General features: G+C 32.7%; 5 protein-coding genes, 1 long non-coding RNA gene and 1 pseudogene across 10 annotated transcripts; 1 reads left to right on the forward strand and 6 right to left on the reverse strand.

The window, feature by feature from the left end:
- Nucleotides 1-5,431: 5,431 nt before the first annotated feature.
- Nucleotides 5,432-12,430, reverse strand: LOC143052580 (uncharacterized). Its single transcript, XM_076225640.1, has 3 exons — nucleotides 11,926-12,430; nucleotides 9,049-11,136; nucleotides 5,432-5,549 (listed from the first exon to the last, which is right to left on the reverse strand). The coding sequence occupies exons 1-3, from the start codon at nucleotides 12,302-12,304 to the stop codon at nucleotides 5,443-5,445; spliced, it is 2,574 nt and encodes an 857-aa protein (XP_076081755.1). The 5' UTR covers nucleotides 12,305-12,430; the 3' UTR covers nucleotides 5,432-5,442.
- A 7,986-nt stretch (nucleotides 12,431-20,416) lies between these two features.
- On the reverse strand, nucleotides 20,417-29,386 carry LOC143052581 (heat shock 70 kDa protein 12A-like). Its single transcript, XM_076225641.1, has 4 exons — nucleotides 29,085-29,386; nucleotides 28,455-28,676; nucleotides 23,763-23,916; nucleotides 20,417-22,881 (listed from the first exon to the last, which is right to left on the reverse strand). The coding sequence occupies exons 1-4, from the start codon at nucleotides 29,367-29,369 to the stop codon at nucleotides 21,827-21,829; spliced, it is 1,716 nt and encodes a 571-aa protein (XP_076081756.1). The 5' UTR covers nucleotides 29,370-29,386; the 3' UTR covers nucleotides 20,417-21,826.
- A 17,755-nt stretch (nucleotides 29,387-47,141) lies between these two features.
- LOC143052582 (heat shock 70 kDa protein 12A-like) lies at nucleotides 47,142-58,427 on the reverse strand (annotated as a pseudogene).
- A 19,990-nt stretch (nucleotides 58,428-78,417) lies between these two features.
- On the reverse strand, nucleotides 78,418-220,664 carry LOC143052584 (heat shock 70 kDa protein 12A-like). 3 transcript variants are annotated; one of them, XM_076225646.1, is made up of 6 exons: nucleotides 220,522-220,664; nucleotides 217,574-217,711; nucleotides 216,289-216,616; nucleotides 82,878-83,099; nucleotides 82,026-82,179; nucleotides 78,418-80,083 (listed from the first exon to the last, which is right to left on the reverse strand). In XM_076225646.1, the coding sequence occupies exons 3-6, from the start codon at nucleotides 216,598-216,600 to the stop codon at nucleotides 79,026-79,028; spliced, it is 1,746 nt and encodes a 581-aa protein (XP_076081761.1). In that variant the 5' UTR covers nucleotides 216,601-216,616; nucleotides 217,574-217,711; nucleotides 220,522-220,664; the 3' UTR covers nucleotides 78,418-79,025. The 3 variants fall into 3 exon arrangements, with proteins under 3 accessions (XP_076081761.1, XP_076081762.1, XP_076081763.1); XM_076225647.1 differs by lacking the exon at nucleotides 220,522-220,664 and adding an exon at nucleotides 219,307-219,473; XM_076225648.1 differs by lacking the exons at nucleotides 78,418-80,083; nucleotides 82,026-82,179; nucleotides 82,878-83,099 and adding exons at nucleotides 209,781-210,870; nucleotides 211,566-211,719; nucleotides 213,329-213,550 and having other exon boundaries at nucleotides 220,522-220,651.
- Nucleotides 129,672-177,978, reverse strand: LOC143051998 (uncharacterized). The gene is made up of 4 exons (XM_076224969.1): nucleotides 177,848-177,978; nucleotides 166,137-166,175; nucleotides 133,709-133,740; nucleotides 129,672-130,481 (listed from the first exon to the last, which is right to left on the reverse strand). The coding sequence occupies exons 1-4, from the start codon at nucleotides 177,900-177,902 to the stop codon at nucleotides 129,672-129,674; spliced, it is 936 nt and encodes a 311-aa protein (XP_076081084.1). The 5' UTR covers nucleotides 177,903-177,978.
- On the reverse strand, nucleotides 196,718-202,663 carry LOC143052583 (heat shock 70 kDa protein 12A-like). 3 transcript variants are annotated; one of them, XM_076225643.1, is made up of 5 exons: nucleotides 202,602-202,663; nucleotides 200,356-200,680; nucleotides 199,576-199,797; nucleotides 199,015-199,168; nucleotides 196,718-198,307 (listed from the first exon to the last, which is right to left on the reverse strand). In XM_076225643.1, exons 2-5 carry the CDS (start codon nucleotides 200,665-200,667, stop codon nucleotides 197,256-197,258), a joined length of 1,740 nt encoding a protein of 579 aa, XP_076081758.1. In that variant the 5' UTR covers nucleotides 200,668-200,680; nucleotides 202,602-202,663; the 3' UTR covers nucleotides 196,718-197,255. The 3 variants fall into 3 exon arrangements, with proteins under 3 accessions (XP_076081758.1, XP_076081760.1, XP_076081759.1); XM_076225645.1 differs by lacking the exon at nucleotides 202,602-202,663 and adding an exon at nucleotides 202,424-202,510; XM_076225644.1 differs by lacking the exon at nucleotides 202,602-202,663 and adding an exon at nucleotides 201,241-201,350.
- Nucleotides 220,665-240,794: 20,130 nt separating the features above from the next.
- On the forward strand, nucleotides 240,795-256,525 carry LOC143052585 (uncharacterized). Its single transcript, XR_012971157.1, has 4 exons — nucleotides 240,795-240,903; nucleotides 253,937-253,986; nucleotides 254,523-254,582; nucleotides 255,000-256,525. It is a non-coding gene; the product is annotated as an uncharacterized LOC143052585 (long non-coding RNA).
- The last annotated feature ends 31,833 nt before the right edge of the window (nucleotides 256,526-288,358 follow it).

Raw genomic sequence — 288,358 nt, forward strand, 5'->3', positions numbered from 1 at the left:
CAAAACACCTTTTAAATATAGATTTATTTCGTCTTCAAGCCATTGTTCCACTACTAAATTGTCTATTCTTCTTACCAGCACACTTGGTACAATTAAAAACCTGATAATAAATTGTTCAAATAAGGCCTTCGAAAATAGTGGAATTAATTACTTTTGGAGTGTCAAGAACTCGTTGGAAGTACTTGATAAATTGCATGCTTATATTGGTGATTTTAAATCTGTTCAAAGTTTTGATTTTTCTACCCTGTATACCACATTGTCTCACATTCTCATTAAGAACAAATTCACACACCTAATTAAATGGGCATTTAAAAAGTCAGAATGTGAATATATATGTTCAAACTCTTTTAGGTCATTTTTTAGTAGCAATAAACAAAAACACTATGTCAATTGGACATGCTTTGATACTATATATGCCCTTGAATTTTTACTAGATAACATTTTTGTTCGCTTTGGGGATTCCGTATATCGTCAGATTATCGGAAATCCAATGGGGACTAACTGTGCACCACTTATTGCGGACCTGTTTTTGTATTGCTATGAGTTACAATTTATGACAAAAATAAGCAAAGACCCATCGAAACAACATCTGATAAACAAATTTAATAATACTTTTAGATATTTGGATGATATTTTGGCTCTCAATAATGACGACTTCAGTATGTATATTAAAGAAATTTATCCTGTTGAACTTACTTTAAATAAAAGCTAATACTAACAATGACCACTGCCCTTTCCTCGATCTTGATATCTATATCACTAACGGAAAGCTGAATACTAAAATTTATGATAAAAGAGATGATTTTTCATTTCCTATCGTTAATTATCCATTTTTAGATGGTGACGTTCCCTTGTCACCATCTTACGGTGTTTATATATCTCAACTTGTACGATTCGCTCGTGTATGTAACAATGTTTTAGATTTTAACGAGAGAAATTTATGTATTACTGAAAAATTATTACACCAGGGTTTTCGATATCACAAACTAGTCAAAACATTTACTAAATTTTATCATCGGTATAAGGACATCTTTCGTTAATATAGCTCAACATGCAGACTTCTTATACGTTCAGGTATTTCACATCCAATTTTTTATGGAAATATTCTTTATAAAGCACAAAGGTGTCAGTATTCACCTCAAAAACTAACAAAACCTTTGAATAAACTTATTAAGAAGGGATATAGTTACGATACTGTTGTCAGGTCATTAAAGATTGCATATTTTGGCGTTAATATTGATTCACTTATAGGTCTTTGCATCGGAACTAAACACATTTATTCAAAAACCAGTTGTTGGCATGACACGGGTTATGTTCTTCTCATATATGTTATGATGGTATGATACTAAACCCCTAACGGGAAGAATTGTGCCTGATGTTCATATGATGAAATCATAATCTTTCAGTCAGTTTAATTGAAGTCTGGAGCTGGCATGTCAGTTAACTGCTAGTAGTCTGTTGTTATTTATGTATTATTGTCATTTTGTTTATTTTCTTTGGTTACATCTTCTGACATCAGACTCGGACTTCTCTTGAACTGAATTTTAATGTGCGTATTGTTATGCGTTTACTTTTCTACATTGTCTAGAGGTATAGGGGGAGGGTTGAGATCTCACAAACATGTTTAACCCCGCCGCATTTTTGCGCCTGTCCCAAGTCAGGAGCCTCTGGCCTTTGTTAGTCTTGTATTATTTTAATTTTAGTTTCTTGTGTACAATTTGGAAATTAGTATGGCGTTCATTATCACTGAACTAGTATATATTTGTTTAGGGGCCAGTTGAAGGACGCCTCCGGGTGCGGGAATTTCTCGCTACATAGAGGTTTCCCGATTTGCTACGGTACCAACCGTAGTACGAACTGGGAGCCGTCATTGAACTTTTGAAATTAATTCATATATGCCCTTAATGTCAATGTATGTTTCATGAATCATTAGTAAACGTATTTAGATGATTTGTAGCTACAACTTGGTATAACTTTCATGTAGATATGTTACCTATTCATATCAAACAATATTGCGTGTACTCGATTATACTTTCAACAAACCGTTGCAAGTAACCGTTGCAACGAGAGGTTGTAAATAAAGATTTATTTCCCCTGAAATTGCATCGGCAAAAAGAAGCTTTACAAAAAGTGCATTCATACTGTATCTTATGTTTGCCTGTTAAACTGATATATAATAGTTTAAAATTTAAAAAGTTAGCATTTTTTGGGGTAGGCTTTTAGAAAAGATAACAAAAAAGCGCTATTTTGAAATACAAAATTGACCTCCTTGAAAATATATAATATTAAAGGTAAATACAAAAAATCTCCTACTTCACGAAGAATATTCAAATGTTAAAAATAAAAATATAAAAAAGTTCATGGACATATGAATAAAGATAATAATAAAGTTTATGAGATAAAAAGATGAGAAATGCTAGAATGAAATCTAGAACCTATGATGTGCATTATTCCACACCAACTATATGCACAATATGATTGGCAAAAAATAAAAACAAGAACTTAACATATTCCTATCATGTTATGGACAGGATCAGTGTCTCACACATGCCGTGTTTCATTTAACTATTACAAAATATTCCATAATAATGAAATATCCTTTATATATTTTGTTTCCACTTGGATCTCGTATCAACAGACTGAATATTATCATTTCCTAGGCACTTACAAAGTTGGTAAATGCTCATTTGTGAACAGCCAGACATATGTTTTTTTCATTGGGTAATTCTTTAAAATTAGTACACAAACTGTTTTCTATATCCAATAATGATGTTCTCTGTTCGCTATATAAAGGACAACTTATTGTAAAATGGTTCTCATCTTCAATAGATTTTAATCTATGTGATAATCATGATAGTATATAAAATCGGAGATCAACTTACTTGTTCGTAATAAATAACCAGGAGGAATTCTTTACATTCTATGATAAAATTTAGTATTGTAGGTTTATTTTAGTTGTTCAAATTCATTATCTATAATACAATTCTTATATTTTTCTGAAATTTGGCAAACATCGTCAATCACACGTTTCACGAAATTTTACTACCGTTAAAAGTACGAATAAAGGATCAAATAATAGATATAGTGATCAGTCCCAAGACAGAAGCCTTTTTTAGTCTTGTATGTTTTTTTTTAATTTTAGTTCATTTATATGTTTTGGAGTATATAAAGTATGACATCCATTTTCACTGAACTAGTACATATTTTTGTTCGGGGGGCCAGCTGAGGTCCACCCCGGGTGCGGGATTTTCTCATTGCATTGACGACCCATTGGTGACCTTCGGCTGCTATCTGCTCTTTGGTCGAGTTGTTGTCTGTTTGACATATTCCTAATTTCCATTTTCTATGGTTCTAATAAAATATTCATTGGACACAAGTGTCAGTACAATTATATTTTAGTATAATCATATGAAAATTGTTCTAGTAAATTACATTCAATGATTTAAGAAATGATTGTTTATCTTTAGCAACCGTATAGTGAATACTGATTGATCAATATTTTTTTCAATTTTACTTTCTAGAATGTATTTCTAGAAAAGCATATATCGGAGAATTTCATTTTATCACTTAATATGAAATCTCAGCTCCAATATTCTATCAAAAAAAAAAAAATCTGCTGCATTGATCGAAATAGATTACTTGAATAATAAAAACTAATTTCAAAATCATGCAAGAACTAATTATAATACGAAAACTACGCAAATTTTACACGTTAACAAATATAACCATCACCAGTATCATGTGTTTTAGAAAGAAGTCTATAGTTATTATTTTAGTGATTCCAAAGTCTCACTCTGTAAGAAAATAATCTTTACTTTTCTGACATTACCACTAACAAACAGAAACGCAAATCTATATTTAGAATCTGTAAAGGCCGTGTTAACCCAGTTCGTTAAAAGGTCTGTTTGATTCATGCACTGGTGTATAGCTAAGTCATCCCATAAATAATCATAAACAAAGAGTTCTTGAAACGCTGAAATCGTTATCAAATAAATCGTTAAGCTAGTTTTTTGGTGATACGCATTTCAATTCTTTTGATTTTATCATGATGAATAAAATTATTTCATGCTTAAAATGATACCTCCAAAACAGCACTAACGGTTGCTTTACGTACCAACCGTACCAGATACGTAGCAAATCGAGAAACCTCTCATTGAAGACCTGTTGGTGACCTTCTGCTGTTGTTTTTTTCTATTGTCGGGTTGTTGTCTCTTTGGCACATTCCCCATTTCCATTCTCAATTTTATTTCATACTCATTTTCATAACACATTCATATCTTTTATACCAAGATAAAAATATAGAAATACATGCATCAAATACTAATGTAAGGAATATAACTGACCTGAATATAAAGAATGGTTTCCAGAATAAGAAGAATAAATATCTCTAAATCACAATAAAGTATCAGTGTTCTATATCTCTGTATAGAATTTAAAAAGAGTGTCTCAATATCAAAGGAGTTCACAGAGTAACCAATCGTATAAAGAAATAGAAAACCCAGGATGTAAATACCTAAGTGAATAGAAAATCAAAGTACTGTCATACTGTATACTCTGTCAAAGTCAGTCAACAAGTCAATGCATGAACGAATATATACAAATACTATTTATTAACATAAATGATAAAATCAAGCTGTACTACAAAATTGTTCGTGCATCAAATATAAAAATAAGGAGACTGAATACAGCAAATTGTCAGAAATACACTCTCTTCAAAAAATGCCAACAAACTTTTATTTATGTTTTAGTTTTGAAAATATTCTTGGTCATATGAACCCATTACTAATTGGCATGCCGAGGTCAGGAGAAGCACGGCCCAATTTGTTTAAGTGAAGTTTAAAAGAGATTTCCTATATATAGTATCTCTGGAGACGGTATGATTTTTGGGTTTAGATACCAGCTTTGGAACATCAAGTCTGCTATATTAGTCACCTTATTAGATGTAAAATTCAGTGTCCTTTTAAGAGGTAAGTACATTTATACAGTTGAAAAATTAGTAATAATATTACGCATTTTTATTTTGCCTCCTAGCGTACTGTTATTTTGAACCATTGAAATACAAGACTCACCATACAGATGTGGATTTTTTTTTATTTGCTATGACAGGCAGTTGTTATTCATTCGTTTGATGTGTTTCAGCTTTTGATTTTGTCATTTGATTAGGGACTTTTCGTTGTGAATTTTTCACGGCGTTCGGTATTATTGTATTTTAAATTTTTCCACTTGTTCAAAGCGTAGAATGGCAGGGGCGGATGCAGGAATTTTCGAAAGGGGGGGGGGGGTGCTAACCCAGGCTAACCCAGGGCAAAGGGGGGGTGCAAAACATATGTCCCGATACAAATGCATTGATCGGCAAAAATAAAGGGGGGGTGCGCACCCCCGGAACCCCCCCCTGGATCCGCCACTGAATGGAATTAAATAACTATAGTCACTGTGTTAAACTCATTTTATTGTAAGAAATCCTGGTTTACTGGTATCACCTGATGACCATGCTTCGTGTGTGTTCTCGTCGTCATTCACATCAAGCTTCATCACCGGTGTATTGGCATCTGTAAAATAAAAAACAAATTTTAAAACGAAGTTATGATTGACGGGACATATAATAATTGTGCAACCGTCGTTTTTCTTTTGGCAAAAATATGGATCCGGTCTCAAATCCTTATGTCTAGCCCGAATAAGCTAGACGTTATCTTTAAAGACACTACCCGTAAGAGGGCGCTGCATAATTTGAGTAAGATGATGCCATCACCTTCACCGGGAAAGTTTACATTCTTTCGAACTCAAGGGATACGGTAAGAGCTATGTTAAAAGGGACATACTCAGAATATTTAAATTCATCTTAGGTTAACATTACCTGATGGTGTTGTTTGTATTTGACTATGCCAATATTGCAATCAGGGGCGTAACAAGGTATTCAGATAACTGTAGGCACCAATCGGCAGGGGGTCTGGGGGCCTGTCTAGGCCTCCAGCAGGTCCAGGGTAGAGCTCTGGTAGGGGATTCAGGGGGGGGGGGGGCTAAGCCCCCTGACGAAACACAGTTTTCAGCGTTTTACATGTAGCTGTCAAATTTTATGTACAAAAATATTAAATTTACTGGTTATTTAATCATGAAAATTATAATATACATGATGAAAAGTTCAAAGAATTATGAATAATTTGACGTAACATCTGACTGGTGAATTAAATAACGCAGTACAATCGAAAATATAAAAAAAAAATATTTCACAATATGCTTGCCCAGCATAGATCAGCGTATCCCTTTAATTGAGCAGTACACCCTGTTTGGTATTTTCATATCTATTCCGTTCTGACTGCATGATATATACGTTTAACTTAATTTATAGTAAATATTGACGATCCTTCATTTAAAAAAATTAGGCACGTCGTGAACACTGATATTACTATATAATCAAACTATCCTTTTGGCTAGACATCAACCATCAATCTTTTCATTCTTAAACCTTCAGCCAAGCCACACAAACACATACATACATAGTCGATGCCTGATCCAAAAGTTCTGTTCTGTTCATACAGTCTATCGTAGCAAAATTAAAGAAATTCATATGTCTTTATATCCTCTACTGTAAAATCCCCACCTGCTTATAGAAATTTGAATAATTGTGGTCATTACACGCAGATCTGAGAGTACTCAAAATGACTGGAAGCTAGTTGATTGATTGATTTTTAAACATCCAGTGTCAAACATTTATGCAAATTCAGGACAAAAAAAACAAATTTACGATAAGTGCAAGAGGGAGCTAGGCCCTGTAATAGGTGCCGTACTGAACGAAGGTCTTGAAATTTGAAAATGGCATGCATTGGAAAATGATGGATTACTTGGATAGGAGCAGAAATTTTGCCTTTCAGTAGACTAACTACGAACAGAACTCCTCAAAGAGTGACATTCTCTCTGCAACTAGGCATCGGATTTAATGTCCCACGTGACTGCGTATTTTCAAGAATATACATCCTGCAAAGCGATGAGCGAAACGGACAACCAACATTGACAAAGGTTTGATTGTAGGTCAGGTGAAGACAAAGTGGAATGCTAGTTGAAAACTAACAACAACTAATTAAAAAACTCATGTGTCTAAGTTTTGGTTCATTCAAGTTTTTGTTGATAGAAGTGAAATGGTCAGTACCAAAGTTCTAGTTTATAGTTTCTATATAAGGTAAAATCATATAAAAACATTCAATTCTATCCAATATTCCATTCACTAAGGATGAGAGACTAGTGTACACCTGACATTCGATCATTAAAGAGTTTTGACAACTTCACTGGCGTTCATCTACAGATAACGTTGTTTATTATTTTTTTTTAATAAAAAAAAATATTTGTGAAAAAATTATGTGTAGGCACGTGCCTAAAGTGCCTAACGGCAGCTACGCCCCTGGCAGTGCATCATCTAAGTCTTTGCTGATTAAATTCTAAGAAATTAAGAACGTGTAAGGTATGAACGATTCTAAACATATCTTTGTGTCCGGTTTTCGCCCGCCCAATTATACTGTAAAATGATTGCGCACAAATGTAACCAAACGCTGCGCAAATAATCTCAAAATTTAATGCGCCCACGTAATCGAATGCATGCCCGGGCCCCTTTTAGCCTGAAATATGTGTTTTGTAAAAAAAAAATCGGAATGTTTACTGCCCCTCCTTATTTTATAATATATAAAGAATTAAGGTGAAGTTTATTTTTAATTAACCAAGTATTTATTGTTGACCTGCATTGTTAATATCATTTAAAAAAAAAATAATAGTCCTGTTTAACGACTTAGTCTTTAATCTCCTTTAACTTTTAATTTTACAACACGCATTGTTTTCTCTATAAACATGCCATTTAAATTTTGCAAGCATTGGTGTATTTCTTATTTAAGCTCGTATTTTTAGATTAAAAAAAAATGCAAGTTAATCAGTTGTTAACTGGGGTGATCGTCCTGTAGCAGAACTAAGTGACCAATGGAAGGATGAATATTAAATTGGGAAGAACTTTGACCATGGCTAAAGTAATGAAAAAAATAATGACATTTAACTTATTTTTGTTTCTGTTTCTAGTTTGGATACTGTAAATTCAGAAATTATTGCGTGCATTTATTATTGCGATTTTGTCATTTTAGACTAAAATGCGATTATGAATGTTTGCGATATCGAGAAAAACCTGTTTTATTCCTATAAAAAAAAAATAATGTGTGTTTAAATTATTGCGATTTAAACCCTGTCGCATAATAAAAACATCGCAATCATTTCTGAATTTACAGTACTTCTCTTTGTTTTTTGAACGACTATAATGAAGTGGTTTATTTTCGGTCAAAATAATAGCAAGAGGCTGTTAAATTGACAAAAGCAGATTTTCCTCGCTGCATAAAAATGATATATGCATTTCTGGACCCCCAAATAGCATTAAGAAAAAAAAAAAGAACTCGCATTCGGCGATGTCATAAATACGTTCTAGTGATATAACGAACATTACAAATAACGCTTTTTTGTAAGCGTGACGAGTGAAAGTCAAGTTATTAAGCGTAAACACGAGAAACGAATGCGGGCTGTACACATGAAATAATAAGCGTTTTCATTACAATGATCAACTGATCATAAGCGGGATACGGGAGTCTGTCAAAACAACTAGCAGGGTCAGGTATATGACCCCTCCCCCAAATGAAACCTCCTATGTAGTAAAGTCTGATTTCGATATAATCCATTTATTCAGTACATACAAAAGTGATATGATAGCCCAATTTCAAATTCAAGGAAATACGGTGAAAAGAAATACCAAACCTACTTAGTTTTCTTTGTGGTGTATTGTTTGTTTACGGCTTAATACGTGATGTTTCCTAAAAGATACTGAAGAAGATGTACTGTGAGGACTTTGGTAATAAGGCCACTATATATGTACCACCAAAGGCAAAAATACAACAAAAACAATGATATTTGGCTCTTTCTTCCATTGACCATGGTGTTGTCTTTTCTAATTATCATTTATGATAACCCCTTAGTATAGTTTGCTTATCTATAAAGAGTGCACACAACAATTTTTTTATATATAATTACCTGACTTAGATTTAGTTAGCTTCGGAATAAATGATTTTCTCCTCTTCTTAAGTTTTGTACTTTCTTCAGGTACTAATTCTTTTATCCCAGATTGGGTGGACGAACGTCTTAACGACTTCGAATTGTCAAAATGTTCTCCGTCATCAACAATAAGCACATTGCCATTTTGATAAGACGTGTCTTCATTAAGTGATATTTGTCGACTAGGAAAACTCATTGATCGTTTAGTAATTGGTCTACTTTCAGAAATGGCATTATGAAGTCCTATACCTGTATCTTTACCTGCTGTAAACATGTTTGATGACAATTTATTTGACGTATCTGGACCTGTTGGAATTTCTTCTACGTCATCAAAAACATTGACTAACGAAGCAGACGATACAATATGAACAATTTCCTCGGAGATGCTGTGACACTTTTTCCTACCATTTGGAAGTATATTTTTTGCTTTTTGAACATTTATTTCAAGGTCTGATTCCTCGTCAATTCTTGAAAAAGTTTGCGTTTGCGCAGACGACATAATTGGAAGAGAATTCTCTCTTTTCATGACTGCCTTTTTTACTGCACGTATAGGAATTTTCGTTACTCTAGGAAGTGTTGAAACTGAATCATTACTATTTAATGAATTATCATTTATTTCACTCTCACTTGCTCTACGATTTGGTTTAACATTTTGTGCAGCGTCATGAGGATCATACCACGATAATCCAGCTACTTGCGTGTTGGATCGCATGAGCAGCTTCCGCTTCCGCTTAGTTGCAGCATCCTCTTCACCTGCATCAGAGTTTACACGATTGAGAACAGCTGTAGATGTGAAGGATTGGGAACTCGCAGATTTTCCAAGCTTTCTTCTATCATTTGTATGAAGGTCTGTAGCTTCCGTATTATTTATTATAATATCATTTGCACTATGACAGTTATGGTTTGTATTGGTTTCGATGTGATTGATTTCATTTATTTGCAACGTATGCACTGATGATTTTCTTTCTAGCATATTGTTAGAATATCTTTTTAAGCTATTTTCATTGCACAATCTTGCTGGAATACTCTTTGAACGATTTATAGATGCATTTATCGGATGGTCCTCATTCTCGCTAATATTATGTAAAGCACTAAATAAAGCAGGGTTTAACATTACCGTTTTGTCTTTCTCGCCCCGAGATTTCGACTTTTTGCCTTTACCAAAGGACTCGTTATTATCTGTGGTTCGTTTATGTGACTTTTCGGTTTTTGCAGATGCTGTAACGGATTCATCTGGACTAGAAATTATTGCCACTGTTGTTACCATGGCTACGTTTTTATCATCTTCAATAGTTGACTCTCTTCTTGAGCCTACGTCAAATTTTGGTCGTTGTGAACTATTTAAAGAAGAATCTAATCCGTAAAACTCATGACCACTTACAATTTCATCTCCGTCATCGTTTTCAAAGACAGAATTATCATCACCACTGTAGCGAGCGCGCCTTATAGCACGTTGTATTTCCTGTCGGTCAAAATCTGATAACGACTCCATAAAAGCATCGCTAAATGTAATTTCGTCCTGTTCAACATGGTCCAAATTATAATCACGTACAATCCACGGAATTCTAACGAGATCTACCAACCACCCGACGCCAAAACAACCTAATGTAAATAGATACAAAAACCCTGCTTTATATCGTCGGAGGTAAAAATGATGTCCTCCCAATATTCCAAACCATATCCAAATCAGGTACACATCGTCTGCGTATATTTTGTTTAGATTAACTCCAACTTTCCATTGTTTCCGCCTGTGAACAATGGCGGAAATTCTAAACAAATCAAATAGCCACCAAATTCCCAAACCTCCTAATGTGAACGTGTATGACAATCCCCATAAAATTCTCCCACTGTAATACTGATGAGCACCGAGAATTCCGAAGGGCGATGCAGCAATTAAGTATGTTTTCAGAATTTCTAGATCAGTTGAGAATTTTTCTTTTGTGTTGCTTTGTTCTACTAAAGATGGCATGAAAAACCCATCCAGAACCCAGCCTATACCGTACACTCCAAATGTTAAAAGATATAGCAATGCTAACGAGAAGTTCCTCAGGTAAAAGTGATGCCAACCTAAAAATGTAAAAAAGTTTCAAAATTATCTTGTTGGGAAAATAAGATCTGGTACCGTTCCGGAGCACCTGAGATTACCCCGTTTTTCATTGGGTTCGTGTAGCGGAGTGTTTAGTTTTATATGCTGTGTTTTGTGTACTGTTGTTTGTGTTTTGGTCTCAAGTTTTTTGTCATGGTGTTTTAGTTATGTTCGACCAATGAGTTTGAATACCATGGCATGTGCCGTCTTACGTGTAATCATAGACCCCTAATATCTTCATATGAGACCAAACGATTTTAACTATGTACTTGCATTCTTATATTTCCACCGACCTTTAACCATTTTAACTATGTGACAAATTGGCCTTAGTTTGCTTTACGTCCAGTGATGAGTATCTTATGCATATCAAAGACGAACACCGTTCTGTATTTTTTTGTATGTACATTCATTTTGAACAATTTGTAAATAAACATTATAACAGCTCTAAAAGGTAAGATGTACAAAGCTCCTATAGATGTAATTTACAGCATTTGATTTGTTTCTATATTTTAAACTATACAATACGAGGGTCTTGATGGCGATTTACAGAATACAGAATAAAAGGGCAAAACAGAGACTAAATGGCAACAACAAAATAAAGATTAAAGAAAATATAATCAAAACACTACGAAAGAATGAAAAAGAACAGGGTTCTGAAATAAAGAAAAGAGAACTGAGAAAAAAAGAAAGGATAAACATGGTCTTATATCATACAGAGACGTATACCCCTTTTCACACCCTCATGTTATGCTACACCTTGAAGTACTTGCCTATTATCCCGAAAGGAAACCAAACAAGATACGAATCCAACACTGTCTTCTCCGTCTTATACTTATCATCATCACACGCTTCATTCTCATCCTCGACCAAAGAGCGTATTCGGAACAAGTCTATTATCCACCCTACTCCAAAGATCCCGAACGTCAACAGATACACAACTCCCATAAACCATCGGTTTAGATAAAAATGATGCGCTCCGAATGGACCTAAGAAAATGGCTAATAAGTATGCTGTCTTGACCGACTTCTGTTTATGACTTTTTAGTTTGTTTAATCCTTTTTCCACATTGAACATAAATCCAAACTTAGGTCTCGGAAATTTGATACCATATGTCTTCTTTATTTGTTTCGACATGATTTCAGTTTGCATTTATGCAAAATCAAATTTAACCTTAATTTCTAACTAGTTAAATCATCCCTTGTCTTTTTATTTTATTATTCTGTCTTAAGCTTACTCCAACATAACTATGTTTAGCATTCCTATTTAGCAAATGAAAATTACGATTGTTTAAATTAGTTCAGGATTTAGTAATTTAAAGTGGTCGTGGTCTATCATTTATACGCTTCACAAAATCAATTTCTTTCCGAGGTGGTTAAAATGTAACCTATTGTATAAACGGATTATTTAGATTAATACAGAGATTATAAATTCACTTATAGAATAGGTCACTGTTAAATATTTGATATTATTGAAATTATTATTTAGACTATGATATTGAAAAATCGTTCACCTGAAACTTTAATTGTTTTGAAAATAAACAATACACGAAACTAAATTAAAAAGTCTGATGTGCAAATTTCAGCACTAATTTTTTATCTGTGAAATTTTACATGTTCAATAAAAATTACTTAAATTAGAAATTACTATCAATTTAATCAGTATTACATATTTTCGTTATTTTGAAAATCCTTCATTACTGAGATAAGTATATATTGAACCTATTGATTTTTTTCTATTTTCCACTGTTATTCTTTAAATTTGTGCACCGTCTTTTTTTTTTTTTTAATTATTTTTGAAAAGTAGAAAGAAAAAAAGCAGTAACGTGACATGTCGTTAACTCTGATACTGAGTTTGTGATATACCATGCGTAGACGAAATGCCACCAGCTGTAGCGTCGACTTGGTGGTTATAAACAAGGCAAAAACCGGACAAATAACACTTAATATACATTAATAAAGAAAAGATCATATGAAAACATAAAAATTAAATTTCTTCAAATCCAGGATTTGCAAATCCTTGTTCAAATGAATACAAATTAATCTTATTTCCACTACAAATCGATAGAGACAAAACACATTTTAACATATAAACGAATTATTTCATAATTATGATAGTTTGATTCTTGTTCGATTAGTATATACATTTGACTATTAAACATCGACTATGATATGAAACATGTTGAAGTGAGACAGCATTCACAACTGCAAATTGATATGCAGAGAACATTTCTTTACATACGTTAGTTACCAATCCTTGGTCACAATTGCACATTGTTATGGAGAGGAAATTTCTTTACATAGGTCAGTTACAAATCCATTAATTTTCTCATTTTTGACCAGTACTTATTTATTTAGTAAACCAAAATATGTTTTTAAACAAGTAGTAGTACCAGAGCAAGATGAAGCAAAAATGGATGCTTTAATTTAATCGAAGTAATCAAAGCTGTCTTACAGCAAAATGCATTGAGTGCGTCGGTAAGGGTAGAACGTTTGGTTAGCTCGCTTGTTAGCTGAACCGTGAAGTCTGTTTTAAGTTATATATACCACACTCCTTTCGAAGTAGTCTAGATCTCCAGACAGATAAATTGGTTATCTTAGGGACCAGTCTACTATTAACGGAGGGTAGTTTACCTGACCTAATAATGACTTCACGGTTCAGCTAGCAAGCAAGCTAATCAAAAATATTACCTTTACCTACACACTCAATGCATTCTGCTGTATTACTGGTAAATTATTAAACCAGGGATATCGTTACAATATATTACTTAAAACTTTTACTAGATTTTTCCATAAAATTTGAATACTTGATTTTGAAGTTTGGTTTTAACTGTAGAAAACTTATTTCAAACGGGATAGCACATCCTCATTTTTACGGAAATGTTGTTAACCGTGGCCGGAAATTTAGAAATGATCCTGGTAAACTTATCGCTCCTTGAAATAAACTTATTCTAAAAGTTTACCAATTCAACACTGTAATAAGATCATTGAATATTGTTTTTATTGGTATAAATATTGATTTTGTTATCAGTAAATTAAAAGCAACCTAAATAGTACTGGTTTGTTTTATACATGATTATACACATTCATGGATCTATAATCTGTCGATACCTGTATCTTGGCATTGCACAAGATCATGTTTTTCTCTGACTGTTTATGACGTCTTTACACTAAATCCATTGGATGTTGGATGTGTACGGATTGATAATTTAGTCTTATTATCTGCATGGTTTGTTTATAATTTGTTAAAGCTTTGAACTAGCTGTCAGTTAACTGCGAGTACTCAAAAATCTGTTCCTAGTATCTTTTTGTTGTTGGGATGTTGAATTGTTTTACATTGTCATTTCGAGGCCTTTTATAGCTGACTATATGGTATGGGCTTTGCTCATTGTTCAAGGTTGTACGGTGACCTATAGTTGTAAATACTTGTTAATACTGTGTCATTTTGGTCTCTTGTGGAGAGTTGTCTCATTGGCAATCATACCACTTCTTTTTTTTTTATATATAGACATCCATACAGATATATTGGTTATCTGTCGGACAAGTCTACTCTTAACGGAGGGCAGTTTTCCTAATCTAATACCGGTTTTGACTTTACAGTTCAGCAAGCGAGCAATCTAACCAAAAATATTACCTTTACCTACACACTCAATGCATTCTGCTGTAAACGCTTTCAAATCTAGATGCTTTATCTTCTCTCCAGACCCAACATGTTTAAGTTGTTTCAGTGGACAAACAATGCAGATAAATGTTTCAGTGGACAAACAATGCAGATAAATGTTTCAGTGGTCAAACAATGCAGATAGATGTTTAGATATGCAATTGTTTACAACTACCCTAAGTTAGGAATCTGATGTTAAGTAGTTGTCGTTTGTTGATGTGGTTTATAAATGTTTCTTGTGTCTTGTTTTTTTTATATAGATTAGACCGTTGGTTTTCTCGTTTGAATAGTTTTACACTAGTTATTTTGTGTATGCTTTCTTTTTCAGTGTAATCAATTGTATGCTTTCTTTTTCAGTGTTATTAATTGTGTGCTTTCTTTTTCAGTGCTATCAATTGTGTGTTTTTTTTCAGTGTTATTAATTGTGAGCTTTCTTTTTCAGTGTTATCAATTGTGTGCTATCTTTTTCAGTGATATTAATTGCATCCATACTACATGTACTAGTTGTACATCTATCCCTCTCTGTCATCTTTAAATCGATTAATACAAAATGCAGGAAATTTCAACACGGGAACAATTTTACAAAAAACTGTCGAGAAATACCGGCTGAACATGTGCATGACATAAATACTACCACAAATGGTTTCAGTAACAAAGAAAATAAATACACGAGTAATATTTTTTATTTGTGTCCTGTTTTTAAAGCAAGGTTTGGAAATAACTTATTCCAATTTGCATCCCATTTTGGTATTTCGAGATCAAAGAATATGCACTTAATAGTAGGTGAAAATACAGAAATAAATCGTGTATTTAACATTGACGTTGATGTACGACCAGACGTGAAAATATGCCAGACATTTAATTACCGGCATGAAAAACGGTCGTCTGCTTACGACGATAGTCTTTTAAGGTTTAACAATTCTCAAAATGTCAGATTAGTTCGTTCTCTACAATCCTGGAAATATTTTTATGAATTTAGGAAAGAACTAAGGAAACAATTAACTTTTCGACGCCATATTCAAATCGAGGCTGAACACAATATTATGGAAATTCTGCAAAAGTTCAACGAAGAATCCAGAAAAGAGGTAACTTTAGTGGGCATACATATTCGACTAGGAGATATGTGCAGTAATAGTTATTTAAAAAAAGTTGGTTTTAATATTGCAACACCAGAGTATTTGTCCAAATCTGTCAACTATTTTCTATCAAAATATAGAAATGTTCTTTTTTTAGTAACTTCACAAAACATGACTTGGGCTAAAGCTAACATGCCCCGTCACGTGAAAAACAAGGTTGAATATATTGATAGTCCGAAATGGGAGATAATAGTCGCAACCTTATCACTCTGTGATCATACAATAACAACAGTTGGTAGCTTCAGCTGGTGGATTGGGTGGTTAACTGGAGGGGAAGTGACGTATTATAAATGGCCAGTAAGAGACGGATCAATACTCAGGAAACAATTTAACTATTCTGACTACTTCTATCCAGGATGGATCGGATTTTGATTGTCAAAACAATATGGGTCGGAAACTAGAAACAATTTTGCGAGAACTATACTGACTATTTCTATCAAGGATAGATCGGATTTTGATTGTTCTTTTCCGATAGTAAATTAAAAGGTTATCTAGATACCTTTTTTTGTGAAGCAGGAACGGAATACTAACAATTTGCTCTACAGTATGTATTACTATTCGTGCTGAATTCTCTCCCTCTATTAAGATTGAAAACAGTGTAATATAAAGCGATTGAACCATTTTAATGACAATATCTACTGACATTAAATATAATGTTTTATAATTTGATTTGCGTGAACATTGTTAAATAGATACATTTTTCGATAGAAAACTATGACACTCTACTGGTGGTTTATTCTATGAGTATGAAACTAAAATGTAAGTAGCCTTCTTGGTATAGAGGTACGCAAAAAACACATTCTCGAAATGTTGAGATTATTCCTATGTCGGTCAATTTGGTCAGCATCTTAACACAAAACGACTTATCTTTTATTCTTTATTGCTTATAATAGACCTTGGCTGGTTTCGTTTAAGACTTTTTGTTAGATATTCGAAATCTTCTTAAATGTTTTATGTGGTGCCATTTAAAATTGCAATCACATACCCCTATTTGTGATATTTTACCTTTTATGTTTGTTTGTTTTGATCACATCGTTGTCAATATATTGGAATTTGATGCGACGGTCATACAAGTTTAGCTAGCTATAATACCAGGTTTTATCAACATAAGAAAATGCCTGTACCAAGTAAGCAATTTGACAGCTGTTCTACATTCGTTTGATGTGGGTTGTTTTTGCTAACTGATTAGGAACTATCCGTTTTGAATTGCCTTGGAGTTCAGTACTTTTGTGATTTTACTGTATACCCCTAATTCAAAGTTCAAATTTTTATCACATATTTTTTTCATAAACATGATAAAAGCCTTGTTATTTTTTCATAGTTTTGAAAGTAAAAAGGTTCAAGTGATATATGTTTAAGTGAATCAATTTCTGTCAAATTTCATTGTCTTATATATCTCGATACAAATACCTATCGCTTTTTACATCTTTTTTAGTTTTGATCGATTTATAACAGTCTTTCAAAAGCTCTGTATTTTGAAAGAGAGGAGTTAACACCCCCTTAAGGTGATACCTAACACTACAGGGAGATAATTCTGTAAAATCAGCTAAACGTTTCAACTACATTGTGTTGTTGAGGGAATATTAAGCTTCTCAATGATCAAAATTAGTGTTTGTCAAACTGCTATATAACCAGTGTAATTGTTCTGATAAAATGGTTGGTTCAAAATGTTTGAAATTTTTATCTTTTTGTGAAAGGGTCAAAGTAAATACTTTGTTACATTTTATGAAAATTAAATGAGTCAAATTGAATAGTGAAGGTGTTTAAAAAATATATATTTTGAGGACATTTATGGTTGGATTTTTTAAAGAAGAAGAATTTATTTGGCAATTGTGTTATCTTCCGGTGTTTTTGTTTTCTCTTGATGTAAAAGCATACAACAAATTTTTATAATTTAAATTGGTTGAATATATAGCGAATTTCTGAACAGAAAATAATATTTGTGTTTATCTTGTGAAAATGATCCACAAAAAACATATGACCAAATAAACTTAGTCTAATAAACCTGTGACAATTCTGCTTCTATTGGTACCAATTTGCTTAAAATCAAACGAAAAATGACCCCAAATTTTTTTTTTTAATAATTTAGTTATATACATGATATATATATACAATATATAGCGAAAAATCTCAAGTGACGAATACTTATGGCCAATTCTGTATGTAACATACGATCGTAAAGATGGTAAAAAAATTGTGCGAATACACAGAAATTGACAAAATCGAAAATGATTTCAAATAAATGTCCGAAGATTTTTTTTGGACTTAATTTGAAATACATTTTTTTTAATTGTTTTTCTCCTCAATAAAGAATTGAGTTCGAGAGATAAGTGCGTGAACAAGACAAATGAGATGTAAAAGCAAACAAAAACAGCGATATTTAATACAAAAATATACAAAACATAATCAAAAGATTGTATGTTGACTTCTAATTTTCTTTTGTTATTTGTCTTTTTGGTATACCGCACTTTTTTTAATACATAAACAAGAAACACAACAAACAATTAGGGAGAAGCTAGACACAAATTATATTTGTTATAGCAAAGGTAGAAAATTCAGTTTATTAGAATTGAATATTTTACTCCAATATCGTCCATTGATATACTATTTTAGCCAGCCCGTTTCACATCGAGTTAAATTGTGTGCTGACTTAATCCTGAACTTTTCCTACATATATTGGTATCAAATGTACCAGGCTTATGATTTAATACGCCAGACGCGGGTTCGTCTACATAAGACTCACCAGTGGCGCTTAGATCAAAAGAGTTAGAATGCCAAAACAAATACAAAGTTGAAGAGCATTGAGGACCCAAAATTCAAAAGCGTTTTGACAAATACGGATGAAGTTATCTATGCCTGGGATAAGTACAGTTGCTAATGACGTTTTAAAAACAATGATGCTGAATAAGTGTCTATTGTTATTTTTTTACTACCGCTAATTATAAAGTGTTGAATAATTACTTCTTTTCATTAGAATTCTAAATCAAATTTTGCAAAATATCCAACATTTGGTTTTTATGCAATTTATATGAGTACCACATTTTTCATTTTAGGACAACAAAACGAAGAAACAAATCCTTTCGACTTTAGTCGAAAAAGCGAGACTAAGCGATCCTACATTCCGTCGTCGTCGGTGTCGTCGTCGGCGGCGTCAACAAATATTCACTCTGTGGTTAAAGTTTTTGAAATTTTAATAACTTTCTTAAACCATACGGGATTTCTACCAAACTTGGACAGAAGCTTGTTTATGATCATGAGATAGTATCCAGAAGTTAATTTTGTGAAAATAAAATTCCATTTTTTCCGTATTTTACTTATAAATGAACTTAGTTTTTCTGCGGGAAAACATTACATCACTCTGTGGTTGTAGTTTTTAAAATTTTAATAACTTTCTTAAACTATCCTTGGTTTGTACCAAACTTGGACAGAAGCTTGTTTATGATCATAAGAAAGTATCTAGAAGTAAATTTTGTAAAATGACAAATCCGTTTTTTCCATATTTTACTTTAAATGGACTTTTTTTCTGCCAGGAAACAACACATTAACTCTGTGGTTAAATTTTTAAATATTTTTATAACTTTCATATACAATTTTTATTTTTTTGTACCAAACTAAGACAGAAGCTTGTTTATGATCAAAAGCTAGTATCTAGAAGGAAATTTTGTTAAGATTTTGTACCTGTGTATCTGTATTTTACTTAAAAATGGACTTAGTTTTTCTTCCAGTTAACATTACATACAGTCTGCAGTTAAAGTTTTTAAAACATTTATTAGATTCATAAACTATCCAGGATTTTTTTTACCAAACTTGGACAGAAGCTTCCTACAATCCAAACGTGGTATCAAGCGGAATATTTGTATTGATTTTTTCCCTCATTTTTGTTGATCCTGCAATTTACAGCAAAAGTAGTCGAGACACTGGGTTCCGCGGAACCTTTACAAATTTAATACACTAGATACAATAATATATTCAAAACATATCTTTAATGAATAACGAAATACCATTGTTTGCAAAACATGAGTTTGAACGGACGAGTACCAAGTGGCAAATACTTTCACAACACATTAATTGACTTGAGGTTTTTAATATCATGTCGTTTCGGTGAATCTTCATTGAAGGACAATATATACCTCACGTATTTGTTTATTCATTGTGATAACCTAGACGGGTAGTACTCATGGTAATGCAGATTTTCAAATCTTTTCGATACTACATTATAGTGAGATTTCTATTTTCATAATACATTTCTATGGGAAGCAGTTAACAACCCAAATATAGGATTGATTTATCTTCCGGAAATTGAAACGGACACAAAACAAAATATCTGTATCAACAAATTGACTATTTATAAGAATAATAAGATGTGGTATGATTACTAATGAGACAACCCTACACAGGTGACAAAACGACATAAAAGTTAACAATTATGGGTCATAATATGGCCTTAGATAATGAGTAAAACGAAAAGTAAGGACTAATCATCTATTTATTATACTTTAGCAAACATATCTTAAATTTCAATATATTAGTAGATAATATCATGGGATATTTTATTTTCTCAAATGCATATACATATTTTACCATGAAGTGATCGAAGAAAGAAGTAAAATGTCGAAAAAAATCCAATGAAAATTTAGCAAATGGCAAAATCAAAAGCTCAAAAATATCAAACGAATTGATAACAACTGTCATATTCCTAGTTTGGTACATGCATTTTCTTAAGTAAAAAAAATAAAAATATAAAATAAAACAAAAAATAAAAATATAGAATGAAACTATGACAGGCTTTTAGATTAACAGGAGGGGAGTATAAGAACTTATTGTCCAAATATTGAATCACAACAAGTATATATATAAGAAATAAATAAATATAATGCGAAGATTATATAATATACATGAATATATATTTCTGAAACATGGAAACTACATGTATACGAAAAAAAATCGTGAGTGTTCAGCGGAACCAAATATCTCGTCTACTTTTGCTGTTAATCGCAGGCTCAACAAAAATGAGGGGAAAAGGCAATAAAAATACTCCTCTTATAATACTATTTTTTTTTATTGTTAGAAGCTTCTGTCCAAGTTTGGTGAAAATGCAGGATAGTTTATGAATCTAATACATGTTTTAAAAACGTTAACTACAGACTGTATGTAATATTTACTTGAAGAAAAACTAGGTCCATTTATAAGTAAAATACGGATAAACAGGTACAAAATTTTAACTAAGTTTCCTTCTAGATGCTAGCCTTTGATCATAAACAAGCTTCAGTCAAAGTTTGCTAAAAACCAGGATAGTATAAAAAAAGTTTATAAAATTTTTTATTTTTTTTACCATATAGTGAATGTATTGTATCCTGTCAGAAAAACTATGTCCATTTGTAAGTAAAATACAGAAAAATGGATTTGTTTTTTACAAAATTTACTTCTGGATACTATCTTATTATAAAAAACAAGCTTCTGTCCATTTTTTGTACACATCGAGGATAGTTCAAGAAAGTTATAAAAATTTTAAAACTTTACCACAAAGTGTACCAAGGTTCTGTCCAAGTTTGGAAGAAATCCAGAATAATTTAAGAAAGTTATTAGAATTTCAAATACTTTAACCAGAGTGAATATTTGTGGACGCCACCGACGACGACGACGACGACGCCAATGGAAAGTATGATCGCTATATCTCGCTTTTTCGACTAAAGTCGAAGGCTCGACAATGAATGACATTGAATTATAGTTTGAAACAATACGCTTAAGTACTAATATAAATACAAGATCAAACTACGAGGTAACCATAATTGTACAATAAAAGAATACACCCTAGCTGATAGTTCAAACTCAAAGTCTTCTGTCTAACTAATGAATTTTCCTTTGATTCACGATACGATTAATTTAGATCAAACTTTGCTGATATCGCCTTCCCAGAATTTCTATCGTGAGCTATGAGGTCAATTTCAGTTTTTCCAAGGACAAATTCTACGTCTACCCATCGCCTATACTCACAAGTGTCTGAAAAAGTGATTGTCGGTGTACATAGCAAAGAACACGTATCATCGTCAACATATCCTGGTGTTGTCTCATCAGATACATACACCATTATCTCCATTTTGTCCTGATGTTTGAAAGGTGTAAAGAAAGATTTCTTAACTAACATTCCTGCTTCAACGCTTTCGTCTTTTCCGACGATAAGAGAAAATATATTGTCACACCTTTCCTCCCCTTCCATAACTGCATAGTGTTTTCTGTCATATTTTTTTTCATGCCAAGGGACATTCGTTTTGACACCATAACTGCATCGCATGATGCGTGACTGTATATACTCTGGATCATGGCCGAATAAAACGGCCCCTTTAAGCACTGCTAACCCAGCTTCTTCTGGAATTATTATTTTCTTCTCCGGAAATGCTTGACGAACTGCGTCGTGCATTAGTTGACAATCTGAGAAACCTCCTACCATTAGCAAATGCGTCACGTCCTTCAATGATTTATCTTGAAAAATCTCTTTCATAAGTGATATAACACTATCAACGGAAGGCATAAACATCTTATTGAAAACCTCAACATTAATACGAATTTTATCTTGTGCTAGTTTTATGTCTTTTGAATATGACGAATCAGCCAACAGAGACTCTAAATTCTTGTTGTGAACTTTCTGACATGATGTTTCAAGCGCAACAACCGGGATTGTCATAGTTACTTTAGTTTTTGTTTCAGTTTCAACCGTTCTTTTCACGGATTCAAATTCTCTTATTAGATCTATATATGCTAGAGGGCTCTCCTTTTTTAATGAATCCATTGTGGTCTTTCCGATAATTCCTTCGAAAAGCTTAAAAAACCTTCTATCAATCGATGTTCCACCGCAATCATTTCCGATAGCTCTATGTTTTTCTTTCAAGTGACCATTTGCAGCTTTCTCGTGAACAGTTATGTCTGCAGTGCCGCCTGTAAAAATATGAACATAATGATTAATGAATTAAAAAAGGAAATAGCTTAAATGGAAACAGACGATATATTCACATTTTTTGGAAAATGACTGATTGTTAAAAGTCATATATATCTGACATTTATCTAAACCAATGTCTTAATCAAAGGAAAAGAAAACATGATAAAGTATGTCTTAACGTTACTTTAATCTAAATGAAAGGCAGTGCAAATACGAAAGATACCAAAAGGAACAGTTCAACTAATAAGTTTAAAGCGAACTGACAATACCATCACAAAACAACAATCCCGAAAAAGTGACAAAAGATAAACACAGTATATATCACATAATATAGAAACCTGACGACGAGTAACACGAATCCCATCAAAAACAAGGGTTGATCTCAGATGCTCCGGAAAGAAAAGCAGATAATGCTTCACGGGTTGCATCAGCCGCTATATTATATGATCATATCTTTATATAAGTATACAAACATAACCAGTTTTACAATTTAGGATTGTCTTTTTGCAGGTAAACAAATCTTTATGACAATACTAAGAGGGCTTATTAGATGAATAAAGAAATTTACCTTCAACATAAATGTAACTTATTGTTCTACCTAGTGTAATTCAAAACGTAAAAATTTAAGTTATTCAGCATTCATTCTTATGTAGCAACCTTGGAGAATATAGATAAAAAAGAAACTCATGCAATTTTATATAAATTGCAATCACCATCAATTCTTTCTTCATTGATAGTAATCAGGAAGTCATTTGAACATTCAGCACTTCACAATATTCAAATTTGTAAGAGAATGATATTGACTTAGGTTTATGATTTTTAAATGTGTTGACAATAGATAGAAGCGGATATTTCTTTTAATGTGTGAACAAAACTTTACCTCCAAGATCAACCACCATGAATTTTGTCCCTTCGGCTGTCATTGTGAATCCTGGGTCAGATCCTTTTAATTTTTCAGTTGATAAAAACTGACAGAAAATGGATGCTGCCTCTGGTTCAAGTGCAAGTATCAAGTTGTTTGTGGGAATCCCAGCCTTAAAGAAGGTTATTTTAAAACAAATATTAGTTTTAAGATTTGAACAGTTATTGCACTATCATAATCAATTGGCAATAAGGAGACCATACGTAATAGAGGTAAGACACACTAAGGGTGAATACGAAAGGAAATACAAACAATTGCAACAATCAGCCTAAATAGTTTGAATGTCTCCTGTACAGAATTATATGTAGTCCTTAATGTATAATACTTTCACATCAAAATTACCCAGGCTAGTTGAGTGTTGCACGCTTACAATTTTGATTAACCCCTCCTCGTTCCTTATGTGAGTTTCGCAAGTCATTATCATGTATTAAGTGGTTGTATTTGATTGCTGTACGTCGTATTTGTTATAGCTATCAGTCGTATTTGGTTTAAGTATAGATGCTTAATATCATATCAAATCGGGACTTTTATAGCGTTCTAGATGCGGTCATATATTTTCATTGGTTTTGTTCTAGTTTGTCTTAAATGGTTTATATTGTTTTTGATATTGCTGAAAAATAATTGTTCTCTGTAAGCCTACCGTGTAAATACAAGATCATCAACATGATCAACAAAGAAATGTAATCTACTCTATATGTGCGTGTCTAAAATCATGAACCTGTTATCCAGTGTTTGTTATTGGTTGGTGTCTGAAATACTTGTTTATTGTATATAACTGTAATAAAAGACAACACGTTTAAATTGTTTCACAAGCTTATTTTACCAGGTTCAACCCATCATTTTTTTCGTAAAATGTCCTGCGCCAAGTAAGAAATATGTCAGTTGTTACAAGTAGTTTGTTTCTATTTATGTTACATTGGGGCATTTATCAAATAGTTCGTTCCTATGTGTGTTGGCGTTTGTTTTTGTTGTACTTCGGTGTTCCTGTTGTTCCTTTCTTTTCCCGCTAATAGTTGTTGTGTTTCCATCGATTTTGGTTTGTAACCCAGATTTATTTTTCTCAATCGATTTATGACTTTTGAACACCGGTATATATGTTACAGTGAATTTGTATAATCAGTGATTATATAGAATCCCTGATTTTTCAGGGATTATGTAGAATCATTAAACTCATTAGTGATCATATAGATTCCCTGAAAATAACCAGTGATTTTACATAATCACTGAACATTTTAATAAGTATTCTACAAATTCCCTAATATGATTTCAGGGATTATCAATAATCTGAAGACCCTTTGTTTGATAACAAAAAAAAAATATTTTCATTAGTTATCAAAGGTACCAGGATTATAATTTAGTACGCCAGACGCGCGTTTCGTCTACATAAGACTCATCAGTGACGCTCATATCAAAATATTTATAAAGCCAAACAAGTAAAAAGATGAAGAGCATTGAGGATCCAAAATTCCAAAAGGTTATGCCAAATACGGCTAAGGTAATCTATGCCTGGGATAAGAAAATCCTTAGTTTTTCGAAAAATTCATTGTTTTGTAAACTGGAAATTTATAAAAAAAAATGCCACATTATTGATATTCATGTCAACACCGAAGTGTTGACTACTGGGCTGGTGATACCCTCGGGGACGAAACGTCCACCAGCAGTGGCATCGACCCAGTGGTACCAGGATTATAATTTAGTACGCCAGACGCGCGTTTCGTCTACATAAGACTCATCAGTGACGCTCATATCAAAATATTTATAAAGCCAAACAAGTAAAAAGTTGCAGAGGATTCAATGATTGTTCTACAATTCTTTAATATAATTTCAGGGAGTATCAATAATCTAAAGATCCTTCGTTTGATAAAAAATAAATATAGAATATTTCAATTTTATTTGTTATTCCTTAAAAGATGTCAGTGAACAGTTTTTATTCCTGATCGTCTACTACATGTTCTAGGTTAATCTTAAGTGAACAGTTTTTCAAGTGATATTTAATTCAATTGTTGAACCCCCTTATTTCACAAACAATCAAGTATGGCACAGGCACAGATGGTGCTTGGGTTAGAGCAAACGCATGCTCAAAAGTTACTGCAAATTGCTGAGGAAAAAACAAAATGCAAGATATGAACAAGGAATAAATACAATGATATTGTTAATTTGATGACAAAAGAACCAAGTAAAGAAGACAAAACTCCTGCTTATTACTATCTGCTGACAAAGTAAGTTGGAAGATGAGTGAAGAGTTTTAGCTTTCTGTAGTTAGCTTTCTGTAGATAAATACAGTTCTTTCACTCAGGTTCAAGTTTCTACATATAAAAAAATATGTGCACTTCAAATGTATCCCCTCATAAAAGGATATCAAATGAGTGGTTGGTTCGGGTTGATGTTTTTTTTTTTGGGGGGGGGGGGGGTCATTTTGATTGAAAAAAATAGCACAAATGACAGGTACAGTAAAGCTTGTTCTCCTGTAGCTATCTTGAATCGTTTTATTAAAAGTTAAATTGTTGATAATACCAAAGGATTCAAAATATATTTCGACTATTTTAGGTATGAAATCCTTCAATGTGGTGACATAAAGAAAATTATCAGGAAACGCAGTTCCTGTGAAGATGATATTAAATACTCATTGTCTGGAGGATAAGTATAACATTGTTTACAAAATTCACATTGCAACAGGGCATGGCGGGCGTGATAAGATGATCAAGGAAGCAAATAGAAAATATGCCAATGTTTCAACAGAGGCTGTGGAACTTTTTAAGGAGTTGTGTGAAGAATGTCAATTAAAGAAGCGTAAAATTGCAAGTAAGGGACTTGTTGTTTAACCTATAGTTACTAAAAGAATTCAGTTCACGTGGACAAATGGATTTAGTTGATATGCAATCGTTAAGTTTTGACGATTTTAAGTACATCATGGTTTACCAAGATCATATGACAAAACTTGTGGTTCTCCGGCCTCTGAAATCAAAACGGGCAGCAGAGGTTGCAATGCAGATTCTTGATATATTTCTTCTTTTTGGTGCCCCCAACATTTTTTGTAAAATCGTTCATGGGAAGCCAAGACACCCTCAAAGTCAAGGAAGTGTCGAACGTGCAAATGCTGATATCAAGATATGACAATTACATGGATGCAGGATAATGGTGTAAAAGATTGGCCTGATGAAATTAAATTTGTCCAACTTCAAAAAACCAAAGCTACCACTCTGGCATTAAACGCACACCATATAAGGCAATGTTTGGAGTAGAGGCAAAGGTTGGCCTAACAACATCCTCCTTGCCAGATAAAATTATTTCGCTCTTAAATTCAGAGGATGATCTGAAAGATATTACCAACACAGGATTTCGTGATAACGAAGAAGGCATTGAAATCAATAATATAAATATTACAATTGATAGCGACGACATCACATGTATTGTTTGTCAAAAGCCAGCGTCAAATGCACATTCATGTTCAAATTGTAAATCAACAGTGCATGTTATTTGTGGTAAAGCAAATGGCGAAGAAGGTTATGGGATATCTGTTTTGTGCTTTTAGTGTTCCTTGTGTACAGAAAAACAGGCAGAACGAATGATCAACAGATCGAACAAAGTTTTAGAGGAGGCTGACATTGGTTGTTATGTTCTGATACCTATCCCACCACATGTTGACAGAGGTAAGGGAGACACACAAAAATATTATGGCCATTGTTCATCAAAAGACTGAAAAAGGATATCACTTGGCCACAAAACATGGTATCCTTCTCGGATCATATACAAGAACCAAGTTCGAGGTTGCTGATTCCCTTTTTATGGTACCTTCAGATGTGTGTACTGAAAATTTTATTTCCTTAATACGTGCTGTAAAATTCGATTCAATATGTGAAGGACAGGGTTTTTTAAAATGTGGATGTTGCGGTAAAAACAGATGTGAAACCAACAGATGTGCATGTAAAAAAAGCAGGGCAAGAGTGCAATAGTCGGTGCCATCCAAATTTAGTTTGTAAAAATAAATGATTGTTTTGAAATATTGTGCTTGACATTTTAAAATATTGTTTACAGTGACTAACATTTTAATACATTAATATATTGTGCTTATCAATTTATTACATTGTGCTTGACATTTTATTACATTGTGCTTGACATTTCATTACATTGTGCCTAACATATATTATCATGTTATCATTTTTTACATATTGTTCTGAACATTTTACAATGTATGTGAATAATTAAGTTTTAATATGATTCTATAGAATTAATTATTCAATTTTATTTATTTTCTTTATAAATGAAACTAATTCTTCATTTCAGTTATTATGCATAATCCCTGACGTTTTTTTCTAGTGATTATACATAATCCCTAAACTAGCCAGTGATTCTACATAATCCCTGAAAATTTCAGGGATTCTAAAAATTTCAGGGATTCTACATAATCACTGATTATACAAATTCACTGTAACATATATATACAACAATTCCTTAATTTACGGTAAAGATTTCATCTAATTGTCAAATGTAGTTCACTGAATATGTTAGTGATCGATCGTGTATGCACTAGACAGCCTGGCAGCAGTTTTGTAACTTGACAAATGTTATGTGTATTGATTTGAATGGCGGCTGCATAAACATTACTTATTAAGTTAGATAAATGCTACAAGACCTAGCTTATTCACCTACCCCTTCAGCACAAGACCTCATGAATCTTTTGGCTCTATCCGTCCATATAGCAGGAACTGTCAGCACATATTGAACCTCGTCACGTTTGACTAAATTTCCTCGTTTTTTCAAAACATCTAACAAATGGTTTACCAAATATTGGATTGATAACTTAAACACATGGAAAGCTGGCAGTCGTTTTGTACCAGTTATATCATCTAACATCATACCACTTGTGATATTCTATTTCATAATAAAAAAAATAAATATCAAATATTTTAAAACAGTGACTTTTGCTTTGTTTTTGGAAATACGAAAGGCTGCGAGTTGAAGCTAAAAAATTATACCGTAAAGCGTTTCCCTTTTGGACATGTTTTCTTACATCACATTCTTGCTTTTACGTTCATAAACGCACCAATCGTTAATTCATAGAGAAAAGAAAAAAAACCCGAATGTTTGGAGGCAATTTTCCTTCCCTCAGCTCAGGTTTCTTTTTTAATTTACAATTCAGTATAATAACATTTTTGAAACTTCTTATCATATATATAGATTAATTTTTTTTACGCAACTTTCAACTTTTACTTAAATAATTCGTTGTTTTTTTTCAGAAAATGACGGTTTTGTTTAACATATAAGATAAATCAAGTATACCTTGTTATTGTGTAGATTCATTTTAAAACGTTCAAAATAGTAATATTCCTTATGTTCGTTATCCAACAATAAATCTATCCATTTATTTTCAGCTTCGAATCCAAAGGCTACAAACTCTCGATTACTATTCAATAATAAACATGTTGGTGTTTTCTCTGACACGAATTGTCGACTTCCTGCCCTCCAGATTGGGTTACTGATTTTCAAAGGGTTGTCTTCCCAGTCAGCCCTCATTGAAAACGAATAGCCGGAATATGTAGTGCCAAAGTCTACAGCAGCAACCATTAGATGTTTCCTTAAATCCTCCATTGAAGCCCTAAAACCAAAAGTACACATGTATTCAAAACCTTGATAGTATTGTTCTATTAATTCTAATAGATACAGGTAGCTGTTTCACACAATTTGGTGAACGTAAACACACATCTTTTATTCTTTTATTGATAAAACCACGAATTAAGCAAGGTCTTAGTAGCTGTAGTATGTCAAAGAAATAAAGAAAAAAGAAGATGTGGGCACAATTTATTTTTTACACTCGTTATAAAAGGCCCAATGCATGTATATCTAATGGATACTTGATACTCATCCCTCTTTTCCTAAAAGAAATATAATCATTTATTTTGAGAAATGATAAAACTGCAACCATGATAACCAACAGAATAAAACAAATAACACCTACATAGTGTCACCTTATTTTCCTATTTCAATCAATTGGCATCTTTTATTGCAGGGTTTAGAATCTGTTGAAGATCATTAAAGGAATATGACAGTTGTCATCCATTCGTTTGCTGTGTTTAAGATTATGAATTTGTGATTTGGTTAGGGCTTTTCCGTTTTGAATTTTCATCGGAGTTCAGAATTGTTGTTATTTTACACACATTATCTATGTATTTCATATTACATGGAAGAATATGTTTCAGGTAAGGGTGAACGTTGGCGCCTGTTATAAAACGCTCCAAATATGAAAAGTTTTACTTTGTTGCTTCCCATGGTAGGCTGTAAAGGATTTGTGTAGTGTAATTAAGTTTAGTTTGAGGATTAAACTTTTTTTTTAAATGAAGCTTTATAAAATGACCTTACAGTAACTGAAATGATGATCGAAAAAAACATGTATCACACTCAGTCTGAATATATTAAGCTTGGAATAATGAAACAGTGTAATTGCTTAAAAACAAAAATAATTTTACTCACTCTTCAAATATATAAAACTTCCTGTTTTTAACTTCGCAGTTCGTCTATTTAAAGAATTTATTGATATACATGTACAATTGTCAGATAATTTAAATCACCTTTATGATATAAATATATGTTTGACTAATCTACTGACCGCATTAAGATTCGTAAAAAAGTGATAATTCATATCGCGACACCGTCTACAGTGATTTTTTATAAATGAAAATATGCACTTTTAGGAGATATAAATGCCATAAATAATAATAATAAATAAAATTACATATATACTCAACCCAAGACCACATGTTCAAGTAAACAAGCTATGATCCTTTTTAAAACAGTCTATTGAACTGAGGAGATAGGGGCTCTTGAAATATTTACGTTTATGATGTATATTAATGATCTTGTTGATATTGTTTATTTTTATTTTGTTCTGTTGTGCTATACATATTCATGCTATATACAGTAGTAAATCCAGTAGTTTTGAATATTTGATAAATAGCTTGCTGTTTAATCTGTTCTTCTCAATTTTGTTGTGCACCCTTTATCGCATGCCTACCAATTATTATAACCTAATCGGATTTCTCATTGATGACAATAGTGATTCCAACTAAATCTACATGAAGTCCGATGTTTGTGAAACTTTAAATGTTGATATTATATATAGTCTCAAAGTAGTCTCTTGTCTTTTAAAAGTTGGTTTATTGTTACCTTTTTATAAACATACTCTCACATCAAACTTTATATTTAAATGTTAGTCCATGTTTTGACTAATTTATGTTTGGCAATATTCATTTTACAAGGACCGTTACTTATATAACATCCAGTCATTGTGTTGTGCTATGGTAAATTTTCGTATTTTAACTTGTCATTCGTTTTTGCTAATGTTCATTGTCAAAATGCCTTTTTTGTTATTTTTGTGGACATTTTTGGTTTTGTTTTTAAGATAATGACTGCTGTACCCCTATTTTTTTACATTTTTACCTATTATGTCTGTTTGTTTTGTTCACACATTGTTTTCAATATCATAATGGAATTTTATTTGACTGTCATGCAAGTGAGAGATTTATCAGCTATAAAACCAGGTTTTTATCCATCATTCATTTTCTACACAAGAATATGCCATCATTCATTTTCTACACAAGAATATGCCTGCACCAAGTCAGGAATATGACAGTTGTTATGCATTCGTTGATATGTTGAGCTTTTGATTTTTCTATTTGATTAGGGACTTTCCATTTTAGAATTTTCCTTGCAGTATTTTTTTTTATTATTATTTTACTTTTTATTATAAAATCATGCCACACAATTTTTGTTGCTAGTAGTAGTGATGATCCTAGTTGACGTTCCTGCAAAACGCGAATATCTGATGGTCTGGGTGGAAAAGGATCCTTTACTTATTTCTAAATTCGTTTGTATTATGTTTTCAAGGGTATTTTTTCTTATGTCTTTTTAATCTGTGAAATTCTACATGTACAATAAAAATTACTTTAATAAGAAATTACTATCAATTTTATCAGTATTATATATTTTCGTTATTTTGCAAATCCTTCATTTCTTGAATAAGTATACATCGGCACCATTGATTTTTTATATTTCCCACTGTTATTCTTTAAACTTGTGCACTCTTTTTTTTTAATTTGTTTTTTAAAACTATTTTTGAATAATTAGAAAGAACAAATACAGTAACGTGACATATCGTTCACTCTGATACTGAGGCTGTGATGTACCATGCTTAGACGAAATGTCACTAGCTGTGGCATCGACCTGGTGGTTATGAACAAGGCAAAAACCGGACAAATAACACTTATACATCGATAAAGAAAAGATCATATGAAAACATAAAAATTAAATTTTTTTTCAAATCAAGGATTTGCAAATCCTTGTTCAAATAAATACAAATTAATCTTATTTGCATTACAAATCGATAGAAACAAAACACATTTTAACATATAAACGAAATATTTCATAATTATGATAGTTTGATTCTTGTTCGATAAGTATATACTTTTGACTAAATATTAAACATCGACTATGATATGTAACATGTTGAAGTGAGACAGCATGCACAACTGCAAATTGATATGCAGAAGACATTTCTTTACATACGTTAGTTACCAATCCTTAGTCACAATTCGACATTGTTATGGAGAGGAAATTTCTTTACATAGGTCAGTTACAAATCCATTAATTTTCTCATTTTTTTACCAGTACTTCTTTATTTAGTAAACCAAAATATGTTTAGACACAAGTAGTAGTACCAGAACAAGATGAAGCAAAAATGGATGCTTTAGTTTAATCGAAGTTATCAAAGCTGTCTTACAGCAAAATGCATTGAGTGCGTCGGTAAGGGTAGAATGTTTGGTTAGCTCGCTTGTTAGCTGAACTATGAAGTCTGTTTAAGGTTATGTATGTAAGAATCTAAAGTGCGATGGTACTCTAAAGTGTGATGGTCATGCTAAAGCGCGATGGTCTATTCTAAAGTACGATGGTGTATCACGCTAAAGTGTGATGGATTAAAAGGGTAATGTTAAAGGGCTAAAAGCTTTTAAGAACACGGATGTTATGATAAATAGCCTTTGCAAAAACTAGTATGATAAGGTTTTATAACATACGTGATAGGCTGTATAATTACCGGAAGCCATAACTAATTGTTTCTAAATTAAGAAGAACGACCACATAATAATTGCTAAAATGGTCAAAAATCTATATATCCTGTATATGATAAAAAAAAAAATTAATTCGGGCGTATCAAATATTTGGATAATTGGCATAAATTGTTGTTCACACAGTCATCAGTAATGTCAAATCTCCCCTTGAAGTTGTCATTGTAAATTACAAATACAAATCCTTCATTGTGAAACATTTATTTGTTTAAAACATTCTGAATTTAAATGAGGGAGAAATGCAATGTTCTCCGAGCTTTCACCTTTTTTCGCAATTGGTTTAAAGTGGTTAATCAAATATTCTACATTTTTCTTTCGGCATGTTAATTTTTTGTTTGTATAAAAGACTGTTCACGTCATAATCCATTATGATAGTACGTTTATTACGTCTATACTTTCGCGGACCATCGCAATTTAGCGTGTCTAGGCATCGCACTTTAGCGTAGACCATCGCCCTTTAGCGTAACCATCGTACGTTAGAGTCCTACATGTATACCACACTCCTTTCGAAGTAGTCTAAACCTCCAGACAGATAAATTGGTTATCTTAGGGACCAGTCTACTTTTAACGGAGGGCAGTTTACCTGACCTAACAGTGGCGGATCCAGGGGGGGGGGGGGGGGGTTCCGGGGGTGCGCACCCCCCCTTTATTTTTGCCGATCAATGCATTTGTATCGGGACATATGTTTTGCACCCCCCCCCTTTGCCCTGGGTGCCCTGGGTTAGCACCCCCCCTTTCGAAAATTCCTGCATCCGCCCCTGCCTAATAATGACTTCACGGTTCAGTTAGCAAGCAACCTAATAAAAATTATTACCTTTACCTACACACTCAATGCACTCTGCTGTATTACTGGTAAATTATTAATCCAGGGATATTGTTACCATATATTACTTAAAACCTTTACTAAATTTTTCCATAAAGATGAATATTTGATTTTGAAGTTTGGTTGTAACTGTAAAAAACTTATTTCAAACGGGATAGCACATCCTCATTTTTACGGAAATGTTGTTAACCGTGCCCGGAAATTTAGAAATGATCCTGATAAACTTATCGCTTCTTGAAATAAACTCATTCTAAAAGTTTACCAATTCAACACTGTCATAAGATCATTGAATAGTATTTGTACAACTTTGTCCCCTTTTTTTGACTTTCGAACTTTTATATCTGGGCGTCACTGGTAAGTCTTGTTTAGACGAGGCGCGTTTTTGACGTAATGAATTTTAAACCTGATGCCTTTTGTTATCTATTATTCATGTGTTTCTTTGCCTAATACGTTCTCCTATGTATTTGTATTGTAGTCCTGTATTATTATGTTGTCATTTTAATGTTATATTTAACAATGCCATCAAAGTGCGGGGTTTGGCATGCCACAAAACCAGGTTCAACAATTAATTTTTTTCTTTAAAAATGTCCTGTCCCAAGTCAGGAAAATGACCATTGTTATATCATAGTTCGTTTCTGTGTGTGTAACATTTTTACGTTGTGTTTCCGTTGTGTCGTTTGTTTTCTCCTATTTTTGAGTGTGAATTCACATTACTATAAGACGTGTCACGGTACTTTTCTATCCCATATTATGTATTTGGTTTTGATGTTATATTGGTTATTCTCATCGGATGTTGTCTAATGCTTAGTCCGTTGCTGTGTGTGTTACATTTTAATGTTGTGTCGTTGTTCTCCTCTAATATTTAATGCGTTACCCTCAGTTTTAGTTTGTTACCCCGATTTTGTTTTTTGTCCATAGATTTAGGAGTTTTGAACAGCGGTATACTACTATTGCCTTTATTTGTAATGGTCTAAATATTATCAATGTTATCAGTAAATTAAAAGCAACATAAATCGTACTAGTATGTTTTATACATATACACATTCATTATACTACAATCTGTCGATACCTGTATCTTGACATTTCACAAGGTCATGTTTTTCTCTGACTGTGTCTGACGTCTTTATACTAAACCCATTGGATGTTGGATGTGTAAGGATTGATAATTTAGTCTTAGATGCATGATTTGTTTATTAGTTGTTAAAGCTTTGAATTAGCTGTCAGTTACATGCAACTGCGAATACTCTCACACCTGTTCCTAGTGTCTTTTTGTTGTTGGGATGTACACGTACCTGGCCATGTCAACTTGTATTTTTGTCCATCTTATGAGTTAAGCCTTTTTCAACTGATTTCTATAGTTCTTATGTTGTACTGTCCCAGTTTAGAGAGAGGGTTGGGATCCCGCTAACATGTTAAACCCCGTCATAGTATGTATGTATGTGCCTGTCTCAAGTCAGGAGCCTGTAATTCAGTGGTTGTCGTTTGTTTATGTGTCACATCTTTGTTTTTCGTTCATTTTTGTATACACATAAGGCCGTTAGTTTTCTCGTTTGAATTGTTTTGCATTGTCATTTCGGGGCCTTTTATAGCTGACTAAGTGGTATGGGATTTGCGCATTGTTGAAGGTTGTATAGTGACCTATAGTTGTTAATACTTTGTTGTGTCTTTTTGGTCTCTTGTGGAGAGTTGACTGATTGGCAATCATACCACATCTTCTTTTTTTATATATAGACATCCAGACAGATATATTGGTAATCTGTCGGACAAGTATACTCTTAACGGAGGACAGTTTTCCTAACCTAATACCGGTAATGACTTTACAGTTCAGCAAGCAAGCAATCTAACCAAAAATATTACCTTTACCTACACACTCAATGCATTCTGCTGTAGACGCTTTCATATCTAGATGCTTTATCTTTTCTCCAGACCAAACATGTTTAAGTTGTTTCAGTGGACAAACAATGCAGATAAATGTTTCAGTGGACAAACAATGCAGATAAATGTTTCAGTGGACAATCAATTCAGATAAATGTTTCAGTGGACAAACAATTCAGATAAATGTTTCAGTGGACTAACAATGCAGAAAAATTGTTTCAGTGGACAAACAATGCAGATAAATGTTTCAGTGGACAAACAATTCAGATAAATGTTTCAGTGGACAAATAATTCAGATAAATATGTTTCAGTGGACAAACAATTCAGATAAATGTTTCAGTGGACAAACAATGCAGATAAATGTTTCAGCGGACTAACAATGCAGATAAATGCTTCAGTGGACAAAAAATTCAGATAAATATGTTTCAGTGGACAAACAATTCAGATAAATGTTTCAGTGGACAAACAATGCAGATAAATGTTTCAGTGGACAAACAATGCAGATAAATGTTTCCGTGGACAAACAATTCAGATAAATGTTTCAGTGGACAAACAATTCAGATAAATGTTTCAGTGGACAAACAATGCAGATAAATGTTTCAGTGGACAAACAATTCAGATAAATGTTTCAGTGGACAAACAATTCAGATAAATGTTTCAGTGGACACACAATGCAGATAAATGTTTCAGTGGACAAACAATGCAGATAAATGTTTCAGTGGACAAATAATTCAGATAAATATGTTTCAGTGGACAAACAATTCAGATAAATGTTTCAGTGGACAAACAATGCAGATAAATGTTTCAGTGGACAAACAATGCAGATAAATGTTTCCGTGGACAAACAATGCAGATAAATGTTTCAGTGGACAAACAATTCAGATAAATGTTTTAGTGGACAAACAATTCAGATAAATGTTTCAGTGGACAAACAATTCAGATAAATGTTTCAGTGGACAAACAATGCAGATAAATGTTTCAGTGGACAAACAATGCAGATAAATGTTTCAGTGGACAAATAATTCAGATAAATATGTTTCAGTGGACAAACAATTCAGATAAATGTTTCAGTGGACAAACAATGCAGATAAATGTTTCAGTGGACAAACAATGCAGATAAATGTTTCCGTGGACAAACAATGCAGATAAATGTTTCAGTGGACAAACAATTCAGATAAATGTTTTAGTGGACAAACAATTCAGATAAATGTTTCAGTGGACAAACAATTCAGATAAATGTTTCAGTGGACAAACAATTCAGATAAATGTTAAGATATGCAAGCAATTGTTTACATTTACCCTAAGTTAGGAATCCAATGTTGAGTAGTTGTCGTCTGTTGGTGTGGTTTATAAGTGTGTCTTGTATCTTGTTTTTTTAATATAGATTATACCGTTGGTTTTCTCGTTTGAATAGTTTTACACTAGTAATTTTTTGTATGCTTTCTTTTTCAGTGTTATTTATTGTGTTCTTTCTTTTTCAGTGCTATTACTTCTGTGCTTTTTTCAGTGTTAACAATTGTGTGCTTTTTTTTTCAGTGATATTAATTGTATCTATACTAGTACATGTACTAGTTGTACATCTATCCTTTTCTTTCATCTTTAAATCGAATAATACAAAATGCAGGGAATTTCAACACTGGAACAATTTTACAAAAAGCTGTCGGGAAATACCGGTTGAATATGCGCATTACATAAATACTACCACAAATAGTTTCAGTAACAAAGAAAATAAATCCACGAGTAATATTTTTTATTTGTGTCCTGTTTTTAAAGCAAGGTTTGGAAATAACTTATTCCAGTTTGCATCCCATTTTGGTGTTTCGAGATCAAAGAATATGCGATTAATAGTAGGTGAAAATACAGAAATTAATCGTGTGTTTAACATTGACGTTGATGTACGACCAGACGTTAATATATGTCAGACATTTAATTACCGGCAGGAAAAACAGTCGTCTGCTTACGACGATAGTCTTTTAAGGTTTAACAATTCTCAAAATGTCAGATTAGTTCGTTCTCTTCAGTCCTGGAAATATTTTTATGAATTTAGGAAAGAACTAAGGAAACAATTAACTTTTCGACGCCACATTCAAATCGAGGCTGAACACAATATTATGCAAATTCTGCAAAAGTTCAACGAATAATCCAGAAAAATGGTAACTTTAGTGGGCATACATATTCGACTAGGAGATATATTCAGTAATAGTTATTTAAAAAAAGTTGGTTTTAATATTGCAACACCAGAGTATTTGTCCAAATCTGTCAACTATTTTCTATCAAAATATAGAAATGTTCTTTTTGTAGTAACTTCACAAAACATAACTTGGGCTAAAGCTAATATGCCTCGTCACGTGAAAAACAAGGTTGAATATATTGATAGTCCAAAATGGGAGGAAATAGTCGCAACCTTATCACTATGTGATCATACAATAACAACAGTTGGTAGCTTCAGCTGGTGGATTGGATGGTTGACTGGAGGGGAAGTGACGTATTATAAATGGCCAGTAAGAGACCGCTCAGTACTCAGGAAACAATTTAGCGAAGACTATTCTGACTATTTCTATCCAGGATGGATCGGATTTTGAATGTTCTTTTTCTATAGTAAGTTAACAGGGAATCTCTATAGATATAGGAAAATGTGGTATGAGTGTCAATGAGACAATGTACATACCTTTTTGTGGGAACGAAATAATAACGATTTGTTCTACAGTATGTATTTCTATTCGTGCTCAATTATCTCCCTCTTAAAGAGTGGAATATAAAACGATTGAACCATTCTGAAAACTATGACACTTCAATGGTGGTTTATGCTATGAGTATGACAATAAAATGTATGAAGCCTGCTTTAACAAAAGTGGTACATAAGAAAACACTCTCGAAATGTTAAGATGATTTGTTTTTATCGCTATTTTTTTTAAATAGAAATACCAATCTATACATGCATGCTTATACATATATTTTGTATTATTTTGCTATAAATGTTAAATGGAGAAGACTTCATAAGTCTGTTTGACTTGTTTCGTATCAATTTGTACTTAAACAAATAAAATATGTTTAAACCTAAACGAAAGCAGTACATGTCGTTAACTCTGATACTGACTTTGTGATATACCATCGGAGACAAAACGGCCACCAGCTGTGGCATCGACATGGAGTCTATAAACATGGCCAAAACCAGACAAATACTAATTATACATCGATATAGAAAAGATCATATGAAAACATAAAAATTAAAATTCTTGAAATCATGATTTGCAAATTTTTGTTCAAATGAATACAAATTAATCTTATTTGCATTATAAATCGACAGAGATAAAACACATTTCAATATATTTACGAATTATTTCATAATTATGATAGTTTGATTTTTGATCGATTAGTATATAATACATTTGACTAATTAAACGTCGACTATGACATGTGACATGTTGAAGTATGCCAGCATTGTCACAACTGCAAATTGATATGAAGAGGAAATGTCTTTCCGTACGTTTGTTACCAATCCATGGTCACAATTGCAAATTGATATGACGAGGAAACACCTTTACATAGGTCAGTTACAAATCCATATTTTTTTTCATTTTTGACCAGTCCTTCTTTATTTAGTTAAACAAGATATATTTTAAAAAAAAGGTAATGGAGGTAGTAGTACCAGAGCAAAATGATGCAAACATGGAGGCTTTTATTTATCCGAAGTAATCAAAGCTGTCTTACAGCAAAATGCATTGAGTGGGTAGGTAACGGTAGAAAGTTCGGTTAGCTTGCTTGTAATCGGACCGTGAAGTCATTTTTATGTTAAGTATACTACTCCCTTTCGGAGTAGTCTAGACCTTCTATTGATATCATGAGTATTATTAATAAAAGACAACGAAATAATAGATTGCATGGCAAACGTATCAATCAAATCAAAGAGTTAAACATCGTATAAATTATACACTTGGTAATCTCCTATCTATATTTAAAAACAATGGTAGGCATCAATTATTATGTAAACTGGGTCAAATACCCATTAATAAATTACACGATATTTTCAAGGATTGTGACACCATCTCTTTCTTCAGCCCACTGTAGGAATATTCGCGTATAATTACAGCTTTTTTGCCACCATAGGTTGTTCCCGCGTATCGACAAACCTGAAGTTTATAAACGTCTTTTTTTTAAAACTAGATATAATAGCAGAGGTATTGAATTTATCAACTTATCTAGTATATTTACTGACTATACCGTTCAAAACTTTATACCTCCCAATTTCGATAACATAGAACCACCTATAATTTCATACACATACAAAAAAAAAAAAAAAACAGCAGAAGTTTAATTTTAAATTGTACGTCGGTAACATTAGACGTGAATGTATAAAATAATACTCCCTTAACTTAAGACTGTAAATCGTCTAAGTTTAGATATGTTCCCTATGGCCATGGACCTCGATATCGTTCAGGACAGAGAGGTTAAAAACTTTTTGAAAAAGGACCAAAATAACATCCTTCATTTAAAATAGATTCGAAAGAGTGTCGTCATGTCACCAAAGATGTTCTTTCTTCGTTTTGTTCCTGTTCTGTTGTTGTTGGGATGTACAAATACCCGGCCACGTCCACTTGTATTTTTGTCCATCTTATGAGTTAAGCCTTTTTCAACTGATTTTTATAGTTCGTTCTTTTGTTGTACTGTTATACCACTGTCACAGGTTAGGGGGATTCCGCTAATATGCTTTACCCCGCCATATTATGTATGTATGTGTCTGTCCCAAGTAAAGAGCCTGTAATTCAGTGGTTGTCGTTTGTTTATGTGTTACATCTTTGTTTTTCGTTCATTTATGGATATAAATAAGGCCGTTAGTTGTCTCGTTTGAATTGTTTTACATTGTCATTTCGGGGCCTTTTATAGCTTACTAGTTGGTATGCGCTGTGTACATTGTTGAAGGCCGTACGGTGACTTATGATTAATAATTTCTGTGTCATTGTGTTCTCTTGTGGAGAGTTGTCTCATTGGCAATCATGAACAACGTTGTTGACGTCACTGTCCATGATACAATTGTGTTTATGAGCTAATTGACAAAACAATGTCAGCCAATCAGAAGACCCTTTACATCCAAAATTGAATTATGTAAAGATAACAGAAAAGTATCTAAAATGTTCAGGTGACTAAGTGTAACCAATGTAATTGTCTAATCTCGCCACATAATATTGGTTGTTATCCCGTGTTGGCGCAAATGGTTGTTAGTTGATGTCTGTCATATTCGTTTTTCGTAAAATTGTTTTGTTATATACTTTGCTGATACTTTTCTCATTTGAAATGTCATTGTCACGTCAGTCGATGTCCGTCTATATTTGACTGTACATTATAGGTTTTCTTATCTCAGAAGGCCGTATGGTGGCCGAACGTTACTTAAATCCACTTCATTTGCACTGCAGTTGATAGTTGTCATATTAGTAATCATACCACATGTTTTTATGTTTTTATATAAAGTGGATACTGGTTTATCTTGATATCTTTGACAACAATTATATATAACTGAGGACGTAACACATGCGCAATCAGGATGATAAGAGTGATTATTATCGAGTATAATACAGTGATTTGATCAACAAGGCTCTTCAACTTCGTTCTTTATTAATCTTTTTCTAACTTTTTTTTTCTTCGAGCTGATGAGTTTTGAAGACGAAGCGCACGTCTGACGCAAATACAACATTTATATTCTAGTATCTATGATAAGTTTATTCTAAACAAAAACGATATTTTTCGTTGTGTGAAACAAATCACTTTCATTCTTACTAATTGTTTTTAATAGTGTGTTTTCTTTTTCAGTTTTATTAATTGTGAGCGTTCTTTTTCAGTGTTATCGATTGTGTGCTTTCTTTTTCAGTGCTATTAATTGTGTCCTTTCTTTTTTTGTGTTATCAATTGTGTGGTTTCTTTTTCAGTCTTATCACTTGTGTGCTTTTCTTCAGCGTTATCAACTGTGTGATTTCTTTCTCATTGCTAATAATTGTGAGCTTTGTTTCTTTTTAAATCATATCAATTGTGTGCTTTCTTTTTCTGTGTTATTAATTGTGTGCTTTCTTTTTCAGTGTTATCAATTGTGTGCTTTCTTTTTCAGTGTTATCAATTGTGTGCTTTCTTTTTCAGTGTTATCAATTGTGTGCTTTTTTTCAGCGTTATCAACTGTGTGATTTCTTTTTCATTGCTAATAATTGTGAGTTTTTTTCTCTTTCAATCATATCAATTGTCTGCTTTCTTTTTCAGTGTTATTAATTGTGTGTTTCCTTTTTCAGATTTATTAATTGTGAGCTTTCTTTTTCAGTGTTATCAATTTTGTGCTTTCCTTTTCAGTGTTATCAATTGTGAGCTCTCTTTTTCAGTCTTACAAATAGTGTGTTTTCTTTTTCAGTTTTATTAATTGTGAGCGTTCTTTTTCAGTGTTATCGATTGTGTGCTTTCTTTTTCAGTGCTATTAATTGTGTCCTTTCTTTTTTTGTGTTATCAATTGTGTGGTTTCTTTTTCAGTCTTATCACTTGTGTGCTTTTCTTCAGCGTTATCAATTGTGTGATTTCTTTCTCATTGCTAATAATTGTGAGCTTTGTTTCTTTTTAAATCATATCAATTGTGTGCTTTCTTTTTCAGTGTTATCAATTGTGTGCTTTCTTTTTCAGTGTTATCAATTGTGTGCTTTCTTTTTCAGTGTTATCAATTGTGTGCTTTTTTTCAGCGTTATCAACTGTGTGATTTCTTTTTCATTGCTAATAATTGTGAGTTTTTTTTCTCTTTCAATCATATCAATTGTCTGCTTTCTTTTTCAGTATTATTAATTGTGTGTTTCCTTTTTCAGATTTATTAATTGTGAGCTTTCTTTTTCAGTGTTATCAATTTTGTGCTTTCCTTTTCAGTGTTATCAATTGTGAGCTCTCTTTTTCAGTCTTACAAATTGTGTGCTTTCTTTTCAGTGTTATCATTTGTGTGCTTTCTTTTTCAGTGATATTAATTACATCTATACTACATGTACTAGTTGTACATCTATCCTTCTCTGTCATCTTTAAATCGAATAATACAAAGTGCAGGATATTTCAACACGGGAACAATTTTACAAAAAAATGTCGAGAAATACCGGTAGAACATGCTCATTACATAAATACTACCACAAATAGTTTCAATAACAATGAAAATAAATACACCAGTAATATTTCATATTTGTGTCCTGTTTTTAGATCAAGGTTTGGAAATAACTTATTTCAATTTGCATCCCATTTTGGTGTTTCGAGATCAAAGAATATGCGATTAATAGTAGGTGAAAATACAGAAATAAATCGTGTATTTAACATTGACGTTGATGTACGACCAGACGTGAAAATTTGTCAGACATTTAATTACCGGCATGAAAAACAGTCGTCTGCTTACGACGATAGTCTTTTAAGGTTTAACAATTCTCAAAATGTCAGACTAGTTAGTTGTCTACAGTCCTGGAAATATTTTTATGAATTTAGGAACGAACTAAGGAAACAACTAACTTTTCGACGCCACATTCAAATCGAGGCTGAACACAATATTAGACAAATAATGCAAAAGATCAACGAAGAATCCAGAAAAGTAGTAACTTTAGTAGGTGTCCATATTCGACTGGGAGATATATTCATTAGTAGTCATTTAAAACAAAATGGTTTTGTTATAGCAACACCAGAGTATTTATCCAAATCTGTCAACTATTTTCTGTCAAAATATAGAAATGTTCTGTTTGTAGTAACTTCACAAAACATGACTTGGGCTAAAGAGAACATGCCACGTCACGTAAAAAACAAGGTTGAATATATTGATAGTCCGAAGTGGGAGATAATAATCGCAACGTTATCACTCTGTGATCATACAATAACAACAGTTGGTAGCTTCAGCTGGTGGATTGGATGGTTGACTGGAGGGGAAGTGACGTATTATAAATGGCCAATAAGAGATGGATCAATTCTCAGGAAACAATTTAACTATTCTGACTATTTCTATCCAGGATGGATCGGATTTTGATTGGCAGCAAGATATGGGTCGGAAACTAGAAACAATTTTGCGAGAACTATATTGACTATTTCTACCTAGGATAGATCGGATTTGATTGTTCTTTTTCTATTGTAAGTTAAAAGGTAATCTTTTTGTGAAGCAAGAACGGAATACTAAAAATTTGTTCTACAGTATGTATTACTATTCGTGCTGGATTATCTTTTAACATTTAAAACAGTGGAATATAAAACGATTGAACCATTCTAATGACAGTATCTACTGACATTAAAGATAATATTTATAATTTAATTTGCGTGAACATTGTTAAATAGATACATTTTTTCATAGTTTAAGACTTTTTGTTAGATATTTGAAATCGTCTAAATCTATTTGTGTGGTGCCATTTAAAATTGCAATCACATACCCCTATATGTGATATTTTTACCTTTTATGTCTGTTTTGATCACATCGTTGTCAATATAATGGAATTTGATGCGACGGTCATACAAGTTTAGCTAGCTATAATTCCAGGTTTTACATAAGAAAAATGCCTGTACCAAGTAAGCAATTTGACAGCTCTTATACATCGCGTGATGTGGGTTGTTTTTGCCAATCTATTAGGAACTATCCGTTTTGAATTGCCTTGGAGTTCAGTATTTTTGTGATTTACTTTTTACCCCTAATTTGAAGTTCGAAGTTTTATGACATATTTTTTTCTCTCATAAAAGCCTTGTAATTTTTTCCTACTTTTGAAAGAAAAAAGGTTCCAGTGATATATGTATGAGCGAATCAATTTCCGTCAAATTTCAGTATCTTATATATCTCAATAAAAAGACCTATCGCCTTTTCCATTTTTTTGAGTTTTGATCAATTTATAACAGTCTTTAAAAATCTCTGTATTTTGAAAGGAGGAGTAAACATCCCTTTAACTTGCACATATTATTCTTTAGATGATGAAATTGATTTCATTTGTTTTTGAGTTGGCCATGTAATGAACGTGGCCACACGTATTCGTTACCTACATTTTTTTTGCAATATATTTCATGTTTTCATGTTTTGAGGTCATTTATGATTGGATTTTTAAAAGACGTAGAAATGTCTAAAGTACGTTTATTTATTTGGTAATAGTGTTATCTTCCGATGTTTTTGTTTTCTCTTGATGTGAAAACATACAACAAATTTTTATAATTTAATTTGGTTGAATATTTAGCGAATTTCTGAACAGAAAATAATATTTGAGTTTATCTTGTTAAAAAGATGAAAATGATCCACAAAAAATATATGACCAAATAAACTTAGTCTAATATACCTGTGACAATTCTGCTTCTATTAGTACCAATTTGCTTAAAATCAAACGAAAAATAAACCCAAAATGTTTTTTTTTTTTTTATAATTTAGTAATATAATACAATATATAGCGAAAAATCTCAAGTGACGAATACTTATGGCCACATTCTGTATGTAACTTACGATCATCAAGATGTGTAGGTTGCAGGTTTAAAAAAATTGTGCGAACACAAAGAAATTGACAAAATCGATATGATATTAAATAAATGTGCGAAGATTTTTTGGGACTTAATTTGAAATACATTTTTTTAATTGTTTTTATCCTAAATAATGAATTGAGTTCGAGAGATAAGTGCGTGACCAAGACAAATGAGATGTCAAAGTAAACATACAAGCAGCGATATTTAATACAAAAATATATAAAACATAATCAGGAGATTGTATGTTGACTTCTAGTTTTATTTTGTAATTTGTTTCGTCTTTTTGGTATACCGCACTTTTTTTAATGCATAAACAAGAACCACAACACACAATTAGGAAGAAGCAAGACACAAATCATATTTATTATATCAAAGGTAGAAAATTAAGTGTATTAGAATTAAATATGTTACTCCAATATCATTCATTGATATACTATTTTAGCCAGCCCGTTTCACATCGAGTTAAATTTTGTGCTGACTCAATCCTGAACGATTTCCTACATATATAGGTATCAAATGTAACAGGCTTATAATATAATACACCAGACGCGGGTTCGTCTACATAAGACTCACCAGTGACGATTAGATCAAAATAGTTAGAATGCCAAATCAAATACAAAGTTGAAGAGCATTGTTAGCTGGTTCTCGGCTGACTACTACACTTTGTTCATAGACAGCCGGTGTGAGTCGATCTATTGTAGAATCTGATTAGTCGACCAATCAAATTACGTGTAACAGTAACAGTACACATGGAGTTTTATTTAATGCTACAATCCAAGAAATGTTATCGCAAATGAAAAGGAATCATCTATTTTCCTTCCAATAATCCAATGGAACATTTTTATTTCACAGTTTAAAATGTATTGTCGAAACCACAGCCGTCAGTTCAAAAGTTCCATTTTGTATGACGTCACGTTGATTTGCGAAAATCGTTCATGAAGTTTAGCGGAATTTTATTTTCATGTCAAATTTATACCTTTTTCGATATTTTTTCTTTATCTAATGCACTAGATTATTTAAATTTAGAATAGGGATGTATTTGACGCATTAATTAATGCTTTTGTATGCAAAAGAAAACAAATTGTTCTGTTTGTTTACATGTTATGATGTTGTACGTTGATATGTAACAAAGTATCGTTCAATCCCGTTAAAATCTCCAGGGCAAAATTTTGCCCTAAAAAATCGGGTCATAGCGGTTGTTTGAATGAATCGAATACACGTGGATTCCAGTTTAAGAGCATTGAGGACTCCAAATTCTAAAAGGTTTTGACAAATACGGATTAAGTTATCTATGCCTGGGATAAGTACAGTTGCTAATGACGTTTTAAAAACAATGATGCTGAAGAAGTATCGATTGTTAGTTTTTGACAACCGCTAATTATAAAGTGTTGAATAATTACTTCTTTTCATTAGAATTCCAAATCAAATTTTGCAAAATATCCAACATATGGTTTTTATGCAATTTGAATGAGTACTAAATTTTTCATTTTAGGACAACAAAACGAAGAAACAGACTCTTTTTAATACACTAAATACATTATATATTCAAAAATTCAAAAAATATCTTTAATGAATAACGAAAAAACCATTGTTTGCAAAACATGAGTTTGAACGGACGAGTACCAAGTGGGAGATGCAAATACTTTCACAACACATTAATTGACTCGAGATTTTTAATATCAGGTCGTTTCGGTGAATCTTCATTGAAGGACAATATATACCTCGCGTATTTGTTTATTTATTAGGATAAACTTGACAGGTAGTTTTCATGGTAACGCAGGTTTTCAAATGTTTTCGATACTACATTATAGTGAGATTTCTATTATCATACTACACTTCTATGAAAAGCAGTTAACAACCCAAATATAGGATTGCAATATCTTCCGAAAATTGATACGGACACAACAAAAATATCTGTATCAACATAATGACTATTTATAAGAATAAGAAGATTTGGTATGATTACCAATTAAACAACTATCAACAGGTGACAAAACGACATTACAGTTAACAATTATGGGTCATAATATGGCCTTAGATAATGAGTAAAACGAAAAGTAAGGACTAATCATCTATTTATTATACTTTAGCAAACATATCTTAAATTTCAATATATTAGTAGATAATATCATGGGATATTTTATTTTCTCAAATGCATATACATATTTTACCATGAAGTGATCGAAGAAAGAAGTAAAATGTCGAAAAAAATCCAATGAAAATTTAGCAAATAGCAAAATCAAAAGCTCAAAAATATCAAACGAATTGATAACAACTGTCATATTTCTAGCTTGGTACATGCATTTTCTTAAGTAAAAAAAATAAAAAAATAGAATGAAACTATAACAGCTTTTAGATTAACAGGAGAGGAGTATAAGAACTTATTGTCCAAATATTGAATCACAACAAGTATATATATAAGAAATAATTAAATAAAATGCGATGATTATATAATATACATGAATATATATTTCTGAAACATGGAAACTACATGTATACGAAAAAAAATCGTGAGTGTTCAGCGGAACCAAATATCTCGTCTACTTTTGCTGTTAATCGCAGGCTCAACAAAAATGAGGGGAAAAGGCAATAAAAATACTCCTCTTATAATACTATTTTTTTATTGTTAGAAGCTTCTGTCCAAGTTTGGTGAAAATGCAGGATAGTTTATGAATCTAATACATGTTTTAAAAACTTTAACTACAGACTGTATGTAATATTTACTTGAAGAAAATCTAGGTCCATTTATAAGTAAAATACGGATAAACAGGTACAGAATTTTAACTAAGTTTCCTTCTAGATGCTAGCCTTTGATCATAAACAAGCTTCAGTCAAAGTTTGCTAAAAACCAGGATAGAATAAAAAAAGTTTATAAATTTTTTTATTTTTTTTACCATATAGTGAATGTATTGTATCCTGTCAGAAAAACTATGTCCATTTGTAAGTAAAATACAGAAAAATGGATTTGTTTTTTACAAAATTTACTTCTGGATACTATCTTATGATAAAAAACAAGCTTCTGTCCATTTTTTATACACATCCAGGATAGTTCAAGAAAGTTATAAAAATTTTAAAACTTTACCACAGAGTGTACCAAGGTTCTGTCCAAGTTTGGAAGAAATCCAGAATAATTTAAGAAAGTTTTTAGAATTTCAAATACTTTAACCAGAGTGAATATTTGTGGACGCCACCGACGACGACGACGACGACGCCGATGGAAAGTATGATCGCTATATCTCGCTTTTTCGACTAAAGTCGAAGGCTCGACAATGAATGAAACTGAATTATAGTTTGAAACAATACACTTAAGTACTAATATAAATACAAGATCAAACTACGAGGTAACCATAATTGTACAATAAAAGAATACACCCTAGCTGATAGTTCAAACTCAAAGTCTTCTGTCTAACTAATGAATTTTCCTTTGATTCACGATACGATTAATTTAGATCAAACTTTGCTGATATCGCCTTCCCAGAATTTCTATCGTGAGCTATGAGGTCAATTTCCGTTTTTCCAAGGACAAATTCTACGTCTACCCATCGCCTATACTCACAAGTGTCTGAAAAAGTGATTGTCGGTGTACATAGCAAAGAACACGTTTCATCGTCAACATATCCTGGTGTTGTCTCATCAGATACATACACCATTATCTCCATTTTGTCCTGATGTTTGAAAGGTGTAAAGAAAGATTTCTTAACTAACATTCCTGCTTCAACGCTTTCGTCTTTTCCGACGATAAGAGAAAATATATTGTCACACCTTTCCTCCCCTTCCATAACTGCATAGTGTTTTCTGTCATATTTTTTGTCATGCCAAGGGACATTCGTTTTGACACCATAACTGCATCGCATGATGCGTGACTGTATATACTCTGGATCATGGCCGAATAAAACGGCCCCTTTAAGCACTGCTAACCCAGCTTCTTCTGGAATTATTATTTTCTTCTCCGGAAATGCTTGGCGAACTGCGTCGTGCATTAGTTGACAATCTGAGAAACCTCCTACCATTAGCAAATGCGTCACGTCCTTCAATGATTTATCTTGAAAAATCTCTTTCATAAGTGATATAACACTATCAACGGAAGGCATAAACATCTTATTGAAAACCTCAACATCAATACGAATTTTATCTTGTGCTAGTTTTATGTCTTTTGAATATGACGAATCAGCCAACAGAGACTCTAAATTCTTGTTGTGAACTTTCTGACATGATGTTTCAAGCGCAACAACCGGGATTGTCATAGTTACTTTAGTTTTTGTTTCAGTTTCAACCGTTCTTTTCACGGATTCAAATTCTCTTATTAGATCTATATATGCTAGAGGGCTCTCCTTTTTAATGAATCCATTGTGGTCTTTCCGATAATTTCTTCGAAAAGCTTAAAAAACCTTCTATCAATCGATGTTCCACCGCAATCATTTCCGATAGCTCTATGTTTTTCTTTCAAGTGACCATTTGCAGCTTTCTCGTGAACAGTTATGTCTGCAGTGCCGCCTGTAAAAAATATGAACATAATGGTTAATGAATTAAAAAAGGAAATAGCTTAAATGGAAACAGACGATATATTCACATTTTTTGGAAAATGACTGATTGTTAAAAGTGATATATATCTGACATTTATCTAAACCAATGTCTTAATCAAAGGAAAAGAAAACATGATAAAGTATGTCTTAACGTTACTTTAATCTAAATGAAAGGCAGTGCAAATACGAAAGATACCAAAAGGAACAGTTCAACTAATAAGTTGAAAGCGAACTGACAATACCATCACAAAACAACAATCCCGAAAAAGTGACAAAAGATAAACACAGTATATATCACATAATATAGAAACCTTACGACGAGTAACACGAATCCCATCAAAAACAAGGGTTGATCTCAGATGCTCCGGAAAGAAAAGCAGATAATGCTTCACGGGTTGCATCAGCCGCTATATTATATGATCATATCTTTATATAAGTATACAAACATAACCAGTTTTACCATTTAGGATTGTCTTTTTGCAGGTAAACAAATCTTTATGACAATACTAAGAGGGCTTATTAGATGAATAAAGAAATCTACCTTCAACATAAATGTAACTTATTGTTCTACCTAGTGTAATTCAAAACGTAAAACTTTAAGTTATTCAGCATTCATTCTTATGTAGCAACCTTGGAGAATATAGATAAAAAAAGAAACTCATGCAATTTTATATAAATTGCAATTACCATCAATTCTTTCTTCATTGATAGTAATCACGAAGTCATTTGAACAATCAGCACTTCACAATATTCAAATTCGTAAGAGAATGATATTGACTTAGGTTTATGATCTTTAAATGTGTTGACAATAGATAGAATCGGATATTTCCTTTAATGTGTGAACAAAACTTTACCTCCAAGATCAACCACCATGAATTTTGTCCCTTCGGCTGTCATTGTGAATCCTGGGTCAGATCCTTTTAATTTTTCAGTTGATAAAAACTGACAGAAAATGGATGCGGCCTCTGGTTCAAGTGCAAGTATCAAGTTGTTTGTGGGAATCCCAGCCTTAAAGAAGGTTTTGAAACAAATATTAGTTTTAAGATTTGAACAATTATTGCACTATCATAATCCATTGGCAATAAGGAGACCATACGTATTAGAGGTAAGACACGCTCAGGGTGAATACGAAAGGAAGTACAAACAATTGCAACAATCAGCCTAAATAGTTTGAATGTGTCCTGTACAGAATTTATATGTAGTCCTTAATGTATAATACTTTCACATCAAAATTACCTAGGCTAGTTGAGTGTTGCACGCTTACAATTTTGATTAACCCCTCCGCGTTCCTTATGTGAGTTTCGAAAGTCATTGTCATGTATTAAGTGGTTGTATTTGATTGCTGTATGTCGTACTTGTTATAGCTATCAGTCGTATTTGGTTTAAGTATAGATGCTTAATATCATATCAAATCGGGACTTTTATAGCGTTCTAGATGCGGTCATATATTTTCATTGGTTTTGTTCTAGTTTGTCTTAAATGGTTAATATTGTTTTTGACATTGCTGAAAAATAATTGTTCTCTATACGCCTAACGTGTAAATACAAGATCATCAACATGATCAACAAAGAAATTTATGCTAACAAACACGTAAAACCCTTACCCTACTCTATATGTGCGTGTCTAAAATCATGAACCTGTTATCCTGTGTTTGTTATTGGTTGGTGTCTGAAATACTTGTTTATTGTTTATAACTGTAATAAAAAACAACACGTTTAAATTGTTTCACAAGCTTATTTTACCAGGTTCAACCCACCATTTTTTTCGTAAAATGTCCTGCGCCAAGTAAGAAATATGTCAATTGTTACAAGTAGTTTGTTTCTATTTATGTTACATTGGGGCATTTATCAAATAGTTCGTTCCTATGTGTGTTGGCGTTAGTTTTTGTTGTACTTCGGTGTTCCTGTTGTTCCTTTCTTTTCCCGCTAATAGTTGATGTGTTTCCATCGATTTTGGTTTGTAACCCAAATATTTTTCTCAATCGATTTATGTCTTTTGAACACCGGTATATATGTTACAGTGAATTTGTATAATCAGTGATTATATAGAATCCCTGATTTTTCAGGGATTATGTAGAATCATTCAACTCATTAGTGAGTATATAGATTCCCTGAAAATAACCAGTGATTTTACATAATCACTGAACATTTTGATAATTATTCTACAAATTCCCTAATATGATTTCAGGGATTATCAATAATCTGAAGACCCTTTGTTTGATAACAAAAAATAAATATTTTAATGATTATTCTACAATTCTTTAATATAATTTCAGGGATTATCAATAATCTTAAGATACTTTGTTTGATAAAAAATAAATATAGACAATTTTTTTCAATTTTATTTGTTATTCCTAACAAGATTTTAGTGAACAGTTTTTATTCCTGATCTTCTAGTACATGTTCTAGGTTAATCTTAAGTGAACAGTTTTTCAAGTGATATTTAATTCAATTGTTGAATTTTTTTTGTGAATAGCAATACTAGTATAACTAGATTTACAGAATCAAAAGTACATGTACCATTTCTACGATTTGCGTCTCCTGGGTAAACTATTTGTGTGTGGTGGTGGTGGTGGTGGGGGTGGGGGAGGGGGGGGGGGCATTTTGATTGAAAAAAAATAGCACAAATGACAGGTACAGTAAAGCTTGTTCTCCTGTAGCTATCTTGAATCGTTTTATTTAAATTTAAATTGTTGATAATACCAAAGGATTGAAAATATATTTCGACTATTTTAGGTATGAAATCCTTCAATGTGGTGACATATAGAAAATTATCAGGAAACGCAGTTCCTGTGACGATGATATTAAATACTCATTGTCGGGAGGATATGTATAACATTGTTTACAAAATTCACATTGCAACAGGGCATAGCGGGCGTGATAAGATGATCAAGGAAGCAAATAGAAAATATGCCAATGTTTCAACAGAGGCTGTGGAACTTTATAAGGAGTTGTGTGTAGAATGTCAATTAAAGAAGCGTAAAATTGCAAGTAAGGGACTTGTTGTTAAACCTATAGTTACCAAAAGAATTCAGTTCACGTGGACAAATGGATTTAGTTGATATGCAATCGTTAAGTTTTGACGATTTTAAGTACATCATGGTTACCAAGATCATATGACAAAACTTGTGGTTCTCCGGCCTCTGAAATCAAAACGCGCAGCAGAGGTTGCAATGCAGATTCTTGATAAATTTCTTCTTTTTGGTGCCCCCAACATTTTTTGTAAAATCGTTCATGGGAAGCCAAGACACCCTCAAAGTCAAGGAAGTGTCGAACGTGCAAATGCTGATATCAAAGATATGATCATTACATGGATGCGGGATAATGGTGTAAAAGATTGGCCTGTTGGAATTAAATTTGTTCAATTTAAAAAAAATCAAAGCTACCACTCTGGCATTAAACGCACACCATATAAGGCAATGTTTGGAGTAGAGGCAAAGGTTGGCCTAACAACATCCTCCTTGCCAGATGAAATAATTTCGCTCTTAAATACAGAGGATGATCTGAAAGATATTACCAACACAGGATTTCGTGATAACGAAGAAGGCATCGAAATCAATAATATAAATATTCCAATTGATAGCGACGACTTCACATGTATTGTTTGTCAAAAGCCAGCGTCAAATGCACATTCATGTTCAAATTGTAAATCAACAGTGCATGTAATTTGTGGTAAAGCAAATGGCGAAGAAGGTTATGGGACATCTGTTTTGTGCTTTTTGTGTTCCTTATGTACAGAAAAACAGGCAGAACGAATGATCAACAGATCAAACAAAGTTTTAGAGGAGGCTGACATTGGTTGTTATGTTCTGATACCTATCCCACATGTTGACAGAGGTAAGGGAGACACAAAAAACATTATGGCCATTGTTCATCAAAAGGCTGAAAAAGGATATCACTTGACCACAAAACATGGTATCCTTCTCGGATCATATACAAGAACCAAGTTCGAGGTTGCTGATTCCCTTTTTTGGTACCTTCAGATGTGTGTACTGAAAATTTTATTTCCTTAAGACGTGCTGTAAAATCCGATTCAATATGTGAAGGACAGGGTTTTTTAAAATGTGGATGTTGCGATAAAAACAGATGTGAAACCAACAGATGTGCATGTAGAAAAGCAGGGCAAGAGTGCAATAGTCGGTGCCATCCAAATTTAGTTTGTAAAAATAAATGATTGTTTTGAAATATTGTGCTTGACATTTTAAAATATTGTTTGTAGTGCCTAACATTTTAATACATTAATATATTGTGCTTATCAATTTATTACATTGTGCTTGACATTTTATTACATTGTGCTTGACATTTTATTACATTGTGTCTAACATAAATTATCATGTTATCATTTTTTTACATATTGTGCTGAACATTTTACAATGTATGTGAATAATTATGTTTTAATATGATTCTATAGAATAAATTATTTTATTTTATTTATTTTCTTTATAAATGAAACTAATTCTTCATTTCAGTTATTATGCATAATCCCTGACGTTTTTTCCAGTGATTATACATAATCCCTAAACTAGCCAGTGATTCTACATAATCCCTGAATATTTCAGGGATTCTAAAAATTTCAGGGATTCTACATAATCACTGATTATACAAATTCACTGTAACATATATATACTACTGTTTCCTTAATTTACGGTAAAGATTTCATCTAATTGTCAAATGTGGTTCACTGAATATGTTAGTGATCGATCGTGTATGCACTAGACAGCCTGGCAGCAGTTTTGTAACTTGTTATGTGTATTGATTTGAATGGCGGCTGCATAAACATTACTTATTAAGTTAGATAAATGCTACAATACCTAGCTTATTCACCTACCCCTTCAGCACAAGACCTCATGAATCTTTTGGCTCTATCCGTCCATATAGCAGGAACTGTCAGCACATATTGAACCTCGTCATGTTTGACTAAATTTCCTCGTTTTTTCAAAACATCTAACAAATGGTTTACCAAATATTGGATTGATAACTTAAACACATGGAAAGCTGGCAGTCGTTTTGTACCAGTTATATCATCTAACATCATACCACTTGTGATATTCTATTTCATAATAAAAAAAAAATATCAAATATTTTAAAACAGTGACTTTTGCTTTGTTTCCGGAAATACGAAAGGCTGCAAGTTGAAGCTAAAAAATTATACCGTAAAGCGTTTCCCTTTTGGACATGTTTTCTCACATCACATTCTTGCTTTTACGTTCATAAACGCACCAATCGTTAATTCATAGAGAAAAGAAAAAAAAACCCGAATGTTTGGAGGCAATTTCCTTCCCTCAGCTCAGGTTTCTTTTTTAATTTACAATTCACTATAATAACATTTTTGAAACTTCTTATTATATATGTAACACTCAGAAACGTGTCCTTCCCTCCATACGTGTCCGATTCCCCCAAACATGTCTAGTTGAAAACTGCACCAAAGCGTGTCATTTGTATAAACGCCCAAACGTGTCCATTTCTCAACTAACCCCCAAACGTGTCCAATCCCCAAAACGTGTCCATATCAAGCGTTATTTGGTTATTGCTATTTCATTAACGTATACTAATTTTAACATTTCATTAAAAATATACATAAGCACGTTAGTACTTTTTCAAAACGGAAGAATTAAACTGGCTAAAAATGGGGGCGTCATTTCGGCTATTTCGTTTGTAAATTGTAAGCAAACATGTTGAGTTAAACAGTACAGTTAACGGGTCAAAGTGTCCCGTTCTCTGTGCGTTAAAACTTTAATGTTCTCTCTAATTATGCATGAAATACTGACAACTGGACAATTCGCAATCAACAGCCTAAAGTTAATTTATCCAGTAGAACTGAAAAAAACATTAAAACTTGTATGTTTTCTCTTATTTGCATGAAATACTTGCAACTGGACAATATGCAACCAGCAGTCTAGAGTATATCTTAACAAAAGAACAGTAAAAACATTAAAACATGTATGTTAAAATGTAAAAAAAAAACAAAAAAAAACAGGTAGCCTATGTTCTCTCTAAATAGAACTGCAAAAACATTAAAATTTGTATGTTCTCTCTAAATATGCATGACATACTTGCAACTGGACAATACGCGATCATCAGTTTAAAGTTTAGTTTAAAGTTAATGTGTACAGTACAACTGTAAAAACATTAAAACTTGCAAAACTATTGTGCGCTCTAAATATGCATAAAGTACTTGCAACTGGACAATACGTAATCAACATTCTAAAGTTTATTTATACACTACAACATAAATTTGCATTTAAAACCGGCGTTGATCACATAACAGTAATATTCATAAAAAAAAAGAATCTATAAAACTTATGCATGAAATATTTGGCACTGGACGTTATCTAATTATGCATGAAATACTGACAACTGGACAATTCGAAATCAACAGCCTAAAGTTAATTTATTCAGTAGAACTGAAAAAAACATTAAAACTTGGATGTTTTCTCTAATTTGCATGAAATACTTGCAACTGGACAATATGCAACCAGCAGTCTAGAGTTTATCTGAACAAAAGAACAGTAAAAACATGTATGTTTAAATGTAAAAAAAAAAAAAAAACAGGTAACCTATGTTCTCTCTAAATAAAACTGCAAAAACATTAAAACTTGTATGTTCTCTCTAAATATGCATGACATACTTGCAACTTTACAATACGCGATCATCAGTTTAAAGTTTAGTTTAAAGTTAATGTGTACAGTACAACTGTAAAAACATTAAAACTTGCAAAACTATTGTGCGCTCTAAATATGCATAAAGTACTTCTAAAGTTTATTTATACACTACAAAATAAATTTGCATTTAAAACCGGCGTTGATCACATAACAGTAATATTAATAAAAAAAAAAGAATCTATAAAACTTATGCATGCAATATTTGGCACTGGACGTTATGTTTCTTATCGTGTGTCTTTAGTGATGGTGGAAACCTAAAATTTATTAAAAACCCGGATAACAAGTTTATAATTTGATGGGTTTTTGAAATACACACAAACTATTGACAAAAGTAAAAAAAATACTGTTAAAACCCCGCCATGCAATATTCGGATAAATATAAAAGGCATCATCGGAGTTTATAAGTACAAAATAATTAACTGGACAATGAACAACTGCAGTCAAAGTTACTTAATAATAACAGATTAATTTTGCAATTATTATAATCATTAAAAACCTACATCGAACTAACTTAATCTGATAAATGACATCTTCATCACGTGTGTCTCCCATCATAGAATTGCCGTAAACGTTATCAGCGATTTTATTTAAGAGATACATGTAAAAGCGCTAAAAGACGTGTAACGTTTTGGCGTTAAATATTGGACACGTTTTGGCGAATAACAATTATCGGACACGTTTGGGGGTTATGAAATCGGACACGTTTGGGAAATATTGTACATTTCGGACACGTTTAGGGAGAAAAGACACGTTTGGGAGAATCGGACACGTTTGGGGGGAAGGACACGTTTGGGAGTGTTGCATATATATAGATTAATTTTTTTTACTCATCTTTCAACTTTTACTTAAATAATTCGTTGTTTTTTTTGAGAGAGAATGACGGTTTTGTTTAACATATAAGATAAATCAAGTATACTTTGTTATTGTGTAGATTCATTTTAAAACGTTCAAAATAGTAATAGTCCTTATGTTCGTTATCCAACAATAAATCTATCCACTTATTTTCAGCTTCGAATCCAAAGGCTACAAACTCTCGATTACTATTCAATAATAAACATGTTGGTGTTTTCTCTGACACGAATTGTCGACTTCCTGCCCTCCATATTGGGTTACTGATTTTCAAAGGGTTGTCTTCCCAGTCCGCCCTCATTGAAAACGAATAGCCGGAATATGTAGTGCCAAAGTCTACAGCAGCAACCATTAGATGTTTCCTTAAATCCTCCATCGAAGCCCTGAAACCAAAAGTACACATGTATTCAAAACATTGATATTATTGTTCTATTTATTCTGATAGATGCAGGTAGCTGTATCACACAATTTTGTGAACGTAAACAAACATCTTTAATTCTTTTATTTATAAAACCACGAATTAAGCAAGGTCTCGGTAGCTGTAGTATGTCTAAGAAATAAAGAAAAAAGAAGATGTGAACACAAATTATTTTTTACACTCGTTATAAAAGGTCCAATGCATGTATATCTAATGGATACCTTATACTCATCCCTCTTTTCTTAAAAGAAATTCATTTATTTTGAGAGATGTTAATACTGCAACCATGATAATCAACAGAATATAATAAATAACACCTACATAGTGTGACCTTATTTTCCTATTTCAATCAATTGATATCTTTTATTGCAGGGTTTAGAATCTTTTGAAGATCATTAAAGGAATATGACAGTTGTCATTCATTCGTTTAATGTGTTTGAGATTTGATTTTGTCATTTTGTTAGGGACTTTCCGTTTTGAATTTTCATCGGAATTCAGTATTGTTATTATTTTACACACATTATCAATGTATTTCATATTACATTGAAGAATATGTTTCAGGAAAGGGTGAAAGTTGGCGCTCCAAAGTGAAAAGTTTTACTTTGTTGCTTCACATGGTAGACTCTAAAGGATTTATATAGTATAATTAAGTTTAGTTTTGAGGATTAAACCTTTTTTTAAATGAAGCTTTATAAAATGACCGTACAGTGACTGAAATGGTGACCAAAAAAAAAAACAACATGTATCACACTCAGTCTGAATATATTAAGGTTGGAATAATAAAACAGTGTAATTGCTTAAAAACAAAAATAATTTTACTCACTCTTCAAAAATATAAAACTTCCTGTTTTTAACTTCGTAGTTCGTCTATTTAAAGAATTTATTGATATACATATACAATTGTCAGATAATTTAAATCACCTTTATGATATAGATATATGTTTTACTAATCTACTGACCGCATTATGATTCGTAACATAGTGACTATTTATATCGCGAAAGCGGCTACCGTGATTTTTATAAATGAAAATATGCACTTTTATGAGATTTAAATGACATTAACAATAGATAAAATTACATCAACTCAAGACAACACGTTCAAGTAAATAAGTTAGGATCCTTTTAAAACAGTCTTTTGAACTGAGGACATAGGAACATTACGTTTATGTTTATTAATGATCCTGTTGATATTGTTTATTTTTTTAATATTGTTCTGTTGTGTTATACATATTCATCATATATTTAGTAGTAAATCCAGTAGTTTTGAATATTTGATAAATAGTTTGCTGTTTAATCTGTTCTACTCAACTTTGTTGTGAACCATTTATCGCATGCATACCAAGTATCATAACCTAATCGGATTTCTCATTGATGACAGTAGTGATTCCAACTAAATCTACATAAAGTCCGATGTTTGTGTGAAACTTTAAATTTTATTATTATTTATAGTTTCAAAGTAGTCTCTTGTTTTTCTAAAGTTTGTTTATGCTCTTCAACCTTGTACTTGTATGGCTTTATAAATATTTTGATATGAGCGTCACTGATGAGTCTTATGCAGACGAAACGCGCGTCTAGCGTACTAAATTATAATCCTGGTACTTTCGATAACTATATTATTGTTACTTTTTTATAAACATACTCTCACATCAAACTCTATATTTGAAATTTAGTCCATGTTTTGACTAATTTATGTTTGGAAATATCCATTTGACACGGATCGTTACTTATATAACATCCAGTCATTGTATTATTGTGCTATGGTAAATTTTTGCATATTAACTTGTCATTCGTTTTTGCTAATGTTCATTGTCAATATGCCTTTTTGGTTATTTTTGTGGACATATTTTGTTTTTGTTTTTACAGCGATTAAGATATTGACTGCTGTACCCCTATTTTTTTGACATTTTTACCTAATATGAGGCAGGCATTACCTGTGAATGGAGACGAAGTCTGTATGATTTTTTTTTAAAACAAACATGTTAAAAAGAGAAACGGAAATACCGTAACGTTTCCGATTTTGGTTCTGTTGTTAGGGATTTTAGTTGTGACGCTATTTAAGTTATGACGTCATATTCAATGTAAACAAAGAAACGCTGAGTGTCATCAGGTAACGTTTTTTTTTTTATAACAAACAACTTCTAAAAATGAATTAGTATTAAGTTCCTTTCTTAGACTGATATATATACATTTTATTCAAAGTCTCGTGCAAACAGGACCGGAAACGGAAGTAGATTTCTGCGCAGATCCGGAAATTGAAAAACGCGACAAAAAAAACTTTGAACGATATTGAGTTCATTATTACAATGAAAAATTCGGGAAATTTTCCCTATTTTTTAAATTTTTTATTGAATTTTCTACTGTAATAGGGGACTTCGTCCCCATATTATGTCTGTTTGTTTTGTTCAGACATTGTTCTCAATATCATTATGGAATTAAATGTGACTGTCATGCAAGTGAGAGATTTATCAGCTATAAAACCAGGTTTAATCCATCATTTTCTACATAGGAATGTGCCTGTACCAAGTCAGGAATATTACAGTTGTTATACATTCATTGATATGTTGAGCTTTTGATTTTGCCATTGGACTAGGGACTTTTCGTTTTATAGTTTTCCTTGCTGTATGGTATTTTTGGTATTTATTTTTTATTATAAAATCATGCCATAACGTTTTGTTTACTAATAGTAGTGACGATACTAGTTGATTTCCTGCAAGACGTGCCTATCTGATGGTCTAGGTTGTTGGAGGTCCTGCATTTATTTCTATAGTTTTGGGGGTATATTTATTTTGTCTTATTAAATAATGTTTATTCCTTAAAATTATTAATGTTCTAATAAAAATTGCTTAAAATTAGAAATTACTATTAAATTTATCTGTGATATACAATTTCGTTATTTTGCAGATCCGTCATTTCTGTCATAACTTTTACATTGATACTATTGATTTTTTTTTCTCTATTTTCCAATGTTATTGTTCTGGGCACCCAATTGTTCTCTTTTATTTAATATTTTAATTATTTGCTAATAAATAGAAAGAACGAAAGGCTCGAAAAGATTTCTAGTTATCTAGATAGCTAACAATGATCGCACACACATCATCATCTAAGTAAAAGTCTTCCTTTTTTAGTACGTTTTTCTTGCTATTTTTGTTAGTTGGATTTGTATTTATTTTATGTTTTTGTTTTCTAAATATTCATTTATTTATCTTTATATTTTATTTTTTTCTGTATTTCTGTATTTCTTCACTTTTGTGTCTTTTGACATAAATCCATATATATGTTAGCGGCAATAAGTGAAATTAGGCATTAAGCTTAAATCCTAGGCAATAAGCTAACGCCTAGGCAGTATGTCTAATGCCTACATGATGTTAGGCATTAGTCTTAAATCCTAGGATTTAAGCTTAAATCCTGAAAAATGTGTGCAGGCATTAAGCTTAATGCCTAAAATATAAATGCGAGTAAATAAAAGACATTTATTCATTTAAATAAAAATATTTTGTTAAATAATAACATTATGAGAACTAGGTTTATCGAAATTGTTCAAAGAATGGTCCTATAAGATTACATTCTTAGGACAGAAATTATGATAATGTAAGGACCGACTTACGACATGTCTCAGCATGCACATCGAAGCTATCTGAGCTTTATCTTTGAGGATTATCTTAGCTAGGATGTTTTAACCACTGTCCGGAATATTGGTGTAAAAAATATCAAATTTAAACAACAACTTTAATTAAAAAAACGATTCAATATTAGAAAATACTTTTTTTTTTAAAGGAGTAGGTCCGGTAAGGACCGATTTTGGCCTCAAATTTCAGGTTCATCTGACGAAAGATTTTGACCACTTTTTAAACACTTAAGTGTCCATCTTATTTGAATTAATCAGTTTATGTGAAAGATTTTAACAGATTTAGTCATTAAAAACGATCCGATTCAAGCTCAAATATGAAAAATCTACCTAATATGCCGAAAAATGTCACTTTTCAGATGGTTTTTGGTAAAAATGAAAGTGGCCGCATCCGTGTTCATCCTCAACCTTTATATATGTTATGTATTATCATAAAATACAACTTACATTTCAATATTAAGGATGAACACGAATGCGGCCACTTTCGTTTTACACGAAAACCGTCTAAAATTTAACTAAAATGCTAGAATTATGAGGATTTCAGTAATTTAGCATGACTTAATGGTACTGGTACCGGATAAATGTGCATTGTATTGTCAAAAACAGCCCATATTTATGTAGCAGAAGCATACTCCTTTAAAGGTAATAAATAAGTTTGATATTATAATTGTACATTTAAACTCTTTGAAACAAAAAATGAAAGTACAAAAATATAAATACGTTTTACATTAAAATTTTATTGTAAAAAGTTAGAATTAAATATATATAACGTACATCTTTCATATGCATCCTGAGTACTTCAAATATTTTATTCTATTACTTCAAAAGTATGATTTATCTGATGCAAAACTTCAGGGCCCAGTTTCATCCTAAATATAAAAAAAAGAAGATGTGGAATGATTGACAATGAGACAACTGTTCACAAGATACCGGAAATAAAATCACTAATAAAATATGTTATTTGTATTAAAACGCATCAAATAATAGTTTAAAAATATGAAAACGTGATAGGAATTTATGTTGAAATCATTGTGTTATCACAAGTTGTGGAACTGTTTAATAACAAAGAAAATTTACTTATCCAATAAAAAAAAAATGGAAAATAGTGTGTGTAAAAAAATCATATCTTAATTTTGTCTACTTTTTAGCAGTTCAAACCAGCTCGACTAGTGAAGTGTACAAATGTTCAAATACATATTATAATTATTCTATAGAATTGCCCCCTTTTGTATTGGATGCAATCTCTTTTTTTTAATTTTAAATCTTTTTAATATTTTGTAATACCACAAAAACATGAAAAAACTATGAGTTAATTCTGTTTTTTAACTGTTAAAATTACTAATTAAACTTATTTTTGAAGATCTGTCTAATGAATGTGTGAATGCAATATTAGAAATATAATTAAGAAACGACTTTATATCAAGAATAAATCACCAAATATTTATAAATTCCAGATAATAATATATATATTAAATAGATATACCATTCTATACATGCATGCTCACACAAATATATTGTTTTATTTTGCTATAAATGTTAAATGGAGAAGACTCCATAAGTCTGTTTGACTTGTGTCTTATCCATTTTGTACTTGAATATAATAAAATATGTTTCAACCTAAACGAAAGCAGTAACATGAAATGTCGTTAACTCTGATATTGAGTTTGTGATATACTATCGGATATCAAACGGCCACAAGCTGTGGTATCGACTTTGTGGTTAAAAACATTGCAAAACCAGACAAATAACAATTATACATTAATATAAAAAAGATTCATACGAGAAATTGCCAATGGAATGTCTTAATATAAATACAAAAATAATTATACTGGCATTACAAATCGATATAGATAAAATTAAGAAATAATTCATGGAAGCCATAAATTGTTGAAAATTTACACATGGCCTGGGCCGTGATATTAGAACTTTATCCCGAGTCTTAGGGAGGGATTAAATTAACGAATAACGAATGACTGTTTTATTCTTCTAATTCTCAAACCCAATATTTGCCATTTTTAATTTGCACGATTTTCTCGTAAGCTTCCGTAAAATCCAAAGTTGACATTTCGTAACTAAGGAGTCGCCATGTTGACTTGATAAAATTAGTACATATGCAAATAATGTGATAATTAAAGAATAGAAAATAAAACAAAACCTACCTCAAAAATCAGTTTTAATACAATATCAAATAAATTTCGATGGTTCCCGTAACAGAAAACGTTCAACTTTAGCGGTTTCATTTGTATGACGTCATGTTTTGAAATGACTTAAATGCGACAAAAAAATTTACGGACTTTCGCGGAATTTTATCTTATTTTTATTTTGTTGATTTCTCCGAGCTCTTGTGCATTACTTCTTTTTATTATGCATCTGAATAAGAATAACTGTTATTTTGTCTTTTTTTAATTGCACTTTTCAAAGCAATAAAATCGGCAAAGGGTCTGCAAATAGGTTCCAATACATATAGATTTACGTGGGAAGTATATTGTAACAGCCTGTTTATGTATATCTCTGAGTCTGCGCTAAGTATAAATATATTGAGAATTTTATCACGGTGTTGTTTACAAAGCGGAAGAAGCACGTCATATTATAACACATTTTAACATATGTCTAATTATTTCCTAAGTATGATATTTGATTATTTATCGATTAGTTTATACATTTGACTATTAAACGTCGACTACGATATGTACCATGTTGAAGTAAACCAGCATTGTCACAACTGCACATTGATATGCAGAAAACATTTCTTTACATACCTTATTTATCAATCCATAGTCACAATTGTACATTGTTATGGAGAGGAAACTTCTTTACATAGGTCAGTTACAAATCCATTAATTTTCTCATTTTTTACCAGTACTTCTTTATTTAGTTAATCAAAATATGTTTAAAAACAAGTAGTAGTAGTAGAAGTAGTACTAGAGCCCGATAAAGCCACAATGGATACTTTAATTTATCCAAAGTAATCAAAGCTGTCTTACATCAGAATACATTGAGTGTGTCGGTAAGGCTAGAAAGTTTGGTTTGCTCGCTTGTTAGCTGAACCGTGAAAACAGATTTTGGTTAGGTATACCACACTCCTTTCGAAGTAGTCTAGACCTCCAAATAAAAAAATGGTTATCTATCGGACTAGTCTACTCTTAACCGAGTGCAGTTTACATGACCTAATAATGACTTCGGCTAGAAAACAATCTAACCAAAAATATAACCTTTACCTACACACTCAATGCATTCTGCTGTAAACGCTTTCAAATCTAGATGCTTTATCTTCTCTCCAGACCAAACATGTTTAAGTTGTTTCACTGGACAAACAATGCAGATAAATGTTTTGATATGCAATTGTTTACACCTATCTTAAGTCAGGAATGTGATGTTAATTAGTTGTTATTTGGTGGTTTATAAGTGTTTCGTGTGTCTTGTTTTTCTTTATATAGATTAGACCGTTGGTTTTCTCGTTTGGATGGTTTTACACTGGTAATTTTTTAGGCCCTTTATAGCTTGTTGTACGATGTGAGCCAAGGCTCCGTGTTGAAGACCGTACTTTGACGTATAATGGTTTACTTTTACAAATTGAGACTTTGATGGAGATTTTTCTCATTGGCACTCACACCACATCTTCTTATACCTAAAGTTGTCTTAAACGCTTTCAAATTTAAATACTTTATCTATTTTCTAGAACAAAAATGTTGTTTCAGTGGACAAGCAATGTAAAAGAAATAGATATGCAAGCATTTTTTTTTTTATTATGTCTACTTAAAATGTCTACTGCAATATAAAATCTACATCACTATCCTTATACTTTTGCAGTGATACCAAAACTTATGATTTTATATGCTGTTACATAAGTTTTTGAAATGACATAATCTCAAGCGACACACGAATTTCAAAGAAATACTTGATACATTTAATTCTTCCTGATAAGGTCATGACTCTGACATGTTCTTATGTTTTGATATAAAGTGGATACTGGCGCTTATATATGAATGAGAAAGTAACACATGCACAATCAGGATTTATTAATTGTGAGCTTTCTTTTTCGGTGTTATTAATTGTGTGCTTTCTTTTTCAGTCTTATTAATTGTGTGCTTTCTTTGTCAGTGGTATCAATTGTGTGCTTTTCTTTTCAGTGTTATTAATTGTGTGCTTTCTTTTTTAGTGTTATAAATTGTGTGCTTTCTTATTTAGTGTTATAAATTGTGTGCTTTCTTTTTCGGTGATATTAATTGGGTGCTTTCTTTTTCAGTGTTATCAATTGTGTGCTTTCTTTTTCAGTCTTATTAATTGTGTGCTTTCTTTGTCAGTGGTATCAATTGTGCGCTTTTCTTTTCAGTGTTATTAATTGTGTGCTTTCTTTTTTAGTGTTATAAATTGTGTGCTGGCTTTTTCAGTGTTATCAATTTTGTGCTTTCTTTTTCGGTGATATTAATTGTATCTATACTACATGTACTAGTTGTACATCTATCCTTCTCTGTCATCTTTAAATCGAATAATACAAAATGCAGGAAACTTCAACATTGGAACAATATTACAAAAAAATGTCGAGAAATACCGGTAAAACATGCTCATTACATAAATACTACCACAAATAGTTTCAATTAAAATGAAAATAAATACACGAGTAATATTTCGTATTTGTGTCCTGTTTTTAGATCAAGGTTTGGAAATAACTTATTTCAGTTTGCATCCCATTTTGGTGTTTCGAGATCAAAGAATATGCAATTAATAGTAGGTGAAAATACAGAAATAAATCGTGTATTTAACATTGATGTTGATGTACGACCAGACGTGAAAATATGTCAGACATTTAATTACCGCCATGAAAAACAGTCGTCTGCTTACGACGATAGTCTTCTAAGGTTTAACAATTCACAAAATGTCAGACTGGTTAGTTGTCTACAGTCCTGGAAATATTTTTATGAATTTAGGAACGAACTAAGGAAACAATTAACGTTTCGACGCCACATTCAAATCGAGGCTGAACACAATATTAGGCAAATAATGCAAAAGATCAACGAAGAATCCAGAAAAGTGGTAACTTTAGTAGGCGTCCATATTCGACTAGGAGATATATTCATTAGTAGTCGTTTAAAACAAAATGGTTTTGTTATAGCAACACCAGAGTATTTATCCAAATCTGTCGACTATTTTCTGTCAAAATATAGAAATGTTCTTTTTTTAGTAACTTCACAAAACATGACTTGGGCTAAAGCAAACATGCCACGTCACGTGAAAAACAAGGTTGAATATATTGATAGTCCAAAATGGGAGGTAATAGTCGCAACGTTATCACTATGTGATCATACAATAACAACAGTTGGTAGCTTCAGCTGGTGGATTGGATGGTTGACTGGAGGGGAAGTGACGTATTATAAATGGCCAGTAAGAGACGGCTCAGTACTCGGGAAACAATTTAACTATTCTGACTACTTCTATCCAGGATGGATCGGATTTTGATTGGTCTTTTTTCTATAGTAAGTTAAAAGGGAATCTAGATAGATATAGGACGATGTGGTATGAGTGCCAATGAGACAATGTAGATACCTTTTTGTGGGGACGAAATACTAACGATTTGTTCTACAGTATGTATTTCTATTCGTGCTCAATTATCTCTCTCTTTAAAGATATGAAAGAGTGGAATATAAAACCATTGAACCATTCTGAAAAATATAACACTTCAATGGTGGTTTATTCTATGAGTATGACAATAAAATGTATGAAGCCTGCTTGTTTAAGTGGTACATAAGAAAACACTCTCGAAATGTTAAGATGATTTGTTTTTATCGCTATTTTTTTAAAATAGAAATACCAATCTATACATGCATGCTTATACATATATTTTGTATTATTTTGCTATAAATGTTAAATGGAGAAGACTTCATAAGTCTGTTTGACTTATTTCGTATAAATTTGTACTTGAACAAATAAAATATGTTTAAACCTAAACGAAAGCAGTACATGTCGTTAACTCTGATACTGACTTTGTGATATACCATCGGAGACAAAACGGCCACCAGCTGTGGCATCGACTTTGAGGCTATAAACATGGCCAAAATCAGACAAATACTAATTATACATCGATATGGAAAAGATCATATGAAAACATAAATAATAAAATTCTTGAAATCATGATTTGCAAATTTTTTTTCAAATGAATACAAATTAATCTTATTTGCATTATAAATCGACAGAGATAAAACACATTTCAATATATTTACGAATTATTTCATAATTATGATAGTTTGATTTTTGATCGATTAGTATATAATACATTTGACTAATTAAACGTCGACTATGACATGTGACATGTTGAAGTATGCCAGCATTGTCACAACTGCAAATTGATATGAAGAGGAAATGTCTTTCCGTACGTTAGTTACCAATCCATGGTCACAATTGCAAATTGATATGACGAGGAAACACCTTTACATAGGTCAGTAACAAATCCATATTTTTTTTCATTTTTGACCAGTACTTCTTTATTTAGTTAAACAAGATATATTTAAAAAAAAAGTAATAGAGGTAGTAGTACCAGAGTAAAATGATGCAAACATGGAGGCTTTTATTTATCCGAAGTAATCAAATCTGTCTTACAGCAAAATGCATTGAGTGGGTATGTAACGGTAAAAAGTTAGATTAGCTTGCTTGTAATCGGACCGTGAAGTCATTTTTAGGTTAAGTATACTACTCCCTTTCGGAGTAGTCTAGACCTTCTATTGATATCATGAGCATTATTAATAAAAGACAAGGAAATAATAGATTGCATGGCAAACGTATCAATCAAATCAACGAGTTAAACATCGTATAAATTATACACTTGGTAATCTCCTATCTATATTTAAAAACAATGGTAGGCATCAATTATTATGTAAACTGGGTCAAATACCCATTAGTAAATTACACGATATTTTCAAGGAGTGTGACACCATCTCTTTCTTCAGCCCACTGTAGGAATATTCGCGTATAATTACAGCTTTTTTGCCACTATAGGTTGTTCCCGCGTATCGACAAACCTGAAGTTTATAAACGTCTTTTTTTTAAAAACTAGATATAATAGCAGAGGTATTGAATTTATCAACTTATCTAGTATATTTAATGACTCTACCGTTCAAAACTTTATACCTCCCAATTTCGATTACATAGAACCACCTATAATTTCATACACATACACAAAAAAAAAAACCAGCAGAAGTTTAATTTTAAATTGTACGTCGGTAACATTAGACGTGAATGTATAAAATAATACTCCCTTAACTTAAGACTGTAAATCGTCTAAGTTTAGATATGTTCCCTATGGCCATGGACCTCGATATCGTTCAGGACAGAGAGGTTAAAAACTTTTTGAAAAAAGGACCAAAATAACATCCTTCATTTAAAATAGATTCGAAAGAGTGTCGTCATGTCACCAAAGATGTTCTTTCTTCGCTGTGTAAAAAGTGGAAGATCTGTTCCTGTTCTGTTGTTGTTGGGATGTACAAATACCGTGTAACCAATGTAATTGTCTAATCTCGCCACATAATATTGGTTGTTATCCCGTGTTGGCGCAAATGGTTGTTAGTTGATGTCTGTCATATTCGTTTTTCGTAAAATTGTTTTGTTATATACTTTGCTGATACTTTTCTCATTTGTAATGTCATTGTCACGTCAGTCGATGTCCGTCTATATTTGACTGTACATTATAGGTTTTCCTTATCTCAGAAGGCCGTATGGTGGCCAAACGTTACTTAAATCCACTTCATTTGCACTGCAGTTGATAGTTGTCATATTAGTAATCATACCACATGTTTTTATGTTTTTATATAAAGTGGATACAGGTTTATCCTGGTACCTTTGACAACAATTATATATAACTGAGGACGTAACACATGCGCAATCAGGATGATAAGAGTGATTATTATCGAGTATTATACAGTGATTTAATCAACAAGGCTCTTCAACTTCGTTCTTTATTAATCTTTTTCTAACTTTTTTTTTATTCGAGCTGATGAGTTTTGTAGACGAAGCACACGTCTGACGCAAATACAACATTTATATTCTAGTATCTATGATAAGTTTATTCTAAACAAATACGATATTTTTCGTTGTGTGAAACAAATCACTTTCATTCTTACTAATTGTTTTTAATAGTGTGTTTTCTTTTTCAGTTTTATTAATTGTGAGCGTTCTTTTTCAGTGTTATCAATTGTGTGCTTTCTTTTTCAGAGCTATTAATTGTGTCCTTTCTTTTTTTGTTTTATCAATTGTGTGGTTTCTTTTTCAGTGTTATCAATTGTGTACTTTTCTTCAGCGTTATCAACTGTGTGATTTCTTTCTCATTGCTAATAATTGTGAGCTTTGTTTCTTTTTAAATCATATCAATTGTGTGCTTTCTTTTTCAGTGTTATTAATTGTGTGCTTTCTTTTTCAGTGTTATCAATTGTGTGCTTTCTTTTTCAGTGTTATCAATTGTGTGGTTTCTTTTTCAGTGCTATCAATTGTGTGCTTTTTTCAGCGTTATCAACTGTGTGATTTCTTTTTCATTGCTAATAATTGTGAGTTTTTTTCTCTTTCAATCATATCAATTGTCTGTTTTCTTTTTCAGTGTTATTAATTGTGTGCTTCCTTTTTCAGATTTATTAATTGTGAGCTTTCTTTTTCAGTGTTATCAATTTTGTGCTTTCCTTTTCAGTGTTATCAATTGTGAGCTCTCTTTTTCAGTCTTACAAATCGTTTCTTTTTCAGTGTTATCATTTGTGTGCTTTCTTTTTCAGTGATATTAATTACATCTATACTACATGTACTAGTTGTACATCTATCCTTCTCTGTCATCTTTAAATCGAATAATACAAAATGCAGGATATTTCAACACGGGAACAATTTTACAAAAAACTGTCGAGAAATACCGGTAGAAAATGCTCATTACATAAATACTACCACAAATAGTTTCAATAACAATGAAAATAAATACACCAGTAATATTTCATATTTGTGTCCTGTTTTTAGATCAAGGTTTGGAAATAACTTATTTCAATTTGCATCCCATTTTGGTGTTTCGAGATCAAAGAATATGCGATTAATAGTAGGTGAAAATACAGAAATAAATCGTGTATTTAACATTGACGTTGATGTACGACCAGACGTGAAAATATGTCAGACATTTAATTACCGCCATGAAAAACAGTCGTCTGCTTACGACGATAGTCTTTTAAGGTTTAACAATTCTCAAAATGTCAGACTAGTTAGTTGTCTACAGTCCTGGAAATATTTTTATGAATTTAGGAACGAACTAAGGAAACAATTAACTTTTCGACTCCACATTCAAATCGAGGCTGAACACAATATTAGACAAATAATGCAAAAGATCAACGAAAAATCCAGAAAAGTGGTAACTTTAGTAGGCGTTCATATTCGACTGGGAGATATATTCATTAGTAGTCGTTTGAAACAAAATGGTTTTGTTATAGCAACACCAGAGTATTTATCAAAATCTGTCGACTATTTTTTATCAAAATACAGAAATGTTCTGTTTGTAGTAACTTCACAAAACATGACTTGGGCTAAAGCTAACATGCCCCTTCACGTGAAAAACATGGTTCAATATATTGATAGTCCGAAATGGGAGATAATAGTCGCAACGTTATCACTTTGTGATCATACAATAACAACAGTTGGTAGCTTCAGCTGGTGGATTGGATGGTTGACTGGAGGGGAAGTGACGTATTATAAATGGCCAATAAGAGATGGATCAATTCTCAGGAAACAATTTAACTATTCTGACTATTTCTATCCAGGATGGATCGGATTTTGATTGGCAGCAAGATATGGGTCGGAAACTAGAAACAATTTTGCGAGAACTATACTGACTATTTCTACCTAGGATAGATCGGATTTTGATTGTTTTTTTTCTATTGTAAGTTAAAAGGTAATCTTTTTGTGAAGCAAGAACGGAATACTAAAAATTTGTTCTACAGTATGTATTACTATTCGTGCTGGATTATCACCCTCTTTTAACATTTAAAACAGTGGAATATAAAACGATTGAACCATTCTAATTACAGTATCTACTGACATTAAAGATAATATTTTATTGTTTGATTTGCGTGAACATTGTTAAATAGATACATTTTTCAGAGTTTAAGACTTTTTGTTAGATATTTGAAATCGTCTAAATCGATTTGTGTGGTGCCATTTAAAATTGCATCCACATACCCCTATATGTGATATTTTTACCTTTTATGTCTGTTTTGATCACATCGTTGTCAATATAATGGAATTTGATGCGACGGTCATACAGGTTTAGCTAGCTATAATTCCAGGTTTTATCAACATAAGAAAAATGCCTGTACCAAGTAAGCAATTTGACAGCTCTCATACATCCCGTGATGTGGGTTGGTTTTGCCAATCGATTAGGAACTATCCGTTTTGAATTGCCTTGGAGTTCAGTATTTTTGTGATTTACTTTTTACCCCTAATTTGAAGTTCGAAGTTTTATGACATATTTTTTTTCATAAAAGCCTTGTAATTTTTTCCTACTTTTGACAGAAAAAAGGTTCCAGTGATATATGTATGAGCGAATCAATTTCCGTCAAATTTCAGTATCTTATATATCTCAATAAAAAGACCTATCGCCTTTTCCATTTTTTTGAGTTTTGATCAATTTATAACAGTCTTTAAAAATCTCTGTATTTTGAAAGGAGGAGTAAACATCCCTTTAACTTGCACATATTATTCTTTAGATGATGAAATTGATTTCATTTGTTTTTGAGTTGGCCATGTAATGAACGTGGCCACACGTATTTGTTACCTACATTTTTTTGCAATATATTTCATGTTTTCATGTTTTGAGGTGATTTATGATTGGATTTTTAAAAGACGTAGAAATGTCTAAAGTACGTTTATTTATTTGGTAATAGTGTTATCTTTAGTCCGGCCGATTGGTGCAGATATAGAGCAGAATTGCTCACTTGATGAGGAAAGCATGAAACTTTGCATAGTAGTTCTTGATTATATACCCTTTGATTCCAGCTATGGACCCACTCTGAAAAATCCAATATGGCTGCCATTTTCAAGATGGCGGAAAAACGGTATAAATATCAAGATTGTCCCATAGGTATTCTATATAATTTCGGAAATTAAAGTAATGATTCTTTAAAAATGGACTTCATGTTTTTAAATTTGTTATCAATTAATTTTAAAATATAAAAAAAATTATTTGGTTATTTCTATAACACAAACATTTGCAAATATGGCTGCATATACAAAAACAAAAAGAGAAATTCAAAATGTTAATCAATATGTTACATGTTATTGTAATTGTTCTTTAAACGCTTTCAGTTTGAATGGTTTGAATGAAATAGGTTTAAACGAGTCGATTGAAAGTTAGTATATGTCGGTTAAATGTGGTGGAATAGTAGGTAACTCATCTGAACTTTGAGGCAGTGCCGAGTGCACCTGTCTCGTGTCTCTTAAATGCCACGTCTTGAGTCATTTATCGAGTTTTCATCTGCCGTACCCACTGCATCGTCAAATTATTCTATGTAATCAATAGGTGTACCTTTCTTCAGGGGGATTAGACTATTGCCTTCACTTAAAACGGTTAAGGGGCAACTATTTCCTTTTCCAACTACGTGCGAAACAAATTCGCATCTATTCAGCGAGCATGGTCCTAGAATGCACTCCTGGTCAGCACTTTTATTAGTTTTAATGGTAACGGTCATGTTTTAGTTTAGCGGAACTGTGATGGTTCGTTTTATGCAAACTTGCTGAGTTGAAATCTCGTTTTCATTGTTAACAAATGCCGCATTTATCACTTTATTGTTGATGGTAATTGTGGGAGTACTCAGGTTTATCACTGCGCTCAGTGTGTCCAAAATATCTACCCTAAGTATAACATCGTCTGTTAATGGCTCTTTGCACAGATCCCATTGTATGTGTACTCTATTAATGTCGAGAGTCGTTCTTTATAATCTTCCCAATAACAAGCTGTTAACCAAAACCACGTAGCGCTACGTTCTCAAATTTTTTGCCGGAATTAATTTCTCATTTACTAATGTTATCATTGCAGCAGTGTCAACAATCATGCTCACATTCTGGTCATGTATAGTACCTCTTACTGCTACACTCTTTCACATGGTTCGTCTGATGACAATATCTGACGAGGACGTTGGCATCTGATCGATTTTGTGGTGAGGTGATGTTTCATGGCCAATAGACTTTGGAATCGTGCGTTGGTCTACTGGCCCGACCCTTTGCTGTTTTAAAACTCTATTGTTGGGGTTGCACTTTGATTTGCTCCGTATCCTGGTGAAGGTGACCGTTGTCTGAAATAAACGGGATTTCTGGAGTTTGTCCGTGGAGATGCTAACCGTTGTCTTTAGGGGCCATATGATCTCTAGCTTAGTGGGGGTGTTGCTGATCGATAGGCATTAAGGTTGGGTGTATTTCTATCTTGCGATCTACCGCGATTGTATTGCTCACCTCTTCCACGTGTATATTGATCAGGTGATCTTCCACTTAACTGGTGATCTTTCATGATTACTGGATCAGAAGAACCGAGGTTATATTAATCGGCCAATCCACGGTTATGCTGATTAGTTGAAAGCATAACATCAGCTAGTGTTGTGACAATTTGTGTGAAGTTATGCACCTCATTATCCAAAGGACTGTTCATATTTCTTTTGTCGATCGGTGATACTGCGCCATCAGCAAAGTAGACTTGTCGATGGTCATAATTGGTCACTTTTTGATCCAAATATCGCCATCTGGTTTGCTATTAAGGTTTTCAGTTGTTTTAACGCCTTGTCTAATGTTTCTGGGTTCCTCTCTATAACATGTGTTATAGAATCTTTGTCTTTACATCCTCGACGGATTGCTATAGTTCCAATCTGGTCTGATCTTTCTTGCTGAAGCGCTGCTTCAAATGAATGCTTTTTTTAAGGCCTTGGAATCATCATCTGTGTTTACCTTGCGAGCGTACTCAAAGCCAACATCAGCCTGGCAATCTGGGGCCTACACACATTTTTCCTGTTTTACCATTGTCATCTACCGACAGTTCGTTCAAATTGGTAAATGAACGCCGCCCAAGTCATGGATCCTCTTCAATTGAGTTTTTGCATTTTTGGGAGGTGGGCTTCGGCTCCGGTCCCTTGCACCAAGATTTTCTTGCCATCGGGTATATTCTCTCTCTAATGAGGAGTCTGAAGAAGAGGTGTTGCCACACTCTTTTGATTTCCTCTGCCCTTTCCTGGATCGGTCAGTGGAGTCAGCTTGCTTTGATGGGAAGCCTATTAGAGCTCCAGGAGCTGACGAAGTTGTCATAATTGTAGTGATAAATGTGGGATTTGCCGTTTGACTCGACGGGGATGATACCGTAAGTATAGGCACTGCATTCAACATTGGAGAAGCTTGATAGAATCCACTTGCAGCCAATTGTTTTTGTAATGGTGTGCTGCTCTTAACTAAATATTATTGACTCATAGTAGATGGTAAGTGAGCGTAAGAAGACACATAAGCATTTTTGCTGGTATCCTTGATTAGTACTAGAGGTTTATAGTATTTTCTTAAATAGAGATTGTTGTTGAATAATTTGAACTGTCTTATGCAGGGCCAAGGGCCCTGACATAGGACTTTTGACTTATGGTGAAGACACCTTCAACAGAGTTGGTGCGGTTGATGGTTCATGCGAACGACAATAGGGGAAAGACCCAAGGCATGGATTTTGTTGTGTACTTTTTGTAAACTTGCGTTGTACTGGCTAAGGTCACATTTTGGCTTAGATGATGTGTCCATTGCAGGAATCTTAACTTCATTATTTCGATTGTCCAATAATTCATTTACAACAGATGCCAGTTGTTGGAAGGTACCCTGCTGTTCAAATGCACTTATAAATTGAACTGTGTCTCCTTCCTCAGTTGTTGTCAGCTTGTCCATTCATCTCACCACAACATTGAATATCGTATTGGTCTTACCATCAATTCCGCCAAGCAATTATTACTAGCCTTGTGGTCTATCATCAGACTACTGAAGTTGCCGAGATATTGATTTCATCTGTTCGTTATTAATATTCAGTGCCTCTTTCTGTTCAAATTAAAACGTAATGAGACGAACACATATTTTATCAATTCGCGCTTCGCTCTGTTTTATATTGCGTTAAATCTCAACTGTTCTTTAAGCATTAGATTTTCTATCTACTAAACATTCCTCGTACAATAGTTTAATAGTAATTTCTGAGCTGTCCTCTGTTAAAACGTCTTCAGCTTTGGGTTTCTCAATATCCCCAAGTGATTCAGCTTCTGCCATTTTAATGTTCTTGTCCGTGTTGTCCTCAATTCCTGCCATTTCACTGATATGTGTTTAAATGATTCTCAATTCACTGTTTAATATCTCAAATAGCAAAATATTGCGACCCAAGAAATAAGATAGGCACTGAATAATATCTTAAGGCAGATAAATCCCAAACCACAGCTTTTATGTATGACCCAAGACAACAAACAGTGCAGCTTTTAATGAAAGCTACTACTGCAGCTTTTAATGAAAGCTACAACTGCAGCTTTTAATGAAAGCTACAACTGCAGCTTTTTATGAAAGCAACTACTTTGTGTATGAAATGACAAGGAAGGCAAAATCAAAAAGAACAGAACTGGGACAGATACTATAAATGACACTTTACATCAATAAAATGCTTATATTCAGGTCAATTCTGACTCAATAATGAATATTTGCTTATTTTTCAAGGCGGCCATTTTGAAAATAGCCGCCATTTTGTATTTCAAAGATAGATCAAAACAAAATCTTGCTAAGTACACCAAGTCATACAAATATATTGATTTTTGTGCTTCTAGCATCAAATCCACTGTGGTTTATGCAATAATGAAAAATATTTTAGAACGTACGGCAGCCATCTTGAAATAAGCCGCCATTTTGAATTTTGAGGGTGGGTCCATAGCTAAAATTGTTCAGTACACAAAAATGTACTATCAACCAAAATTTGGTGCTTTCCTCATTCTTTGAGCATTTTTTTCACCGATCGGCCGGACTACTTCCGATGTTTTTGTTTTCTCTTGATGTGAAAACATACAACAAATTCTTATAATTTAATTTGGTTGAATATTTAGCGAATTTCTAAACAGAAATAATATTTGAGTTTATCTTGTTAAAAAGATGAAAATGATCCACAAAAAATATATGACCAAATAAACTTAGTCTAATATACCTGTGACAATTCTGCTTCTATTGGTACCAATTTGCTTAAAATCAAACGAAAAATGACCCCAAAATATGTATAATTTAGTAATATAATACAATATATAGCGAAAAATCGCAAGTGACGAATACTTATGGCAACATTCTGTATGTAACTTACGATCATCAAGATGTGTAGGTTGCAGGTTTAAAAAAATTGTGCGAACACAAAGAAATTGACAAAATCGATATGATATTAAATAAATGTGCGAAGATTTTTTTGGGACTTAATTTGAAATACATTTTTTTAATTGTTTTTCTCCTAAATAACGAATTGAGTTCGAGAGATAAGTGCGTGACCAAAACAAATGAGATGTAAAATCAAACATACAAGCAGCGATATTTAATACAAAAATATATAAAACATAATCAGGAGATTGTATGTTGACTTCTTGTTTTCTTTTGTAATTTGTTTCGTCTTTTTGGTATACCGCACTTTTTTTAATACATAAACAAGAACCACAACACACAATTAGGAAGAAGCAAGACACAAATCATATTTGTTATATCAAAGGTAGAAAATTAAGTGTATTAGAATTAAATATTTTACTCCAATATCATTCATTGATATACTATTTTAGCCAGCCCGTTTCACATCGAGTTAAATTTTGTGTTGACTCAATCCTGAACGATTTCCTACATATATATAGGTATCAAATGTACCAGGCTTATAATATAATACACCAGACGCGGGTTCGTCTACATAAGACTCACCAGTGATGATTTGATCAAAATAGTTAGAATGCCAAATCAAATACAAAGTTGAAGAGCATTGTTAGCTGGTTCTCGGCTGACTACTACACTTTGTTCATAGACAGCCGGTGTGAGTCGATCTATTGTAGAATCTGATTAGTCGACCAATCAAATTACGTGTAACAGTAACAGTACACATGGAGTTTTATTTAATGCTACAATCCAAGAAATGTTATCGCAAATGAAAAGGAATCATCTATTTTCCTTCCAATAATCCAATGGAACATTTTTTTTTCACAGTTTAAAATGTATTGTCGAAACCACAGCCGTCAGTTCAAAAGTTCCATTTTGTATGACGTCACGTTGATTTGCGAAAATCGTTCATGAAGTTTAGCGGAATTTTATTTTCATGTCAAATTTATACTTTTTTCGATATTTTTTCTTTATCTAATTTTGCCCTAAAAAATCGGGTCATACCGGTTGTTTGAGTGAATCGAATACACGCGGATTCCAGTTTAAGAGCATTGAGGACCCCAAATTCTAAAAGGTTTTGACAAATACGGATTAAGTTATCTATGCCTGAGATAAGTATAGTTGCTAATGACGTTTTAAAAACAATGATGCTGAAGAAGTATCGATTGTTAGTTTTTGACAACCGCTAATTATAAAGTGTTGAATAATTACTTCTTTTCATTAGAATTCTAAATCAAATTTTGCAAAATTTCCAACATATGGTTTTCATGCAATTTGAATGAGTACTAAATTTTTCATTTTTGGACAACAAAACGAAGAAACAGACTCATTTTAATACCCTAGATACATTATATATTCAAAAATTCAAAAAATATCTTAAATGAATAACGATAAATCCATTGTTTGCAAAACACGAGTTTGAACGGACGAGTACCAAGTGGGAGATGCAAATACTTTCACAACACATTAAATGACTCGAGGTTTTTAATATCAGGTCGTTTCGGTGAATCTTCATTGAAGGACAATATATACCTCGCGTATTTGTTTATTTATTAGGATAACCTTGACAGGTAGTTTTCATGGTAACGCAGGTTTTCAAATGTTTCCGATACTACATTATAGTGAGATTTCTATTATCATATTACACTTCTACGAAAAGCAGTTAACAACCCAAATATAGGATTGCATTATCCTCCGAAAATTGATACGGACACAACAAAAATATCTGTATCAACATAATGACTATTTATAAGAATAAGAAGATTTGGTATGATTACCAATGAGACAACTATCCACAGGTGACAAAACGACATTACAGTTAACAATTGTGGGTCACTATACGGCCTTAGACAATTAGTAAAACCAAAAGTAAGAACTAAACACATATTTATTATACTTTAGCAAACATATTCTAAATTTCAATATATTAGTAGATAATATCATGGGAAATCTTATTTGCTCAAGTGCATGTACATATTTTACCATGATGTGCTAGAAGACAGAAATAAAATACCGAAACTCCAAAAGAAAATTATGCAAATGGCAAATCAAAAGCGCAAACATATCAAACGAATGAAAAACAACTATCATATTCTTAGCTTGGTACATGCATTTTCTGAAGTAAAAAAATAAAAATATAGAATAAAACAAAAAATAAAAATATAGAATGAAACTATAACAGGCTTTTAGATTAACAGGAGAGGAGTCAAAGAACGTTTTGTCCAAATAATAGTTCACAACAAGTATAAAGAATTATTACATATAATGAGATGAATATATAACATAGGTGAATATATCTTTCTGAAACATGTAAAACATGTGGCAATGAATGAAACTGAATTAAACTTTGAAATAAAAAGATTTAGTTCAAATATGAATATAAGGAAAAACAACGAGGTAAAGGTAATTGCACGATAAAAGTCAACATCATAGCTTATACCTCAAAAAGTCTTTTCCGTAACCAGTTTAATACGCGATATAATTAAATTAGATTAAACTTTGCTGATATCGCCTTCCCAGAATTTCGATCGTGAGCCTTGAGGTCAATTTCTGTATTTCCTAGTACAAATTCTACGTCTACCCAGCGTCGATCCTCGCAGGTGTCTATAAAGGTGATTGTTGGTTTACAAAGCAAGTAACACGTATCATCGTCGACATAACCTGGTGTTGCCTCTTCCGATACATACACCATAATGTCCATACTGACCTGGTGTTTGAAAGGTGTAAAGAAAGATTTTTTAACTATCATTCCAGCTTCAACGCTTTCATTTTTCTCAACAATAAGAGAAAAAATGTCGTCACATCTTTCTTCCCCGTCCATAAGTACGTAATGTTTTCTATCATACTTTTTTTCATTCCAAGGAAGATTTGTTTTGACACCATAACTACATCGCATGACACGTGATTGTATATAATCTGGCTTATGACCGAACAAAACGGCCCCTTTCAGCACTGACAGACCAGCCTCATTTGGATTTATTATTCTCTGATCCGGAAACGCATTTCGAACAGCATCTTGCATTAGCTTGCATTCTGAAAATCCACCAACAATTAACACATGTGCGACGTTCTTCAGTGACTTATTTCGAAAAATCTCTCTCATTAGAGATATGACGCCTTCAATTGAAGGCATAAAGAACATTTTGAAGAAATCAACGCTTATACGAATTTTACCCCCCTTTGTTAACATTATTTCTTTTGAATATGGTGAGTTTTCAAGCAGAGACTTTAGATTCTTTTGGAGACTTTTTTGGCACATTTCATCAAGTGCAACGAATGGGATTGCCATGGTTACCTTGGTTTTATTTGATGTTTCAACAGCTCTTTTCTGGGATTCAAATTCTCGAACGAGATCCAAATACGCAAGCGGACATTCTTTTTTCAGTAAATTTATGATTGTATTTCCGAATATTTCTTCAAATACCTCAAAAAATCTTTTATCAATCGATGTTCCACCACAATCATTTCCTATAGCTCTGTGCTTTTCTTTCAGCTGACCATTTGCTACTTTCTTGTGAACTGTTATGTCTGCAGTTCCACCTGAAGGTACATAAATATCAACATCGACGTTTCACTTGAATGGTTCATAAATTACCTCAATGGCTAATGGAAAACAGCATAATAAATATTTGAAAAAAACTAGAGGCTCCAAGGAGCCTGTGTCGCTCACCTGATATTTTTATACAATTGATACATGAAATTATGCAACTGTTATACTTTTGCTTTAGTTTCAGAAGACTTTTGTAAAAGATTACCACAAATTTATGAAAATTTAAAAAAAAATACTTTAATGGGCAATAATTCCTTATAGGGTTTATTGACCATTTTGGTCATGTTGACCTGTTTGTAGATCCTACTTTGCTGAACATTATTGCTGTTTACAGTTTATTTCTATTTATTCTTTTACACATTGTCCAATTTGCTCTAAATGCTTTAGTTTCAGAAATATAAGCCAGAATCTGCATTTTACCCTTATGTTCTCTTTTAAGCCATGTCGGCCATATTGGTTGGCAGGCGGGATCATCGGACACATTTTTAAAACGACATACCCTAATGATGATTGTAACTAAGTTTGGTTGTATTTGTCTCATTAGTTTCAGAGGAGACGTTTTTTGTAAGATTACAAAAAATTGCGAAAATTTGCTAAAAACTAAATTTAAAGGGCAATAACTCCTTAAGAGGTCAATTGATTATTTTGTTCTTTCGGACTTATTTGTAGATATTACTTTACTGAACATTATTGATGTTTAAAGTTTATCTCTATCTAAAATAGTTTTCAAGATAACAACCACAAACTGCAAAAGTTCCTTAAAATTACAAATTCCGGGTCAGCAACCCAACAACGCCATGAAAAAAAGACAAAACAGACATAAGTGTACAAAACATAATTTAGAAAATTAAAGATTGAGCAATAATTATCCCGGCAAAATCTATCTTTCATGTAACCAGGTTAACCCTCTTTCTGACGACGGGTCATGCGTGTCAACACCCACTGTGCAGAAGGGATACATATGTGCATGATTTAGTTTATGCAAACTTCTCAATGCTGCTGTATCTGTTCCATCTAAGAGGCCGGAGATATAATAGTGTAATATTTTTTTAAATTGGTTTCTAAATGTAACAGTCATTACAGTGTGACGTTATATATCTAATGACGTGATTTTTGGGCATGTGACGTTACAGACGTCGAGCTGGCGTATTGTCTGGCACATAAAATACAACCTTGAAAAACTACTGACAGCAAGAGATTTTCAAATATGCATCTGCAAAGCGTGGACCTTAATTACGTTTTGTTTAACACGAGTTAAAATAACTGGTTCGGGTAAGATGAAATGTAAAAATGAGGCTGTACATATACCAAATGAAATACAATAGCATCTGAATGGACTAGAACAAATTAAGATACTCATATACCGTTATCGCTCTGAACACATATATATGTTTTATTTATAAAAAAATATCAACTTTTAAGTAATCCAAAAGCTATTTTTTTTCTCATTTTCAGTGTTACATAACGGTTTGTGATCCGAAGCCTAACCGAAGACAGTTAGCTCCGACAAGCGCTCTAATAACACAGTGGCTTTCAAGTCAGGAGAGAAAAATTGTCTAACTTATTCTGCAAAATGATATCAGAATTTCCATACCAGACGATGTTATTCGGGAAAAACCAATAACTGCAAGACCGACTAATCTAAACTTTATAATTGCATGCGTCAGTGTTCGAAGAACATTGTATTAGAATCAGGATTTCAATGAAATAAATATATTCAATTGTTGACATAAATATATATGTATCAAAGATGAAAATATGAAATGTTAGAAGGTGTTAACCAGAATTTATAAAAAAAATGTGTTCTATATAATGTAACCAATACTACACCTATAATTGCAACCGTCAGTCCTGGAAATCATTTGTATTGCAATGAAATATATATATTGTTGATATAAATATATGTTCTATATAATGTAACCAATACTTAACCTCCTAGATCAACAACCATATACTCTGTCCCTTCCGATGTCATAGTGAATCCTGGTTCAGAACCCTTCAACTTCTCAGTGGATAAGTATTGGCAGAAAATTGATGCGGTCTCTGGTTCAAGTGCGAGAAATAAGTTGTCTTTTGGTATACCAGCCTTGAATATAGGGAAAACTTTATTAATAATTGAATAGTATTGCAATATCTCATGGTAATGAACTTTAATGAAATAGGAGATGGTAGGTAACTAGATTACAGGCATGAATTTTTGACCAACAAGGAACACCATATATAACTATTGAACAGTTTGAAGGTCCCCTTCCTAACACAAACGGTATGAGTAGATGTTCTTTCTCGGGGTCATACAATTTTTGCCAGATTCTCATCACTTTGAGCACTTAATAAGTTATTTATTTTGTATTTGTTTTGTGAAGTGTTGTTTAGCTTTTCGTCGTTTTTCGTATTTTTGTCATGGTTTCGTTTTCGACAATTAGAAATAATCGTTTTATAGTCTTTGAATTAGTTTTTACATTGATTTGTTTATCTAGATATGAATTAAGAAACACATTCTTATCTCGTTTGAAACGAAATCATCATTTTCAATAGATTTCTAATTACGGACTTTCCGTTTTGAACTTTCCAAAATCATTGTTAAAGGTATGATATGGCCGACCAGTGTTTTCGCAACAAAAAAAGTATATTAAATCTACCTAGATACATGACAACTGGAGATGCTTTCTGACCTCGCCTCGCTTGGAGTTCGAGTGATCTTCTAAAGGCTTTTGATGTCTCTCTTGTGTAGGTAACTGTAAATGAATTTACGACTTTTGAAATATCTAATTTATCTTTACATACCGCTTCAGCACAAGCCCTCATAAACTTTTTAGCTCTATCCGTCCATATTGCAGGAACTGTAAGAACCCATCGAACCTCGTTGTGTCTTACGACATTTCCTTGATTTTTCAAAACATCTAACAAATGGTTCACTAAATATTGGATTGATAATTTAAACACATCAAAAGCTGGCAGCTGTTTCTTCTCGGTTACATCTTCTAGCAGCATTCCACTTGTAATATTCTATTTTTATAAATATAATGAAAACATTATACACAATTGTTTTAATAAATGAAATTGATGTATTATAAAATTTACTGTTCACAAAAGTACGACTTATTCTAAATTCTAAATAATAATGATGTTCTTGTCCCAGGCGTATTGGTTACATTTCGTTTTGGGACTTTTGGTCCTCAGTGCTTTTCAACTTTGTACTTGTTTTGGCTTCCAAACTTAGCGTCACTGGTTAGTCTTGTGTGGACGTTGCGCACGTCTGGCGTATTAAATTTTTAACCTAGTACATTTGTTGGTTATTATTCATTTGTTTCTCTGTCCTATATTTTCTCTCATTTATTTGTATTGTAGTCCTGTCATATAGTATTGTAATTTTAATGTTATAATCAACGTTGCCATTAAAGCGGGAGGTTTGGCATGCCACAAAACCAGGTTCAACCCACCCTTTTTATTTTAAAATGCCCTGTACCAAGTTAAAAACCTTTAAACAAACTTATTAAGAAGGGATATAGTTACGATACTGTTGACAGGTCATTAAAGATTGCATATTTTGGCTTTAATATGGATTCACTTATAGAGTCTTTGCATCGGAACTAAACACATTTATTTAAAAAAAAACAGTTGTTGGCATGACACGGGTTATGTTCTTCTCATGTATTTTATGATAGTATGATACTAAACCCCTAACGGGAGGGATTGTGCCTGATATTCATATGATGAAGACATAATCTTTCAATCAGTTTAATTGAGGTCTAGAGCTGGCATGTCAGTTAACTGCTAGTAGTCTGTTGTTATTTATGTATTATTAAGGTCTTTCCTTTTTCTATTATGAAAGACCTTACTGTATTTCTTCTGAAAATTATAATTATTCTTTCCGCCAAACTTTAACGACTTTTCCCCAAAAAAGTACGTGGCATGTTAAAATGATATAAGGTATCTAGTATCGGTTGACCAAAAGCTATCATTTCCTTTATATAGCGGTTATCTCTCCTAACACAGAAAACCTCGTTATCATTCTAACTCCATAACCATAGAAGGTAAAAAAAAACGAAGGGTGGAATTTGTTCAGGAGCAGACCCTGGTTTTTCGTTACATTTGGATCGAGAAGACTCATTGGTAGGGTTATGACCCTTTGAAAATTAACTAATGTCGGTTGGCAACCAAAACTCAGAATCCGTAAGTTGTAGCCACCTAGGATCTTCACCAATGATCATCAATTCACGTGACCATGAAAACTGACCTAAGGTCAAAGGTCAAGGGCATGACCTAGATTTTGACCTAAGCTTGTTATCGGATTTACTCAATAACCGAGATAAACATTTGCTATATGGGTCCAAAATCATTCGACCAACTATCATGGACCTAGGTCACCGAAACTGTTTTTCGGGTCCGAAATGATGATTTTTTGCTTATAACTCAAAAGACGTTAGAGATAGAAAGAAACTTTGAATTGCAAAAATGTTCAGCATAATAAGATCTATAAAATGAGGTCAAGGTCAGAGTTCAAGGTCCCTAGCAACGACATAAAACATCTTAGCAACCTTATATTTTTGAACTTAGAAGGCTATGAATAATATAAATATGCAATTTTAATACTGGAAATGACATTTTTGTCCCTAGCAACGACATATAAGTCCTTATCAATCACTTATTTTTTTAACATTAAGGTGGTATGGGAGTCTAAAATAAAAATTTTAGAACTTGTTCATACTTTGCCAAAACGTTGTATCTATTGATACATGTTGAAAAATATAATAAAAATGATAGGTCACCGCGCATTTTCTCAAGCTACAGGACGGGACAAAATGACACATTTTGTATGGATTATACAGGAAAAAACACCATTTTGTGATTAGAAACTAAACAAAATGATAGAATTGTTAAATACTTCAGGAAAAGATAGCTTTCAGACACTGCTTTGAGAATATCAAAAGAAAAGATAGGGTCACCGTACGTTTTTCCCGGCTAAAATACAAAATAGGAAAATTCCATACAGAATCCTTCAGAAAATGCACCTTTTTAGAGTTACCTCCCCTTAAAATGCCAATTAAAAAAAAAAAAAATAAAAACAACCAAAAATAATTAACATTTGCAAAAATATCAATATTTAGAAGTTATATTCTTATAAATTAGTACTTTCAAATGAAAATGTACATTAAACATCTGCATTCCTGAATCAAATTTTGCTAACTTGATGGAAAATCTGGACCTTTGATTCTCTGTTTTTTACAATCCAAGATGGAGGAAGACACCCATACCAACTTAAGGACTATGAATAGTGCATATCACATTATAATACTTGAAGTTATATTTTTATCCTTAGGAATGATTTTTGTCCTTAACAACTACTTGTTATGAACAAAAAAGTCCTTAGCAACAATATTTTTTTAACTAAGAAGACTATCAATAAAAGGAAAAAGGAAAGACCTTTCAATTGTTCATGAACAATTTACTTTTAATTGTCATTTTATTTATTTTCTTTTGTTACATCTTTTGACATCGGACTCGGACTTCTCTGGAACTGAATTTTAATGTGCGTATTGTTATGCGTTTACTTTTCTACATAGGTAGAGGGTTGAGATCTCATAAACATGTTTAACCCTGCCGCAATTTTGTGCCTGTCCCAAGTCAGGAGCCTCTGGCCTTTGTTAGTCTTGTATGATTTTAAAATTTAGTTTCTTGTGTATAATTCGGAGTTTAGTATGACGTCCATTATCACTGTACTAGTATACATATTATTGGGGCCAGCTGAAGGACACCTACGGGTGCGGGAATTCTCGCTACATTGAAGACCCATTGGTGGCCTTCGGCTGTTGTCTGCTCTATGGTCGGGTTGTTGTCGCTTTGACACATTCCCCATTTCCTTTCTCAATTTTATTGTTATATTATAGTTCGTTTCTGTGTGTGTTACATTTTAATGTTGTGTTTCTGTTGAGTCGTAGTTCTCTTATATTTGATGCGTTTTCCTCAGTTTTAGTTTGTAACCCGGATTTGTTTGTTCTCTATCGGTTTATGAATTGCGAAGAACGGTATACTACTATTGCCTTTATTTATATAGACATGCATGTTTTATCATTTATTACTCTTATGAAGTTTTTTTGTTATTCGTTCACTTCGACATTTTACAATGTGTATTCTTTTAACAAGCATGTCTCAATTAACCGTCATCAGGAACTCTTGAAGGCTTAAGATGTACAGTAAAACCTGCTTAAACCAAACCTCTTCGGGACTTAAGATTTTGATCGGTTATGGCCGATATTCGGTTTTATCAGGTTCACAACGCATACAATTTGATATGACGGTGCTTTAGAAAATGTTTGGTTCATACAGATTTTCGGTTTAAGCAGGATTCGGTTTTGTCAGGTTTCACTGTATAAGGATGTGTTACATAATTAAAAATATGTCATCTGAAGACCACTTCAACTTCCACTTCAAAGGGACTTTCCTTTTTGAATTTTCCAATCATTTATTACATGATATTCCAACACGATGTATGGTAATATATGGTCCCCTACAGATTAACAATTCCTAGTGAAAATATTGAACACTATCTCTTTGTAATGACACAATATGAAAAAGTTTTCTTTCAATACATTTAAAAAAAACCCAATTTAAACAGAAAAATCATATGAACGGAAGAAAATAAAAAGTTGATCCCTACCTTGTCATGGTTAAACTATATCATGTATATAACAAAAAACAAATCGATATCTTTAAGTATGAAAATTAAGTACTGACAACTGATTACTTGAATGAATTTTCTAAGTACCAAGAACCATAAATCTGCGCAATATTATCAGACCAGAAAAAAAGTTCACTGTTGCTGATCAAGGTGTAACTATAAACCAAATATAAATCAATTTTTTCAAGCTCGAAAAAAAGTATTGAAAACCGATTTGGCGGACTGATAGACAGACGGACGGATAAATTGATAGCCTTTACCCCCTTTCGTCTTTGCCAGAAGGTGAGTAAAATAACAACTGGAAGGCATTTTACACAGCCAAGCAGGAACCCTTATTCGAGGATCCTACTATCAAAACGATGACGTTCAGGATACAATATATTTGTTCTACAACTCCCAATATCAAAACTTACTGGCTGTTTTTCAATCAAAAATGAAAGTAAGTTGTTGTTTTCAGTGAATGACAGTTTTTTTATAGTTTTAATTTTGAAGAAGATACCTAGCGTTGATCGGCTTCTATTAAACCTCCGACTAAAAAACTGGCAATAACAAAGTACCTTGTTATTGTGCAGATTCATTTTGAAGCGCTCAAAAAAATAATATTCTTCGTGTTCTTCTTCATATAGCAAGTCTGTCCACTGATCCTCTGCATCGAACCCAAAGGCTACAAACTCTCGTTTGCTATCTAATAATAGGCATGTTGGTGTTTTTAATGACATAAATTTTTGACTTCCAGCCTTCCATACTGGGTTAGCCTGTATATTTAATGGTTGTTTTAAAAAATCATTCCGCATTGAAAATGCATAGCCGGAGTACGTAGTACCAAAATCTAAAGCAGCAACCATTAGGTATTTCTCTGAATCTTCCATCTTTAATTATTTTGTCCTAAAACTAGAAGTTTGATTTATATCATTAAATTTTATAATTTACTGTATGAATACATTTTTGTGTAAAGTTATTTTAAAAAGATATGTAACTGTTAATTTTACATCACTATTCGTAGGCATGTTTAAAATTTGAGAATAAAACTCTGTATTTAAAAAAAGACATCGTGATTTGAAGAAAAAAAATATTTGATCTGATCAAATATTTTTTTTCTTCAAATCTGAATATCACTTTCTGGATTTTGTTGACCTGTGGAAACAATCTGTATCCATTTCAGGCGAACCAATTCATGGATTGGGCTTTTTTTTTTATCTCAATTTCGAGTTTTGTATTTGTAGAAATTTTAAATCATTTAATAAAGAAATTTCAATCAATATTTTCTCTTCCTTTATAGATCACGCTATTTCTTTTTGTAGCGTCCCTCGTCATTCATTTTCCTCATGTTCAAAGAACTGTGTTTACTTGTGATCTAGGGTTAATGGTTCTTTGAAACTTAATCCGTCGTTGTATATTGAATAATATAAAAATAAAACACAATAATCATCAAATTTTCAAATTAATTTGGAATCACATAGGGCAAATAACTACTTGTGAGATAAAAGTTAGTGCAGTAATTTAACTCCCCCCTTTTTTTTGATGAAGCGGACAACGACGCGAAGGGATAGTGCAATAACTATTAAGCAATTCATTTCTCTGTAAATGACAGAAGCGATTTTATTCGAAATTCAAATGAAAAATAATCATCTATGTTTTACGGACGCCATCACAAGTTGGTTGACCGTTATGGAATAACCGTTTCACAAATGATATCGGATCTGTTCCTTACTTCGTAAATACAATCCCCTTTCCGTTCATGAATGTGACAGTTTGTTTTAGATTTATGACTGTCCCTTTGGTATCTTTCGTCCCTCTTTTACAATACAGTCTCAACGACAATAGTTTATATTAAGTTTTACGGATGCCAACATGATGTAGTTGACTGTTGCGGAAAAGCGACTGCTAACCATTCCGGAGCACTCAAGTTCAAACTATTTTTTTTGTTAGAATCTTGATTTTCTATTGAGTGTTCTATGGAAATCAATTTATTGAATCCCTCAATCTTTCCAATCTGTTTTTCTTTTACAGTAATATCCGGTAGGACCAGGAATTTAATATTCTTTCGATTCCTTTTTAATGTATGTGTTATCATCGATAGAAATTTGCCATATTGTATTCTGCCCTTTTTTGTCTGTCCATAGCTTTTTTCTAATCTGACTAAACGCAAGCCTTCGTCAATTATTTAAACATTACTAGTTTTTGAACGAACAACTTTGTTATGACGGAATTTTGAATGAGATATTATTTGAGGATGTTTTGAAAAATTCAGTGATGAGACAATTCTGTTTATATGAGACATACGATAATTAGAAAGGATTTTTAAAAAAAAAATGTTTTTAATTTCGAAGTGAGTTAGACAAATCGATCCGATTTTCATATAATGTGTTTAACCATGTAGTACTCGTTGTTACGTTACATGCATTAGATTTTATCGCTATTTTGTGCATTTTTCCTTTGATCTTTTTGTGGGATAATTTTTCATATTATGCTACTCGCTTGAGATTGACAATGATCGCTAGAAACTAAGGAGACACGTGGCGTTGCTAATGAAATTGATATGAAATTGACAACTTCATCATGGGTAAAATAGCGATAAACAGATTATCATTGGGCATCTCAACTTGATTGCCTTTTTCGCTTTCGCCGGGTCGGCCCAAGCGCGAAAAGCAATCTCGTTGAAATGATAAACGATAATCTATAAGTAAACAAAGTATTAGTCTACTGAGATATAACAAAAAGAAGCAGATAAACTTTAAGGAATATCAATCTCACCTGTAAAACTATCGTTCCATTTCAGTTTGATGTGCCTGTATCCTCCCCTTGGTAATAATGGATTGATCTTCGCTAAATAGGATTATTTATTGTCCTGAAATGTGAATATAATATAAAAAAAAAATTACCGAAAAAGTTAAAAATCTACGACCCACAATATAATGTGAGTGTTCCTGAAAAAGACAGCAGAGGTTGGACAGGGGTAAACATTTGACTTTGCAACCGGCCAATCAGAAAATTGTTGCAAAGGTACTTTAACGTCAATACACTCATCCTATACCAGGCACAGATCAACTTAAGTTCTCCTCGGAACATTTGAAGATCCCACTAATCATATCCATTGTGATACTATGATAATTTAACGTTCCCGATCCAATCAAAAGTGACTTATAATTTTTTAACAATCGTTCCAAAGCTCCACGTGAGCATCATTTTTGGCTGTACATGACTGACCGTATTTTTGTTTCACGACCAACCTCTGTGGTTTTCTTAATTTTGTTCCAGAGTGAAATAGAAATTTTTTTCCACGCTAGATCGACAAACAAAGATAACAAAACCACAAGGAAAGAGTTAATTAAGGTAAACATAACAAAGGTAAACCGAACTTCCACGTGTTTCCGTATTATATATCTATAAATCTTTATGAAGTTCAAATAATATGCTGGAGTACCAAATGTTTGAAATGGTTAAGGTCTCGTTGAGGAGTTTTCAACTTTTGAATTGTTTAATTTTAAGGGCATTTTTTACTTATATTTTAACCTACTCTTATTCTGTATAATACACTTTTAGAAAGATGCTATTTTTCCCCTGTTTTTGTAGTTATACGATGTATGTATTCTGTATATATCGTTCTTTCTTTAATATGTATTGTGTTAATTAACAGTTCTATTTTTAATCTTTCTATTTTGCACCCCATTATTCTCTTTCTTTATGATTGTGACTTATTGTTCTCTATTTTTATTTTTTTGCTATTTTCTATCCATGCTATCCCGCTAACCGCATCAGGACCCTCTTGTTGATGTGATTGATATGATAAACACGATATGGAATATTTAATATAATAGTATTTCGAATGAAATCATTACACATCTCTCTTAATATGTGAATATGCCTGAATAGTGTGAATAGGTCAAAGTTGATTTTGTATAACTGCATTTAGTCAGTTAAATAAACAATAAACATGATTTATATGCGGGTTTGAATAGTACAGAAAATGTCTGATAAAAACATTTTTGGACACTAAAAATGTGTGGAAGATAGTGACATGCAATAAACCTACCGCTGCTTTAAATAGAAGCGAAAGTACAAATGAAATAAAATATTTAATCCCGTCAATATTGAAAAATGAAATAGATTAGACTTGAGAAAATGAAACAGGTGTTTGCCAAAATCATTTGTAAATATACTCACTCGACACACAAATCAAAAGAATAACACTTCCTGTTACTAACTTCGTAGTTTGTCTATTTATAGACTTTTTGTGACCTATTTTTAAAAGTATATCATATTTACATTTAAATACCTTTATGATATAGATACATTGTATCCTGTTGTTGTTAATTTAATAACAAGAATACAATGACTTGTTTATAGAGAGAACCACGTTCTCTTCACGTTTAAAAATACTTTCAACAATGGACCATTCCAGTTAATTTCTGACAGGTGGGGATGGATGGGTAGAATGTTGTTTATAAGTATCAGAAAAACCAACATGAAAAACTATCAGATCTAATAATGAAGACCTATCAGATGTAGAGTTTCTGTTCATATTGGGTGGATGGCCTTTCATGGGTAAAAATCATTCAAAAGCACCCTAAGATCTGACATAGGCATTAGTCCCCTAAGATGTAATTATATTGAATTATTTACTGCTGCAAGACCATCAGAAGTATTTTGCGTATAACATGTATAAGTGTACGTGTCAGATGAAAACACCCTAATTTTCATCCATAAGATGTATAAATTTTACCCCCCATAAGAAAGGACCATCCAACCCCTTTAGCAGATATTAACTGGAATGGCATTATTCATTGATGGATAATTGAACGAGCCGTTGAATGGTTTTATTTCAGTCCTTATCAAATATACCTTCAATTTTAAGAGCAGTCCAACTTTCTCTCAATTATCTCGAACAACTTCCTTTTACATAAACTGCCTTTTGTGTTTATGTTTTATTCATTTATGTCCGGGAAATCCGAATGATTGAAATATTCGACTTTAAACATGAACCGTACAGCAATAACTCAATCAGTAAAAATGGTCTAAGCAGATATAGCAACAACATTTAAGAGTGTATTTACTGCTTGTTTTCTTTTATTCTTATATACTCAAATGTTTATTTAGTAGTTTGCTTCAGTCGTATGTTTGGTTTTCGTTTTCTTTAGCTACGGAATCCTTTAAGCACAACTTTTTGGAATTTTGGGCTTAATGCTCTTCAACTTTGAATTTGTTTGGCTTTTTACCTATTTTGATCTGAGCGTCACTGATGAGTCTTATGTAGACGAAACGCGCGTCTGGCGTATAAAATTATAATCCTGGTACTTTTGATAACTATTTACACCTCTGGGTCGATGCCACTGCTGGTGGACGTTTCGTCCCCGAGGGTATCACCAGCCCAGTAGTCAGCACTTCGGTGTTGACATGAATATCAATTATATGGTCATTTTTATAAATTTTCTGTTTACAATACTTTGAATTATTCGAAAAAACTAAGGATTTTCTTACCCCAGGAGTAGATTACCTTAGCCGTATTTGGCACAACTTTTTGGAATTTTGGGTCCTCAATGCTCTTCAACTTTGTATTTGTTTGGCTTTTTACCTATTTTGATCTGAGCGTCACTGATGAGTCTTATGTAGACGAAACGCGCGTCTGGCGTATAAAATTATAATCCTGGTACTTTTGATAACTATTTACACCACTGGGTCGATGCCACTGCTGGTGGACGTTTCGTCCCCGAGGGTATCACCAGCCCAGTAGTCAGCACTTCGGTGTTGACATGAATATCAATTATATGGTCATTTTTATAAATTTTCTGTTTACAATACTTTGAATTATTCGAAAAAAACTAAGGATTTTCTTACCCCAGGAGTAGATTACCTTAGCCGCATTTGGCACAACTTTTTGGAATTTTGGGTCCTCAATGCTCTTCAACTTTGTATTTGTTTGGCTATTTACCTATTTTGATCTGAGCGTCACTGATGAGTCTTATGTAGACGAAACGCGCGTCTGGCGTATAAAATTATAATCCTGGTACTTTTGATAACTATTTACACCACTGGGTCGATGCCACTGCTGGTGGACGTTTCGTCCCCGAGGGTATCACCAGCCCAGTAGTCAGCACTTCGGTGTTGACATGAATATCAATTATATGGTCATTTTTATAAATTTTCTGTTTACAATACTTTGAATTATTCGAAAAAACTAAGGATTTTCTTACCCCAGGAGTAGATTACCTTAGCCGTATTTGGCACAACTTTTTGGAATTTTGGGTCCTCAATGCTCTTCAACTTTGTATTTGTTTGGCTTTTTACCTATTTTGATCTGAGCGTCACTGATGAGTCTTATGTAGACGAAACGCGCGTCTGGCGTATAAAATTATAATCCTGGTACTTTTGATAACTATTTACACCACTGGGTCGATGCCACTGCTGGTGGACGTTTCGTCCCCGAGGGTATCACCAGCCCAGTAGTCAGCACTTCGGTGTTGACATGAATATCAATTATATGGTCATTTTTATAAATTTTCTGTTTACAATACTTTGAATTATTCGAAAAAACTAAGGATTTTCTTACCCCAGGAGTAGATTACCTTAGCCGCATTTGGCACAACTTTTTGGAATTTTGGGTCCTCAATGCTCTTCAACTTTGTATTTGTTTGGCTTTTTACCTATTTTGATCTGAGCGTCACTGATGAGTCTTATGTAGACGAAACGCGCGTCTGGCGTATAAAATTATAATCCTGGTACTTTTGATAACTATTTACACCACTGGGTCGATGCCACTGCTGGTGGACGTTTCGTCCCCGAGGGTATCACCAGCCCAGTAGTCAGCACTTCGGTGTTGACATGAATATCAATTATATGGTCATTTTTATAAATTTTCTGTTTACAATACTTTGAATTATTCGAAAAAACTAAGGATTTTCTTACCCCAGGAGTAGATTACCTTAGCCGTATTTGGCACAACTTTTTGGAATTTTGGGTCCTCAATGCTCTTCAACTTTGTATTTGTTTGGCTTTTTACCTATTTTGATCTGAGCGTCACTGATGAGTCTTATGTAGACGAAACGCGCGTCTGGCGTATAAAATTATAATCCTGGTACTTTTGATAACTATTAAGTCGCCATTACATGTTATTGAAAATGTGCGGACAATAGAGCTATACACTTGTATTAAACTGATAACCCTAACTGGAATTACGACTATCCCAATATGGCGACGGCAGTTAAAGGTAAAATGTTTACCGTCATTTTTCTCAAATGTAGCATGGTAATGTCAATCGTTACTCAGTTGTAAGGTTTTTCTATACCATTACATTGTCATTTTTCTTGTTTGGTTATCGTAATATCATTATCGGATAATAGTAACTGAAACATAATAAATGTGTCTTTCGGCATTTTAGTGGTATTTTGTGTGTTCCACGATTATCACTTTAATACCAGTGCTATAGATGTTGCCTATTTAGAAACCCAAACTTTATTGCCTCAATGTTTAATTTGTGTTTTAACTCCATATCAATGCGCTTGGAATATAGACCTCTGGACAGTAAGCAAACAAAACCGCTGATGAACAAAACAACTAGCGATAGACTTCAATACTTCTCACAGAACGTAACTCAAATAGCTTGTACAAATGTAAAATATTTTAACCTGGATGTTTCCTGGTTAATCAATTCATTAAAGGATCCTAAAAATAATCGAAGAAATAATTTATCTTTTGTCAACGTATTTTTTTCTACATACGTAACAACAGCATCAGCTAACTTACTCTTCACAAACCCCAAAATAAATTGCCATAGATAAACATAGATTCTTATATCTAAACCAGGTTTCTATGCTATATCGTAAATTCTAAATACCTGTAAAAATAAACAAAACTCGTAATCATCATTCTTCTGTTCAATTACTTACTTTTTGTGGTCAACAACAGCAAATACACACATTTAATCTGTATTAAAACAAATTGAAGAAGCGATTGACAAATATAAAGATAACGCGGTCATTTATCAAACAAAAAATGCTAAACAGAAAAAAAATGTAAAATCACCGAAACATATGCATTTGTATGTGTTACATTTTGTATAACTATCCCTCTCCTCCTCCGACAAAAACATTGTGCTTTTGGATGTCATTGTTTACTTAAACTCACCAACAAGTCTGTCGACATTTTTGGTGAAAGAGCAATTTTGCATAAAATTGAGTATTCGTGCGCTCAACAGCGTCAATATCTGCTTCTTATGCAAAAGTAAAGCATCAGGTATTTATCTATGCAGTTCTTTGTTGAATGGATAAGGAATTTGAATTGGTAGTGTGACACCTTTGTGCATTACCCGCCAGGAGTAAAGAGACAACTAACAATATATTGAACATATGAGCAGAGTGCATAAAACATGCTGAGTGTTTACTAGACAGGACTTCTTCATGTAATTGGAATTATGTCTATTGGTAAGACAAATAAGTCAGTAATATTACCTGTTAAAACTTCAAATTTAAAGTTGATTATTATCGCAAACTGGTTTGCTCGTGTATCGATATATTCCCAAGAGTGCTTGTAGTATTTCAGTAATCTTAGGCCGTGTTCACACCAAACGCCGTGTAGAGTAAACATGTTTACAATTAGTTTAGTGTAGTGTACACTGGTTTCACATTACATTTGTTCACATCTATACACCTTGTTTAGCTACCTGTACATAAGATTTGTTCCCACTTGTAAACTATACTAGAACACACTCGCGAAATCGCGGGCATTCAGAGCGTAGTTTAAAGTATGTACAGTGTTGTTGGAAGAATTTTGTAAAATATTGAATGACTGGAGAATTTCAGCAAAAGTATCATAAATCGTAGGTTATTGGGGACAGGAAACTGCTTTTTTTTTTATCCCTCCTCCTTTATTTCCAATATTCCCATTTTTTTGGTTTTCTATCGATTTCAACATGAACATACATTTAGTATGTTATGAACATTCAAGTAAGGAGCCTGTAATTCAGTGGTTGTTGTTTGTTTATGTGTTACATATTTGTTTTTCGTTCATTTTTTTTGTACATAAATAAGGCCGCTAGTTTTCTGGTTTGAATTGTTTTACATTGTCAGTTCGGGGCCTTTTAAAACTGAGTATGCAGTATGGGCTTTGCTCGTCGTTGAAGGTCGTACGGTAACCTATAGTTGTTAATATCCCTCCTCCTTTATTTCCAATATTCCCATTTTTTGGTTTTCTATCAATTTCAATGTGTACATACATTTAGTATGTTATGAACATTAAAGTAAGGAGCCTGTTATTCAGTGGTTGTTGTTTGTTTATGTGTTACATTTTCATGTATTTGTTTTTCGTTCATTTTTTTGTACATAAATAAGGTCGCTAGTTTTCTGGTTTGAATTGTTTTACATTGTCAGTTCGGGGCCTTTTAAAGCTGAGTATGCGGTATGGGCTTTGCTCGTTATTGAAGGTCGTACGGTAACCTATAGTTGTTAATATCTGTGTCATATTGGTCTCTTGTTGAGAGTTGTCTCAACATGGCAATCATACCACATCTTCTTTTTTTTGCAATCAATGAATTTTGTAAAAGATTTTATGACTTGGAGAATTTCAGAAAAGGTATCAAAAATTCACATGAATATTTTAAGCGCTTATCTGTATATTATGAACATTCATTACTATATAAATATAGAGTATTTACTTTCAATTCGAAGTTTACTAATCGATCCATAGTGGTCGTTGATATAGTATACAGACCCTCTCTATTTAATAAACTCTTTGACTGCCGTGGATAGTTAACTTGAAAAGAATTCTGAAAATACACTTTATTCTTTGTATATGTATGTTCAAAGTATACAGAAAAACGCAAACCGGAAGTCTAATCTGACTTAAAATTTTGTCCAATGACGGGACAATATCCGGATGCCTTTTTTTTCGTTTTTCTCCAAATATAACTCAATCTGAATAATCATATGAATGGATGACAAATGGCACTATGCACTGTACCTATAGGACACAGAGTCGTGTTGATTAATTTATTGTGGAAAGAAGAGAAGCGACACCCAAAATGAGGTCTTTTCGTTTAATAGTATAGATGTCATTTAAATGTTCATTACGTAGAACTGAATTCAAAATTTTTGGAAAAATTTTCTAGCGGTAAGGGAACAACCATTTGACTTCAAATGGAAATATTCCGATCCCCAAATTGATAAAAAAAAATGGTCATACAGATGATAAAAAAAATATTCTGAATCAAGAGTTTCCCCATACATTATATGCGCATCTGGTGCAAGAAAATTGGTACCGTTAATTTTATTATAGTGTTAAATATTGAAGAAAAAGTATTTGATCACCAGTATCGGAAAAAAAGGAATAAAAACGTACGCGCGAAAAAAAATCTGACTCAGATAAAAAAAAAAATAACCCTCCCCCTTTTTTTAAGTTAAGTGGTTGTTACTTTATGAAAGCCATTTTTATATAATTTGCAGTAGTTTGAATATACTAGAGATGTCTGGATAACGCATTAGAAAACGTTAGCTGCAACAGCGTGCTTACAGCCGAAAAAAAAAGGATTGAGATGTTAGGGATCACTACATTTTTATTTTTTCTGTTTGTCTCAAATGGTATTTCTTCTCCGAGGAGTATTTGGTAAATGAATAGGGTAACGTTGTTTTAATTTATTTTACGTGTTTTTTTAACGGAACTGAGATACTAGACAAACATATCATTTACCTCACACTTTTTTAAGTCATGCATTTATGCGTGAATCGTTTTTTGAGTAAAGACCAGTGGGGAATATTTCTGTGTACTTCAAGTCGATTCGGGAAGACCTTTTCAAATGAATTAGGCAGCAACTATTTACTTCATTTTTTGTGGAGGGGGAGGGGGCATGAGCTATTGATTTTTTTCAGGACAAATTTTGGTGACAAGTCGAAATCAATTTTAGCATTATATATAGTGGCAGCTTAGGGTGAAACAAACAAAAAAAATGTCAGGGCCAAAAACTGGAAACATTTTTTGTTTCCAAAACAAAATCCATAGCTCACCACCCCACCCCCTTGCCTTTATGTTTTATACTCGACTATAATAGCCCCCCCCCCCCCACCCCCACACCGAAAATCAATTGGTTGCTGCCTTATGGGTTCGGCAATTATGCTGCTTTGAGTCTTGATTAGGGGTTAATAAAGTACGTTAATTTTTTCTCTAACAAAAAAAATCTGTAAAATTTGGACAACTAATAATTATCAAAATTATCAATTTTACTCAAAAATAGTTTCCTCCTTAAATATATACACGATAAAACTAATGTCCTTAATGCCTAGTTTTGTGTACACTTAACCTACACAAGGCCTACATTGACTATCGACTGTGTGTAGGTAAAACATGATTTACACTACATGTAAACATTGAGTTTTATCAATAGGAACGCAATTGTGTTTAGTTTACGTGTGAGTTACACTAACACAACACCGGATTTAGGTCAATGTGAACACGGCCTTAATTACATATGCATTCACGTGTGGTAATGTATCATGAAACACAGTTTAGAACATAGTAAAGTGCTTTCGACCAATGAAATGCAAGGATTTTCACCCTCTTAATAGTGAAGAATGACACAAAACATGTTCTTATTTAGTGATTATCTTATTGTTATGCTCTGAATTACAAAGGGCCAATTAGTGTTGCCAATATTGCCTAGAGGCAATTCGCAAGGACAGTGTACTGAAAAAATAGTTATGACCCCAGGCTTTTTAATCAAGATTCAATTATTTGTATAAATTTAACTGTAATAAATATTCTTTAATACACAAGCAGTTCAAATTTCTAAACAATATCTTTTTCCATTTTTGAAAATGACAACTTTGTTTATACAATTTGGCACATTTATTGTCATGGTACTATTATCGTTTTCTTTGTCTTCGAAACTGTGCTGGTTACTTTTGGCAATGGACAAGTCATTTTCTTGCTTAACGTTTTTGCTTGTGGGTACTGGCGGCTGTAATGCCTTGCTTACATTATCCTGTAATGTTTCTAACGGGCGTTTATATGTGTCGACGGCCGTTGATCGGTGACCACTTCTTGATTTTACAGTTGAATCGGAAAATCCGGCATTGAAAAGTGTGGTGCAGCATGTAACTTTCCCAGAATGGTTGGTGATATTACGATCAGTAGTTGAAATTCCCGCAGCCTTAAATAATTCCTTCATTTTGCTAGACAATGTGTTAATACCAATCGGCTGGACGCTAAAGCGAATAGAACCATCGTTAGCTTTATGTGGTAGCGGTTTACGGTAAAACCTACCTTCACGTGGAATAAGTGACAAGTATTTCTCATAAATTGTAACTAGGCATCTTGGGTTTGTTGGGTCACTTTTCTGAGTTATGCGTTTGACATCAACGTTTCTGTTATTCAGGCCACCTTGTACATTCTTACACAGCCTCCCGGTATAATGGAGTAATTTATTACCAATTGTGTCCACAGAAATTCGAAATTGACTAGCATCAAGTTGTTTGTGTTCATCTAAAGCACGAAATCCAAATAACTTGCAGTTGTAGAAAAAAACTATATTGGTTAGCCCATTTGAAGTGTTACAATTAAAAACTCCACTATCCCACATGGCCTCCTCGTCTGTTGTTAATATAGGGTCTGCCCTTTTTACGTTAGTTCCAATACCATTATTGGTTAGTTCTTTCATTCGACTGTCAAGACATTTTCTAAAAAACGCAAATGTAGATGAATCCTTTTCAAAGAGGCTCACGTCATTTCTGTTACAATCTGTTCTCAGATACCTACAAAAAGTGGTGGTTTTACTCTTTGTTTTAATACATATAAAGACTTATAAAGGATTAGTAGAACTTTTTTAAAGATGAATTGGTTGAAGAAGAAATTATTTTTCAGAAAAGTAAAATAACCGACGACGAATTGCAATACAGTGAAACCTGTCTAGTACGACCTCCTTGGTACTTCAATTTTTTGTTAGATTTTGTTAGATGTTCGGTTTAACAGATTCACATCGCATAAAATTTTATATGACTGGACTTAGGATCATATATGTTAAGTTTAGGTGGGTTTTCGATTCATTCAAGGTTCTGTTTACACTGGTTTCATTGTAGTTTAAAAACGTAGTTAAAATTGAGATTAAAATTGTCATTCGTGTTTTTTTAAACGCGAGTTTTATCTCCCGAGCGAGGGGGTGGGAGACGACCCCAGAAGACAAGAAATGTATACATGTATGAGTTTGCTTTCCAAAATTGGCCGAATGAGTTGAATATACAGCTTTTTAGTAAATCAATACAAAATGAAATTAGCCATGTTAAAACTAGACTAATTCAAACTGTAATAGTATGTCTTAGAATTAATTATTGTTTGTTTGCTGTCTCTTCACGAATACATCATATCTCAATTATCTATTAAAAACAGTATATTGAAAGTATAGGTTGAGACAATTTAAGCATATTCGGAAATAATAACATTGGGATACATAATTATTGGCAAGCAGAATAAAATTATTAGAATATCCGAAAAATAACTGTCAAATTATTTTATTGTATTTTTTTTTTGTCCATAATAGTAGTTTTAAAATAACACCTTTTTATAATATATTTTTTGGTTGAAGGGTTTGGGGTATATAAATGGTATCGAATAGAGAAAAAAACACACAAAAGGAAAGGATTTTACCTTAAAAAAAAACAAGGGAACACCCTTTTGATTTTTGGAGGTTTGGGGGAGGGGAGTTGGAGGGGAAGATATTTTAAGTAAAAAAATACGATCAAACATTTTAGGAAAAAAATGCAGAATGAGCAGTGTTATAAAATCAAACTGGTAGGATGAATATGACAGGCTTGTCCTTTTTGACAGTACTTGTAAACGAAAATGCAGGAGAAAGGTTTTCTGATATGCAGTAAAAAATCAATTGATGATTTTTTTTATAAGCCCCCTGCCTAGAATTCCTGCCTCAAATGTTGCATCCACAAAACAAGTTACGATACATTTTAAAAGTAAACTATTTTTAAGGAGAGGGGCTAAAATCAAATGTAAAAGGACAGGTGAAACCTTTTGCAAAAAAAAAGCATTATGACCCATGACAAAAAGTAAAAAAAAAGGCAAGATATATATGACACAGTAAATGTAAAATGAGGATTCAGGTAAAAGTTCGTCTCCAATATGTTTTGAAAAACCCAGAATGCAAACCCCCCTTTTCCACTCGAAATCAAATGTTTGCTCCCTTAAAACAAGTAAACGAACGTATTTCAACAGTTGTTGCCCCCCCCCCCCCCCTTTTCCACCAACCCGTTTAACTATACCGAACTCCAAGACAGCGGTTACAAAAACAAATATCAAAATCAACACAAATGTAATTCATAAAATTACATTTTCATAGTTTTAGTACAATGTAACATCTACATCAAACGCTATATACTGTATTGTGGAAGCTGTGGACTACAATTCCAATAAAATGTTGATTTTGATGATTTTACTTGTAACGGCTGTCCTGGTGTTATATATATTGAAATATAAAATTTGTAACTTACCTTTGAATGCCTGATGCTAACTGGACCAATGAATTTGGTGGATAAGGACTGGTATCAACACGTCTACATTCTTGTATAAAGTGTGCCATCCAATAGTTTAAAAGTTCATTTGAGAGTAAATTCGGATCACTTGGTATTGCATTACCACCATCAGTTATTGTTTCTTGATACAAATTTCTTTCTAAAGTCCACGCAACCCAGACGCCTAAAGCCCACTTGTTGTTATTTCTAGTCTTTTTCGGAATAGCTTTAAGAATTCTCTCTTGTAAGTCTGAATCCGACAATGGAACAGAAAATCTAAGCGGGGCCGCAGCCTCACACACGACCGGCTCGTTTTCATATTTTACAAGGTCCTGAGTAGGTAAAAGCATTAAATCATTCTCTGACACTTCTTCTTTTAATTCAAAAGTTCCAATTCCAACAAGTTGATTCATTTTAGACTTAAAGATGCATACATGTTACTGACTTGAAAATAATAATACTTTTAATAGTCATTAGAGCAAGACAGTTAGCTAGAGGGGTTATTTGTTTGGCCATATTTTCAAGAACTGTGTTCATGTATACCATTTAACACAGTACATATAATTAATCAAGAATAGAGTTTATATGTTCTAAGTTTGTAAGAACATGATAACCCTCTTCTTCATGATAAGTACTCGCTAACGCTCGTACTTAACCATGAAGAAGAGGATTATCATGTTCTTACATATACTAAGTTAATAAACTATAATTCAAGAATAAACACAAACACATGGGTATTTAAAACATCTACACTATATGTATAAAGCTTCAACCATAACACGAGGTGACATAGTGACCAAAGATTTTATTTGAATGAATTTATTACTACAGCATTACGATGTCTTTTAAAATGGCTATTTCTAGACAGTTTGTATGTATATTACCCATAAAAAGTCTTTAGACTATTCGGTCGTTTGGCGGCTGTTTCATTGACGAATATCTATTATACCCTACAAGTTATCATGTGAAGACTCATGTCTCTTAAGCAAAAATATATAAACCTCAGTATAACATTAAGTTATGAAAGGAATCGAATGTTTTAGAATAAACCGACGATAATACACTCTTCTGCACAAATTGAAATGTATGATATATCTATGAGGTAGTCCTGTAAGAGGAAATTGTAAGACGCAAGTGATAATGCATTCAAGTTAATAATCATTAAATTAGATTGAACTTTGCTGATATCGCCTCCCCAGACATTCTATCATGAGCCTTAAGGTCAATTTCCGTATTTCCAAGGACAAATTCTACGTTTACCCAGCGTTGATCCTCGCAGGTGTCAGAAAAAGTTATTGTTGGTCTACAAAGCAAAGAACACGTATTATCATCGACATATCCCGGTGTTGTCTCCTCAGATACATACACCATGATGTCCATTTTGTCTTGATGTTTGAAAGGTGTAAAGAATAATTTCTTAACCAATATTCCTGCTTCAACGCTTTCGTCTTTCCCGACGATAAGAGAAAATATATTGTCACACCTTTCCTCCCCTTCCATAACTGCATAGTGTTTTTTGTCATATTTTCTGTCATCCCAAGGCACATTTGTCTTCACACCATAACTGCATCGCATTATTCGTGACTGGATATACTCTGGCTTATGGCCAAACAAAACAGCCCCTCTTAGCACTGAAAGACTGGCTTCTTCTGGAATTATTATTCTTTTCTCTTGGAATTCCTTATTAACTGCGTCTTTTATAAACTGGCAATCTGAGAATCCTCCAACCAATAACAAATGTGTCACGCCCTTTAATGTCTTTTTTCCTAAAATCTCTTTCATGAGAGTAAGCACATTGTTAATTGTAGATGTATATAGTTTCTTGAAAAACTCAAGGCTCATACGAATCTTATCATGTGTTAGTGTTATTTCCTCTGAATATGTACAGGATTTAAGCAGAGACTTTAAATCTTTTTTGTGAACTTCCTGGCACATTGTGTTTAGTGCAACAAACGGTATTGTTATAGTAACTTTAGGTTTATAAATTTCAAGTGTTTTATTGACGATCTCGAATTCTCTTACCAAGTCCAAATATGCAAGAGGGCTTTCTTCTTTCAATGATTTCATTATTTTCTCTCCAAAGATCTTTTCACAAAGCTTGAAGAACCTTCTATCAACCGATGATGTACCCCCACAATCATTTCCCATAGCTCTGTGTATTTCTTTCAGGCGACCATTTGCTACTTTCTGATGAACTGTTATGTCTGCAGTACCGCCTAGATGACAGACAAAATACACACTGTGGTTGATGATTGTAATAAAACGAAATAAACAGAACTTAATAGATTCGTCTTTTACATATACCATAATGCATCTTGCATTTTGATTTTTGATCTGAGTAAATTGAAATATCTGCCTATGATATTTGCAGACATGCGTCTTTTTTTCAATTTTTTTTAATCAAAAAAGCCTTTCCTCTTTATCAGATATTAACCCGCTTCAATTTTCATTAGCAACACAGTAACATTTCGTTAAAATAAAAATGTTCTTAAATACTCTAAATTAAAAATTTAAAACCCAATAATTATGAAATTAATTAATAGACATTTTTTGTTATTACAATTAGAATGTTTTTTTAAATTCGATTTAAATATGGATGTATCACCTACCTCCAAGGTCAACCACCATGTACTCTGTCCCCTCCGAAGTCATTGCGAAACCTGGTACCGAACCATTCATTCTTTCAGTGGGTAAATAGTGACAAAAAGATTGATGCTGTTTCTGGTTCGAGTGCAACGATCAAATTCTGTGTTTGTATGCCAGCCTTTAATAAACAGAGTATCATTTCAAAGAATATTCGTTTTACAAAATGAATAAGTATGTGTTATAGCACCCTTTCAAATGTAAAAAAGTCACACTTCAGCAACTTACATACCTAATGTCATAATCCATTTAGTATTTCATTTGTTATTTTGGCATTACATTATAAATGTAGCCAAAGTCGGGTCAATGAGGTATTTTTTAGATGTTTGAATCCCTTTTTTAATGTTACGATACACATACCACTTCATAAACTCATGAAAGTTCATATTTCAACTCGAATCGGCCTTTTCCCGCCTTTACTCTGTTTTACAAAATATAAATTTGTGTTTCAACTTTGCATAGTATATGCTTTAGCGAAAACAATAAGTCATATTGCTAAAATAAATATGGTTCCGTATTGCAACTAAGTGTAAAACAAAAGACACCATCATACTACTAACCGCTTCAGCACAAGACCTCATAAATCTCTTAGCTTTATCAGTCTAGATTAAAGGAAATGTAAGGACCCATTTAACTTCGTCTTGCTGGACTATATTTCCTCGTGTTTTCAAAAGATCTAATAAATGTGTAACTAATTATATATATAAGAAGTTGATTGATAATTTAAATACATCAAAAGCTGGCATTTGTTTTGTCCCAGTTATGTCTTATAGCATCATGCTACTTGTGATGTTCTATTTCATGAAAATAAAAATAACAAAACTAATACATATATTTGCACATCTATATAACGAGTGTAAATAAACTCATCGTAGATACCAGGACTAAATTTAGAATATACGCCAGACGCGTATAATAACAGGAATAGACAGTGATAGACAGTTCTGTGCGAGAATGCTTATTTTTCTACTTTATGATAACGATTCTTTTTACTAATAAGCCGACATAAAACAAAGAGTCCCAGGCAATAATTGATGATATTATTGCTTACAAAATGGAAGATACTGGTGGTTTGAGGAATGGGGTGTCAGCTTTCTATCAAAAGTTGAATTACACAAATACTGAACTCCGAGGAATATTTAAAACGGAAAGTCCCTAATTTAATTAGAAAACACATCAAACGAATGGACTCCAACTGACATATTCCTGTCTTGTAAAGGCATTCTTAAACATAGACAATTATGTATTAAACCTGACTTTATAGCGCTAAACCTCTCCCTTGTATGACAGTCGCATCAAATTCTATTTTATTTATCACGATGCGTGAAAAAAACAGGGCTCTTACTCACAAACTGAATATAAAATCCCATCGCACTTTCATTTAGATTGGGAGTTAATCGTTCCGGTTTACACACCAATAACCTCTAGAAAAAATGTGTTTAATCTTATGGTAATTATTTGGTGGTAGTCGGCTGGTAAGCGCTCTTTGGTAGGGCTGTTGTGTCTTTGACACATTCCCTATTTCCATTCTCAATTTTATTAAATGATATATATCTACATAATTGAAATATACCTTGTTATTATGTAGATTCATTTTTAAGCGCTCAAAATACAAGTAATCAGCATGTTCTTCTTCTAATAACAAATAACAATTCAGCCCACTGACTTTCTGCATCGTATCCAAACGCTACGAATGAAATTAACGGTACCAATTTTCTTGCATCAGATGCGCATTTTGACAATACATGTCTCTTCAGTGATGCTTGTAGCCAAAATATTTGAAATCAAAAGCTTATATATAAGATGAAAAGCTATAATCTTAAAGGTCCAAAAATATTAGCCAAATCCGTGAAAGGAATCAGAGCTTTGCATGAGGGAGATACAGTACTTAATTTATAATAATTTCTAATATTTTGTTACAGCAAATTTTAATAACACAAAATAATCGTGTTTCATGCCAGTACCGAAACACTGGCTACTCGGGGACTAACAGAGGCATCGACCAAGTGGTAGTAATAAAATTAACGGTACCCATTTTCTTGCACCAGTAGTCCAGTCAAACTCAGATTTAACCTCAAACTAATTTCAACAGATTTTTTTCAAAGTTCTAATCTATAGCAGTATGCCCTTTATACACACAGAAAAAAGTCCCATAAAATCTAACTTCAGGAAAACTCAAAATCAGCATTTTCTATTTCCTAGGGAAATTAACATTGGAGGGGAGATAACTCATGCAAAAATGATTCTTTTTTTATCAGTTTTTGGTTGTTTTTCTTGAAATTTATGTAAAGTATGATACTTTGACGGGGTTATAAGTTTGTATTTGACTAAATTTTATAATCACCTGCTCATGAAATGTACAAAATTTAAGTGTTATGGGTAGTTTTATTTTTTTCGTGCTTTTTTTATTAAAGAAATTTCAAATTTGAAGCTTTGTCAGCATTTTGAAAAAATAATGTGAAAATTTGGTATTGTTTATATATGTATGTTATATTTTTTCAGCAACTTACTTATCTAAAGAAACTTAAAACCACAAAAAGAAAAATACATGCTTAATTATTTTTTATTAAATTTGAGATTCTTTACCTTGACATGTTGAAAAATTCAATAAACGGTCAACTAATGAATTACGAAATCTAGATTATAGCTCGATAAAATATATGAAAACACCTTTAGAGTTGTTTGTTATACTCTGAAGACTGCTTAAAAATCAAGAATCAATACATGCTGATGAAAAGAAGCGGTAAAGTTATAACTTTGTATCAATTTTTATTGATATTTCTGCCTTTTTTGCAAGAGTTATCTCCCTTTTCAATGAAAATCTCCATAGAAATTTTAAATAGTGATTATTTTAGTCTTCCTCAAGTTAGATTTAATGGGACTTTTTTCTGTGTATATTTGGGATATAATGCTAAAGATTAAAACTTAAAAATCTTCTGTTGCAATTACTTTCAGGTTAGGGTCAAATTTATGCTAGATTGACTGGACTACAGATGCGCATTTCGACAATACATTTCTATTCAGTGATGCTCGTGGCCAAAATATTTGAAATCCAAAGCTTATATAAAAAATGAAGAGCTATAATCCAAAAGGTCCAAAAAGTTTAGCCAATTACGTGAAAGGAATCAGAGCTTTGCATGAGGGAGATACATTCCTTAATTTATAATAATTTCTAATATTTTGTAACAGCAAATTTTAATAACACAAACAAATCCGTATTTTCATGCCTGTACTGAAGTACTGGCTACTGGGCTGGTGATACCCTCGGGGACTAATAGTCCACCAGCTGAGTCATCGACCCAGTGGAAGTAAAAAAAAATAACGGTACCAATTTTCTTGCACCAGATGCGTGTACGAACTCTCGTTTACTGTCTAATAATAGACATGTTGGTGTTTTTACTGACGTGCAGTGACGAGTCTACCACATTGCAGTGTGTATTTGTAATGTTTTTTTTGAGAACTCATTTCTCATTGAAAACGAGTAACCTGAGTAAGTAGTACCTAAGTCATAGCAGCAACCATCAAGCAATTTCTTGAATCTGCCATCATTTATTATTATGTTCGGAAACATTCAATATCAATGATCTTCATTATAATGAGCTACAAGTGGTCCATATATGCTTTAATAGCAAAAATACCACATCATTTAAAATAACTTTGCCCAAGCACATTATGATTGAAAAGTAAACATATTCCGCATTTTGCTTAAACATGTTGATTGTAAACTTTATGGATTGATTGATTGATGTTTGCTTTACACCTCCGTAGCGTCATAGATATAAATACATTGTGAACAAATATAAACAGGTAGAAGCATAACCTGGATGTGGTATGTTCACATGCAGAATTATGATTTTTTGAAATCAAAATCATGCAGAAAATTAGAGGACACTATAATTGATATTTAATAACTATACCTACTTATTTCTGAAATATAAGTTAACATTTAAAATGGAAGAGGAAACCAATGTTAACAACATTAATTGCATTGGTCAAAGTTATAGATGGTTGTATGTCATTGTTATGAATCTCAGTAATAAAATTCTTGAAATTGCAAAGCTCGCTTAGATTTATACGTTGAATTTTTTTTACTGATGACAGCAAATATGTTATAGTTATTTGAGCCACACTCGTGTGTATGTCAGTCATGATATATCTTTTAATCAGTTTCATCAGAGAACAAAATTATGAACAAGTAGTTCATCCCGTTTTATTTTGAGTAGCATACGTTTTAGTTTTCTACTTGATGATTTGTTGGCTGCTGTACTTATTTTTCTCAACGTATTATTTGATTTGTGGCCATTATGTTGTCATAATTATGAATCCTTGTTTTATGGTGCACTAGTTGATGCGTTCTCCCTCGGACTCCAGTTCGCACGGATAATAAAACAATCATCTGAAATATTACAGCAATGTTAGGCTTGACTATTTTTTATAATTTAAGTGCATCGACTAGAAATGTTTTATCTTGTATATCAGCTCGTTGTACATCCCAACATCCTAGTTAATGATATATGTATCTACTTTTTTGGTTCTAGTAACCCCATTTAAAACTAATTTTAAATGATGCGGTTTGAAAGGTCAACGATACTGTTGTAATTGACTTGTCCGGATCTGATTATCACCGAACCCGGACATTGACCTATAGTGTGACTGTCAACTTCCTGTGGTGAGTACTAACCAACATTGAAGAATAACCAGAGAGCTTGATGAAAACAGACGTCTAATCCTCAACTCGTATCTGCTATTTGCCATACGCTTACTTGGATAACTCAAGGTAACCTTACTTATTATATCAGTCTAGTAGCAAATACTATATTGGTGTCAGAAGTTTGTTTCAACTCACCTGGAGAATACCGGAAATGATTTTGTGGCGGCAAATTTTTCTTTTTGAATTTTGAATCGAGAAAAGATTCGAAATTGACAAATTATACGGATAATTTTCTAAGTGTTTAAAACAATTGTCAATAATCCTTTGTCAGTTTCACTGATTATTTATTTGACAATTATTTAATCATTTTAGGAACTGAAGTTTGATTGATATTTTTTGTCTTTGTCATTGTCAATGACAAAGGGATTCCTGTAGGCAAGTGTCAGTGTTACTGAAACTTAACCTGTTAGAAATTTAGTCAGTGTTACTGATTAATTATATAGCAAGACATTGCGTCTTACATTTATTTCATTTTATAAGAAATAGATTTATTCAATCATGACAGAACCACTGAATATTAACACAGCTACATTTTTACAACTGAAGTCATTAAAAGGCATAGGGGAGACTAAAGCAAATGCCATACTAAGGGCAAGGGAAGAAAAAGGTACATTTACTGAAGACAACATCTTTGATATTACAGAAATTTCTAGTACTCTTTGGAAATCTTTTTTAAAAGATAATTTAATAACTTTTAAAGAAGTAAAGTCATCGGGGGAAGATCTTGCATCAAAGGTTGCATTACTACGGGGTACAATATATAGTATTGAAAAGGATCGCTCTGAAATGGTAATTAGTTTTCAGTTACAGGCTGACCAGATGAGAGAGAAGAACCTGGCCATATTGGAACAAAACAGGTTGCAGTATGAGCAAGAGCGAGGTGAATACTTACAAAAGGTAAAACTAGAGTTAAATCAATTTAGAGAAAAGGTAGAAACTAAAGATAGAGAATTAGACCGGTATCATGAAAAAACAGAGAGAATGCAATCTCAAATAGATCAGCAAGAGTCTCTTGCTAGAATTCAAAAGGTAATAACTGACAGGGAATCTAAATCAGGAGTAAGTTATAAACCTCCTTCAACTCCAGACAAATATGGTCCATCTGCTCCAAAACTGGCTATTTTTGATGGCAAAAGTGACTGGCGACCATACTTTTTACAGTTCTCTACCATAGCTGATAGATATAAATGGAGTGATGAGCAAAGATTGTTCAAATTAATAGAACTTTTAAGAGATAGGGCTCTAAAGTACTACAGTAACAGGGTTAAATTATTACAGGCAAATTATAAACTGTTTTGTCAGAAATTTAATGAGAAATTTGGTAAAAAGGAGTTACCCCATATTTAACGTAGATTATTACAGGATTTGAGGCAAGAAAATGAAGAGAATTTGAGAAATTTTGCAGAGAGGGCACAGGAGTTGGCGGTTGATGGTTACCCTGACACTCCAGAGAAGTTTGCTGAGACGCTGGCTACTGATGCATTTTTGAGAGGTTGTCTAGATAAAAGAGCTGCTTTGGTTGCCATGGACAAGAACCCAGAATCCTTGGATCAAGCAGTCCAATTTGTACGTAGTGCAGCAGCTAACCAAAAAGTAATTATGGGCGGTAAGAAGTCTGAAGTGAAGAGAGTTACATTTTCAGATACAGAAGATGTCCAAGAGCAGGAAGAAGAAACATTTGCTGTAAGGGTTGTTGAGAAAGATGATGATACAAGAGGGGTAAGTGCTAGTATTGAGAAAAAAATTAAGAAAACAGAAGATGATCTTGCAGAGACAAAAATTATTGTGAAAAAGATTCTCAATATACTTAACCAAAATCAGGGTCAAAACCAGAGGTCAAGGAGTACATATAGGTCTCCTACACCAGAAAGGTCAACAAGCCCATATAGGGGAACAGGCTGTTTCAGTGTGGAAAAGAAGGACATTTTGCAAGGGATTGTTCGAGTAGGATAATGTATCGAAATGGGTCGCCCATGCGAAGTAGGTCTCCATCACCAAGTCACAACACTTTAAACTACCAGAAATCAAGAAAGACGGCCAATTCTTGATCAGCTCGGAACATGGTGGCCAAATATGTAAAGATGTAAACAATTTAAAAATAAAAGATATTGACAATACAGCAAAAATTCAGGAACTATTTCTGTATAAACATAATTAAGATTCAAAAACATTGTACATAAACTTAACTCTTAATGGGCAAACAGTTTTAGCTGTTGTGGATAGTGCAGCTCAGGTTTCCGTGATCAGTACTACACTCCTTAAACAGTTGGGCCAAGAGTAAAGATGAAGCAGCACATAATATTGAAAGGAGCTGGAAAAGGGTCTGAGATGGAAGCCAGATACACAGATGACCTTGACGTGACAGTTGGTAAACTCAAAGTCAAATGGAGGTTTGTGGCTGCATAGATTACAGATTAGGTAATATTAGGTATTGATTTTTTGGAACATTTCAATGCTATAATAGATCTAGGCAATTATACCGTACAGATAAATCAAGATCTCATACCCGCCATTTTTTTAGGTGATAAGGAGGGTAAAATTTCACATGTTTACAGAGTAACGGTAGTGAGGAAAACAGTTGTCCCATCGCAGTCAATGAAGGTATTGAACATTGAGATTGATAGGAAACCTAAGTCTGATATTATTATACAGCCAAACCATGAACTCAAAGGTTTACTAGCACCGAATGTCGTGCTGAAAATAGGGCAGGAGATCTCAACAGTAGTACGCAACGGCTCCAATAAGTTTGTCACTTTGAAAGGAGGGTTAAAATTTGGAATTGGCACAAAAATAGAATGTGCAATACCTTTGACAGATGTAGACGAACTTGACAGGTTTTCTGACAAGTCATTTAATGATTTTGTAACACATCTAGTTGCCCAGGCTGACAGAATATCTGATAGTCTGACAACTGGTTCAGAGTCTAACGAAAACTCAAATATAGGTTCACAAGCACATACAATTTTATCCATTTAAGCTGACAAGAACCACTCTCATGCAGAGGTAAGTTCACAGGATTTTGATAAAAACATGCCTGACAGGGTCTCTGTCAAGCAAGTTCATTCAATTAAAGATATGGATGAACTTATTCCAAAACATATACAAGATCTGTATTCAAGGACCATCAAAGGTATGGCACTGTCAGAATGTAAGGACATAGCAGAATTATTGATTCAATTTCAAGACGTGTTTGCGAAAGGGGATATGGATTTGGGTTTATTTAAAGGGGAAGTTAAACACCGTATCCACACAGGAGATGCTACTCCAGTGAAACATCGTCTGAGGCGGACTTCTATAAAGTTTGAAGGTGAGGAACAAAAACATTTACAGGATATGTTGGATAAAGGGGCTATTCAGCCATCAATATCTGATTGGGCGGCATGTCCGGTTCTAGTACGGAAAAAGGATGGCTCTATCAGGTACTGTCTAGACTATAGAGGGCTCAACTCAGCTACGACAAAAGATTTATTTCCGATAGCGAAAATAGAAACCTGTCTAGATACTTTGCGTGGAAGCCAGTACATGAGTACGGTGGATATGGCTGCGGGATATTGGCAGTTGGAAATAGACGAGAGAGACCGCTATAAGACCGCTTTTGTGACTAAGTATGGTTTGTGCGAGCACGTCAGACTGCCATTTGGTCTCTGTAACTCGCCAGCTACTTTTAGTAGAGTTGTTCAGTTAGTATTGCAGGGTTTAACTTGGGAGGAGTGTTTAGCATATCTGGATGATGTCATCATTTTGGGGTATAGTTTTGAGGATCACCTACAGAAGCTGAGACATGTATTAGAGCGATTCCAGCAGTATAATCTCAAGTTGAAGCCATCAAAGTGCAATCTGTTCCAACAAGAGGGAACATTTTTAGGCAAGATTGTTAACAAGGATGGAATCTCAATAGATCATAAGAACATTGGTACTGTACAGAAATGGCCAGTTCCAAAAAGTAAGAAAGAACTAGAATCATTTTTGGGATTTGCTAATTACCACAGAGAGCATGTGTCTCATTATGCTGCTCTGGCCGCACCTTTACATGTCCTCACAGGAGGAAAAGAGTTTAAATGGGAATCAGAACATCAAGATGCATTTAATAGTATTAAGAAGGCTTTAACTACACCACCTGTATTGGGATATCCTGATTCTAACTTTCCATTCATTTTGGATACTGATGCCTCTGAAAATACTATCGGAGCAGAATTGAGTCAAATTCAAAACGGCAAGTGTGTTACGGTAAGCTATGCAAGTAGGGTTTTGACACCAGCTCAGAGAAAATATTGCACTACACGGAAGGAACTTCTAGCAATAGTAGCCTTTACCAGACAATATCGTCATTATCTTCTTGGTAACCAGTTCACTATACGCACAGACCATAACAGTTTGAAGTGGCTCATGAACTTCAAAAACATAGAGGGACAGTTAGCTCACTGGCTAGAAGAGTTATCACAGTATAACCTGATAATTCAACATAGAACAGGTAAGAAACATTCAAATGCAGATGGGCTTTCTAGGATACCTAATCACAAAGACCTTTGCTCACACTACAGCTCGGAGATACCCCTTAATTTGCTTCCTTGTGGAGGTTGTAAGTACTGCACTCGGGCAAGGAACCAGTGGCAAGCATTTGAAGAAGATGTTGACTTTGTGGTACCTTTGACAGCGAGATCTGTCAGCTGTACTTCACCAGTCGGCATCATAGGATTAACCATTAGGTCAATAAGGAATGTAACATCAGACAATAATATAGGTATAATGGGAATACCTACCAGTTATTCAAATGATGACTTGAGGCAATTGCAAAGTCAGGATAAACACCTAAGTATTATTATTGCATGGGTAACACTGAATCATACTCCCTCTAAGCAGGAATTACAGATGCAGAGTCCAGGAGTTAGACATCTTTGGCAATGTAAGTCACAACTTAGATATCAAGACGGTAAACTGTCTTATATCTGGGAGGACCCTATTGGTTCTAGGATTCTTTTTGTGACCCCAGACAGTCTGAAAGATGAATTGCTCAGGTGCTGTCATGATCTAAGATCTTCTGGACATTTAGGGCAGGACAAGACACTTTCAAAACTAAGGAAGACGGCATACTGGTATAAAATGTCAACGGATTGCAAAATCTATGTAAGTTCATGTCATGTTTGCAATAGGCAGAAGAAGGCATGCAGGAAAGCAAAAGCAGATCTTGGGCAATATCACTCTGGGGTCCCTTTTGAAAGGATACACATGGACATTTTAGGCTCTCTACCTGTAACTAAAATGGGTAATAAATATATACTTGTGATCCTTGATCAATTTACCAAATGAATTGAGTGTTGTGCTTTGCCGAACCAACATGCAGAAACAACAGAAAACAAATACAGATCAGGGGAAAAATGTTGATGGTAATGTGATACGACAGCTCTGTGAACTCTTAGAGATAACGAAAACAAGGACGACAGCATATCATCCAGCTTCAAACGGTCAAGTTGAACGTTATAATCGCACTCTTGCGCAGATGATAAGGTGTTTCACTAAGAGACGACAAGATAGCTGGGATATACACCTACAGCAACTTACTGGTGCCATTAGAGCTACAGAAAACAGACAAACTGGGTTCACACCAAATTTCATGGTTTTTGGCAAGGAAAATATTCAACCTATTGACCTAGTTTTGGGTCTTGATGCACCTAACAGGACTAGAGAACAAAAAGAGCTAACAGATTATATAAAGATTCTTAGAGAGACGCTGACAGAGGTACATGTCCTTGCCAGGGAAAACATTAAAATGGCTCAGTGGAGACAAAAGAGAAATTATGACCTGCATGTCAATTGTAAGGTATTTAAGGTAGGAGATATTGTTTGGGGTGTGTCCAAAACTGAAGGCACCATGGAAAGAGCCCTTTGTGGTAGCTGAGGTTAAATCACCGGTTCTATAAAAAACGTCGAAGTTGTTCATCATGATAGGCTCAAACTCAGTCAAATTCGTGATTTACCTGTCTGGACATAAAGGCTTAAGAAAAGAAGACTAGAACATGTGGAGAGGAAAATGATGGAAGATTTAACTGACAAGGAAGAACACTGTGACTTAGGGCTGGATTGGCTTTTCAGTAACAATGAGCCAATGTTGTGGAACATGATGGACAGAAGCCTTGCACAGTAAGACTCTCTGACTGGTTGAGGCAATGCTGGAATTGGGCAGTCAGATTTTCTGACTAATAAAAGGAGCTCACAAGAAGCTGATCAGTTTACACTACAGGATTGGGAAACCCTAATGAACCTTGATGATAATTTTGGGGACCAGATAATAATCTATAATGTAGCCGATACTGTGGAAGCACAAGTTAAACTGTCTGATAGGAGCAGAGGGAGGGACAGGAAGGCCCCTGCCCACTTTAGAGATTTTGTAATGGACTAATGGTGATGTAGTTTGTGTATAAATAGTGTATATATGTTACATGTTTAATTTGATTTTTCTTTATCTTATTTTTAAAAAATGGAAGAGGAAGAACTAGACTATGAGCCAGAAGAAGAGGAAGTGGGTGTGCTGAAAGAACAGACAGAAAAGGAAGGGTGTTTGCTGAAAGAACAAAGAATTAAAGGTAGCAGTAATAATAAAAAAAGATCAAGACCATGCTGTATATGCTCTGGGAGGTTTGTGAATGTAAGAAGACATGTGCTTCGGGCTCATGTACCCTGGTATACTGCACCTCTGTTGGCATGTTGGACCTGTCAACTTCAATTTGGCCAACAGGGTGCATTTACCATACATTGAACCGACTATCACAACTCAGAGCAAACACACGGATACAAAGAGGAATGTTTGGTTGACTGGGTTGAATCGATGAATGGCTTGCTCATAGAACTTTGTCGTCAGTTCGAGGTTTCCACATTGGACAAATTGGTAGCATTCGCCGGAGAGATGTCTACTCTAGAACAGTGTGACAAAGCAACCTTTCATCAAACAGACCTTCCGTTTCTGCTAAATAACAACAGGATAAACCATTTTCACTCATCATCAGCTGACACGGTTTTTCCACCATCATACATACATTCTCTCTTACACTGGAATGTCTTAGATTTATTGATTAAATCATCCGAGGATTCTGAAAATTTACTTTCTTATAATTGTAAATTGTCTCTATGTAAAAATACCTCACATCCAATACACACAGTTATTTACACACATTTTCATTGGGAAAAATTCTTCCTACAAGCCAGATTTTCTGGCTTGCCATCATACATTTGGGAAGAACAAGATAATGAGAAATTTCAGATTAGAAAACTAATATCAAATTTTGTTTTTCCAAGTCGGTGGACAGCTTGCCTAGATGGGGATTTGTTAAAGGAGGATAAGAGAATTCTCCACACTATTGAAATCCATCCAAAGGTAGCAGGGAACCAGGTGGGTCGGCACTTTAATGAATTGAAGAGAAGAATCCCAGGTATTTCTTTAGCGATAGGGGAATGTGGATTGGACGTAAGTCAGGGGGAGAAAGATATGAGAGAGCAAGTTAAGTACTACGAGTACAATTAGAGTTGGCCAGAGATTGCAAGTTACCCGTCGTAATTCACTGCAGAGGTAAAAACATAACTGCCAGGTGCTTAGATATTATGTCAGAGATACTGGACAGGGATCATGGTGTCCACTGGCACTATTTCTCGCAAGATAAAAGAACATACGAGAATATAAAGCGGTGTTTTCCTAATACCAAATTTGGTATTTCTCCTTTACTATTAATGGAGGATACCTATCCACAACTCCGCTCACAGGTTTGCGAGATGAGCCTAGAGGACATCATTCTGGAAAGTGATGCACCATACCTCCACTCCAAGAACTATGAGGACAGTTCTCCAATATTGATTAGATCTATAATACAGAAATTGTCTATCATGTTTAATATTCCAGGAAGGGAAATTGCTGACATCACCACCCGAAATGCTCAGCAGCTATATAAGTTTGAATAGCGTATCTTTGTGTGTATATATATTTTTAACTGTAAATAACTATATGCGTGTGTGTATCATGTGGAACTGTAACAATTGTACTGTGTTGTAAAACTGTTATGTGAACTATGTGTGTTTGATGTGTAACTGTAAATATTGTGCCATTCTGTTGAATTACTTTCGTTTCAAAGGACCACTGGAAATATTAGGACAAAGGGGGGTTATTACTGACATGGTTAAATGACAGTAACACCTCAAGTTATAAGTAAATCAATGGAGATATCATGATATCCGCGGGACAGTTTCTGACATGATTAAATGACAGTAACTTCATTCACAGTTTAAGGAAATCATAGTGGGACAAAGAAGACTTCAGAATAGAGAACTATCACTAATCATTCTTTATATGAATTTACATTATACCAACAAGGGGGAAGAATGTTGTAATTGACTTGTCCGGATCTGATTATCACCGAACCCGGACATTGACCTATAGTGTGATTCAACTTCCTGTGGTGAGTACTAACCAACATTGCAGAATAACCAGAGAGCTTGATGAAGACAGACGTCTAATCCTCAACTCGTATCTGCCATTTGCCATACGCTTAACTGGATAACTCAAGGTAACCTTACTTATTATATCAGTCTAGTAGCAAATACTATAATAATACAATTAATAATTTCTTCTCTTGGTACTATGCTGTTTCTGATTAGACCACAACATCTTGAAGCTGGTATTGACTAATGTTTTTAACCATTTCCAAAGAAATCTACATTTCCCATCCTTTATTATTCGTTAAAAAAAGGCAGGAGATACCCATCATATCAATGAATGGTTCATGGTGGTATCGTTAAACAACCTCAACCCTCCTGCTAAAAGAACAATACGCGTATAATCATTTATTTCGAATAGTAACAATAAAACTACTCCCCCTCTCAAATGTCTCAAATGTGTTATGATGTTAAAGGTAATACTACATCACTTCATATTCACAGCTTACCAGCTTATAAAATCTGCTGGTGACTTTAAATAATTTACATTGATTATAAATTAAACATGTTGAACCGAAACTACAAATAATACATAGAAAACTACTTTATCACATGCATATTGAAAAGTAATAAATAGATGAATAATATACTTGAGAAAATGAAATGAATGTTTGCTACAACTTTTTTTAATGACCGAAATTTGACTTTTTCAGTATTTTTGTGATTTAACGTTTGGCCATTTTGAATTATTGTTTTATTTGTTAATGCAAAAATATACCCAATGTATCCTCTTTCTTATTTTGAGTTTTTGCTGTTATTTAAAATCCAATATCACAGGGGAAAAGGGGGAAAATTAAGGTCGTCCTGAATATAATTAACGTCTTTTAAAAAATCACCAGCACTGTAACAGGGCCTATCAGCATAATGGTAGGATCCAACAACACAGAATCTGGACATGTATAACGATCGAAATGCACAGTTTTGATAAATATAAACGTGTTTTCACAAATAAATGTGTCGTACAGATTGTGGTTTAGAAAGCAAACTCCAGGATTATTGTCGTTTTCTTTTTTTAATTCTAGAACGAACATTTTTTGTGTTACGTTTAATGTTTTGTATTGTTTGCCTTTGAAACCAGTGCGTGTTATTAGAAAATGTAAAAATACCTATTTGAGAAGGTTTGGTAATAAATGCTATTTCCCCTAAATTGTTTCAGGCTTTTTTCTAATATTGAAATTCTAAATTGATAGACTCTTTTATATAAACTGACAGATATCTGTAGATAGTCAACATATCAGAAAACGTCTGTTGACTCTTTGCTCATATTGATATCTTTAACATTAAACACATACTTTGTTTTATATTAATGTTATATTGTTACTGATACGAAATATAATCTGAATGATCATATCTATATCTATATTTAAAAAAAAACTTGTATTTCACATGTTCATGGAACGTACTGCGTTTTCGAAAACAGTTATCTTATTTATTTGAAAGTGACATTCAACTTCCTGCTTGTCGATAAAGTGTGAAATTTTACAACAAGTCGTACACATTTTCTTGGACAGCAGTAGTCAGTTATGCTTCAGTAAACATGCTCCCTCAATCAATTATATTGGAAAATGGAAATGGCTTTATCAACGTGTATACTTTTTTGATTTTACAAATTGTCTTATGTTAGACCGGATTGGGTTTGGGAATGAGTTACCAACTTATTAATCTTATAAAGCTGTTAAGCAAAAAAAAAAAAATAGTTTGTTTTATTTGACATGATTGTTTAAAAACAAACGAGAATACCTTTCAAAAAGCTTTTTCGAGTCTACATGTCTTCGTATGCCTATCGTGACGCTTCTTTAGTTTATACTCCTTTTATAAATCCATAGTAGTTAATATGATCCTAAAGAAATGTAAATCCTTGTGTAATTTAATACAGCTATACCTAGTCATAATGTTATCATAGTGTTTTGACGATTCTCTGCTTCGTCGGTAAATCGTACATTTATGATAATGATATGTCCCACAGTAAAAATTTCAAAACAAAAGACTTTCAGTTAAAAAAACAGTGACTTGTTATTCTTTTCGCTGAGGATTTCATATATCTTTATAAACTGTTTTTTTTTACTTTTATTAAGTTTAGTACATATTGTGCAAATATAATGATCGTGCAAGCCGTGATTATGATTCCTTCTAAAATCTGTAGTTCCAGTTGACAGGTTAAAGACAAAAGCAGGATCTAGATCAAGACAACAAATCTCTAATCGTCCGTACAAAATCGAAGATTTAGAGGTGTTGGTCGTGATAGCGCAATCACTGTTTATATTTTTTATATTTGACATCTCTCACCTTTCCCATTGTAAGCTATATAATCAGTATTTCAATATTTTATTAAAACTGGTCATTTTAAAAGACCTAATAAATTCAAAAGTATCATTTACCAACACCTTAAGAAGCACAACCACCCTTTTAAATATTTAGCAGTTCAACCTTTAGAAGTAGTAAATAAGCAGCCTGGGGTCTGTTGTTCAACTTGTGATTAAACTAATCATATGATTAGTTTTAATCAGTCGTTAAAAGTTAATCGGATGATTAGTAAATGCAATGATTAAATTTGGTTGTTCAACTTATTTTAATCATTGTATTTACTAATCATGCGATTAATTTTTAATCATATGATTAAGTTTGGGTAGTTAGCAAGTGTTTCCCACAATGCATTGTAAATCAGGGCCTCTATAACTTCCCTGTTTGCATTAAATCATAACATTCTTCTTTTAAACAGTTTTTGGGTACCAATAATTATTGAATAAATATCTTATGACATGTTCATATTTTTTATGGAATCATATTCACTTTTAGTTTTGTTTCCAGTTCACAATGAAATGTTCTTAAATGGAAAAATAATTTCAGTGAAAAGTCAAGTAATGCCCTGAGAATTTGTCCAAATAATTATGACGTCTGGCAAGGCTATTTTATTTTTTTTCTGGGACGCCTTCCTACGAGGAATTTAAAATAGCCTTGCCAAATTGCTGAATTGTCTCCCGTCAAGAATGCATCCGATTCATGGCCGTGATTTTCATGATTTTACCCCGGTTTTCCACATATCCAGATCATAATGATTTCTTTAAAAATCCTGTCAGTTATGTTGTTGATTTAGTACAACCTTCTTCACATGCTAAATGACGAAATAACATCCCCATTGACGCGTTGATGAAGAGTGCTTTCTTTCACGTCCGCGTTTCATCAAGTATGGCAAGCCAAGTTAACATTTAAGATATTTTTTACGGATATGGTGTAGATCGCACTATATTTAACAGGACTGAGATCGATTGTAGTTCCTACGGCACAAGGAAATACAGAGGGACAATTACAAATATTCAATTGCGTAAGTGTAAAGGCATAATGCACAGTCCGTCAAAGTTGTTATTCTATCAGTCAAGGTATCTGAGTCTTCAATATTTTTTTAAAATTAAAATAGCAACTTTTTCGTTACATTATTTGACAATACTCTAGCTGTCAGAAAAAAAATTCAGATAGAAATAATAATAAAGATCAATGAAAGCAATCCGACAGTAGGATATATTTTGGTATCCGATAATCAAGTGGGATAGGGTGCATAATAGTAAATATAAAGACAAGAAGATGTAGTATGAATGCCAACGAGACAACTCCCTTTCGGAGACAAAATGTTGTAGAAGTAAAGGAATTATAGGTTACCGTAAGTCCTCCAACAACGAGAAAAACTCTAATGTTGAATAAGCTATAAATTTTAAAGGCCTAGCTGTGACAAATCGCGGTAAAACAATTACAGTCACATGCAAATAGCCAATTGTATACAAGTAGCAGATGCTTATTTGGTCCCTTTTGTGCAGTCTCTTTTACCATTGGATGATATTGTACAACTATAAACCAACAAAGATGTCTGCTTACTATAAATAAAATAACTATGGATTATGTTTATGTTTCTATTTTTTTGGGCAAAAAGTACTGTGACAGCTTCTTGTTTGAAATAAATTCTTTTAATTGATGTCTGATATATGTATGCATTTAGTGTTTGCAAGTAGACGTTCAGTTAATTCTTATCTACTCTAAAATAACAGTATATTCTTTAAAACCTTTCAGAAGTTATAAACACCTCTCCAATATATTTATTCAACGCGTTTCAGCAGAAAAATACGAAAATACAAGCAAATAATTAATATCAAACACATGAGTTCACACAATGTTATTACATCGTTTGTTTGTCTCAGACTGATTGATAAGATTGAGAATGGAAATGGGGAAAATGTCAAAGAGACAACAACCTGACCAAAGAACATAAAACAGCCGAAGGCCACGTACTTATACCGGGTCTTCCACACAGCGAAAAAATCCAGCACCCGGAGGCAGGATTCAACTGACCCCTAAATATAAATTGTGTACTAGTCCAGTGAAAATGGACGTCACACTTAACTCCAAAACATATTATAAATGATCTAAAAATTAATCTAGACAAAGTGATCATCGGCTCCCCCCCCCCCCCCACACACACTTCATTCTGAGGTAACTATTAAAACAAAGTAAATATGAGACTTTATTTGAGATATTGTTGTGCCCCCGCAGATGTAAATTTAATTCTAAATCAAAACACCTTAAAAATTGTATAAGAAAAAAAACATAAAACGTAATTTCCTGTCGATATCCACGTCTAGATAGTATGTCCTTATAATCTAAAAGGTTTCATGAAATTCTGTTGTTGGTGACAAACTGTTGCAGTAGTACATTGAGGCAAACAAGTTCAAAGGGGCGCGGTAACTCATAGAAAATAACCTGAATCATAATCTCATGTCAATATGCTCATCTACATAGTATGTCCTTATTATCTACTATTCCACATGCACATCTTCAGTATATATGTTTAAATAGTCATAAAACTGAAGACTTCCTAGCATTCAAACTGTGGGAAGAGTTATCCATCTGGAAATTATATGCATTTTTTATTTAAGCATATATACTCCAATAATGACAAGTTCAACTATCTCCCAAAAAAGCTAATATTGATAAAAATCAAAACCCTGACCACATACACACCTTGGATGTATGTACAAATAGACAGCAAAGCTAAAACTTCCTAGAATTCAAACTGTATGAGGAGTTATGTGGAATAACTATATATCATAATGGGACGGAAAGACTGACGGATGGAAAGATGAACGGACAGGGGACCCCGAACCCCCATATAAAACATTCAATATTAACAAAGGTCAGATGCTCCTGACTTGAGACAGGCGCACAAATGCGTTGGGGTTAAATAAGTTTTGAGAGATCTCAACCCTCCACCTTTAACTCTAGCCAATGTAGAATAAAGAACAACATAAATTACGCATAGTAAAACTCAGCTTAAAAGAAGTCTGAGTCTGAAGTCAGATAAGGTAACAAATAAAACTAAACAAAATGACAATGATATGCCAGGGGCACCTTCTCCGTGTTCAAAATATACATGAAATATTAGTCACTGTACCTTGTCTGTTCTAGGAATTCTAACCATGAGGTTTTTTTTATCCGCTACATGTCAAGAAATCTTTGTTCAAATCGCTGATGAACCCCTATTGCACCCATTAGGAGATAAGTATTTGATTCCATTAAATGAAATTAATTTATGACCTACATGTACGTGTCGCTAAGAACACGATCATAATATAACCAATGGTCAATATATAAAATTCTCCATGTAATTTTCTCTATTGGATTCTTGCATGCCCTTTATTGTTAATATCCAGACTTAACTAATCGATCAGATCGGTAATCGAACACTTATCGATCATATTCGATCAGTACTCGATTGATGTCTTGAAGTCATCGATCAGTAATTGATCAAACTCTCTCGGGAAATATTGACCCAATTTATACTTTATCACATAGGCGGATCCAGGAGGGGGGCTGGGAGCCAGGGTCCCCCTTTCGGGGGGAAAATTTTGTTGATTATATAGGGAATCATTGAAGCATGACTGGAGCGGCCCCCTCTTAGGTTACTCAGCGCCCCCCTCCCCCCTTAGGAAAAGTTTATGGATCCGCCACTGTATCATGTCTTACTCGGACTATTAAACCGGAGTAGCATATAGTTGAGTGTTAAATAAATCAAACATAATATTATATGTTGCAATGATCCAAATTATTTGAATGACCGGCACTTATGAGTGAATTTCTTTCTCTTTCCCAACGGGGGTGAGTTGCTTCTTTTGAAATATCTCTGACACTCAAAAAATCAACTGAGATTTTCCAGATTCTTGATAACAGGTGCTTGCGTTTGTATATTACACGTTAGTTGAGAAATATGAAACATATCATTGACTCATTCTTTTTTTTACTAAATCACTAACATTAAACACTTGCAGTAGAACATTTTCATAATAAATAATTGGAGTGGACGTTCAGGAGGGGGTATCTGGGGTCTGAACCCCTTTTTATTTGACAATCAAAGCCTTTGAAAGGAGACATATAGTTGGAACAATCCTTTTAACTGAGGCAATGTTGGAACCCCCCCCCCCCTTTTCCCCCCAAATGGCTGCATCCGTCCATTATTTGGGTCCTCGTCAAACATAAGTTTTAATAGTAAATGGAAAATAAATAATGTTTAAAAACTCCCGTGTAAGATAAAAACCGTAAGGTCCGAGCTATCTGTGGGACGAATTTACCCGTTAGAATTTACCTGCGTAAACTGTTAGGTCAAGGGCGCCACCAGAGAATGTGCTATTATTTGAACTTCGAAAAATGGGGAAATTAGCAAAGACTTGCTTCCAAAATCACCTATGGCCTGTACATTAATGCTATGGTAACATTTATTATTTATAAAGCTGTTTTGCGTAATATTTTACTGAATGATTCCGCACAATAATGTGGCCGTCGTTGCAATCAACACCGTCACTAAGCGGTAAAATACAAACGGAAATCTGCCAAATGTGCAGTTTCATTCTGTTATCAAATGACCAATTAATGAGCGCGTTCGATCCTTCGCCCCATCTTGTCAAATCTCTTGCCAATTTACGTGTCAACTCAACTCCTAGCAAATATATTGTGTTTCTTTTAAATATTAAAGCTCTTTCATAGCTGAAATCTTTCCAGGAGCTAAATATATCGTAAACATCTCATATTTCAAGGATAAACTTATTTTTGCATTGGTACTGCAGCCATCTTGGATGCTTTAATCGTATGATTAAAATTTAATACACCTCAAAGAGGTCGATTAAGTTTAACGACAGTTTTAGCATTTTTAACGCAGCGTTAAAATTAACGACAAGTTGAACAACACACTTATCATATGATTAAATTTAATCGAATGATTAAGAAATTTTAACGACGCGTTAGCACTAACGACAAGTTGAACAACAGACCCCTGGTGAATCGCATTCAAAGTTTGTACGATCACGGAAAATAATTGAATTAAAAAATTACAGACAGTTTACCCTCTCGGTCTAAATGATAATATCATGGGAATTGGTAATATATCTAGAACCATTCCGTTAACATTTTGGATATTGTTTCTAAAACTGTTCGTAAAAACCGTTCTCACGGTTGTAGAACAAATCGCAATCAAAGAAAATTTCGGGCCAATCATACCAATATTTCGGACCTAATTTCTATTTCAAAAAACAACGGCAGACATTATCTGTTAACAAAACTCTGTTCGTTACCGGTTAATAAGTTAAATAAAATTTTGGAGGATTGCAACACAATTTCATATAGCAGTCCTAAGTATGAAATTGTTCAAATTATTATGGCATATTGTTATTCTAAATTAATTCCCAAAATTGATCGCCCTGAAGATCATAAAAAACATTTTATTAAAATTAAGTATGTCAATAAATGTTCTGATTTTGTAAATATTGCCGGTATATTTAACGACCATTCTGTTAAAGAACAAATTCCTGGATATTTTGACAATACTGAGCTACCTCTTATTTGTTATATTTACAAGAAATCTACCCGGAAATTTGTGTTTAATTATAGTCAATTGTGTAAAGATGTTAATATCAGTGAAAATACACCTACTTCATGTAATTGCAGTAATTCCGAATATATTTATGGACCCATTTCCCATGTTATAACAGGAGATCTTAACATCGTTCAAGACCGAGAGTTAAAATCATTTCTCAGTAAAGGACCTAAATATCGTCCCCCGTCAATTATTAATTGGAATGAGTGTCGTAATATCATCCACGACTCACTCCATACTTACCGTATGAAATGGATAAAACGGGAAAAAGCTGACGAAAAATCTTTGGACTCTTTTTTTTATTCAGTAATGAAGATAGTTGATATACGTATTCAACATTTTAAAGAACATTTTACTATTAACAATAACCACAATAAACCTATTTCTCGTATCAAACATAAACTAAAAGAACTAGCCAAGGAATTTGTTTTTGTCCCGGCCGATAAAGCTGCTAATAATATTATTATTGTTTAACGTAAATTTTACATTGAGGTTCTGAAAAAGGAAATCACCAATTCACCAACATTCCAACTGACTCCATTTTCAGAAAACGAAATCTGTAACAAACATAAACTGTTAGCCACCGCTTTACAAGCAGAGCCAAATACAATGAAAGTCCCAACTATGTATTGGCTTCCGAAGCTACACAAAACCCCTTACAAATATAGATTTATTTCGTCTTCAAGCCATTGTTCAACCACTAAATAAAGGCAACAGTAGTATACCGCTGTTCAAAACTCATAAATCCATGGACAAAAAACAAAATCGGGGTAACAAACTAAAACCGAGGGAAACGCATTAAATATAACAGGAGAACAACGACACAACACCACGAGAATAACAAATATAACATCAAAACCAAATACATGAATTTGGGATAGACAAGTACCGTGCCACGTCTTATCTCAATATCTCAAAAATAAGAGAAAACACAAACGACACAACGTTAAAATGCAACACACACAGAAACGAACAATATTATATAACAATGGCCATCTTCCTGACTTGGTGCAGGACACTTTTAAAGGGGAATAAAAGTGGTGGGTTGAACCTGGTTTTATGGCATGCCAAACCTGGCACTTTAATGGCAAAGTTAAATATAACATTGAAATGACAACATAATATTACAGGACTACAATACAAATAAAAAGGAGAACATATTAGACAAAGAAAAGCATGATTAATAGATAACAAAAAGCATCAGGTTTAAAATTCAATACGCCAAAAACGCGTCTTGTCCACACAAGACTCACCAATGACGCCCAGATATTAAAGATCGAAAGTGAAAAAAGTACAAAGTTGTACAGCACTGAAGATCAAAAGTTAAAAAGGTTTTGCCAAATACTGCATTGTTTGTATAAATTGTCTATTATTCTTACCAGCACACTTGGTACAATTAAAAACCTTATAATAAATTGTTCAAATAAGGCCTTCGAAAATAGTGGAATAAATTACTTTTGGAGTGTCAAGAACTCGTTGGAAGTACTTGATAAATTGCATGCTTATATTGGTGATTTTGAATCTGTTCAAAGTTTTGATTTTTCTACCCTGTATACCACATTGCCTCACATTCTCATTAAGAAAAAATTCACACACCTAATTAAATGGGCATTCAAAAAATTAGAATGTGAATATATATGTTCAAACTCTTTTAGGTCATTTTTTAGTAGCAATAAACAAAAAACTATGTTAATTGGACATGTTTTGATATTATATATGCCCTTGAATTTTTACTAGATAACATTTTTGTTCGCTTTGGGGATTTCGTATATCGTCAGATTATCGGAATTCCAATGGGGACGAACTGTGCACCACTTATTGCGGACCTCTTTTTGTATTGTTATGAGTTACAATTTATGACAAAAATAAGCAAAGACCCATCAAAACAACATCTGATAAACCAATTTAATAATACTTTTAGATATTTGGATGATATTTTGGCTCTCAATAATGACGACTTCAGTATGTATATTAATGAAATTTATCCTGGTGAACTTAATTTAAATAAAGCTAATACTAACAATGACCACTGCCCTTTCCTCGATCTTGATATCTATATCACTAACGGAAAGCTGAATACTAAAATTTATGATAAAAGGGATGCTTTTTCATTTCCTATCGTTAATTATCCGTTTTTAGATGGTGACGTTCCCTTGTCACCATCTTACGGTGTTTATATATCTCAACTTGTACGATTCGCTCGTGTATGTAACAATGTTTTAGATTTTAACGAGAGAAATGTATGTATTACTGAAAAATTAATACACCAGGGTTTTCGATATCACAAACTAGTCAAAACATTTACTAAATTTTATCACTCGGACTTCTCTTGAACTGAATTTTAATGTGCGTATTGTTATGCTTTTACTTTTCTACATTGGTTAGAGGTATAGGGGGAGGGTTGAGATCTCACAAACATGTTTAACCCCGCCGCATTTTTGCGCCTGTCCCAAGTCAGGAGCCTCTGGCCTTTGTTAGTCTTGTATTATTTAAATTTTAGTTTCTTGTGTATAATTTGGAAATTAGTATGGCGGTATAAAGACATCATTCGTAAATATAGCTCAACATGCAGACTTCTTATACGTTCAGGTATTTCACATCCAATTTTTTATGGAAATATTCTTTATAAAGCACAAAGGTGTCAGTATTCACCTCATAAACTTACAAAACTTTTGAATAGACTTATTAAGAAGGGATATAATTACGATACTGTTGTCAAGTCATTAAAGATTGCATATTTTGGCGTTAATATTGAGTCACTGATAAGGTCTTTGCGTCGGAACTAAACACATTTATTCTAAAAACAGTTGTTGGCATGACACGGGTTATGTTCTTCTCATATATGTTATGATGGTATGATACTAAACCCCTTACGGAAAGGATTGTGCCTGATGTTCATATGATGAAATCATAATCTTTCAGTCAGTTTAATTGAAGTCTGGAGCTGGCATGTCAGTTAACTGCTAGTAGTCTGTTGTTATTTATGTATTATTGTCATTTTGTTTATTTTCTTTGGTTACATCTTCTGACATCAGACTCGGACTTCTCTTGAACTGAATTTTAATGTGCGTATTGTTATGCTTTTACTTTTCTACATTGGTTAGAGGTATAGGGGGAGGGTTGAGATATCACAAACATGTTTAACCCCGCCGCATTTTTGCGCCTGTCCCAAGTCAGGAGCCTCTGGCCTTTGTTAGTCTTGTATTATTTAAATTTTAGTTTCTTGTGTATAATTTGGAAATAAGTATGGCGTTCATTATCACTGAACTAGTATATATTTGTTTAGGGGCCAGCTGAAGGACGCCTCCGGGTGCGGGAATTTCTCGCTACATTGAAGACCTGTTGGTGACCTTCTGCTGTTGTTTTTTTTTATTTGGTCGGGTTGTTGTCTCTTTGACACATTCCCCATTTCCATTCTCAATTTTATCATTGTTAAATTTGAAGATTCAAATGACATTCGGATCCTGAAAATGGAAGTGTTAATAAAAGAAGATCAAAACAATAAATTGAAACCTTTCCTTGCAGTAAACCACCTACAGATTTTAAGAAGTTACAAATATTTTCACCCCTCCCCCCCTCCCGAATTATTGCAGGTGATATAATATCAAACTTCTAAATACTGAATATCTTTCACATCCAAACATAGAGCCCGTAAGCCATTATTTTCCAATATTTATTATCAATTACGAACAATTTATGTCGACATTAAATAGTTGTCGTCTCATAGCTTGCTATACATTTTTTCCCCAGTTTTGCTTATCGTTGTCGTTGAAGGCCATACATAGATTTAACGTCTGTTAGTCTAGAAATAGTTGCATTCTGGTTAATTATAGTTAAAATGCACTTCTGGCGAATTAAAATTTTGAACTTGTTGCCTTTTGTTGGCTGCTGTTCGTGTGATTCTTTGTCAATTGTGTTCTCCAATTTATTTATATTGTAGTCCTGTGGTGTTGTGTTGTCATTTTAATTTTATTTTTCACATGGCCATTAAAGTGCGAGGTTTGGCATGCCACAAAACCAGATTCAACCCACCATTTTTTCCTTTAAAAATGCCCTGTACCAAGGCAGGAATGTGGCCATTATTATATTATAGTTTGTTTCTGTGTGTGTTTCTGTGTGTATTACATTTTAACGTTGTGTCGTTTGTTTTCTCTTATTTTTGAGTGTAAATTCACATTGCGATAAGACGTGTCACGGTACTTGTCTTTCACAAATTCACGTATTTGGTTTTGATGTTATAATTGTAATTCTCGTAGGATTTTGTCTGATGCTCGGTCCGTTTCTGTGTGTGTTACATTTTAGTGTTATGTCGTTGTTCTCCTCTTATATGAAATGCGTTTCCCTCGGTTTGGGTTTGTTACCCCGATTTTGTTTTTTGTCAATGGATTTATGAGTTTTAAACAGCGGTATACTACTGTTGCCTTTGTATAGCGTATTTCTGAGTATTTGATTAAGTAAATCATGCCACATCTTCTTATATCTATTTAGAAAAGACTGATAACGTTACATTACATAGAAACCGGAACATGAAGGTGTTTTGAAAGCAAAAAAAATGATGGTATCAAGATTTCTGAACATAATGATAAAAATGGAATACAGATATTAAGATTTTCTTGGTAATATATGTATTTTGTTCAATCATGCATAACAAAATTGTGTTTTACAAAATTGAACATGAAAAGTTTTTTAATTTTATCTCAATATCTCTTAGAATGCCACCCTCCGTTAGAACTTTATCGCGTATATTCCCTCTAATTTGTGCTCTAATGTTTTCATCATCTTTATCGGATTTTGTTTGATTTGCGATGTGACGTAATCGCGTAAATTCGTCAAAGATAACTTTTTCAGCAATTTCTAGCATTCGATTAGTGTAATATTTCCCTTTAGCATTCTTTGTCATCTCGGTAATTATGGCAAAAAGATTGTCAATCTGTTGTGTTTTTTCATGTTCAGGTGCATCAGGCATATTGTTGAAAGCTATGCTCCGATAATGACATTTATTCAAAACTCTAAGAAAGAAGTTTGGCATCCTTCTGAGGAAATATTTAAATGTGACGTTTTGGTGATCAAGTTCATCCTTTCCTGTGAACAAAAAAATAACGTGGTTGAATAATTTCTCTCCAAATATATCCCTGATTTCTAAAAACGAGTTAATTTCTTCCTCTGTTACTCGATTTTTCAGGCTCAGGACATAAATGATTGCATGTGGCCCTGGGGAAGATACACTAATACATTTAACAATCTCCTTCCGTATTGCTTCAGAAAACTGTTTGGTATCAAAAATTCCTGGTGTATCTACAACTATAACTTTCTTGTCGCCTCTATCACAATCTTTTTTTCCGCATACTGCTGTAATAGACTGTGGACTATATTCCGATTTGAAACAAGTTTTCCTCAATATACTATTTGCTGTTGCGCTTTTTCCGTTTCCAGTTCTGCCTACAAGGACGATACGTATTTCTTTTTCAAGCTACAAAATCAACAATATAACTGAATAATTAAATTTATCAAGATATTTCTCTTTCCTACATATTAAGTCTAACATAAGCCAGCATTTCACTCCAAAAAACAAAATATTGTCCCCATTTTGGCCCAAAAAAGCTACATATAAAAATAAACCCTAAGAGACAAATCTCACGAAAACGGATACAGTTACGTCTGTCTTATTTTTAGTAAAGTTTAAACATATCTTTTTATAGTGGAATCGGACAAAAAGGTATTGTAACTGATATCAATCCCTTTCCACTTACCGGTTGCGAGTGCTTCCTTGAAGCGGCATTAGCATTCTCTTTTTCGAAATCTTCAAGAGTGTTTTACGTGCAAGAGATATGGCTCTATTTTAACACGTCCAGTCATTTATCATCCCCTTCTGGCGTTCTACCCACGTTTCTTAAGACTATACTTGCAAATGATTTCAAGGGAAAGCCGAAAAACAGTCACTGAGGTTTCCCTCCGGAGCTTGGATCGAACCAAGAACCTTTGTGTTAAAAGTCCGATGCACTGACCTCTACACCACGGTTCATTTTTTTGCTTCTGGCATCTAGAAAATTGACAATGATGGTTGGTTCAGAACAATCTTTGTGACAAAAGAGTTGATTTTATCTTCGAAATTTGAATCGATCGAAAGACAAAATTCCACTTGTGCCGTCATATTGAGAAAAGTAATTTGTAATAATGAATTCGAAGTATATATCTCTGATACTTTTTTCTCAGAGCTTGCATATGCAAGCATAATTTCTTTACAATAGGTTTGCGGCAAATAATTAAATTAATATTATTTTAAGTAAGAGGTCCCATTTCAACTGAGTTTTATAGATGTAGGAAGATGTGGTGTGAGTTTGTTCTTAAATTGTATTGTTACACCACTTTCTTAGATACGTTGGAGGGATGGCGTCTTCTAACGAGTTAAACATCGACACATCATGTATGTATCCGTCCCAAGACATGAGCCTGTAACGCATAGGTTGTCATGTGTTGCGTTTAAGATATTTGTTTTTCAGTCATTGTTTTGTTCATAAATTATGCTGTTAGAATTGTTTTACATTTGTCATTTTTAAAAAGACATTTATAGCTGTCTTTGTGGTATGGGCTTGCTCATGGTAAAAGGCGTATACTACTAGAAGTAGTTATTAATTTCGGTGTTATTTCGGTCTCTTGTGGAGAGTTGTCAATGGAATATCATACACATCTTCATTTTATATTCCAAGATTTACTCATCCATTTAACCATTGCAATGACATCACAGTTGGTAAAAGTAAACAAATATCGTTGATGACGATGGATATTATTTAATTGTTGTGAAGACAATCCTTATCTCTTCTTTTCTTCGAATTCGACATACAGATATCTACGTCTTACCGTGTTAGTACTTTTAAAAAGGAGCATCACGAGCGGTGCCATTTATTAAATAAGGAGAATAATTACGGACTACCATTCCATACACATAAGATAGACCCTTGGTTAGGTTCGTTTTGCTCTGTTTTTAATTTTTAGTTCGTTTTCGACCTATGAGTTCGATTACTTCTTTATTATGTTTTGCCTCTCTGATACGGCTTAAAGTTTACTCATGATGTACAATAGAATGTATGCAGTTTTCGAAATCTTATTTATGTTAATTTATTTGCATATTTCTTATATAAAGGTGAACCAATAATTTAGATTTTAGGCTTGAATGCTAATTTCGTCAAAATCACACAAAGTCATGCAATGTCCACAAACCATCACTTTTAAACTTACAAAATAAAAACCCTTAGTTTTGAATTTCTATTGTTTAAATAAATGTATATATGGTTTATATTGGTTACTTAAATACCCAAAATGGTGTTCATTTTCCTGAGTGTAAATAAACTCATCATAGATACTAGGACTAAATTTTGTATATACCCCAGACGCGCGTTTCGTCTACAAAACAATTCTAAACTTTGTAAACAGTTATTTTATAAATATAACCATATCAATAATAATTCATGTCAGCACAGAAAATGCCAACTACTGGGCTAGTGATACCCTCGGGGAAATAAATCTCCACCAGCAGTGGCATCGACCCAGTGGTAGTAAGTAAATTCATCATAGATACCAGGACCAAATTTTGTATATGCGCCAGACGTGCTTTTCGTCTACAAAAGACTCACCAGTGACTCTCGAATTCGAAAAAGTTAGAAAGCCAAATAAAGTACGAAGTTGAAGAGCATTGAGGACCAAAATTCTTAAAGTTTTGCCAAATCCAGCTAAGGTAATCTATGGCTGAGGTAGAAAAGCCTAAGTATTTCAAAAATTCTTAACTTTGTAAACAGTTATTTTATAAATATAACCATATCAATGATAATTCATGTGAGCACAAACAGATGCTAAACGTACTTCATGCTTCAATACTCTTTTTTGACCTTAGATAACATTATTTATTATTTTTTTATACTAAATAATAATGCAGAAATTATTATGTGACTTTGTAAATATAATTATCTTTCAAAGTACGAATTCCAAATACTTGTATTAGATTTTCTTGGTAGATGGTAACTTCTTTAAATGAAGCTATAAAATCAAGAGTAACGAGACGTAATGTTGAATGTCTTCTTCCGAATGCATTTAAGACGCCACATGAATTCGATAAACCGTAATATAATGTTTGTATCGCAGATGACACGGATGTGTTCTACTACTTGTCAATACTTATTATCTCGACTGACAAATAACCTAATGAGACTTATGACGGATTTTTCACCAGCATGAACAATACAGCGGTTGCTTCATTCAAATCACATACATTTACCTCTTGTGGGCTCAAATTGCCCAATCTTTGATTTTCAATATCATGTGTTATTATTGTCATTGTTGTTTGGATTTTAGTCTTTTACGTTTTGATAATTCTGTTGTCTTTTGGTCGGAGCGCCTGATATTTAAATGAAGGTTTTATATCATCTCTCTTATGTCACGATTTTAGTCTAAATGAGGTGAAAAACAGTTACTTTGGGAAATCAAACAAGGTAAGATCCTAATGCACATAATGTATGTCCCTAGCGGTATATGCATTGTATGAGTTTTATTCTAAAATATTATTTGAAATGAGCATCTTAATTATACAAGAAATAGATACGAGTCATATATTGTAAATGTTTCTATATTTATTGTTTCCCGGAGCTGTATGATTTAACCATTTTTATACCGATAATTCTGTACTTCTGACGACTCAAGACTTACCTCTTCAGGTGATCTATCTACAATTTGTGTGTCTGAAAAAAAGATTCTATTTGTTTAAAAAGTACAGTTTTCACATTTAAATAAATTGAAAAAGAAAACAAAATAGAACAGAAATTATGATAAATCGAAAGCAACATAACAGAACAGAACATTACATAAAAACACCCGATATGTTGTCTGATTGTCAATATGATTTTCGACCTTGAAAAACCTTCTCAATACGCTTACTTGAAGTACTTAATCAATGGGTGCAAGATGTGAAACAAAATATGTGGACCCTTCTTGAAAAACTGAGATTAATCAAAGGTTTCGGTGAGGTGCGTTTCGTTCACCCTCTCTTACGTGTAAATATTGACTAGAAACTGCAATAAGAAAAAATATTGAACTCTGAGAATTCAAACCGGGAGTCCCCAATCAAATGGCTAAAATAAAGCTAAACTAGATGTGTCAAAGCGACACGAATGGCCTCGTTATAAAAAGTTGAAAAATCTGCAATTTCAATATAAACACATGTGGACACAAACATGATAGTAGTCTCACATATCAAAAATCAGCTCAAAATCTGGAGGAGGATAGAGAAAAATCCGTATAACTGTGATTTTCAATAATTTATCAAAGTCCAAAGCCCGTTATTTCAGCGAAAGTATGCCGAGCGGAACGAAACTTAAGTTTGACCAATAACTCATCATGGTTAACTCACATACTAAAAACACAATATCTGAGGGGCTTAGAAAAAAGTCTGTATAACTGTGATTTTCCACAGTTTCTCAAAGTCCAAAGCCCGTAATTTTCGGCAAAAATTAGTGGAGCAGAACGAAACTTAAACTTGATCTGTAACTCATCATAGTTAACTCACATACTAAAAATCAGCCCAATATCTGAAGGCGTTTAGAAAACAAAGCCCGTATAGCTGTGATTTTCAACAATTTCTTAAAGTCCAAAGCCCGTAATTTCGGCAAAAATTAGTGGAGCGGAACGAAACTTAAACTTGAATTGTAACTTATCATGGTTAACTCACATATAAAAAATTAGCCAAATATCTAAAGGCGTTAAGAAAAAAACTCTGTATACTGGTTTGTTTCGGAATGACGGAATTACGGAAAGAAGTAATTGCGGAATTTCGGACAATGGTAAAACTATATGGCACCGACAACTTTGTTGCAGGGCAATAAAAAAACAACAAAAAAAAAACGAATAAACAACAACTGTCATTCTCCTGATTTGGTACATATATTTTGTAATGTACTTTGTTAAAGATGCACTTTGTTCGAAATGATCAGGTGTACCTGTATGATGCAATATATATATATTTGTTTTGTTTGTTGTGAAAAATCTGTTAACATCTTTGTAAATCGTACACACAAGGAAATCTATAATGGAAAAAAGGCAGATTGACAATTTTTCAATGACATTTGTTTTAATTCTGTATATGTCTATCACTTTGAACCACTCAAAGTCTGAAATATCCTATATCTGTACTCGAATGCACTAATTCTTGCTCTCGACCAGTCTGATTTGGTCTGAAATTTATTTGATAATACTAGACTGTAGTCTGAACCATATTCTGAACAGTCTGAACTTGTACCAGAACTGTAGTCGACCAATACTTAAATATTTTGTACGCGTCTAACCCACCCTCGACTTAGAGTGTACCATACTCGACCTAGTCTGAACCATGCGCGTCCAAATTCTAATCAACCTAAACATATGTTTTGTATCTATTGAATTACTTAAATTAAGGAACTGTTTATAAAGACAGCTATTTTCGCTGACTACGATTTGAAAATCCATTTGGAATTAAAAATGTATTAAATATACCATTGAAATTAAATTCACAATAAACATAATATAACTTCGACACCATATTAATCAACAATTATATATATATATATACAACTCGTCTAAACATCAACCCAACAATGTTAGATCTGTGAATCTGCTTTCGCAAATTTTTGTTCTTCCCTAGCTGGGATTCGAACCCCTTCTACTGAGATATCGTGACATATATCATTGTATATACAAGTCTAAATTGAAAACTACGTTTAAACCTTTGATTGCGTTAGATAACAACCGCGATTTTTATACGTGTGCATGTTAAACAAATTTCGTCGTAGAAGGGTCTAAATACAGCACAAACAACATTTTCCAAAAGTTCAAAAAAGTGAAAAAGTATATTTAAACAAAACGTATATGACTTACAGGTCGAACAATTGATGTTATTTAACCCTGCTGACTGCCATTGGCGATTATCAAATAAAATTGATCACAAGATGTAACAAAATTGATCTTAATATACATGATATAACTTTGATACTAAACAGAAAACAATAATTTTATGGCCAAGATGTTTTGCCACAAACATAAGGTGTCAATATGTTTTAGTACACCAGATCCAGATTTCGACAATAAATGTCTCTTCAGTGATGTTAGGGATCGAAACGGTATTTGGAAGTTCATATAATTTACCCTCAATTTAAGATAGTCTCTTGAATTTAAAGAGTCGATATAGGATGAACGGATCATATAAACCGGAGGAAAAATATGATACAAGCCCAAACAAAAGAAATAAACAACTCTTAATAGAAAACTACGTTAAAACCTATGATTACGTTGGATAAAACCGCAATTTTTATACGTGTGCATGTAAAACAAACTTCGTCGTAGAAGGGCCTAAATACAGCACAAACAACATTTTCCAAAAGACCAAAAAAGTGAAAAGTATATTTAAACAAAACGCATTTGACTAACAGGTCGAACAACTGATGTTCTTTAACCCTGTTGACTGCCATTTGCGATTGCCAAATAAGATTGATCACAAGATGTAACAAAATGGATCTAAATATAACTTTGATACTAAACAGAAAACAATAAACTTGTGGCCAAGATGTTTTACCACACACATGAGGTGTCAATAATAGTTTAGTACACAAGATCCGGATTTCGACAATAGATGTCTCTTCAGTGATGTTAGGGATCGAAATGGTATTTGGATGGCCATATAATTTACTCTCAATTTAAGGTAGACTCTTGAATTTAAAGAGTCGATATAGGATGAACGGATCATATAAACTGGAGGGAAAATATGATACAAGCCTAAACAAAAAATATAAATAAGTCTTTATCGAAAACTACGTTCAAACCTATGATTACGTTGGATAAAACTGCAATTTTTATACGTGTGCATGTAAAACAATTTTCGTCGTTGAAGGACTTAAGTACAGCACAAACAACATTTTCCAAAAGACCAAAATTTAAAAAAAAGTATATTGTAACAAAACGCATTTGACAAACAGGTCGACAACCGATGTTCGTTAACCCTGATGACTGCCATTGGCGTTTGCCAAATAAAATTGATCACAAGATGTAATAAAATGGACCTTAATATAACTTTATTTCTAAACAGAAAATAATAAACTTGTGGCCAAGATGTTCTACCACAAACATAATTTATCAATATTTTTTTTAGTACACCAAATCCGGATCTCAACAATAATGTCTCTTCAGTGATGTTAAGGATCGAAACGGTATTTGAAAGCCCATATACTTTACCCTCAATTTAAGATAGACTCTTGAATTTAAAGAGTCGATATAGGATGAACGGATCAAATAAACTGGAGGGAAAATATGATACAAGCCAAAACAAAAAAATAAATAAGTCTTAATCGAAAACTACGTACAAACCTATGATTCCGTTGGATAATAACCGCAATTTTTATACGTGTGCATGTAAAACAAATTTCGTCGTAGAAGGGTCTAAAAACAGCATAAACAAAATTTTCCAAAAGACCAAAAAAGTGAAAAAGTATATTCAAACAAAACGCATTTGACTAACAGGTCGACAACTGGTGTTTTTTTTTTAACCCTGCTGACTGCCATTGGCGATTGCCAATTAAAATTGATCACAAGATCTAACAAAACGGATCTTAATATAACTTTGATATTCAACAGAAAACAATACACTTGTTGCCAAGATATTTTACCACAAACTTAAGGTTTCAATAATATTTTAGTACACCAGATCCGGATTTTGCATATATGTATCTTCATTGATTTTAGGGATCAAAACGGTATTTGGAAGGCCATATAATTTACCTTCAATTTAAGATAGACAAACAACATTTTCCAAAAGACCAAAAAAGTGAAAAAGTATATTTAAACAAAACGCATTTGACTAACAGGTCGAACAACTGATGTTCTTTAACCCTGCTGACTGCCATTAGCGATTGCAAAATAAATTTGATCCAGAAATGTAACAAAATGGATCTTAATATAACTTCAAATCGTCTGCACTGCAGACGTCCCGCTAGACCATACGACCACCTGGGCACTACATTACGAAACCAAATTTAAAAATCTAACAATGTTGGGTTGATGTTTAAACGAGTTGTATATACATAATGTACACAGCCATGTATCACTATCATTGATGGCGATCCGATGGATGAGACTGTTGTAGAGTTGTCACTGACTCAGACGTACTTATATATATATATAACGCAATCATAGGTTTGAACGTAGTTTTCAATTTAGACTCGTGTATATATATATATATCATGTACTGCAGTACGCCGCTAGATCAAAACTGACGTGGAAAGATAACACACGGCCAGCGAAAGCTCTATTTTTGTAGAGCCCAGGTGGTCGTGTGGTCTAGCGGGACGGCTGCAGTGCAGGCGATTTGGTGTCACGATATCACAGTAGTACGGGTTCGAATCTCGGCGAGGGAAGAACCAAAAATTTGCGAAAACAAATTTACAGATCTAACATTGTTGGGTTGATGTTTAGACGAGTTGTATATATATGGCGACGTTTTAACAATGTCCTTGACGACACTGCCGTTGGTAACGTTTATTACGTGCAGTAGTGGAAAATTTACCGTATATCCGTTATCTAAAATGAACGAACCGAACAAATATAAAAGACTGGCAAAGGAAGCACACTTTATAAAGGACTTTCAGCCAAAAATAAACGGATCTACGTAATCACGTTTGATTTATCTCCCCTTACCGTTATTGTAACGTAATAAACGTTACCAACGGCAGTGTCGTCAAGGAGATTGTTAAAACGTCGCCTGAAGATTGCCAGATGGCATGAAAGCGCTAGTGACAATATTTTAACGAACTGTTATTATTTGATGTGAAATGTAGTTTGCAAATTTTATTATATACATTCTGTACACCGTGTTTATTTACTTTTGATCTATATATCTATACTATTAAACGAGAAGACCTCATTTTGGGTGTCGCTTCTCTTCTTTCCACAATAAATTAATCAACACGCCTCTGTGTCCTATAGGTAAAGTGCATAGTCGCATTTGTCATCCATTCATATGATTATTCAGATTGAGTTATTTTGGGAGAAAAACGAGAAAAAGGGCATCCGGATATTGTCCCGTCATTGGACAAAATTTTAAGTCAGATTGTACTTCCGGTTTGCGTTTCTCTGTATATATACTACGAATAAAGTGTATTTTCAGAATTCTATCTGCTATCATTTTCAAGTTTACTATCCACGATGGTCACAGAGTTTATTAAATAGAGAGGGTCTGTATACTATATCATAATCAATGACCACCATGGATCGATTAGAAAACTTAGAATTGAAAGTAAATACACGTTTAGAGTTTTATTAAATAGAGAGGGTCTGTATACTATATCAATGACCACCATGCAGGCGCGGATCCAGAGGGGGGGTTCCGGGGGTTGGAACCCCCCTTTTTTTTGGACGATCAATGCATTTGAATGGGGACATGTAATTGGAACCCCCCTTTTGTCCTGGGTTAGGAACCCCCCTTTTTAAAATGGCTGGATCCGCCCCTGACCATGGATCGATTAGAAAACTTAGAATTGAAAGTAAATACACTTTATTTATATAGTGAATGTTCATAATATACAGATAAGCGCTAAAATTATTCATGTGCACTTTTGATACCTTTTCTGAAATTCTCCAGTCATTAAATCTTTTACAAAATTCATTGATTACAAAACAAAGAAGATGTGGTATGATTGCCATGTTGACAACTCTCCACAAGAGACCAAAATGACACAGAAATTAACAACTATAGGTCATCGTACGACCTTCAACAACGAGCAAAGACCATACCGCATACTCAGCTTTAAAAGGCACCGAAATGACAATGTAAAACAATTCAAACGAGAAAACTAGCGGCCTTATTTATGTACAAAAAATGAACGAAAAACAAATATGTAACACATAAACAAACGACAACCACTCAAGTACAGGCTCCTTACTTAAATGTTCATAACATACTAAATGTATATTCATATTGAAATTGATAGAAAACCACAAATTGGGAATTTTGGAAATAAAGGAGGAAGGATTAGAAAATTGAACATTTTCCTGTCCCCAATAACCTATGATTTATGATACTTTTGCTGAAATTCTCCAGTCATTCAATATTTTACAAAATTCTTCCAACAACACTTTACATATACTTTAAACTACGCTCTGAATGCCCGCGATTTCGCGGGTGTGTTCTAGTATATATATATATATAGATGGGTTGATGTTTAGACGAGTTGTATATATATATATATATATATATACAAACTCGTCTAAAAATCAACCAAACAATGTAAGATGTGTAAATTTGCTTTCGCAAATTTTTGGTTCTTTCCTCGCCGGGATTCGAACCCATGCTACTGTGATATCGTGACACCAAATCGCCTGCACTGCAGCCGTCCCGCTAGACCACCCGACCACCTGGGCTCTCAAAAAAAGATCTTTCGGTGGGCATGTGTTACCTTTCCACGTCAGTTTTAATCTAGCGGCGTACTACAGTATATGATATATAAGGCATGAAGATGTTATTGTTACAGATCAGCTAAATTATCTATAGTAAAGGATCCTACAAATTAATGTAAGATACAGTCACATAAAATAATTATATTCATAAGTACGTCTGAGTCAGTGACAACCCTACAACAGATGTATCCATCGGATCGCCACCAAGGATGGTGATACATGGCTGTGTACATAATGTATATACAACTCGTCTAAACATCAACCCAACAATGTTAGATCTGTAAATTTGCTTTCGCAAATTTTTGGTTCTTCCCTCGCCGGGATTCGAACCCATGCTACTGTTATATCGTGACACCAAATCGCCTCTTCTGTAATATCATCTCTTTATCTTTCACCCTATAAAACACAAAATAATTAGTATTTATAAAAGCATCATTTTTTATTTATACGATTTTGTAGTAAATATAAAACCAGAGACATATAATACAATATGTCTCTGATAAAATGAATAATCCATTTGGATTTGAGGAAAATCTTTTTGAACTGTAATGACATGGTCAGTCAACTGATTGGTTGAAATGCTGATTACAGGTAATTATAACATTCAGTAACTTTCCATTACCCGCCACAGTGCGTGTGCCCTCGGGTGTATAACTTATAGTTTTCTAGAGAACATCCTGTCTACGTGTAATACAGATTGATGACATTACACAAAATTTCTTTTGTTGAATATATCTGTGTCCATTCCCAATTTCAACACACATTTTTTTTTTATATATTAGTGCCTATAAATAGCAGCACATGGCATACAAATCTATGTGAGTGTGGATTAATCAGTACAGAGATTAATTCAATTACACAAATAAAATTATAAAAATGTAATTTTAACACACTATGTAGTATGTAAATATAAGAATGTTTAAAATATTTACAAAATGATGAAAATAAACGCAATATTTCGCTAGACCAACTAGCTTTATCAAGCGTGCATTTATCCAGGTGAAATCGGATGTAGATGATAAGAATCTTTTGCAGCTCAATGTATATGTTGCACTTAGCTGCCTTGAAATTATGAAAATAAGAAAATTTTGCAGCTCAATGTCTATGTTGCACTTGGATTAGGCTGCCTTGAAAATAGGAAAATTTAGCAGCTCTATGTATATGTTGCTCTTGGATTTAGCTGCCTTGAAAATACATAATTGGTAGTTAAAGTTAGCAACGTCTACTGGCCAATATTACGGGATAAAAAGGACGATGCTTTGTTTTTAAATTATTCTTTATCTTTCCTGTATCTTTTCTCGTCTCTTTTGTTAAGACCATCAGGTTCTGCCATTTATACAAAAGCCGTAAGGTATTCATCTCATTCGCACGAAACTTTATTCATTACCCCTTACAAAACGTCATTCTCTGTTCAATTTATGTTTGGAATCTACTGTTACAAACCCTCATTCAAACCAATAAAAACTTGAAGCTATAATTTTGGATATTGCAAGTCACAGACTTTTCAAGCCAGTCCCAATTGGAAAAGATGAAAAAGAGAAAAGATCTTTCCTTAATCTTTCCTTTGCCAAAAAAATGTCTCGATGGCGTCAACGTAGGCAATATCCTTCATCATACATTAGTTCAATCGAAAAAAACCTTCTTATTTCAAAGACCAGTTTGTACCAATCATTTCTTATACCTATAAAAAACCTATTGCAACTAAGATTTTCGTTTACAAACACGTTTTGCAGGATCTCGATATTGACGACTTCAAGTCTAAACCTCCTGATTACACTTGTGCTAGTTCCCAATTCACATATAATCCTGCTGGCCATGTTATTACCGGTGAACTCAACATTGTTAATAACACTTCTCTACGAAATGTGTTATCGAAAGGTCTGAAATATCGTGAGCCTAAATCTATCAATTGGAAATACGACTTTAAAATTTTGATGGAATCAGTCGAGGATTATGCCAGGCAATGGGCTAAACGCGAGAGGGAAAACGTAGACACTCTTTCCGAATGGATTAAGGCAATGAGGTCGTTGATACAAATCAGAAGTAAGAAACTGAATGTGTCCATCAATGCCAATGCTACGTCAATCTTTAAAGACCCAAATGTTGCCAAACACCTATCCGACCTCCATGATATATATGTTATTGTCCCCGCAGACAAAGCCCCAAATAAATCGTTTTTGTGTTTAAAAGTCATTACATTAACTGCTAGACAAACAAATTAGGTATTGAAAATTCACGTGAAAACTTATACCCTCACGTATAAGTTTTCACGTGAAGAACTGGATGTTCCATTACTGTATTGGATACCTTAACTACATAAGTGTCCTTACAAACAACGGTATATTGCTGGGTCTTCCAAGTGCTCCACGAGACCTCTTTCTAAATTATTAAAATCGATTTTATCAGCAATCAAAGACGGGCCTCAAAGTTATTGTGAAACTGCCTATTCTAGAGGTGGCGTGAATCAGATGTGGATACTCAAAAATTCTAAGGATCTTTTAGAGTACATACAATCTTTCATCTTGTCACAGTATTAAAACATTTGACTTTTCAAATCTTTACACAAGTATTCAACATTCCAAACTAAAAGACAGATTCAAAGAGTTGGTATTGCTTTGCTTCATAAAAAAAAAATGGCCAACGTAGATATCTTGTCTTAGGAAGGAATAAATCCTACTTTGTAAAAGGACCACTATGATTCAAACAAAAAATTCTTTGAAACTGATATTATCAAGATGCTTGATTTTGTGATTGACAACATATTTGTTACGTTCGGATGACGTGTTTTTAACAGACTGTCGGCATTCCAATGGGAACAAACTGTGCCCCTCTACTTGCCAACTTATATTTATTTTTATGAGGCTGAATTCATGAGGGAACTTCTTAGGAAGAAAGATAAAAAGTTAGCAATATCCTTTAACTCTACTTTCCGCTATATAGATGATGTTCTTTCACTAAATAATTCAAAATTTGGTGACTTTGTGGAACGCATCTATCCCATTGAACTAGAGATAAAGAATACTACATATACAGTTAAGTAGGCTTCATATCTTGACTTATATCTAGAAATTGACAATGAGGGTAGGTTGAAAACAAAACTTTACAACAAAAAAGATGATTTCAGCTTTCCAATTGTGAACTTTCCATTTCTAAATAGCAACATTCCAGCAGCACCTGCATACGGGGTATATATCTCCAAATTGACACGATATTCCCGTGCTTGCATTTCCTATCATTATTTTCTTGACAGAGGGTTGCTGCTCACAAGGAAGCTATTAAACTAAGAGTTTTAAATGGTGAAGTTGAAATCATCCCTTCGTAAATTTTACGGACGCCATCACGAGTTGGTGGACCGTTATGGAATAACCGTTTCACAAATGCTATCGGATATGTTCCTTACGTCGTAACTCAAATCCCATTCCCTTTCATGAATGTGACCTACCGAACTATTTACCGGATTTGATAAATGATCAGCAACACGACGGGTGCAACATGTGGAATAGGATCTACTTACCCTTCCGGAGCACCTAAGTCACACCTAGTTTTTGGTGGTGTTCGTGGTGTTTGTTCTTTGGTTTTATATGTTGTGTCATGTGTACAATTGTTTGTCTGTTTGTCTTTTTCATTTTTAGCCATGGCGTTGTTATTTTTGTTTTAGATTTATGAGTTTGACTGCCTTTTAGTATCTTTCGTCCCTCTTTTCTAAAGTGTAGAGTTGGTGGATCAAAAAATTTCTCTTCTCCTTCGCTCCGTTGTGTCCCACTCGGTGTTGACTTCTATAATTTGGAAAGTTACATTATTAAAAGGATGCTTCGTTGGACAAAGATGTCTTGTGCGAGCACAGTTTTTGTTGGTTCTGTACGATGAACGATGGTTATTAAGCCGAATATTAAATTTGTCCATTGTTTCTCCCACATACTGAATGCCACAAGTGTCACATGTTAATAAATGAATTGAGTTCTCCGTTTTACATTTGGAAATAGAGTTGATGGTATAATTTTGTTTAGTAACGGAGCTGATGAAAGAACTACCTGTATTGGCAGCTTTACAACACAATCAATTCTTTCGACCACATTGCTTATAGCAAATGGACGATGGAGTAGGCTGCTTATACAGATGTCACGGATTTGTCACGGATGTTTTTAGGTCTTCTGAAGGCCATGACTAGTGGTGATGAAAATACTTTTTAAGATTTAAATCATTTTCTATAATTTCCAATGCTTCTGAACAATGGATGACACATTTTCAAAATCATGATGGTAAGTGAGTACAAGGGGTGTTCTGTTAACTGCTTTATTCTTATCTTTGTACTCAAGAAGCGCTTGGCGACTTGTTCTGTTTGCTCTTTCGAACGCGCTATCAATGATGTTGTTATTGTATCCTCGAACAACTAGATGTTTACGAAGTTCTCCAAGTATAAAATGGATCTTAATATAAATTTTACAATGGCAGTTAGCAGGGTTAAAGAACATCAGTTGTTCGACCTGTTAGTAAAATCTTGTTACATCTTGTGATCAATTGTAATTGGCAATCGCCAATGGCAGTCAGCAGGGTTGTTCGACCTGTTAGTCAAATGCGTTTTGTTTAAATATACCTTTTCACATTTTTGGTCTTTTGGAAAATGTTGTTTGTGCTGTATCTAGACCCTTCTACAACGAAATTTGTTTTACATGCACTCGTTTAAAAATTGCAGTTTTTATCCAACGCAATCATAGGTGTGAACGAAGTTTTCAATTAAGATTCGTTTATATATATATATATAGATAATTTAGCTGATCTGTAACAAAAACATATTCATGCCTTATATGTCATGTACTGTAGTATGCCGCTAGATTAAAACTGACGAGGAAAGGTAATACACGGCCAGCGAAAGCTCTATTATTGTAGAGCCCAGGTTGTCGTATGGTCTAGCAGGACGACTGCAGTGCAGGCGATTTGGTGTCACGATATCACAGTTGCATGGGTACGATTCCCAGCGAGGGAAGAACCTAAAATTTGCGAAAGCAAATTTACAGATCTGACGTTGTTAGGTTGGTGTTTAGACGAGTTGTATATACATAAAGTACACAGCCATGTATCACCATCATTGATGGCGATCCGAAGGATACATCTGTGGTAGAGTTGTCACTGACTCAGACGTACTTATAAAATATAATTATTGTCTGTGACTGTATCTTACATTAATTTGTAGGATCCTTTACTATAGATAATTTAGCTGATCTGTAACAAAAACATCTTCATGCCTTATATATCATGTACTGTAATACGCCGCTAGAATAAAACTGACGAGGAAAGGTAATACACGGCCAGCGAAAGCTCTATTATTGTAGAGCACAGGTTGTCGTGTGGTCTAGCAGGACGGCTGCAGTGCAGGCGATTTGGTGTCACGATATCACAGTAGCATGGGATCGAATCCCGGCGAGGGAGAATAAAAAATTTGCCAAAGCAAATTTACAGATCTAACATTGTTTGGTTGATGTTTAGACGAGTTGTATATACATAATGTACACAGCCATGTATCACCATCATTGATGGCGATCCGAAGGATACATCTTTTGTAGAGTTGTCACTGACTCAGACGTACTTTTAAATATAATTATTTTATGTGACTGTATCTTACATTAATTTGTAGGATCCTTTATTATAGATAATTTAGCTGATCTGTAACAATAACATCTCCATGCTTTATATATCATGTACTGTAGTACGGCGCTAGATTAAAACTGACGAGGAAAGGAAACACACGGCCAGCGAAAGCTCTATTATTGTAGAGCCCAGGTTGTCGTGTGGTCTAGCGGAACGACTGCAGTGCAGGCGATTTGGTGTCACGATATCAAAGTAGCATGGGTTCGAATCACGGCGAGGGAAGCACCAAAAATTTGCGAAAGCAAATTTACAGATCAAACATTATTGGGTTGATGTTTAGACGAGTTGTACATATATATATATATATATATAGGCGTAAAAAATAATTTTCACATGTGCAGATGTATATATTCATTAAATAAAATAGTAAAATAAGTTAAAAAATTAACGTTCCATTCAATCGGTTTCATCCTTTCATTGGAACTCTTCAGGATAACTGATATGGCGTCGTTATGTGCGACGTCGTTAAGGAGGTTTGTGACGTTCCGTCATTGTTCGTAATTAAAAGTGTTCGGGATTTAATTTTGATCGGAACGTTGTGATGAAATAACGTTCCATCTCCTTTCGATATGAAGAAACACTATTAACAAGTTTTGATGTTACAAGTCTATACACAAATATTCCCCATGATCTAGGTTTTACAGCCGTAAAATACTGGATCGAAGAAAAACGGGATGAAATTGACAGTAGATTTGAAACAAACTTCATACTAGAGGCTATCAAAATAGTGCTAGAATAAAATACATTTTATTTCGATGGAAAAAATACAGACAAATTAAAGATACAGCCATGGGAACTAAAGTTGCCCCCACCTACGCCAATTTAGTGATGGGATATTTAGAGCAACAAATGTATCAACGAATATCTGTCCAATACGACCAAAATTGTATTGATTATATCATTCAATTTTGGAAAAGATATTTAGATGACTGTATAATATTTTGGAGCAGATCAAAAGAAGATCTATACAAATTTAAAGATCTGATCAACTCCTTACATCCGTCAATAAAATTCACTATGGACACCAGTAATACACAACTACCATTTTTGGATATCCTCATTTTAAAAGCAGGCATACAAATAACAACGGATATTTATTATAAGTCCACAGACACCCATCAATACTTAAATTGTCATTCGTGTCATCCGTCCCATACAGAACGAAATATACCTTACTGTATGGCCAGACGAATTTGTGCTATAGTATCGGACAAAAACATTCGAGAAGTACGTTTGAAGGAATTAAAAGGCTTTTTGACACAACAGTTGTACTCAGAGGGACTAATTGAAAGTGGAATACGAAAATCAAAACTTCTCACACTTCAAGAATTACGAGCCCCGAAAGTAAAAGACACAGATGAAAACTTAAAGAAAATACCGTTCGTCAGGACACATGACCCGTATCTACCGAACGTTTTTAATACAATAAAATCAAACCTTCCGATTCTACATGAAAGTAAAGCTATGAAAAAATTGATACCGGAAGGAAACTTGATTTACAGCCGAAGACAACCAAAAAATTTAAAGAAACACTTAACCAGAGCTCGATTCGAACGGAAGGTTAGTGACTTTGAAATAAAATCTTGCGGAGATTCAAGATGCGGTGTTTGCGGTCAAGATATAAAGTATTTGGAAACGGGCAAAATAAAGACATTTAAAGATGGCAGAAAATTTCATGTGAACGCCAATATGAATTGTAAGACAACAAACCTTATTTACTGCGTCACATGTCCTGGTTGTCATGAAAATTATATTGGATAGACCGGGAATATCCTCTGTGAACGGGTGCGAGTTCATAAAGAACAAATAAAACACCCACAATACAGAAACTCGCCAATTAGTGCCCATCTTGACACTTGTGGTAAAAACAGTTTTCAAATAATACCTATTTTTAAATGTAGACGGGATGAAGCCTATCGAAAGGAGATGGAACGTTATTTCATATATATATATATATATATGTCTGTATTTATTGTCATTGTTGTCATGTCAGTTTTAAAAGGATTTTTTTATAACATTCAAAATTAAACAAACAGTAGAGATTACATATGATTCCCAGTTCCATTCTCAATTTTCTTCTGTCTGGTCGAGAATTGTTCAGACCTTTGGTCGAGTATGGTTTAAATTGAAACAATAGGTCGATTACGGGTCGAGGATTGGTCAATACAAAAAAGATGATATGGTGTAATGGCCAATGAGACATCTCTCCACAATAGACCAAATGTCACAGAAATTAAGAACTATAGGTCACCATACAGCCTCCAGCCAACCACATATTCAGATATAAGAGGACCAAAAATGACAAGTGTAAAACAATTCAAACTAACGGCTTAATTTTTGTACGAAAAATAAATATCCAAACAATCGACAACCACTGAGTTACATGCTCCTGATTTTGGACTAGCTCATACATACATAATGTGGCGGGGATAAACATGTTAGCGGGATCCTAACCCCATAACCTTGACATGGGTTTAGCAGTACAACATAAGAAAACCCTATAGAAATCAGTTAACAAATGATGTTATTCCATATTTATAAACTATTAGTAGGTTTTTCTATATGAATTGGATTTTGAATAAATAAGCATATTCACCTGCGGAAAAAGAATATTCACCGCGCAAAACGTCGCGTGCTTTTTCGTGTACAATTTTGGTAAACAAACGTTATTTTCTATTACATTCATTTCTTTCGGAATATGGAATAAAACATTTACTGTCTTTTGTTTCGATAAATATGTGGTTTCGAAGTGAATATCAGTTTTTCAAAAGTCAATAAAACCACACATTTACCTCATCAAAAGACAGTAATTGTATAATATTCAATGATGTTTACAAATAGAAATAATAAACAGAGTGTTTCAGACTGATCAGGTATAAGTACAGATTATTTTCAATGACAAAGATGAGGGTTAAATGCAAATCAGTATAGTCGAAAATGGTCCAGACTTGGGTAGAGTAATCTCGAAGAAAATTCAGACCAACTCAGACTGGTCGGATGAAAATCAGTACAGTCGCGTACAGATATACGCTATTTTAAACTTTGTGGTTTGTAATGTATCGTATTGCTAATTTTCATGGAGGAAAAGATGGCAATAAAACTTGGCTAGTTTACGGTCAGTAAAGTAGTTACCTGCCTTGTAAATGTGATATGATAATGGAATATATATTTTTAAAATCTTTATATATGTTGAAATAATTTTCTCTCTAAATTTGTACTTTTCACTTAAATTATGTTATCCAGTTAATATTTTAAAATTACCAAGAAGTTCTTATTATAGAAAAAATCAAGAAAATTTGAAAGTCTTTGGTTTTTAATCACTTATTTTAATTCATAAGTCAGACTGGCTATTAGGTCTACATTACATTTGTTTTTTACACAATGTCATTGCGTAGATTACAACGAACTTCGATAATAAGGCAACACCACATGCAAACATAGTACAAATCTGAACGAGATATATCTAATTTTTTTTTGTACTTGCTTCGTGATATCTAAAATGAAAAACAAAATCAGTTATGTTTATCTTTTTTTGTTTTAAGATATTGCAAAACGATATATCAAAACAGTTTCGTTTTTCTGCTTGGTTTTTGAGAAATGAAAAACGAAAACACTTCTATTTATCTTTTGTTTGTTTTTAGGCATCAAAAATAAGTTTCACTCTAAATATGTAATTTTCACTTAAAATATGTTATCCATTTAAAATTTAAAAATTACGATGAAGTTCTAATCATTGATAAAACCAAGAAAATTTGAAAATCTTTGTTTTTTTAATCACTTATTTCAATTCATAAGCCAGGCTGGCTTTTATGTCTACATTACATGGGAACATGGTGCAACACTATAGGAAATGTTATTACTGTGGATTCATTTATTTTCGTGGGTACCAATTTTCGTGGATAGAGGAAAAATTACATGTTCGTTGAAATTGAATTTCGTGGTTTTGGCAAAGTCTGCATACAAACCTATAGAAAATATGTTATTCGTTGAACATTTAATTTCGTGGTTCTACTGTACCCACGAAATCCACGAAAATTGGTATCCAACGAATAATAATGAATCCACAGTAATTGCAGTCTTATAAACGTTTTTTTAAACGGATTGCTTTTGCCTAATCTTAAAAATAATTGTTAAAGATAGAGAAGTGTATATTAAAATACCAATTGGAAACTTTTTTATCAGGGTAAATAATGAACGCAGATAATTGAATTATACCTCGTATACATTTCTAGGAATATGATTGGTTGAAAGCGTCAGCGTTGATAAATACAGTGTATATTCAATATTAGGTAAGAATAGAGGCGGGTCTTTCACAATACACGGTTAGCAATGCAGTTACGGCTTTGGCACTATTTGATTATTCAAATGTAAAGAAAGGTCTGTTTAATATTGTTATATCAAGATTGATATTAATTGGTTATTGCTGACATTAGGTTTGGTTCTTAAAATTGAACGCTTGAACACCTTTATATAAAAATACGAAGATGTGGTATGCTTGCAAATAAGACAAGTCTAGTATAAATACAACAAATAAAGATAGTCGGTAAGATACATCCGTTACATTATGTGCTAGTGACCTTAAACGATCTGTACAGGGTAATTGAATTACATATGGAATTAATTTACCCCGTAAATAGCGTATAGTCTAGATTAGCTGTGCTATTTTAGATTAATTGTGGGTAAGTTAAAGTTCCAAAGGAGAATTTAACAATAGCTGATAGACGTACACGGGGAATATGAATTTAGGTAAATAGCAACCAATAAAGATTTCTACAAATTTTCATTCTATCCTCACACTATTTATGATTTGAATACACTACCTAAAGCAATAGGAATGTCTAACACCCTGGCATCCTTCAAAAGTGTCATACCCACTCTAACTTTGATGGATCTACAACAACTTATTAAACTACCAAGCCACTGCATATAATGCATGTATTTTATTGTTAACCATTTTCCCTTATAATATTAATTTTAAGTCTTCCGGGAAGTTTTACACTCCTACCTAGGAGTCTACTTCCGTATTCAGGAGAAGAAGAAGAAGACTAGGTTACTCACACACTATATAACTAATGATAATATGCCTTGAAGCACATTTCATTGAAATTCGATAAAGTCTAGGTTAATTCTTTAAAAATAACATGGTGTTCCAAAAGAAAATAAATCCTATTAGGTATATTAAAGAGATAAACATTTTCTGATTATAAACAAAAATGTCATAAATGATGAAAGAAGAAAAAGGCAACAATAGCAAATAAGATCCTGTAATAACATCTTATAAAGATCCGTCTTCACTACATATCAAAGCCAAAAGTTCTTTTCATGACAACGTGGAATAAGAAATTGTAACAATAGTATCGACATATATTTTGTAGTCGTTTAATGTGTAGTAAGTGTCTTGATAAAGTTCAGTGGTATTTTCAAATATTCAAAAATGGTTTTAGGTGGGACCATTTCTGCACGGAAAGAGTTTTCGGATTTGTTGTTTGTAATGATATTTATATAATCTAGAATTTGATCCCACTGCGGTTGGTTTTTATCTTCCGTCGCAACATTATTAAATGCAACCATTCTGTTGTTGCATTGTCCTGCTATTTCTTGAAAATCATTTGGAAGGTTCTTAACATACATATCAATAGTTTCATCCACAAGATAGTCTTTCCCAGTAAAGGCTATAACTGTATAATTCAAAACTTGATTTCCGAATGTCTCAATAAATCTTCTGATTGAAATTAATTCCTCATCAGAATGTCTTCCAATTTTCATTGTGTAAAGAAAAACATGAGGACCGGGTAATAAAAGTTCTATGCATTTTAGCATTTGTTTCTTCACATATCTCTCTGATAGATTTGTGTGAAATAATCCCGGTGTATCAGCAACACTAATTTTAATTCCGTTTCGTATTTTCCATTTAACATTAGTGTTTCCAGTTACAGAAATCGGAGAAAGAGCGTTTTCGAATAAATATTCCGTTAAAATCTGGTTTCCAAGAGAACTTTTTCCAGAACCTGTTCTTCCAATAATGGCAATCCTTATTTCTTTCTGTGATTCAGATTTAGTCTTCTACAATTACCAACAAATAAAAAGGGTTTAAAATGACGTAAAAAGTAGAGCTAACACTGTATTTGAGTTTTTTTCACAGCACATAATAATTTTATTATAATGTATGTTTGTCTGACAATATGAGTTTTATGCAGTAAATATTTTGCGTTGTAAATGATCTTAATGTGAGATTAGACATGTTTGAACGAGACAGACATATACATATAGTGAGATAAACAGGTAACTATGAAAAACATACTCAGAAATATGTATACAGAAAATATATAATAAATGTTTTATTAACTTTTTGTCTTAATGCAAATATTTGCAATCTTGGTGTAATCAGGAGTGTACAGAATTTTAGACTAGTGTTGAAAATCCGTACATTCAGAGGCTTCGCCAAAGGTCGTATGTACCAGTGTAAATTCAAAACACTCCAACAACTATTTTTATTCCCGGGATACACATTGCTACGCTTATTGCTCGTTAGGGGCCTTTGTAATAGCTCTTAGGTTTGTACGCTTCTAGGCAAACATTCTGTTCAGTTCCAGTTTACTGTAAATTTCAGTGGCAGTCTAAATCATTTTTTTAAATTTTCCGACCCTCACCAAAATATCCTTTGTAACAGGGTTTTCATATTAGATTTTTTGTTAATTTGTGCTCGTCCTGAACATGTATGTCATGACTGTCAATGGATTCTAAGCAACCACAAATGAATAGTAACTTATTGTCTGTTTATACATTCGAGTAAGTATTAGTCAACGAAGGATTTTAATCAAGCAGACAAAGCTGACCTTAAATGTACATTATGTATTTGGCCAAATAGCCTACATTAATATTCGTTTTATATTATAAATTGCATTCAATTGAAATGTTATTGTAATTTATTCTTTATTCATGTATGTATTAGGGAGCTGTTTTAGTAGAATGTTTTAGCTTAAATTGGTTTAAAAAAAGTGCCATGATATGAAATTAAAAAGACTATGAGTCCTGTGCTCAGGTTTTAAAATCGTTTTGATTTCTTATAAATTATAATAATGCAACATGACGAAATGTTTTTAGAACAGAATGTTATAATTGAATTGGAAATGTCAAAATTTGATCGAAAGAATACTTTATTTGTGTGGTAAACGAATTGAATATGTTAGAATTGAATATGTTAGAAATTATAAATATCTCGGTGTTATTTTATAAATTTTCCACGGCTATATGATTTGTGTCAAATGGGGTTTAAATACATTCAAACAACTGATAGTTTTAAAATATCTTGGACCACACAAAAAAGCTTATTTTAACAATAAACTCAAACATTTTTGGGAACTTGCACTTATTTTTTTTCTAATGTCAAACAAACAGCCCCTTTGAAATTGGAAGAAAATGTCATGTAAATAATCTGTTTTGTGAGAGTTAGGTCATACTCCATTGCATATTGACATAATTTCTACTCTAATTTATTTAAAAACTAGAGGCTCTAAAGAGCCTGTGTCGCTCACCTTGGTCTATGTGAATATTCAACTTAGGACACAGATGGATTCATGACACTATTGTGTTTTGGTGATGCCAGATGGTGATGTGTTTATAGATCTTACGTAACTAAACATTTTTGCTGCTTACAATTATCTCTATCTTTAATGATTGGCCCAGTAGTTTCAGAGGAAAATGTTAGTAGAAATTTACCAATTTTATGAAAATTGTAAAAAATTGACTATAAAGGGCAATAACTCCTTAGGGGTCAATTGACCATTTTGGTCATGTTGATTTATTTATAGGTCTTACTTTGATGTAAATTATTGCTGTTTACAGTTTATCTCTATCTATAATAATATTCAAGATAACAAAAACCGGCAAAATTTCCTTAAAATTACTAAATCAGGGGCAGCAACCTAACAAACAGTAGTCCAATTTATCTAACAATTGTACAGCAGAAAGATTTTGACCTGATAAACAATTTTACCCACTGAAAGATTTGCTCTAAATGCTTGGGTTTTGAAGTTATAAGTCAAAAACTGTATTTTCACCTTATATTCTATTTTTTGCCATGGCGGCCATCTTGGTTGGTTGGGCGGGTCATCGCACAATTTTTAAACTAGATACTCTAATAAAGATTTTGGTCATGTTTGGTTAAATTATGCCCAGTAGTTTCAGAGGACAAGATTTTGTAGAAAACAACTAAGATTTACGAAAAATGGTTAAAAATTGACTATAAAGGGCAATAACTCCTAAAGAGGTCAACTGACCATTTTTTACATTTGACTTATTTGTAAATCATACTTTGCTGAACATTTTTGCTGTTTACAGTTTATCTCTATCTATAATAATAATCAAGATAATAACTTCAAAAAGCAAAAAAATCCTTAAAATTACCAATTCAGGGGCAGCAACCTAACAACAGGTTAACAATTTTATACGCATCAAATTTCTCTAAATGCTTTGGTTTTTGAGTTATAAGCCAAAAACTGCATTTGACCCCTATGTTCTATTTTTAGCCATGGCGGCCATCTTGGTTGGTTGGCCGGGTCACCGGACACAATTTTTGAACTAGATACCCTAATAATGATTTTGGTAATGTTTGGTTAAATTTGGCCCAGTAGTTTCAGAGGACAAGATTTTGTATAAGATAACTAAGATTTACGAAAAATGGTTAAAAATTGACTATAAAGGGCAATAACTCCTAAAGGGGTCAACTCACCATTTTGGACATGTTGACTTATTTGTAAATCATACTTTGCTGAACATTTTTGCAATTTACAGTTTATCTTTATCTATAATAATATTCAAGATAATAACCGAAAATAGCAAACATTTCCTTAAAATTACCAATTCAGGGTCAGCAACCTAACAACGAGTTGTCCGATTCATCTGAAAATTTCAGGGCAGATAGATCTTGACCTTAAAAACAATTTTACCCCTTTTCGGATTTGCTCTAAATGCTTTAATTTTTAAGGTATGAGCCAAAAACTACATTTTACCCCTATGTTCTATTTTAAGCCTTGGCGGCCATCTTGGATGGTTGGTCGGGTCACCGGACACAATTTTTTAACAAGAAACTTTGATAATCATTTTGGCTATGTTTTGTTTAATTTTGCCAAGTAGTTTCAGAGGAGGAGATTTTTGTAAAAGTTAACGACGACATACGACGGACGACGACAGACGACGACCGACGCCGGACGCCAAGTGATGAGAAAAGCTCACTTGGCTCTTCGGGCCAGGTGAGTTAAAAAGCATTAATGGTTTAGAAAAGATTAATTTGTTAAAAAAAAAGCAATATTTGCAAGTATTGAAATTCAAAAACTGTAATAAGTCATCTTGGTATTCTATCATTGTACATATTAGAAGATACCCGCGAACTCGTGGTACAATTCATATTGGACAAGTGTTTAAAACATGTATTGATAAAGGTCGCCAAAATTGGATATCTTCCCCAAAAAAAGCCTTTTTATGTTGAGAAATTTAGGAAGTACAGAAAAAATTATACGTCGTATAACAAATATTTCCGACTTTGTATGGTTTCAGAGAAGTTGCGGCTCAATAAAATAAGTCTTTTTCTTTAATAATATAAGTTTTAAAGATTTATTTATGTTGATGTGAAAAGTTTTGACATTGAAAAGGTTAAACATATTTTGATTAGTAGATAAAGGATTTACTAAATAAATAATATAAACGATAATGCAAATGATAAAAAATATCTAAATTTAGAATCATCTTCAATAAGGAAGCATATTTATTTCAAGTTAATAACTTTCAGTAACGAAAAAGCCTAAATCAATTAAGAATCAGTGCTCATCAGTCAGCTGTCGAGAAAGGTAAATATAACATGTACCATATGCGAATGCTAGTCATTTCCCGGACTTCATTTTTCGGGAAAAGCGGGATATTTCAATTTTAAGTTTCTCGTTAAAAAAGGGTATACAGTAAACTTGAATTATAAAACTATTTACCTCTCTGACAAATTTTGCGTGTTTTTTTTTGGTAAAAAAAGACATCGTATAAATAGCTAAATACAAATACATACCTCTTGTTTGTTGAAGTCTGTCTCTTCATCTACAAAGCAGAATATCGGCACTACTAGAGAAATTACCTCGTATTGTTTGCAATTGCATTATTTGTAATCAAAGTCGGCAAAGAATCAAATAAGATTGTACTTTATTCCATGACAATGGTCTCCTTACGTTTTATGCTTTCAAAACTTTTGCACAGTCAGTTTTTAAATAAACTTTAAGGGGGCTTGGGCGTCTTAATTAAAACTGATAGTTTTTTTTAATAGTTTGTCAAAATGAAGTTTTATTTTGCACTTCCCAAAAATATAATAAAAGTCACTGGACTTTTTTGTAAGTTGCGCAAATATACAGAATTTGTATATATTATTTATGGAAAATCAAATGGTGTGTGATTACAATATGATAGCATTATAGCATTTTAAGATTAAATGTGAGAGGATAACTCTTAAAACATGCTTTTAGATTAGAAAAAAAAACAAAAAAAAAAACACGGTCACCGAACTAGTGTTCTTGCTAAATATAAAAATAGGTAAAATCATAACACTTTCTATAAAAAATACTTTATCTGAGTAGTTGAATAAACAACTAACAAAACATAACTATGTTTTTTTCAGGCATACTTTATATAACTGTTGTTTCTTTCTGGAATATGTATTACAAGCTAGCAGCATTCATAATAAATATATTTCTCATCAAAAGCTCTGCACCAAGATCAATATCTACATTTAGGCCATCATCAATTAGCAGATTCGCTCTACCAGACACAAGACACAACAATTATATAGAAGATGACATTGATAGAGGTTTCTGTAGTGCAAACAACAACAGCATGGATGAACGTGTACAAAACATCGAAAACGATGTCTTGTATTGGCTTTCAATGCTAGATTTAAAAAAAAAAATCACGCCTTATCCGCAAGAATGGTGACATCGAAAAACTTCTTTACTTATTTAGAATCTTCCCTCAGACACCTGTATTAACTTTCAATTTTTTTGGACAGTTACGAACACAACTGACTTTAAGATACATATACTCCTTATGGAATTTACTGGCAAATTCTAAACGGAAACATATGGCGAAACTAAAATATCACACATAAAGCAAATGGATATTCCGAACTTCATGGACTTATAAAGAGCATTTTCTCATGCAGAAAGTAATATATAAAAACATAAGACTTTGTCAAATCAGATTACATCTCTTCAGTTTTAGCTTCACAGGTTGTATATAAAGGCAACAGTAGTATACCGCTGTTCAAAACTCAGAAATCCATGTACAAAAAACAAAATCGGGGTAACAAACTAAAACCGAGGGAAACGCATTAAATATAAGAGGAGAACAACGAAACAACACTAAAATGTGACACACACAGAAACGGACCAAGCATCAGACAACAAATCCCACGAGAATAACAAATATGACATCAGAACCAAATACATGAATTTGGGATAGACAAGTACCATGACACGTCTTATCGCAATGTGAATTTACACTAAAATATAAGAGAAAACATACGACGCAACGTTAAAATGTAACACACACAGAAACGAACAATAATATAACAATTGCCATATTCCTGACTTGGTACAGGACATTTTAAAAGGAAAAAATGGTTGGTTGAACCAGGTATTGTGGCATGCCAAACCTCAATCTTTTATGGCCATGTGAAATATAACATCAAAATGACAACACAACACCACAGGACTACAATATATGCATTTGCGAACACAATTGACAAAGAAACACACGAACAACAGCCAACAAAAGGCAACAAGTTCAAACTTTTAATACGCCAGAAGTGCATTTTGTCCACAAAAGACCTACTAGTGACTCCTAGATACAATAGTTTGAAAGCCGAAACAAGTACAAAGTTGAACAGCATCGAGGACCAAAAGATCAAGAAAGTTGTATCAAAACGGCCAGGGTTTTCTGTTAGTTACTAGAACATTCCTATTATTTAGAATAGTTTATACTTTTGCAAACAATAAATTTTATAAAATGACTATACAAAAGATGTATCTTTGTATAATTATCTATATATCAAATTATTTCGAATGTAATTATACTGACTATATTGTCGCTGGACATGGTAACGATAATTCAGGGCGAATACTCTTCTTCTTGTCTGTGTTTTGATGATTGATCAACGAAAATGAAAGAGTGATAATTATCGCAATTTGTACTCGAAAAGACTAAAATATTTCCGTGTCAAGACGTTACAAAACTCTGAACAATATTTTCACTTTTTATGATATAAAGTTACAAAATATGGCACAAGACTATTTTATGCATAAAGTCACGTGCAAAGTTGAAAAATCTTGGGCGTTAGAAAATTGAAACTAGAATTTAACTTACTGTATCAGCCCATAGTACCCAACATTTTTTTCTCGTATTGACGCTATCCGAAAATCAATATCAATTCCAGATTTACATAGACAGGGCAACGTCACTAGAATTACACATGCTGATTTAACCGTAGTAGGGATGATTTATTCATATCATTCATAACATAAAATATCATGAAATTTGACTAAAACTGGGTTTAACAATGACAAATTTATCTGCGGAAACGCTTAATTTATGCCATATTATCTTCCACGAATGTATGTTAGGGACATATAATATACTTTCATTTTATTAAAGGAATACTAGCTAAAAGATATTAAGAAAAACAAAATATGTGAAATAACAAAAAAATTATTCGTTTTTACCAGCCAAATTTTAAAATAAGCAAAGAAATATCGCTGATGAAATATTCACTTGCAAGTGAATAATGACAACTCGTTTAATCCTTATTCATGATACATTCAAATAAACCCCGTAACTAAAGATTGGTTATGCATGCATAGGTCGTTTTCAACAATTTACAGGAAAAGAATATTAACATTGAAAGGAAAACAAAAGTAAACCATTTCATAGACTGCTTCCATCCTAAAAAAATCATTTTTACAGGCAAAAACATTAATTATCCATTTTTTTTAACCTGAAACATGAAATAAAAAAGACATGTAAAAATGAAGTTACAAGAGATCGCTAGGCTATTCGTATTTATGTTTATGTTAATATCGGGTTATGTGACCATCGTCAGTATTCGGATGTCAACTCAATAGTTATTTAGATAGTGTCTAGACCAAAATGCACTCGAAATATATTCGTGTAGATAAATTGTTCAAAGTTTATTTCAGACTTACAAGTATTGTTATTAGGAAAAACGTGTTAGTATGTTATTAATCAGATATGAGATTTCGAGTCAAGTCGTTGAACGTTAATTTACAGCTGCGTCTTTGATATTTGCATTTATCTTACCCCCTATACATTTCTAGGAACACATGGAGACCTTTAAATTGTCTATTATGTAAGTAGGCGGGGCTGATTTTTAAACACTATAACAAGATGTTATACGTCCTATTATTAAAACAATACGGTGTGGAGGAAAAATATGAAAAGTTTCAAAAAACGAAGAATTAAGTTGGATTATAGCTCTTCATCTTTTATATAAGCTTTGGATTTCAAATATTTTGGCAACGAGCATCACTGAAGAGACATGTATTGTCGAAATGCGCATCTGGTGCAAGAAAATTGGTACCGTTAATCTTCTTGGAGATGAACGATTCGAAATAATTCATAAAACACATTGAGAGCTTACAAATTCTTAGTGTTGGCAGTCATTTTTCAAAAAAACAAATGGTAGTAGGTTCTTACCCCATATGCATACCGCATATATATCGTACTAGATCACAAGCACACTTTGTACCTAAAAGTATTGTCATTTTAATTCAGGATGAAGCAACAGCGATTCACTAAGTGAGTGTACCTTAAACCACTGGGTATCATCAGTCCCGTTACGCGGGTTATTTGCTGTTCATCACACTTTATAGGATATTCCGTCATAGACAGAAAACGTACAACAGTTACGCCTTAAATAACACAATGACCGGATGTATATGTACAGAGCAACGTCAAAAAGTTACCAGAAAAAAAACCCAGAATAAACAATAATTGTAAAATTCAGAAAAAAAAGCAAAACAGAGAATACTATAACACGTTATTTAGATGTTGAACTACATCAGTCCCTAGAATCTATACCGCATGACCATCGTGTGTTATTTGTTCATGTGAAGCAGGATCTGCGTACCCTTCCGGAGCACCTGAGCTCACCTCCCGTGTTTTGTGGGGTTCGTGTCGCGTAGTCTTTAGTGTTTTTATGTTGTGTCTTTTGTACTATTTTTTGTCTGTTTGTCTTTTAATTCTTTAGCCTGGATCAGCAACCTTCTGCTCAGTAACTGGTGACGTTAACAAAGTCTTTTGTTTCTTCAATTTCTAGTTCTGGGGAATATATTTATGGAACTCAGTCAAAAATTGTCATGTGTATACAAGAGGGAGATATGGTTGCAACATCATGAGCATATTTTCATTTCAAAAGTCTATTGAATCCTTTCATTTATTGTATTTCTTTAAAGTGTGATCAATATTTTATTCGTTAAGTTTTTTTATGAATTCAATAGCTTTAGTTTTATTTGTTTATGTAAGACTTTTATGTATATTCATAATGTTATTTAATTGGTTTTAAACGTTCTAAATTAATTATATGCTAATAAAAAGATTCTTTTACAACTTTGTTAATATAAATTAGTTACTTTTCAACTTGCAAGATTTATCGACCATGCTAGGGGAATATAATTTATGATTTGAGGAACATTATACAAGTGAACAACACACATTTCGTTTGGTAACTGTAGTTATTCTACTGTCAAGAATACACTGTTTTGTCAGCAGCATTTATCCTGCATTTACTGTTTTAATAAGGTGTTTATAATTATGTCAGAATTCAAATACAGATGTCATATTGCCTTAATATTGTTGCATCATTTGATAAGAAAATATCATTATAATCTGCGAAACCACCTTATACAAAAACAAAAATAAAACACTATAACAACGACTTTATTCCTGAAACTTTAAACTTATATTGCATGCGTCAGTGAGAAATTATTATCTGAACCTTCATAAAGCATTCGGACTGTTTTTAAAAAGAACAAAATCATCTCCTAATGATGATAAAATGTTAGGAAAGTAGTTATTCTAGATAAATTACAAAGAGTGTCTTGCAAACATAGTTTAATCTTAATAAACGTATTAACATAATTTTTGTTTACCAAAAAGAAATGTTGCTGTAATCCACATCAAAGACTTAACCAAATCTTCTAAATTTATTTAAAGTTTTTTATAACAATAGATAACCATGTGTTTTATTATTAAATCTTATTGGAGCTAATCAGCACATAATGACCGTTTCTTAAAAAAAAGGGGAGTTGAACAGTTTTGTAGGTTAATGCCATATGATATATGTGGCCAGTTGATGACATTAGTATTTCTGTTATTATCTCAAAACTGTAGGAAAAATGCCAGATACGCTCATCAGAATTATCGATTCTCAGGAGAAGAGTATTGATATAAAACCACTCTAGTCATAAGCTACCAATTATGTACATTTTGGTATACGATCAAGTTTGCACAATATTCGCAATTGATTTCATTTGCCTTTTTTATACAATGTATATAATTCATACGATATAGAAATAAGGAGACAAAGAGCCATTGGTAGTCATCGGCAGTTGTCTGCTTTATGGTTGAGTTGTTGTCGCTTTGACAAATTCCCCATTTCCATTCTCAATTTTAACTATCTATCAAAGTTCCTAAAAAGTTGATGACATTGATTCAACAAATACGAAAAACATACCGTATAGTCGACTAAGTAAGGAAGGCTCTGACATTAAGAATTTCAAACAATTCATTTGAGAAACATAAAATCATATTGATAAAAGTTGTTTTAACAGTCAAAAAGAATAAACATAAACCAACAACAACCACTTAACTACATGCTCTTAACTGGGACAGTCATTTAAATTTTTGCATTTCGTCCATTTCGATTGTCATGATACCATGAGACCAACATGCGCTGTCTTTTACTTAAACTTATCTTGATACCAAAAGAGGACGTTTATTATACACTGTATGTTCCATTGTGCTATCATTATATAATTAAGACCAGGGGGATATACTTACTGCAGTCATTTAATGTAAGAGAAGTATAATTCTTTTTATATGATAACCCGTGTACAATTTACCTTATGCCACCTCTTGGTACCTCATGTTTCTGCAAAAGTATGGCCTCTATGCAGAAAATGTCAAAATTTGTTCATAACATTGTCGATGTATGAGTTTTAAACACACTTTGGTATCGTTCGTTTATCTTTTAATCAATGAATATGAAGGATTGATATGACAGAATATAAATCATAAATCGGGCCAGTGATCGGGCAAGTGATTAGTAGTTGAAGTCCTTATTTTCTCTTCCGTATGAACGGTAATCACACATTGATTGTTCTGACATGAAATATAAAAAGGCAAAAAGAAACGTTACATGCTTTAGTTTATAGATCATTTATATACCAACACATTGATAAAAATACGTTCATGTAATAGTTGGCTAAGATCATTTAAAAAAACCAAACAAGTTTTCTTTATTGAAAAGAACATTGCACATTTTCGGACAATTTCAACAGGACGGGTACATAATTCAGGTTAACAAGTTAATACCTTCGGTGACCACCTCTTGCATATATGACCGTCTGACAATACCGTCGCATTGAATCAATAAGACGTCGAATAAAGTCTTGCGGGATGTTGTTCCATTCACTGAAAAGTGCTGATCGGTGTTGGGCGAGGGTTTCCGGTAGATTTTGGCTATTTTGATACGTCGTCAAAGTTTGGCTCAAAGATGTGCAATTGGCGATAAATCTGGAGACATTGCTGGCAATAGCATCATGCGAATATACTTATTGTCTTTAAAGGTAATCGAAATGTGTACAACGCTACAACTGAACGTTGCTTAAACACGTGGTTAAAACGATGTCTTCAGAGAAGTGGATCCAGAATGTTGTTCCTATACCTTGTTGCATTTAGTAGGATTTTGAGCTCTGTGCGTTCTTCGTAGGATATTCTGGCCCATACCATAACTCTGCCACCACCTAACGGATCTGTTTCATGTCTGCACGAACCAGCAAATCGTTTATTGGGCCTCCCGGTAGACCCTTGCTCTGCCGTCGTTAAATTTCAAGTTGAATTAAGATTCATCGGTATAAAGGTGTTGTTTGCCTATTCCATCGAACCGTACCAGAAACCATTCAAGTCGCGCTATCCAGTAATTTTGCGTAAGGATAGGTCACTCCAATTGACGACGAGCTTTTAGAAGAAATTGACGCAATCGGTTACGAACTGTTTGAGCAGATAATAAGATGATTTAATTTACCAATCATGGTGTCCAAAATATGAGCTGTACAATCACATGAATTACAAAATGTTGCACAGATATTCTGTTGTTATGTCTTCTGTGGGTGTGTCGTGCACTTGCTGGCGCGTTTACAAATGGATTTCCGAGAGGAATTAAGCGGATGTGTCTGCCTTTATGTAACGTCGTTTCACGTTGACTGCCATTACAGGGCGATCATTTGTCTTGCCAGTATCTCTTGAACGAATCTTAAGCCTTGCTATATTTATTATAGATACATTAAAATGATTTGCAACCTCCTGCTGCAACATCCCAGTATCTATAGTTTTATCTCATTTTTGAGAAGACGGGGCATTTACTCACGTGTAAATTATTCAATTTGTTAATGCGATCTTTCGTAAACAATCGTGTTTGTCACAACTAATAACCAAAACGGACAACTCAATTCAATCTCTATACAGGTACATTTTTGAAAAATGGTTGTTTTTTTTAAACCAGAGAATGACCTCCTGTCATTTCCGATATTTTTGTCAAAGGAGTAAATTTGATAGATAAGATATTCAAGTTACTAGATTTAATCTTCAAAATAATTGAAATTTATATATTTATTTTTTTTCAAATTCAAAACCAATGTAACGTTTCTTTTTTTGCCTAGTTTATACATGTTACAACTAATAGGATGTTGCTTATATTTGACATATGAGGATCACCTACATGTATTTGTTATATTGCGATTATTGAATTTGCCTTAACCAACCTGTTAAACTTGATTGTCAAAATAAATTCATCATATATACCATGACTAAATTTAGAATATACGCCAGACGCGCGTTTCGTCTACAAAAGACTCATCAGTGACGCTCGAATCCAAAAAAGTTAAAAGAAGTTGAAGAGCATTGAAAACCAAAATTCTATGCCTGAGGTAGAAAAGTCTTAGTTTTTCCAAAATTTCTAAAATTTGTGAACAGTAAATTTATGAAAATAACCTTATCAATGACAATTCATGTCAGCACAAAAAGTCTTCAAATACTGTTAGTGACATAGTGTGCTAGTGACCTTATGCAAAACATAGTTTCAGTAATTCCATATTGGTATTCGATCTTTGCTCTGAACCCATATGGAATTACTGACCCCATATATAGTGTATTAGGTCACTAGCCAAATGTTTAAACAAATTGCTTGACTTAACTTGTAATTGCGTGCTTTAGCATCCGACTAAAAAACTTAAATGCTTTTGGTAATTAATATTGAAATAAATGACTGGATATACCAAGAAAATATTTTGATCCAATAAAGATCAATTTAGATACTTGAAACTTGAAACGTCATGTTAAAACCCAAATCATTACACAAAAAGTCAATACAGCGCTACATCTTCGTAATGTTTTCCTTTATTAGAAATGCAAAAAATGAATAAATAATAATTTCTTCCGGCTTAATTTGTTCTTGTGATAAATAATTTGATTCGCAATATGTGGCATAGATATTCCTCGTACAGTGCACGTGCTTTTAAATTTCAACCTGCTAAGACAAACAATTTCTTTGTAAGAATTATCGTCCCGGAAACAGTTTTCTTAGTGACTAAATCTCCTCCATATCAGCGGAAGAAAGTGACAAATTTATTTTTTAAACTGTTCGTTATATCCTTTTGCATGATTTGTCCTTTTTTGAACGAAACGATATGAACATTCCATTAACACATTATTTCCCCTTATGCATGTGATATGAGTAATATGCATTTCTAACTGGTAAACCATAAGTGATAAAGACCTAGGATCTTTTGATTTGAAGTCATTTGTCCAACAAAATAAAATTTTTGTCAATGTAAAAAGGTCAGTGTCATATTCTTGATTTTGACCTACTGTTATTTTCAATTACTTCCAAAAACAGTATAAGATATATCGAAAAACATATTTTTACTAAATTGTAAGTTGCGACATGTCGTAACACATGAATTTTGTGGTTGAAGAGTACGTTGGCCGTAAATTGGAGTTTTCTCCTTTTTTATATTTGAAATTATGTAAGGTGGTATAACTCATTTACAAAGAATAATACGGTAATTTGATTAGGTGTCCTGGATGTATGACCTTGAAATTGAGCTGAAGGCCAAAGTTAAATTTGAAGTTCTAGATTTTGATCTTTGCATTAACTTCATAATTTAACACGAAAAAGCAATCAGACTCTTTTCAATAGCTTGCAATTTACATGATCTTGAAAAATCCAACCGGAGATGACTATGTCTAAACCGGAACTAGCTTTGTTTTGTACTTATTTGATGCTAAAGTATATAGGACCATATATTTTTGCAATCAGTGTCAAATAAACTATCAAATAAAACCAAAAGTGAAATTATCTCCATTATTTCAACAAAATAATTTAAAAACCCTATATTATGGAAATCAGCGGACATTAAGTTATCATCTGTACATGTCATCTTAAACTGTATTTTAATATTTTATATCAATATGAAGCTTTTAAGAAGTGGAAAGACCTTCAATTGTTCTCTGAAAAATTGGTTTTTAATTTTGGTTTGAGTTCCAAAGGCAGAATCTTCGACGATAAACAATTACCCACCTAATTAAATCAAATTTGATTAAAAAAGAATATAGTATTTGTCAAAACTCGATTCTATTTTTTACAATCTTTGTTAGTTTTCATTAATGATGATTAACTATAAACACTTACCGACAGCATCAGATTTTTCTGTACACATTTCACTTGAAACTACAAAATATATAATGTGGTAAATACATAAAATGAATGCGAATATGAAACTTGCAGATGTTATGAACGCTGGTAAAATTTCAAAACTTGTCATGGTATGAATTCGCTGATGGGATCGTGATACATGTATCTGGCCATCTGTCCTTGATATCTAGTAATAAATTTAATTCTCTTTGTAAAAGAGGGACGAAAGATACTAGAGGGACAGTCAAACTCAAAAATCGAAAATAAACTGACAACGCCATGGCTAAAAAGGAAAAAAAACCCAGACAGACAATAATTCACATTACACAACATAGAAAACTAAAGAATAAACAACACGAACCCATCCAAATACTAGGAGTGATATCAGGTGTTCCGGAGGGGTAGGCAGATCCTGCTCCATTTGTGGCACCCGTCCTGTTGCTTATGTGATTACAGATCCGTCAAATAGTATAATTCAGTAGGCCACATTCATGAAAGGGAAGGCGATTGTAGTTATGACGTTAGGAACATATCCGAAATCATTTTTGAAACGGTTATTCCATAACGATCAACCAACTCGTGATGGCGTCCGTTAAGTTTACGATGTTAAGATTGAACCTCACCATTTGAAACTCTTGGTTTAATAGCTTCTTTGTGAGCAGCAGCCCTCTATCAAGGAAATCATGATAGGAAATGCAAGCACAGGTATTTAATATCAATTGGGAGATATATACAACGTCTGCAGGTGCTGCTGAAATGTTCCTACTTAGAAATGGAATGTTCAAAATTGGAAAGCTGAAATCGTGTCTTTTGTCGTATCGTTTTGATTTCAAAAGACCCTCATCGTCAATTTTTAGATGTAAGTCAAGATATGAGACCGACTTAACTGTATCTGTTGTACCCTTTATCTCTAGTTCGATGGGATAGATTCTTCCTAAGAAGTCCTTGTATGAAGTCAGCCTTATAAAGAAACAAGTCGGCAAGAAGAGGGGCACAATTTGTTACCATTGGAATGCCGACTGTCTGTTGAAAAACACGTCCTCCAAACGTAACAAACATTTTTATGATGTTGTCAATTAAGAAATCAAGTATCTTGATAGTGTCAGTATAAGAGAAATTTTAGTTTGAATTAGAGTGATCCCTTTCAAAGTAGGATTTATCCCTCTCTAAGCATTGCTAAGACAAGATATTTGTAATTACGTTAATCATTCTTTTTTTATGAAATAAAGCAATACCAACTGTTTCAATTTGTCTTTTAGTTTGGAATATGGAAGACATGTGTAAAGTGTAAAAAAGTCAAATGTTTTATTAATATTACGAGATGAAAGAGAAAAAGATTTATGTACTGTGGATTCATTTATTTTCGTTTGTACCAATTTTCGTGGTTTGAGGAAAATTTACATATTCGTGGATATATAATTTCGTGGTTTTGGCAAAGTCTACACTCATTCCTTTAGAAAATTTGTTATTCGTTGAGCATTTGAATTCGTGGTTCGCCCGTACCCACGAAATCCACCAAATTGGTATCCAACGAATATTAATGAATCCACAGTACTTTAAAAGATCTTTGGAATTTTTAAGTATCCACACCAGATCCACACCATCTCTATCATCGGCAGTTTCACAATAACTTGGAAGCCCGTCTTTGATTGCTGATAAAATAGATGTTAACAATTTCGAAAGAGGTCTCGTGGAGCACTTGGAAGACCTGCAATATACCGTTATTTGTAAGGACACTTCTGTGGTTTAAGTATCCAATACAGTGATGGAAGATCCAGTTCTTCATTTTTGGTTAAAATTCTCAAGGAACATAGAACATACCTATAATTATACAGGATGTCCTCTTTAGTAAGTGTTGTGAGAGTATATGTTTCCAAGTGAATTGTCAATACTTAATTCTTTTATCAAGCTGTTAATGTAACGAGTTTTACACACAAAAACGATGTTGTTTGGGGCTTTATCTGCGGGGACAATAACATATTTGTCACGAAGGTAGGATAAGTGTTTCGCAACATTGTGGTCTTTTACGATTGACGTAGAATGGACATTGATAGACTAGTTCAGTTTCTCAATTATGATTTGTATGAATGACCTCACTGCCTTAATTCATTCGGAAAGAATGTCTACGTCTTCCTTATCGCGCCTATTCAATTGCCTGGCAAAATAATCGACTGAATCCATTAAAATTTGGTAAAGTTGTATTTCCAATTGATGGATTTAGGCTCACGATATTTCGGACCTTTCGATAACACATTTCGTAGGGAAGTGTTATTAACAATGTTGCGGTCGGCGGTAATAACGTGGCCATCCGGATTATATGTGTAAGTGTTTATGTGTGAAACAATGGTGAATGCCATTTAACCTCTATCACCGAAGTTATAAAAAAATATCGAAATGGGAGAAAAATGTGTATCAAAATGGACAAAACTAATAATACAGCATATTCGCTAGCCAAATATTACGATCCAGTCCGTCCTCGCCATCCTGGGGTGAGTAAGTTAGAATTTGGGAGGCCCGTTGTAATGATTTTCATTGGTCGTAGTTATTACGTGCTGCATCCGATCCAAAAATATCCATAAAGATGATCCCGTAAATAAGAAGTCAATGTTAATAATCAATTGCTACGTACCGATTGAGCAACAAGTCATTACCTCCAAAAGATACGCAACTATTCGAATGTCAACGTTTATTTTGTGTTCCTGCTTCACGATATTTTTTAACACTAGCAGCAACCGTTTGACAATTTCCTACTGAAGAATGATTTAGTAGACGTGCATTTTGTCAACCGGTAGACAACGCAGTATTGTTATCACAAATGATTGATTCATATACCAAGAGTGGAAACGAGGTGGGACAAGATTGTCAATAAACAGCAACTAGTACTCTGACATTTATATGGACATCTACGATTTTTTTTCTTAAATACCATTAGGCTTATTTACCGGTGTATAACAATGAAAACAACCTTTAATGTACATCACAGATTAGGGCAGTTAATTGGTTAAACATTCAGGTTACGATATTTTTTTATAACGTAATATGATTGGACATTTGCTATCTAAATTTATCAAATATTCGAAACTACTCTATTTAATATAATCATTTGATAAAGGTCAATAGTTTAAACATATTTAGTTTAAACATATTTATTGTTCAAAATGACAAATGGATTAGTGACAAGTATAATAACTTAATAACGTCTTCTAGAAGGTCAATGCAAGTCAATAAATCTATACGCGCAAATCGCATTTGGTATCATTTGTTTGCATATGTGTATCATAAACATACAAATAATGATACACAATTCACAACATAGAAAAACTTAAGACTATGCAAACGAGCCCCACGCAAAACTGGTTGCGATCTCAGGGGCTCTGAACATTTTAACTGTGGATTTGATTGTTACTTTTCGAAAATGAAAAACATTGTTTCATAAAGATTGCATTATTAATAGGTACAGCCACAGACATTGGAAACTTAAGATCTGCCACCAAAACATTTACCGAGGGGAAATCTTGAATAATACATGTACTAGTTGGTTCTTCTATGATCTGAAATCGCAATCACAGATGAAGAGACGGACCCTTCTTTATTGTATTGGATATCTGGATAGCATAACTGTCTTTGCAAACTACTTCAATCCTTGAGTGTTACATGTGCTTAACGAAACTTCTTTTCAAATGGTAAACATAATTTTAGTAGCAATCAAAATCGGTTTTCAATGTTTTAATGAGAAACAACCTACTATAGGAACTTTGCAAATCAAATATTTAAAATTTTCTAAAGATTTATCATGTACACATGTATTCATTATTCCATACTAAACGATGAATGATAAATAAAATTGAGAATAGAAATAAGAAATGGGGAAAACTTATTTATCATGCTTTCATTCATGAAAAAAACTGCCAATGTATATAATGGTTCTTGTCCCCGGCACGGATAAATCGTACTTTCCAAATTATCACGATTCCAAAAAATTACTAACATGGACATTATCAAACTACACGATTTCATGCAAATATGATGATTGGAAACATTTGTTTAAATATTACAGGATATGCTTATCTAATACAATCAAGTTTCCGATGAAAAACATGCGTGCTTGTCCTCACGCAAACTTGCTTTATTATTCATATCAGGCTTTCTATATACAAGAGCTTGTGAGGACGAATTAAAAGAAGCTGACAATAACATTTTACTTCGCTTCTTCTGTCTATGTGATAGTATCTTACTTCATATTCTGACTTCTAGTTACTAAGTTAAACAAATATAATCCATCAAACTTGAAAAACATGATGTGGCAGATACTGTTAAGGCTTCCTATTTCTTTACTCGTATTTAAAACTTGGCAATATTAAACGTAATAATATCTTTATTGCATACAATTTGCTGTACCAATTTACTAAGTTTACAGCTTATAACTTAATATCCCTCATGTTAGTTTACCTAATAGTTTAGGGAAGCACTATTTGGTAAGATATAACTTATTCATAATATTAGTAGCTATAGTATAATTGATTTCACAATTATATAAAATAAATATTGTGAATACACATACAGATCTTTGTTAAAAGTTTCTTGCCTTTTTTTTGTACATTGACATTTATAAAATCGATAATGATAAATAATGTTTCAAACATTTAAAACTGGTTTAATTCTGATTTTTTTTATAATCTTCAATGAATTTATTTGTTTTTAGAATTGTCTTACTACTATTTTTGTTATTAAAATTGTTCCTTTCAATAATATCTGAAATTTTTTTTTTGAAAATTTTCAAAATGTTTATTTTTTCTTTTTTCTTTTCTAAGACATAATATGCTTTATATAATGAAAAGGATATTATTGTCTGTATGTAGTTAATATCCAAGTATGCCGAGTCTTTAATTTTGTACCCTATTACTAGATTTTTAAGACTTAAAATGTTTTTGTCTATAACCAGGGAGTTCATTAATTTCATTGCTATTTTTCGGAATTCTGTATTGAATAAGCAGTTGACAAAAAAGTGTTCATAGTTATCTTTTTCTTTACAAAGCTAGCTTACATAAGTTGTCTTCAGTTTTTTTCCACTTTTTTAAAAGTTCATTACATGGCAGAATATGGTGAATAAGTTTCCATCTAAATATTTTCAATCTGTTATCAGTGAGATATCAAAAAATAAAAACAAAGTTATTTTTGAAATTGTAATTTAAATTTTGTCAAATATGTTTTTCCACAAAAGAAAACCGTTCTGTTTTTCATGATTTTCTTTTAGTTTTCAGGTTTGATATTTTCTCTGCGAGCAGGTATGGCTTTTGGTCTAGCTGCTTTGGGAATGTCATCATTCAGTTCACTATTGTGAGAGACAACCTCTGTTATGATTGATTGAGGTTGCTACAGCTCTGCTTCAATGGATGTAGTTGTTATTGCTTCAACTATGTCTACTGGCGATTGTATAGCCTCCTGATCTTTATTTTCCTTTATCTGAGGTTGTGCGTTAGCCTCACCATGATCGTTTTGATCTTCGCCATGTACGCTATAGTTTTGTTGTTCATGATCATGATTCGAAGATAAATCACTCGTACATTCATTCTGTCTGTGGCCTGATTCTCCACAGTTTCTGCATTTCCAATCATTTTGGCAGTCTCTGGTTTTATGACCAGTTTCCATACATTTGTTGCACTTGATATTGTCGTTCTGTTGACCTTTATAAAGTACTGTGGCTCTGTATATCCCTATAGGTATAGATTTGGGAATTGCCTTATCTAATGGGCCATCACAGATGACAATTCGATCTCCTGTCTGACAGTCGGTGAATTGATATTCGAATCCAAATCTTTTCCTGAAGTGTTTAGGAGTTGTGCAGTTGTACCCCTCTAGCGCTCTCAAAATTTGTTAATCATCCGTTGAGAGCGGTACATCTTTCACACGTATTTTAACATCTGTAGAATTTCTTCAAATCGAAAGCGTGGATTTCTAAAATATATGAATATAGATTTCCCCCTAAGCTCAAGCCCGTCAGAAAGCAAACACTCTGTTTCTTTTTGTGTATCCAGGTATATCCGCCATAGACCTCTAATCCTTTGAAGACCCGTGATTGATCTTCTAGGTATTACTGCACCTATGACTTTGTACATTTCATCAATTGTCAGATACAAACTTTTTAGTTTTGGTATATCTCCAAATACATCGGATTCTTCAATGAATACTGGCTCAACTGAGGATATAGAATAATCAGATTGATCAAATTTAGGTCCGTTTTTGAAAGCTTCGGCATGCGACGCCATATTGTTTTTTTCTTGAGTGTCAGATTTAGTAATAATTTACTCACCAACAGTGATATTTCAAGATAAATCCTCGAAAAATATGTGATAAATCACTAAGGGAATGTTTTTGTTCCTATCTGAATACTTATCGTAACCAGTAAGAATGTCTAAATAAACAAAATACACAAATTTTCTTGAGCTATCTGCAGACCTGTTACCTTGGTTAGGGGCCGTTACTCATATCCTTACCAATAATGGTAGGTTGTAATCAAAACTTTATAGACATAAGAGAGAATATCAACAGGACATTGTCATCTGTATTTTCTCGCATAATTGCTCTATAATTCTTATAAGGCTTACTATACACAAGAGTTTATGAGGACAAATTTAAAGCAGCTGGCAATAACATTTTACTTCGCTTTCCACTATCTAGTTGATGGTTACTTACTCAATATTTCGACTTTGAACTTGACAATTTTGGTAAGTTGTAATCAAAACATTAAAATATAAGAAAGAATATCGCCAGGGCATTTTCATTTGTTTTTCAACTTTTGATGTTCCTTAAACATCATTTATCTCTTAAAGGAATGACTGAAATATATTTTCTGTCTATGAATAAATAACATAAAAAATGTGGTGCACACTGAATAACGTGCGTAGCGTGTTATTTAACAGTGTGCACCACATTTTTTATGTTATTTCGATTAATCAGAAAAAATAGTAGTCATTTCTTATAATTTAATTCTAAATTCCATTTTAAACCGTAGAAAACCATGAAAAAACATTGACGACGTCACGATCACATGACTAAATGATGTCTATGGGCTGATAACAAAATAACGTCAGCCAATCAGAAGACGCGTTACATCCAAAATCAAATTATTTTACAATACCCCCTTATGTTTATCATATTGATATCTTATAATTGTATATTAACACCAACACATACAATAAAATTTTTTTTGTGTCAACTTATAATATTATTTTAAAATGTTTCAAACAACAAAACAACAAATGAAACACAAGTATTTGTATGTACAAATAAAGGCAACAGTAGTATACCGCTGTTCAAAACTCATCAATCCATGGACAAAAAACAAAATCGGGGTAACAAACCAAAACCGAGGGAAACGCATTAAATATAAGAGGAGAACAACGACACAACACCGAAACGGACCAAGCATCAGACAAAACACCACGAGAATAACAAATATAACATGAAAACCAAATACATGAATTTGGGATAGACAAGTACCGTGCCACGTCTTATCTCAATATCTCAAAAATAAGAGAAAACACAAACGACTCAACGTTAAAATGTGTTAATGAAGATAAATTTGATCAATTCCAATCTTATTTTTTAAAATCACTTTTGTTATCCTGGTAAGCCATCAAACGATATAAATAAAAACAAACATAATGGGTGAATAAGAACTACAAAAAACTAAAGATGTAATCTTGGCCGCTTTAACGTTTCTTTTTATTTGAGCGTCACTGATGAGTCGTTTGTAGTCGAAACGCGCGTTTGGTGCAAATACCAAATTTCAATCATGATAATTATATTGAGTTTATATAAAATATTACCTATACGTATAATATTGCTTTATGTTTAAAGTCATATAGTTATGTTTTCACTGAGTTTTCTGTCCACGAGTTTCATTAATTGTGCGTCAATTGTTTTTTATTCGTTTCAATCGGACGATACACACCATGTTTGTAGTTATGTCATGCGTTTAACCAATGTCCCATGTGAAGAAAAAATGGTTGAGTGTTAACGTCTTTGGTTTTATCATTGTTTTATTGCATGACCTTCACATATGTCTATATTGTAAGAGTTTAGTTCATATCTTCGTATAGAGATATTCATTTGCGTTTACCCGCTTTATTTATACTCTCTTGAAAAGATGTATTATTTCCAATAATAACACATATCTTCTTTTTGATTATAGAATAAAGCGCAAATACGCACATTACGATAAAAATTCATTTCAATATGTCATGCTTCTACAATCGCCAATCTACGAAGGAACGTGTTGACAAACTTGACACATTGTTTAAATATAATGACAAAAACAACCAAAATCACACATGAAATTGAAAATATAAATTTGTCACCCGACAGCATGAATATTTGATAAGTAGTTAATCTAACTTCTCGATAGTTCTGCACGAAAATAATACAAACTACAAATCTACAAGAATTAAAGTTTTAAAGTTTATCATGTTTTGTAATCAGTAATCAATATAAGCATTGGTTAAACACACACATTAATCAACTAGTTTTATCTATACATTGAAGTTTGAATCTATATCATTGCTGCTGTATAGTTGTATATTTAACATGGACTGTTCCTATGTTTGCGAACAACACAACTATGCTAGAAACTGAGTAAGAGTTCCGAGTAACCAAGTGTTGCTGTTTGTCGCAGGCTCAACAAAACTAAGGAAAACAATATATTCCTTTCGATACAAGTTTGGTAAAATTCCATGATAGTGTATGAATCTTATCAATGTTTTATAAACTGCAGACGTACTAGAAAAAAGGCTATATTTGGTAATGTATGTAACCAGTAAGCACACATATCAAACATAAATGATACATTGCTGATATACAACTGTTTTTTTCATGATTTATCTCGGACTTGTAAATTTCCCTTTGATCTTAATGCTTTAAATTCTAAATATCAAGGACAGCAGAAGATGCTCGAACGTATTATACTTATCTTGGCGTAACTTTAAGTGCATCTAGCAGCTTAACAAAAGCAAAAAACATTTTATATAAAAAAGGCTTAAAAGCATTCTTTAAATATACAAAATATTTTACTAATAATAAACCTAATATCTCCACTGAAAAAAATTTGATCACACAGTGAAACCTGTACTATTTTATGGTTAAAAAATATGGGTTTTTTCTAATTCAAAAAAGTTAAATAATGACAAAGAAATAAATTATTTTTATAGATTGTGTAAAGATCTAAAAAATGAAAAAGTGCATCTTAACTTCTTCAGATTAACATTAGGAGTGAATAAGCATGCATCAAATTTAGCCATATTAGCCAAATTAGGTCGTTATCCTCTAATGATAGATATTTAAAAAAACATGATTAAATATTGAAAAAAAATTCATGTTAAAAATAATATTGTTATTTACGAATGCATACTCTCTCTCAAATACATTGTCTTAAGCTGGAAAGAATTGTAGGGCTAGTAGTATTAATATTGATGCTTTGTTAAAATTACTTGATTTAAAAGAGTATCAGGTGCTCTCATCTAAAATAAACATAAGAAATATGGTGAAAAAGAAATTGTATTTTAAGTATTGCAGCATATGGAAGAAAGAATTATTTAATTATAAAAGACAAAATAAGACCTCTGGAAATAAACTTAGAACTTATCGATTATTTAAACCAAATTTTAATTTTGAGCCTTACTTATTGAAATTACCATATATTCAAAGATGTGTTTTAACAAGATTTAGAATTGGAGCTCACAAACTTGAAATAGAAAAAGGTCGTTACTTTAATATTAAATTAGAAAATAAAATATGCAAACTCTGTAATTGGGAAATAGAAGATGAGATGCATTTATTTTTTAACATGTAAAACTCTGGATAATGTTAGAAAACCTTTTCTAAGCGACATACGTAGTAAACATAAAAATATTTCAAAGCTTGATAACAAATCTGTTTTTATTTGGCTAATGGGAAATAAAGATAAAAACATTTTGATTTGTCAATTATTAGACATGTTAGAGGTTTTAAATATAAACAGAAATACAATATTAAATTAGATTTCTCTATATAAAGATATAGAATGATATATATGATCAAATATGCATTTCCATATTAAGTTATTTCTTTAACTTTCAATAAATTATGAGTATACTATGAGGTGTTCTGTCCAATAAAGGGAACAGAGTAACAGACAAATGGTCATGTTATTTTATATATTTTTCGTATTACAAATTGCCTACTTCATTTGCTTTAATATTTTATATCAATCATGTCAATCAATTTAATCAAAATCAATACTATTATGTACTTTGTTTTACCTATTTTTAATTTACTCTACCTTATGTTTCAAAATTATATTGTAATTATTCTGCTCATTTTGGGCGCCATGATTGGCAAATAATATATTTGTTTGTTTGTTTGTTTATTAGCCAATCATGGTAAATATTAGTACAACAACGGCACATGCTAAAATCTACCCGCTTCAATTTATCAATAACATGCCAATACTTAATTTATTCAACCAAACAATTACCATGTTATCTACGCAGAAAAGAGGTTAATTAATTATTTTATTTGATGTTCTCAAACAAAAATAAATATTCAAGTTGCCGATGAGGAACTAATTTCAAATTATTTTTTTGTTATCAATTTCATCTGCGGGCTCACTTGATATTCTAGTTGTTCAAGTCAGTATCAAAACAAAATGAAATGCTTATTTTATATATGTGTAGTTTGTTTTATCCTATAATTTATATACTTTGATTTTATTTTGTATATAAAATGTGAATATTTTTTGAAAAAATATGCATATATATAATTATTTTATATTTGTTGAATATGAATGCTATTATTTCTTCATCTGAATGGAACTTGTTGACGCCATTTGATTTTTGTACTTTTTGTACATCATAATGGGCTGTTAAAATAAATAAATTTAATAAATAGCAGAGAAAAGATACCAAAATGTTGTTTGCATTGTTTAAAATTTCCAATTGTTTTTCTTATTTTATAAAATAATGCATTGTTATTCGTTTTAAGTGTTTCAAAGGCTTTAAGATGAAAACGCTTACACTTCAGGTTCTGTTCAATACGGTTTAGTTTAAATATTAAAACTCTTTTTTATATAATATATGAATAATATGATGTTGAAAATACATAACCTGTAGTTTAGAATGCAATTATTTCTTGATTATAAAGGTTTCATGGTTTAAAAATATCAATATTTTTCTTTTTATAAAAAATATTTAATAGTTATAAATGCACTGGAAATTGTTTTATAGTGTTATAAGGTTGATTTTGTTATCAAATAAAGAAATAATTCAGATGTCAAATCACAAATGTGTCCAAATGCTACAACATACAGTTTAGTGCTGAATGTCATATATTTAGAAGGGTTAATTTGTTAGAGCTCATTTATTTAGAATGGCATTTTTCTTAAATGGATATATTTAGTTGAATATTGTTATTAAATCATATAGGTTTAGTTTGTTACTCAACATTACTTGTAAGAGAATAGGATAAGTGACTGCTTCGTTCAGGCAGTTAGTATAATAGAATTTGTTCATACTTTGCCAAAACGCAGTTTACATTGATATGTGTCAAATATGCAAGAAGAATGATAAGTCAGCACGCATTTTTTCAAGCTTTAGGTTTTGACAAAATGACTACTTCTTCTACCTGAAATAATTCCGGAAAAAAGCAACGTTTGAAAATTTAATTTAAATGCATACCTTCAGCTTTGTCATCCCTATTCAAATCATCATCATCATTGTAATTACTAGCCATTTCTGTTTAAAATGAAATTTTACTAGCCTCTGTTGGTTTTATACTACCTAGGCATTTGTTTGTCGAAAATTGTTAGCCTTGTAACTCTGGTGGGTTTATGGATGTATAACTACCTATACGTTGGTAAAATCAATAACTTAAGTTAATACACCAGCTTTACTTGTCATTTGAAAGTATGAATTGTAGGCCACAATCAGATTTTAGATGTTGATAGGAAACTTATTTCTAACTACACAAATATGTTTGTTATTTTATAAAATGATATGCAATACACATATAGAAGAATTGGTTTGTTATATAAATGAGAAGATATTCAGAACAGACATTTACAGTTTTAGCGAGAATTATTAAAATTATGAATTTAAAAATTATTTTTATCGTATTAATAATATTCCTTTCAAATATATAAAGTTTATATTGTCATCATGCTATTTAATGTAAACTTCTTCATACATGTCTTAGGTATTGACAATTCACTTGGAAACTCAACATATACTCTAACGACACTGACCAAAAGGGAAATCCTGGATAATGAAAGGTCTGTTCTATGTTCCTTTAGAATTTCAACCAAAGATGAAAAACTGGATATTTCATTACTGTATTGGATACCTAAACTACATAAACAACGATTGAGTCTTCTAAGTGCTACCCGAAACCTACTTATTAATTATTAGCATATCTTTCATCAGCAATCAAAGCCGGGCTCCAAAGCTTTTGTGAAACTGTCTAACTAGAGGTGGCGTGATTCAGATGTGAATTCCTAACAATTCCAAAGATCTTTTAGAGTACAAGCAATCTAAGACTCTCTCATCTTGCAATATTATTAAAACATTTGTATTTTCTTCACTTTACACAAGTATACCCCATTCCAAACTAAAAGACAAATAGAAAGAGTTGGTATCACTTTGTTTCTTTAAAAAAATTGACGAAGGTAGATACAAGTATCTTGTCTTTGGGAGGGATAAATCCTACTTTGTAAAGAATCCCTCTGATTCAAACCAAAACGTTCTCTGAAACTCACATGACAAAGATGCTGAATTTCTTGATTGACAACATATTTTTTACGTTTGGAGGACGTGTTTTTCGGAATTCCAATGGGAACTAATTGTACCTCTCTTTTTGCCGACTTGTTCCTTTATTGTCATGAGACTGACTTCATACAGGCACATTTACAAGAAAAGTAAGAAGTTTGCAATATCCATCAACTTTACGTTCCTATATATAGAGGATGTTCTCTCACTAAATAATAAAAAATAAATGGTGACTACAATGAAGGAATCTATCCCATCGAACTAGGGATAAAGGATACTACATATACAGTTAAGTCTGTCTCGTATATTGACATACGTCTAGAATTTAACAAAGAGGGTCGGTTAAAAACTAAACTTTAAGACAAAAGAGATGATTTCAGCTTCCCAATTGTGAACTTTCCATTTCCATGTAACAAGATATCAGCAGCGCCTGCAAACGGAGAATATGTCTCCCAATTGATACGATATTCCCGGGCCTGTGTTTTCTGATTTTCTTGAAAGAGTATTGCTGCTCCCAAGGAAGCTATTAAACAAAGAGTTCCAAATGGTGGAGTTGAAATAATCTTTTTCTAAATTTTACGGACGCCATCATGAGTAAGTTAATCATTTTGGAATAACCGTTTCACAGATGATATCAGATATGTTTCTTATGTCGTTACTACAATACCCTTCCCTTTGTACGAATGTGAACTTCCGAATTTGACTATTTGCAGGATTTGTAATAACATAAGCAACGCGACGGGTCCCACATATGGAGCAGGATCTGCTTACCCTTCCAGAGTACTTGAGATCACCCCCAGGTTTTGGCGGGGTTCGTGTTGTTAAGTCTTTAGGTTTGTATGTTGTGTTTTCTGTACTATTTTTAGCCATGTCATTATCAGTTTGTTTTCAATCTATGAGTTTGACTATCCCTCTGGTATCTTTCGACCATCCTTTTTCAAATATTTGACGGAAGTTACTGGCTATATCTAAAATATTATTCCCCAAAACAAATGTTGTCATACTTATCGGAGTTCACACAATATATGTATATTAAAATAAGTATAAATGGCATACTGTATACTTATTGACTGGGTATGAGTAGAATAAAAAAAATATTGTTCCGAGGAGCAACTATTGTCATGAGGCGTAGCCGAGGGCAATATTTGTATCCGAGGGACAATATACTTACTCTTCCATGAATATCTAGTCAATAAGTGTGTTATTGAAAAGGAAAGGTCAACAGACAATAAATGGCGGTGATACATGTAAATCAACTTTCGTAACATTAAAAAGAAGGCACAGATTCATAACTCTTAATTCATAGATATGTTCAAATGCTTAGGCTACGTCTTGCACTGACGTCAACCCTGTACTAGATCAAATAGATAGAACACAACATCGTTACTTTCGCGTTATTTCAAATTCTTCCTATCGAGTTAGCTGCATTTAAAATTTCGCAAAATATAATGATGCTTGCGGTCAAATAGTTTCACCAAGGTCCAATAGTTGGAAATTTTTTACCAGTCCAATAGTTCAAAGCTTGTAATTTGTAAAAAAGTGAAATATTGTGTACTTATTCATCTAGAAATGATAACTAATGTATAATAATTCACAATGTGGTATATAGCTTGTGAATATGAGAAATACATTAATCTTCGTACGTCCTTCAACATATGTGTGCTGTAATTATTTTTTTCACCAATATGACCTATCAAACTAGACTTTTTACTGAGTTTTTAATAGTATGAGCAATACGAAGGGTTTCACATGGTAAGCAGGATATAACTACCCTTTCCCAGCACACGAGATCACCCCCAGTTTTTGGTGGGGTTTGTGTGGCTTAGTCTTTAGTTTTCTATGTTGTGTCTTGTATACTATTATTTGTCTGTCTGTCTTTTCTTTTTTTAGCTATGACGTTGTAAGTTTGGTTTTGATCTATGAGTTTGAATGTCCCTCTGGTATCTTTCGCCTCTCTTTTACTGCAATATTATCGAAATTAAACCATACCTACCTCATTATTGATGAAATTTCATCAAATGTATATCGTAGAAGTAATGTGATAACCTTCAGTTTTCATCTGTTTGACATCTTTGGCCAATGGGGCCGCAATGGCAAAGGGATATAAGTAGTTCTATCACTGTAAAACACCAGTCAACACTGAGGTTGTCAGTTCGAACCCTTCCGGTGTGGGTGCACTCGAATCCAATCTTAATTGACTAGAATTGTCATTTTTCCTATCGATGTTCTTTTCCAAAATTGGCGATAAAAAGTGGCATTCAAGCACCAACTATAAACCGATCTTTGCGCTAAAATCAAGCATGCAGTTTCACGGAATTTCTTTTCAAATCTATACATGTTGTCAAGCTCCATTGTATTTTTCTATCTGTAATGCGAAAGAATCGGAATAACAGTACTGGAGTTGACGTTTTTCCACTGTCATTTTCATCGAGGATGGTATCCCTTTAGCTACAGTACTGTTACTCCTGTAGAATAGGAGTAATGTTGAATTAATTAAAATTTAACTTAATAACATATAAGATATGCAAAATATTCAAAATCAATAAACCATGATTGAGAAGGGAATAAGATTTGCAATTTCAATTCACCTTCTTACCAGATATCAATATCAATTTGCAAATATGCAAACGCGAATATCTGATGATCTGGTAGAAAAGGATCCTTTATTTATTTCTAAATTTGTATTATGTTTTTCAAGAGTATTTTTTCTTACGTCTTGTAAAATAATTTGAAATCTGTGAAATTCTAAATTTTCAATAAAAATTACTTAAATTAGAAATTAATATCAATTTTATCAGTAATATATATTTTCGTTATTTTGCAAATCCTTCATTTCTGGAATATGTATATGTTGGTACTATTGGTTTTTTTTTCTATTTTCCACTGTTATTCTTTAAATTTGTGCACCCCCTTTTTATCATTTGTGAATAAGTAGAAAGAAATTTGCAAATTCTTGTTCAAATGAATACAATTTAATCTTTTTTGCATTACAAATCGATAGAGACAAAACACAGTTTAACATATAAACGAATTATTTCATAATTATGATTGTTAATCGATTGGTATATACATTTGACTAACTAAACATCGACTACGATATGTAACATGTTAAAGTAAGACAGCATTTTCAACTGAAAATTGATATGCAGATGAAATGTCTTTACATACGTTAGTTACAAATCCTTAGTCATCATTGCACATTGTTATGGAGAGGAAACATCTTTATATAGGTCAGTTACAAATCCATTCATTTTCTCATTTTTGACCAGAGCTTCTTCATTTAGTAGACCAAAATATGTTTAAAACAAATAGTAGTACCACAGCAAGATGATGCAACAATGGATGCTTTAATTTAATCGAAGTAATCAAATTTGTCTTACAGCAAAATGCATTGAGTGTGTCGGTAAGACTAGAAAGTTTGGTTAGATCGCTTGTTAGCTGAACCGTGAAATCTGTTTTAGCTTAGGTATACCACACTCCTTTCGAAGTAGTTTAGACCTCAATACAGATGAATTAGTTATCTGACGGACTAGTCTACTCTTAATCGAGTGCAGTTTACCTGACCTAATAATGTCTTCACGGTTCAGCTAGAACATGTAGAACGCAAGCTAACCCAAAATATTACCTTTACCTACATACTCATTGCACTCTGCTATGAACGCTTTCAAACCTAGATGATTATCTTCTCTAACGACCAAACATGTTTAAGATCTTTCAGTGGACACATAATGCAGATAAATGTTAAGATATGCAATTTTTTGCACCTATCCTAAGTCAGGAATCTGATGTTGAGTATTTGTCGTTAGTTGATATGGTTTATAAGTGTTTTTTATGTCTTGTTTTTGTTAAAAGATTATACCGTTGGTTTTCTGATTTGAATAGTACACTAGTATTTTTTGTATGCTTTCCTTTTTCAGTGTTATCAATTTTCAGTGATATCAATTTTGTGCTTTCTTTTTCAGTTTTATCAATTGTGTGCTGGTTTTTTTTCTCTCAGTTTTATAAATTGTGTGCCTTCTTTGTCGGTGTTATGAGTTGTGTGTTTTCTCTTTCAGTGTTATTAATTGTGTGCTTTCTTTTTCAGTGTTATTAATTCCATCTATACTAGTTGTTCATCTATCCTTCTATGTCATCTTTAAATCGAATAACACAAAATTCAGGAAACTTCAACACTGGAACAATATGACAAAAAACTCTCGACAAATACCGGTTGAACATGTGCATTATACAAGTACTACCACAAATGGTTTCAGTTACAAAGACAATAAATACAGCAGTAATATTTCGTATTTGTGTCCTGTTTTTGAAAGCAAGGTTTGGAAATAACTTATTCCAATTTGCATCCCATTTTGGTGTTTCGAGATCAAAGAATATGAGATTAATAGTAGGTAAAAATACAGAAATAAATCGTGTGTTTAACATTGAAGTTGATGTACGACCAGACGTAAAAATATGTCAGACATTTAATTACCGGCGGGAAAAACAGTCGTGTGCTTATGACAATAGTCTTCTAAGGTTTAACAATTCTCAAAATGTCAGACTGGTTAGTTTTCTACAGTCCTGGAAATATTTTTATGAATCTAGAAAAGCACTAAGGAAACAATTATCTTTTCGACGCCACATTCAAATCGAGGCTGAACACAATATTATGCAAATTCTGCAAAAGTTTAATGAAGATTCCAGAAAAATGGTAACTTTAGTGGGCATACATACTCGACTAGGAGATATGTTCAGTAATAGTTATTATAAAAAAGTTGGTTTTAATATAGCAACACCAGAGTATTTATTCAAATCTGTCAACTATTTTCTATCAAAATATAGAAATGTTGTTTTTGTAGTAACTTCACAAAACATGACTTGGGCTAAAGAGAACATGCCACGTCACGTTAAAAACAAGGTTGAATATATTAATACTCCGAAATGGGAGGTAATAGTCGCAACCTTATCACTCTGTGATCATTCAATAACAACAGTTGGTAGCTTCAGTTGGTGGACTGGATGGTTAACTGGAGGGGAAGTGACGTATTATAAATGGCCGGTAAGAGACGGCTCAGTACTCAGGAAACAATTTAGCGAAGACTATTCTGACTATTTCTATCCAGGATGGATCGGATTTTGAGTGTTCATTTTCTATAGTTAGTTAAAAGGGATTCTCGATAAATATAGGATGATGTGGTATGAGTGCCAATGAGACAATGAATAAATACCTTTTTGTTGGAACGGAATACTAACGATTTTTTCTACAGTATATGTTACTATTCGTGCTCAGTTATCTCCCTCTAATAGAGTGGAATATAAAACGATTGAACCATTATGAAAACTATGACGCTTCAATGAGTATTACAATAAAATGTATGAAGCCTGCTCGTTAAAGTGGTACATTAGAAAACACTCTCGAAATGTTGACATGATCTGTTTTTATCGATATTCTTTTAAATAGATATACCATTCTGCACATGCATGCTTATACATATATTTTGTATTACATTGCTATAAATGTTAATTGAAGAAGACCTCATAAGTTTGTTTGACTTGTTTCGTATCAATTTGTACTTGCACAAATAATAACATGTTTAAACCTAAACGAAAGCAGTTCATGTCGTTAACTCTGATACTGACGTTGTGATATACCATCGGAGACAAAACAGCCACCAGCTGTGGCATCTACTTGGTGGTTATAAACATGGCCAAAACCAGACAAATATAGAATAGACCGTTAATTTTCCCGTTTGAATGGTTTTACACTAGTAATTTGGGACCTTTTATAGCTTGATGTTCGATGTGAGCCAAGGCTCCGTGTTGAAGGCTGTACATTGACCTCTAATGGTTTACTTTTATAAATTGTTATCTAGATGGAGAGTTGTGTCATTGGCACTCACACCAGATCTTCCTATATCTAAATAACAATTAAACATCGATATAGAATAGATCATATGAAAACATAAATACTTATTTTCTTCAAATCATGATTTGCAAATCATTGTTCAAATGAATACAAATTAATCTTATTTGCATTACAAATCTATAGAGACAAAACACATTTTAACATCTATACGAATTGTTTCATAATTATGATAGTTTAATTGTTGATCGAATAGTATACAATACATTTGACTTATTAAACGTCGACTATGCTATGAAACATGTTGAAGTATGCCAGCATTGTCACAACTGCAAATTGTTATGCAGAGGAAATGTCTTTACATATGTTAGTAACCAATCATTAGTCATAGTTGGACATTGTTATGATGAGGACACTTCTTTATATAGGTCAGTTACAAATCTATTCATTTTCTCATATTTGACCAGTACTTCTTCATTTAGTTAAACAAGATATGTTTAAAAACAAGTAGTAGTACTATTAGTACCAGAGCCCGGGGAGGCAAAAATGGATGCTTTAATTTAATCGAAGTAATCAAATGTGTCTTACAGCAAAATGCATTAAGTGTATCGGTAATGCTAGAAAGTTTGGTTAGCTCGCTTGTTAGCTGAACCGTGAAGTCATTTTAAGGTTAGGTATACCACACTCCTTTCAAAATAGTCTAGACCCCCAGACAGATAAAAGGTGATCTGAAGGACTAGTCTACTCTTAATCGAGTGCAGTTTTTCTGACCTGATAATTGTTGTTGTTATTGGTTTTGGAAGGCGGCTTACTTATGTAATAATTGCGCCTTCAATTCAGTTAACATAAATATTATGTTTATTATACTTTCAGTCTTTAATTTATTTTTGGTATTACGTTTTGGCGAGTAATCAAATGAAACTTTGACGAACATGGTTGGCTGAATTATTAGGAAGTATATATATGTTGAGAGACAAAAAAAAACAAAACAAAAAAAAACATATTAGAAGGTATATATACTATGAAAATGAAAAAAAACAAGAGCAAATGATAGTCCATAATGAAATGTACATTATTAATTGATAGGTATCATAAAGTTGTTTAGAAAATGTATATGGTTGTTCACCTTTGTGTCGTCTGTGATATACTTATATAATATTAAAAAAAAGTATATTAAGAAATCTGTAACAAGAAATGTGCTAGTTATATGCTACGAATGTAAGGACGTGTCCCTCGATTGGTGTAGCAAATAAAGAATCCTTAGGAAAGGATAGATTGTAGTTTTTCCTTTTCCATAATGGTAAGTTGCATCAATTTTTTTCCAAATAAATTGCCAAAGACATACTGGTATTTAGTGATTCCTCATTCCCTGACGAGAAAAATACACTTCTGTGATTGAACGAGAAATCATTCCTACATATGCCCTTAATCGCCTATTTAGATATATATATATATATATATATATATAAGTGTCTAAGAATGTAACTTTAACACACTAATGAGTGTTATAAAATTAGGTGTTATATTTTATATATTATTCACGCAATATTTCGCTAAACAAATTAGCTTCATCGGGCGTGTGCATCTATCTAGGTGAAATCGGATGCATGACAAAAAATATCTTTGTAGCTTGAGCTACACAAAAGTTTAACATATTGATTAATGATCTGTATAAAACAAATTTTTGCCGTTTATTGTACATAAACATTTTTTCAAAAATTAAAACAAATAGTTGTTTTAATTAAATAGAAGTAAAATTTATGAGTTATTCCTTTGGTTTCGGGTAGAACTGTTTTTCATCTCTCTCATTACGTCCATCAGGTTCAAGAGTACGTAGCTGATGCATCCAGAACCTTTCTCTCTTTTTTCTCATTTCTGAGTCCCAATTTTGGTTTACCTCAATTATTTGAAAGGTGATATTTTCAAAAGTATGTCCTGTTCTTAAGAGGTGTCTCGTAATTGGACAGTTTCTTCCTTTAGTATAGAACGACCGATGATTGTTTAGTCTGATGTTGAATGTGGTTTCTGTTTCACCAACATACTGCAGCTTGCAAGTTCCACAAGTAAGAATATAAATACTATTTTCCGTTTTGCAATTAGATGTAACATAGATGTTGTATCGCTGCTTTGTTACTGTGCTGCTGAAAGAGTGGTCAGTGTTGGCGGCTTTACAGCACTTACAGTTCCTTCTACCGCATTGTTTGTAACACCCAAATTTTAAAGTTTCTTGTTTCTTTACTTTTGATGTCACAAGTATGTCTTTGAGATTTTTTGGTCTGCGATAGGCAATAAGAGGAGGTGATGGGAAAATTTCTTTTAAGGAAGAGTCATTTTCGATTAGACTCCAGTGCTCTCGGATAGAAGATGAAATATTTGTCAAATCGGGATGGAAAGTTACAACAAACGGAATTCTATCTGCACGGGTCGCCTTATTTTTGTATTCCATGAGGCTAGCTCGATCTTTTTCTTTAGCTTTATCAAAAGCGTCTGTGATATTTTTGGTTTTATATCCTCTTGATTTCAGCTGTGTTTTTAGTTGTCCCAAACGATAGTTAAGTTTGGATTCAGAGGAGCAAATTCGCTTTAGTCTGATGGCTTGACTGTAAGGTATACTCCTGGAGCAGTGTTTCGGGTGACAACAAAATTTCAAAGCTAAACAAAATAAAAAATTCAAACGAGACCGTTTAAACCAACAAAGTTCCGTTCTTAAAGAAGATCCAATTTTAAACTTGTTAAAAGAGGGTAAATCAAAACAACCGAGGAAAAGACGTTTTAAAAAACAGAAACACGCAGTTCAAGATAAGTTAGTTGTAAATCTGTCATCAATAGAACTAACTACCTCTGAGGAAAAACTATTGAGTAAAGGCCTTAATTTCTGTCCAGCTCCAGCAACCGTCAACAATTTACAACTTGAGACAGATGTAGAAGCATTTGCCAGGCGTCTTCGGTTGAAAGAACATTTCAATAGACAACAGAAGAAAAATTTAAAAGAAGCCGGAATGAATGAATCTGATTATGAGAGTGATGAAGGAGACATATGCATCCCAAAATTTAAAAAAAAAAGTACATGGAATCCCCCTAAAAGCAAAAACGACAATTTGGAATCATTCATTACATCAGTCAAAGCTGAGGTCAGATCTTCAATCAGTGGTAAACAAGTCAGAAATATTTCAAAGTCAGAAAGTCAAGCCATGATTAACTTGAAAGACCGTGACGAAATTGTTATCAAACAAGCTGACAAAGGAAGTGCCGTTGTAGTGATGAAAAAGGCAGACTACATCGAAGAAGGAAATCGTCAACTCTCAAACGCTAAATTTTATAAAGAACTAACATGTGATCCAACAAAAGAAATCAGCAAAAAAATTAATGACGCCCTCTCAGAAATGAATAAAGATAAACAAATTGATGACGATACGTACGATTATCTACGCCCAGACGAAACGTGCACAGCCGGTCGATTTTACTTACTTCCAAAACTTCACAAAGAAGGAATTCCAGGGAGACCTATAGTATCAGCGAATGGCCATCCCACCGAAAAAATTTCAGAATTTGTTGATTACCATCTCAGACCACATGTTCAACAACTACAATCTCATATTCAAGATACGACTGACTATTTGAAGAAAATGAATTCCTTAAGTCCTTTACCCAACAACACAATTTTGGTTTCAATGGATGTGTGTTCTTTATACACAAATATTCCAAAAGATGAAGGAATAGCCGCGTGTGAAAAAGTATGGAATACTCGAAAGGATAAACATCCCCAAACTGACTGTCTAGTTCAATTGCTCAAGCTAGTTCTTGAAAATAACAACTTTATTTTCAACGACAAGCACTTTTTACAGATTGACGGAACTAGTATGGGAACAAAAATGGCACCTTCTTTTGCCAACATTTTTATGGGGGATCTCGAAGAACGCATCCTTTTGAGTGTGCCATACAAACCTTTGTCATGGCTCCGTTTTATTGATGATATTGACATGAAATGGAACGATACTGCAGAACATTTGCAAGATTTCTTAGATCATTGTAATCAGTTCCATCACTCAATTAAATTTACATCTGAATTTTCAAGCGAGAAAATTGCTTTTCTCGACACCACCACATTTGTAAAAAACGGGGTCATGACAACTGACCTCCACACAAAGAAAACTGATAAACACCAGTTCCTTTCTCCAAAAAGTTGTCACCCGAAACACTGCTCCAGGAGTATACCTTACAGTCAAGCCATCAGACTAAAGCGAATTTGCTCCTCTGAATCCAAACTTAACTATCGTTTGGGACAACTAAAAACACAGCTGAAATCAAGAGGATATAAAATCAAAAACATCACAGACGCTTTTGATAAAGCTAAAGAAAAAGATCGAGCTAGCCTCATGGAATACAAAAATAAGGCGACCCGTGCAGATAGAATTCCGTTTGTTGTAACTTTCCATCCCGATTTGACAAATATTTCATCTTCTATCCGAAAGCACTGGAGTCTAATCGAAAATGACTCTTCCTTAAAAGAAATTTTCCCATCACCTCCTCTTATTGCCTATCGCAGACCAAAAAATCTCAAAGACATACTTGTGACATCAAAAGTAAAGAAACAAGAAACTTCAAAATTTGGGTGTTACAAACAATGCGGTAGAAGGAACTGTAAGTGCTGTAAAGCCGCCAACACTGACCACTCTTTCAGCAGCACAGTAACAAAGCAGCGATACAACATCTATGTTACATCTAATTGCAAAACGGAAAATAGTATTTATATTCTTACTTGTGGAACTTGCAAGCTGCAGTATGTTGGTGAAACAGAAACCACATTCAACATCAGACTAAACAATCATCGGTCGTTCTATACTAAAGGAAGAAACTGTCCAATTACGAGACACCTCTTAAGAACAGGACATACTTTTGAAAATATCACCTTTCAAATAATTGAGGTAAACCAAAATTGGGACTCAGAAATGAGAAAAAAGAGAGAAAGGTTCTGGATGCATCAGCTACGTACTCTTGAACCTGATGGACTTAATGAGAGGGATGAAAAACAGTTCTACCCGAAACCAAAGGAATAACTCATAAATTTTACTTCTATTTAATTAAAACAACTATTTGTTTTAATTTTTGAAAAAATGTTTATGTACAATAAACGGCAAAAATTTGTTTTATACAGATCATTAATCAATATGTTAAACTTTTGTGTAGCTCAAGCTACAAAGATATTTTTTGTCATGCATCCGATTTCACCTAGATAGATGCACACGCCCGATGAAGCTAATTTGTTTAGCGAAATATTGCGTGAATAATATATAAAATATAACACCTAATTTTATAACACTCATTAGTGTGTTAAAGTTACATTCTTAGACACTTATATAATTCAATTTAGTAACTGCATCAGTTTATTTACAAACTGATCCACACCTAGATAGATTGAATGTTGATTGTTGCTATTTTTAGACATTATATATATATATATATATATATATATACATATATATATATATATATATATATATATAAGAAAATTATTAAAAGATAATAACGGTTTCAATGCATCACTTTTTTACTAGTACTTTCACTGCTTCCGCAGATCTTCAGGTAATGTGAATATAAATAAAACAATTGATTGACGTTAACAATAGTATGACGTTAACAAATACAAGGGAGACTACTAATGTCATTTTAAGACTTTAAAATGTTACGTTAAAATTAGAATATCATTTATCATTTAATCCCGGGTTGAGATTGTTTATGAATACAACTCGTCTAAACATCAACCCAACAATGTTAGATCTGTAAATTTGCTTTCGCAAATTTTTGGTTCTTCCCTCGCCGGGATTCGAACACATGCTACTGTGATATCGTGACACCAAATCGCCTGCACTGCAGCCGTCCCGCTAGACCACACGACCACCTGGGCTCTCAAAAAAGAGCTCTCGGTGGCCATATGTTACCTTTCCACGTCAGTTTTAATCTAGCGGCGTACTACAGTACATGATAAATAAGGCATGAAGATGTTATTGTTACAGATCAGCTAAATTATCTATAGTAAAGGATCCTACAAATTAATGTAAGATACAGTCACAGAAAATAATTATATTCATAAGTACGTCTGAGTCAGTATATATATATATATATATATATATATATATATATATATATATATATATATATATATATATATATAATATATAAATGGACCAAAAATAGAAAAATATGAACAAATTTAATACCAGTTTATTATTTAAACAATGACATTGTTTGATTTTATTTTTAGTACAGAGAATGTCAGTGAAACAGAAGTGCTGGGATGTGCATATATATAATTATACAATAATATGTGTGTGTTTGTCCAACTGACATCCTCTAGTACAAATTTTAGAATTTATCATTTTATTATCATAGGATTCAACTCTAAGACCTGTTTCTATTCTAATACTGTATGAGCGTAGTGATTGTGTTTGTTTATTTTCAATATGAGTATGACTATAATTGTCAGTTTATGAACATCTGAGTGGACATATTGTATTTTCGTTTAAGCTTAAAAGACTTTTAACATATAACGTTAAATAATTAAGATAAATGTTAGTGGCACTTTAGTTAAAACAATTGCCTGTTACAAATGTTTCTATTGTTAATTATCTGAGCATAGTGCGATGTGTTTGTTGTTTTCATATCTTAAAAAAATATGACTGTAATTGTCCATTGTAGAGAATCTTAAAGTGATGTTGTATTTCCCTTACTATATACTGTTAGTAACTTAATAATGACTTCACGGTTCAGCTAAAAAGCAAGCTAACCCAAAAAATTACCTTTACCTACACACTCAATGCACTCTGCTATAAACGCTTTCAAACCTAGATCCTTAATCTTCTCTCACGACCAAACATGTTCAAGATGTGTCAGTGGACAAAAAATGCAGATACGTGTTTAGATATGCAATTGTTTGCACCTATCCTAAGGCAGGATCTGATGTTGGATATGTGTCGTTAGTTAATGTAGTTTATAAATGTTTTTATGTCTTTTTTTGTAGATTATACCTTTGGTTTTCTCATTTGAATAGTTTTACACTAGTAATTGTTTGTATGCTTTCTTTTTCAGTGTTATCAATTTTTAGTGATATCAAGTTTGTGCTTTCTTTTTCAGTGTTATTAATTGTTTGCTTTATTTTTCAGTGCTATAAAAGGTGTGCTTTTTACAGTGTTATCATTGATGTTCTTATCTTTGTCAGTGTAATCAATTGTGTGCTTTCTTTTTCAGTGTTATCAATTGTGTGTTTTCTTTTATAGTTTTATAAATTGTGTGCTTTTTTCAGTGTTGTTTATTGTGGGCTTTCTCTTTTAGTTTTATAAATTATGTGCTTACTTTTTCAGTGTTATCAATTGTGTGCTTTCTATTTCAGTGTTATTAATTGCATCTATACTAGTTGTACATCTATCCTTCTATGTCATCTTTAAATTGAATAATACAAAATTCAGGAAACTTCAACACTGGAACAATATTACAAAAAACTTTCGACAAATACCAGAAGAACATACGCATTACATTATTACTACCACAAATGGTTTCAGTTACGAAGAAAATAAATACAGCAGTAATATTTCTTATTTGTGTCCTGTTTTTAAAGCAAGGTTTGAAATGTCTTTACATACGTTAATTACTTATCCATGGTCACAATTGCAAATTCATATGACGAGGAAACCTCTTTACATAGGTCAGTTAGAAATCCATTAAATTTCTCATTATGACCAGTACTTCTTTATTAAGTTAAACAAGATATATTGAAAAAAAAGTAATTGTAGGAGTAGTATCAGAGCAAGATGATGCAAAAATGGATGCTTTAATTTATCCGAAGTAACCAAAGCTGTCTTACAGCAAAATGCATTGAGTGGGTAGGAAACGGTAGAACTTTCGATTAGCTTGCTTGTAATCGGACTGTGAATTCATTTTAGGTTAAGTATACTACTCCCTTTCGGAGTAGTCTAGACCTCCAACATTGAACGGGAGACCTTTGTGTCTTTCTTTTTCCTGTGACATAACCTGAAAACCTTAAAGCATCATGTATCTGGTTACATGAACAAAGTGGTATGCCATAGGTAGGACAAACAGGACGGAGTGTTTTTCTTTAAAACGAACACAGGTTTCCGATAATTCAAAAGTATAATTTATCAACATTGAGGTATACACAACCACAATATTATATTAATTAAATTTATCAGATTTCAACCGCTTGAAACGATCCACAAACAACCAGGGCAATCGCATAAACAATTTGAACATTCCCGTAAAATTATCGAACTGTCTTGGATTAAACGACATCAAACAGCTTTTCTAAATGGTTCTAAATGACAATATACTTGGATAAGGTAGAATACTTCTTCTATTGATATCATGAGAATTAGTGATAAAAGACAACGAAATAATAGGTCTCATGGGAAATGTATCAATCAAAATCAAGTTAAATCAATGAGTTAAACATCGTATAAATTATACACTTGGTAATCTCCTATCTATATTTAAAAACAATGGTAGGCATCAATTTTTATGGTAACTGGGTCAGATACCCATTAGCAAATTATACGATATTTTCAAAGAGTTGGACACGATCTCATTATTCAGCCCTCTGTATGAATATTCTCGTATAATTACAGATTTTTGCCACCATATGCTGTTTCCGCGTATCGACAAACATAAAGATCATAAATGTCTTTTTTTAATGAGATATGATAGCAGTGGTATTGAGTTTATTAATTTATCTAGTATATTAAGTGACTCTACCTTCAAAACTTTCGTACCTCCCTATTTTGATAGCATATAACCACCTTTAATTTCATACACAAAAAAACAACAGCAGAAGTGTAATTTTTAGATTTTACGTCGGTAACATCAGACGTGAATGTAGATAATAATAATCCCTAAACTTGGAACTGTAAATCGTTGAAGTTTAGAAATGATTCCTATGACCATGAACCTCGATATCGTTCAGGACAGAAAGGTTAAAAACTTTTTGAAAAAAGATCCTTCATCTAAAATAGATTGGAAAGAGTGTCATCACGTCACCAAAGATGCTCTTTCTTCGTTATGTAAAAAGTGGTGTAAACGGGAAAAATCTGATAAAAAATTCTCTTGAGTCTTATTTAAATAAATGTAAAAATGTGGTAGATAATTGAATAATAATTTAGGAGTATATAATAGAGCACATAATACACCTATTTCCATAATAAGAAATACACATCAAGTACCTTTCAAAGCGGTTTGTGTTTGTACTGGTCGACAAAGCAACCAACTATGTGGTGGTGGTATGCCTTAAAAACACTTACGTTCGTAAGAACGAAATGTTAAATTCATCTACATTCATTTCGATGCACAGAGAGTCATATAGTAAACACACATATCATAACCACATCAAAGCTTCAGGCTTTTTCTTAACATTTGAAGGTCCCTACTATGTATTGGCTACCTAAACTACACCAACAAATATTTAAATATCGTTTCACTTCGGCCTCTTATAGTGTTCTACAACTAATCTTCCAGTGGTTTTAGCAATTTTATCAACTACTATAAAAGAGCTTATCATAAACTATTGTAATAAAATATATGGACATAGTGGAATAAACTATTTTTTGAATGTAAAACATTCTTTAGACTTTTTTTTAGAATCTGTTGACAGTTTTGATTTTTCTACTCTTTGCACTACACTTTCACACTATCTTATCAGACAAAAGTTTTCCTATTTAATTCAATGATCGAATGGTAAATCTGAATGCAAATATATTTGCTGCAAATCATTTAAAGCCTTCTTCTCTAATGAGAAAGGTAAACATGCTAGATATACTAACTGGAGATGTGATGAGATGAATGAAGCTGTTGATTTTCTCCTTGATAATATTTATGTACGTTTCGGCAACAAAGTTTATCGGCAGGTTGTAGGTATTCTTATGGGCACTAATTGTTTCCCTTTAATAGCAGACTTGTTTTGTACTGTAACGACTAAACTCAGTAAAGACCCTTCGAAATTGCATTTAATTGATAAATTCAACAAGACTTACCGTTATCTTCATGATATTTTGTCTTTTGTCTAAAATAAGATCTGTTGTACTCGTCTGGTTAAGAAATTACTTTTCCGGTCTCAAACGATAGCTTGTACTTGTTAATTTTAAATAGTTTACCCTTAAAAGAGAGAAAATCACCTTATTCCGGTTTAGAAATTGTACTGTCCGGTATTACATATTAGCTTAATTCACACTGATTCCAAAAAGATAAGGTTTGTTTATACTTATGTCTGTAAATAGGAAAATAAAATTAACAGTTATAGTTTGTCACTTCTGGTCTCAAATGATAGGTTTATGTAAAGGTATGCTCATAAAAAAAGTCTTACCCAACTACGTTCAATTGCCCCGCTAACATGTTTAACCCCGCAACATTATTTAAGAATGTGCCTGTCCCAAGTTAGGAGCCTGCAATTGAGTGGTTGTCGTTTGTTTATGTGTTACATATTTGTTTTTCGTGAATTTTTTTTAAAAATAAGGCTGTTTTCTCGTTTGATTTTTTTACATTGTCATATCGGGACCTTTTATAGCTGACTATGTGGTATGGGCTTTGCTCATTGTTGAAGGCCGTATGGTGACCTATAATTGTTAATGTCTGTGTCATTTTTGTCTCTTGTAGACAGTTGTCTCATTGGTAATCATACCTCATCTTCCTTTTTTAGATTTGACATATTATAAGAGCATATATGACTACTTTCGGTTCACTCAATTTCGTACGTTACTTCACATTTTGCTAAAGATCTGATGATTTATATGTATCAATCTGAAAAAAATAATGAATTACACCTCCCCCCCCCCCTCTCCGCACAAAAATCATTTCAGGGGCAATTACTTCAAAAAGATTGGATTATTTCAGACCAAATGTATCATATCTTCATCACAATAAAAAAAACATTTTGCGCTAGTTCTTTTAGATATAACTTTTAAAATATCAGAGAAATTGCAAGACCATGATCAAGTCAAAATTGAGAACCAAATCACAGATACTGCTTTGTCGAAATGTGCATCTGTAACATAAAATTTTGTACCGTTTATATCATTGATGCTTCACCGCTGAATTGCAGTTATTTCGTTTCATTTGACTGCCTCAGGAGAATTACCTGAATATCAATTTTAGTGCAAACGATACTTGGTGATTACCCAACAATGAGAAGGAAATGGAGGGAAAATGAGTATTGTTATAAGTTGTATATTGCCTCTTAAGGTGGTAGACCTAGGTTAAGGGAAATAACTCTTACAATCATCAGTACGTTTGTGTCAGCCATTTTCATAAATAAGTTCTAAGCTTCTAGGATACATAGATTATTTTCAATCTGTTTCAGGTAAATGCTTAAAATACATTAATAAAACTTGACTATTACAAACGCATCACTGAATTAAAGAGTTATCTCCCTGGACCAAGGTCTACCCCCTTAAATGTATCTTAATGAATAAAGTGAGAATTTTGGCTAGCTATGAAAATAGGTTTTATCCACCATGTTCTACATAAGAAAATGTATGTACCAAGTAAGGAATAAAACAGTTGTCATCCTTCATGTGATGTGTTCGAGCTTTTTATTTTGATATTTGATGACGAACTTTCTGGTTTGAATTTTCATCGGAGTTTTATTTTTCTCGTTATATTACTTTTTAATGTTACAGTCGTTTGTTGACTTTTAAAAAAAGTTTATGTACACTATGTACCCGTAATGATCTTTAAAGAAATAATGTTACTATTGTAAAGTTAGTATTATAAAATATATTGAGGTATCCTTTATGAAAAACAAAAACCAGTAATGCGAATTATTTATTAATAACCACATAAATTCATAATTTCAATTTCAGAAAACTGAGACGAAAAACAAATAAACATTTTAATTAAGAAAAAAATTAAACATGTATAACATGTATACATCCTTTACTGACTCGGTAAAATATCAAAAGTATAAGTAATTAAGATCATATGAAGTCTTCCTTGTTCAAATACACATGTTTATCATTAGTTTTGAAAGGAAACGAACATAAATAAACAGAAGTGGGGTCTGAAAAGTCGTCTATTGTGTTGTGATTTGTATTGAATAAAAGTACAATTAACGCAGTGATTATATAGTTGTAAAATAATGAAAGATATCTGAATGTGAAAGACTGTTGCAATTTATAAGCTGATATGTTACACTGTTTAGTTTTCATTTGAGTGCCAGAGAAAACTCTGAGATAGGTATTCCTAATTTCATAAAAAAAAAGTCTACACCCTAGATGATAACTAGATTTCAAGATTTTCCATGAATTTCGTTCTGATACATTGACTTCTCTACCCTATAATAAACTCATGATATATGATAAGATTTATATGTTGCTAAGTACTTATCGGTACCGTTCGAATAGAAACAGTTCAAAATGCCAATCATGAAGGTTAAGAGGCATATGAGGGCACAAATTTCAAAAGCTAAGGCAATAAGCTATATGATTAAATTAGGTTGAAATCTGCCGAAATAGCCTTTCCAGAATTCCTATCGACAGCCTTAAGACCATTTTCCGTATTTCCGAGGATAAATTCTACGTCTACCCAACGTCGTTCCTCACAAGTATCCTCAAACTCAATGGTTGGTGTACATAGCCAAGTGCACCTATCATCATCGACATATTCTGGTATCGTCTCTTCAGATACATACACCATAATGTCCATCTTATCCTGGTGTTTGTAAGGTGTAAAGAAGGATTTTTTAACTATCATTCCAGCTTCGACGCTATCATCTTTCCCGACAATGAGAGAAAAAATGTTGTCACATCTTTCTTCTTTTTCCATTACTACATAATGCTTTCTATCATATTTCTTTTCATTCCATGGAAGATTAGTTTTGACACCATAACTACGTCGCATGATACGAGATGTGATATAATGTGGCCTATGGCCAAACAAAACGGCCCCTTTCATCACTGAAAGACTGGCCTCTCCTGGAATTATTATTCTTTTCTCTGGAAATTCCTGACGAACAGCTTTTTGCATAAGCTTGCAGTCTGAGAATCCACCAACCAATAACATATGTGTCACGTCCTTTAATGTCTTATTTCGAAAAATCTCTTTTATGAGGGATATAACATCGTTAATTGAAGGCATAAACAGTTTATTGAAGAAATCTAGGTTCATGCGAATTTTGTCATATGTTAATTGTATTTCCTTTGAATATGAGGAAGTGTTGATGAGAGATTCGAGATCTGTTTTGTGAACTTTCTGACACAATTTCTCAAGCGCAACAACTGGGATACTCATAGTTACTTTAGGTTTTTCATTGTCAACTGTTCTTTTTACTGTTTCGAATTCTCTTACCAGGTCCAAATAGGCAAGAGGGCTTTCTTCTTTCAGTGATTTCATTACGGTGTCACCAACAATTTTTTCTAAAAGCTTTAGGAACCTTTTATCAATCGATGTCCCTCCACAATCATTTCCCATAGCTCTATGTTTCTCTTTAAGGTGACAATTTGCAGCTTTTTGGTGAACTGTTATATCTGCAGTACCACCTAGAGAAATGCAAAACATACAAATGCAGGTAAGGAGTGAAATACTATTAAGGTACACATGAACCACAAGAGCAAACAAAGTAATAGGAAAAGAAAACTAACAATACGAAATAATACTGATCGAAACGTGATGTAGTATGAACTTTGATTGTTATTTCAACTGACAACGAAAGATATATCAGGCTCTTAAATGAAACAACACTGCGTGATCAAAACAACATTTTGACATGGGTCTTTTAAACATTTAGAATTTTTATACAATTGTCCATTTGTTCTTTCCGACCAATAATAACTATACAATTTTATGTATTTTAGTTATTTTTTTTCTGCCATTGTTCAAGTCCTTTTCACTTTTAATTACGCAGTCATATGAACATATTTACTTTTAGATATCATAAATTGGCCAACTTCTTAAAAGATAAAATTCGAGATACTCATAATATCATGTCTGATATAATAAAGAATAAGTAAACCACCGTAGTTGGAAAACCCGGCATAAGTGTCAATGATGTCCACAATGAGCACAAATGTACCCTTCATCTAGAGTTTTATGGTCGTATAGGAACATGTTAATATCAGTTATTCACAAGTTTGTGTTTCGCGTAAACAAAAGCTAACATAAAATGCTTAGAACTGGCATGTTTTGTAATCATTTCAAACGGTATGTTTTATTTAATATTCTTTGATACATGTACGCAACACCTTACCTCCAAGATCAACAACCATATACTCTGTCCCTTCCGCTGTCACGGTAAAGCCTGGTTCAGAACAATCCTTTTTTTCCGTTTGTAAGAATTGACAGAATATGGACGCTGCCTCAGGTTCAAGTGCAACGATTAAATTATTTGCTGGAATACCAGCCTTCAATAAAGAGAGAAACCATTCAGCATAGAACAGAATATGGTAAATAACAACCATTTCGTGGAATTAAAATGTATGCATTAATATAAAATACATAAGCAAGTTACAATGTGAAATCAATATAGATTTCAAATATTTATTTGTGGCTTTCAAATAAACACTTTCTTGGAGGCGATGAATGACTTTACAATTTCTGTTTTATGAATGACAACTTGGATTGTTTGGAAGGAAACGTACCATTTAACATTTGACAATAATTTCAATTATGTAAACAGCCATGATGAGTATTTTTTATGTGCCAGATACTTTTTAAATGCAACGGGTACAAATGTATGTGACAACACTGTACCACTGTTTTTATTAGCAAATAAAATATTTAAATTATGAAAATGTATAAAGTTACATACCGCTTCAGCACAAGACCTCATAAATTTCTTAGCTTTATCGGTCCATATTGCAGGAACTGTTAGCACCCACTGAACCTCGTCGTTATGGACAATTTTCCCTCGTGTATCCAACATTTTTAATAAGTGTTCAACTAAGAAGCGGATTGATAATTTAAACACATCAAAAGCTGGCAGGTGTTTTGTGCCAGTAATATCTTCTAGCATCATGCTACTTGTGATGTTCTATAAGAAAAAAGTTTGTATTCGTATGTGTTTAAAAAAAGATTCAGAAACATTGAAATGTCTATCGGGAAATTAATCAAACAGGACTATATAAAAATAATGAGTCTTCGGATGGAACGGTCTTAAATGTGTTAAGTGCGGAAAAAAGCAATTTTGTTCACAGGCATTAGTAAAAGTCTAAAATTAAATGTCATATCGATGTTTTAATCAAGTTCAATGAGGTTTATAACTAAGGTAAAACTGTACTGTAATGATTAACATGTACCCTTCAACTTCTGAAGTATTGCTTTGGTAAAAAGTAAAATCACAAAAAAACTGAACTTAGAGGAAAATCAATTCGGAAAGTCCATAATCACATGGAAAAATCAAATAACAAAACGCATCAAAAACGAATGGACAAGAACTGTCATATTTCTGAATTGGTACAGGCATTTTCAAATGTAGAAAATGGTGGATTAAACCTGGTTCTATAGCGCTTACCCTCTCACTTTAATGACAGTCTCATTGACTCACATCGGTAAAAATGTTAACTACAACTTTATATTGGAAAGGCTTTACCTTATTGTTATGTAGGTTCATTTTAAAACGCTGGAAGTAATAATAATCGTCCTGTTCCTTGTCAAGTATCAAATCAGTCCACCGATCTTCTGCATCATACCCAAAAGCTACAAATTCTCGTTTCTTGTTCAATAATAGGCATGTAGGTGTTTTTTCTCCCGTACTTAGTCGACATGTAGTCTTCCAAGTTGCTGTGTGTATTTGTAAAGGGTTTTTTAAAAACTCATCCCTCAGTGAAAATGAATAGCCTGAATATGTTGTACCAAAGTCAATAGCAGCAACCATCAAATAATTCCTTGAATCCGTCATCATTAATTATTTCGTTCTAAAAAGCAATATCCATGATAATTAAAAATATGAAGTGAGCAAAATATGCTTTTGAGCGACAATATCACTTCTATTAAAAATCAATTTTACAAGCAAATAATGATTGAAGAGTAACTATACTCAGCTATTGGCTAACAGAAGAATATGCGGATCATATATATTTCACTCGATTCATAGTTTCAATGTCTGATATGCAAAAGGCAATAATTTAGAAAAATGGTGAACAAGATTAAGATGTTAGTATAACATTGGAGGGTGTAGCACTATACGAAGAATACTTTAAACAATGAACATCAGAAATAGCATGCACTCATTTAAATAGACCCTTATAAAATTTGAATGGGAATGGGGAATGTGACAAAGCTAGAGACAACAACCCGAAAAAAGAGCAGAAAACAGACGAAGGCCATAAATGGTTCTTCATTACAGTGAAAAAATCCCGTATCCTAATAAATACCAGATAAATTTACTTATTTAGGAAATAATTCAAACATTAAATTCAACAGGCAACCAAACTAAACAACAGACATGAGAACTAGCATTAGATGATGTGCAAACATTTTATTGTTATGAATCTCGAGATTCAAATTCTTGAGATTGCAACGCTTGCTCGGCCTGATACGTCAAGGACATGGATGCCATTATCTTGATTTTTTTCTGTTTGTATTTTAGAATCTGGTTAAAAAAGGTAAAACAAAATGATTACAAACCTGTGGTAGATTTTTAATGAAAAACTATTTAAATATTGAGAAAAATTATAACACGTATAATGGTAAATTCTGAATATGAGTTTTAAGGACGCCATCATATTTTAGTCTACTGTTGACCACGGACATGTTCTATTCATTGGAGCAACACAAGTTTTTCAAGGCACCTTTATCAATGTTTATCAGACATTTTTCCTTAAAACCTACAGAGAGTTATTGTGCAACAAAAACGTGTGCAGAGAGTGTGCGTACTATTCGTGAGGCGTTGAGTTGAATATTTCTTTTCAGATCGGAAGTGACTATGTCTTCAAACATCTTGTACAGCAAAAAATCACACCCACTTTAACAAGGGTTAAATTGTGGGAAGTGAGAAGTCCAGGGGTAACAATATTTGTATACACCGGTTATCACCTTCAGTTGAATCTTTATGTTTATACATACAGGAGGAGTGGCAAAGTTAAGTTTTAGAATATCATGAGATCTTACAGAAAGGCATTATATTACAAAATACAAAAAATTAAAACTCTATTAAATTGTTTCGATGAGCGTCATATGTGATATTGATGTATACATTGATTTTTGAGTAGCAATTTTTCATGCATTCTTTTGACGGGACGATTATACTGTACTACCAAATGTATAAACGTTGTTACTCGAACTTTTTTTATTAAGCTGTAATATTGATGTTAAAGAGTGGGTTTTCGTTTGATGATACATGTTGCATGGATATTCTGCTACAATGCACCTAAGAAATTAACACTTAGTTACATTTAGATATGAAGCCAGAAGCTCTATGTTCTCTATCAGTTGTTATCGGGCCCAATAAAAATAAAGTATACAAGAAGGGTTCATACAGAAGATGATTCAATGTGATATCGTCAAATACATTCTCAACATCTCAACCCTCCTGCTGGACAAATATGCGTATCAATATGCATTGCGAAAGGTAACACTAACTCTATTCTCCTTTCAGCTGCCTTAAATTTGTTATACAAAAGTAAGGTGAAAGCAAATACTATATCACTTCAACTCACAGCTTATCAAGCCCGCTGATGACTTTAATTCACCTTACAATCACTATAAATGGAACCGAAAGTACAAATAATCCAAAGAAAACTAATATGAAATACTAAATCATATTCATATTAAGAAATGAATAGAATACTGGAGAAAATGAAATTTATGCTTCAAAACAGAAATTATTTTACTCACTCGACTAACATATCAAATCAATGAAACTTCCTGTTATATACTTCGCAGTTTGTCTATTTATATTAAATACCTTTGTGACTGATATTTAACAATATATCATATCAACTTTTAAATACCTTAATGGTAGATAATATATATATATAGATAGATAATTTTGTTGTTATTGTATTTACTAACAGGAATTCAATGACTCGAGTCGAGAGAGATCTGCGCTCTCTGTACGTTAAGAACCTTGCAACATTTCTTGTATGTTCTCGGCTTGAAAATACATGAAACATTCGCCACTGGACTAAGCAATTCAGCAATAAATCTATCAATAAATATGTTTCTTATCTTGTAAAGGAAAGATACAAATATAATAAATTTGATTTTATGTTCTAAGCAGGTAGCAATATCTTTGTTTTTTATCAAGTTATTTGCTTCTGTCGTATATGTCCTTTATTCTTCATGAACGAAATGTGTCTTCTAAAGAGTTATTTTTCATTTGCAATTGTCATTATCAAAATCAAACACATTAGCTGTTCTCAGGTTGATTTTTCTATTTAATCTAGGTTACCTTTGCATCAGATAGATTGATTAGTTTTATATGGATCACTTTCACGGTAATGTACAATTTAGGATACTGTTAACATACTTGTTTGTTTATAACATAATCCTCAAAATGTTTCAAATGTTTCACCTGTTTTTACTGATCATTCAATTGCAATGCATGATGATAGTTTATTAATAATTTAGTACGCCAGACGCGCGTTTCGTCTACATAAGACTCATCAGTGACGCTCATATCAAAATATTTATAAAGCCAAACAATTACAAAGTTGAAGAGCATTGAGGATCCAAAATTCCAAAAAGTTGTACCAAATACGGGTAAGGAAAGCTATGCCTGAATTAAGAAAATCCTTAGTTTTTCGAAAAATTTAAACTTTTGTTAACAGGAAATTTATAAAAAAAAATGACCACATTATTGATATTCATGTCAACACCGAAGTGTTGACTACTGGGCTGGTAATACCCTCGGGGACGAAACGTCCACCAGCATTGGCATCGACCCAGTGGTGTAAATAGTTATCAAAGGTACCAGGATTATAATTTAGTACGCCAGACGCGCGTTTCGTCTACATAAGACTCATCAGTGACGCTCATATCAAAATATTTATAAAGCCAAACAATTACAAAGTTGAAGAGCATTGAGGATCCAAAATTCCAAAAAGTTGTGCCAAATACGGATAAGGAAAGCTATGCCTGAAATAAGAAAACTCTTAGTTTTTCGAAAAATTTAAACTTTTGTTAACAGGAAATTTATAAAAAAAAAATGACCACATTATTGATATTTATGTCAACACCGACTTATTCTAATCGAATTACTTAAATAACATGTCAATCAAAAAAGGCACAACATCCAGTGCAGATATAGCTGTTTGTATTGGGAATTCATGGTGTTTTGTAGCCAGTGTTTATTGATATCAAGTTTTATACATATTTGCGGTATATTATTAAACAGAATTGTTCTTTGGAAAATATCAGCTATAAGGAAGAGGGACGAAAGATACCAAAGGGACAGTCAAACTCATAAATCTAAAACAAACTGACAACGCCATGGCTAAAAATGAAAAAGACAAACAGAAAAACAATAGTACACACGACACAACATAGAAAACTAAAGAATAAACAATACGAACCCCACCAAAAACATGGGGTGATCTCAGGTGCTCCGGAAGGGTAAGCAGATCCTGCTCCACATGTGGCACCCGTCGTGTTGCTTATGTGATTACAAATCCGGTAAATAGTCTAATTCGGTAGGTCATATTCATGAAAAGGAAGGGGATTGTAGTTACGACGTAAGGAACATATCCGATATCATTTGTGAAACGGTTATTCCATAATGGTCAACCAACTCGTGATGGCGTCCGTAAAATTTACGAAGGGATGATTTCAACTTCACCACTTGGAACTCTTGGTTTAATAGCTTCCTTGTGAGCAGCAAACCTCTATCAAGAAAATCATGATAGGAAATGCAAGCACGGGAATATCGTATCAATTGGGAGATATATACCCCGTATGCAGGTGCTGCTGGAATGTTGCTACTTAGAAATGGAAAGTTCACAATTTTGTCGTAAAGTTTTGTTTTCAACCGACCCTCATTGTCAATTTCTAGATGTAAGTCAAGATATGAAGCCGACTTAACTGTATCTGTAGTATCCTTTATCTCTAGTTCGATTGGATAGATGCGTTCCACATAGTCATCAAATTTTGAATTGTTTAGTGAAAGAACATCATCTATATAGCGGAAAGTAGAGTTAAAGGATATTGCTAACTTCTTATCTTTCTTCCTAAAAAGTTCCTGCATGAAGTCAGCCTCATAATAATAAAGAAACAAGTCGGCGAGTAGAGGGGCACAGTTTGTTCCCATTGGAATGCCGACAGTCTGTTGAAAAACACGTCCTCCGAACGTAACAAATATGTTGTCAATCAAGAAATCAAGCATCTTGATAATATCAGTTTCAGAGAATTTTTTGTTTGAATCAGAGTGATTCTTTACAAAGTAGGATTTATCCCTCACTAAGTCAAGATACTTGTATCTCCGTTGGCCATTCTTTTTTTATGAAGCAAAGTAATACCAACTCTTTCAATTTGTCTTTTAGTTTGGAATGTGAAATACTTGTGTACAGAGTAGAAAAGTCAAATGTTTTAATACTGTTACAAGATGAAAGAGAGTTAGATTGTATGTACTCTAAAAGATCTTTTGAATTTTTAAGTATCCACATCTGATTCACACCACCTCTAGAATAGGCAGTTTCACAATAACTTTGAAGCCCGTCTTTGATTGCTGATAAAATAGATGTTAAAAATTTAGAAAGAGGTTTCGTGGAGCACTTGGAAGACCCAGCAATATACCGTTGTTTGTAAGGACACTTATGTAGTTTAGGTATCCAATACAGTGATGGAAGATCCAGTTCTTCATCTTTGGTTGAAATTCCAAAGGAACATAGAACAGACCTATGATTATCCAGGATTTCCTCTTTGGTAAGTGTCGTGAGGGTATATGTTGAGTTTCCAAGTGAATTGTCAATACCTAATTCGTTTATCAAGCAGTTGATGTAGTGACTTTTACACACAAAAACGATGTTATTTGGGACTTTATCTGCGGGGACAACAACATATTTGTCATGGAGGTCGGATAGGTGTTTTGCAACATATGGGTCTTTAAAGATTGACGTAGCATGGGCATTGATGGACCCATTCAGTTTCTTAATTCTGATTTGTATCAAAGACCTCACTGCCTTAATCCATTCGGAAAGAGTGTCTACGTCTTCCTTCTCGCGCTTAGCCTATTGCCTGGCATAATCCTCAACTGAATCCATCAAAATTTTAAAGTTGTATTTCCAATTGATGGATTTAGGCTCACGATATTTGGGACCTTTCGATAATACATTTCGTAGAGAAGTGTTATTAACAATGTTAAGGTCACCGGTAATAACGTGGCCAGCAGGATTATATGTGAATTTGGAACTAGCACAAGTGTAATCAGGAGGTTTAGACTTGAAGTCGTCAATATCGAGATCCTGCAAAACGCGTTTGTAATTGAAAATTTTAGTTGCAATAGGTTTGGTATAGGTATAAGAAATTATTGGTACAGACTGGTCTTTGAAATAAGGAGGTATTTTCGATTGCACTAATTTATGATGAAGGATATTGCCTAGGTTGACGCCATCGAGACCTTTGTTGGCGAAGGAAAGATTAAGAAAAGATCTTTTCTCTTTTTCATCTTTTCCAATGCGAACTGGCTTGAAAAGTCTGTGACTTGCAATATCCGAAATTATAGCTTCAAGTTTGTATTGGTTTGAATGAGGGTTTGTAACAGTGGATTCCAAACATAAATTGAACAGAGAATGAAGTTTTGAAAGGGGTAATGAATAAAGTTTCGTGCAAATGTGATGAATACCTAACGGCTTTTGTATGAATGGCAGCAAGTCATTAATAGAGACATCATGCAGAGAAGGTGATGTATAATGACGATGACCATGACTGCGTCTACGTCGAGGAGTCGAGTTGAAAATATTCATCACATTCACCGAGTTACACGAAGGACTAGATAGAATACCTATACCATCAATTTTGTCATTGCAGCCATAAGGTGTTGCAGTTCCCAATTGTCTAATCCAGTAGTCTTCTTTTTGTCTACGGAGAGTCGTTGAAAGATTAGGATTGTTAGAGGTATGGTATATCTTCTCGATAATGCGAACTGTCATAGAAAAGATGGAATGATCGGGCTGATTGAAATGCTGGTATAGAATGTCGTTTGCATTAAGGTTAATGTCTGATCTATGACCGCACATACGTTTGTTAAGCCTTCCTTTCGTTTCACCGACGTATACCAATCCGCAAAGGTTGCACTCTAATCCGTAGACGACATTAATCGATTTACAATTCAGATCATCGTAACTTCTGGTAAAATATGACTTCTTGGTCAAATTGCTAGTGAATTCAGCATCTGTAATTAAAATAGCACAAGTTTTGCAGCCTTTGGTCTCACATTTTGAAATGCGACAGTGTGGTACTGTGTCATCAAACACCAAAATGTCTTTAAGGAGAACTGAACATGGCTGTATATGTGTAATATTGCTATTGTCACTAGGACGATGATCTGAATGAGTCGTGTTTGAGATATTTGTCATGTCTGGTGATGAGGGGACACCTGCCGTATCAGACGACACCGTGTCCATGGTGACGTCTGTTTCGGACCTTTTTATACTGGGCGACGTCCGAGCCAGTTTCCTGTTTGATCTTCGTAAGTTCATGCAATTGTAGTTTTGCTACTGGGCGGATGATGTTTTTTTTTTAGTAAAATGAGGTCGAAATTTTGTATATTTGCTCAAAATTTGAATTTGTGGACGTATTTTTCATTTCAACAGAAATACATAACTTTTTTGTTTAAAAAGATAAACAGGATATAAAAATTAAAATTAAAAAGATAAACAGGATATAAAAATTCACATTTCAAATAGTGTCAATTTGAATTTGTGGACGTATTTTTCATTTCAACAGAAATACATAACTTTTTAGTTTAAAAAGATAAACAGGATATAAAAATTAAAATTAAAAAGATAAACAGGATATAAAAATTCACATTTTAAATAGTGTCATGTAAACCATTAGCACTTTCAGAAGTTTGAGAGAGCTAATTTAAATTTACTGTTCAATGGACACTTTGTTATCAATTTTACGTAGATTGAATGTACATATACATACATCGGATAAAAATGGACAACAATATTTATTTTGCTGTGATAAAAAATCGAAGCTTGTAAACAATACTTTTAATATCTGACATGCAATTTGAACAGTATGTTATACATATACATAACATATGTTACAGTACATGAAACAAAACTAATTAAACATGAGATACCGAGAATCATAACTGTAACAAAACAACACTTTTATTTATTTATGACTATTGAATACCGGTATAATACTGTTGCCTTTACTTAATAGAAAAATCATTGCATATGGTGTATGATACAATCTTGTATGTATCTATGTACAGTTCACTAACATAATAATTTTAAACGACGTAGGATTGTCTTGAAGGAAAGGAGTACACATGTCGTTGCCTGTCTAAGTCGCATTCAATTATTGCATTTTTGATCCCATATTGAAATTTTGCTGACAATTTGCATATAGGCTATTTTTTGCCTGATTAAATCAAATATGTAATAAAAATATACCTTCATATACTTTTTTTTTTTTTTTTTTTTTTAGTAAAATGAGGTCGAAATTTTGTATATTTGCTCAAAATTTGAATTGGTGGACGTATTTTTCATTTCAACAGAAATACATAACTTTTTTGTTTAAAAAGATAAACACAAGCTGTTTATTAATAAACTATTTGTAAATTGTGTTTCATATAACTATTGAATGTACATATACATACATCGGATAAAAATGGACAACACTAAATTTCTGCAATTTTTTTTCCAAATAACTTATATTTATCAAATGTTCATAAATGTAGAAAAAAACATCATTTTTGCTGTATATTTATCAAATTAAAAAAATATTTCAAATGCACTATTAACATTTTCGTAATCAAACGAAATGACAATTTAAAAAAAGAGGTGTCAATGAACTCGTTGTCAAGTTAAATAAGTTTGAAAGATAAAAGTCGAGAACTGAATCTTTTCCCGATAAGTCGTTACCTCCCCTGTAACTGTATCATATGCCCTTAAGATAGCACGAGTTTGGCGAATACAGATACAACACATATCCGGTTTTTTATTTTTCATTTGAATTGTTTTACATTCTGTCACAACGGTACCTTCTACAACTTACAATACGTTGTGTGCTTGAGTTAGGTCGTACTGTGATAGCGATAATTTGTGTAAATTATGCATATTCATTTGGAACTATTTGAAATGTAATGTTTTCTTAAATCTGAATTTTGACAGACAAAATGCAGTCAATTTTTGTCAGTGAAAGTACACAAATATCAGATTAAAATATATTTGTTTGTTTAATAAGTCAAAACGAATATGCACAATTAATGATAATTCCCGAAACTAGACTGAATTTTGCTCACACACAATGTTTGTTTGTTTTTATTTGTAACATATATATTCCGATGATTGATCAAGACATAGAATAGGATCATCGATGTTTCTTGTTCTGCATTATATAGCGTCCTTTGACTGTTGATCTATAAAAACGTGTCTGATTTATATTACAATCTAAAGCTCCAATTCGGTAAAGTACCCAAACGTTTAACATTCTGCACGTAAAATGTATAATTTGTGAGTTTATATTATATGTGCAGGTCACAATTTAGAACTTACAAAATACTTAAAAAGTATACAAATTTGTGAAGCTCAATTACCTGTCTTTCATCCAGGTCGACCAAATATTCAGTTACTGTGTTTTATGGTGTGTATTTGTGTATTTCCCATTGATAAAAGTTATGTATAGATGGATGGTTGAGATATCACAAAACATGATTTAAAAATTATATGTGCATTCACTATACGTTGATGGCATGCTGGTGACCTCGGGCTGTTTTCAGCTCTTTGTCGGTTAGTTGCCTCTTTGACACATATCCGTTTCCACTATCAATTCTACATATAAACCATGAAAGAAAACACGTGTTCTAGAGTGAACAGAAGATAAGGTACTCTTTATTAAAAATTCAAATACAAAATGATGCTATCCCCGTGTTATGATCAAATTAGATTAAACTTTGCCGATATCGCCTCCCCCGTATTTTTATCGTGCGCCTTCAGGTCTATTTCCGTGTTTCCGAGGACAAATTCTACATCTACCCATCGCCTCTCCTCACAAGTGTCAGAAAAAGTAATTGTCGGTGTACTTAACAGGAAGCATCTATCATCGTCGACATAACCTGGTGTTGTCTCTTCAGATACGTACACCATAATGTCCATCTTCTCTTGGTGTTTGTAAGGTGTAAAGAAAGATTTTTTAACTACCATTCCAGCTTCGACGCTTTCATCTTTCCCGACAATTAGAGAAAAAATGTTGTCACATCTTTCTTCCCCTTCCATAAGAACGTAATGTTTTCTGTCATATTTCTTTTCATTCCAAGCTACATTTGTTTTGACGCCATAACTACATCGCATGACACGTGATTGTATATAATCTGGCTTATGACCGAACAAAACGGCCCCTTTCAGCACTGACAGACCAGCTTCATCCGGAATTATTATTCTCTGATCCGGAAATGCTTTTCGAACGGCACTTTGCATCAGTTGGCATTCTGAGAATCCCCCAACCATTAACACATGTTTGACCTCCTTTAATGACCTATTTCGTAAAATCTCCCTCATGAGAGATATAACACCGTCAATTGATGGAGTAAACAACTTTTTAAAAAACTCAACGTTAATACGGATTTTATCATGTGCCAATTTTATGTCTTTTGAATATGGCGAGCATTCTAGCAGAGACTTAAAGTCTTTTTTGTGAACTTTTTGACACTTTTCATCGAGTGCAACGACAGGGATTGACATAGTTACTTTAATTCTTGTGCTTGTTTCAACCGTTCTTTTCTGGGATTCGAACTCTCGTACAAGATCCAAATATGCAAGAGGGCTTTCTGTCTTTAATGAATTCATTGTTGTTTCTCCGACTATTTCTTCAAACAGTTCTAAGAATCTTTTATCAATCGATGTACCACCACAATTGTTACCCATAGCTCTGTGTTTTTCTTTTAATTTACCATTTGCAGCTTTGCGATGAACCGTTATATCTGCAGTACCACCTAAAGAAAACAAAAAAATATATGGATTCATTATTTTTCGTTGGACACCTATTTTCGTGCATTTCGTGGGTATAGGGGAACCAATAATTAAAATTTCAACGAATGCCAAATTTCTTATAGACTTTTATGCAAACATAATGGTTTACTTTTACAAATTATGAGTTGGACGAACGGAGAGTTGTCTCATTGACACTCATAACTCATCTTCTTATATCTATTTGGCAAAACCACGAAATTAAATATTCTCGATTTTGTGAGGTTTTCTTGATTCATGAAAATTGATACCAACGAAAGTTTGTGAACCCACAGTAGAAAAAAAAGTTAATTTTGAATTTATCATCTATACAGGCAATTAAAAATCTTACATCATTTTAAGAAGACAATAATAGAGAAGACATGATTTTTATCGGTTTATGAAATTGCCTACTGAATTTTAAAATTAATAAGCTACTGTTACTCTTTCACTAGCCTATCAACACTGAGGGGATAAATGATTCTAACAAATCTAGCAACAAAGATCGGCATAGCTATATCCATGATACTGGGTTTACGCTAGCATAAGAAGTATACAGTCATTGACGCTCGAACAAAACCAAAAGGCCAAACAGATATGAAAGACGATTCTAGAGATGGATAATTTATTCCATACGTTTATCATATTCAATATGGTTTATTATATGTATTTAATACTTAACCTCCTAGATCAACAACCATGTACTCAGTGCCCTCCGATGGCATGGTGAATCCAGATCCAGAACCCTTCAGTTTCTCAGTGGATAAGTATTGACAGAAGATTGAAGCGGTCTCTGGTTCAAGCGCAAGGATCAAATTCTTTGTGGGTATACCAGCCTTGAATAAATGGAATTGAAAATATATACTGGTATATCTATATATTCTAAATATAAAAAAATAATACAAAATCAAATAGCATTTTAAAATATTACTAGCACTGTCCGTACAGTGGAACAAATGCATTGAACATACACAATTTTGTCATTCTTAGTGCTTCAATACAAGATTTATGCACCGTAAATAAATCAGACAATGTTTTACTTCTAAAGGTCAAAGACTTAAATCAAGGTAAGTGTGATCATTTTGGCATACACAGTTTTGGTAGGGTAACAAGCTACGGTTAGCGTTCAAAATTCATGCTTCGAACATATATGAGTCGTGGTGTATTGGTTAGCGCATCAGACTTCAAACACAAAAATTCTTGTTTCGATCCTCGTTCCAGGGAGACCATTTTAGGGACTGACTTTACGGCTCCCTGTGACACCATTTGCGAGTATGGTCTTGATAAACGACGATAGTCCGTCGGATGGGGACAAAAATTGCTGATCCGTGTTAAGAGAGATAGCAACATGTATTGGGCCATTCCAGTTAATATCTGCTAAAGGGGGATGGATGGTCCTTTCTGAGGGGTGTAAAATTTATACATATTAGGGGTGAAATTTTGTTTTTTTTTCATCTGACAGGAACACTTATACGCAGTAAATAATTAAAAATGATTACATCTTAAGGGTAACAAAAATTGCCTATGTCAGATCTGATGGGTGCTTTGAAATGTAGACAGTTTCGCATCATGCATTATCTGGTATTGTTTTTAAAATTCTGATGGGTACCGTCCTTGCAGTAAAAAAATCTAATAGGTCATTTTTTTGCATGAAATCCCATCCACCCAACATGAACAGGAACTCTTCATCTGATAGGTCTTAATTTTTTTTATATCTGATAGGTAGTTTTTCGTGATGTTTTTTACTGATACGTACCAAAAAATATCTCCCCATCCATCCCCACCTGTCAGAAATTTCCTGGAATGGCCCATTGCGCCCTTGTAGATTTGAAAAAAGAGAGCAATGATGCATCAGAACACCAAGTTTGGTCAACTTGAGATCTAAGGTACAGACAGACAGACAGACAGACACACACCGACAAACAGATAGACGGAATCCTATATATATACAAACTTTGTTCGCGGGTGGGGTGTTAAAATGTGGGACACTGTACGTTTACACTTATAAAAGATAAATGGCATAGGAAATTTAGCAATATGCAACTACCAAACTGTCTGTAGGTCTCCTTTAAACTGTAGGGTTAAGGTTTGAAAACAATCTCCATAATAACTATATTGTAGCAATTAACAAGGAAATAAATGTGTAACAGCGATATAATTGAAAGTGAAACTATTTGCTAACATATTTAATGTGGCATCATATTGCCGTATTATTGCTTTAAACTTAGGAAATGTGCAGTCAGTTCTTAAATTCACAGAAGATAAGAATTACTACAGAATATTTGAAATTCATAAATAAATTAAAACTAAAATTATTGTTTTGATAGTGTACTTTCCAAATATCTACTTTGTTATTTAGTTTCTGTATCTTGGTCGATAATTGAAAACCAAATTATGAGCTTTAAACATCAGAATCTGAACAACTTTTTAATTTCATTCGCTTACCGCTTCAGCACAAGACCTCATAAACTTCTTTGCTCGATCTGTCCATATTGCAGGAACTGTGAGAACCCATTGAACCTCGTTGTGGCGGACTACATTACCACGTGTTTTCAAAATATCTAACAAATGGTTCACTAAATATTGGATTGATAATTTAAACACATCAAAAGCTGGCAGTCGTTTTGTGCCAGTTATATCATCTAACATCATACCACTTGTGATATTCTAAAAAGGGAACAAAAAGCATATCATTTGGTTTAATTAATGATGTTATCTATTATACTTGTTTTTCGCTTTTTAACAGATATTCGGAATCCATTATTTTTAACCCACGTGTTGCAATTAAAATTTTGCACGCTACCATCTTCTTTTCTATTCATAGTTTTATAACAAACGGTTCCAAAAGCTATTTTTGAAAATCCTTGCTTTTTTGGTAGTTTTTGAAAGACAAATGTGTTAACATGTGTCAATGTTGATTGTAGGAAAATTGAAGAAAAAAAATTCCCGCTAAATATTCAAATGAGTATACATGTAGATCTCATAAAAGAGGACACGGACCGGTAATTTTATACTGCTTTTTATGGTTCCGTTATTGACGTAAATTAATGTATAGTGGTCTATTAAAAAGCTTTTAATTTTGAATTGAAGCAGTACACATCATAAAAGATAATTATAATAAAAATGAGAATGAAAATAAGGGGAATATTTCATAGAGACAACAATCCGACCAAAGAGTAGATAAAGCCGAAGGCCAGCAAAATGTCTTCATCGCAGCGAGAAAATCAAGCACCCGTAGGTCGGCCTCAGCTGGCTCCTAAATAAAAATGTGTACTAGTTCATTGCAAATGGACGTCATATCAAACTGCAAAACATGAATATGAACTGAAATAATAAAAAAAAAAACATACAAGACTAACAAAGGCTCCTGACTTGGGACAGGCGCATAAATACGGCCGGGTTAACTTGTTTTGTGAGATCTCATCGTCCCCCTATACCTCTAGCCTATGTAGAATAAAGAAACACAGAGTAATACGGACAGTATTAAAACTCATTTTAAAGGAGTCAGAGTCCGATGTCAAAAGAAAATTAGCAAAATGACAATGATACATAAATTAATAAAGGACTAAGTACTAGTAGTTAAAACTTACTGACATATAAAAAGAAGATGTGATATGATGGCCAAAGAGACCAAATGACACAGACACAGTAAAAGAAATAAAACATTAATCATGAGATAGACAGCTCTCTCACAAGCAACCCACCCCCCCCCCCCCCCCTAACTGTAAAATACAAGGACATGCCAAATCCAGACCTCAATTAAACTGTTTGAAAGATTATGTCATCATCATATGAATATCAAGAACAATTCCTGAGTGAATAAGTTCTCACGAGGAAGAAAAGTCGGAGTATTTTTCACTGCTTCTTAGAGCTAAAATGAATAAAACAGGATTATATTGATTTATTGATTTTAATTTAATAACGGAGTAAACATCTAAATGGTAACTTGACGTATTCGGGAGCTTAACGCGTAAATCAAGTTCAATGCTACGATGCATTAAAATTCCATTACGACCGAAGGAAAAGTCGAAAACGGACAAAGAGGGGGATAAATTCCGTCATCCTCAATATGCGAAAATTCGAACAGGTGATTTCAGATCATCTTAATGGTTTAGATATGTGTTTGTATGACTCTGAAACTTGTTTTGTAACCTTATAATTATTATGCACATGTGATTTATGTCCTTATTAACGATTAAATGTATAACAGGAAGTAAGTTTGTACTAAAAAAACATGCAAAACGTCCTTATCTTTCATATGTTGTGTCCTTGTTGCAATTATGATTAAACTGCTTTGCCATGATCACCTTGTAACTCCCGCCTTGTATTTAAGAATTGAATGCTTCTTTTTGTAACTTCATTGGGGTGTAAAAGCGTTGACCGAAGTACATTTTGTATGAAGCGCCGAAGCGCTTCATTCTAAAAATGTGCGCACGGTCAACGCTTTTACACCCCTATGAAGTTACAAAAAGAAGCATTCAATACTTATAATTACATTTTTAAGCTATGATCATGAAAACACGAATTTTATAATTGTTTTATTTAATACACCTGTGCACTTTATTGTGGGACCACGTGTTATCATGAATGAAAAGTTTTATTGAGTAATACAATTGCTTCAGGAATAACACGTGATGTGCAGTTAGCCAATCAGAATAAAGTATCATAATGAAACAAACATCAAATGTAATTATGGCTGTATACAGATTTTGAGGATGAAAATAGATTGATTTAACGTTCGGTAGCAAAAATTACATGCATATTAAGACGTCCACATGTAAATGAATATGAATATGTATAAAAAAAATTAGTTCCAAGTTAAATGCAAAAAGGGGATACTATAAAACAAGACAGACACACTGGGACGGATATTTTAGATGATATTTAACTATACTTGTAGGTAACAGTCGTTAGGAACACGTGACAATTTAATCTGAATCTTGGCCGACCAGTCTACTAATCTTACCCATACACGCCGAGTGTTTTTAGCGGAGAAAAAAACAAATACCAATTTTAAAATCTATGTTAGTTCACTCTACCTGGGATGATTGTTAACTGGCTCGAAGATGAGGTTTGGACAGTTTTCCAGGCTACAACAATTGTAGAAAGAGTGCTATTAAACGACCACCAAGATGCTAAAACTATATATTGATCAAATATAAAAAAGAAGATGTGGTATGATTCCACAAGAGACCAAAATGACACAGAAATTAACAACTATAGGTCATCTTACGGCCTTGAACAATGAGCAAACCCCATACCGCATAGTCAGCTATATAAGGCCCCAAAATGACAATGTAAAACAATTCAAACTAGAAAACTAATGGCCTAATTTATGTACAAAAAATGAACTAAAAAATAAAAATGTAACATATAAAGAAACTATGTATATTTAAATAAAGTACCTTATTATTATGTAGATTCATTTTGAAACGTTCAAAATAGTAGTATTCCTCGTGTTCTCCATCTAACAATAAATCTGCCCACTGGTTCTCTGCATCGTACCCGAAGGCAACAAACTCTCGTTTACCGTCTAACAAAAGACACGTCGGAGTTTTCATTGACATAAACTGTCGACTTCCGGCCTTCCATACAGGGTTAGCTTGTATCTTTAATGGATCTTTAACGAATTCATCCCTCATGGAAAATGAATAGCCTGAGTATGTAGTACCAAAGTCTAAAGCAGCAACCATTAGGTGATTCCCAGAATCCGCCATTGTTTATTATTTTGTCCTAAAATCAGAAGAATCCCTGTTGTGTATAATGTCTATATAATATTAAATGTATCCTTTAAAACGTGTATAATATACATGTAATTAAATGTAAACAATGTATGCTTTTAAAACGAGTAGCATAATTCCAGCTACATCATATACGTTGTATTTCACAAGCATATAAAAAATTTAAAAACGTTAAAAAATAAATGGGAGATGTATCCATGGTACACGGATAGTGCCCGCGCATTCATATAAAAGTTATCAAGGGAAATATTTTGCTCCTATCCTTAGTCGGGAACCTGGTATTCAGTGTTCGTCGTCTGTTAGGTGTGATTCATAAGTGTTTCCCTTTGCGCGCTTTTTGATAGATTAGATCGTAGATTTTCCTGTTTAAATGGCTTTACACTAGCCATTTTAGAGGCTCTTTATAGCTTGCTGTTCTGTGTGAGCAAATGTTCCGTGTTGAAGGCGATACTGTGGCCTCTAATGGTTTATTTTCACAAATTGTGACTGATGGAGAGTTGTCTCATTGGTACTAATACCACATCTTCTTATATCTAAAAACACAAGAACGATGAAACTGACGCTACGCAAATACAAACTTGATTTATGTTTTGTGGTAATAAGCATTTTGTATAAGATTCATAACATTTGGTTGAGGCAAACTTAAGAATGTCGTTTGTTGCTATGTTACATACATTCAGATTGTACATGTACTTGTGTTTCGTCCATGATGGTGTACACGAAATAGGCAGTTATCTGTCTTGTTTGATTTATTTTACATTTGTCATTTCGGGGCCTTTTATAGCTGACTATGTGGAATGGGCTTCAATCGCTGTTGAAGATCGTACAATTCTTGAGTGGTACTCAGGGCAGGTATTTGTTTAGAATATTAAGGGGAAAACGATTAAGCAATTCATTTGTTTTTATGATTCATGTACTGACTTGAGTCTTCGAATATTTTAAATCTCACCTAGTGAAATTAATCTTTTCCTTTTCTTCTAAGATACATGTACATGTATTCCATGAGTAAGTTATTTGATTAAGTCGCTTAACAGCAAGTATGTATTCAAGATTGCGTTGTTTAATTTACGCCAATTGCGATTTCATCCTACAAAGTGAAAGACAATAAAATATGCATACAAGGACATACAATAAAAAAACTTAACGTCTAGTAAATGCATTTAGTCATTTTATAAATGAACTGTTTACAAAACTTATATTTTGAAATTCTTAGGCTTTTCTACCGCAGGAATAGATCACCTTAGCTGTAATTGACAAAACTTTTAGGAATATTTGGTCTTCAATGCTCTTTAACTTCGTACTTTATTTGGCCTATTTAGGTTCTTTTTATTCGAGCGTCACTGATTAGTATTTGGTAGACGAAACGTGCGCCTGGCGCAAAAACCAAATTTCAGCCCATATATCTACGTATACGATAAATTTATTTAGTCCAGTTTGAATATTTTTACTTCTGTCATCGAAAGTGAAAAGAGTTAACGCAAGATAAAAAAACAAACCGAGAGGAATTTAAACAAGGAACGTATTGAAAATGTTAAAAGAAAAATTCTGATACATAAGTATTTACTCCAATTGTCCACAAAATTTCAATATAAGACACAGGTTCCGTGGCCCTTTTATCGAACATGTAAAGGAGTTCTCCGAAGTACATATTGATTTAAAATCTGATGTCCGTACATACTTTTTAAAGACGTTTCAGTCGAATTTTGTCGAACCTATTACTGTAACTCTGGTTACCATTATAGTTACATACAAATGACAAGACATAACTGTAGAGACAAATTTCTTTATTTATCTACTGTTGTGAAATAAATAATTCGTTTTTTGCTGAGATTTTGGGTTCCAAGATTAAGCTGCACTTTTTTTTCAAGTTTACAAAATTGTTGTTATTCCTAACTTTGTCTGTAACAGCATATACATACACTACTTTTTTTCACTGAACGACTTTCTATTCTCTAAACTGTTGCGTAATGTAGTAAATTTTAAGTATGTTTTGTGCTCTTGAAATCGTCACAGATTAGTAACATATTCATATGAATGATAGTAATACATAGAAGAATCTGTGATTTTTCGTTAGGGTTATTATGAACATATTCAAAAATGTTACTTTTGCAGATATTAAGGTTATCAGAAAATAAGCCAACATCTTTTTAAATGTGTTGTCTTGACACCTGGACACTGTTCGCACAAACCTCAGACACAAACATTACGCAACACTATCAAGATATTTACTTAATTTCAGAATTATTTTTATCTTACCAAAATAGATTCAAATCTTTTTTCATTATTGATGTTCCGACTCTTATATATCTTACATGATTTATCTTAAAACTTTATTAGGGGACGACCATTTGATTTTTTTTTTTGGGAGGGGGGAGGAGGATTTTAAAAATAAATAACTAAGCCTTGATAATCACAAAAAATAAATGGTTTGTTCTGTGGTAGTTTGAAAATAAATAACCTGACTTGCAATGTTTTGAAAATAAATAACTCAGCAGTTCTAATCGAAAGTATGAGATGGCACCAGATTCTTCATAAATTCATCTTTTCCCCCAAAAAAATCGTGAAACACTTCCCAATTTTTTTGAAAAATAAGAGTATAAATATCAATTAAATATACTTGAAATGTCTGAAAATTGGTTTCATTTAACCTTAGATATTTTGTCTCAGGAAACGGTTCCTTACCTCACTTTTATTTTAACAGGGCAAATGCCTCATGTAGGAAATTTCAAAACCAAACACTTGTCTCCATATCAAATTGTGTTCACGGCGAGTGCCTTGCAAGAAGCAAGTTCTGTTTTCCCTCAGACGTATCCCTGATTTTTCGGGATCAATGTTTCTTATTTGTCTTTTGTTCATTGATTGCCCTTCTGTATTCTGTTAGTGTTGCATTCCTTTTGTGATCTAGTAATTTTGTTATGAACTTGATCATGAGTTTGAAAAAAAAACAGCAGCCACACACTTAACTATGTGAATTCCAATTTTACTTTATCATGCACATTGGTCTTTTGATGTTGTCCCTAGAAACTTTTAAAAAGTCTTAGTACACTGAATGCATACATTTTGCTTTGAGACCAAACTATCGTCAAAATATTATTAAAACAAAACTTGCATTTTCAGATAATGAAAGGGTCTTCGAAACACCCAGAAAGCAGGATTTTGCATCATTTGTTCTATAGCTTCTTGGGCCTTCAGTGGCTCCAAAACCCTTCAAAAAAAATTTGCCTCGCTCCGCTAGGCGAAAATATGTTTGCCAATACTTTAAAAAAAAGGCTAGTTACAACCAAACTTTAATACTATAGATAGATGTATGTATGCAATACATATATGCAGTTAGGAATATGAAAGATTCATTTGTGCAGAGGATGATGATTAATTCTAATTAAATGGTACACAATAACTTGACTAAACATGACGTAATATTAATAAACAACTCATTTAAAAATTGTATGTTTCTGAATATGATAAATATAGTTGTGAAAATGAATACTAGTAATCAGTCCCTTGCTTTAATAGTGCAGAAAATGAATAATCTGTCCTCTTAGTTTACAAAAATGAATAACCGATCAAACACAAATCCTCCTGCCCACCCCCTTTCCAGAATATCAAATGGTTGTCCCCTTAGTTTACAACTGTTGTTTTCATTAAAAACTATTAGGTTTTAGCAGTGTTTTAGGATGGGTGTACTGAAAATACATTTTTTGAAAACGGCCTATATACATATAGGCCAAAAGTTGACTTTCAATAACCTCTCGTAAATGTAAAATCATGCTTGTTAAATGAAATCAAAAGTACAAATAATATTTAACTTGTTTTTATGAACGTCAAATCTTGGTTAACGAAAGAAAATGAACAGTAAAATATGAAAGTACTTGCTGCAATATAAATAATTCTACTCACTTGACAAACACATCAAATGAATAAAACTTCCTGTTTTGACTACTTCGCAGTTCGTCTATTTTTATAGTGACATATATTTAACAGTTTTATCATATTCAATTTAAATACCTTTATAATCAATATAAATATTTGTTCACGCAATGATTGGTGTAATGAACTGATCGCATTATTCTTCGTCACATAACGACTGAAATAGAAACTGGCTTACCAGTGCAGTCTATAACCATGATAACCATGATAACATTACCATATTTTCAGAAAGAAGTCAGAATTACTGCGATTCCATGCTAATTTTAAAAGAAAAGTAATTATGTAACTATAATCATAGAGCATGTAGAGGGTCCGGAGAGGAGGGACGTACTTTGTTTTTATATTCTTTTAAATTTTTATGACATTTATCCGTTTTATACTTTAAAATAACGCTTCTTTTGTTAAATACTTATACAAATAATTTACCATTATTCTTTTCTGTTAATAAAAATTAGCAAATTTTGTTCTTTTTCTATATTCCTAAAATTTTATTGCCGGCCGTGAAATCCATTCTATATAACATGTATAACCCGTCCCTATCCCAACCAAAACCCTTACAACAGGTATACATACTTTCATTCTGCTCTGGTTATTTTTGTTTTGAGGTTGTTTTTTTACTGATGAGTTTAGACATGTTAAACTTGTATTTTGTATAATATTCGTTATCGTCCTAAATATGCACGATATAAATTGGTCACTTGTATATATCGCCATTAATCAAAATTCTTAAGGGTTTCTTATCCATGGGCGGATCCAGTCATTTTCTTTCCTAAAAAAAGGGGGGCAACCCCCGGAACTCGGACTCGTACGTACTGAGGGTAGTTGTCCGAAACAACATTACGATACACTAATAGTGGTATAATACAATGTACGTATACTCTATGATGGCCTTTATATGCCTTTTCGTGTTTTTTTCGTTGAGCTGCTGTCCTCCTGTCGTGTACATGTATATCCCGCGTTTGTCTTTACGTTATACCACTGTCCCAGGTTACGGGGAAGGGTAGGGATCCCGTTAACGCATGATATTTAACCCCTCCACCATTATTTATGTATGTGCCTGTCCCAAGTCAGGAGCCTTTAATTCAGTGGTTGTCGTTTGTTTATGTGTTACATATTTGTTTTTCGTTCATTTTTCCGACGTAGTCGGCATTAGTTTCGGTTTATGCCCTTTGAACTTAAGGACGCTTAACTATGGCAACAGAATACGCATGCTCAAAAATCCTTTCTGTGATTGGACACAGTATTGCTGTCATGGTGGGTGATTTGGTTGTGTTTGAAAAAACGTCTCGTTAATTATATCGTGATGGAAAGCAAGTAAAAAACTATAAATATTTGAACTAGATCTTACAAAGATTTATATTTTTATTAAAATAGTTGTTTCTCAAATAGCTCTTTGCATCCGTGACAGCTGTTTATTCGGGACAAGTATATAATTTTTAATGTAAACTTTGTTGTACGAACGTACATGACATTTAGAACGCACCTATACGCATGTGAGATTTCCGCGAGGTTTTGGTGAATGTAAACAGAAAGATACGAGGCGCGAGAATACTGAACACAAACAGAAAAAACGTTATTTAAATGGTATCTTTGTGCCTCTGAAGGTTATCGAAATGATAGTTTTAAACATATACTCAAATTTTAATACGTCGGATATCTTTTTCAAAGATAGTTCTTGTTTTAATATAAATTAGGCTCGAAATTAGGCCGTTAGTTTTCTCGTTTGAATTGTTTTACATTGTCTTATCGGGGCCTTTTATAGCTGACTATGCGGTATGGGCTTTGCTCATTGTTGAAGGCCGTACGGTGACCTATAGTTGTTAATGTCTGTGTCATTTTGGTCTCTTGTGGACAGTTGTCTCATTGGCAATCATACCACATCTTCTTTTTTATATGTATTCTTCAATCACGAAATAGCTTTCATAAATACCTATCGATTTAAAGATCAGTATACATTAACTATGCTAGTATTATATTTAAAAAAAAAACCAACAAAATACTTTTATAGGGAAGATGACAACTCAATTATTCATGTTTATCATGTTTATCATGTTTTCTTGTAAATATCTCTTCAAATGAACTAGACGTTGTCAACAATATCTGTCTAGAATTCGCGAATGAGAAAGTAGTATTTTACTGTATTAGTAATCAGACAGCATTACAATGACATGAATAAAACGACATGTACCAGGACTCAGGAACTACAATTCGGCTTTGTATATGTTACAGTATGTTTTTTCTTGAATGTGCAGTAATTCATTTTAATCGAAAGACCTGTAAATTAATATAAGAAGAATACTTAAACATTTATATGCCGATGTGTTATTTAAAATGAGAACAATATGTCCCATGATTCATATTCTCTTTATATAGATTTTTAAGTCAAGAACACGAAAACCATAGGTGTCCAGTAGGAAATATCCGAGTACTATATGTCATGTTAAATGCAGGTGGCAGTTAGGTCCGCTGCTGTATGCCCTGAGGTAATCGGTGCCCTGAGGTAATCGTGGTAATGCGTCATTGATTAAATACGCACGAAAATATAGTTCTTATTTAGATAGATCTTAATACCAAATTTTAATGTGACCAAATACCAAAGATGTCAACAAACTTCCCAAATGATTTTATTATTTGTTTTCACCGATCATTCATTACGTATGTACGTGTAGGGTGGGATGGCTGGTAAAATTATAAACTTTTTTTTTTTTTTTTTTTTTTATAAAAGTTCAATTAATGATCTGAAGTATTCATTCATGACAGGGTTACCTGAGGTAACCCCAATTATAACAACAAATACAACCATTAAACTCAAGTCAACTGAGGTAACTTTACATATACATCACATAAACAATACAAATCTATGAAGTCCTACATTCTATTATAAAATTAAGAAATTGTTTAATTAAAATATAAATGTATACACTAGCAAAGTATGTACTAAAAATTCTTTCATAACAGGGTAACCTGCGGTAACCCAAACAATAACAGCAAATACAACCTATTTAACTCAAGTTAATTCAGATCACCTTTACATATACATCACATAAACAATATAATTTCAATGAATTCCTACATAACAAAAGAAGAAAGTGGTTTATTACAGCATAAATGCATATACTAGCAAAGTATCTACTAAGTATTTTGTTATGACAGGGTTACCTCAGGTAACCCATAAAATAGCAACAAGTATTATCCATTGATATCAAGTTAACTAAAGTCGCTTTTCCGATATATCACATAAACAATACACATCTATGAGGCGTACATGTAAAATAAAGAAATTGTTTGATTACAACATAAATGTTTTCGCTAGCAAACCATCTAATAAGATTCTTTATAACATGGGTACCTGAGGTAACCCCAGATATAATTACAATTATAACCCACTTAACTTAACTGAAGTAAACTGAGATCACCTTTACATGTAAATCAAATAAACAATACAACTTTCATGAAGTCCTACATTTGAAATAAAGAAGTTTGTTTATTACAATAAATGTAAACACTACCAAAGTATTACGAAGTATTCATTCACGACAGGGTTACATGAGGTAACCCCAATAATTACAATAAATACAACCCATTCAACTCAAGTTAACTCAGGTTACATTTATATAGACCTCGCATACACAATACAAATCTATGAAGTCCTACATTTTAGATTAAGAAATTGTGTCATTACAGCATAAATGCATATACCAACAAATTATGTACGAAGTATTCTTTCATAACAGAGATACCTCATGTTATTTAAAAAATAACAACAAATATAATCCATTCAAATTAAGTTAACTAAAATCGCCTTTCCTGAATATCATATAAACAATACTTATCTATGAAGTCCAAAATGATAAAGTAAATGGTTTATTAGAAGTTAAATGTATACTCTGGAAAACTATCTACGACGTATTTTTACGTGACAGGGTTACCTCAGATAACCAAAACAATCACAACAAAGATAACCCATCTAACTCAAGTTCACTCAGGTTACCTTTAAATATATATACATCACATAAACAATACAAATCTATGAAGTCCTACATTTCAAATTAAAAAATTGTGGAATAACAATATGAATGTATACACTAGCAAAGTATCAACTAAGAATTCTTTCATAGCTGGGTTACCTGAGGTAACCAAAACAATAACAGCAAATACAACCTATTTAACTCAAGTTAATTCAGATCACCTTTACATATACATCACATAAACAATATAACTTCAAAGAATTCCTACATTAAAAATTAAGAGGTTGGTTTATTACACCATAAATGCATATACTAGCAAAGTATCTACTAAATATTCTGTCATGCACGGTTACCTCAGGTAACTCATAAAATAGAAACAAGTATTATCCATTCATAGCAAGTTAACTTAAGTCGCCTTTCCAATATATCACATAAACAACACCCATCTATGAAGTCCTTCATTTAAAATAAAGAAATTGTTTGATTACAACATAAATGTTTACACTAGCAAACTATCTAAAAAGCATTCTTTATAACATGGGTACCTGAGGTAACCCCAGACATAATTACAAGTATAACCCACATAACTGAAGTTAACTGAGGTCACCTTCACATGTGCATCACATAAACAATACAACTTTCATGAAGTCCTACATTTAAAATAAAGAAGTTTGTTTATAACAATTAATGTAAACACTAGCAAAGTGTCTACGAAGGATTCATTCATTACAGGGTTACCTCAGGTAACCATAACAATAATAGCAAAGATAACTCATCTAACTCAAGTTAACTGGGGTCACCTTTATATATATACATCACATAAACAATACAACTTTCATGAAGTCCTACATTTGAAATAAAGAAGTTTGTTTATTACAATTAATGTAAACAATAGCAAAGTATCTACGAAGAATTCATTCATTACAGGGTTACCTCAGGTAACCATAACAATAACAACAAATACAACCCATATAACTCAAGTAAACTCAGGTATCACCTTTAAATATATATGCATCACATAAACCATACAAATCTATGAAGTCCTACATTTTTGAATTAAGAAATTTTGTAATTAAAATATAAATGTATACATTTACAAAGTATATACTAAGAATTCTTTCATAGCAGGGTTACCTGAGGTAACCAATACAAAAACAACAAAAACAACCTATTTAACTCAAATTAATTCAGATCACCTTTACATATACATCACATAAACAATATAACTTTAATGAATTCCTACATTAAAAATGAAGAAGTTGATTTATTACACCATAAATGGATATACTAGCAAAGTATCTACTAAATATTCTGTCATGACAGGTTACCTCAGGTAACCCATGAAATAGGAACAAGTATTATCCATTCATAGCAAGTTAACTTAAGTCGCCTTTCAGAAATATCACATAAACAATACACATCTATGCAGTCCTACATTTAAAATAAAGAAATTGTCCGATTACAACATAAATGTTTACACTAGCAAACTATCTCAAAAGCATTCTTCATAACATGGGTACCTCAGGTAATCCCAGACATAATTACAAATATAACCCACTTAACTGAAGTAAACTGAGGTCACCTTTACATGTGCATCACATAAACAATACAACTTTCATGAAGTCCTACATTTAAAATAAAGAAGTTTGTTTATTACAATTAATGTAAACACTAGCAAAGTGTCTACGAAGGATTCATTCATTACAGGGTTACCTCAGGTAACCATAACAATAACAACAAAGATAACCCATCTAACTCAAGTTCACTGAGGTCACCTTTTAATATATATACATCACATAAACAATACAAATCTATGAAGTCCTACATTTCAAATTAAACAATTGTGGAGTTACAATACAAAGGTATACACTAGCAAAGTATCTACTAAGAATTCTTTCATAGCAGGGTTACCTCAGGTAACCAATACAATAACAACAATACAACCTATTTAACTCAAGTTAATTCAAATCACCTTTACATATACATCACATAAACAATATAACTTTAATGAATTCCTACATTTAAAAAGAAGAAGTTGGTTTTTTTACACCATAAATGGATATAGTAGCAAAGTATTTACTAAATATTCGGTCATGACAGGGTTACCTCAGGTAACCCATGAAATAGAAACATATTATTCATTCATATCAAGTTAACTTAAGTCGCCTTTCAGAAATATCACATAAACAATACACATCTATGAAGTCCTACATTTAAAATAAAGAAATTGTCCGATTACAACATAAATGTTTACACTAGCAAACTATCTCAAAAGCATTCTTCATAACATGGGTACCTGAGGTAACCCCAGACATAATTACAAATATAACCAACCTAACTGAGGTTAATTGAGGTCACCTTAACATGTGCATCACATAACAATACAAGTTTCATGAAGTCCAACATTTGAAGTAAAGAAGTTTGTTTATTACAATTAATGTAAACAATAGCAAAGTATCTACAGAGAATTCATGCATTACAGGGTTACCTCAGGTAACCCAATAATAACAACAAATACAACCCATATAACTCAAGTTAACTCAGGTATCACCTTTAAAAAAATATATGTATCACATAAACAATACAAATCTATGAAGTCCTACATTTTTAAATTAAGAAATTGTGTAATTAGAATATAAATGTATACACTTACAAAGTATATACTAAGAATTCTTTCATAGCAGGGTTACCTGAGGTAACCAATACAAAAACAACAAAAACAAACTATTTAACTCAAGTTAATTTAGATCACCTTTACATATACATGACATAAACAATATAACTTTAATGAATTCCTAAATTAAAAATAAAGAAGATGATTTATTACACCATAAATCGATATACTAGCAAAGTATCTACTAATTATTCTGTCATGACAGGGTTACCTGAGATAACCCATGAAATAGAAACAAGTATTATCCATTCACATCAAGTTAACTTCAGTCGCCTTTCAGAAATATCACTTAAACAATACACATCTATGAAGTCCTACATTTAAAATAAAGAAATTGTCCGATTACAACATAAATGTTTACACTAGCAAACTATCTCAAAAGCATTCTTCATAACATGGGTACCTGAGGTAACCCCAGACATAATTACAAATATAACCCACCTAACTGAAGTTAACTGAGGTCACCTTTACATGTGCATCACATAAACAATATAACTTTCATGAAGTCCTACATTTAAAATAAAGAAGTTTGTTTATTACAATTAATGTAAACACTAGCAAAGTGTCTACGAAGGATTCATTCATTACAGGGTTACCTCAGGTAACCATAACAATAACAACAAAGATAACCCATCTAACTCAAGTTAACTGAGGTCACCTTTAAATATATATGCATCACATAAACAATACAAATCTATGAAGTCCTACATTTCAAATTAAAAAATTGTGGAATTACAATACAAATGTATACACTAGCAAAGTATCTACTAAGAATTCTTTCATAGCCGGGTTACCTGAGGTAACCAATACAATAACAACAAAAACAACCTATTTAACTCAAGTAAAATCATATCACCTTTACATATACATCACATAAACAATATAACTTTAATGAATTCCTACATTGAAAAAGAAGAAGTTGGTTTATTAGACCATAAATACATATACTAATAAAGTATCTACTAAGTATTTTGTCATGACAGGGTTACCTCAGGTAACCCATAAAATAGTAACAAGTATTATCCATTCATATCAAGTTAACTTAAGTCGCCTTTCCTAAATATCATATAAACAATACACATCTATGAAGTTCAAATTTATAAAAAAGTAAATCGTTTATTACAACTTAAATGTATATTCTGGAAAACTATCTACAAAGTATTCTTACATGACAGGATAACCTCGGGTAACCATAACAATAACATCAAATAAAAAATACAAATCTATGAAGCCCTACATTTATAAATTAAGAAATTGTGTGATTAAAATACAAATGTATACACTAGCATAGTATCTACTAATATTTTTTTCATAACAGGGTTACCTGAGGTAACCCAAGCAATAACAGCAATTACAACCAATTTAACTCAAGTTAATTCAGATCACCTTTACATTTACATCACATAAACAATATAACTTCAATGAATTCCTACATTGAAAATGAAGAAGTTGGTTTATTAGACCATAAATACATATACTAATAAAGTATCTACTAAGTATTCTGTCATGACAGGGTTACCTCAGGTAACCCATAAAATAGCTACAAGTATAATCCATTTAAATCGAGTTAAGACAGATCGCATTTTCTAAATATCGCGTAAACAATTTACATCTGTGAAGTCCTACATGTAAAATAAAGAAATTGTTTCATTACAACATAAATGTTTACACTAACAAACTATCTAATAAGCATTCTTTCATAACAGGGGTACCTGAGGTAACCCCAAATATAATTGCAAATATAACCCACTTAACTGAAGTTATTTGAGATCACCTTTACATATATATCCCATAAACAATATAACTTCAATGACGTCCTACATTCAAAATGAATAAGTTGGTTTATTACAATTAATGTAAAGACTAGCAAAGTATCTACGAAGTATTCATTCATGACAGGGTTACCTCAGGTAACCCCAACTATAACACCAAATACAACCCATTTAACTCAGGTGAACTCGTTTAACATTTACATATAATCGCATAAACAATACAAATCTATGAAGTCCTACATTTTAAATTAAGAAATTGTGTAATTACAGCATAAATGCATATACCAGCAAAGTATCTACGAAGTATTCTTTCATAACAGGATTACCTCAGGTAACCCAAAAAATAACAACAAATATAATCAATTCAAATCAAATTAACATAATGTTGCAGTCTTGTTATTGACTGCTCCATAGGCTTACATGCAAAACAGCTGATCTTAGAAAAAAAAATCATGTTCATATCATGGATGTACCAAAGCAAAATGGTGATTTAATTGAAAAAAGGGGGTCTTGCCACGAAGAATAAAACGTTACGCAATCCTGAGGTCAACTCATTTTTTTCTACTTTCTGTTTGCTATTTTTACTAGACCTCACCACTTCAAGTAAACATGATATCCTTCCACTTTCCTGGAATGATATCCCCAAAAGATGCAAGATTTTTTTAAAAGTCTATATTTATGTTTCCATTCACCATAAACCTATAAACAAACAGAAGAAAATGAGTTCAGAAAAAAATTCAGTCTACTAAATTATCTGCAAATCTCATTCTTGTCTATCTTTATGAATAACCTGACCATGCACAGTTGTACAGTGGTTCACTGAGGTAACCTGACCATGCACACGAGTACAATGTTTCCCTGAGGTAACCTGACCATGCACAGTTGTACATTGGTTCCCTGAGGTAACCTGGCAATGCACAGAAGTACAATGGTTCCCTGCAGTAACCTGACCATGTACAGAAGTACAATGATTCCCTTGGGAAACCTGACCATGCACAGTAGTACAATGGTCACCTGAGGTAACATGACAATGCACAGTTGTACAATGGTTCCCTGAGGTAACCTGACCATGCACAGAAGTACTGTGGTTCCCTGAGGTAACATGACCATGTACAGTAGTACAATGGTTCCCTGAGGAAACCTGACAATGCACAGAAGCACAATGGTTCCCTGAGGTAACCTGACCATGCACAAAAGCACAATGGTTCCATCGGTAACCTGACCATGCACAGTAGTACAATGGTTCCCTGAGATAAACTGACCATGCACAGTAGTAAAATGGTTCCCTGAGGTAACATGACCATGTACAGTAGTTCAATGGTTCCCTGAAGTAACCTGATCATGCACAGTAGTGCAATGGTTCTCTGAAGTAACCCGACCATGCACAGTAGTGCAATGATTCCCTAATTACTTACCATGCACAGTAGTACAATTGTTCCCTGAAGTAACCTGACCATGCAGGGTAGTACAATGATTCCCTGAGGTTACCTACCATGCACAGTAGTACGATGGTTCCCTGAAGAAACCTGACCATGCACAGTTGTGCAATGGTTCCCTGAGGTAACCTGACCATGCACAGCAGTACAATGATTCCTTGAGGTAATCTCACAATACACAACAGTACAATGGTTCCCTGAGGTACCATGACCATGCACAGTAGAACAACGTTTCCCTGAGGAGACTTGAACATGCACAATAGTACAATGGTTCCCTGAGGTTACCTGACAATGCCCAGTTGTATAGTGGTTACCTGGTGTAACATGACCATTCACAGTAGTACAATGATTCCCTGAGGTTACCTACCATGCACAGTAGTACAATGGTTCACTTAGGTAACCTGACCATACACAGTACAATGGTTCCCTGCATATTAGTATAACGGTTCCCTGGGGTTACCTGACCATGCCCAGTTGTACAGTGGTTTCCTGAGGTAACATGACCATGCACAGTAGTACAATGGTTCCCTGAGGTAACCTGACCATACACAGTAGTACAATGGTTCCCTGAGGTTACCTGACAATGCCCAGTTGTGTAGTGGTTACCTGTTGTAACATGACCATGCACAGTAGTACAATGATTCCCTGAGGTTACCTACCATGCACAGTAGTACAATGGTTCACTTAAGTAACCTGACCATACACAGTACAATGGTTCCCTGCATATTAGTATAACGGTTTCCTGGGGTTACCTGACCATGCCCAGTTGTACAGTGGTTCCCTGAGGTAACCTGACCATGCACAGTAGTACAATGGTTCCCTGAGGTAACCTGATCATGCACAGTAGTTCAATGGTTCCCTGAGGTAACCTTAAAATACACAGCAGTACAATGATTCCCTGAGGGACCATGACCATGCACAGTATAACAATGATTCCCTGAGGAGACTTGACCATGCACAATAGTACAAAAGGTTCCCTGCACAGTAGTACAATGCTTTCCTGAGGTTATCTGACCATGCCCAGTTGTACAGTGGTTCCCTGAGGTAACATGACCATGCACAGTAGTACAGTGGTTCCTTGTAGTAACATGACCATGCACAGTAGTACAATGATTTCCTAAGGTAACATGGCCATACATAGAAGTACAATGGTTCCCTGAGGTAACCTGACCATGTCAATAGTAAAATGGTTCCCTGGGGAAACCTGACCATGCACAGTAGTACAAAGGTTCCCTGAGGTAACATGACAATGCACAGTAGTACAATGGTTCCCTGAGGTAACCTGACCATACACAGTAGTCCAGTGGTTCCCTGAGGTAACCTGACCATGCACAGTAGTGCAATGGTTCCCTCGGTAACATGACCATGCAGAGTAGTACAATGGATCCCTGAGGTAACCAGACCATGCACAGTAGAACAATGGTTCCTTGAAGTAACCCGATCATGCACAGTAGTACCATGGTTCCCTGAGGTAACCTTACCATGCACAGTAGTACAATGGTTCCCTGGGGTAACCTGGTCATGTATAGTAATTTACATATGACCTGAGGTAACCTTGTCATGTACAGTAATTTACAGATGACCTGAGGTAACCTGGTCATGTACAGTAATTTACAGATGACCTGAGGTAGCCTGTCCGTGAAAAAAAAGAACATAGATGTAATCTGTACTGACCAAGCTGACGAAGGGAGTTATGAACATTCAATTGTGGTAACCTGAGGTTTGTAGAAAATTAGCGTTTTGCAAAGTTTATCTGTGGTAACATGCAGCTGGTACAATGACCATGAAGTTGTGACCTTAGGTAACCTCACCATATTCTAACATACAGAGGTATTCTGAGGTTAAATATTTATTGACAGTAGTTAAGAAATGACATTAGTTAACATGTGCACTTGGCCATGTATAGAAATGCAGAAGTGCCCTGAGGAAAACTAAAAAAATAGTGTTTTGTAAAGTTTATACAAAGTGTGGTAATACGAGTATGTGCAGTAATACAGAGTAACCTCACCATGTACAGCAATACAGAGGTAATATTAGGTAACTCACAATGTTCAATCATACAGAGGTGACCTGAGGTAACCTCACCATGTGAGCAATCATAGATATGATCTGAGATACAGGAAATACACAGTAATTTAGAGATGACCTAGGGTTATCAGAACATGTACAAAAGTCCACTGGAGAAGTGAGGTTTTTCCTTGAAAATATCCAACATCTCTCAAATAAGATTGATTAAGACAATTAACATTTTAAAAAAGCAGTTATATACTATATAACCCGTGCTTGTAACTACGTTACTTTCAAAGTAATGTCAAATGAAAAAAAAAATAGATTACTGTTCGTACTGCAATGTTTCTCTTTTTTAATACTGGTGAATAAAATCCTTACAGTGTGTACTGGCTGGTCATCATCGCGTATGATACGATTTTGATACTCATACACAGCTAATGAATAATATGCATGAATATAGATAAGATCAGCACGTGTCGCCATAGACTGAGAGTTGTAGATTTGTAGTGTAAATATATAGATGCCGTTTATAGAATACAAAATTATATCAGAAACATAGTTATTAAAATTGAGAAAGGAAATGGTGAATATGTCAAAGCGACAACCACCCGACCATAGAGCAGACAACAGCCGAAGGCAACCAAAGGGTCTCCAATGTAGCGATAATTCCCGCAGTTGTGGGTGTCCTTCAGCTGGCCCCTAAAAATATGCATAATAGTTCAGTGATAATGGACGTCATACTAAACTCCGAATTATACACAAGAAACTAAAATTTAAAATCATACAAGCCTAACAAAGGCCAGAGGCTCCTGACTTGGGACATGCGCAAAATTGCGGCGGGGTTAAACATGTTTATGAGATCTCAACCCTCCCCCTATACATCTAGCCAGTGTAGAAAAGTAAAAGCATAACAATACGCACATTATAATTCAGTTCAAGAGAAGTCCGAGTCCGATGTCAAAAGATGTAACAAAAGAAAATAAATAAAATGACAAAAGTACATAAATAACAACAGACTACTATCAGTTAACTTACATGCCAGCTCCAGACCTCAATTAAACTGATTGAAAGATTATGTGTTCATCATATGAATATCAGGCACAATTCCTCCCGTTAGGGGTTTAGTATCATACTATCATAAAATATATGAGAAGAACATAACCCGTGTCATGCCAACAACTGTTTTTTAGAAATAGATGTGTTTAGTTCCGATTCGAAGATTCTATCAGTGAATCAATATTAAAGCCAAAATATGCAATCTTTAATGACCTGACAACAGTTTCGTAACTATATCCCTTTTTAATAAGTCTATTTAAAGGTTTTGTTAGTTTCTGAGGAGAATACTGACATTTTTGTTCTTTATATAGAATACTTCCATAAAAAATTGGATGTGAAATACCTGAACGTATAAATGTCTGCATGTTGAGTTATATTTACGAATTATTTCCTTATACCGATGATAAAATTTAGTAAATGTTTTGACCAGTTTGTGATATCGAAAACCCTGGTGTAATAAGTTTTTAGTAATACATAAATTTCTCTCGCTAAAATCTAATACGTTGTTACATACACGAGAGAATCGTACAAGTTGAGATATAAAAACACTATAAGATGATGACAAGGGAACGTCACCATCTACAAATGGATAATTAACAATAGGAAATGAAAAAAACATCTCTCTTATCAACAATTTTTGTATTAATCTTCCCGTTTATGATATAGATATCAAGATCGAGGAAAGGGCAGTGGTCATTGTTATCATTAGCTTTAATTAAAGTAAGTTCTACAGGATAAATTTCTTTAGTATACATACGGAAGTCGTTATTATTGAGAGCCAATACATCATCCAAATATCTAAAAGTATTGTTAAATTTTTGTATCAAATATTGTTTTGATGGGTCTTAGCTAATTTAAGTCATAAATTGTAACTCATAACAATACAAAAACAGGTCCGCAATAATTGGTTCACAGTTAGTCCCCATTGGAATTCCAATAACTTGACGATATACGGAATCTCTAAAGCGAATAAAAATGTTATCAAATAAAAATTCAAGCGCATAAATAGTATCAAAGCATGTCCAATTGACATAGTTCTTTTGTTTATTGCTACTAAAAAATGATCGCAAAGAGTTTGAACATATGTACTCGCATTCCGACTTTTTAAATGCCCAGTTAATTAGGGATGTGAATTCTTTCTTAATAAGAATATGAGGCAAAGTGGTATATAGGGTAGAAAAATCAAAACTTTGAACAGATTTAAAATCACCAATATATGCATGCAATTTATCAAGTACTACCAACGAGTTTTTGACACTCCAAAAGTAATTAATTCCACTATTTTCAAAGGCCTTATTTGAACAATTTATTATCAGGTTTTTTATTGTACCAAGTGTACTAGTAAGTAAAACAGACAATTTAGTAGTTGAACAATGAACAGTGGCGGGTCCAGGGGTGTTCTGGGTATAGGAACCCTTTGTTTGGAGATCAATGCATTTGAATGGAAACATATAGTTGGAACCCCCTCCTTGTGTCCTGGATTGGGAACCCCCCTTTTTGAAATGGATGGATCCGCCACTGCCCCTCATGCAGTCGGACAAGATGGACTAATTTTCAATAACCTATCTATTAAATGTTATCATTTTCTACTTATGTTACTTTAAAAGAAGTAACCAAAATCAATATATGCGTAATCTGTCCATATGTTAGTGTTATATATTATTAACTATTTTAAAGCCAATCGAGTAAAATACGGATCTATAAATGTATGCTTTGCTTAAATGATAAAGATTTATGATTATTTATACTTTGATATAATTGATGGAATACTATTCACATATCGATTGTTTGTACAACTTTTATAAGAAAAAAAAACCGTATGTGCCTGCCCCAAGTCAGGAGCCTGTAATTTAGTGGTTGTCGTTTGTTTACTAGTATGTGCTACATATTTGTTTTTGTTCATTTGTTTTATATAATTAAGGCCGTTAGTTTTCTCGTTTGAATTGGATTTCATTGTTATTTCTGAACCTTTTATAGATGACAATGCGATATGGACTTTGCTCATTGTTGAAGGCCGTACGGTGACCTACAGTTGTTAATTTCTGTGTCCTTTTGTGGACATGTTGTCTCATTGGGATTTATACCACAGCTTCTTTTTTTTATATGTATCATTATTGAACGCATACATATCGTTATCTAGGTTCTTCTATTTTAATTGTATACTAGTATATATATATATCTACTACCCCTTTCGAATAAACAAAGAATGGTACACAAAGAAGCTTTAAATAAAATACATTTCAAATAAAGATAAGAATAAACCAACGAAAGTGGTAATTATTTAACAATTTTGCATTAGTGTTAATGCTAATCTTACAGTGCAAGATGCATGCAGTACACTTAAATTCAAATAATGCCGTGACAGTTTATAGCGATATTTTTTGTAACAGCTCAGTGGTGGGTCCAGGGGTGTTCTGGGGATAGGAACCCTTTTTTTTTGGAGATCAATGCATTTGAATGGGAACATATAGTTGGAACCCCCTCCTTGTGTCCTGGATTGGGGACTCCCCCATTTTAAAAAAAAATGAATGGATCCGCCATTGCCCCTCATGCAGTCGAACAAGATGGACTGATTTTAATAACCTATCTATTAAATGTTATCATTTTCACTTATGTTACTTTAAAAGAAGTAACCAAAATCAATATATGCGTAATCTGTCCATATGTAAGTGTCATATATTACCAAACACAATGATAGTCAAAGTTTCAACAGGACATTCACGAAACTTAGGCAGCAATCATTTCATTTTCAGGGGGGGGGGGGGGTGGGGCTATGGTTGTTTTTTTTAAAGTTTGTTTCTAATTGTTCTGCCACTATATGTAATGCTAAAATTGAAATGAAAGAAAAGAAATGTTTTCGACCTGTCTCAAAAAAATATTGTCTTTCGCCGAAGGAAAAAAATCCATAGCCCCCCCCCCGAAAATCAAATGTTTGCTGCCTTAGGCATGTGTGGATAACTTTTATTCTTTAATAGTTAGTTTAAATAATTGTATATACATTTATTTACATAAATCTCTATGAAACCAGTTTTTGACAACTATTATTATAAAAGTTTAAATCGCCATTCAAAAAGTGTTTTCTATTTAATTATTTTAAGTCATTTACGTTTCACTAAATAAATATCTGTTCACGTTGCAATGATCACAAATAAACCAAATATTTGGATTTTTTTCGTGAATTATTTGTCGTAACTTATTGTAAAAAATTGTATGTGTTCCTGTTTTCTCCTATTTTTCGCACATATACTGTCAGTCGAAATAGAAAGTACAATGATGTATTTTTAGTTTATTCTATTTTTAGATCATGTTATTACTACGCATATGGGCACTATTGCCACGATTACCTGAGGGCACCGATTACCTCAGGGCATACAGCAGCGGACCTAACTGCCATCTGCATGTTAAATGAATAGAGTTATCTTTCTTTGTACAAATTATTTGAAATTGTATTTGTCAGTGGTATTTGTATTGCAGGGTCATTTGAATATGAAACAGGAAGTATTTATTTAAACAAGCTTGTATGACACATGAAGTGGTTAACTAGAAGCAATCAACCTGATCAGATGATATCATCGATAACTACTAAATTATTGCGTTTTTTTTTCATTATTGCGAAAAATGCGACAGAGTTATAATCGCAATAATTTAAACTCGCATTTTGATAGATTTTATTTGAAGTAAACAGGATTTTTCTCTAAATCGCAATAATAAATGCACGCAATAATTTCTGAATTTACAAGATTAGTTCAACAGGAGAAATAGCGACAGGTGCTAGAAAATAAAATAACATTTTACAAATTGTGTTCGAAGCGCTTTTCTGAATAAACCTTCACCATGAAAGCTAAATCCCATAATTTAAAGGTCAACAATGTTTAAGTAACTGCATAAACGATGATCTTTATATAACCAAAAGAAACAAACAAAGATTACCAAATCAATTCGTACGTTCCCTATGATTACAGATGATATCGCAAATGATATCGGATATGTTCCCTATGTCGCAACAACAAGCCTGTTCCAGTTTCCAGAACTGGACCTACCCAATTAAACCATTTCCCGGGTTTGTAATTTTATGAGCAACATAACGACGGCCACACGTGGAAAAGGTTCTGCTTACTATTCCGGAGCACTTGAGATCACCCCAAGGTTATGGTTTGGTTTGTGTTGCTTAGTCTTTAGTTTTCTATGTTGCGTCTTGTGAATTATTATTTGTCTCTCTGTTTTATTTTCAGTCTCTTTTAGCCATGGCGTTGTCAGTTTATTTCGATTTATGAGTTTGAATGTCCCTCTGGTATTTCACGACCCTCTTTTATACACTCGGCTTTAACTTTGAAGGTAATAAACTCTGGTTTAACCTTGAAGTTTATAAACTCTGCTTTTACCGTGAAGGTTATGAACTTTGGTTTAACCTTGAGGGTTATGCATTTTCTTTAACCACGAAAGTTATAAACCCTGCTTAACCTTGAGGGTTATGCTTATAATCTCTTGATTTATTTTATTTATCAACTTTTGAGCACAATTCTAATTGAAATAGTATGTGTATTTCGAAGATAGACATTATGTGCTCAGATTAATATATACAAAGCTATAAGAAAGTTTCTCTTAAATTATTTTGTTGTTTTTGGGATGGGCACGAAGTTTCAACCTAGGAATAAAAGATGGAAAACGGCATTTATTTTTGAAATATAAGGACATAATTATAACAAGACATCATTAACACATTTTGGTTTGTCTTTAGCAATGGAATCAGGTGAAGTATACATTGCTTTGTCCAGATTTGTCCAGCAACTCAGAGTTCCACGTTTGAAGATCCATATCTTTGCGACTGATGGACTGTTCCCTATACAACAGTATGGATACCAATGTACTCATACAAGCGGTGAATTAAATCCATGGCGTAGCATTGATCTGCAGGATAAGTTAAAGATTAAGAAAATTGTTTTGGTTAACACACAAGATGTTTGGCCAAATTTGTAACGCTACATAAGAGATTTTTGTTTTGTATTACAGCGGCCATTTAAGTATCTCCATCATTATAAAAGCACGTGGTTTATGTACTTCTTCACGTGGTTGAAGACGGTTTATTGACTGTCGAAGCCTTTTATCTAAGACTAAGTTGAGTTGTTGTTTCTTATATCCTTTTATTAATATCTTCACAACAGGGTGATTTAAAACTTGACATATATATATATATATATATATAGCATGCGTATCCGCCTTTTCTTAAAGATCGTGTATGGACCCCTCCAGATAACTGTTTGTAAAAAAATACAGATTAGTTGTTTACCCATGTTACCCAAGTGTAACCCAATGATGATGTCATTACGTGTTACCCTTGTTGGTATTAAGGAAAGGAGGTCCAGAGTATTTATACTCGTGTAAAATGGAGATTTTAACTTAATAAATGAACATGTAAAATGGAAGGTTTTTATTTTTGTGAACCATGCGTGGTGACTATCGCAATAATAAGACATCGTATCCATATACATGTATCTGATATATGATACATCAGTATGCAGATTTTCCCGAAATTGCTATAATTAGTCTCGCATATTTGTCTATTCCTCATAAATCGTAATACTAAATGCACATAATAATTTCCATTTATTTTATCAGCATAGGATTTGTACCAATATGATTTTAGTTATATTAAGCAGTCTCATGAGGCACCATTACAGTAACTGCAAAAAATATCGAAAGAGTTGATATTTACTTCCAAGCGACAAATTTATAAATGTTATTTTTTTTTTCAGGTATGGGATCTATAATCTTCTGGTAGGTTGAAGCATTGGTAGTCTATGGGGATGTTACTATAAGCTTAGCTGGTAAGTACTAATTCATGAGAGTAAAACTATGACCATACATGTAGCTTGTTGGATGCTGGTCCCTGAGCGCACCCCTATAAGCTTAGCTGGAAGAAGCTAGACTCTGAAAGTATTACTACAAGCTTAGCAGGTAGGATGCTAGTCCGAGAGGGTATTGCTGTTTGCTAAGTTGGAAGAAGCTATATCAGTAAAGGTATTAATATAAGCTTACATGGGAAAGACAGTTTCCGAGGGTAGTACTATAAGGTTAGCTGATATGCTGCAAGTCCCTAATGATATTACTCTTAAGCTTAACTTGTAGGATGCTTGTCCCAAGGGGTATTACTATTATAATCTTAGCTAGTTGGCTGCTTGTTCCTAATTGTATTACTATAATTTAAGCTGGTAGGCGGCTAGTTTCTAGTTATTTTAAACTCAGGAAGAAGCTAGACTATATAGGTATTACTATAAGCTTATCTGGAAACAGCTAGACTCTGAAAGTAATACATAAGCTTAGCTGGAAGAAGCTAGACTCTGGATGTATAACTATAATATAAAAAAGAAGATGTGGTATGATTGCCAATGAGAAAACTATCCACAAAAGACCAAAATGACACAGACATTAAAAACTATAGGTCACCGTACGGCCTTCAGCCTAGCTTGCAGGAGGTAGACTCTGAAGGCATCACTATACGATTAGTTTGTAGGATGCTAGTCCCTGACCGTTATAGCGATATTGTCATAAAGTGCGTGGAAATGAACATCGAATTCCCTCACAAAATGTTATAACACACTTTTTGTTTTTATAGTTTACCTTCAAACTTTTATGCTTTTCAAACATGTATATTTATTAAATCAGGACGTTCTTGTGTAGGATTAAATAGTGTCCCCCATGAAATGATGTCCCATGTACAAAATTTCACGGATATGACCTGTGGTATTTTGTCCAGAACAGAATTTTATTATAAAATATTGTCCACTTCTGTTTAAAAGTGTTCCTTGAAAAGATATTCTATTTTGATCTTTGTTGGATATTTTTTCATAGTGAAATCATGTCCAAATTGCATAAAAATCTTGTCTTATACGAAATAATTTAATTTACGAAAAACAATAAGACTAAATCGACATTTGTCTATAAATATACAGTCGGAATCAATGAATTGTTTTAACGTCACCGGAATGTCCTGTTCAATAACAGTTATATCATCAGTTGGGATATTGTTATTATGCCAGCTATGCTGGCACTTATGGTAGAAGCATCGTTTTGGGACAAAGAACGATAACTCTTGCTAGACGACCCATCTGAAAAGTTTCGTCACTCTCGTTAAATCTCGTACGATTATTTTTTATTAATGGCTGCCAAAATTCTCGTTCAATCGCGATCTTGTAAAAACAGGCAGAACGGAACAAATTCGATGTTAAGTACGACATAAATTTTGATTTGTTAAAACAAACAAAGAATTATGAAACATTGTAACTTGCGTAGTTTATTTAAATTTGATAGTACCTCGGAAATAACCGAAGTTTGGACGAACGCGTAACCTTTAACCTATCTCTCGTGACTTTGAACGTCTGCTTCATCTTTCCCTTCTTGTCACTGACAGCGGCTGTATAATTTCTAAATAATAACAGGTATTGCATTTACAAACCACAAATCATAATGAATGATCACATGTATAATGCTAAAGTTCCGTCCAGCCATAAGAACACAGAAAAACCCTCTAAAAGCAATAATCGTAGATCCTACGCAGAGGTAGTTAAATCTGGTGCTCTGGTTGACCATGACTACTTTAATTCACAAAAGGCTGAAAAGCTTTCAGAATCAAACAAAACAAATTCTGCTGATTCTGAACTTAATTTGGCAAACCTAGATTCACTGCCCTCAACAAATATTGTCATTAATAATGACCCATTTTTATCTTATACAGTCCCGGGGGATGGAAACTGTTTTTTTCACTCCTTAAGTTTGATTATAAATGGAGACTTGAGTCTGACTGATTCATATAGGTTAATTGTATGCTCCCATATTGTCCAGAATTGGATTTTATGGCAAGATAGAATCAGAATAACCCATGATAAAACCATGACTCTTGATAAGTATATACAAGGCATGTTATTTGGAAAAATGTGGGCTTCATCCAGTGAAATCCAGGCTGCTGCCACATTATTTGGATGTAATATAAATATTTGGGTACCGCAGTCACCTGTATATTTTATGCGTCAGTTTCAACCCGACCAAAGTGTTTTAACTCTTCCAAATATAGATATACATTTAGCAGGTGCACATTTCAACCCTTTAAAAAAATCAACACATATGCATATGGCTACAGCAACCACACCTCAACAAAATGATATTAATAACCAAAAGTATCAACCAAAAACCAAAAACTTGAAAAGAAAGTGTACCTTTAAAAAATCAGCTACAAAACAAAAAAGCAAGAAATTACCTAAAACTGAAACTGAAACAGTACATGAAATTAATGAAGGAAAAACACAAACAGAAGATGATAAGCAATACATTTATACTGCCGAGCCCTGTTCTCCCCACAAAATTCAAACAGCACCCATGAATATTAATGGTTCATTAGGCTCAGATGATAATCAATATATTTATACTGCAGAGCCGTGTTCTCCACACAAAATTCAAATAGCATCAGAGAATATTAATGGTTCATTAGGCTTAGATGATAATGAAAAACCTGATGAAAACAATATTTTAAATAGACTCGGTGTTAATTCAACATTTTCTTTAAACAATCAGTATGATCCTCTTGCTGATCAAATATATACAAAATGCAGAAAGCTTGGAATACAATATGAATACCCAGCTAACTTAGAAAGTAAAAAAGATTTAACAAACAGAAAGCGTCGTTTGCAATACAAAATTAAAAAACAGCTACAACTTTTAAATATTGATGAAAAAGATATTCCTAATCCACCACCTCTTCATGAAAATCAACATTTTAATAAAGTTATGGATTGTATTCGTAGTTTTGAAATTAAACAAATGTCTTATTGTTTTAAATTTTGTAATATTTGCAAAGAAAGAAAAATTGATATGAAAATGGCCAAAGAAAATGAATGTAAGCATTGTCATTTAGATAAATCGCCAATAAAATTATTTTCAGCAGAAAACAATATGGACCCTAAACATATTCCATCCGAACTTGCAGATTTAACTGTTGTTGAACAACAACTCATATGTAGGATCTCGCCTTGTATAAATATTCACATGTTAGGTCATGGTGGTATTGCTTCTGGTGGGCACTGTGTTACTTTCCCACAAGAAGCAAACGAACCAGCCAAAATATTTCCAAGACTGCCTGAAGAAATAAATGTTATTCGTGTACGGAAGCAGGGCAAAAATGGAACATCTAAAGATTTTGTAGTAAGACGGTTAAAAATACAAACGGCTCTTTTGTTTTTGAAACAGTACAATTCAGCTTATTTTGACATTATTATAAGCAATGAAAGGTTAGCTGCATTGCCTCTTGATGGAGAACTGTCAGATATACAAACAGTTGAATACCAAGCCAATACTGTTCATATTTCTGACAATGGCCCTGCCCCTGATCAAACATACCCCGGTGAAGTAGAAGGTCTTACACATTCAAGTGTAATTTTGCCTGACCCACATATTAATATCAGGAAAAAAGTAGAAGATATTGTGAGTGATGTTGTTGGTCCAGCCCATGGTGATGTTACAATTAACAAAAAAGGTACAATTACTTTACCTTGGCCAACTAGGGAAAACACACCAGTATCTGAATTTACAACACATCATTTTTTTACACTTGCTTTTCCTTGTTTATTTCCTTATGGTACAGGTGATTTTTACATGAATAGACCCAGAACTGTTTCCTCCATGTGTGATTGGGCAGAACAATTGCTCTGGTATGATGATGGAAGGTTTGCTCATCATCCATATTTTAAATTTGTGGTTCATAACATGATTATGAGAAAGAGAGCTATTGAAAATAGCAATTTTGTTGTACACCAAAAGCTAGGAGAACAACATTTATCTATTTCAGAATTAAGAGAAAAAATTGAAAAGGGTGACAATTCACTTGCTAAAAAAATTTTATACTTTGGAGCATCATTACGTGGCACTTCACAATACTGGGCACAGAGGGCTAAAGAACTTCGGGCACTAATACAATATCAAATAAATGACAAAAAAGGCCTACCTGCTTTTTTTACCACAGGTAGTTGTGCTGAATACCATTTTAAACCACTGAGAAGATTACATTCTCTTTATTTAAAAGAAACCAGTGGGACAGATATAGATTTGTCTGACCGCTCAAAACTGTTTGAAGCCCTTCAAAAAAATACACATATTGTGGCAAAATATTTTGACCTCAGGACAAATGATTATTTTCATGATGTTATGTCTCCAGCTTTTGGTGTTACAACATACTGGTATAGACAGGAGTTTGCTAAGTCTAGGGGAATGGTGCACTGGCATGGTCTCTGCTGGAGATCTGACAGGGAACCCCATAATTTGATAAATGAATGTATTGAAAAAGGTTTATCAGATGCAGAATGCGCTGCAACCTTGTCTGAGTGGGCTTCAATACATTTTGGTTTAACGGGTTCCCATCCAGCAGGGAAGGATGAAAATGGCCTTTCTTTAAAAAAATTATGGCCCCCTCCTGAAGGTACTGCTCCGTTACCACCAGATGACAAAAATCCCCTAATTAAGTTATTAATGGATGTCAGTTTATCACAAGAAACATTGTTAGAAGACCACTTACTTTTAACAAACCGATTTAACCTACATAGGTGTTCAGATTATTGCTTAACATCAAAAAAGGGCAAAGAAAGACAATGTAGAATGGAATTTGGTACAGAATCATCCCCTGGTAAACAGTTAAGAGAGACTCCTGCCATTGTAAAAGACAAAAATGGCTCTTTACGTCTTGAAATGGCCAGAGACCATCCAATGCTTGTTCAGCATTCCAGATTTCATTCACAGGGATGGCGGGCCAATGGAGATATTTCTTTAATTGTTTCAAAAAGCGATGTAGACAATCCATCTGTTGATGATATTCTTGCTACAGAAAAATATGTGTGCGGTTATGCATGCAAAGGTAATCAGCCTACAGGTGCAGTGGTTGATCTTTTCAATGATTTAGTTAATTGTGCAGATGAAACTACTGGTGCAACAGCTAAGTCTCTTTGTACAAAGCTTCTGATTGGTACAGTCAAAAGAGATATTTCTGCTGTAGAAGCTTCTTATGAACTTTCAAGTCTACCTTTATATAGATCAAGTCATTCTTTTCAAAATGTAAGTTTGTCTGGCTCAAGGTTATTGAATAAAAATGGTGATGGACTTTGTGTTACAAAAAATACACCCTTAGATAGATATCTTCAGAGAAATGAAAAAGATACTTCATCTTTTTATGATTTCATTTGTAAAAGTGGTAAAGTTCCTGTTTTAACTGGATGTAATATTCAAGCATCGTGGCCACTTGATGAAAATTACTGTCGTACAATGCTTCTCCTTCACACTCCAAACTGGCGACAATTTTGGATGTTAAAAATGACAACCTTTCTTGGGTACAACAAATGGAATCATTTTTACAAACTGATGTTTGTCCAAACTTTGTAAAAGCCAATATTGAAAAAGCTAGAAAACACATCAATGATGATAATCTGGAAGATGATATTCCTGCCACTGCTGAACAATGTGAGCAGCCAGAATGGATGGAATTAATACAACCTAACCCACTATATGATGATGTTTATACTGATTTTAAATATGACAATGGGGGGCCTGAATATAATTGGTGTCAACCAACATTCATTTATCCACCTGATTTAGGTGTTTCTTGGCTTCAAAACCTACAGTCTTACATTGATACAAATGACAAAAAATTAGATATCCCACTTGTTGATGTATTGAAAATGAATAATGATCAAAAGTTTGCTTTTAACATAGTTATGAAAACTATTCAGAATTACATAAACAAATCTGATCAGTTTGAACCCTTAAGGATGATTGTTTCTGGTACAGCTGGTTCTGGAAAGTCTTTTCTTATTAAATGTTTAGTTAAAGTAATTAGAAATATTTTTTTATCTAATAAATCTGTCCAAGTTTTATGCCCCACAGGAAATAGTGCAAATATAATATCAGGTGTCACCTTGCATAGTTTTTTAAAAATTCCTACACATAAGAAAGGACAAGAAATGAAACCTCCTGAGGGCATTTTAGGTGAAAATTTACAGAGTAACTGTGATGGAGTTAAAGTTCTCTTGGTAGATGAAAGGTCACTGATTGGTGCAACTACACTTGGTTGGATGGAATTTATGTGTCGATATGGCATGCAGAATGGCGATAATTTTGAAAAGTCATGGGGGGGACTTCCTGTAGTTGTTTTTTTTGGCGATGATGTTCAGTTACCACCTGTATTAGATTCTCCTGTGTTTAATTCAACCAGTAAAATGCCAGCATCACTTCATGGGGTTCTTGTTTGGAATGAATTTAATTGTGCAGTTAATTTGCAAAATATTGTTCGCCAAGGAAATAATGAACAACAGCTAAAAAATGTGTTGCTTGCCTTGAGGGAATACAAAACTACATCTGAACATGCTCATTGGTTGCAAATGTTTCAGTGGCACAATTTAAAACATTCACATGGTGAAAATTTACTGAAAAGAATGTCTGCTAATGGACTTTTTGTGTTTCCTACCCACCAAGAGGTTTGGACACATAATAAATCAAAATTGATTGAAGTAAATACACAATTTCCTATTGCTCGGGTAAATGCTGTTAGTAGTGGGTTTCATTCTAAATCATTAGAAAGCGATAGAGCTGGTGGACTGCAACAAACTCTTTACCTCTGTAAATCAGCAAAAGTAATGCTTTCTGTCAATTTATGTGTACCATTTGGTCTGTTCAATGGTGCAATTGGTAATATTGTAGATATTATTTACTTGAATGATAAAAGACCAGATGATTCCTTGCCTGATGCTATAATGGTTGAGTTTCACAGTTACACAGGTCCAGCTTTTATAGAACAGAATCCTAAATTAGTTCCTATTGTCCCAGTTGAAAGAAAATTAGACTGCAGCTGCTATTGTTGTAGGAGAAAACAAATTCCCCTAAGACTTGGTTGGGCTTCAACAATTCACAGATGCCAAGGAATGACAATTGGGAAAGGGGAACCCAATTCATATATAGTTATTAACCCTGGCACAAGAGCTTTTGAGTCAAGAACCCCGGGCGCACTTTTTGTTGCTTTGTCTAGGGCAAAATCTGCCGGGAATGATAAACTAGACCCAGATTTTGCATGGCATCCATCTGTGTTGGTTAATGAAGACCGTCTATGTCATGTTGTGACTACACCTACAGTTAAGGCTAGAAATAATGAAATAGAACGAATTTCAAAACTATGTATTCAAACAAAAAACAAATATGCTAGCTTAGAAAATGATCAAGGTCTGTTACATTTTATTGAACAATTTCTTAATTTAACATCAGAAGAATGAAATGAAATTAAGATATAACAAGGTGGGTGACATGATAGTCGCTAACCTTTTTTTCTTTCAACTCTCATAATTTTTCCTTTTCTGTGACCAGAAAATGATCAGTAATACACATTGATATATGATACTTAACATTATACTTCTTTTAAATGAAACTTGACCACTACAGCTTGATATTTAGCAAGGAATCATCTACCTCACTACTAACAGTTATAATCTCAAATGTTTGGTGACATTATTTAGTCCTTTTACCCTTAACACAGGAGAATCAGTTGTTCAAATCTTTGGATCAAACAGCCAGTCATAGTTGAGATATATGGTATTTCTTCATTGTTAAAGACCCTATAGACCATGAATGGGGTTGTATATATATATGTCCTCTTTTTTGTAACATCATGAATGCCATGCAATGAACAAAGGTGGGTGATACGATAATCGCTAACCTTTTACTACCACGCAATGATTGAGCCGAGACAACTTATTTCTTAACAGATGCAATCGTCTGATTATACTTTCTGAAAACTTTTTGCCTCTTTTGAAAATTATTATAATGATTGCTCCCATACATGTAAATGATCTCTTCTTCTTATTTTGATGGTTTTAAGCAGTGAAATTTTCATAAGAGATTGTATTTCTTCATTGTTGAAGGTCCTACAGTTGATGGGGTAACCTGTGTTGTGTATATCTTAGTTTCTTGTTTGATACAAGTAGTTATTTTGGGATTTCCATATCTTCTTTTTCTTATCATAAACATTTTCAGTGTAGTAATCTTTTTATTCTTTCTGACTTGATTAGCTAAAAACTTTCTGTATGAAATGAATCTGGGATATTTATGTGTATTTTTATTGCAGTGAATTCTTATTTTGTAACATTAACAGTTAACAAAGGTGGGTGATATGATAATCGCTAACCGTTTACTACCACTCAATGATTGAGCCAGACAACTTATTTCTTAACAGATGCAATCGTCTGATTATACCTTCTGAAAACATTTTGCTTCTTTTGAAAATTATTATAATGATTGCTCCCATACATGTAAATGATCTCTTCTTCTTATTTTTATGGTTTTAAGCAGTGAAATTTTCATAAGAGATTGTATTTCTTCATTGTTGAAGGTCCTACAGTTGATGGGGTAACCTGGATTGTGTATATCTTTGTTTCTTGTTTGATACAAGTAGTTATTTTGGGATTTCCATATATATCTACTTTTTCTAATCATAAACATTTTCAGTGTAGTAATCTTTTTATTCTTTCTGACTTGATTAGCTAAAAACTTTCTGTATGAAATGAATCTGGGATATTTATGTGTTTACTTATATTGCAGTGAATTCTTATTTTGTAACATTAACAGTTAACAAAGGTGGGTGATATGATAATCGCTAACCGTTTACTACCGCGCAATGATTGAGCCAGACAACTTATTTCTTAACAGATGCAATCGTCTGATTATACCTTCAGAAAACTTTTTGCTTCTTTTGAAAATTATTATAATGATTGCTCCCATACATGTAAAAGATCTCTTTTTCTTATTTTGATGGTTTTAAGCAGTGAAATTTCATAGGATATTGTATTTCTTCATTGTTAAAGGTCCTACAGTGGATGGGGTAACCCGGATTGTGTATATCTTTGTTTCTTGTTTGATACATGTACAAGTAGTTTTTTTGGGACTTCCATATCTACTTTTTCTAATCATAAACATTTTCAGTGTAGTAATCTTTTTATTCTTTCTGACTTGATTAGCTCAAAACTTTCTGTATGAAGTGAATCTGGGATATTTATGTGTTTACTTATTTTGCAGTGAATTCTTACTTTGTAACATTAACAGTCAACAAAGGTCGGTGATATGATAATCGCTAACCTTTAACTTTGTTTTTTGCTAAATTCAAATGTTCTGGATGAAGCAATATAGATGTATCATATAAATCTTTTTAATCTGAACACTTATGTTATCTTGGTCGGAACACAGATCTATGTGAACTATTATCTAGCTTTTTCTACTATCTTTTATTGCAGAAATTCTGATAGTGATAAACTGACATCCAAATATGAATCTGGTTTATTTTCTTGTTGCTACAAACATTTTCTTTTCAATTACCAATTTTATTCAGTATTAATATAAGGTGGGTGATGTGATAGTCGCTAACCTTAAACCTGTCCCATTGCAACAATCCATGAAATGATATAAGGCAGTGCAGCTTCTAATTTAACTAAACAGAAACTTGTCTTTTCCTCAATAAACTGACATTCAAACCCCTCAGTAGGTTTATTACTTGTTGCCACAAACCTCTGACATATTCCTCTAAATAAACAATATTTTATAAATATAAGACTATAATATGGGTGATGAGCTAATCGCTAACCTTAAACGTGTTCCAACGAGTTTTTGTGCATTTTATATTAATACATGTACTATGAAACCATAAAAGGCAATGCAGCTACTAACTTAGTAAAAATTTGTCATTTATACAAGGCGAGATGTTTTATTAACACATTATTAATTATATTTATTGATCACTTATTACAAGACCATGAGGTGGGTGATGTGAAAATCGCTAACCTCATTAGTACTTGCACATTTTGACAAAACGGAATTTGAAAGTATATATAATCATTATGGTATATTCGGCATTTTTAAAACTTATTTTGCATTTAAATACACCTAGATATCCTTTTAACAGGTTTTATGCTAATTATGCTTTACCTGTAAGCAAATATAGGGATTGAATTTAGGTTACTTAACATCCAGTGGCAAATACTTCATGCAAGTTCAGGACAATAAAAGCAAAAACAAATTCTACAAAATATATTATCATGATTATGGTATATATGTTAAGTTTACCATTTTAAAACCTTTAATATTGGTAATAATTTTAATGAAACATGAAAATAGATGTAAGTTATTTTCTGATTACTATGTCCACTGTTTTAAAGTTATACTTGTATCTAAATTTAAAGTTGTGAAAAGTAAACAGTGGTACAAAGAGAGATAACTCAATTAATACATACCAGTACTGTGAAATCTTAATTTACATACATGTAGTTGTTTTTACAATTAATAATGAACATGATATTTATATCTACATAATATTTTTTTTTTGTCAATTGAATTTTACATCAAATTGAATAGATGTGGGGGGAAAAGGAATGGCAGCAGCAAATCAATTTCACTTCATTTGAGTTTATGAGTCCTTTTTGAAAACATCAGGTTTATTGCACTATATGTCAGGTCCTACATCATCCGGTATATAATAACATAAAATTTTATAAAGGTGGGTGATGCGACAATCGCTAACCTCAACAAATTTTCCTACTTTTTTTCGTAAAAACTAAGCTATTCCATTTTAGACTTATATATACACCACATTACCAAAGGTCAATTATCGGAGCATCAGATTACTTGCAGTGTCAGGTCTCAGAGCATCCGGTATAACATAACATTTTATTACTTCGGTGATATGACAATCGCTAACCTCAAGAAATTTTCCTATTTTCTTTCGTAAAAGCTAAGCTATTTAATTCTATACTATTATTTATACACCACATTACCAAAGGTCAATTATCGGAGCATCAGATTTCTTGCAGTGTCAGAGCATCCGGTATAATATAACATTTTATTAAGTCGGTGATGTGACAATCACTAACCTCAAGAAATTTTCCTATTTTTTTTCGTAAAAACTAAGCTATTCAATTCTAGACTCTTATATATAAGACCACATTATCAAAGGTCAATTATCTGAGCATCAGATTACTTGCAGTGTCAGGTCTCAGAGCATCCGGTATAACATAACATTTTATTAGGTCGGTGATGTGACAATCGCTAACCTCAACAAATTTTCCTATTTTCTTTTGTAAAAGCTAAGCTATTTAATTCTATACTATTATATATACACCACATTACCAAAGGTCAATTATCGGAACATCAGATTTCTTGCAGTGTCAAAGCATCAGATTTATTGCAGTTTTAGATCCCAGAGCATCCAGTATAACATTTTATTAAGTTGAGTGATGTGACAATTGCGAATCTTAAATTAGTTCTTCTAATTTTTGATAAAGTTATGGCAATCAATTTTAAACTATTATATATACACTACATTATTATAAGACACATAAATTTTTCTCAGAGAATCAGGTTTATTGCTGAAGTCAGTTGCATTGAATTACCTTATTTTTAAGCTCAATTAATTATTGAAATTCCCTATATTTGAGTTTTTCTTAATGAAGGAAAGGTTATTATACTCTTACTTCCAAAATTATTAGTGGTTAAAATTCTTAATTTTTGTCCCTAGAATGCATCATATCCTTATTGGAACAGACTCACGGGGGGAGTATTTGCAGGAGTATGTTGAACAGTACGACCCATTTCCTGCAACCTGGAGTACACATGTAGAGATTTATCCTGGGAAAACTATTTCTGAAATATGTTATAATTTAATAAATAAAATAAAAGTCCTTCCAGTGGAAGAAGACTCAAATATAGTTGTGATGATTGCTGGGGGAATATGTAATCTTACCACTAAAACCAATATTCCATCTGGAGGTTACATTTTGAATTACGATTTTAAAACAAGGTCAGAAAAAGTTGAAAATTTGCAGACTGAACTTAAAAAAACTGTAATAGAATTTCAAGATTACAATGTTATTTTAAAATTTGCCACTATTCCCCCGGTTTCTCTATTTAAAAAAAATGAACGTTTTTCTGCCTTTTCATCTTCATTTAGTCAAGCCCAAATAAATGACGAACAAAAAAACCTTGAAGAAGATGTTATGAATGTAAATTCTTTTATTTCCTCAATAAATGAAATGAATAGTACTAGGACTGTAAGATGGGATAAGGACATAATAAAAATTCATATGAAGAGAAGGGGGACACATAAAACCCTAAAAAAAAATTCAAAATTTATTTACAAGGATTTGTATGATGGAGTTCACCCTTATATGGAATTGGCATATAAATGGTATTTTGCCTTATGCAAATCCATTATAAATGACATTAAGGACATGCCAAGTCAACATTTAGATGTTGAGGAAGAGGAAGATGATGAGGAGGATATGGAAAGTTGGGATTTTAAAAGGGTTGTTAAATTTTAAATTGATAAATTATTCCAGGAAGTTGTTGTTTTGGTAAATTATTGGTATTTTTATTGTATTGTTTTCACATACATGTATATGTAATCTGAAATTTATTATTTTTTTTAATAATAGGAGAAAAAAGTTCATAAGAATTTTTTTTATGTTTTTTTCTAAAGTTGAAATTATTATTTTTTTTCTTTAATTGATCTACATATTCTACAAATTCTTAGCTGTATATATTGTTTAAATTTAAAGGGCTTCCTATCTTACAGTCCATTTTTTTTAATTATAGGTGTGACGGTAGCCTTACCTTAAAATACAAAAAATTAAGCCACAAAAAATCAAGCTCAATTTGTAATAGAATGAAATATAAATCTGTTTAAATAGTTATTGAACATAAGGTGGGTGACATGAAAGTCGCTAACCTTATCAAACTTATTATAGTACTCTCTTATTGTAATAGATATAAATAAAATCTTTTGAAAATGCAGTAAAATCTGATTTGAATTTGTTTACAATATACAATGTCAATGTAAAAAGAAATACATATAAAATAAATAAAATATAAAGCCACTACTTTAAACTAAAAAAATCCCCACCTTGAGGCCCTAATGATATCAAAATGAAAGCTTGCATTGATAATCACCAATATGAACCATTTATAAAGTAAGTGAAAACAGATGTGTGTGTGTTTGTTTTTTTAGAGTTTTTAATACAACAACTAAATGTACATTGACCTTCAGTAAATAAAAACCTTCATGTTACATCTTTTTTAAAGAAAAGATATCATATATATCATCTTAAATCTGAAACACGTTAAAAAAGTCATTTAAAACAGAAAATTAGTAATGTTTTTTTCTTTCACCATTTCAAACACTATCCAGTAAGTTGTATATTCAATGTACATTTTTAAGTATTTCTACTTAAGGTGGTACCCAAAACTTTAACTAAAATTAATTTGGCTTGTTTAATTTTAATAAAAATTGGACAAGACATATAATTTACTTTACTTTACTGATTAAAACATTTATCTGATTTTACAGAGTTATCTCCCTGTAGTGTTAGGTACCACCTTAACTTCATTTTTTATTATTATTATTTTGTTCTTGTTTTGAGTTTGTTCATCAGACGCATTTGAAGTATTTTCATTGCATGAAACTATTTAACAGTTTAAGGCATATCAGGCTTAATTATGTTATATATATATATAACATTAGTCATTACAGAAATTGACACACATATGATTTTTTAGACATATCACATTTAAAGTTCTGATTATATGTCAGCGATCTTGCAATATCTGACACTATTTTTGAGAAATGTGAATTATTAAAGCTTGCAGCTTGACAGTACTATTTAGGTTAATACTTAATTAAGTAAATTAATATCATTACCTAAATCAGTTCAATATAATTTCGGGACTATTTTTAATATACAGGTATTCAATTCAATACTAACATTTTATGTAATTGTGTTACTTCATAATTCATTATACATGTTATAATGAAAAAATCCTTATAATTTTTTACAAGCAGGCGACCGTGAGGGCATAATTCGGGTGTTTAATTTGCTATCGCCTAGATTTCCATAATGTAACTTTGGTTGTGGATTTTTTACCGATCTATAAACATGATGAATACGTACACAACATCAAGTGCAAACTTACATTCCTTATCGCTTGTTTTAAAATCATTTCAATGAATACTCATCGCTACTCTTTAAAGAAGATAAATTATTTATATTGAAATGTTTTTGTTTATGTATATACATATAAGTAAAAAATAATTAAAATATATGCACACATATGCAGAAGAATATCTCAAGAAAGTTTGCAATCTCAAGGAAGATAATTCTGCATGGACGAATTAACGTTTTTTGAGTGAAAATATGAATGCCTACGCAAATCCAATCTATTAGAAAAATCACTATAATAATAATATTCATAACGTTGAGGTTGAATTCCCTGAATTTTATGTCATCCGATGTTTAGTACTTTGATTTGGCCTATTTTAGATGTTGTTTTAAAAAAGCAATTCCGATTTAGATAAGTTAATATTTGTTATAGTAACCATGCAATTTCTAATTTTACTTTTTTTTTTAATTGTAGAATAAAACTGAGCAGAAACTGTAACATCACTTACATGTATATTTCAACCGGTAAGTACTTTTTGTTATAAAATTGAGAATGGAAATGAGAAATATATCAAAGAGACATAAACTGGACTAAAGAGCAGATAACGGCCGACAGCAACAAATGGGTCTTAAACGCAGAGAGAAAATGATTACATTACAGAAGAGTGTCCACCATGCACTTGCACTGCACTATTACTAACATAGTTGAATAGAATGACCTACACATGTATAAAAATTATATATACATGTAACTGTAAAATACAAGTATTAATATAATATTTAACAATGAACCAGAGTATGCTGATTTGAATCACTACAATATAAAAGTCATTCTGCATGAACTTGTCCCAGAAAAAAATTATATCTGTACATTAACCTCACTTTCAGGTATAGAGATTTTTTTTCCCCAAGACAAGTGCTTGTCGGACCATCTGATGTTTAGTACTTAGATTTTACCTGTTTTTTTATGTTTTTTTTAAAAAGCAATTACAATTCAGATAAGTTAATATGTGTTATAGTTAACCATGCAATTTCGAATTTTACTTTTTTTTTAATTGTAGAACTAAACTAATCTGCAATGGTCAGGATATTTTACATCAAGTTTATGTATATTTCAACTGGTGAGTACTTTTTGTTATAAATTTGAGAATGGAAATGGGAAATAAATGTATGTCAAAGAGACACAAACTTGACCAAAGAGCAGATACCAGCCGACGACCACAAATGGGTCTTTAACACAGAGAGAAAATGATTATATGTTGACAGTTCTGTTTTGTGGCAACTAAAAATTTAACATAATATTGATTCTATACTGACAATTGTTTCTATTAAAAATTTCCTGTGCTGTTGAAGTAAAAAAATTGTAAACAACTTTAATAATTACACTAACTATTACTAGCCTTGAATTGACTTGAGTAAAATAATTAGTAGCCATAACCATGATCAAACATCATTACCATTATTACACAATGACTTTGATTTTAGGCAAAAGGAATTACAATTTATATTTAATTATTTAAAAAAAATCTTTTTTAAAGGTCCTGTAGTATAGAGATGATAGAAGAGCATATGTGAAGTTTTAATGTGGTGTTTTGACGTTCCGCCTAGAGACAGGACGATTTAAGATGAACTTTTTATTTTAACTGTGATAGTATTATTATTTATTGTGCCAAAATCTCCTAATTTAAAAATTATTTTAACTGTGATAGTTTTATTATTTATAGTGCCAAAATCTCCAAATTTATTTAAGTTATAAAATGTCGTTTTTTATATTGTTAAACATTTTGTCTTAACTGTAAATATAAAATATTATTATTTGTTGTGCCAAAATCTGCAAATTTAAAAATTATTTTAACTGTGATAGTTTTTAATATTATTTATAGTGCTAAAATCTCTAAATTTATTTAAGTTATAAGATGTCGTTTTTTATATCGTTAAACATTTTGTGTTAACTGCAAATATAAAATATTTTAAGGAAATTTATTAATCTAGCTGTACAGTGATATTTATTATTATTAATTTTCAATATAACATAGTCATACAATATACTTCTGTCAGTAGCCTATTTTAAATTAACCTGTATATATTGATATATTTAAAACTACACATTTTATTGTTCCAAATATGCCTATTAATATTTTATGTAGTATTTGTTTAATTGCTGCATTATTACTATTTGTATACTAGTTGTATGGCCGTTGCCAATTATTGTAATTGAGTTTGTGCCCATAAAATATTTGTATTTGTATATATATTTTAATCCTGTCTCTCATAATTCTTTTTATAATGACATTAATATTCTATATTATTGTATGTATTCCTGTATTATGTTATGTATTGTAATATTAATGGTGAGATGTAAATTAACTATTTTTATTGTATTGTATAGTATTCAGAGATTATGACTCATTTAACACCATTACCCCTCACCGTTTTAAGTGGCATCACTGTTGTTGAGAAAAAACTACCATTAAATGAATTACCGGCACCAGTAACTGAAATTGTATCTCATTTAAAAAAGGTCATTACAGCTGATGCAACATTCACTTACAAATATGATATTCATGATATTCCCTTTAATAATGAAAATTTAAAATTTAATGAATATGGTGACAGTGCCTTTTTTAAAGATAAATTTAACAATGTGTATAATTTTGATTTTATTGAAAATGGATTGGACTTCTTTTTACATTCCATTAATGTTAGTTCTGATGTTATACTGACTGAAGATACTATAAAAAGTACTCTCCAAGATTTAGGATTTAATACAGATTTATTACATCATTCATCCCTAGGAATTGTTTTTTACTGTAATTTAAGAGATCAAGGAATACTGATTGATATTCATCCAAATGTAAACATGGAAGATAATTTGAAACTTTTTAAAAATGTTAAAAACAGTCTGATGTGCAGAACATTTAAAGAAATGTTACATTTAAGTTATGAAAATTCAAATTGTGTGTCCTTTTCTTTTGGAGAAGTTGATTTTATTTTTTTTTGCTATATTGAGAAGATTAGACATAAATTTTGGGTCTATTAGCTTATATATATATATATATATATATATATATATATATATATGTATGTATGTAATGTCATATACTATTTGCAGTTTGAGCACATGTATTTAAAACATACCCTTTCCTCCATGGAAGTTTTTTTTACATACTTGATTTGCATAAGATTTTTTCAATAAAGAAAATGTATGAGGTATAAAGTATTAATGCATCACAAAAACAAATATTTCATCACTAAAATTTAGTTACATATTTCCATGTATATCCTTTTTATACATTTTTTTTTAAAGTCTGATACAAAAAAATCCTTAGACAAGACTTTTGAACTGAGACACTACAAGGGCGTCAAAAGGCGTCATTATGGAGGAAAGGGTTAAATGTTTTTAGGTTAACTATCCATTTTGTTATAAAAAAACATATGTATCAATTTTTTTTGTTAATTTGAGGTTTGATATGACTTTAAATGTGTATTACTTTAAAGAAGTTGAAGATGTGTAGTATTTCAAATAGGTTGCACATTGTATATTGTGTAGTATTTTAAATATGTATTTATTCAGAGTATTTGGTGTTTACCTAGAACATTCTCATCAGTAATTAAAATAGGGTGGGGTGGGGTGATTCTTAGGGGACTCTTTTATTTAAGTAGATATGTTTTAGTGTCCCTTACAAAAATATATATATGTTTTGGGTAAATGTGGATCTTGACCATTTACAAGTTTTCCAAAAGAGAGGTGGGGCTGACCCCTGTGGACTTTTATATTTCATTTGATTTGTTTTATTATCCCATACAATAATGTGTAAAGTTAAGGGATGGGATCTCGACCGTCTACAAGTTTTCAAACAGGAAGGGGTGTGGTGAACCTTATGGACTACCCCTTTATTTTATTTGTTTCTTTAATTGTTCAATACAAGAATATATTGGTTTCCAGTTGGGGAACCTAACTGTGTACAAGTTCTCAAACAATAGGGGTGCAATAACCCAGAGGGACTCTACATTTCTATATTTTATTTAGTTTGTTTTACTGTTCAATACAAGAATATATATGGTTAAGGAGTGGGATCTCAACAGTTTATAAGTTCTTAAACAGAAGGGAGTAGGGTGTTACCCTGTGGATTTCCCCTACATTTCATTTGATTTGTATTATTATCCCATACAAGAATACTATGTATGGATTAGGGGCAATGATCTCAACCATTTACAAGTTCTCAAACAATGGAGTGGGGGTGACTCCCTCTATATTCAATTTGATTTTGTTTTTTTTGTCCCATACAAGACTATTTATGGTTAAGGGGTGAGGATCTCAACTGTTTACAGGTTTTGAACAGGAGGGGTGGGGTAATCACCAGGGACTCCCCCTACCTTTCCATTTGGTTAGAGGCGTCTGTGATTGTGTGTGTATATTTTATTATAAACTTAGCAGTAAATACAGATAATTTGTATGTGTTATACAAAAATGTGCAAGGATATCTACATGTATTTGTTTCTATCAATTATCAAAATTTATGATATCAGCATTTGTGTATATTTATATGTTAATGTAGTAGTGTCATTTTTACGTCTATTAAATAATAGTAAAAATATCTTTAATGTTCTTAAATTAATTGTATTTATTGTACCGTACACATAGTAAACCAGTAAACACTATATAGTACATTATTTACACTCAAGGGTTACATTCTTGTGTAGTGTATCTCAATTAGAAATAAAAGTACACGTGACATCAGCTCACTGATTGTCTATAATATGTATTCGCTGTATAGTACCCAGTATTAAAGTGCATTGTATTGTACCATAATTATATGTGATAATGTATAACTTAGGGTACTTGAGTTTTATAATAGATCTGTTATTTATAATTGTGATATTGTTATTTCAGAATTATTTTATACTACTGGTATAATAAATCATTCGAACCCTAAACAGAGTTTGTTATATCTTTATCCAAGAACCGACCCTGTTACATTAATAAATACAATATGACAAAGAACTTGTATTTTACAAATCAACTATAGATTACAATGAGGGCATTGCCTGGCATCTTTTTGTCTTTGCAAAATCAAATGTGCAGTTTAATCCCGATGAGACTACAATACCAATAAGCCCTAGGATTGTCAACAGACCCCTGCACAATTACTTGGCCTGTGGTAGTGGTTGTTGCAATATCATCATTTATTTCACTTGTTTTAGATATCAAATTGGAGTGGTTAGAAACATAGATAAGTCTTTCTAAATGACCCATCTGAAAAGTTTCCAACTTCACAAAAGCTTTCAAATTTACAATTTGCATGCTTATTCTGTAGGTACTTCCTTGATATTTGAATTGAGGTGCGACTTCATTGGGTCTTGATTTGCAGAAATTCAATTACAGATTTATAGTATAGAGTCACTTAAAAATATCAGCCTTTTTTTAAATTTTAAACAAAAAAATATTTAGGGACATAGAATTATTCACTTTTTTAATTATTGGTATGGTAATTATAGCTGGCATCTAAGGTAGCGCCTTCCTCATATTATTATTCTGTTCAACGGGTAAAAACATATCTTCTTTGTTATTATTAAACTCTGGAGAGTATTGACCATCACAAAAAAAGTCATATAACTGTTTATATTCACCACTTTCAATTATTGTTTACATCTGTGTTGTCTTGATTTAAATTTCAACTAGTATTTAACTAATTGATTAAAACATTTCAATGAATGCTAAATTATTTCCCTTCTTTAGAGACAGAAAAAAATAGCTACACTATGAAACATGGTCCCTTGTGACATACTTTTATAAAACATCCATGAAATTAGGTCCAATACTAGGGACAATTGTTCTCAAAGGGGAACACTATTTTATAGTTTACAAATTTGATATTATGTCCCGTGAACGAAATTTCACAGATGAACTGTTAAATATAGTTCAAGAAGACACAATTTCGAAAATGGGACACTTGTTTGGCTTACACTTGCAATTGTACAGTAACTTAAGTGACATTCAAACTGGACACGGAACGAGTTCATATTATGTTTTATCAATGAAAATAAAGATATGAAAGACAAAAAATGCCTTATTTGCAACTTCTGATATCTTCACAAAATTTTCCAAAAAAAAAACTGGGTAATTACTCTTTCTTATTATACAAGTAGCCCATTGCGTTGAAAAAAAAAGAAAGTTTACAAATTTGATGTTTTATTACTTTAAATAAGTCATGAGAAAAGAAATGCCGAAATACATTTTAATCGCGGCTACGCAAAGCAAAATTATTATTTATCTGTACCAAAAAAGAACCCCACATTTTCCAGTTTTATTGAAATATATTTAATTACAGTCAATATTGAACTAAAGTAGTCATTAAAAAATGTCAAAATATGTCCGATCTGCCTACTTCTCAAAAGTCAATATGATCGTGTTACGGTCAATTTCGTCTACTTGACAAAATAATAATAGTGTCAGTTAGATATTTTTAATCATTTAGAAATATTTGTGCCACTGGGAAATTCCCGACCTCAAGCTTGTTGATTCAAGATACAAGAGTGGTGAGACTTTAATAAAATATTGAATCATGAATCAAAAGACTTCCTTTGGTCTTTAATAAAGAAAGTTAATCCAAACTGAATGAGGTCATTTTGTCACATCAATTATCTTGTTCATAATTTAACTAATGATTCGAAACCATTAAACCATTTGATAGGTCACGGAAGTCAAATGTCTAAATTATAACTATTAAAGAATCGAACCTTCTTTTTATAACTATATTGGGTGGTAAAAGCGTTTACAGAAGCACATTTTCCTCGCTTCATTTTAAAAAGGTGCGAACAGTTAACGCTTACATGTACTTCCCTATTTATATTATAAAAAGAAGCATTTTTATGATAACATTACAATACTATCATGTATTAAGTTGGCTAGGGCGTCTTACTTAAAATTGATAGAATGTTTTGATAACTTGTCAAAATGAAGTTTTTAATATGCCTTTTTTCAAAAAAAGATATTAAAAAGGATGGATCACGGGACTCTGTTCACGCTACAAGTTGTGCAAAATTGTCAGATTTTGTATAGAGTATGCATGGAAAATCAAATTTTGTGTGATAAAAAAAAACCTACTATAAGAACTTTAAGATACAATGTGAAAAGGTTGCTCTTATAACATGCTTTCAGATAAGGAGTTACATGTCAAAATATGTAAATTCATAACACTTTCTTTTATAATAATTACTTTATTTGAGTTATCTCCCCTTATTTGACAAAGTGAGGAATATCTGATCAAACACAAACAAGGTGTTTTACAAACGTAATAATGATAAACACACAATTTTCTATATGTATATCAAAAGTCTTTTACATAAATTACATACAACTCTTAAAATTTGCACATTTCATCATTTTTTCAAAATCTAAAATGGGGTAAGACACTCGAGCCGCCTTAGGAGTTACATCATATTTTTCTATGTATTGTCTCAGTAAATGCAATCAAGCTGTTGTATTGTAAGGTACATGTCTCAACTGTTTTTAATTCGACAACAATTATGTCGATTACATTTTTTCATTAAATAATTCAGAATTTTCTAAATATACTGCCGATATTAACCAAAAGGAACTTACTGTGAATAAATCAAATGCAAACGCTAATAACTGTCCTTTCCTAGATAAAGTTTTACAGGGTGATCTCCACAGTAAAATTTGCTACAAAAGGGTCGATTTACCACTTATTGGATGGTGATGTTTCTTTGATACCATCTTACAGTGTTTTCATTTCACAACTCGTTCGCTATGCCCGTGCCTGTTGTGATGCTTTAGGTTGTCATAAGTTAACCCTGTGGGATTTCGTTACCACAAATTACTTGAAACTTTTACTAAATTATTACATAGATATAAAGTTTTGGTGTTGACGTTCGGTTGTACATGTAGAAATTTTTTTCAAACGGGGATATTGTAATTATCCGTACCCGAAAGTTGATTCTTTTAATAAACCTTTTGTAAAAGGTTACCATTCACCAGTTATTTCACGATATTCCGACCCGTGCTTGTATTTTCTATCATGATTTTCTTGACAGAGGGTTGCTGCTCACAAGGAAGCTATTAAAAAACAAAGAATTCCAACAGGTGATTTTGAAATCATCCCTCCGTAAATTTAACGAAAGCGATCACGAGTTGGTTGACCGTTATGGAATAATCGTTTCACAGATGATATCGGATATGTTCTTAACGCCGTAACTACAATCCCCTTCCCTTTCACGAATGAGAGCTACCGAATCAGACTATTTACCGTATTTTTTTTTATATAATATGCATGAGCAAAATTACTTGTGTCACATGTCGGGCAGGATCTGCTTACCATTCCGGAGCACCTTTGGTGGGAATCGTGTTGATTATTCTTTATTTTTCTATGTTGTGTCATGTGTACTGTTTGTCTTTTTCAATTTTAGCCATGGCGTTGTCAGTTTATTTTCGATTTATGAGTTTGACTGTCCCTCTAGTATCGTTCGTCCCTCTTTTGTTATATACATATTCACTTTCATGAGCCGACTCCTGTATCTTGGCATTGCAAAAGATCACGTGTTTTTCTGATTGTTTCGGACGTCATTATAATGAAACCATTGGATTTTGAATGTGTAAAGATTGTTAGTTTATGAGTACCTGGTCACGTCCGCGTGTTTTTTGTTATAGTACAGCTATTTGTAACCATCTTATGCTGTACTGTAACACCACTGTCCCAGGTTAGGGTGCGGGTTCAGATCCCTTTAACATGTTAAACACCATCCCATTCTGGTTGACGTTTGTTGCTGATGCATATTGTTTTTCGTTCATTTCTTGTTCGTTAATTTTTTTAAATATTTTTCTCATTTGCATATTTATCATTTGTGATTTTTTTTGTAGCTGGTAATGCCGTATGGGCTTTGCTTATTTATGAAGGCCGTACGTTGATCTATAGCTGTTGTCAATTTATTTGTCATTTGGTCTCTTTTGAAGAGTTGTCGGATTTGCAATCATACTTCATCTTCCATTTGAATATGATGTATTCATATAGGTATAAGATTAACGAAGTAATCGCTTAGCTTAGTACTTTAAGGTATAAGTAAAACACTTTTTGTTTTATTACATTTCTGATAATGATACGTACTGTTTCTGATATTGAATCGTTTTTGCATGTAACAAATTTTAATATATTGCATATGTTGGGCATTTTGCATACTAAACAGTACTTTGCATAATTCCATATCCAAATTTTAGATTTCTCAGCCCGCGGACATTTCAAAACATACATACCGAAGGAAGAAATCGTTCGGTTTTATTATTCGGTAACACATTATGACTTATTGGTTTTACAAACATTTTTACTTAAAGTAAATACTCAAATACATGCACTGGTGCGTCATAAGTTCTCCTCTGTATCTACCTTTACCAGGAACACCCCTCTTCCATATTTCAGAACCATAAGCACTGACCTCTTAGCTGATGGTTACTGTATAGAATGCTCTTAAAGAAGTCAAAAATGCATGTTGATCATTTTTAATCAATGTACTAACACAGGTTTTTAACATTTTTACTACGCCTTTACCTTAAAATCATGAATACTAGTTCCGTGCATCATATCATTTAACAGCGCATTGTAAATCTATATTATTCAGCATATCAATACAATATATAACTATGTTACTATCTTAATTGAAAGATATAAGTAGATGAAAAATGCACTTCTAAAGTCTTTGAAAATGTATATATCCAATCTTCGCACCTACATGTGTATGTGAATAATTATTATATACATATATGCAATATTTATAAAGAACAAATCGTCACGGTGGCTCTTTCCACACGTGTTAATAATATGTGTACATTATATTAGATAAAAAAGTATTTTGTCGCCCTTTTTGTCGCCTTTTTGTCGTTGAAATGCCACCCATTTGTCCAATAAATGCTAAATGAAAGATAGTTTACCAAAGTTTGAGACCGTTCAACAACTCTGACAATATCACAAGTAAGTGAAAAATAAAGGAATGCTTCATAAAAATAGTGTATGATTTATTGATATAACCATGATGCTAAAGATAAAACAAGCTTTAAAGGTATTTGCAATATTTCTTATGCCAGTTATCTTGAACTTAGTTAACTATATAAACACCTATAAGTAATCCATTTAAAATCCATATAAGTGCACTAGTACTTCATCATATTCATATAATTAAACTATATCATATCCCTTTAAGTAAAATATATTTTAAATCCCTTAAAGTATACATCAAGATAGAACTAGAGTTATCCTTTGATTTCAGAATCTAAAGCATCATGGATAATTTCATTGTTCGTACCCTAAAGTGAAAATAACGTTACGTCATTGGTTGAATTTCCATTGTTTATAACGTTTCAAACCAATCAAAACGCTTTGGTGTACGCTTTTGAAAATATTTCCCAGGTTGCAGTAGATTCTGAAACGCATTTTCGACGTTGATGATCATCTTAACATGTATTCTACAGGATATTACAACACTCGCGATCACTGTCCGATTTAGGGTATGTAATTTGAGGACGGTTTGCTTGCTGAATTCTTTTAATAATTTCTTTCAATGGGTCGATATAATATTTTTCTATCCAAGACATCTTATAACACATAAATTTCTTGATGGCTACCTGAACGCTCCCAACCATAACTGTTCGTGCAGCTGTAATTCTAGTTCGGTATGCCTTAATATCAAAGAATTCATTTTGCAAATCACCACATGCCTCTTCGTCATGGAAAATACATACATCGTTTAACGTTATAGGATCGAGCAGAGTACACAATAAGATCATCGCAGCTGTCTCCTCATCTGAGAGTGAATTGTAATTTTCGTAATCGGTCAATCTTCTAATATTATGTTCTGTTTCATCTAGCTTTAAAACGTGACACATGCTTTGTAAATAGTACATTAATTTGGCTTTTGGGTTATTGGCGATTGTGCGTGGATTTCCTGTCATTTCAAATCCGACGCCAATATTATCTAGGGTAGCGACTGCCATTATCGTACCTTTGCAGTTCGACAGTGTTTGTCTGTTATCAAATGATTCGTATATAAGCTAACTTTATAAGTCAATTATGCCTGTAACCTATCTTAATATATAGTGATCAACTTCTTTTGATATATATTCATTTAAACAGTTGACCCTTAAGATTTAAAATATGTTAGTGTGACATTGGTTTTTCCTGACAGAGGTTTCCAAAAAATTGACACCTTTAAGTACGTTTGTACGTGGCTGCACCTAATATATTGAAACGTCCAGGAAAGGATTATAGACAGCGTGAAGTTTTCTTGTCCAAACACTCATTACCTAAAAAACACAAATCTTATCTGAAATTTATGCAAACATTTAATTTTATTTGTATAGCATACGTTGAACTCTTGAGGCTTAATATACACATATGAAATTAAACCGTTTAAAGAATGTAAACAAAAAATATAAGATATTTCCCTTCAGAGTTACTGTTAAATATTTAACTCTTCAACCATTTATACAAACAGACACAATACAAAAGAGGATTAATTAAACATAGTTTTCATGATTTAGAAATAACATAAATATCACAACCCGCTCGAACAAAACTTAAATTTTATAAAATATGTCAGGACTATAATTTGGAACGCTTGACGCAAGATTTTGGCCACCTAAGACAGTTGTTCTTAAAGTCACATGACACGAGTGACAGGTAAAAAATAATGTTATTTCAAAACATCATAAACTTATTCTTCTGTGAACGAATTTGTCATTTGTTTTCGCATAAATTGCGTACAATCGTCAATTTGTTTTTTAATCGGTCAGTGTTGTTGTGACAATATGGCAGGTAATTAAAGTTCGTGTTTTGAAGCCGAAGTTTAACGATTGTTACCAGTCTGTCAACAATCAACAAAAAGTATGAATATTCAGCACGCGTTTAACATATACAGATAATAGTTTATTTTAAGGACAACCATGCGTATTGCGATCACCAGATTTTTACGAGACTGGTTACACTGAGGTCACTTTGCATACGGAAAATATGCCGGGGAATTGCTTCATGGAAGGAAGGAATAAACATATAGTAAACTTCTTCTAAATACGAGCAAATTAAAGAATTTACTTCTGAAAAAAGTATATTTACATAAGTTTTATAATGAAAACTATCCATTGAGTTTTAAAAAACATATGCATTTTTTTTTAATTTGAGTTTTCTTATGACTTTAATATTAAGGATGTTATTATCGAGCTGTATAGTGTCTTGCCGTTGGCATCGAAAGTTGACCAATTATATTAAAACCAAAAGTATTTCGAGTCAAGAGTAAGTAATTGCATAATGCAAGTATAAACTCAAAAAGAACTGTTAATACAGTTTATATGCACAGCAGATATATAATGTTTGATGAGTAACTTTTCTACTTCCAGATGATACGTTTTAGATCAGGTTTAAGTCGATGTCAGTTTTAATTTTTAATGTCATATACGGTCGAGTTAACAATGAGCAACATGTATATAAGTTAGTCTGAAAATAGAACAGAAAATTGTATATACGATCTTATAACAGTGACTAACATCCGGAAAGTAAAGACTTTTGCTATAATGGTAGGAAGCCCTTCGTGTGTGAATTCAGGATAGACATTTTACATAAAACAGAAAAGAAAGATACCAGAGGAACATTCAAACTCATAGATCGAATTATAAGAATTTGAACAACACAATAAACAAGATCAGAGAGAACACAATAATTCGCATATCACTGGTGTTCAATACTTTTGTTATTTTATACTTTTATGACAGAATAATAGACATCCCGATTACATTAATATTTATGACTTTCTTTATCAACTTTCGATATTTCATCATTTGTCCTTACAAACGACTGGATCTGATGTCCTAAAATAGACCTTCAAACATGATACAATTTCCTATTTAGGGTAACCGATACAGTTACAGGTGAGTTATTGGCGTTGCTAACGTAAACTGGTTTTTTTTTTCGACGTCAAAATATTGAAAACAACACGTTTAATGATTTCTTGCGTCCGATGCGCTTGTTTCTGGATTTACCTTCATCAGGAATGCTCAAAGCAAAACTATTACTTAGATTCTTCGATTCAGTTTTCGACTAATTTTTATCATTCAAACCTACCTCATTTGACCCCTCTTTTCTAAAATGCCAATTGCCAATTGGTTTGATAACGTTAGAAGATTAGGTGTGACAATTTTTATGATAACATAAATAGTGCATTTATTTTTAAAAATTGATAAATACATATACAGCAAACAACGAAGTTTTCTTTTCTACTTTCGTGAACATTTGATAAATATGAGTTGTTTGACAAACAAATTGCACAAATTTAAAGGACATGTATATAAAACACAATTTGCAAATAATTTGACAAAAAACAGCTTGTGTTTATCTTTTAAAACAAAAAAAGTTTAACGTTAAAGGGTCGAGTAAAGTATACGATAGGACCATCGCAGCTGTCTCCTCATTAGTGAGTGAGTTGTAATTTTCGTAATGGTCAATATTCCAATATTATGTTCTGTTTGATCCAGCTTTAAAACGTCACACATGCTGTCTAAATAGTACATTAGTTTGGCTTTTGGGTTATTGCTGTATATATAGTGATCAACTACCGAGGTTGATACATATTGAATTAAACAGTTGACCCGTTAGATTTAAAATATGTAGACTAAGTGTGAAATTGTTTTTTTCCTGACAGATATTTTAAAAAAATTGATTCCTTTTAGACGTTTGTACGTTTGACTCACCATTGTTTATAATGTGAACTGCATTCATCTGATATTATTAAAAATACTGTAGTTAGTCGCATGTGACATGGCGTGTATTTTCCCCATGATTTGTCAACTAGATTTTACAAGCCCACGTACTTTATAAAGTAAGGAAGGTGCCATTGCTTACAAATATATTTTCTATAAGAAAATCATACACAATAACTATTTGACAATTGATTATAATCCTTTGAGCGAGTTTTTTGCTGCATACAATTCCGTGCTGATGAGGCTTAGTACACACACATCATTTAAACCGTTTAAAGAATGTTAACAAAAATTATAAGATATTTCCTTTCAGACTCACTGTTAAATATTCAACTGTTCAATTATTTATACAACCAAAGACAACACAGTATAGGATGAATTAAATATCATTTTCAGGATTTAGAAATAACATGAATATCACAACCCGCTTGAACAATATGAAATATCATGAAATATACCAGAATTACAATTTAGAACGCGTGTCACAAGATTTCGCCTACCTAAGTCTTTTCAGTGAAGTTTAATAGTATAAGCACATTTTCTTAATATAAAGGGTGCTATTTAATGTTATGTTGGGTCTGTTTCGCAAGGGACTCTTTATATGTGGCATTGTGTTGTATAAAAATGATGCGAATGATCCTTTTCTGTGATATCAGGAGCGGGGACAGTAGATTGTTGTCCAAAAAAGGCCACATTATTTATGTATGTGTCTGTCCCAAGTCAGGACCCTGTAAATTCAGTGGTTGTCGTTTGTTTATGTGTTACATATTTGTTTTTCGTACATTTTTTTTTTACATAAATAAGGCCGTTAGTTTTCTCGTTTGAATTGTTTTACATTGTCTTATCGGAGCCTTTTATAGCTGACTATGCGGTATGGGGATTGCTCATTATTGAAGGCCGTTCGGTGACCTATAGTTGTTAATGTCTGTGTCATTTTGGTCTTTTATTGATAGTTGTCTCATTGGCAATCATACCACATCTTCTTTTTTTTTTATATGAGAGCTATTTTTAATTTATATCTGATAATATCTCTTTAAGTGATGTAATTTATTTATTGTCAATTATCAAGCTCTAAAGTTCCTTGTCTTTGGTACCGACTGGCAATTAATTGTATCAAAACCACAGGTGATTTCAGTCAAGATATATTATTTGCATAATGCTAGCATGAATTATTAAAAGAAACAGTTTAAATGTACAGCATATGTATACTATTTGATGTGCTCCATTTCCAGATACGTTTTGGATAAGATCAAAGTCGGCGACAGTTTGAATTTTGAATGTTCTTCAGGCAAAACAACAATAAGCAACATGGTTCTAAGTTGGTCTGACAATGATAAAGAGAAATTGTGTATATGCATTACTGTGGAACAGTGGCTGAAAACCGGAAAAAATACTTTGGCTTTAACAATAAGAAGGACTTCGTGTGTGAATTCAGGTTAGATCTCCCATGTAAATTTCATGATTCTGAACAAAACTAGTTGTCAAATAAACACGTTAAGAGAGAACACAATAATTTGCATATCCTCTGGTGTTCGGTAGTTTTGTTATTTTATGCTTTTATGGCAGAATAATAGACATCAACATAACAGTCATATTCATGACTTTCTTCTTCACTTCCGATATTTCAACATTTGTCCTTTCAACCAAATCTAATGTCCTGCAATAGTCGTTCGAACATGCTATTATTTCCTATTTGGAAAAATATTATTTTGTATATTTGTAATTATTAGTTCCTTGTGGAATAAAAGACATCGATTTTTTTTAAATGAAAAGATATTACGGCATTGTTTTTATACAATTTCCGGAAGAATGTCTGTTAGGTTAAGCAAAAGTAATAAACTGTCAGGGAGTTCCATGTACTTGCTATATCATAGGTTTGAAGATTATAAGTTCATTCATTTTTGTTATCACATCATAAAGAAGCTGTTCAAGTACAGACAATTACGATACTATCACATAGCTTGTCTCATATAATTTGTAGCGATTATAATGTTAATACCATAAAAACAAACTTTTGAAGAGGTGTCTGCTTCATACAAGGTATAAGTTATGTTCTAAGATATCTTTATCAGATATTTGATATGTATCCATATATTCCATTAAATATTATATATATCTCAAGCTTACTTGTAAATTCCATCGCCTAATTTTAAATAAAATCATATGACCTCCTATTTCTCAATTAAAGATTGTTTGGTATAAACATATTTTTTTATTAATGATAATTTATACGATAACGGTTTAAGATGAACACGATTCTATATATCTTTTATAAACCGTTTGTTTTTGTTTTGTTTTTCAGGTCTGACTGATTTCTAGACCGAGGCAGAACACAGTGTATTATAACCAGACATCTGTGTTATTTTGAATATTTCGTTAAAACATAAAGAAGTATTATTGCATTATTGCAGGCTTTTGTTTTAATTATTAGTTATTTTGTAAAACAAACAAAACATATTTGAATGTATGTACATTTTCCAAGTCAGAAGCCTGTAACTCAGTGGTTGTACATGTAGTTTGTTTATGTGTTACATATTTGTATTTCGTTCATTTTTTGTATATACATAACTATGGGTTAGGGTTAGCGATAGGGTTAAGGTCAGGCCATGCGTTTTTGTAAGACTTGATAAGTTATTATAAACAAGTGTGTACCACTGGTAAAAAGGGTTGATCTTATCAAGGACATTTAAAGCGAGGCCACATAAAAGGGGCAATATGAGGTCCTTAATTTGCCAAGATATAACTGCTAATTAGAAATAACGTCTTACAAGAGATTACGTATATACTTGATATATGTTAAACTTTACTCTGGGTACAAACACAGTCATGCATATTAGCCTGCTCCGACTATATAATGATTTTTGATTAAAAAAGGGAAATAACATTTAGAAATAGACATAACTGTAAATTCAGAAATTATTGCATACATCATTTATTGCGATTGTTTTTAGAATTGACTAACATGCGACAGTAGTTAGTACGATTGCAGGAGAAAATGCTCCAAAATGACTAGACTAAAGTGTTAAACCATTCCAACAGGAAATCTAACAGTCTAATCTATATTAAAAAAAACAAGAAATACTTATGAATAACATCAATAAAAAACACCCACTGAACATTGGGTTCCTGAGTAAGGACAGGTACAAACAACTGCTGCGGGTTTAAAAGTTATAATATGTATCAAACTTTACCTTTAAATAACATGTTTACTTGTTCTCATGCAAATATTTGCTAATGAATAATCAACAAAAAACAATCCATTACTGATTCTAACAAAGCATGTATTTTTCCCAATGTGTAGGGAACACCACTGCTCATATTAAGGTGGTATGGGTGTCTTTCGCCATCTTGGATTGTAAAAAACAGAGATTCTATGGTCCAGATTTTCGATCAATTTAGAAAAATTTGATGCAGGAATGCAGTTCACTAATGTGAATTGTCATTCAAAAGAACCAATTTATAAGAATATAACTTATAAATATTAAAATTTGTACAAATGTATATTATTTTGGTTGATTTTTTTAATTTTGTTTAAATTGGCATTTTAAGGGCATGTAACTCTAAAACAGTGCATTTTCTGAAGAAATCTAAATGGAATTTTCCTTTCTTGTATTTTAGCCGGAAAAAAACGTACGGTTACCCTATCGTTTCTATTGATATTCTCAAAACCTTGTCCAAAAGCTATTTTTTCGTATTTTTGTTTACAATTCTATCATTTAATTTACTTTCCAATAAGAAAATGCTGTATTTTCCTGTATAATCCATACAAAATGTCCAATTTTGTCACAACCTATAGCTTGAGAAAATGCACGGTGACCTATCATTTTTATTATATTTTTGACTCGTTTTTATTTCAGACTCCCATAGCACCTTAAGTAGAATTATGAAATATTCAGGTGCCCAAGCCTTAGCCGTAACAAATTTTTACGTACCTTTGATTTTAATTATTTTGAATTTGTGTGTGTGTTTATTATGTTTTCATAAATATACTCGAAATTGAATTTGTCTTTGGTCAAGGTAATTTATGATAAGGTTGAAGTACAACCAACCTGAAACTTAGTACACATTTTCCTTTTGATATGATAAGTAATTAGAGTTTTGACTCCAATTGCGCGGTCAACTGAACATAACAAATGATAGTGTGAGAGGGACATGTGTGTACTATGGACACATTCTTGTTTTCTTTGTTCAAAAAATCATCGGAAAAATGGCATCATATGACAGTTGTTATCCATTTGTTTCATATGTTTGTGCTTTCGAGTTTCCATTCAATTAGGGACTTTGAATCTTCCTCTGAGTTATGCATTTTTGTAATTTTGCTTTTTACTAATTTTGCATTATCTTCGTTTCAAACCGTTTATTTAATTTTACGTCATTTATACAATGTACTATCAATTATGATGATAGTAATTTGCCGATATTCAAATCTGACAAATTGATCAGACAAGTATTAGATCAGAACAGATTTATAATTGATTACTTTTTGTAGTTGCTTACAAAGCTGGTGTTGAGATTCTTATTATTTATCTTCACGTTAAGAATGCACATGTTCATTTGTTAATATTTAATAAATCAAAATACAAACAACAGATATACACAGGGAAGCTACATGTATTGTTCTTAAATTATTGATGTTTACATTAAAAAAAAACCCATCTCGCTACAGATGTTGTACTTCAATTTTATAATATTCTTTACACTATTGATATAGAAATTGACTATGTACAATAATTCATTATTGCCAATTTCTTGGTATAATTTTGTAACTGAACCCATGTCAACTATTCATTATCTATTTAATATATGTTTAACTCATACAAGACATCTGTGTTTGATAATATGCCTGGTTTGTATGCAATTTTGCGCTTCTTTGTTACATATGTGCTGCTTTTATAGTGGTTAAGATTATTAATTAATGTTGACTGCTGTACCCATGCTTTTCTTCACACATTTACCTATTTTGTCTGTTGGTTCACTAATCGTTGTCAACATGATGGAAATTGATTCTCCTGTCATACATTGTACAAGTGAGATGTTTAGCTAGCTTTACAACCATGTTCAACCCATAATGTTCTACTTAAGAAAATGTCTGTACAAGTCGGGAAAATGACAGATATTATCCATTCGTTTTATGTGTTTGAGCATTTGATTTTGCATTTTGATTTGGGACTTTTCTTTTTGAATTTTCCTCGGAGTTCAGTTTTTTGGGGATTTTTCTTTAAGTTTGTGTTCAAAACAGTAGATACATTTTTTTTCAACTTAAAATGTTTCGAAGAATGATGTTTAGTTTTCATTTCTTTTAAAGGCGTACACACTTGATCTTTCTTAATAAGTAGAAGGTTTTAGGTAGTAAATGTTCTCATGTGAATATCGAGCACTGATGGTTAATCAACAATAAACAATCAATTATTGATTCTGACAAAGCATATATTTTGTAGAAACGAGTAAAATCACAAAAAATACTGAACTCCGCGGTAATTTCAAAACGGAAACCCCTAATCAAATGGCTAAATCAAGGGATAAAACACACTTTTCATATTGAGTAAAATTATTAAATATTCAGGAGCCCACACCTAAACCCTAATATATTTACGTACTTATTTGATTTCAATTATTTTGAATTTTTATATTTTTATATACGTATACTAGACATAACATGTGTATTTGGTCAAGTAAGGTTTTGATGAATTTGAAGTTCAATCAACTTGAAACTAAGTACACATGTTCCCTATGGTATGATCTCTCTAATTTGATGTCACCCGAATTGCACGGTCCACTGAACTTAGAAAATGATAGTGTGAGAGGGACATCCGTGTACTATGGAAACATTTGTGTTTTCTCTGTTTAAACAAATGCTATAATAATGGCGAAAATAATCGAAAATGGTATTACATGTATATGACAGTTGTTATTCATTCGTTTGATGTGTTGAGCCTTTGATTTTACAATTTGATAAGGGACTTTTGTTTTGAATTTTCCTCGGAGTTTAGTGTTTTTGTGATTTAACTTTTCACTACTTTTACATCCTCCTCGTTTAAATTTTAAACTGTTTATGTCATTTTACACCATTAACACAATGAAATATAAATTATGAGTATAGCAGTTTGCCGATGATCCAATCTGACAAATTGATTTTGACAAATATCAGACCTGACCAGATTTAAAATAGTTATTGATAAAAAATTTCGAAGCATACGAATCCGCTGTTCAGATTCTTCTTCATTTTCTTCACAATAAGGATGTACATATTCATATGTTAATATTCAACAAATCAAATTACAACCAACAGATGTACACAGGGAAGCTACATGTATCGATTTTACATTATTGATGTTTAACATTTAAAAAAAACCGTCTCGCTACAGATGTTGTACTTTTTGTTGAAAAACATCTTTACAATATTGTTATAGATGTTGACTATATACAATAATTCAATACTGTCAAATCCTTATTATAATTACCAAGATACAAGAAGACTCTTGGTAGAAACCAATGAAAAAGGTCCCTTTTTCGTGAAACTATTGTTTTTAATAAGGATGCATGATTTCGTGTTAAAATTCCTTCACACTTATATCACCTTGTTTCATTTCATAACGAGAAATGTTCCCTCAATTTCTATATTTATCTAAAAACTTTAACAACCATTTTCTACATTTGAAAATACCTATACCATGTCAGGAATATGACAGTTCTTGTCCATTCGTTTTTGAGGCGTTTTGTTATTTGATTTTGCCATGTGATTATGGACTTTCCGAATTGATTTTCCTCTAAGTTCAGTATTTTTGTGATTTTACTTTTTACGACTATACATTTTATTTGTCAATTGTAAACATTTCTGATTGAAGACTTACAACAAAGGTAGTAGATGATGGATGATTATTTAACATAAAATGAACATGAAGGGGACTTTTATGATGACTATATGGTATGGGCTTTGTTCATTTTTGAAGACTGTGCGGTAGCCTACTGCAGTTAATTTCTGCGTAATTTGGTCTCTTGTGGATAGTTGTCTCATTAGCATTCATACCACATCTTCTTTTAAATAGTCATAGGTATTTTTGTCATTTTTATTAAAACAAATCCTCAATGTCCTTATAGAACGGTATGGATAAAAAAAGGAAAATAACAAAAATTCCGAACTTCAAGGAAAATTCATAACGGATAGTCCTTTATCCAATGGCAAAATCAAAAGCTCAAACACAGCAAACGAATTGAATAAACTGTCTGTTTTCTGACCCGGTATTTCCTTCTTGTAGAAACTGGTGGAGAAACCCTGCTTTTATAGCTAGCTGTACCTCCCACTTGTATAACAGACTCATGTGTATCAAAAGTATCTTTCATTTCATGTTAAATGGTGTTGCTTGGTCTTTAGTTTTCTGTGTTGTTCTTGTCATAAGTACTATATTGTTCGTCTTGTTCTTTTTTATCCATGGCAATGTGTCAGTTTATTTTTCGATCTATGAGTTTGAATGTTCTTTGGAATCTTTCACCCCTCTATTAAATGGGTTTGTAGCACGGAGTATATTCAAATTTCCATGATATTTTATTTTAGGTCAACACAGAAAGACATCAGTGCTTCAATAGTACACCAATTTCATTATGAAATTGAAAACGAAATGCTATAGGTTTAATGAGGAAATTTCCATCTGAAGTACATGTATACGAATCTTTTGATGGTCGTTAACCCGCTGAATAATCTATTAATAGTTTGTAAGGAAGTTACATGGATGATAATTTAAGCGCCATTGCCTACCTAGTGAAATATCATATAGAGGCCAAAATGAAATTCACATTGGTTGTTGTCGTACTTATGTTGAAACTGGTTTGTGTTTTATCAATTCAAAGTAAGTTGTTTATTATTTATAACGCTAATTTTTATTGGACATATCAAAATTCAAGAAGATTTTAGGTTGAATTTCAATTATTTTAAAGTAACATTGAACGGAGGGATTTGTTTTGTATTTGTTTTGTATTTGTTTTGTATTTTTCTTCGTTTTATTACAAGAAGTAACCTCTGGAATGGTACATTTATACAACTTAGTTAAATTGTGTAAAAAGACAACAAACTAAGAAATAATAGCCACATGTAAAATAATCCTCTGTGTTATATCAGTTTTATATGATTTCAAAATCTGAAACTTAGTTTTTGTTTTTCTTTTGAATTGTCTGCATTTTCAGAAAATGTATTTAATTGTATTTTAGGAAAAACGAAAAATTGTAAAAGAAAGCATTCAGACCAACCCGAAGGTAATTCCCCTTACATAATACAATCTTTTTATTTCTTATTCATTGTATTTGATTTTGATTTTTGTCTCAAAAATAATATACCCGTGTTCTCGCTAAGAGTACAGTTTTTCCAGTTTTTATTTATTGATTCTGTTACACTGCTATTAATTAAAGATGTTCATTGATTTTAAAAAATGTTAGCAAGGAAATATGTCAATGCATCACCATAAGACCAACACACTGTTAACATTTCCTTATTGATGGGCGCAAATCAAAGAGCTATTTTAAATTGAAAGACATAAAATATGTTTTTGATAATAATAACGGTATATTGATATCTTCGTGTTGACGATTGCATAGTGTCTCATAAAGATTCCAAACAAATTCAAATATACAAATTCAATATTCCAACCAGATGCTTGAAGCTATGTATTACAGTTTGTTAAGCTTGTTTACCTTTTTTACCAATAATGTGGTGAAATCAATAAAGTCATGATAGTATGAAAGATGTGTATTTACTATTCTTTTGCTTTTCAGGCTGTCTTCCAGAGTGTGCTACAATAAATAAAAATAAAATGATAGCACAAAAAAATTAATTTAGTATTCGACAGTTAGGACAAAATAAACAATTTTTACAAAATGAATACCGACTAATAATATTTACATGTGATACAACATTTCAGTCTCACTTCGGTTCACTTTAAATATGTAGGTATATACACATCATTGGTTTTTGTTTCAGTTAAATGTAACCAAACTGAAACAAACACGTGCTTAAATATCGATGTAGGAGATAAAACTGTAGGTGCAGTGGCTCGTTTATCCTGCCGAGACGGGTTTAATCTGATTGATGATGACTATATTGAATGTTTCCATACGGGCAATTGGAGTAACATAAATACAACATGTAAGAATATTTACATACATAACAATTCGCCGTTTCAGAATCTAATGCATCCTGGTTATATTTTCAACAGTGTACACCAAAACGTCGTGATTGGTTAAAAATGTCGTAAACAAAGGAAATTCAATCAATGACGTGACGATATTTTCATTTTGGGGTACGAACAATGAAATCATCCATAATCCGTTAGAGTCTGAAACGGCCAATTGAAAAGCTGTATGTTACTGTTCATATTTACTGACCGTGCAAACCCATCCATAAATTTATTTATTTTTTGCCGATAGAAAGATTCATTTCCTTAAATTTTTAGAACAGACATTCGGTTTTCCTATTGACACCAATTGTGACTTTATTCATGTATCTAGTATATTTGTCAAATGTAAGAAAGCAAATTCAGCCGATGTGAATTAAGTTATCAATCTCCGGCGAAGAGTTCATATTCGTTCCTTGCATGTTCCGTAATACCAATCTCCGGTGCAGAGATCATATCCGTTCCGTTCAATACTTTGTAACACTTCACTCAATATGAAGCATGTATGGCATGGCTATTAACTCTGCACAGGAGATTTCACAATATTGCACTTAGTATGATTGTAGTGTTACGTAATACTAAATGGAACCGATGTGATCCCTGCACCGGAGATTTCGATGTCAGAAAAGGTAACAAAAGAAACTAAACAAATTGACAGTGATAATTTCGGAAAAGATTACTTGAAGTTACTGACATGCAAGCGCCAAACCTTAACTACACTGAATGTGAGATTATGTCTTCATCGTATGAAAGCAAATAAAAAATCCCTTTGGTTTTAGAGTTTAGTATCATACCATCATAAAATATATGAGAAAAATATAACCCGTTTCATGGCAACAACTGGTTTTAGAACAAATATGTTTATTTCCGATGCAAAGACTTCATGAGTGAATCAAAATAAATACCAAAAATTATGCCAATTCATACTGAGGCTTGAAGTCTTCTAGCTTTAAATCGTGTTCTTTGTTTTTACATTTCGAAACTGAATTTAAAACATCGATGTTTATTTCAAATGTGTTTTATTTTGCCTTTAATTGATCCCTCAACTGAATTTGATATTTCCAATCAAAACTACGTGATGTAATGTCATTTATGAATTTTGGGTTTGTATATACTGTATCAGGTCATTTTTAGGCTTTTATACTCAGACATTGATGGTCCAAGTCATATTTACTGCAACTTTGTGCACTTTTGTAGTGTAGGCTTTCTATCCGTCTTAATTACTGCATACAAATTATGTTATCTATAATAAGTTTATATTATCAAATCAAATTTGGTTTCTATTTATTTAGGTGTTCCAACCGATGAAATCGGTGGAATAAATGTCCAATCATTTGGTGGTTCCAAATACGTTTTTATCAACTTTACTCAGAAAAACTATTCCGAAGCAGAGGTATTTTTATTGTTTCTATCGTAACATATTTTAATTGAAAACAAATTGTAATTGTTTTTCTTTTAAATATTTAACAAATCTCGTTACAAATTAGCCATAATGAATGGTTCTCGAAACAAAAAACAGAAAACGTAAATCTTAGTGAGACAGCAATCAAACAACGTTTGAACATAAACAAAACAACCTTAAGTGATGGACAAGTATTTTTGTCTCATTTCAAAGTTTCATGGCAATAGTTAAAAGGAATTTTATTTTTAACTCAGAGGCTGTGAGCTGGGAAAAGATTTTAAACGCATTTGTGTATATGATAGTTTGAATTAGTTTGGTTATTTCTTTTAAGTGTTAACGAACTTTCATGTGTAAAAAATATTACAAAAGGACTAGATAGTAAGTTTTTTTGCGGGCAGAATCCTATTTTTGCAATGTTCAAAATATTATTTTATCATTGTGAATAATATAATATGATTCGTATACATTTTCAACCAACCTCCATGACACATAATGTTGTTGTCCTCGACAATGTAGCCTCAAGCAACACTATTTTTGTGTGTAGATTACAATACATAAACTGCTAGATAAATGAATTTGGTATAAACAATTCACTTGGAAACTCAACATAAACCCATAAGGCACTTACTATTGAGGAAATCCTGCATAGTCATAGGTCTGTATTATGGTCCTTTGAAATCTCGACAAAAACAATCTTTACGAAAAAAAGAGATGATTCAGATTCCTAAAGGTTATTAATTATAATTATTACATTGGTTGGAATGAATTACATATACTTCCCAATGAAATAGAAATTCACATGTGAAATAAACGTGATAATGTCACTCCACTGACGTCGCACAACAATAGACGTTGTCATGACGTTTGATCAAAACAAATTATGAATGCCATTGGTCAGAAAATATATAGTACCTTAATTGTTCTACTATAATTTCAGAAAAAAAGCCATTTGCCAATGTTATAACAAGAATAACTTATAAAAGAATTTAAATATCTAAAAATATTCGTGACCGAAGAACATTGGTTATTATCTCATGCGCTACACACAATCGTAAATTACTGAGTTGTTCATTCACTAGTTGAATATTTTTTCTATTAAAATTCTTCGAACCGCTATTCTATAAATGTTCATAAAAAAAGGTGAATGGTCTAGATTTGAAAGGTAGTTTGTTAAATTAGCTTTGTGACAATAGCAATAAAAAGCAATGCTCCGGTATTTACAGTAAATTTTATCAAATAAATGTTATCATCAATGTATGTTTGAGAGACAGGTGTCTGGCTTGTGTTGGGTTTACGCTTTTGATAATGGTCATCGGTGCAAATAGTGATAAATACATTTTGTAAAAGGTATTTAAAGATGAAAGTGTTACATGTTATGTTTTTGGTCAAAGTATTTTAAATATTTTGAAGGCATACTGTTCTGATATTTGTGGATCACTTGTCGAAATCAATAACAAAGAGGAAGACGACTACCTTATGGCAACAACGCAATCATTAAACGTTGGTAAGGATCGTTACTTTCATCGTATTTTTGAATGAATAGTTTGCATAATATAAGATCAAATGATAAACACCTAAAAGAAAACCAATCTGGGCATTGTTCGTCTTGATACAATGATGCAAGCACAGGAACGTAAACTAGTTAATCGGAAAATTTTATTACGGGGAAGAACCAATAAAGATGAAAATAAGAATGATTTTAGGTTTATTGCATTATTGACATTACTATTGAAAACATGGAAGAACATTTCAAAGAAAATACCGTAATGATTATTGACCTAAGAGTACCAACAAAGCTGATAATCAAAAACTTCAACCAGCTGTAGAGCAAAACGGATATAAAGCATCTTAAATAAAGGTAAAAGAAGATTACGAAAAAAAGTGAGAAAAAGAATTTAAAAAATAGAAACACTAGGAAAATAAGTGTTGACATCCAAAGTCTCACTGAGAAATTAAACAAATTTGGCCGGTGTTGCTCAAATAAAAAAAAACGAGTAAGTCTCCCTTACTAATGAAAGCTATAGCATAGCTAATAGTTCTAATTGATAGTTTTGCTGATATTTTACCAGTTAGGATGGCAGCATCCTTTCTGACAAAGGCCTTAGTAACTTCAATACGCTTAAATACGCCTCAGTAAGTGATGAATGAAAATACAAATGCCGATAAATCTCCACTATAACAGAAAGGAGACACTCACTTGGTAGCTAGTTACCGTTCAGTTTTACCTTGATTACATCACTTGTAAGATACAGTTCGCAGCAACATATAGTCACAACCTGCAAAAATAAGTGTTAGAAAGCTGGAAGAAGATATGGATGATGAAGATTAACCCCTAAAAGGGAACGTTTTTCCTTAACAACTGCAGAACGGAGACCCGGGACAGTACCCGTACAGCTTGCCTGTCCATTAAACCAAACCGTAGTTAATGTCAATAATTTGAATTCTCAATATCTTACTTCGTATTTTATTTGGCCTTTTAAACATTATTTGATTCGAGCGTCACTGATGAGTCTTTTGAAGACGAAACACGCGTCTGGCGTAAATATATAATTTTAATCCTGGTACCTATGATGAGTTTATTAACAACTTCTCTTGAAATAAACATATAGAGAATGATATAACAAAAACAACAAGACACTTTGCTTTGTTAATCGGATCTTGTAAGAATGCACCAGAAGTAAAAGCTGCTACTCGAGAACAACTTGTCATAAATCTTATACCCAACCTGACCCATGGAAGCCTCGGTCACACCTTAACGGATAAGTCGAACAGGTGCCTAAAGCCTCGGTCACACCTTAATAGTATGTACGTGTTCTAAAATATTCATATTGAGATAATAGACATCAACAAGGGTATCAACCAAAACGCAAGCGACACTAGAACTCGTTCTGGACAAAATCTTACATATAGAAAAAGGTCACATGATCAACAATGCATGTTTTTTTTTTAATCTATGAGGTTGACTGTCCCTCTGGTATCGTTCGCCTCTCTTTTGTCATCGTTCACATGTATGAATGAAAAGACAATCATGTATTGTTTATAATAACAATTAATGTCGCTTTGAGAGGAATGCTTTGCTTGGGACGACTACTGACATTAACGAACACAGGTGTGGCTTAGTACAAACAAATAATTGATTATAATTTGTAACGAATTCATACACATTATTTACCTACATACCCACTCTTTAATACTCAACTGTTCAACCATTTAGACACCACAGACCATCCAGAGTATGGTTATTTACTCGGCTAGAAAACGTTTTTTCGATTAAATATAAAAAACATGATTATGATAACGATAAGTACGAACAATATAACAGAGGGACAGTCAAACTCATCATTCGAAAATAACTGACAACACAATGGCTAAAACATCCTCAAATATAAAATATTTATAATCTAATGCACCAGAAGCACGGTTCGTACAAATAACAATATCCAGTCACGCTGGAAACAACTTTGTTTCTCATAAAAATGCAGCTGAGTAATCCCTTTTGGTGACAATATGAACGAGGACAGTAGTACATGATTGTTGCAAAATATATATATTGTTATGTACAATTTTTCACAATACATCTTATAATATTTAATATGAAACTTTTCTATGTGCAGCATCGTTTTGGATAGGATTAAAGTCGAATGACGGTTCGAGTTTCGAATGGCCTTCAGGCAATACAATAATTACTAACATGTATGAAAATTTTGTGGATCAGAGATATGCTAAAGATAAAGGAAGTTGTGTGCTCGCATATAATAATCATGATGGTAACACTAGGAGGTGGGAACCGTTTGTAAAAGAATTTTGCGATGAGAACAAGAAACACTTCGTCTGTGAGCTCATGTAAGAATTTTGTCATCTTATTACATAATTTTGAAAAAAAACCAAGTTATCATATAAACAAATTCCGAACACACAATACGCCGTTTCAGAATCTAATGCATTCTGGGTTATATTTCCAAAAGCGTATACCAGAACGTTTTGAATGGTTTAAAACGTAATAAATAATAGAAATTCAACCAATGACGTAACGTTATTTTCATTTTGGTGTACAAACAACGAGAAACGGCGAATTACAACAGATTTATGATAATTTGTTTTTCTTTCAATAATCAATATCATAACATTTGTTGTTTTAACCAGTTTTTACATGTATGTCGTGAAATAGAAGTTCCTTCATAATATTATTTGAAATTGAAATGAATATTTTGTAGAATATTTGTCTAATGTTAAGAATATAAAATAAAATTGAGAATGGAAATGGGGAATGTGTCAAAGAGATAACAACCCGACCAAACAGCAGAAAACAGCTGATGGCCAACAGTGACAAAACAGCGAAAAATCCCGCTCCCTGATGCGGGATTCAGCTGGCCTTTTAACAAAATGTGTATTAATTCAATAAAAGTTTACATCGAACTAACCATTTAAAGATATAAATGAACTAAAATAAAAAAAAAACCAACATACAAACAAGACTAAAGAAAGGTCTGAGGCTCCCGGCTTGGGACAGGCGCCAAAATGCGGCGGGGTAAAACATGTTTTGTGAACACTCAACCTTTTGTGAAGCATTTGCTTATAGAATAAAAGGATATGGAATAGTTGTTTAAAAATAAAAAAATATTGCGGCACTGTTTTATCATAAAGTTTAGACGAAAATACAAAAAAACAATGGCATAAATGGTAGAGGTTCTATTTACAAGATCATAGATATAACGATAATGACGCCAATTCTATGTTGTTATTGCATCCTAGTGAAGAGGCTGTTCATATACACCTAATTACGATGCACCACATTTTTTGCCACAGAAATGTTTTATCGAGAAACTTGTAGGTACCAATAAGGACAAGTTATTATGAGGCGTTTGCATCATACTATGTATGAGTTATGCAAAATGGTTCCGAGAAGCGTATTTCTAGCGAGGTATACTTTTTGAAAAAATGTATCCTTATATTTATGCTTAGAAGCCAGCTGAAGCACGGCTCTTACTGCGAGATTTTCTCGCTGTATTGATGCCTATTGGGGGCTTTTGTTGACACTTTGACACATTCCCTATTTCCATTCTCAATTTTATTAATCACATTGTGAGTGTTTTCCATTAAACATTCTACATATATGCCAAAGGATGTTGAAATTGTTTAATTCACACAAAGTAATTAAAGGGCAAACGGCAACCGAAATCATTATAACTATTGTTTACCCGGGCAACATTCCAAACTGAAAAATATATTTTTATTTATGATAATTTGTTCGATAACTCTAAGATGAACACGATTCTATATATCTTGAATTAACCATTTGTGTTTGTTTTCCAGGTCTGACTGATTTCAAGACCGAAACAGAACACAGTATATTATAACCTGACATTTGTGTTATTTTGAGAATTTCGTAAAAGCATAATAAAGAAGTATTATTGCAAGCTCTAGTTTTAATTGTTAGTTATTTTGTAATACAAACAAATCATACTTTCATTATTTATGTATGTGCCTGTCCCAAGTCAGGAGCCTGTAAATCAGTGGTTGTCGCTTGTTTATGTATTACATATTTGTTTTTCGTTCATTTCTTTTACATACATAAGGCCGTTAGTTTTCTCGTTTGAATTGTTTTACATTGTCTTATCGGGGCCTTTTACAGCTGACTATGCGATATGGGCTTGTTGAAGGCCGTACGGTGACCTATAGTTGTTAATGTTTGTTTCATTTTGGTCGTTTGTGGATAGTTGTCTCATTGGCAATCATACCACATCTTCGTTTTTATATTGTATGTATTATGTTTATGTACTTGGATATATGTGCCTTTCCAAAGTCAGGAGCCTGCAACTACGTGGTTGACGTTTGTTTATGTGTTACATATGTGTTGTTGATTTCCTTTTTTGTACATAAATTAGGCCATTTTCATGTTTAAATTGTTTTACAATTATATTTCGGGGCCTTGTATTGCTGACTTTGCGGTATGGGACTAGTTCATTGTTGAATGCCTTGTAGTGACATATAGTTGTCAATTTATGTGTCAGTTGGTCTTGTGTGGATAGTTGCCTTATTGGCATCTTCCTTTTTTGTTTATACCACTAGAGGAGCATTGACTGACTCCATTCAATGTGCATCTTTGTTTGCTTTAGGTCTTTAATCAGGTTAATGAAGTGAATTTGAACTATAGCCTGAGTCAATGTTATCGTCATTAAATATTCACTTATTCTCCTTGTTGTCTCTATTAATCTCTTTTCCTTTTAAAACAGAAACTATTCAATTTTCATTCCATCTACACTACATAGGAAATTAATCACAGGTCTATATAGAAAAGAATATATGGTAAGATTGCCAATGAGACAACTCTCAACAAGATACCAAATGACATTTATAACTATAAATCACCGTACGGCCTTGAACAATGAGCAAAGTCCATATCGCATAGTCAGCTATAAAAGGCCCCAAAATGACAATATTCCTTCGGAATGTCACCAATTGATGCATAACTTGATATTCCTGTAACGGATCAGATACATATTCCAAAATTAGATAACTGTCGTTTATATCCCAATTATATAATTTTGGATGTAATGTGTCTTTTAATTGGCTGACATTTTTTTGTTATCAGCCCATAGACATAATACCGTGACGTCATCAACGTTTTTTCATGGTTTTCTACGGTTTAAAATGGAATTTAAAATTAAATTATAAGAAATGACTGTAATATTTTTTCTGTCTTTTCGAAATAACATAAAAAAATGTGGTGCCCACTGTTAAATAGCCCGCTTCGTGCGTTATTCAGTGTGCACCAAATTTTTTTTTTATGTTATTTCTTCATAGACAGAAAAAATATTACAGTCATTCCTTAAATGTTGGCAACTGTATACCCATTTTTGACATATTTACCTATAAACATTGATAATAAAGGTCGGTTGAGAAAAGAACTTAACAAACAAAATATTTTTATTTCAAATTACAACAAAAGATGATTTTAGCTTCTCAACTTTGCATTTTCCATTTCAGGATTTCAACAGTACATGCATGGTGTGTTTATTTCTTCCAGTTGATATTATTTTACTAAGTTTATCATGTTTATCACGAGTCGGAGAAATGCTATGGAATATCTTTGTCAAAGATATTGACGGAAATGTTCTAATAGAGAAAACCACTATCCCATAATATTTATTCCGAATGTGACATAACTGATTTACACTTATAGCTAAATCTGGACTAACATAAACAACACGACAAGTGCCACATCTGATTTTCCTACTAAAGCACCTGAATTAATTCCGTGTTTTTGATTGAGTTTTTGAAGTTCAAATTTTCCTTTTGTATGTTGTGCTTTGTATACCGTTGTTTATTTTCATTTTTTTTTTTAAATTTCCCAAGCGTGTGTAATCGAATTAAAAATAGAGATACATGTATTGATTTGGTATATTCTGCCCCTGTTTTAATTAGTAAAGTAAATATAGATTGACAATGACATGAAATAAAAAGGTGAATAATTAAATCATGTTAATATGAAAAACAATAAAAATCATTTAAAGTTAGGCAATCGACCACAGTCTTGCCTGATGGGCGCACTACGTTTGCGCGCATTTGGGGAGTAAAATATTTGAAGTTTGCGCGCAGCTTTTGATTAAATTTGCGCGCATTCATTTTACAGGTAATCTCAGGTAAAAATATAAATAAAAATTAAATTAAATAATAAACGACAGCACTATATTTTTTTTGTATTTTCATAACGGATATGACTATCAATTATTAATTTAAAAAAAAAAGTTTGTTTATTCAAATTATATATTGTTCATATTGAATTCTAAAACCAAGCATAAACTCCGTTATAGCTTTGAAGCCCTAACGTCAATATGTGAAACAAAATGCTTAAACATAGTTACTGATGTCCATCAGATTAATGTGATGTGTACATTTGAAGGCTATCATTTAGAAGATTTTTGTCAATCTTTGTAACAATCGGCTCATAAAAGCGTCATTCGCAAATTCCAGATAAGCACCTCTGAATCATGCATTCAATAAAGTGTGTTTTAATCACACTTGACTTCGTACATAATTCTGTTCAAAACTAGTATTTTTTATTAAAACTTGTCGCTTGCACACGATTTGTTCACCTCAAAACAGTTCATCCATCTGAAGGTTGTCTAATACATCCGGCTATAGTCTGTGATATACGATGTACATAATGTTCGCATTAATGCGTATGTGTAATGCATTAAATGTGTGACGAACTTGCATGTATTTAAGGTTCATCATAACAAGTGCATAAATATGGCCGTATTTTCACCCCAAAAACTACTCCGTGTACAGACTTACCTGTGCAGTTTTGAAAGTTTTATGGCCTGGCATCCACTAGATAAATTAAAGTTAAATTTATTTTACATTCCGAAAAGATAAAATCGTTTATGGATTATGATGGGCATTTTTTTCCCTTCCTGCAGAAGATGTAAAAATAAACAAATACCAGAGTTGAATCTAATACGGGTCACTCAATTCCTACCTTTAACTCACCTATAGTTGTGTAGATATCTATTGTCCATGCCAGTCAAGGACAATCAATACAATACAAACCAGTTGATACCTGAGAGGGAGCATCTAAAAGTTTTTTCCCCAACTTAGTTGATTCTTATACCCTCTGCAGAAAGGGGGAAAAATGCCCATCATAATCCAAACAAGATTTCATCTTTCTGATATGCAAAATATTTTTAACTTTTATATATCTAGTGGAAGCCAGGCCTTAAAACTTTTCCTACTGTACAGGTAAGTCTGTACACAGAGTAGTGTTTGAGGTGAAGAACGGCCATGTTTGTCCATTAGTTATGATAAACATTAACTAATGTTCTGAAATGTACCTGTTATATCATCCTGATATCCATCTAGTGTACATCGTAAAAACTTAAGAAAGTGTTGTAGATTCTTCCCTGGTATTTCTATTTCATGTGCATTTTTCTCTTTGACGTCTGCCGTAAACAACTTTTCAAAAACTGGAGATTTCCGTATCAATTCATCTTTATTGATAAACAACTTTTCACCATCAACTATCAGCGTGTCTTGTTTTGCAAAACTGGATTTCATTCTCTTAGTTTCTGGTTCTAAACGCATTCCCAGCTGACAAATATATAAGAATAAAATATCAATTCCCTACGTGTTTTCCTCTCTCACTTTATTGGTAAATGCACGAAAACTCTAAGGAGAATCATTCACCGACAATTTTTCAATTAATTATCTCAAAAACAATGACATGGACATATAACTCCTCTTTTAGTCCAGTTATTTATATAATATCAATGTTTAACATTATTTTAAAATGCTTGTTATTTTGAAACAGAGGCGCGAACTTCCTATAGGTTGCATTTCTATGAACATAGACAATGCAATTTCCCGTAGAAACTCACTTTGGGGCTAAAACTGTGACACTTTTAACTATACAGTTTCGTGAAAAATTATATCTCAGAATAGAAAGTTGTTATGCACTTCTATTGTATTCAAAGGTCACAAAATAGGGCTGTGCGGTATATTATCAACATGTATATGCCCTGAATTTGTTAGAGTTTAAACTTATGCAAACATTGTGTACTAATCATACCTTTACGTTGCGTACTCCATAATTCATTTGTCACCGCAAAAGTATGTTTGTATACTGGTAACAGTTATAATGTATGTCTATATGAGATGAAACATAGAGATCATATCTGGGAACCAGTATTTCAACATACCAAATTAAGTATGAATATTATATATATTATACATTTTATTTGTGTCCATCTTTTGTCTCTAAAAACGGTTATCGTTTTCTTTTATAGTATACTAGTAGTTAATGAGTTAATGTCTTCCGGTTAACCAAGGAGAATTAACCGTTTCTATATGATTTGACTGAACACAGTTAAATATAAGAAGTCCTTGTATTTATCCATCGTAACTTCTGGGGTAGTTGTAAGTGTTGTTTAATTGTACATGCATGTCTTCAATTAAATTGACTAAAATTTCGAATTTCCTGTTGATACTGGTCAAGGCAACACTGACAGAAACTAGAATTAGAACTCGCATTCACATCATTTGAACTTAGGTGGATTGTTGTCTTATTGACAATCGTACCACATCTTATTATGTTCATATTATTAAATGTCAGCAAAAAAACAAATGCAAAATCAACACAATTTTTTTTATATCGATTTATATCAAGACATTTATAAAAATGTTTCACGTTACTTTTCTATCCCAAATCCATGTATTTAGTTTTAATGTTATATTTGTTATTCTCATCGGATTTTTTCTAATGCTTAGTTCGTTTCTGTTTGTGTTACATTTTAATGTCGTGTATCTGTTGTTTCGTTGTTCTCCTCTTATATTTTATGCGTTTCCCTCAGTTTTAGTTTGAAACCCGGATTTGTTTATTTTTCTATCGATTTATGAATTTCGAACAGCGGTATACTACTGTTGCCTTTATTTGCCTAGTTGTCTGCCTCTTGAATAATCACTGCATCCGGGTTTTTACAAAAACAATAGTCTCACAAAGTTCACCTAAGTGATATGAATCATACTCTTTTTTTATAAAGTCACTCGATCATTCCAAGTACACAATAAACTCATCATGGA

The sequence above is a fragment of the Mytilus galloprovincialis genome, chromosome 11 (assembly GCF_965363235.1).
Source record: "Mytilus galloprovincialis chromosome 11, xbMytGall1.hap1.1, whole genome shotgun sequence".
Taxonomy (NCBI): domain Eukaryota; kingdom Metazoa; phylum Mollusca; class Bivalvia; order Mytilida; family Mytilidae; genus Mytilus; species Mytilus galloprovincialis.

What these genes read in the sequence shown, in the direction of transcription:
- LOC143052584 (XM_076225646.1), bottom strand. Translation starts at nt 216,600, where the DNA reads ATGGCGGATTCTGGGAATCACCTAATGGTTGCTGCTTTAGACTTTGGT. An exon ending in TGAATCTACATAATAATAAG is followed by an intron (nt 83,100 to 216,288) that starts GTACTTTATTTA and finishes TTATAAAAATAG; the next exon opens with AATATTACAAGTGGAATGCT. An exon ending in TGAGGGCTTGTGCTGAAGCG is followed by an intron (nt 82,180 to 82,877) that starts GTATGTAAAGAT and finishes CCTATATTCAAG; the next exon opens with GCTGGTATACCAAAAGACAA.
- LOC143052580 (XM_076225640.1), bottom strand. Translation starts at nt 12,304, where the DNA reads ATGCAAACTGAAATCATGTCGAAACAAATAAAGAAGACATATGGTATC. An exon ending in GTTTCCTTTCGGGATAATAG is followed by an intron (nt 11,137 to 11,925) that starts GCAAGTACTTCA and finishes TTACATTTTTAG; the next exon opens with GTTGGCATCACTTTTACCTG. An exon ending in GCTAACTAAATCTAAGTCAG is followed by an intron (nt 5,550 to 9,048) that starts GTAATTATATAT and finishes TTTATTTTACAG; the next exon opens with ATGCCAATACACCGGTGATG.
- LOC143051998 (XM_076224969.1), bottom strand. Translation starts at nt 177,902, where the DNA reads ATGGCTAGTAATTACAATGATGATGATGATTTGAATAGGGATGACAAA. An exon ending in AGAAAAATCTGATGCTGTCG is followed by an intron (nt 133,741 to 166,136) that starts GTAAGTGTTTAT and finishes TCTTTTTTTCAG; the next exon opens with ACACACAAATTGTAGATAGA. An exon ending in TAGATAGATCACCTGAAGAG is followed by an intron (nt 130,482 to 133,708) that starts GTAAGTCTTGAG and finishes TTGATTTTGTAG; the next exon opens with CTTGAAAAAGAAATACGTAT.
- LOC143052581 (XM_076225641.1), bottom strand. Translation starts at nt 29,369, where the DNA reads ATGGTTGCTGCTGTAGACTTTGGCACTACATATTCCGGCTATTCGTTT. An exon ending in TGAATCTACACAATAACAAG is followed by an intron (nt 28,677 to 29,084) that starts GTATACTTGATT and finishes ATTATGAAATAG; the next exon opens with AATATCACAAGTGGTATGAT. An exon ending in CATGGTGGTTGATCTTGGAG is followed by an intron (nt 22,882 to 23,762) that starts GTAAAGTTTTGT and finishes ATATTTTTACAG; the next exon opens with GCGGCACTGCAGACATAACT.
- LOC143052583 (XM_076225643.1), bottom strand. Translation starts at nt 200,667, where the DNA reads ATGATGACGGATTCAAGGAATTATTTGATGGTTGCTGCTATTGACTTT. An exon ending in TGAGGTCTTGTGCTGAAGCG is followed by an intron (nt 199,169 to 199,575) that starts GTATGTAACTTT and finishes TCTTTATTGAAG; the next exon opens with GCTGGTATTCCAGCAAATAA. An exon ending in TATGGTTGTTGATCTTGGAG is followed by an intron (nt 198,308 to 199,014) that starts GTAAGGTGTTGC and finishes GCATTTCTCTAG; the next exon opens with GTGGTACTGCAGATATAACA.